Here is a 235,070-nt window from a genome sequence, read left to right as displayed (position 1 = left end):
CATTATTATTTATTAAATAGTTAATGGTTTCAATTTTTATAAGAAATGAAATTAAATGTTATTAATATTTTCATTTTCATAAGAAAATGTATTATTTATTTTGGTCAACCAAAAACTATATATTTGTTTTATTTTTTAAGTATAAATAAAGTACATTACACGAGTATTCTAAATTTCTAGTGTAATAATGATTTAAAAAAGAGAATTAGGGAATTGGGATAGTGGTAGCGTTAGCACGGATAACAGAGGCTATACAGCCTACAGGCTTCACTTTTCAGTGTCGTATCTGTGCTTAGTGGTGCGTGGGTCCCACAGCTTCATATGAGGACCCATGTCATATGATCGCGTGAGTCGTGACACTATGTCACATGATCCTGTTATTTGCTCCAATTTTTTTTATTTAAAACATGGACTTTTTTTTTTCTGGATTCTTTAATGGGGATTTTTTTGGCACTATTTTGACGGTAATATATCTTCCTTAAAGAGGAGTTAAAATAATTTATCCTAATGTTTGTTTTGGTAAAAAATAAAATAAAATGAATGGAGAGAAGATATAAAAAATTCTTCATTTTATCTTTCATTTAGTTTAAGTGTATGATTATCGTGAATTAACTGAAGTATAGTTATTTTAATTTAATTTGAGAATTCAATTTTGAGTCTTAGATATGGAATTGGTAAATATTTAAAGGAATTTTTTTTATCATTTATAATGATCATATTTGACTCAAACAAGATAAATTATTTAATGAAGAATAAATATGATTTAGACAAAATCAAGCAATATTTGAATGACATATAAATACTTATGTATGCACACTCAAGTAAGCTCTCATTGTAATCAATTACGTGATCTCACACAATAATACGTTTATTTATGCCTTATGGTCTCACAGAAAGGACCATTATGCAAATTGTTTTATCCGTTGACTTGATGATAAAAGTCAACGGGTCAGGTGAGTGAACTGTGGGTTGAGGTAGTGCAGGTAGAAAGCTTTTTAAGCTGAGTTTTGTTGGGTAGAGATCGCTCAGCATCATTTGGGCAGACCATTGATTAGACTTTTTTATGGTTGTCATTTTCTGGGTGAATTCTTTTTAGGTGTCCAAAGCTTTCACTTCAGACCTTAACTTAAAAGAGGACAATTAGTCCATGACCACATATGTATGTATACTCAAATAAGATCTCATTACAATCACTTTAATAATGAAATAAATAATTTTAGTTATCGATAACAACGTCAATAATTAATATTATAATATTTCTATAATTAAGTATATATACACACATAATATTAATATAAATTAGTCACTTTTATAGTATCCGGATGTCAAATTGTGAATCCCACATTAACAAAGTGCATTGAAGTATTGATTGCAAATCATAATGTTACCGATACGGGCATTAGGAATAGTGGAAGAAATTGGGTTACTTTGACCCTACTTTTGATAGAGAGGAAAGAAAATGAGAATATTTTTTAAAAAAAAAATTAAATTGAAGAGATAATGAAAGATAAGAAAAATTAAAAAAAAATATTTTCTGAAGTCAATTATTTTTCTTTCACTTTCTATTTAATCAAACAAAAGAAAATACATTATAATTCATTTTTTTTCTATTTGTTCCTTTTACTTTCTTCTCTTCCACACAGACTCTAAATGGGGAGTTTTACCCAATGGGAGCATTTTTTTTCAATTTTTTCATATGGAATTATTTTCAAATTATTTCTAAAAATTTTAAATAATTTTATTTAATTAGTTATTAAATAAATATTTTTAATTTTACTTGCTGTTAGTTTTATTTAATATCTTGTATATTTTTTATGGTTTTGTTTAATATGTTATATATTTTTTTAATATTGTTTTATTTAAAATATTTTATATACTTTTTTAATATTGTTTTATTTAAAATATTTTACATACTTTTTAATATTTTTTTATTTAATATATTTTGTATATTAAAAATTTAGATAATCTTTTAATAATGTTATTGAATTTGAATTTATAAAAAATGAAATAAAAAATTAACTTAATGATATTTAATATATATTTTTAATATTTGTTTTATTTACAATACTTAAATTTTATAAACTAAAATTTTAAATCAAATATTTGTTACTAATATTAACTTATAATTTATGAAATAATATTATTTATTTTATGTAAAAGAATTTACTATTAATAACATCTAATCATGTACTAATAATTTATGTCAACAAAGTTTTCAACTATTAAGATTCTCATGATACATGTCTCTATACTTGTTTCAAATTCATTCTACCTTGAATGTTTTTATGAGTCTCACAAAGGTTTAACACCGCTTTCAACACTATGTCATCTACATATCATCTACTACCATCAAACTCTTGTTATCGTCCATCATTATCTATTCAAATGTGTAACATGAGTCATGAACAAAAAGAGGAAGATGATGATAATGACAACGATGGTTATCATGTTCCTCGACAATATCAAATCAAACAATTATACATGATAATCCTATAACAAGATGAGGTAGAGGTCATAAAAAGATAACAATCACTTACAAATTCAATGTAACAAGATGAGAGATCCTCGACGTATATATAGAAGAACTCACATATCTCATTATTAATTTTTTTGTTAAAAAAACACATAATTTTCATTTAAATTTCTTGAATTTTTAAATTAAATGTTTAAAATTTTTAGTATCTTATTTTAATTTTAGTATCTCTTTTTGGTAAAAGATTATCTAAATTTTAAAATACAAAATATATTAAATATAATAATATTTAAAAAATAAAATATTTTAAATAAAATAATGTTAAAAATACATAACATATTAAATAAAACCATAAAAAATATACTAAGATATTAAGTAAAACCAATAACAAGTAAAATTAAAAATATTTATTTAATAATTAAATAAATAAAATTATTTACAATTTTTAAAAAATAAAAAACAAAAGAAAATAAAATTCAAGTAATTAAAGTGTAAAACACCAAAAAAAACATTACAACTTCAAAGTCTTAAAATAAATAAAAAAACTTATAACTTCAAAGTCATATAATAAAAAAATACTAACTACTTTAAAATCAAAAATAAAAAAAATTATAAATTAAAATTATAAATAATTTTACGAATTCAATTAAAAAAAATCATAACAAACATTATGACTTATAACTCAAGAATATGTTAGACTTATCTCGTTTTAAATAATATTTAAAAACAAATCTCATATAAAAAAATAAAAAAAAAACCCATTTCCTAAGACTCTCCCATAAATGCTCTCACCTGAAGGACACGCTTTGTCAGAATCCAGAACTATTTTTCCTAGGTACAAGTAAATTGGACAAGTTTGATCCACAATACAAGACCACAATTACTTAAAAATATTTTTACTTTCCTCTATTAAATGTGAAAAACTTTTTTCTCATGTCACTTTCTCATAAAAATATTTTTACTTTCCTCTATTAAATATGAAAAACTTTTTTCTCATGTCACTTTCTCATAATTGTTTTTTATGCTTTATATGCCGCCTGCCACTAAGTTTTTTTTTTTTACGTAACCACCTAATTTAAGCTTAATGTATAACACAACCCATACAACTTATTTCCATATATGTTAACATCAATACACCAAACATGCTTTGGAAATAAACTTAACCCTTAAGTTACAGAAAGCCGAAGTGGACAATAATTTTGAAACATAACTAAAAGTATTTGACTTCCATTGCAGTATTATACTTTTCATTGTCAAAATGAATCAACAAACATATTTTCATAGTTGTATAAACAAACAGCATACGTAATATAATATTGTATGTTTCTTAATTTACACGCTGAAATTATAATAAAGAAAAGATTCAATGGCAAATGGATGGTTGCACACTTGCATCTTGCAAGTTTCCGTAACGAACAGAAGGAAGATGCGGGGAATGAAACAAAATGGTCACTAAAATTTAAAGATCCCCACATGCCTTTCTATCGTGTTTAGTCACTTTGGTGACTTTCTGAAAAGCACAATCGATCCATTTTCTTCTTTTATTGACAAAACTAAGAACAATTCAATTTTATGAGATATATATGAGCACGGTCTTTAGCTTTCAAAAAGATGACATAATTGTATTGGTTTTCAGTGGCCTTCACCTTTTCCACTTTTGCTTTTGGACTTTCGATGGAATCAAAAACATTAGAGGCACGCATTTTTTATTTCTAAAATACTAGCTGACTGCCCACTTTAATTTGGCTTTGCCTTTTGGTTTAGGATTTCAAATGGTAGTTCCAACGATGACTATTATATACTTTGGTAAAATGTGATTTTGGTTCTGATAAATGTGATTGAACATTCCTTTTATTCTTTGAATTTTTTTTATTGATCTTGTTTCTGTTATAAAATTAAAAATTTAATAAATGAATTTTACATTTTTAATTTTTACCATTACTTACTAATGATGTAAAATGCATTTTAGACATATTACATTATACGTTATATCTGAATAGTTACTAATATGGTATCTACATCACTATTAAGTGGAGACATGTTTTTTCTTAAATTAAAAAAACAATAATAAATAAAATTAAATGACTAAAAATAAATTCAATCATATTTACAACAATTAATAATATATTTAAATTTTGACAAGAATTAAAAAATATATTTAAATTGATATCTTTAATAATAATTGAATTTCCTTAAAGTTAAGTAAGTATAGGGAGAAACCTTTTTAATTTTTATTTTTAAACGTTTTTACTGACTATTTTCCTTAAGACAATTGTCAAAGAATAAATAAAATAATTGTTACCAACCAATTAAATTCTACCAGTTTAGTTCCACCCAATCTTTAACCAACACAGAGTAACTAACACCTTAAAGCATTTCAACTGGTGTGCTAGTCGCTGCCATAGGATTCTTATGATAAAAGTCAGGGGCCTTAACCAATTAGGTCAAACAATTATGTTCCCTTTTTAAATTTATAAAATCTGATTCATATATTGTATCAGTTTACTTCCACGTAACTTTTAACCAACACAAAAAAGTAACAGCTTGAAGCGTTTCAATTGGTCCTTCATTAATCAATTCCCCACTGCCATTGGATTCTTATGAAAAAAGTCAGGGGCTTTAACCAATTTTTTTGGTCAAACAAATCTATTCCCTTTTTAGTTTTATAAAATCTTATTTATGTTCTTATCTCCTTATTTTCTTTTCTCATTTATCATATAAGTTCTTTCCCCCCTATTTTTCTGTGTTTCATTTTTTTCAAGGATATTTCACATATGCACGTACATACGAGTAGAAAAAAATTCATAGCACAAGGAGTTGAAATTGTCTTTATATATAAAAAAAAGGGAGTTGAAATTGTATTGTAACCAATAAGATCAATAGTCCAGTAAGTGTCATCTGCTCAGCATTTTTATTCCGGCCCAATACCACTCTATTTATTTTTTTTATCATTTATTTGTTTTTGTGACGAAAGCTTTCAGAGCATCTTGCCACTGCCCACTTGCATGTTCCTAATGGGCAATTGCTTAGCCGCTCCAAATTTGCTTACTGTCCTTAATTTCTAACCTTTCGGAGAGCCTAATTCGAAATATAAATTACATTCAGAATTAACATGCAGGAAGTAACTGCCTTCCTAAAGTTAGTGACAAACTCCTAACAATACTTTTTACATGCATGCTAGAGTTTTGGGTTTTTTTGAGAGTGCATATGCTCTGCATTAGATTGGAGCAGTAAAATCTTTATTGGTCAATCTTAGACTTAAATTATAGACCTCTTCACACCAGATCCATTAAAATAGAATTGGCTGTTTCATTTTCAAAAAAGTTTGATCTACTAAAATATTTATAAAGTAGTCATTTTTCATTCAATTTTCATTAATAAATACTAATAGTAATATTTTAAGCATGTAAGATTTTTTACACCCGTGTAACATGGGTCAGTATACTACTGGTTTGGATGAGAAAAGGGGTAGAGTCCAACAAATTAATATTGCACAAGTGCTGCAAATATTTTGCATTGGTGTTCAGGGAATGTTATGCCTCGCCCATAAGATGATCCTAGAAATATGTTGTCAGCCTCCGAACTAGTTTAAAGAATTTCTTTAGATGCATGTTCAATTTAAAATTTCTTTGGCAAACTCGTTCGTTACAAGGTTATGTGTTCTTGCAGTTTTCTGATTTGTTCACTAGATATATGTATCTTGTTAGTTAGTAGTATAAGGCAGTGAGCTAACATATTTATTAACCTCAAAGTGTTTTTTTATCGAGACAGAAAATTGAGTTCCAGATGAAGGGATCTTGTTTAGGTAATTGGGTTGTGAGTTCTAAAGTAACTCCTGAAGTGACCTACTGGTAATTAATTTATGGTGGTGATCCAGCACTAATTTTTGTGTTGTGTACTTGTGTGACTTTCTGAATGATGAAACATTAGGTATTCTGTAATAGGGTTATGCATGTGTACACTTCCTCCAGAAACAAGTCCATCATGTTCTGGTTATTTGGCTAATAGTAAAATTGTTTATATAATGTTCCACAGGTCCTTGTGCTTGTTCTTGATATGAGAAGATCAAGGGAAGCTGGAAATAGTTTAATTCTGAAATGAATTTTGGTGGTGATTTTGTACCTCCAAAGTTAAATAAGCCTTCAATTGATGGAAATTCTCAAATATTGGACTCAAATGTTGCCGAAGCTGTTGTGGAGAAACTTCCTTCCACTGCATTGTCTAACTGTGAAACTTCTCTAGCAGTTTTTGTCGGCAATAAGCAAGATATGCAGCACCTATTGTGAGCACTAGCTTACCAAAACTCTCCAAGCCACACTGATTTCAATATTAACAAAACGGTTGGACCTTGTTCAAATTGGGATGTTCTAGACTAATTTTCACAGTTATCATCTATTAGCAGGTGTGATCTTGAAGGTTCTTTCCATAATATTTTTTGTCCAGTGAAACATTTGCAATTAGCCGGAAAATATTGGCAGGATAATAGATGCTCAATTTAATGATCCCGCAACTAACATAGGAAAATATTGGAAGTTGGTAAGTGGATGCTGGTAGATACTAGATAGGCTAGATAATGATTTTTTGACATGGGATGAACTTTACTTCCTCAACTAACGTTGTATTTTTCTCATAATATTGTTTTTCCTCAGTGAAACATTTGCAACGATGGGACGATAGTAGATGTTCAATTTAATGATCTTGCAATTATGGAAGTTAGTGAGTGGATGCTGCCATGCATGCTGGTATATAGAAAGACTAATGCTTCTTTTGACATGGGACGAACTTTCCTTCCTCAATTTAGTCCTGGCGAAGATGATGCTATAGATAAGCATAATCTGTTAATGCAATAATCCATAACTTAGGTTTGTTGATCAATTTCAACCTAAAAATCCATCAATTTACGAACAATTGCATTCCCCACAGTTCAGTCGTAATGTTTTAACATTAAATAGTCAGTGGGGTGGTTGGCATGATGCCAAGAACTAAAGTGGCCGGCCTAGGTGCCAAATATTATTGAATAATGAGAGAAAGGAATATAGCAATTTCATGTAATAGTTATGAGAAGAGAAATATTATTTGTATGATAAATTTTACAATTAAGAGAGAGAAGTTTGAGATGTAATGAATGATGGAATAGCGAAAGATAACTAAAAAATAATAATAATTTTGTATAAATTGTTGTAGGAGTTATTACGTGGATATCACAACTAAAAAGAGAAGAAGATTGAAGTTTTGAGCACCCGCGGTCACTGACAAATTCATTGAAGAATATTGTGCATTCAACTGAACTGTAATGAATTATTGGGGCTTTAGATCATATCCTTTAATGCGAGTTGCACCCGTTTCTTAAATGTCATGTGATTCCTTGATTGTTTTATTATGGTGGCGGGGTTAAGGCAATTTGAGAGTTGTTTATGAGAATTTGCTTAATCGGTTTTGAATTGAGGAACAAGGGTACCTTTAAAGGTGTGGGAAGTAGTTGTTGGTCTTGATGCATTTAACATATATAGCAGAGTGAGGCAGGAACAATCGTAAGGCCCAAACTCATGTATTCATATTTTTCGGTTTCCCTTTTGAATTCCTGGTACACACGAAGTTCAGTCGTTGAGTTTAAAAAATTATGATAGATTTGTGGAAAATAAATAGCCTTAGCGGACGGGTCCATTAGCGTTTGTGTTATGCCAATTTATTGTTTATGGCTTTCTCATTTTTATTTTTCATTCAATTACTGTTATACCTGTGAGGTTGTTTAGGTACTAAATTCGTATCACTCTACTTAAATAATGTAACTTCTACCGTTTATTTAATAAGTCTTATTTATAATTTAGTGAATTTTCATTTTTGGAAACTTATATTATTATTGCAAAGTATTTAATGACTTTTTTTTTTTTTAAGAAAATGACTTTGTTAATCAAGGGCGGATTCACTTACAGAATTATGGGAATAATTATTCCCATAAGATAATTTTTTTTACTAGAATATAATTAATAATTCTTATTTTTGTTCCCATAAAAAAATTGTGCATTTTTTATAATTTTTTAAAATGATTTAATGTAAAAAAAATGCAAAAAAAAATAATATTAATTTTACAATTTTACATTTCTTATTTTTTTTCTAATATTAATACTAAAAAAATCATACAACATTTTTAACATATGAAAATACATTGAGGATAATTATAATTTATGGAAGACTAAGAGGTAAAACACTTTTGTTCCATTTTAGTGCTATGTCTTTTATTGTTTGACTTACGTCTCAACCAAATAAATTATAAGAAATTTGAATTCAATTTCACTCTAATCAATAAAATATTAGTTAATGAATTTTTATTTTAATCAATAATAAAGATAAAAAAATATGTTGAAAAATATATTATAAAGACTTAGTTATATAATTTATTTTATTTATTAATTTGGCGTATAATATTCAATGAAAATGCTGACATGTAAAAGAAAGTGTCATTTTAATATGAATTTGCTAATGCATCTAACATTACAATAAAGTGCCATATCACCATTTATATTAAATTTGGATGTCAAATTAACAGATAAAACAAAACTATACTAAATTAAAATAATAAGAATCAAATTTTCGCAAAAGGAAACAAAACTAAAATCAAATTTCGAAAATAATAAATGATAAAATATAGAATTAATCCTATTATATATTCACATTCCTAATATTTGGTTTAGATGATCCTCCACTTCGTTTAAGTGGGATATTTGTTTACTGTATTGTTAAAACCAAAATTAGTAAAGTAGTGTTGAAAACAGTAAAAAGTACCAGCAACTCTTATTTAGATTTTCATCATAATTTCCCAGAAAATTTTTTTATATAAAATATTTTTAAGAATTTTTATTTTAAACGTGGGCTCATTTTCTACTGTCGTTACCCAATTCCCTAGGCCTAGTATTCTTTATCTGTTAGCCCCTAATTTTATGGTAGTATGAGCTTGTAGTGTAACTAATAGAGAAGGGTTCAAAACTTGAAATTAATTACACCGACAAAAGAAAAAGACAGAGAAGGGTTGAAAAACGTTCGAGAATAACGAATGCATGTTTATAATTTTATAAAATTTTTTTAGTAATATTAAGATCTGCTGACAATTTTTAAAAATTTATTTAACATTAAATAAATAATCAATAATGATTGAGAAAGACAAAAACTTAATTCTAAAATAATAAAAAAAAATTCTATATATATGTGAATTGTGATAGTTATTTTTTATGAGAATAAAATCTTATATGTAGTATGTTTTATCAGTTATATAAATATGATACTCTATAAAGCTGGCTTTGGTGATCATCTTGGATCGGGACTCTACTAGGGCATGCATTTGCGGTTTTCATGGAAATATTGGAGTAAATGATAACATTTGTATGCAGAGGAGCTCCTTGCTATGCATTTTGGCTACTAAGGGTGCATCGAATTTTCACAGATATAGCGTTGTCTGTATGGTTTGATTGCTCATAATTGAACTGTTTCTATAGAGCACACTTTACGTGAGGGGAACTATTGTGTTGATTTTTTTGGAAAGGTTAGGTGTTGCTACCAGTGAGAGAGGGATATACAAGGTGCTTCACTCTCCTCCCCAGTCTTATTAGTCATTGGTTAATGGCTGATGCTATATATGACTGTATAGCTCATTAAATTACATACGTAAGTAGTAGTTTGTTTTATTTAAATAATAGTACTGTGTTTAGAGTAGTTTATTTTATATTCAAAATGTCTATATATAATTAAAATTTTATAGAGAAAACCTTTGAAAAAAATAAAATTAATTAATCTCATTATTTTCAAAATAAAATTAATTTTATAGAGAAAACCTTTCAAAATGTCCATATTGAAAAATATATATGGGAAAAAATCATCCTATTATAGTTTTACCCCTAATGTTTGGATAAGAGTGGAAATATTCGATGCTAGCTTTGCATTATTAGATTTTTTTTTTGCCAATTTATTTGGCAAAAATACATTTTTGGTTTGATCTACTAATTAATCTTTACTAATTATATACAAAATTATTTGATTTTGAAAATCTTATATTTGAAACGTGTTTAACATTTAAACTTTTTATACGCAAGATTTAGTTATATATTTATCATTTAAATATTCTTAGGGTGCTCATATTTTTTTGGTGATTTATGGTAATCATATTGAAGTGCATTTTACACCAAAGTAATCATAGATAGATAGATAGATAGATATGTGTATATTAAAAAGGAAATTATATAGAAATCTGTTCAAAAAATTTATGAAAATAGCTTTAGATAATTATTTTAGAATTACATTTGTTAGATTGTATTTTAAATTCAAAAGATATATTTTCGAAAAGAAAGTATTTAAAAAATAAAAATAAATATTGTTTACATATTAGCAAATTTAGTTGTTGTATATATAATATAAATTACTTAAAAGTGTAAAAGTTATTCTAATTAAATTAGTATAGTTATAGTGAAAAATCCTATATAGTAGTTTGGTGAGAAGATAGTACGGTTAACGGTACGTCCTGCGTAACTCACACCATTTCCGAACACATTTTGCTTTTGATAGCAAAACACGATGAAAAATAGCTAAAACCTAAACCATGTAAAACAATGTACTATGAAATTGCGTGGTGCGAAAACAACGTCCTTATGCTGTGCGATATATATGACAGCAGACAAAACCTGCTTCCTGAAGACACACTTGTGTACTGAACAAGGTTGAACGTAATGGTTTGGTTGACTGGTTGTGCCCCCGAAATTAAATAAAATTAATAAATACCACTTGCACGTATATATTGTTTAACTTCAAGAAGGGAATCGTGCTAGTTAATTACTTCAACATTATCATGCTACGGAATTCTAATTTTCCTCGAAATTGTTTGGAAAACGATAGATATGGACACCCCCCCGTCCATTTTAGTAGATATTTTAGACATGGAAATAAATTAAAGAGATAAAGTGAAATAGTGATAAATAGTATAATGTATCAAAAAGAGACATAAAAAAATTGAATATTTGTGTATTGTTAGAAATGAGAATGTACGTCCAAAAAATATTACCAAATTCTTGTGTCAAGCTTCTTCTTAACTTCCACACTGGCTTATTAAGTTAAAACAATAAAAGAGAAAAAAAAGTAACTTTTTTATGCTTCAATGTTAGCTAGGACATGATTAATATTTAAAATTTACGGTGTGTTTAACAGTCTACAGAGATCTAATTTTTAAGGTAATTAAAAGTGAAAAGATTATGTTACGGATAAATGTTAGCAATACTTTATGTAGCATACTCTTTTGATCAGTTTTTTATTGGTTAATTTTTTTAAAATTATAAAACTTTATAGTTCCCACTTTTTATTTAATAAATTTACTTTACAATAAATTTGACCAATAATAAAATATACGTGTTAGAGAATGTTATAGACACTTCTCTTGTATATTTCCAATATATATTTATTATATTTTAATAAATATTTTAATGTAATAATTTTTTTTGAAAGGATAATGATATTTCTTTAATAGTAAAACTTTTCTATTTTAATTGTTTAAATTCGGTGTTAAGAGCTACTATTGTTTAACAAAATCCTCAAAACTATACTACAATGTAAAAGCCCAATGGTTAAACGTAGGAATCACTTTATAGCTCGAATAATGAAGACAAACTAAAGATGCTTCTAAGTTCTAACAACTCTCTCACGGTAGAACAATATGCCTAAGTTGAAACGTGGAAGATAAGTTGATGGATATTGCAGTAGCTAGCTAGGCATGGTGGTAGCATGCACCAATATTGGTGATTGAATTTTGACAATTCAACGGCCATGTTTGGCTTGAAAGGGAGGGAGAGAGAGACGAGAGGAGATGCTCGCTGAGAAAATGAGAAATAGTAGAGGGCAAAAAGAGGACATGTTTCCACGTGACTTGACATACACATGCAAGGTGTGTCCTACTACATCCAATGACAACGCATTTCGACACGACAAGGGAACCCCCCTCTTCCACACCCCAACCTTAACCCCTTCAATGTCTTTCCTAGCTATGTGTATTCTACCATAAGGCTGCATGCAAAAGAATTGAGGGCTAGCTCTTGTTTTGGAAAAGGACCACTTTGGTCTTTGTAAATTGAATTGAATTTTGAAGCTTTCGTTTTACCTATGGTACGGTGGTTTGGTTGGACATTTGAATGTTCACCGCATCTGCATGCTTTGCTGTGTTTGGAATAGTTGTTGTTTGTAGCATATCCTGATTCAGTCTTCTGTGAATACTGAATACAACCTGAGCAGCAAGGTGCGGTACTAATCATATACAAGTTTTAGATTTGTTTCCTTGTGATGCTTCAGTTACTAGCAATGGACTTGGAATCTAGTACTTTATTTGTGTGAAGACACCATCATATTTGTTTCATTAACATTAGGTTAAATTATTCACTCAGTTTTATAGTATTGAAAATAATCTAAATTTTACATCGGTTAAAAATAATCCACATTAGAATATATAAGTGAGGAACAACCCTCACCTTTTACGCTAATTTTTAGGTTTTAATATGAAAAAGTTGTAAATTTTATTGACAAGTTAATCCAATTGATAAGGATTAGACTTATATTTGTCTATAAAAAGATGATCGAGTTCAAATTCTGCATGCCCTAATCTAAATTTTCTGTAAAAAAATATAAATTTATTCTCTACTCGTGTATAAAAATTAAAATTTGATCCTTATGGTTAATACTGGATTTTTTTTTTTGCAGTATAAAACCATTACAAAAAAACTTTCTAATGGCAATAAAATGCTACAAAAATTTATGGACTAAATTTAGAGTTTTCTCATGCATGATAAAAAAAACTTCTTAAAATTTAATTGAGGACAATAATTAGAAACCAAACGAATAGTTTAACCTGTTGAAATATGTTTCCCCTAGGCCCTAGCTAAATCCAACGTCCAAAATGGTGAAGAAATTTGAGCCTCCATTTTTCAACAATCACAGGATTTGGGAGTTCTTTTGTGCCCTCCCGAAATTGAGAAAGGATCAAGATCACGTTGAAATTTTACATAGAATTAGTTATGCTAAATTTTTTGTATATAATATATTTCTATTTTTTTGTTACAATATAATATCTTTCTAGATGAACGATTTTGGTAAAATCTGAAGAGCAATGGACACAAAATTAATAAGGTCGAATTTGGTAAAATCTGAATATGAAAAACTAGAGAAATATTAAACCATTCATGAGATTGCATGTTACCTATGCCGTCTTCAAATAAGAAAAAATTTACAATTTTTCATATTTTGTGGTAGTAAAATGTACGTGGTTCAATCATAATAAAGGAGAGAACGATTTTATTTATTTTTATTAAGAGAAAGAATTACAAAATTCATTTTTTGAGATGGGTTGGTGTAACTACTTACTATTCGTGTAATGTAACTATCAGAACAGGTCGCTTTCAATGCATGTTAAGGATAGGTTGTCTCCCAATTCTAATGTAATAATGAAGGCCAATAATTCCCAACTAATTTTAAGCGTAGTTAGTCTGGAGAGTTTACTACGAGGACCACATTTAGTAATTATGGAGAATCCACGTCACCTACAATTACATGAATATATATAATATATTCAGGATATATCTGTATAAAAATTATTTTTTATATAAAAGTTAAAGATAATTTTTTATTATATATAATTATATAAATATTACTTTTTAAAGTTATATATAGAAATTTTTTTAAATAGTTGAAACTGCAAAAAAATAAATATATATAATGATAATGTATAAAAATTAAATTATATTTATATGTGCGTCTGAGAGATGGAAAGCATAAACATATATAGTAAATTACATTTACTGTAATTAGTAACTTTATATAACCATTAAATTATAGTTATATATATTATTTTAATTATTCATGTCAAATTTTATAAAAATAAAAAAGTTATTAAAAGTGTATAAATAAGTATAACTCGTATTCCTCTAAAAAAAAAAAGTACAGCTCATATTAACAAAGATCGAGTGTAATGAAAGGGACTAGAAAAAAATAAGGACTAATGACGCCTATAATTAATGAAATGAATCAATGTTTAAATTTTGAGTAGAAGAAGAGATATCTATATTTAATTCCAATAGTATTTTGAACATAATTATCTTTAAAAGAAAATATTATCAGAAACTAAAATAAGAAATATAACTCATCCATTTATAATATTTTCCTATATATATGCCTATGGGAATATGAGATGTCTTGTCAATGTAACTGAATTAAGATCGCTTCATTAATGTGTATTAGGAGTGTGAAGCATATATAAAGCGTCGCAATAGTAAAACTTACGAGTATCTAGGATCAAAATCACCTAGTAGGTGCCAACTTTAGATGAGGTATAATAACCTAGTTTTTGAGCTCATTAGCAACTGTTGAATACATTAAAACCTCACATTTCTTCTGTTTTATTGAATAGACAAAACACAATAATCATAAGCTTAGTGAATTGACTTTTCATAGTCTCGCGAGATATAGCTATAGGAAACAAATTTTAAAGGGCACACTCCATTCTCCTTAGGTTTATGATTTATTTATTTATTTTAATTCAAATCGTAAAGGCAGGTGTCCTCTGAAACAACTGTTAGGTCCACCGCGCGTGCCCTAATTAAACAACCATCCTTGGATCCGACCCTCTCTTGCATTAACAAGACCCAAGTTGTAGATTATGAATAAATATTGGTCGATATTCATAATTCATACCATATATTAAATTTAACCTGGGATATTTTTTTTCTATTAAATTGTTTTATACTCTACCTCACCGAAATCTCTTTTACCAAAAATGCTGCCCTTCTCCAACATTTTGTCAAAAGGAGCCGTGCACTGAGATGGTTGTCCATAAAAGTTAAACCTTTGACTATATCACTTAGCTTCATTACCTGATAGGAAAGTGTTACGAGCGTAAACATTAAAAAAAAAAAGACAATAAAAATTGTTGTCCGTTTTTTTTAAAAGCACCTGCATGTAACAAGGGAAATGCTACTCGTCCATCTCATTAATTTTGGGTGGACAGAGAGAAAAGGAAAAGGTTGAAAAAATATATGATATATAATGTGAAAAAAAAGTAGAGCGAGATAGAGAAAAAATAAGTTATAAAAGACTGAGTGAGATGAATATTATTACTGGTATAATAATTGCCTATTTCAATTAAATAATTGGTACGAACTATTACATTTTCCATATACGTGGATTAAAATCTAATGGCATCGCTGAGAAGAAAAAAATCTAATGACATTTTTGTTATTTGATGGACAATTTTTCTCAACATTTTTTAACATATAAGATCTAGTTAAGTATTTGTAATTGAGTAAAATTGCTTTCAGGTCACCGAAATAGTCTTTCTTAACGGTTACGCGGTCATGGATGTCTTAGTCAATAGTATTAAAAGTGTCTCTTCATTTATCACTTTAATTAAAAAAAGGCATGTGTACATAAAATAAGAATTTAATTAGAATACAATAACAACATATATAATAAGATAGTTGATTTTTGTGATAATTATTATTTTAAAAATTATATTTTAGATAATTGAATTAACAACGTAATTTTTTGAGTTTAAAAGACATGCATTTCCAGCATAATTTATTATCAACATAATTAAAATTTATTTTTCATGCAAGTTTTAAGACAACTATTATAAAGATTTTAAGTAATTATTAACCAAAGCAACACAAAGAGTCAGAGTTAATCCAAATATAAACACTACAACTTTCAGTTGGAACCAATGTAATAGTCATGAACTGTAGACTGCAAATCTGGAGGTCATTGATTGTGGGCAGAGGCGGTAAATTTTGTTGTTTCTATGTGTTTAGGTTAAAAAGAAGAAGAAGAAGAAGAAGATTAAGAAAAAACACAGGGCAATAGAGGAAGATTTGTAATTATGGGCAGGGATAATGATGTCGGCAGTTGCGATCGTCACTGACCGATGTGAATGAACAAATTGATGAGTGCAGGTTCAAGTGGTGTAGATAGGAAAATAGGTTGGCAGTGAATAGATTATAGAATAGCATAGAGCCCAACAAACAAAGGGAAAAACCAAAGTTACAGTGTGAGATTAGCCCATTCATTGGCAACCTTGAAGTTTGGAAAGAAAGGACAGAGAGAGGGCAATTTTAAAAGTGACAGAGAGATAGGGTCAGTAACTTGGTACGGATTTGATAGGTCACCTACTTTTGAGGGCAAAGTGTGGCCCCTGCCAGAATAATCAACTTTTTACTATTCACATATAGAAACTAATATATACAAAGTACAGTACAGTGAGAGAGAGAGAGAGGCCACAGGCTTTTCATGCTGCTCATGATACATATACATACAGCTAGCTGCATGAATGATGCCATTCATTGCAATATTGCATTGCTTTGCTATGCCCCCACACCCTCACCTCTTGTTAAACTATATTTATTTATTTTTGGACATCCCATGTAAGAAAAGAAAACTCTTGTCTTACAAACTGATTTGATAAGGATTTGTATTAAATTATATTATAGTGATTATTGTTGGACTTATTATATATCCACATGATATTTTTATTCTTGTAAATTTTATGTTTGATATGTTTAATTCTCACCATAAAAAAATGTTAGATATTCATGTCAATTAATAATATGATAAAAATCATGATATATAAATAGAAATAATATTTATCTTACAAGTATAGTCTGTAAAATTAAATTAGACAGACGTTGAGTAAAAGATATAAAATTGATTGGTGACCAAAAAAGTAAAAAAAAAAATTACAAATTAATTTTCTCTTTATTACTTTTTTATTCATAAAAAAAACTGATGTTCACAATTCAAGGTTTATTAAGGGCATTAATTTTGATTTATTTATTACACATGCATTAGGTTTGGTTTGGGGTTTCTTTTCTCTTGTTTGCAGATAGATGTAGGAGTGAGTTCACTGAGTCCTAATCCTAAGGTTCTGGCAAAAGCCGGCGAATGCGGAATTGCTTTAATCCAAGGAAAGGGACGGGACATAGCGAGCCCCTATTTCTACACGTGGCCGCAAATTATCATGCCATGCGACAAAACGCCCCAAACAAATCATTTTCAATCTCGTACCTCTTGTCCTTTTGGCATCTGCCATCCTATGCCATGCCTTTCTTTACCATGTCAATTCCAATTCTTTTTCTCCATTTTAATTCTATTTTTACCTTCTATATAATTCTTTGTCTGCATAACTTCTCCAACTTTAATCAATTCAAATTTAAAGATTTTCTATTCAAACTTCGAATATGCTGCGCATTATGGAATTAAAATTATATCTAGTTTAAATTATAATTTTTATATTTAAATTTTACAAAGCATTAAAGTAGAAAATCATTATTTTTATTAAATTTCAATTTCTAGAATAACCATGAGTAAATTTGCATCATATTTGATAAAAAAAAATGATTTATAAGTGACAATGGCACTAGCTATAAAAATAGAATTGATAATGGAGGCTGTAGCAGTGATTATGGGATAAGGAGGTGGTGGGTTGGGTGAGAGGGAATTAGTCGTAGTAGCAACAATTATGAAAACAAGGGATATAGGCAACAATAATTGTGATAGAAGTACAAGAGATAGAAATAACAAATATAAGGAAAGTAGCTATATGTAGGGTGAAGTTAAGAATTATAATTCAAAGGAAAATGTTACGGGTTGGGAATTAATGTTAATTGCATTAAATTACAGGGAATCGGATTTTTTTTATTGTAACTTCAATTTTAAGAAGATTTCCAAACAAGTACTAATGAAATTTTTGTTATTTCTTTTCTCTCGGTACAAAGATATCAATTTTTTTACTGTTTAAGGTGTTTTAAAGATAAAAAAATAAAATAAATACATTTTACAAAAAGATTAAAACGAACAAAATAACAACAACAAAAATGCTAAATTACTGGAAAAAAAATATTTAAACCTTTTAATTTATAGCAGCCAAATAACATTTATTTTGTGAAATGTCAAATTTGAAACATAAGTTTCCCGACATAAATTGTACTATTCTAGACTCAATTTTAATCAAAATTAACTAATTAAGTTTATAAATCAAATTGATTCACAATTTCAAATTTACAAACTCTAATCTTAGAACTATGTAGTTCCTATAATCAACACTTGTTCGGTCTAATTTAAAACTTACACAAGTCCACTTTGAAACTAAATCTACCTCATTTTAACATTTTTCTACGAAAAATTGTCACTTAAAAACCTTCTACAATATTAATTTTGCATTCAAAATCTCCGACCATACATTACATTCTCTCCTACCTATTGTGCAATGAGAATTTTTATTCTCGAATCTGATTTATTAAGTAACCACACATTGACCTAAAAAAAAAGAAGTCTGTACATATAAAGATGCATCAGCAATAGAGATTAAAAATATAGGAAATCGTGTTTGTCTGGTTTGCGTAATATTATAAAGCTTGTAAAGCGTCGGCAATGATGCATCAGCAGTTTGGTTATAACTTCTTTCATTATCTTCTCGGACAGTGTTTCCGAACTCTCTGACAATGATGCTTATTACGCACTACTATAGATCTTTGTTTGTGGGAAGTAAAAATTAAAAAAATGTGAAAGAAGCATGGAATGTTAACAATGTACATAGGAATGGGACATAAAGTGATTTGGACGTCCTACCGTGCGCAGAAAATCAATATATAAACTTCGACCTAGGATAGGGGAGGAATCATAACAAAGACCATAAGACAGCTTTGCTGTTCCTTAAATATAAGAATAACCATGTGAAGCGATTCAAGCCAAAATTTGTGAATAGTGTTATGTCGGCAATAATAAACATTGGCTACTGGCGACTAAGGACTAACTAACGGAAGCAAAGAAAAATCACAACTATGACCCACAAAGCCGGATTGAACTTAGCATGCTTTCAAATCTACAAATTCCGTCTCTTCAAAGATCAAACTCATCTTTTCAAGTATTTTCTAGATAGAAAAGCACCGAGGCTGAATGTTGGATACCAAAGTAAATGCTTAGTCTCAAATCAGTAAAAAGCAGAGTTCAACATGTCATCGCGGCATGGCATTTCTTTACATTGAAGAAAATTAGTAGAGTGGCAAATAGTAAAAGCTCTGGAACCAAGCAATTCAATTACTACTTGTAGCTATAGTCCTACTAGTTTGTCAACCATATGGTGAAATCAAGAAGATTTGCAGTTGATTTGGTCTACCTAGCAATGCAATGCGATGCATTCAGCTACCGCAGAAGAAAGGGGATATGGTGCCGGAGTTAGTGATTGATGGTGGAAAATGTGAGTGGAGGAATGTCATGTTTGGAAAACGAATTTGAGTATCCGCAGCTGATGGTAATATTGTTGAAGGGAATCCTGATGATGCTGCAGTAGAGAGGGGTGGAGTAAGAGTTGCCCCGCCATAAGGACCTTTGACTTGCCATGCCCAATTTGGCACTGGAGCAGCTTCCATCCTCTTCTCTATTGCTGTTTCCTGTAAATACAAAACGAAAATGAATGATCAGTGAGCACTAAAATAAGTAATACTAAGGCAAACATTGGGTAAAAGAAATTGCTGTGAAAATATATGGCAATCACCTCGTAGATAGGAAAGAAATTGCTACCATTCCAGACGGAAGGATGTTGCCCAGATGCTACGGAGAAGCCATGATGAGATGGCTGAACGGTCAGTGATCTTGATGCAGAGTGCTCAAACTATTAAGCAAAGTGAAAAATATATCATGAAAGCTATCAATACAAAGTGCTAGCTAATTCAGAAACAAATGAAAATTGCAGACTCAAAGGAATCCAATCATACGGCCATACAACACTCCTCAACCTTACCATTACTCTCTTGTCGAGAGGGATATTATCCCAGCTGTGCGGAGTTATCATACCACTCCCATTGCTGGGTGTGTTCTTGATTTGACCATCAGAGTAAGAAGGGGGAGCTAATCCCAAGTTCAGATCAAGACTTTGCTTGTTATCTGAATAATATCAGAATGAAGGTGTTGTTAAATGTTAATCCACAAGTTTATAGATCAATCAATAAGCAGATCATGAAACAATGGAAATAAATAAATAAAAGAAGATCCTCAACAGTAAACAAGTAGTACCTTCATTATCAGACTGGGAAATTACCTCCCCTTCATAGAAGCTGGGCTCGAAGTTTGTAACTGCTTCCCTTCCATTGCATTTTATAGCAGCCTTATCATACGCTCTGGAATTAATATACAGCAAGTCAATAATAACATACCAAGTGTGTGTCTGTATATATGTATATATACGGAATCCAAAATGTTAAGGAATTTAGTCTTGAGATATTAGATGGGTAAAACCTTGCAGCCTCTAATTCACTGTCGAATAGCCCAAGATATATATACCTATAAGCAAGCAATAAACCCTGGTCAACTTAAATTCTGATTTATCAAGAACAAAAGAATCAACATAAATAATCTCACATATTAACGCACATGGAAATTAAAAAAAATGACAAAATTAAAACGCAAGGTGATCAAAGCATATCAAGTTCATCCCTCTCTGAATTCAACCAAATAGTTCTGTTTTCTCACTTTTTACCAAGAAACTGCCCCATACGAGCCTCCCATCGCCCGCACTTGTGCAGAGTAACTCCCCTGTATTTGGAGCTTCCCCTTGAAAAACCAGTGCTCTGTCGCCGCAAAATATGCACAAACTCCTCCTTCGTGAAGTTACTCATCTGCACATAAAATCCACAAACTACAAATTCAATTCAAGTTTCTAAAAAAAATAGCAACAAATTAAAAACATCACTTCACAGTTAACAACCTGCTTTATATCTTCATCGTAATCGCTAACGTTGAAATTGATATCCGCATCAACGCCACGGAACTTGATCGCAGCTCGATCATAAGCCCTGAAACAAAAAAAAATAATAAAAAAAAAGTACGAAATATTTCTTATGCTTAAACAAAACCAAAAACACCTAATCACGAAATTCAAATTACCTTGCCGCAGCATGCGCTGTGTCAAATCCACCTAAAAGAAAATAAAGAAAAAGAAAGCGATATTAAAGAAAACTGAAGCAGTTAACATAAAACGAATCTTCTACTTGCGTTGCGTCCTCACCCAAGTACACTTGTTTCCCACAGTCCCTGCACATAAACAAAAAAACCACACAGTGGATTCAGCAACGGTAGCGTGTTACTACAAAAATTACTAAGCATCACCGATTATTACTAAGTGCTAACCAAATGTGCGATTCCCATCTTCCGGTTCTGCGATAGAATGTAACGCCGCGATATTGCGAGCTTCGCGACCGCGGTCCTCTCCGGCTCTTCTTCACCGGCGGTTGCCGGGGAGAGATCCTCTGCTCCTGCGGAGCACCGTTCTGATCCACCTTCGACGAAAAATCCAGCCACGCCGGCGAGGCTCCCGATTCGACCGCCGGAAAGAGCTGGATGGTGCGAACGGAGGATTCTCCGGCGGCGGCCAGGGGAGGTCCGTCGGAGGTGGCGGTGGTGGTGGTGTTGAGGATGGCGAAGTTGTAGGCGACGGCGTCGCCGTAGGAGCAGGAGTCGTCGGTGTCGGCGGCATTGACGACGGAGGAATTGAAGCTGCCGGAGCTCTCCATTTGCGCGTCGGAGGCAGAATCGGCGTTGAGGTTGAGATCCAACATCGCGGCGAGAGTTTGTTAGAAGCCGTTTGGAAGGAAAAGTAAAGTTAGTTACAACGGAAGAAGTGAGTGTGTGAGGCTACGGCAACAAGAAGGGATTCACATCATTTGTTGAATGTGTAACAATATAGGACGGAATTTCATGCAGCGAGAGCAGTGAAGAGTGAGATTAAAAAAGAAGAAGAGAGTGCGTGGGTTTTGTTCTTGTATGAAACAATGCTGGGCCTCCTTTTCTTTTTCCTCTTAAAGTCTTGCCACACATTTATTTGTAATTTCTCTTCCCCACCCTTTTCAGTTTCTATATTTCTTTATCCGGGACAAACAATTTCTCCTGCCATTTTTTCTTATTTATTTATCAGAATGAGAAATATAATTAGCCCCTAGTAGAACCAAGTAAAATACTTGCATAAGACTGACGCATGCATCTCATTAATAAAAAACAATACATTGTGATATTAGTAATTAATTAAGAGATAGTGTGTCTAAAATTAAAATAAAATTTGGGATCCAATTTCATTCTGCTGAGGACTCACGATATCATTCAATCAGTGAACTGGCATCCCTTTCAGTTTTTTCCACAGTTTCTTTCTTTTTACAGTACTCTGTGAGAAAAACGGGATTAGGTAAAGACTTAAATACATTTATTTATTGATAAAATAGATTATATAGTGATACATAAAATAATTTTATTGATTATCTAATCCTAAACAATTGTATAAAGTAAGTTTGTTAATTTCTTTATAATAATTATATTAAAAATCATATTAACAATAATTACTTATTGATCGATGATATAAAAGCTTTATCATCTTTATAACTAATGTATAATAAAATGAATAACTAAAATCGTTTATGAAAAATTAAAGAGCAAACAAAATATATATTTGTATTTGTATTGCAATAGAATATTTGAAAAGACAAAATGATGATCAAGAAGAAAATACCTATAAAATTATTATTATAATCAAATAACTGTAATAAAAATTACTTGACGATTGAAACTATTATATTAATGTGGTAATATACTAATATATAGAAAGATGATTATAAATTATTGTACTTGTTTTAAATTGTGCATGAAATTATTCAAAGTTTATATCACATAAGAGCTCAGAGGAGCATAAAAATATAATAAAATCTAAAGAGTGTAAATTAAAATTTATTGCTCTAATGTGAATGACTTTAATTTTTTTTAATGTCTGTAGTAATTTGTAGTTATTATTCGCCAACCTAAAGTAATAAAAATGTTTACCAAAACAAAGTAATAAAATTGAAACCCAAGTACATGTATCTATCGGTATTCTTGTGCAAGTTAACCAGCAAAGTTTCCTTCTCATCCATGATCCATGCGCATTACCGCCCATATTATTGTAGTTTTAATGCATGCCTAGAGTTTACGTTTATTAGTAGGAAAAAAAATACAAAATATCTTTTTTTTTTACCGTATTTGGATTATGTATATTTATGTTTATTTTAAGATCCACATTGTTTGTGAACACGACCTAAACCAAAAATTTGATTTTGACTTCTCTAAATAAAAGATTTATACTACTTTACATGATAAAATATTATAGTTATTCATTATAAAATTAATAGTTAAAATTGTAATAAAATGTAACTACATATGTCAAAATAATATTGTTTAACTATGCATCTTTTATTAATTTTTAATCAACAACTCTAATTAATTTTTTTCTTTTAAGGTACATATTTCTAATTAAATTTAAGGGTACTGGTTAAGGAATTCAAAATATAAACTTTTAAATCAAAGCTACCTCCAATACATTAAAAAACACAATAAAAATGTATTAATATCATTTTAACGAAATTTTTTTATTTTAAAACATATAATTAATTTGTCATCCTCCATTAACATGGAAGCCACAAGATAGTGAGTTTAGCAAGACTAGAAGTCACAAATTTATACGTTGGCGAGTAATACATTGAAGTTGATATTCAAAACATTGGGGTTGAAATATAACAAACACGAGATAAATAAAATCCCAGTACGATGCCCGTGCTTTTTGTGGACATACAATAATAGTAAGCAGCTAGTCGAAATATCATATTTATTGACATCTCGTACGAATAAAGAAGAAACTAGAAATGGAGAATCGAAACATTGTAATTGCTGAGTTTGATAGGGCTATTTATGGGTGCACTGCAATTTGTACAAATGAATGCAATAAAACATCATAGTATAAAGAAATTGATATAAATAATTAGACTACTAGATATTTGGTGTGCATATAAGTAAGATGCATCGATAGTTATAAGACTACACCCTTGTACCCAATTTGCCACGACCCACAGTCTCTCGCCATTCAAATTGGCCATGTCTCCAACCAATCAAACAGTTTCCGTAGCTAGGGTTTGGTGATATAGAATTAAAGAACCTAAATTTGACGATACAAATTGTAGTGCCAAGCATTTTGGCTGTGGCAAAACAAATCTCAGTGTTGTTGGAAAATACCAACAATAAATTTCTCTCTCTATATGATTAAGATGGATAATAAAAAAAATTAAGAGAGTAAGAGAAGAAAAACAACACCAATAAATTATTATCTCAATCTCACCCAATAAGATGATTTACAATATTCCTCAAATACACACCAAGTATGATAAAAATATATAACTCTCTTTTCTTGAAGAGAATTACAAAAACTCTTTCATTTTATGAGGGATTTTACTTGCTTGTTTGCCACAATTCCTCGCAAGTCCCCATTTATATAGTATAGGGATATGGCTTCTCCCAAGAGTAATAAGTGGATGTTAATTAATTTTCATATTTCCAGTAACCCTTGAAAATGTAATCTCCATTTTACTAAGATGAATGTGATATCATTAAGAGTCAAAAATGAAATTTCAAAACCTTGGAATTTCCATCTTTTATTTTTCACTGCATTTGATGTTATCAAGATTTGTTGAATGTGGTGTTCCATAATTATGGAGGGATTTGTAACAAATCTCCCCCTTCCCAACTTAATTAGGGGGCACCACCACACCAGCACCTTGATAACAATTTTCAAACTTCTTAGTTGGTATCACCTTGATTATCATGTTAGATCAGTTTTCATTGGTGTGAACCTTCTTAAGCTGTAAAAAATTTTCTTCTAAGATATCTCGTATCCGATGATAAGGGACATCTATGTTCTTTGAATGATAATGAAATGTTGAATTTTTAGCTAGGCGTATGACACTTTGATTATCACAGTGCACCACCTAATTTTGTTGTTCATGGCACAACTGATGAAGAAAAATCTCCATTCACAACATCTTTTTGCACGCTTCAGTAGCTGCAATATATTCAGCCTTGGTAATTGATAGAGGCACACACTTTTGAAGTTTGACTTGCCATGACATAGCTCCCCCTGCAAAAGTAGTTAGATATCCTAATGTCGATTTTCTAGAATCAACATCTCCAATCATTCCACATTTGTGTATCCTTCTAACACGGACTTTCCTTTACCAAAGCACAAATACCTTTTGGTTGTGTTGAGAAGATATCTAAATATTCATTTTATAGCAACCCAAGGTTCCTTCCAGGGATTAGACAAGAATCGACTCACAACACTGACTGCATAAGCAATATTAGATCTTGTACATATCATAGCATACATGAGACTACCAACAACATATGAATAAGGAACATTTTTCATTTCTTCTTTGTCTCCCTCACTTGTTGGACTTTGTTTTTTGCTCAACTTAAATTGTCCGACAAGTGGAATGCTAACTGGCTTGGCCTTGTACATATTAAATCTATCAAGAACTTTCTCAATGTATTCTTCCCGAGATAGCCACAATAATCTCTTAGATTGATCTCGAGTGATCTTCATCGCAAGGATTTTCTTTGTTGGTCCCAAGTATTTCATAGCGAAGGATTTACTCAACTCCAATTTAAGGGCAACTATTTTCTTTTTATCATGCCCAACGATTAGCATATCATCAACATTAAGCATAAGTATGACAAAATCACCACTAACATACCTCTTTATAAAAACACAGTGGTCGGTGTGAGTCTTCTTGAAATTGTGTTGAGCCATTAAAGAGTCAAACTTCTCATACCATTGCCTTGATGTTTGTTTTAGACCATAAAGACTCTTCTTTAGTTGACACACTAAGTTTTCTTTACCCAAAACTTCAAATCCCTTAGGTTGCTCCATATAAAACTTTTCTTCTAAATCTCCATATAAGAAGGTTGTCTTGACGTCAAGTTGTTTGATCTCATAGTCTAGGCTAGCAGCTATACGCAAGACAACTATAATGGATGACATCTTCACCACAAGAGAAAATATTTCTTCAAAATCAATGCCCTTTTTCTGATTGCATCCTTTGACGTCAATTCGAGCCTTATACCTTGGTCTCGAGCTATTCTCCTCAATTTTGAGCCTATACACTAGTTTATTTTTCAAGGCTCGTCTTTCTTTTAGCAACTCCACTAGGTCATATGAGTGGTTATCATACAAGGATCACATTTCTTATTCATGGCTTTAACCCATTCTTCTTTATCATTGTTGGCCATAGCTTCTTCATAACTTTAAGGCTCTCCTTCATTTGTAAGTGTCATGTACTCATTTGAGGAATATCTTTTATAGGGACATTTATCTCTGGTGGAACATCACAATTGAGGTTGTTCAACAACTTTTGCCTTAATAGGTTCTGTATTATTTGTCTCTGTTGATTGCTCCATAGAGGTCTCGTTGTGTTCGAACCCATAATCAACTTCATTTTGATTTGTCTCTACAACTTGTTCCCTTAAAACATCGTGTGCCGTGGGGAATGAGTCATGATCAGAGTTAACCCTACATTTAGGTTTCTTTGACTGCTTCAAATCTTCAATGCTCTAGTCCTTGAAGAACACAACATCTTTGCTTCTAACAATTTTCTTGTTCACAGGATCCCATAATCAATAGCTATACTCTTCTTTTGGTGAACCAAGATAGATATACTGCTTTGTTTTTGAGTCAAGCTTTCCTTGTTTGTCCTTAGGAATGTGGATGAATTCTCGACATCCAAACACCTTCAAGTAGTTGTATGACACCCTCTTTCCTGACCAAATTTCCTCTAGGATATCTCCATCCAAAGGACTTGCCAATGATAGATTGATAACATCCACAACGGTCTTCACAGCTTCTCCCCAAAATGACTTAGGGAGTTTGGCATGAGATAACATACACTAAACTCTCTCCTCAATAGTTAAGTTCATTCTTTCAGCCACACCATTTAATTGTTGTGTCTTTGGCGACGTCTTCTCAAGTTTAATTCCATATGTCTTGCAATATGCTTCAAAAGGGCCACAATACTCTCCACCATTATCAACTCGCACACATTTCAATTTTCTCTCGGTCTCACGTTCCTTGAATGCTTTAATTACTTGATCTTTTGTTTTTAACAAGTATATCCATACTCTTCTCAAGTGATCATCAATGAAAGTGACAAAATAATACGCACCTCTAAGGCATTTTTCAGACATTGAGCAAACGTCTGAATGCACTAAGTTAAAAACATGTTTTCTCATCTTGGGTTTGTCTGATTTCTGAAATGATACTCAACATGTTTTCCAACCAAACAATTTGTGCAGGATTCAAGTAGTTGACCTTTTCCATTAGGAAGATGGTTTTTCCTAGCAAGGATCTGTAATCCCTTCTTGCTCATATGGCCAAGTCGTTTATGCCACAACTTCATGGTTGAGTCACCATGGGCAACATTGGCTTCTCTCTAGCATATTCTTCCTTACATGACATATAAGGTATCTTCTTTACAATCATACTGCCTTTTGTGAGTTTCCATTTGCAATCACCAAAGTGATTGACCAACCCAACATCATCAAGTTTCCCGATTGAGATAAGGTTGAGACGTATGTCAGATACGTGTCTCACCTCCTTCAACACGAGCTCATGCCATGTGTCGATCATTAAAGTGATGTCACCAATGCTTACTATTTTGCATGTGACACAATTTCCCATTTTTACCGTACCAAAGTCACCACTTTGATAGGTTGAGAAAAATCCTCCATGTAGGCTAACGTGGAAAGACGCACTCGAGTCAACAATCCATGAACAATCATCACAAGCAACATTAAGATAGTTATCTTCTCCAATGAGGAATACATCGTCATCTTGATCTGTTGCCATGGTTGTAATGCTCTTATCCTCCTTTTTCTTCAGATCAATTTGGTCTGGCTTAACAGTGCCAATTTTTTTATCTCGCTTGAGATATCGACATTTAGATTTCTTGTGACCTGGTTTGCCACAGTAGTGACAGGTAATCGTAGAAAAGCAAGATTTAGATCATCGTCGAGATTTATCACGACTTGTACTTGCACTTCTTCCGCTATTCTCACTTTTTCTGTGGTTTTCTACAATGTTAGCTTCAGATTGGACAACCATACCTCATTCCTTCCTCCTAGCTTCTTTATTCAACAAGCTATCAATGACGATATCCATGGTGAGCTTCCCTTTAGGGGTTGAGTTACTTAGAGTAACTACTAATGTGTCCCAACTCTCCGGTAGGGAACTAAGAAGTAGAAGAGCTTGCAATTCATCATCAATCTTCATGTCAATCTTCGTCAATTGATTCACAAGCCCCTTGAAAATGTTTAAGTGCTCAATCATGCTATGGCCATCTTTGTACTCCAACTTTACCAACCTTCTCACAAGATGGGCTTTGTTTCAAGGTGTTTTCTTTTGAATCATAGACTCAGGTTTTGCCCACAGTTCGTATGCATTATTATAAGTTGACACATGCTCGAACAAGCTTCGGTCAATGTATTTTCAAATCATAGCTATTGGAGCTCCCACTCTTTGTCAGTGATCTTCCCCTTTGGCTCATCCTTTTGGGTTATTGGCTCATGCAAATCTTTGCAATATAAATGGTCTTCCATCATCGGCTTCCAATAGGAGTTATTTTCAATAGTTAGCTTAAACATATCTCCATCATGAGTGACAACACCTTCCATCTTGAATCACACAAGATGATAGCTCCTTCAATCAACCTAGCCCTAATACCACTATTGGAAATACCTAGAATAAATTTCCCTCTTTATGTGATTAAGATGGGCAATTAAAAAAATAAATTAAGAGAGCAAGAGAAGAAGAACAACACCAAGAAATTATGATCTCAATATCATCCAATAGAATGGTTTATAATATTTCTCAAACATTCATCAGGTATGATAAAAATATATAACTCTCTTTTCTTGAAGAGGATTACAAAAACTCTCTCACTCTATCACTTTTGAGGGATCTCACTTGCTTGTTTGTCACAAGTCCTCATAAGTTCCCATTTATATAGTGAAGGGATATGACTTCTCTCTAGAATAATAAATGGATATTAGTTAATTTTCATATTTCAAAGAACCCTTGAAAATATAATTTTCATTTTTCTAAGATGAATGTCATATTATCAAGAGTCAAAGAAAAAATTCCAACACCTTTAAATCAAGGGATTTCCAACACACAATGTGTAAAACGTGCAAGTGCTCTTTTATCTATCACCTACCGCTCGTGTTACCAACTTAATTACCGTGTAGCCCTAAACTGGCTGGTGAATTGTGACCAAGAGCGAAACACAGTGGTCAAAAGTTTGTGCATGATTTGGCTTATTATATACTAACATATATGGACCTTGATTTATTTGATTAGAAATGAACCTTTGGAAATGATTTTGAAATTAATTGTGTTTTGGTGGTACTTAAACTTGAAATTGCTAGGTTCTAGGTAGGTTCAAAGGTGATCGAGTGTTAGTACAAACAACAGTAGTTTAGCAGCACAACAAATGCGGTCCAAGCGGTGGCTGCAATGGCACACAGGAGAGGCTTCAAATAAGTGATAGGGTCGGATTAAAACTGGAAATAGCTATGCATGACCTTGTATTTATTACAGTTTAGGGTTTGGATTATTTGATCTTATTAGTTAATTTGACTTTTTGTTTTAAAAAATAAAGTATTCTTTTTATTAGAGTTTAATTATTTGAAGTTGTGTAAGAGTTTGAGGCTCTCTTTGGATACTGGTTATCATAAGTAGTACTCATAGAAAAAGAAAAAGAAAAGATAAAACTTAAAAATGGAATAAGTGATCTCTATAAACTAAAGGAGACTTGTGCATAAATTAATTAACTTCTCCAAAAACTGATTTTAATTCATGTATAAGTTATTTTCAACTTAGGAGAGAAATTAATTTGTTTTATTTTCTTTTTCTTTTTTTGTAAGTATTTAATTATTTATAGAGAAACTTATCCAAATAGGATTTAAAGCACAAGACATCTTTTAACGGTGTTTTTTCCTTTTCAATATACATAAATCTTGAAATTCAATGAAGCATCACAGGTTTAAGAAGTCTTTAACATGTTCGCGCTAGTGGTGCTGTTGGATTTTTATTTTTTTCTAGCAAGTAGCAAGATCTAAATTAAAACAAGCTTGGTCTCATTTTGCACTTTCTTCTCCTTTCTTTCCTAGTGGGGTATTTCAAACGCTACTTTTGTTGAGCTTTCAAAGTTAATAACCGATAGGTTTGCCAAGAGTAAGAAAGGGTGTGACAAGTAGATGGGACTTGAACCAAAACCATGTTGAGCTATTATATATAGGTTCTTAATTAGTTGTAATTAGTATGGTTATTTTTTTCGTAGACTTCTATTCTGTAAAGTGATGAATAATGGAAAATATAGTAATAATGGATTTTGATATTTAAAAAAAATATCAACGGAGTATATGCTAATACACTTATAATTTATTATACATATACTATTAATAGTTAATTTTTATTCATAACTATAATTAGTCAATTACTTACATTTACCTTGTAAAATAAGTTATTAGAATAAGATCTATTATCATTTATCTCTTTTGTGCAAAGCAGTACACAAACAATGTTTTATTTGGTAAGGAACGTTTCTCAAAGATCAACCTCCTAAATGATGATAATGTGTTTCTGTATCCACATTAAATTCCAAAACAACCCTAAAATGAGATACCTCCAATGAATTAACTTCCGTTAACAGAAACTTAACAATGTTTGTTTTACATGAAACTTAACAGTGCTGAGTTAGCAAGAGTTTGTCAATTACAGAATTTTAAAACTATAAAATTCAAAATTACACAGACTTAATAATTTTTTTAATAAAATATAAATTTATATATCAATCTAATCTTATTAAGTTTTTATATATTTTTCTGAAAATTAGATAAGACGATTTGACTCGAAAAATCGGTAAACCGGTTAAGTGTTTGGTCTAAATAAATAGAGAAAAATCAATCAAAGAACTGAAACTATTAATCAAAAATCGGTTCACGACAAGTCTTTGAAAAATGTTTAATATAATGCTGTTGTGATTTAAAAAACAATTAAAAAATCAACTTGAAGTAATTGTATATTTTTATCTTGTATATAAAAATGTTATTGTTGATGGATATTGTTGTGTATTATTATTTTTCTAAAAGGAATATGTGTTATTGAAACTTAAAACACATATAATTATGATAAATTTGATCTAAAATTTTGTGTCAACTTTTAATGTTAAGAGCCTATAAATTCTATTTTAGTTTTTAATGCTATAATTATCAAAAGAATCAATCACTCGATTTTTAATCAGTATTTTCATCGGTTAGATATAATAAATCTAATTTTATTTACCGTTGTAGATATTTGTTTCGCTACAAAAATATAAATAACTACCCAGAATGCATGCATAATTATTTTGCCTCCACCACACCGTCATTAACACCCTCATCTTTTAGATGCAATCTGAAAGGCCCTCCCAAATGTGTAGTCTAATTTAATTTGTCTCAGATTTGCTGTGCTTCTGAGATACCATATCCATATAGAGGTGTAGTATAATTCATCTTCAATTTGGTTCGTCTCTAGTTTTTTTTTTTATACATAAATCGTCTCTAGTTTGTACGTTGATACTTTAATCATAATACAAAAATATACCAAACTTTAACCCTACCAATAGCTAGAATATCCTTTAGAGGGGCATAATGATAAATGAAGTTTGTTGAATAACAATAATAACTGCATATGAATGTGAATGGAATATCTCACAAAACCAACGGCGGTTTCAAGTACGGAATCAAATATTTTGCGGTACTTGTGGTTTTAGTTACCGCTTTTTGCCTTCTCAATTTACCAATTTGCCCCTCACCACAGCGTCCAAAACATCAAATAGATAAATTAGGGTATTTCTTATTTGATATTTAAATTTTATTTTAAAAATATGAAAATGATAAAAACAAGATCTTTTAAACAGTATACTATACTGAAAAAAAAAATCAAATTAATAATATTTTTGTTATGTGAGTGTTCTTTTGGGTCTAAATCATATATATATTTTTTATTACTACTTATGACTCGAACCCAATAAAATTAAGCGTGGTGCGTGTGATATTTTTAAATATGTGAAATATATTGCATATCAGGGGGGGTAAAAAGGACTATGATAAAGTTGTTCAAGTGGGATACTCCAAACAATTGGACAATGTCCATATGTTAAGATCCCACTAATATTTAATATTTAATATTTGAATACATAAAGTCAAAGGTACTGTATAGTTTGGGATGGGATTAAGACGCAACACAACAACATATTATGCATTGAATCTATATGTACATCAAGAACCACTTTGGCTTACTTTATTAAATAATGCCAATTAAGAGCGCCTTAGCTATGAATAAGGTGGTGTTACCTTACCGACACGAAGTGGAGGTCTCTTAATTTCGTTCTCAAATTAATTCGCTGACGTAATTCGAACTATAATAATAATAATAATAATAATTTCCGTAGCATTATTCAGTGTTAGTGAAGTTTCTTTGGAGGGTACATTTATTAGTGCAAGTTGCTATTTATTTGTTGATGTGGTCCATTTTTTCACCTTTTGGTTTTCGAGAATTTATAGGTTCGCACAAGGGTTTCCCTTTATGGACGAAAACCAAGTTATTAGAATAAAGCCCAATTTGCGTTCCACGTAATGGAAGCAGGTCAGCCCAACAGATGAAAGCGAACCTCACTTTGCAATTTGCGATACCATGGTTGAAAAGCAACTTGGTTTAGTGACGAACTAATTCTAGGTTAGTGGTTCAGTGACCAATCATACTTGCATATCTCTTTGGAGTCATATACCATGCTCTGTGATGTTTTTCATTTTGTCTCTATATCTATATTGAGTTACTCTGCCTATATATTAAAATAGATCACATTATAATTTTTTTATTAAGCATGTACTTTCAATGAAAACTTTTTACAGTATTAATAAATTAGAAATCATTTTATGTACATCTTTTAAAATAATTGTTATACAAACTTATTATATATATATATATATATATATATATATATATATATATATATATGATTTATAATTATATAAAATTATAGAAAAAATTACACTATCAGTACATCTATTATTTATTTTAATAAAAATAGTACAACTTGTAGAAACGTACGGCTGTCATTGCCTTAACTTATAAGGCTTACATGAAACAACTATGCATTCTTAATGAAACATAAATTTTGTCTCCATTTCATCTTGTTGGCCCGAAATAGGAAAATGTATACTCGTATAAAACTGTATGTACTATTTGGTAAAGTTTTTTTCCCCCTAAGAGTATTATTTGGTAAAGTTAGACTTGTCTGTATTTTTTTTTTTTACATTTATTATGATTCATGCGTGATTTTGATCTGTTAATAATCTTATATTTTACTCAAATTTAGTCATTTAATTTGTAATTGTTATAATCAAGTATTATTTTTTTATTTTTGTATTACTATAATCAAATCCATAAACATTTTTTATCTACATAAAACACTTAAATTATATTTTCCCCCTCAAAATCTCCATAAGCTAAACTTATTAAACCTTCTTCTACATAAATTTCATCATTCAAGACGTGTTATATTTAACTCTAGAATTTAGACTAAAAATCCAAATTTAACCTTTTTCTAAATCTTTATCTCTCTGCCTTTCTCACCTTACAAAATCCTTCATATTTTAAAATTTTGTCAATTTTTTTTAATCTCAAATCATCACAAATCTCTTATATTTGAGTAAATCTAAAAGTATACATTATCTTAAGAGACAATAAAACGCATGTTTCAACGTCAATGGATTTCAACTTCAAGTAATCTTATCTTATCTAGGGCACAATTATTGTTAGTAGTTAGTAAGTGGTAGAATCTGGACAGTCCTCTTTTGACGATCGAGGGGGATTTGATTTGAATCAAAACTGAACGTTGTTTTATTGTGATATGTATTTAATCCGTATATACACATCAACATGACAACATGGAAGCGATGTACGATGTCTTTTCGCGACGTATCGATCTATTGTTTTCGAATGATAGCTATGTATAATTACATCTGGGTATATTTGTTGGGGCATGTGATTAGTCTGTTTAACTTATAGCTTGCACGGATGTGAAAACGGTAATATCTAACTAATTTAAATGCGAACGTATACAGACGAATTCGTTTAAATTATGAGCTAAACGGGTTTAATTTGTGGGTTTACGGATAAACTAATTTAATCCGAATAGATACCTTTTTTTATTAATCTTAAAAGAATAAAATAATTATGAAAATTGAAAAATAAAAAAGGACTTAATGTGTTTAAGGTGTTTGAGTGTTAAATATTTGATGTTTGGTTATGGAAATTGTTTTAATATTTATTATTGATTGATGTAGAAGATATTGAATTTTTGACATTTTACTGGATATTTAGATGATGGAAAAGTTTTGTTTAAAGATATTTCCACTACTTAATACTGTAAAATGTCATTTTTAGTTTTTTTAAATAATCTTTTAGTTCTTTTAATTTTTTTCATTTTTTTGTATATTTATTTTTTAAAAAAAATATTTAGGTCCGTGAGCTAGTTTGGCAATAAAAATATTTCCCAGCCATCTAAAAACTACTTCTTCTTTAGACTGAAAAAAAAAAACTACTTTAATGGTTGTTGGTCACGACTCCAGTGAGTAACATCATCCATTCTAATTTATATATTTTATAAAACAACTAATAAAAACAATATTTAATTTTGGTTCTTCAAAAAAATTAGATTGCCTTATAAATATATTTTTATTATATTTTCTTGGATAGATTAAAAACACAAAATATATAAAATTTGATAGTTATACATTTTGCTTAAATGAATTTTAATTTCGATAATCGGTAATCGGCTCTTCCCATCATTCATGTCTAGGTCCGTCTCTCGGTGTTTTGTTTGAGATAAAAAAAAAGAAGTAAATAAAAATAAGTGAAAATATATTAAAAATAACTAGTGAGATCCACATCTTTAAATTCTGCTACTGTATTATTTCCCCGCATATTTTTCCTTTACCAAAGGATAAATGTAAATGGATTTCATTTTCCAAACCCAGTTTGGCAGTTTAGTCTTGCATTTAGACCAAATATAAGTTACGAAAACATCAATTTTGAAAGAAGCAAAATATATCACCATACTAAATACATGTTTGGTCTCCGTTCAAATTGTTATTACATGAATTTCAAGATAAATCTAACAGTTTAATGCAAAATAAGCACAAAAGAAAAGATCCTGACTCCTTGGCAAAACGTTTGACCTCACACCAACGTTTAGGCAAACTTGAGTTAGAAAATATCGAAGTCGATTCACTTGATTGGACCTTTGGGACCGGACTCACTGTATACCCTCATCTCTGCTTGTGTCAGTATTTGTCTATTTGATCTCCTAGTGGGGACTATAGTTTAAACACATCTTTCAGAAATTACAAAGGCTGGCAAAAACTTGGATTCTTTCATGTCAGTCAAATTTTTCCAATTCATTCATACTCCATGAAAAGTATATTTGTTAACTTTTTACCATTATACTCAATTGGTTTTTTACGCAGAGGTATGTAACGACAGGGAGCGCGCTTAATTCATAGGAAATTAAGAGCCTTTCAATATCATTTAAAAAAGGATTAGGACTTCAATCCAAATATGACGTTCAAATTATATGCGGAGTAAGAACATACAAAAATGAACAAAGAATGCAACTTTGAAAACTGCAAAGAAAAGTAACAAAACAAAATTTTACTAATGCGGACTTGGGTCTCAATTTTTTTACTGGGAAACACCCAGCCACTTAGAAAAGTTGTCAAATTCTGCATAATCAGAGTCGGACACCATAGTTTGATACCATGATTTTCCAGCAGCTTTGATAGCAGAAGCCTCCTCCTGACAACAATGGTATAGGACCCCACCAATGTCAGTTCAAACCAACATCAACAAACAAATTGATTAAGTAAATCCAAACTCACACAGCACAACACGTGAATCCATTTCTAAAACCTATTCTATTATCCTTCCACATAACAGTTAACTAACCACCACAATGCACTCAATGAACATTTAGTTTATCAAAATCAACAATAATTTATAATCAAGATAATTGGTTAAAGGAAAAAAGTTACTAACCTTGGAGACAATGTTGCGCTTCTTATGAAGCTTCTCCTTCTTAGCCACAATGCGCTGCTTCTCAGCGAGAAGAGCCATTCTCTTAGCGGTCTTAGCATAGGGATTGAGCTTCAACATCGCATTGAGGTTCGTGAGAGGGTTCTTCTTGAGAGGTGCTCTCTTAACATCTTTCTTAATGGGCCTGACCACGGACTGGACCTCGTCGGAGTTAATGATACGGGCCAAGTCAGAGTTGATCATCTTGGGCCTGGGAAGCAAGTAGCCCTTTTTCTTCTCGGAGGTCTTATCGAAGGATCCATAGATAGAGTCCAATTTCTCAAATGCGGACTTGGTCCAAATAATGAACCTTCCAAGGTGGCCACCGGGTGCCAGCTTCAGAAGGTTGAGCCTATCAACGTTTGCCACCTCTACACCGGGAATGTTCCTGAAGGCTTTAATGGCCTTAGCACCTTCTGTTCCGTACACTATGAGAGGACCCTTGCCAGAGATATACCTGCGGTTCCTCATTTTTCCCTTCCCGGGACGAATTCCGTGACTGAGTTTAGCTTTCTCCGCGTCTGTGAATGCGCCGATTTTCTGGAGAATTTTGACGGCTTCTTTGGATTTCTCGACGCTTTCGACGGTGTCGCTGACGACGAGGGGGAGTTCCGGGACGGACTCGATGCGGTGGCCGCGAGCCTGGACGAGCGAGGGGATTGCGGAGGCGGCGATGGCGGAGACGACGGCGTGGCGCTTCTGTTGAACGTTGATCTTGCGGTGCCAGCGGCGCCAGATCTTGGTGGGAGCGAACATGCGGCCGCCACGGCACATGTTTCCGAAGGCGCCCTGGCCGGCGCGGTGGGTACCACCGCCGGGGACTCGCGGGATACGCGAGACGGCGCGGCCGGTGCCCCAGGACTCGGCGGAGGTTTGGTGGCCGGCGCGCTTGCTGACGGCGTAGGGTTGGCGGCTGTTGCGAGAAATGTTGGAGTGGACGAAATTGACGATGTCAGGCCGAATGGAGGCTTTCATGACGTCGGGAAGAGGAACGGTGGGGGTTGCATCGCCCTCTAGGGTTTGGACGGAGACGATAGGGCGAGCTGCTGCTACTGCCATGGGTGAAGTGTGCTACTGACAAAACTAGGGTTTGGGGTTTGGCAGAACAGCAGCAAAGGTTTTATACGTTGAATATAAATATATTTAAAGAGTCCTTCTAAGTGGGCTTCTTTTTTTGCTTCCGACTTGTCTAGGCCCCGTCCACGTTTGGGCTAATACTTTCAATGAAGGGCCCATTAATAAACTTAATTACTATAAAATTTATTGAAATAAGTTAAGAAAATATATTAAAAAAAAAAAGCGTTGCGCTGACACTCTTTGTTTTATATTTAGAGTTAATAATGTAGATAGTGCTAATTGGATTTGTCTATATTACTTATATTGACAAGATTCTTCTTATGTCTACAACTCAATTTCTATATCTTGATGAGTAGAGGAATTAGTTAAATAACCTCTATGACAAATTAATTGATGGTGGCTGTTCTAAGAATGATGTTAGGCACACACATCCCTTCATAGTTCCACGCTTATCACCATCTTATTATAATTCTGCATAATTGTACTTTTTTTTTTTCGTCCGTGCATTACTGTACTTGCATTTTGCCATCTTCGGATGATGGTTTCCCAAGTGATGTGCGAAGCAAGCATTTTATTGTTAATTTGTTATAGGTAATGCTTAACTGCTTAAGTCAAGATCTGTCTAAGGAGGATTCTCTCTTTATGGTTCTTCTTTTCTTCTTTTTTTACAAATCTCTCTTTACGGTTCTTCAGTGGTATTCTGTCTACTGCAAGAAATTCTTTTTAGTAGTACAAAAAAACTTGTTAGTCAAATTCTTTCTAGTAAGAAAAAACTGATGAAAGTAGACAAAATAACGGTTACGCAGTCATTTACTTTTCATCTCTTCCCTCATGTATTATTGTCATGCAATAAACGGTTTGTTAAATTTCAAACTTGCTGGTTTTTGCACAATAAAATTCGTACTAACCCGAAAAGCTTACCGTTCTACGTTCTACGTTCTACTGCATAGTTTAACAGGTACTTCATTCTCATGTCAAATAATTGGACCTACAACCTTTATCTAAAAGACTAAAACACGCCTATTATGTCTCTTTAGTAAATTTAATTTTAAATCGTTAAATATAACTGAACGTGTCTAATTTCATATTTTATATTGAAGTATCTGTATCCTGTAGGAAATTGATTTTTGATGTAAAACATAGGGGCCATATATTGAACTGCTTTCTTGTTAACTTCACACTTGCATTCCAATTATTGATGCTTAAAAAAGTAAATAGAATTAGAAATTGGGACCACTTCCTGTTATGATGCTCTTTATCATATACATTGAAAGTTAGACCACATTGATATTATAAGCTACTATCACTAGCCCCCCACCCTTCCCCCACTCACCATCTCCACCACCACCACCATTTAATACACCTGAATCATCAAACTTATCTTACTATTAGGCCCATGTGTCTACTTGAAAACCACATCCTATTAACACGTACTATAATCACTGCAATACTACAAAACCTTGTGCACCTTAGAATTTACCTGATGAATATCTTTTTGGCTTTGGTATCCTGGTTGAGGTTACATAGGCTGATGCTTTGGTTGCATTTACAAAGCTTCACAACGAGTGAATGCATTGCGTGCTAATGCTGCTGGTTGTGCAAAACCTCAGTCTTCCATCCAAATTTGATAACTGTAATTAATAGGAAACGTTACAATGCAAACGGATATGGAAAACAAAAGAAAGGTACAAAACATGAGAGGAAAAACACTTACTAAGTTCAATTAATGGTTGTCAAGCTGTTTGACATGATAGATCATTTGTCTGCTTCTTGACGTCGATTCCTGCGGTAACTCCTACTGTATTTGTATTGACATCGTATGATGACATGGCCTTCCTCTATACAAAACAAATAAAGATGAACTGTTACAATCTCACATTCAACTTTTAAAGACAAAGTTTTCATCCAAGTTAAAAACAACTTCATGAGCATGCCTTACTTTCTACAAAAATGAAGCAGATTACATTAGCATTCAATAGTCATCACAACTATTCACAAGGAATTTTATCTCGAAGTATTACTTTTAATTATGTTATAAATGATACAGGGCAAGGACATCAGTATCTTCTAGCAGGTACAGATTTTATTTTTTTTGTTTACCAAAACAAGGATCATGTCATAAGTTCATATTCTATTTTCAACAAATAATATAATATGAAATGAAAAGGGCCGCATGGGGCACAGATAGCAAAGTCAGATTTGGAAGATATGTTGTTGATTTGGAGAAATTATCATGGTCCCAATCAATTTCTATGCGACATGTACTCAATTTACCAGAAAAGATTAATAACACTCAATTACATGTCATATATTGATTAATGAGGATAATGATGGTCTCTGACCATCTAATAATTTATCGTGGATTTGGTATTTCACCTTTATGAATCCAGTCAATCCTCATAAAAGGCTGTTCACCAATCATGCTTAATTTATCGGAGTGCAAATAGTGCAGATCTCTATACGTATTGCATATAATCATGATTGAGATTTACTTTGAAACTTACAACTGGCTCAAAGTCAGGACTAGACAAATTGACAGTGAGGTTTTTCATTAACAACAAAACCTGCAGAACACCAAATATATGTAAGTCAATTTTTAGTCAACAGATAATCAAAAGTTTATAATTAGTTTACTCATTAGTCCCTTTTTAGCCTCTTTTAGTTTTTGCAGTACATTCAAACATGGGGGAGGAGAGGGGGTATGAGTTGGGGAACAGGAGGACCGATTTATTATGAAAGAAATTGGAACCAATTGAAGCCAGATCCAGAAATGGAAGGGTGTTTCGTACTTTTGACGTTGAAATGTTCAGAGAGAACAAGAACAATGGTCTACTAGTTCGCAACTAAAACAGATCATAAAAAGAAACCACTGCATTATTTATCCCTGTGAATGTGATTTGGAAGATTATACTAAATGTGAACAAGAACCTGCCTGGTTCATGCAAAGCTCAAGGCCTTTCTCATTTCGAACTTAGTTGTGACAACCACTCAAAAATCTTACCAAAAGAACTTTTATTTTTTTCAATGGTTTCTTGGAAAACGGAACCAAAAGGAGCCACGCCCTTTCCTTGAAATAAAAATTAAGCACAAAGGCTGTAGCTTTTTATGGTACCTCAAATGCATATAATGATTATCTTCCATAGAATGACCTTTGTTTTATTGAACTCACAGTGATAAGTTTTATTAAATAAAATGCATATTGATAAGTTCTATTAAACTTACAGTTTCAAAATTTATAGGATCCATTTCCTTCAGCTTCTGGACATGACCTTTTGTGTCTGGATCAAAAACACTTCCAATGAAGCTGTAAACTTCAGCAAAATCTGGCAAACCTGTGAAATTTGGTCAAGATGAGACAATCACCACCAGTTACTAATAATTTTACTATGAAAACAAATGAAAAAAAAATGCATGTAAGATCATTACCATGAATCACCTGAGCCTGTTTCCCTTGTTTTGCCATCTCAGTAGCAGGCAGATTTCTAGTAGAGTTCCCAACACCACTAGGACTGCTGTGACCAATTCGTGTTATCCCCTTTGATCCAATATCAGCTGAATCAGTAACGTCATATAACATAAATAAGTGGTGGACAAGTTCCATTTAGTACAGCCATTGCAGAATCATATCAAACAAGCAATTGAACCAGTAAATATAAGAACTAAAAGAAGCATGCATGCCTTCATTTCCAAGAAGATAGGCGAGCTCATCATTACAAGGCACTGATTTGTTGGATCCAGAATTCATGAGCAAGGAATTTTCATCCCATGTGACATACCCAGGTGGAAGGGTACTAGTGGAAGAAACATAAGCCATGGAAGCTGGCAATGGCAACAAAACTGCCAAACCATAAAAACATCATGTCAAGAATGTGCATTCAGTGATTTTAAGGAACAGAACATCATTGTGTTGAATAGAATCAAACCATTTTTGGATGCCTTTTGTGGATAAGGATGAGAAGCTTTACGCTTAGGCCGAGGAGGAGGCACGTGTGCTACTGCCCCGTTCTTTTGAACTTTCAAGAAGTACTTCTGGGCATGACTTCTGATCTGAAGACAACTTAATAGTGAGACTGTGAGAGATACAACATAATGGCATAACAGAAGATAGAAATTAGAACACCTAGCTGAAGAGCTGTTTCCTAACCTGAATAACTGTTTTTGAACCAACAAAATCTTCAATTTTCTTCCAATCTCTGTCAAATCTGAATAGCAAAAAATATAAGAAGCCAGTAATTCAATAGCAGAATGTCTTTATACTTCTCTCAAACATTCATAGCAAAGAGGAAACATACATACATACATATATATATACATACATACATACATACATACATATATATATATATATATTAGACCAAAAAAGCTAGATGACCAACGAATTTGTTAAGTTGTGCACCTTTTTCTATCCAAAAGTCGAAAAGAATCAACATTAGAGAATGAAACTCAATATAGAATAAGCAACAATGAATATTTTGTGAAGTAAAGCAGCATTATGGTTATGAATATGAACTCACAGTTGAAGAGCTTCGAGAAACTTGTCGTGTTCTTCCTCGGACCAGCTCTCCCTTGACTTGGTAATAGTATAAGGCTTTCTAACCTTCTTTCCAGACCCACTATTGGAAGTTGAAGGCGCCATTGCCATTGATTGACAACTTCAAGTGTTGCTATGGTTCATATGAAAAAATAAATATAATAAAAACAATATATGGTATCATATCCTATCTTATAGTATTTATGTTGGACCTATCGGATCACCCATTATCAAGCCGTTAGCAGATCATGAAAAATGTCTAATCCTATAAATCTCACACTCAAGAGGATGTGTTGGAGTTGAATAGTGATATAATCAAAATAGTGTATATAAATGATGACAATGATCTGCATTAGTTTTTGAAGTTAAGTTAAATCTAAATTTAATGAGAAAGAAAAGAAAAGAAAAAAAAAAAAAAGGAGGAATGGCGGTCTGGATTGTGTGGTTATATGAGGTGTACAGTTGTTAATTAGGTCAGTGCCACAAAACCAAACTCCCACCACGTCCATTTCATCCTCTCATATCATTGGCACATCCGAAAAGCACTATGATCACTTTAATCGTTCCACTTGTGTAAATATAAATTTCTCCCACCATGGAATCAACAAATTTCAATACATTTTAAGAACTTATTATAAAGCAAAGCACACTTTCTATTTTCTAATATAAGATAAAACATCTTAAATACACATTTTTTTCAAGTGTGTCACACAAGTCTGAAACCCAAAAATAAGGATTTGACAATATGGTTATATGGTGTCCAATAGTTTGGCGGCGTAAATAGATGAACGACGAGGATTAAAGAGAGAAGGTGGTATAGGGAAAAGAAGGGGCATGGGGGTGTTGAGAGGGGGGCAATGTTTTGTGAACATAAGGAAATGATAGTGAAAGAAAACAAAGTAGTGGGTCACACCGTGACCATGAAAATTGAAAGATTGGTATGTGGGTTCTGTGAAGACTTGGAACCACAAGACCTGTTAAGAAGTCATGTGCTATTGCTGCTGCTATTGTCTTTCTAGTTCGGTAGAAGGCGCGGCAAAACCTATTGATTTTATTTGGTCCAGGCCTAAAGTATAAAAGTGGACATTTATTATTATTAGCTGAATTGTATTAATAATTATATACTCCCTTCGTTTTTATTTATAACACTCAAATTTGAAATCATGTTTGTTCTTTTTTTTAAGACATAATTTTTATTTTTTCATTAATTATTTTTAGATTAAAAATATTTCTCGTTAAAAGAAGAAAAAGAATATATTGTTAAACCAATAAAAGAAAGAGAAATATTAATGACAAAGATAATTTTAAAAAAATTATAAATTTAAGAAAATTTTATTATTATTAACTAAATTAACTACTTTTCTTAATTTTAATTAATTAATAAGATAATTAGCTCTTATACACATAAACAGTAAAAATAAGTTTTATTCCTTATTAATATATCACTAGCAAATTACTACATTGTTGGTCTGAAGTTATTGAATTTAAATTTCTTATATAAGGTCTCAACTTGGATAAGAAGAAACTAAAGATGGACAAGCAATTTTTTTTATAAAAATTAATCATCTATAAAGTTGGTGATACTTTGCATCATTATTGTGATGACAAAAAAACATTGGTAACGTATAGTTTAAACTAAATTAAACATAATTAAAATGTAATTTATGTTAAATTATATAGATAAAAATTTATAGAGAAGATATTTGTACAAAAATATAATAAAACATAAGATAAAAACATATTTGTAATGAAAAAAATATTTATTTATAAATTGATATTAATTGTTAAGGTAGACCATGAGAGTATTGATAGTTATAACAAAAGTAATATTTCTTCAAAAAAAGTAATAAAAAATTATATTAATTGGTAGCTTTGTAATATGAAAGTTTTTATAACAATTTTTAATTCTTGTCATAAATAAAATTCAAGCAATTTTTACTTCTATCGTAAACAACATTTATTTTAAAAATATGTGCATTAGGTATATAGATTAAGGAAATAAAAATAAAAATTTATTCAAAAAATGTTAATTATATTTAAATACAAAATTTGTTAAACACTTTACACTTTTTAAGCAGTTAAAGTATTTAAAAGTTTCTATTAAACACCTTTTAACTTATACATCAAATACATGCATAACATAAAAAGTGTGTACTTAATTAGCTAGGTTGTTTTGATTTTATCCATTTTTACGTATTTGATTATTAATAATGTTTAAAAACATATACTGATTTTGCTATGCATAATTGTCACTGTTCTAAAATTGTATATATAAAAAATTGAATGTGAATTCTCCGCTAGTAAGACCTTACATTCTTTCTCAATTATAAAATTAATTTGATATTCTTTTTAAGTGTCAAAGTATTTTTTTTTCTGATGTAAAGATCAAAATTCTAATGTCATAATCAATGCCACCAAACTAGTCATATAAGAGAATGGATTCACTTACCCCTAATAAGTTTTGTATGCTTACTTCTTTTAATAAATTCCATAATACAAAATTTATAAATATGATTCTTAAATCGTGTGATACAATGCTGTAAAAAAATGTGTCATATCATCATATTAATAATTATATATTTCCCCTTAAAAATATATATGTCAATTTTAAATAATGATGTATGTTAAATTTTAGATAAACTAAACATTTATAAGTATATAATTTTACAACTAAAATTTATTTATATTTTGAAAAGTATATTATTCGTTCAAATAAAATTGATTAATGAAGTATCAAATCATTTCTAAATTATATAAATATAGGTTAGATTAAAATTTTAGTACTTATATTTGATATATTCTCAATAGATGGATGCCCTTAAAAAATTAAAAGATACTGATCATTGTGCTTTAAGTTAAATTAAAAATAACAAGTATGATTGTGTTTTGCGTGGATTTATAAATATGTGTAAAATATTAAAAAAATAATAAAGTAAAGATATTTTACTGTATAAATTAAAATATAAAAGTGTATACATTTGAAATTTTGAAAATAATAAAATTAAATTTAACTAATAAAATATTAACCTTTAGATTTTTTATGTTTAATATTATTAAAAATTAGATATTAATTAAAATAACAATAATTTAATTTAATATAAAATCATAAAATATGTGACAGAATTATAAAAAAAAACTATATAATTTTTATAAGAGTGCAAATTTATAACATAAAAATAATAAAGTTGTCGTTGGGGGTTAAAATTACATTTTTTTTTAAAGGAGGTTTAAATTACATATTAACGTAAAAAAAAAATTTACAGATTAAAGTGATCGTAAGGTGGAACTTGTGGTTGTGGAAACGGAAGGAAAGACACGTGTGAAGAGTTGGTAAATTTTGAGATCGAAATAAGAGGCAACAAAGGATAAGAAACAAGTGATGATGATCCTTTTCCTGAGTTCCGGCAAATTAAAAACAAGCTTCAAATTCAATTGCTTTGCTTTGCATGCAAATGGATATTGTTTATACACCATCTTTCATATCGCATCGCTTCTCTTCTTCACGACACCAATGCCCATCACTTTCTTCTTCTTATTCTCCTTTCAAGCTTTTCTGTTCCAACAGAGACTTCAAGGAATCTCAACGAAACGACGATAACAATAACAAGGGTATTTTTTTTCTTCTTCCATATTTCTGTTATTATTATTGTATATATTATCATCATGATAGGCTTTGTCTTCTTATGAATTTATTTTATGTTCATTTTGGAGCTCTTTCCCATTTCTGATTTCGGATTACCTTGCTCTTGGTAATGGGATGTGTTTTCTAATTAACAGATATTGCTGAAATCACCATACATTTGAATGCGTTTATTATCACTCTTATTTAATTTTTTTTTCCATCTAAAATATCTTTCTTCTATTTTAGTGATCAAATTAACAGTAAGAATATTTTAGTCTTTAGATAAAAAAAAATACTAACATAAATGTGGCCTAAACACATGAAAGTGAGATAGATATTTTGATGTATAGTTGTTTATCATGATCATATACCATGTCTAGACACCTCATCGAAATTAATACAGAAACTTTCTTACTGTTAAAAAAAATATAAAATCAATAACCTTTTTTTTTTATTATTTTGTTTAAGATCGAAACATTATCGTTAGTTGGGTCCTCAAGCTAGGATCAAGTTCGGTAACTTACACGTTAAAAATCAATGCCAAAGGTTGGAAAAATTGTCGAATAATTAAAACTCCAAAGTTGATTTTAAAAAAAAATAGCACCATGAAAAACTTAAAGAATATCTAGCTTACGTTTTCGTGTCATTTTTTGTATAAACAAAGTGATCTAGAGTTCGATCATTGTCGTCTCCATTTCTCTAAGATTTAAAACAAAGTGAATTTTTCTATTAAAAAAAATACAAAGTGAATTTGTGCATTACGTTTCAAGCCTAAAAGGCTCTTGCACGAGGGTGCATGTTTAGAAGTTAAGATCAAGGATTGTTTATAAATATCATCTCCTCTCACCCCCACTAAAGTCTCTTTTACAAGGACAAAATGCTAATCTTGAAATATATCATTTGGTGTAAGGAACTGAAAATGTATAGACAACTACCAAATTTTTCACCCATGCCTGATTATCCTTTTATTATCATTGAAAATAACTGTGTTTCTCTCCATATTTGCTAATTATTTTTCCTCCCGTTTTCCCCTTTGTTTCCTGAACACAATAATCTAAATTTTACCCTTAAACTTCATTGCATCCAAAAGTATTTAAATCCATTTTTCATCCATTCCGAAATAAAGTGTAGAAGTAGAACTAACTACGACTTATAATTGTTGGTTAAATGTCTCAGGTGATAAATCTTCAACAGACTGGGACAAGGCATGGTCAAAATTCAAAAAGCAAGGAGGAAAAAAACCCTTCTCCAAATTTTCAGATAAGTATGTCAGCTGGAATCCTAGGCGTTCAGAGTTCCCCCTTTCTGAGGAGGTTGACCCTATCAAGAGAACAGAGAGATCAAACCTCAGTTTCTGGAATAGTCCAACTTTCACTTTAGGGGGTGCAATTATAATTGTCACATTTCTTCTGTTGTACACCATTCTTGCACCAATCAAGTGATCTCTTTTAAAGCAATATAACTCAAACTGAAATATTGTTTCACAGAAAATGTAAATCCTTTACTAATGTAATTGATGGCTTCTCCATTTTCTTTTCTAGTTCTGTTGCTTCACCCACTTGAAACAAATTTCTTTCTCGGATTTGTCGTTGGCTTTTCATAGCCAATCATATTTACATGTGGCCTTTACACATGCTGAATTGAGATATGAATATGGAACAAATTGATCACATTATGTGCTTGCTTTAACCAGTTTTTTGCTGGGGAGAATTCTTGAAGAGTCAAAACAAGATCAATGTTGGACTTGAGTAGACTAGTAAATGACAATTAGTGAATTAGGTATAGGTTATGTAATTGGTTGTAGGTTAATCAATTGATAGACTTGATAACCCCTTGTTATCAATCAATTTGACAATTTCCCTCCTTAGGACCATCATTTTGGGTTAGCTTAGTTTGACTTTTAACTAATTTCTCGTCTCTTTTTTTTTTTGTCACTTGGCTGCGATAAGGGCAGGCAGTGGTTCTCTGTTCCAGTTCTGTATTAGGAATGATTACATACATCACATCTCTAATTAGCATTAGTTATTATGTCATGTCTATAATTGTCTTGCTAGTTTAACATATTTAAAACAAAAAATCTTTTTTAACTTTATGAGAGGATTTCTAAAAATAAGAAATTTATATTTCAAAATTTTATCATTCTCATACAAACATTAAGATTTAAATAGCGAGAACCCACTAGAATCAACTTAGTGATAGAAGGTTTGAGTAGTTAACATAAGATCTCATGTTTGAATTTCATTGTTGCCGTTAAAAAAAATTAAATAGTGAGACAACAATAGTATCGAGTTCTCACTAAACAGAGAATGAGCCTAAGTTTAGTGAAGTTCATGTGAAATTTATCTAAATAAGATTGTATTGATAGCATTCCTCATACAGTATTCCTTTCTTAAAGTATACACCAGTGATAATTTTATTGTGGATGAGAATGCAGAAAAAAAAAAATTCAGCTCATTCGACACTGATATTTAAATTACAATTTTCTTTTTGTTGATATTAAAAATAGCTTCACAAGCATATTATGATTTCCAAATTGGTACAATGAGGTTCCTTAAAGTTCAAAGGTGCAATGATGAATAAGCACTCTTTCCTTAAAGTTCAAATTGCACCCTCAATAATTGAGACAAATAATTTCAGACTTTTCCATTTCAACACTCTCCTCCACAGATGCATGTCAGACCAGGCAATAAATGCCAGAAATCATGGACACGATAGAGATCCTTCCACAAACAATGAAAACAACGCAATCGCCAATTAAACATGTGATAATTATAAAACTTATAAATTTTTTTTATTAATATCATTAAAAAGAGATTAAGATTGAGATCTTCCATTGTTGATTTTTTAACTTAAGATTAGATGCGTAAAGGACGTAGTTTGTGGCATCTTGGTAACTTCTACAACAACATCAATAACAAAGGTGTTATCCCACTAGGTGAGGGCAACTAAACAAATAAAACAATGTCACTGGACTAAGTTAAAGATCAAATCTTCATAGATATTGTACGGAAGATAAACAAGCTGAACATTCAAGACACCAAAAATATCACTTTACGCTTGAATGTTAACAAAAATTACACGGCATAAAGCAATATGGAACATCCCCGTGCCGATTTCTGAAATAGATAAACTCATAACAAAACTGATACAAACTGCTGAGACAACCTAGTGTTCAAACAACAAATAAAAAAATGTGTGTAGTAGGTCCAATGAGAGATCTAACTTGAGAAAGCTAGAATATATCACATTATGTCACACAGACAATTATTCTTACCAAATGTAAAGTTGAGAAGAATACTTTCATTATCATCAAAGGCTTCATTCAAAAATTCCTTGATAGAAACAAGTGCTAATGGCTACAAGCACATGCTCTATTGTGCATTAGATGCATAAAAATATCACATGAAGGTTATAACTAATCCTCAGAATTAAGTTTCAGCTCCTAACTCCTTTATTTGTATTGATGTCTTTGATAAGCTTGCTTCTAATTCATCCAACTCGTCCATGTCCAGTTCGTCGTCATCATCAACATCAGCACTAGCTATCAAGGTGCTGGGACCATCTTCAGTAGCATTACCATTCGCCTAAGTTGAACCCGACAATTAGCAAATTGAAATATACAGTAAATAAATAAAGATGCAGCACTGAAATAGTTCAAACACATATTTTAGCTGAGCATTCAATAGAGCAAAAGAAGCAACCTAGATGCAAATAATAATGAAAGTACAGTTTTTGGTCCAAGTACTTTATATTTTTATTTTTTGGAACTCATTAGATACATTATATTCCATCCATTTCAATGTGTTCTAAAGCAAGCACAAGTAGTTTACCAACTACAAAAGCAAAGTGCTGGTCTTCCTGGGTTATTTAAGACAATGCAGATTTAACCATGGTTGTTAGTGTTGTCTATGTAGCATGTGTGTGCTGTGGGGTCACGAACGTGGTTGAGCCACATCCCACCATAACCCAAGTTCCAATAGACCCCCCAAAAAACAGAGAATATATAAATGACACAAACAAGCATGCCAGTCTGGAAATTGAAGAAGTTAAATCTCAAACATCATTTTCTCTAACAGATTGAATTCCAAGCATAATATGCCTCACAATTACATTCACCAGGCTGCTTCTAATCTAAGTTGTAACTATATGCATGAAATAGGCAAGGAAACCAAATCATGCAGAGAAATAAGTGAAGAAAAAACTAACATTCTGTTCAGTGTCGCCAGATTCAGATTCTGGTTCTCTTTGGTACTTGTCGTATGCTTCATCATCATCCACAAACAAGCTAGCATCTGACAAAAATAGCTCACGACCACTGCAAATGCGGATGGAAACAACATGACATGATTATTGACAAACAAGGTCACCAGCCTTCATAATCAACTGTGATCCTTCCATTAAAACACATTCAACAATGTGCAGAATATACTTTCTTTTGAGTAATAAGACTCATTCCCGTGTGAACTGCAAACCTTAAGACAAAGATAGTGGCTTACCTCATGCGATCATTCTTAGCTCTTTCTGCCTGTTGTGCAGCCAAATTGGCATCTCTTTCTTCTATCTTCTTTTTCTTCCATTGCATGAATAACTCAGGAGTCATAGGAGTTGTAGTTGTCACTTTGGCGCGCTAAATCATGATACAATATTCTTTTAGGTAACCTAATGCAATATAATCAAGTGGCACTGGCATAGCTCATTGTAGAAAAACATTTTCACCTGATTTTCAATCTCCTCCTCTATTGTTATTTTTTCAGATTCCTCCTCTAATAGAGCCTTCATTTGAGATTTTAAAACGTATCCAGGGGGAAGGGCATGTCTATAGTGGCAATTCTTACCACCATTGGGGCAGACCCAGAACCAACCATATTGCTTCTTCTCCACTGCGTCCAAAAAGTATTTACAGACCTGAATAGGGTACACAACCAGCAAGATAATGGTCATTTTGAGTTGCACAAGTCAAACAGCAAATATGACTTAAAAACAAATGCACTACCATCAAACAAATATTCGAAAGACACCCTGACAAATCAAATGAAACAACTTACTATGTCAGTTGGTTTGTTCTGATTATACTCGGTTTTCTTCGACTCTACTACCTTCTCCAAGGTCTCTTGATCCCAATCCTCCATTGTTTCTGACAAAAAGAGAGCCAACCAAAAGTTAGAACAACAGAAAGCCATGAAAGCCAAAACAACAAGCTAGCAAACGATTGTCATTTGTCACTCTTGAACTATAATTAAATACCCTCGTCACGCTTATCACTATAAATGTCAATCTTTTCCCCTTTCCTCTGAACATTCAAATCGTGGGAGAACTTGCACTTGAAGCCCTTGGTACACTGCCCCACTTTGAAAAACTCACACAATATGGACTTAGGATCAACACCTGCTCAAATCACTCACATATCAGTTCCCTGCAACACCGAATAGTAATACACAAACAAACCCACAATGAAACTGAGATGATATTACCAACTGGCACCTTAGGCTGACTAACAGCAATTTTGAACAAATCATTTAACTCCTTATCCTTGGCCTTCTCTTCCTCCTTCTTTTTCTGCCACCATCATTTCAACAAATCAGCATTATTGGTATATCTTACCAAGTCAGACACAGATTAACGATGATAATCAATGATTAAAGTTGTAATAAGAAACTTTGGGACCTTGGCAGCGAGTTTTGAAGAGTCGGGATTTGGTTGCACGGATTGCTTGAGGTTTTGGACGTATTTCTGGACATTTTTGCTCTTGTTCTTGTTTTTGAGACCGAAGGTTTTGTCCTCTACGATCTTCTGCTTCTTCGCAAGATCAGCTTTTGATTGCTGCTTCGGCGGCATTAAGATTGGGGAGTGAAAAGGGTAGCAAAAATTAGGGTTTAGAGGGTGACAGTGCTGTTGTGTTGCCGGGAACAGGCTGTCCGGTTAGGGTTTAAACCGGAGGGGTCCACACTCCAAATTTTTGAATTTTCCCGTTTTGTCTTCTTACTCTTCTGAGCTCTACACGTGTCGGCGTTGGGTTGCTCCCCCACCCCAGCGTCAATTACCAAATCAAAATGCACCACCATTTCATCAAATTTGTGAATTATCGAATCCATGTTTTCATTTTCATTCTCATAAATTCATGCATCCTTTTTCCAAAATTATTTACATAATTTATATACGGCAATCTGTGTTTGGTTGTGAGAAGATGAATATGATAAATGGAAATAAAAAGAGTGAATTAAAATAAAGTATGAATAAGGTGTTTAGTTGAATAGAAAAACCAGACCAGTGAGTTCGTTTTGCATGCGCTGCAGAAATAAAAAAAAAGTTATATAGGTTGTCTAGGATAGGCAAAATACACCTGGTCCAATGGACCGGTCTAGTCTACCTATAATTAAGCTTTAGATTAACAGAAAAAACAAGTCAAATAGAAATGAATTTTTTTGGTCAGAATCATATAATCTAATAGGTGAAATAGACTTGGATAGCTGATTAATAATATATAATAAATATTAAATAAAATATAATAATTTATTAATATAATTTATAATTTTATATTATAATATTTTTTTTAAAAATAAAACATATTTATTAAACATAAAATAAGTATTCACAATAAGTTATAATCCTAAAGTAATATTATTAATTTGAGTATCGTTAAACATAATTTAAATAACTTTGTCAATACTTATACCAAGGTTTAGAGAGAATTTGAATCACTTTTTTTTTTTTGCATGTTGTGCTATAAGATATGTAAATATCACTCTTAGGCGACATTAATACATAATAAATCACTTTTTTTCTTTGAATTTTTTTTACATAGAATCAATTTTTTACTTTTTTTTTATTAATTTCTAAATTGATTCCAGTTCGACATAAAATTGGATTATCTTAGAAATTTTAATCAATTTGAATATAAATTAGGTCTGAATTAACTTATCTTCACTATTTGGATCGATGGATTAGATCCGACCCATTCATTTTTTTTATTAACAACTAGAGGTGTTCTAATGTTGAGATGTGTAATTGTGTTTGATGATTGGACAATTATATATATATTATTATGGGTTATGAATGAGAAGTTCAATAAATAAAAAATATGCAAATATCACTATTGTTAAAATTACTTTCACCATCTTTTTCTCTTACTAAATAAGGCTTATCCTTTCTCCCCTTCCAATTTCTCTCTTACCTAATAAATTCTAATGGATTAATAATTATGATTCCTTGCTTTAAATAATTATTTATATACTATAAATACTACTATCCTTCAGATGAAAATTCCATTTATTGGGTCTGAAAATCCATTATTTGGAATTATGCTTCCCTTCCCCAAGGATGGGTGAAATTGAACTCTGATGGAGCCTTTTCTACATCTTTGACTATTGCCACAACTAGAGGTGTTCTATGTGATGAGAATGGTGTTTTATTGTTTGCTTCCTGTTCCTGGGGTCTTGTCCTGTTATGCATGCTGAGCTTAGGACTATCCTTATGGATCTTCAAGTGGCCATTTGAAGAGGCTTCTATAATATTGTAGTAGAGTCTGATTCTAAAAGTGTTATTCAATTTCTGAAGAAAGGTTGTCCTCCGAATCACCCAGTCACCAATTTAGTTCGTAACATTTGGAATGTTTGCTCTCCTGTGCATTCTGTGATTTGGCAACATGTCTCCAGATAAGCCAATGCAGATGCTAATGCGTTGGCTAATCAGACTAAAACTTTGTTTCTTGATTATAATGTTTATGTTCTACACAAGCGGGGTAACCTTCACACACCTTGATTTGTCAATATTCAACTTTAATCTCATATATCTTACATTTTACCATGGTTATAGCTCTTCTAAATTATATTTTTCAAATATGTGTTACTTATAATAACTTAGACTCTTAAAAGAATCTTGTTAAGAAAATGAAAATAATAAAACCACGTGAAGAAATTTGATGTAGAAACTGATTCAGGAGTGGGGTAACCTTCACAAGCATAAGAACATAATCAACACAAGTGGGGTAACCTTCGCACACCTTGATGAGTGAACTTATTTTTCTAAAGCAAAAACATTGAGACTCAAATCTAACTAAATCTTGCAAGAAATGTCCTTTTATTTATCCTTTTTCATCCTTTCACCCTATATTCACTACTTATCCCATGGGTGATGCTGGAATTAAACCTGGTGTTATTGCATATACAACAGCCATGAAGGTCAAAGGCTTTTCTGTCAAAATTAGCTTATTTTATTTTATGAAATTACTTGTACACTTGTAGTGGATGTTTTTCACTATCTTAAATTTATATGGCCTTTGACATAAGGGAATTTTGCCTTCTGGTTCACAGGTTTGTGTTGAAAGTAAGAATTTTATGCAAGCATTAACATTATATGAAGAAATGAAATGCTACGAGATACGTCCAAATTGGGTGAGTGCCTAGTGACTTTAGTTGTTATCATGTTATGATTCTATTCACAAAATGGTAAACTTAGATAGCTCTATCCACGAACTCAATGCAACATGGATGAGGCTGCTCTAAGATTCTACAACCATAAAAACCAACTAAAATATAAGTACAATGGCTGACATATCTACTCATGACGAAAAGAAATGGCAGACAACGCATAATACAGTAAATATAAAAAAAAATGGAAATTACAACTTTCTTGTGATATTGGGAAAAATTAACAGAGTATGCTTCATCAACTTATCTCTATTGATTTTGTTAATTATCTCTCAGGTGACATATAACACACTTCTGAAGGCACGCAGTAAATACGGCTCCCTACACGAGGTGCAACAATGCCTGGCTATATACCAGGATATGCGAAAGGCAGGGTATGTTAGCTTTGCTCACACACACACATGCATACATAATGCAACAGTTTACTGCAGATGCTACTTCATAATGTTAACCTGGGTATGCCTGATCCTATTCAATATAATTCCTTTACTATTAGGCCTGATTTGGTGTTGTAGGTTGTTGCTTCTAGTTATAATTTCTCCCAGAGAGTATTGTTGGTAAAAATTTGTTTGAGGTGTTGAGAAATTAAAGCTTATAAAGGTTTGGGAAATCCTCACCTCATGAGCTAGTTTTTAGGATTGAGTTAGGTTTAATCTAACTTCAAGATGGAATCGGAGCTTACCATGGATATGATAGTGAGCCATCTTCAACTGTCCAAAGATCTACCTGGCCTCACAGCTTTCCCAATGCAATATATTAAAAAAGTTCTACAAGCTCCATGCCCTAGATGTCCAATCCTATGCGTAAGGGGAGTGTTAAGATCCCACATCGACTATAAATATGGCCAAAGTAGAACAATAATTTTTACCTCATGAGCTAGTTTTTGTGATTGAGTTAGGCCCAACCCAAATTCAAGATGAAATAATATGCTTTACTGAAGTGTTACCTATACCATGATCCTCTTTGGGTCTTCTTGAATTTATAAGGAACATGAATCCCTCATTGTCTAGGGAAAAAGAGGGGATTCTGATCCAAATATTTGACGTTCATTGTCCTCATGGTACAATATAACAAGTTCCAAAATATTATTGCATACAAAAGATTGAACAGAATGATGTGATCCAGGACTATCTTGAATGTTTAAGGGAATGACCAGAATATCCTTTGACACCAACATCACTTCGTTTAAACTAAATAACTTATGTATTGCAGGTACAAACCCAATGACTACTATCTGGAAGAACTGATTGAGGAGTGGTGTGAAGGAGTGATACAAGATAACAGAGAGAAGCAAGGAGAATTTTCTTCCAGCAATAAATCTGAATCAGAGAGACCCCATAGTTTACTTCTTGAAAAAATTGCAGCCCACCTGCTAAAGAGGGTGGCTGACATCCTAGCAGGTGGCATTTTCATGTGAGTTTCATGTGAGTCCCACTAAATTGGGAGTGGAACTCATGAATCATGATTTAGTGAGTCTTAAATGAATTTCAATAAAATGTATAGCTAGCATTTCTTTTCTTGTTAATTGCAGATTTGCAGCAATTCATTTGTTTCCATATCTTTTCTGGATTTCTATCACTACTGTGAAATTTAGCAAATAAAACAATTTAGTATTTTGCTAGTTATATTTGATTTTGGAAAAGTCCTAATTCTTACTTTTTGTTATCAAACCTATGGTGCCAACAGGTTGAAGCTCATTTGGTTGTTCTTGCATTTCTTCGAATGATCAAAGAGAATTACAGTTTAGGTATGAGTGGGAGATTTTAGATATATAATGCTACAATGCCATGTTGCATGCTCATTTTGCATGGTCTTTAGTCCACATAAGCATTCATATTCATATGAACTTAGAAAGAAAAGAAAAAAAGAAAATCCATGTAACTAAACATAACACGGTTGGCATTTGTGGATATAGGACATTCAGTAAATGATGATATCTTGATCATCATAGGAGCTACTAAAGTAGATGAAAATCCATCCAAACACATATTAGAAGTGCAAGAGGCAATAATAAAACTTCTTAGGAATGAGTTGGAGCTTGAAGTTTTTCCAGCCAGAACCAGACTAGCACTATGTGACACAGCAAAGTTAGAGTACCCCAACCGTTCAAATCTCAACATCGAAGCACTACCAGGAGAGAATGCATTGGGGTTTCAGACAAGGAGACCCGGAGTTCTAGTAAGGTTGAAGGTCACAAAAAAATCATTGTACAGTTGGTTGCACAGGAAGTAAGCGTTAAAGAGTTCCATTATAACTTACAGAAATTTTGTACAAATCTTAGATAAAATGTCATTTTTTCTCCCAACCCTGTATATATTGCATTTGGGTATATAGCTGCCTATGTATCTGTAATAAAATAGGTGTAACATAATGAATGATACCTAGTACCGTGGAATCAAATCATGTACTAAATTATTCTCTGTTTCTGTCCACTTATACTTGTCCTTCCCAATTGCTCGACTGCTCTTTCAAGTCAGGATCACAAACAAGTTTAAGAGAAACTAAAGCAATTCAGAAACATTATGGTTTTGAAAATCGTTAAAATTAGCACCGACTCCCACACTTACTAAAAAGTGAATTTAAAAAGGTTTGGACGCTTAACATAGTTTGTTTTTATAAAGACAGTGATTATGCAAGTCTGTTTTAGAGTCCTGTCCATTCCATCGCAAATTGGAAAATGAAATAAAATGATACAACACTGATGTAACCTATTCCTTCATTCCATCAGTAAGAAGAACAAAATAGAAGAAACCACCTTCTCTTGAAATGGAAAGAAAAATATTGTGTACAAGATCCTGAAATAATCAATAGAATCTTAAATTAAGAGCCTCATAGTAATAGGTTCCAAATTGTGAGTTGTCATCAGATAAATGGCAGGTAATAACATTATATCTTTTAACTGAAACTCAGAAAAGCCACTGTTCAGCATAAGAAGCATCTTAAATATGATGTACAATGCCGTGTGATGCGAATACCATTTCACGTAGCAGGATAAATAAAGCAGGAAAGAGGGGATCCTTCTCTTCTTTCTTCACGAGCAACATGCTTTGAAGATATCTTCAATTTCTGGGTCATCCCCTGCTTCTTTGTCCTGCTCTCATGAACATATTTCACATAATGAAATCAGGAAAACATTTATAGGCCATGAATTTTATGCTGACTGACAACTAATTGGCTAATTGCTGCTAACATGTACCAAGGAAAATATATTATATAAAGGATGTGGCATATTAGAGGGGGTTGTGAAGGTATGAGATGTTATTTTTACCGGGGCCTGCAACTATAGTTCCTCCTTGTTTCCTGCCACCATGTCAAATATGAAGGAAAAGTTAAGAGAACTTCAGTCATGCAGAAAAGGGAAAACATGATCCTGTCAAGTGTCAATGACTTAGAAGATACATCTTACTAGTGATTTTCATTTTATAATTTGTTGGATTATTTTAAGAGTCTAGTATCAGTGTAATAGGGGTTATTCAGTATTTCATAATATAACTTATCAGTGTAATATATGTCATTATCCAATATTTATTTTGTCGTTTCCTTCTTTTCCAACCTAAATCCTATAATGTCAACAGAATCCATAGGACTTACATACAAATTTAATTATTGCCTCATGTTAAGACATCCAAGACACGTCTAAATACTCTTCAAGTGTCAAACACTCTTCTTCTGTTGTCTAATAAGTAATTATCATGAGTCAAGTACTCAGGCAAGACATCAATGGTCAAATGAAGTTTTTTTTTTCAAGCAGATGAAATTTTGTTAGTTGTTATAGAATAAAATGGGAGAAGCTTTATCCCAACAATGTTAATATTCCTCCACAATAGTTAATGTAACAAGAAGTGTTCAACCAAAGTTCTCTTCTACCAGGAAGTAGGGTGTAATAGATGGACCAATGCCCTTAAGATGGAATGGTATCTGCTATGTATAAGTTCCTAAATCATAGATTCGTAGTAGGAAAGCCTATTTATCAGTTTGGAGAAGAAGGATCCTTTTTATAGCGGAATAGACTAGGCAAACCTGGAAAAATTAGCATAATCAAATAGTTTTAGATTTCTTGTGAGATAATTCACATACCAGCCTCCTCTGCTAACTGTATCCTTTTCAAATGAAAGCTTCCAATGTTGTCGATAACCTTCCAGATATAGCTGTATTATCTTAAGACCTGCCTGCGGTGTAACAGCTGAAATTAACATAGGATGTCCTTTGTACAGTTAACAAAAATCTCAATTGATGAACATATATCATTCAGCCACAGGTGTTTTATGGACCTTTTGTTTAATAAAAGATCTAGAGACTTGTGACTTACATTGGGGGTAAATGTGGTTAAAACTCCAGAAACAAAATTTAAGGCCTCGTATGACAAGTGAGTGGGGTCTGCATAGATTTCTAGAAGAGATAACAAGGTCCTGTCAAAGTGCTGATATAAGATGGATAAATTACTAAAATTAGAACAAGCATAAGGTTATCTGCAAAGTACCTCCTTCAAATTTTGATTTCTCAGAAAAGGATTTGGCCTGTACCAATATAAGGTATTAGCAACAAATTCCAGCATATTCGGATGATAAGAGAGAAGAAAACAATACTTGGAAGCATTGGACGGAGAATTATATCAAGTGAACATTAGTGCTCCCACTCAAAAAAATACAAAACCATATTCCAATTGAAGCAGATAAGAAATCTCTTGTACTCTTTTCCACTATAAATTAGAGCCTATGAAAACATGTTCTGAGGATTTAAGTTTAATGAACCTTGTCAAGAAGATGAGTAAAAGAATATACAACATCCAAAAATGAAAAAAAAAAAATCCAACCTAACAGATCTGATCTAAAAGTACAGATCAATACATTATAAGTCAGATATACCCGATCAATGCTCCCAGGTCCAATCAATACAAGTGCCACACCAGATGCATCCATTATATCCTGTTAGCAGAACATATCCATGTTAGTAGACATATTAGTCTTGGTTAAATAGAAATATTTCTATTTTACCACTAAACATTTACCATGACATACGAAAGATGATGTAGGATTCCTCTAGCCAAAAGTTATCATTGCAAACTATCTTCTAGAAAATTGGCACTCATGTTATGGCCTTACACCCCATAAGGATTGGGGAGGATATCCTCATTCAGAACTAGTGAAAGTAAAATAGAGATTACGCCAAAAGGAAGCTATCCAAACATTCAACACATGAAAGGGGACAAAAACCACTAGTCATGTTTGGACCAGCATTTTGATTTAAGATTCATGTATACTAGATACTATAAACTCAAAAAACAAGAACCAAGATCATCTTCTAAGACTTTTTTCTCTTGAAGTTAACTCTAATAATGTAAAAGATGCATGGCAGTTGCAACTAAAAACAGAAAATGAATACTATTAATCAGCATTCAACACTCAACAGTGAGGCAGTTTTTTTTTTTACCTCAATTACAGAAAAGTGTGACAATAATTAGAATAAAGTTAAGTCTTATTTGATGTTTTAAACAGTGACAGAAAACAAGTTTATGCGTCGATAACAAAAAATGTAAACTATAGAATTAGTCTTACGAAAGATCCAATTCTTTTTTACTGCAAACAACAAAGGGTTTTATCTTTATTGAGAGTAAAAAGTTATTGTACGTTAATTAGATTATATGTCAAATAAATTGATGATAAAAGGTTAAATGTAAAAAATGATTTTTGGTATAAAGGGCGATAGGGTCTTTTTTTTTTTTTTTTTGAAGAAGATAGGGTCTTATTAAAACAAACTGGTTGTATACTACTAATTACTTGTAGAATATGCTCGTAAGAATCTTTTAACATTCCTAGCCAAATTACATGAGAAAATATCGTGTAACCAAGAGATAGATATTTCAGCAAAAGATTAATGTACATAATATTTTAAAGAAGAGCGACTAGGGTTTGTATAACTTTTAACTAAGGAACTTATTATAAAAAAAGATTAGGGTTAAATAAGTGAATAAGAGCATGGCTTAAAAGTCAAGCCACAGTGGTCGGCTAAAGGTAATGCCAAAAGAAAATTAATTAAAAAAATTCTCCCCGAAAGTGACATTTTGGGCAAAAATCAAAAGAAAATCACAGTCAATCAGACGGCACACACTTAACCAAAAAATAAAATAAAATCAAAAGTAATTGTGAATCGATCTATGATGGAAATACGAAGCCCAACCCATATAAATCTGGTTAAACCAAAATAAAAGAAAAAGAGTGTTTTTTAATTTTTTACAGAGTGATTTAAGAAGGATCAATTGCACACAGAGCATTATAATAACACAACATTACCACTTCCACCGTCACGTTGTTGTGCTGTGCCTCTCCTCTCGCTGCGTTTTCCAATGGCGGCCATAACCCGCCTCCTAAGTCGCACCTCTTCCCTCTCTTCCGTGGCGCGTGGATTCTCATCTCACGCATCGCCGCCGCGCAAGGAGGAGAGGAATGTCCAGTGGGTGTTCCTGGGTTGCCCCGGCGTCGGAAAAGGCACCTACGCCAGTCGCCTCTGCAACCTCCTCGGCGTCCCTCACATCGCCACCGGCGATCTCGTCCGCCACGAGCTCGCCTCCAACGGCCCCCTTTCTTCCCAGGTCCCATCCCCCCTCCTCTCTCTTTCTTTCTCTCTCTAGAGATTCAAAATCTCACCTTTTTATTAGTGTTTTGTTGGTTTGATTGTCTTTGAATTTAGCAAATTGATTAGCTATGGTAAGCATTGTGAAACACAAATCTAATGGTAGATTGTATAATGGTGGTTAATTTTGAGCACGTGATTTATGCACTTATCTAAGTAAATCTTGGCAATTTATTTACTAGGTTATAAGGAAAGCCTGCCTGTATGTCTTCTGAATTAGTCAAAGTGAAGTCTTGGCTATTGATTGCTTCTCTTTTTTATTTTTCTATTTTATGATATTTCAATTTCAATGCATCATATGGTGTACCTTAATTTTGTATCTGTTTATCGGAAGCTGGTAAGTGTGAAATGAAGATACCATTACCATGGTTTGAACTTTTAAGAAGTAGCATAGTTTTTAACTAAAAGCAAATTATAAGATGATAGTATATTTATCTCTTTTGTTTGTGATTTTCAATTTTTGGTCTTTTTACAGCTATCAGAAATTGTTAATCAAGGAAAATTGGTGTCAGATGAAATCATCATAAGTTTATTGTCAAAGAGGCTGGCTGATGGGGAAGCTAAAGGAGAATCGGGATTTATTCTTGATGGTTTTCCACGAACAATAAAGCAAGCGGTGAGTATTGATTTGATACCCACCTAATGTCCTTATATTAATTAGCATATGTGCTTGTAGTTGTGCCTTGGTGACTTGTTGGTCATGGGTTCGAATCCGGAAACAGCCTCTTTGCATATGCAAGGGTAAGGCTGCGTACAACATCCCTCCCCCATACCTTCGCATAGCGAAGAGCCTCCGGGCGATGGGGTACGAAGTTTTTTTTTTTTTTTTATGTGCTTGTAGTTGGCTGTGATTTTTCTAGAGACTAACTAACCACACAAGTGGCTATATTTTCTGTCCTCCCCCCTTTAAGTTGCGACAATTTCCTGACATTCACTTTTCATAACAGCGATTTACTAAAATTGTGCTTAAAATCTGTGTTCTCAGGAAATATTGGAAGGGGTAACTGACATTGACCTGGTGGTCAATCTGAAGCTCCAAGAAGAAGCACTGCTTGCAAAATGCCTTGGTAGAAGAATTTGCAATCAATGTGGAGGAAATTTTAATATTGCCTCCATTAGCGTCAAGGGTGAGAATGGGCGTCCTGGAATGGTCATGGCTCCACTTCTTCCTCCTGCACACTGTATGTCAAAGCTCATTGCTCGGTCAGATGATACTGAATCAGTAGTCAAAGAAAGGCTTCGTATATACAATGAAAAGGTATTTGTCTTCTTATTTTGTCAAACTTCCTCATTCATTTCTAATAGTTTTATAATTTTTTTTTCTATCATCCTTGCAGAGTCAGCCTGTGGAGGGATTTTACCGTAGTAGAGGGAAACTGTTGGAGTTTGAACTGCCAGGAGGTATCCCAGAATCTTGGCCTAAGTTGCTGCAAGCTCTTAATCTTGATGATTATGAGGAGAAGCAATCTGCTGCAGCATAAAATATATAAGCATACCATACAAATGAGTATTTCATTCTTTGCATGCATGCATGCATGCTTGACAATTTTGCAGGAAATAGAACCAAAGAAGGTTTACTTCTCTATTGGTATTATTTGGATAAATAATTATATCATGAGGTGTTGGAATCTGATATAACTTCTTCCCTGTTGGGATTTCTGTTATTCTAATTCAGTTATATATGGCCATGGCTTGATGGTTTCTAACATTGTCAGGAACATATTTCTGTCAGAATTACTGATTGATTAGCATTTAGCAATAAACTTCAGTAAATTTGGCACATAAAGTATTGTGTTGTAACTGAAATATGAAATACAAAAGAACTAATGTTATTGTATTAATTTCTTCTTATGCTGTTTTTCTTTGCCTGCCGATTTCACAATCCCACTAATGACTAATTTTGGTTGACTATGTTTTGGATGCATATTTTGGTAGGTTCAAATCCTAGGAGTTCTCTTTTTCTTGTTAACAGGAATGTGACTTTCACATATCTGATCATGTTTGGATGCAATTTTATTTTTCATCTAGATTATTTAATTGATATATGGGTTTATTGCTATATTAAGTTATTCTGTCATGGGGTGGGGTTTTGCTGCATCGCAGCTGGCCGAGCTGGTTGGCTCAAGTGTTTGCAAGCCAGTAAGTTTAATCAGCTGCTAAATTAAGACAGGGCACAATACCAGCTCTTGACTGCTCAAGTTTTTGTGGTGCAAGATAGATTATGCCCGACATTTTATCTCAATAGTCACAAGTCCCTTTTTCTTCCACCATTGTTCTTTGGATAAAATTTGATTGCAGTTTCTTATGTGCTTTTAGTATTGTTCTCCAATCAAAATTAGAGTTTGACTATAGATATATTCAATGATTCTATCAATACTAGTCTCTTTAGGAATACATGGAATTTGTGATGGGGTGGGGTTTTGCTACATCGCAGCTGGCCGAGCTGGTTGGCTTAAGTGTTTGTGAGCCAGTAAGTTTAATCAGCTGCTAAATTAAGACAGGGCACAGTACCAGCTCTTGACTGCTCAAGTTTTTGTGGTGCAAGATAGATTATGCCCTACATTTTATCTCAAATAGTCTCGAGTCCCTTTTTCTTCCACCATTGTCCATCCTTCCGACAAAATTTGGCTGCAGTTTCTTATGTGCTTTTAGTGTTCTCTGATCAAAATTAAAGTTTTCACTTTGGTAATTTATAAGATAAATGTTTGCACGAAAGGTTAATGAGTTATTGAAGTGAAACTTTAGTTCTAATCGGAGAATAAACATCAAAAGCCCTTGTGTCTAAGATGTCTCTATTATTTTGCCCCAAGTTACATGCGTTGGCTATGGGCCTTGACCAATGTGCTTGACCCCGTGGTTGAAGTTTTCTAGTGGATACTTATCGTCCTTATTTTGCTGAATATTATGTTTTGAACATGTTGAATTTGTTATATATTGCAATTTGATCAAGAATGGTTAATTTCTTTTTGCCGGGAAGAATAAATATGATTGGTGCCACTTAACAATTCCATTATTCCTTCGTAAAATGGTTATATTGCTTTTTTGTTTTTTGATAGTGTTGTGGGTAGGGGGGTTGAACATTTTGTTCGAACAATACCTAGTTCATTTGATTAATTTCGCTGGATTTTTTTTAGCATTCTAAGCTGGCAGCAAGTTTATTGTTTCTTTTGGGGAGGGGTGGGTGTAACACAATGAAGTTTTTTTACCCTTTAAATTGTATGTGATTCTGAAAGAACTCAATATTCGTTATGAAACGTTGTGCTAAATGTTATAAAAAAATGACAAAATCATTCATATTTTACCTTATTAGAATACTTGTAAAAAAAACTGTATGTAACAGCTACGACTGACAATATGTTTTATTTACTTTTAAGAAAAAAAGGTATGTTTTATAAAATAAAATAAAAGAGTATGTTAATAAGCTTTGGGGAATATATTTCAACCGGTTTTTTCTTTAAAAACTTGTTTGATCAATTATACATTTATACCATTGTGAAATAACTAAATCGTCGTTTTAAAAACTTGTGCTGACAGAAAAGAAAATAACGTTGAAAATGGCTTAAAATTGGTAATAGTGCACCATGTCAAAAGGTCATCTTTATTGGGGTGGTGTTTACACTCCTTTTTCTTATTAAATCATCCTTGTTAAAATCTTGCATTGGAGGTGTATCTTATTACGGACCACTTGTTTACCAGGTGCTTATTTAAGCATTGGTGCTTGACCTTTTTTTTTCCTCATACAGTACACTTTTTTATATGATAATAAGTTATGTTGATAAGTTGTAAAGATTTTGTGGTTATTTGTGGGGTTTATTTAAAATTTATTACTTCAAGTTGTTTGATTGGAGAGAACAATTGTTTAAGTTGTAAAAAGTAAAAATGAGTTATACTATGTCATTGTGAAACTCACTAAAGATGTGTAAGAAGTAAGAAAAAATCCTAGGATGGAAATACTCATGCTATATTTTGGGTGCCTGCGTATCTTGTTGAGAATTAGAGATTAATTTCTTAATGTTTGGGATCCAGAAGTTTACGTGAATTAGGTTGTCTGACTTACTAGGAGTAGAATATATTTTTTTTTGTAAAAAAAAAATTCTTAGTCCCTAAACATTTTTTAGCATGTTGAGTTCCTATGTTTTTTTCTCTCTTATAGGTTTATTCCATATTATCTTTTTTTTTCCTAACTCCGAAACCACATATCTTTCTTCACCAGATTAGAGATTAATTATGTTTGTGGTGTATGATTGTGACCCAAGGAAATTTTGCAATTTCTTTCGCTAAGTAAATTGTTCTCTCTTATATGAATCTATCAAAATCTTATATTAGTGAGTCAATCTTTTGAATTGTTTAATTTACATTATTAAGTAATAATATTAGTTGATGACATAATAGTTATGCTATCAAGGAAAATTTAATCTATTTTAATTTTATTTAATGAGATATCCATGCTAATTTTATTTTTGATAAACTGTATTTTTAATCTATTTTAATTTATCCTCTTCAACTTTGTGTAGTCACATGCAAATAACATAAATAATGACGCATGAGGCCAGCATGCATTAGTTATATGCAGTCATAGTGACAGGGTGCACATCGAGCATTTCTAAACATAATTAAGAAAAAACAAACACCAATAAACTAGTTTTCTTAAAATTATGTTCACCATGTAAGGGTATACAATCATCACTTCTTGCATTTTACAATTAAAACTGAGATTCAAACAAGAGTCAAGTTGAACATGCCAAAAGAAAACTTTCATATCACAAACTTTTGGGTGTATTTGGACATCTACCGGTGATCATTGCCAATCTAGCTTAAATATAAACGCTAAATCTAATTGGGAAACAACACCACAACATGTCAGCACATATAGTACTGCATTTTTTGTCCAGAAAAAGTTAGGACCTCTGGGTTAGGTTGTTATAGTACTTCTACTGAAATTTAAACAAAAATGTATCATAATTTTATTTTTTTAAGTAGATTTCTATTCTTTTGAAATTTATGAGATAGGTCTTCACTCGATGTCGATGATCATTTAGATTATGCTAAATATGTATATATAGTTGGTACCTGTCCAATGAAAAACTTGGTTAATTTATATAAAAAAAATTAAGGGGCGTAAATATCTATTAGAATTAATCAAAATATATCGAACATGCCGATGGTTGGAATGATATTTAGTTTGAATCTTTTTAGTAAGATTTCGAATTTAATATTTGTGGGTAGAAAAAAGTTAATTAGGAAAAAAAATTCACTAGATTAAGGTGATAAGTCAGACATTTTAGGAAAAATAGTCAATGATATGTAGATATTTCACATAGATCTCATGATGAAAAAAAAAACTATATTACTGCGCTTTACAAAGCAAATTAACCCTACACAAACTGGAGTAGCGCTATTTGTCATTATGTTTAACAGGAAAAAAATTATTCCAATTTTTAGATATGAAGTTCCCATTCGCAATACAATTTTCCACGTAATTGGATCAACAAAAATTATAAGTATGATATTTGAAATCACATAACAAATTCTTTTATTTTTCATGTATGAAATGACAGATAAAATTATTACTAATAACGTGAGGATAAAAATGTAAATTGACTCTGGGACACACACAACACAACTGCCAGTCATAGCTATAGAAAATTAGAAATCCAGTTTTGATCGTGCAGGCAAGGCACCGCCCCACGCGTGCACTTCCCAACTAGCATTCCAATTTTCCAACGTCTCAACTAACTCTCAAACCATATATTACGCCTAAACCCTAATTTTGATTCTAGACATCTGTGACTGTGTCATCGTCATATCTCTTTCATTAGTAGTAGTAATCTAATGCACACTATAGCCTAAATAGTTTTACATCAGAAAAAGAGGAATATTGTCATGATATTGAATTTTTTACAGCAATAATACAAAATAACACTCACTCTAGATTATTAATTTACACAACTAGCAACATTTATTGCTCATATAGAGAACTTGACTCCTCCAATCCCGGTTATTCACTTCTTTTCATTTTTTTACTTCGACGTTGAGAAATCACACCAAACAAGAAATATATCGTGTTGTAAATAAGTGACAATTCAACATAAAATCATTCAAAAACACAAATTCAAGTAGCTTTTTTTCATCGGCAATTCAAGCAACATTAAATACCTGGACATTTAAACCTAACTACCTAACTCACAATAATCAAATCAATTCAACTAAAGGTAAAAATAACGAGTAACTTATCGAAATGTGATAAAATTCAATACCTAGACAACTCGCAGGCCAATCTCGTCCACCATGAATTCAATAAGATGGGCCAAGTCAAAAGTGTGTTGGACCAATTTTTTGTCATTATTGGAAAAAGTTATTTTTTTCAACTTAATTCAATCCAAACCCGTGGTGAAATGCACGGATGACAATCCATTTTGATGCCTCTAAAAATATAATAAGTACCTCTTATATATAATTTAACGATAAATTAATTTTTAAATTTTATAACTTAATATTAAATTAATTCTAAAAATACAACTTAATAAGTATCAAATTAATTCTTAAGTTTTATTAAAAATTAATTCTTAAATATTAAAATTAAAAGATAAAATAATCTAATAAATTTAATTGTGAAATCTAATTATTGCAATTTTTACGCAGAATAAAATGTCATTTATCCTATATTTACCCAGTTACCCTATGCAAAATTACACATGTTGTGAAAGGAAGGAAACGAAAAAATACATTGGGATTGACGTATTTATTAAGTTACGTAAGCTTTTGCAGAATGAGTTGAAACATCTCGGGCGGTGAGGGAATCTTATATGATGCGAGGACACTAACACGACATCGTTCTGGTATTAATTTCTCTCTCCATACGTAGCGAATGGTCAAAGAGGACACTGAGATAGTTAGTTGTCCGTACATTTTTGGAGGTTGGCACCCACTGCGAACCACCAATCCCAAGATTCATACTTCCCAATAACCATGTAATGTGGAGTTGATCTGTATTCACCTTTTACTATTTTTATCAAATAATAGTTTTAATCATTGACTGTAATGTGGAGTTTGTATTATTATTAAGAACTAGAGAGCAAGTGTGGTTATTTTTTAAAAAGGGAACATTATCGTTTAGATTCAGAAATCTAATTTGGAATCAAAGCACTCCCTTCTATCTCCCTCTTTTCCTCTCTGTCTGGTTTGCATTAGTATACATACATATAAATATTCATGTATTTGTATAAGGTCAATCCCCAGAAGAAGCTGAAGGTCCTTTTTTTTCTGTTGGTTTCTTTGGTTGGATCTAGAGAAGACAATCTTAGTTGTGAAACTCAGGTATTGTATTTTTATTTGTGATGGCCACACACTATTATACACGTACATTTTGAATTCATTAAGAACTGATATATTTTTATTTTTATTTTTGATGTCCAGACACACATGTTGGGAGTAATTATTTGTTGTAAATTCTGAGCCTTTTGCAGGAGAGGTTAAACTCAGTTTTCATACACTCAGCTGGGAAATGAAAATTAACTGTGAAGCCAACCAGCTGCCACTTTTTAGCATGTTGCCACTTCTCGGATTTCTGGTTAGTTCTCTACTCTTTTTCTTCTTTGTTTTCTGAATTTTTTTATAACACTACACCCCTTAATTAGCAGAAAACAACGGAATGAAAATATAAAAACAAGAAGGAAGAGAAAAGCTAGCTTCTTTGTTTTTCCGTTGGAAATCTTTGAACTATATATGGTTTAGACAAAACTTGGTCCAAATCATTATTAATTCGGGACTTTTCAAACCTAAAATCAAATACCCAGTAATAAGTCTAATACTACTATATTTTGTTTTCATAGATCTTTTTGGTTTTCATATATCACAGATTCACATATATAGAGTGTAAGTTACTTGCACTCTTCTTTCTACATGTTCTACACAAATTCAATCATCACTCTTCAGTCCTCATCTCTCCCCCCCATCCTTGTTAGTTTTGCCAATCAACATCATCACCTCTCATTTGGAATGTGCGAAGTCTATGTAAGACATCTTCTGTACAGACCAGGGGAACTTCCAATGTGAATCACAAACTCAAATATATATAGAGTACGTCCACAAAAAGTTGAAAAATTCTTGTTTAGCTGGATGTCTGTCCAGCCTAATTTCCAATTTAAACAAAGAATTGAAGAAAGAAAATAAAATAATAAAAAATAAATTAAAAATAGAAAGAAAGTTTTAATTTTTTTAAGTTATTTTTCCATTTTTTCTTTACCTATATCCTTACTTATAATTCCTTTCCTCTCATCTAAACGAAACACAAAAGTGCAACTCTACCAATGTATTTGAATAAATTTTAATTGATTTGTGTTTAAACATGTATATAGTCTTAATTATATTATCAGTATAAAAAAACAAGTTGTATTTCAGTAAAAGCAAAATGATTTTTAGGTACTACTCAAAACCTTATTTAGCAGCTAGAAAGCTAGATTAAAAGAGAGAAAAATATAACTGATAAATAATATAATATAATAAGAAGAAAAAAACAAAAGAAAAGAATTAATATTAATAAAGTGTCTATATTATTAATCCAATCATCACTTTACTAAACTATATATAAAAAAAAACAGATTTATCTCTATTATTAAGATTTAGATATAATCCAAGCATACTTTTCTGGTTCACATTACCATTATTTTTTTGTACAATACCTTTTTTCTTTTTACCTAAAAAAAAGAAAACTTATTTTTTGATACAGTAGTTCACATTACCATATACTATGGCTATCTAATATAGAGATAAATCTGTGAAGATTTGAGTTTTTGTGAGTTTGAAAAATTGCATGGAGATTGATGACCGACATCGACCAGACAAAATAAGTGAAATAACAGTTTTCATGTTTGTTACTTTAATTTCCTACCAGGGCCTCTATTTGAAGTTTGGCGTTTAGCCAAATTCAAAGGCACCGTCCCCTAGGGGGAAAAACAAAATATTTAGGTTGGCCACGAACGTAAGTTGGCCAAAGCATTTAGGTTTTTCTTTGGATTAAGGTTTAAAAAGTATTTTTTTTTATAAATTCTAATGTATTAAATGAATTAGAAAAAATATTACTTTCAAAGTAAAAATACTTTTGAATTCTCTTAATTTTATTCTAAACATGCACTTATTATCTCTTTGCTTATGCGCTAAAATTATCTTGAGATGAACGTTTCAACAATTTTAATGGTTATCCAAATATGTATCTATATTATTCATGTAGCATACTTTTTAACACTTTTTTTATAATTATATTTGCTTTTTAAAAAATGACTATGGTCCATCACATTTTGGGGTGAATGAGATAAATGAAAAATAGCGATAGGGTCAAGAAAGAAAAACAAAAAAAAAATACAATAATTAATGTGATAAAAAAGTAATAAAAATTGAAACTAAAACATACAAAAGTGATCTATGTTAATAACAGTTTTTTATCTATCTTTATTTAACACTTTAAAAAAAATTAATTATATGATTTTTTTGTAAAATTTTATTAGACGAAACAAATTCTCATCATCATCACCCGGCCTTATTTTTTAAATATAACTTATTTTTTTGCAAGTGTTTTATATCTTACATTCATTTTTTTTCTCTTTATCTCTTTTTTATCACATCTTTTACTTCTCTCTTTTCTTCTTCTTTTTTTCTTTTCTCTTCTCCACGCCTATCTTACACTCCTTATATAAATAGAGTGTGATGAGACAATTATTTTTGTTCAAAACACTTCAAAATTTTCACATTTTATTATAAGAAAATATATTATGCATAAAAAATAACAATTTTACAATATTATTCAATTATCATTTATCATATATAATAAAGTTATTAACTTTTATCATAAATATCTTACAAATCATACCAATTCTGATTTTTTTATTAGTTAATAGTTTAAAAAAATTCAAATGCATCATTATTAAACTTTTTTGTAATTTACTTTTGATCTTATATTAATTCCTTTTTATGCCACTCTTGTTTATCTATCACAAACATATTGATGGGAAATTAACCTTATGATACTGTTGTTGGGTAATCAACGCTCCCATAAATAAAATTATTCACACCCACAAAAATCATGAGAGTACAACAAAGATTACACTATAAGAAAAATGATAGCAAACGCAATAATTTAACGTGATTCGATACCTCTTGCCTACGTTCACGAAATTGACTCAAAGTATTTAATTATCATAAAAATGATTACAATATTGTAACTCACCTCAAATAGTGTATCATCCTACAAAGTATCTGACTCAATGGTTACAAGAAATGATAACACTTACACAAAGACACTTTTCTGTCAACAAAGTGACTTTGTTTCATAGTCTCTCTTCTCACACACTCTCTCTTCATGTGTTATGTTTCTCTACTAATTTTTTTCTTTATTTATAGTAAAGATTGTTAACAAATATAATAAATAAGTTTTTTTTAAGTTAAAACAAAAAAACAATTTTCAATACATTCATTCAATTAAGATTCATCTAATAAAAGATAATCTTTCACTTAGTAATAAAAATTTAATTTTTAATGTGTATGCACCTTATTTTTTAATTAATGATAGAAAAATATTTAGAAATTAATGATAGAAAAATATTTAAAATAATATATTAAAGAGTGCTTTTGTTAACTTTTCAAATCTAAAAAATGTCTTTCTTCTCTCAAAATATCATTTTGCATATGTAGGAAAGAAAGTGCTTAGGACTTGGAAATGGACATAAGTTTGTAGTTCTGTGTGATGTGACATTAGAGTATGTTTAATTATCTTGGTGTCTTATTTTAAGCAACCATTACTTTAATGGCTACACTATTCGAAGACAATGATGTAACACAGAATTAGAGATGATCAGAGAATTATCAATAAAATAAGCGACTCGGTATGGTGTCAGAAAAAAAAGACCCACAGCCTTGTATATAATTTGTGAGAGAAAATAATTATGCATCCCAAAATTTTTGCAAGAATATATGTGCCAGCAAGGATTGTACCGTTTATATATATGGCCAGGACTACACACTGAAGTTTCTTGTGACAGTTTGGAATATTCAGACTTTGATACATCATGTTTGCGGTTTATCCTGTCATGATAAATAAATAAAGGTTAAAATATATTTTTTATATATAAATATTGAAATATTTGATATTTATTTTTGTAAAATTTTAAATATATTTTTTTTCTTATAAAATATAAATGTGTAATATTTTAATTCGAGATTAGATTTAAAAGATATTATCTTAGTGCCAATGACATATCCTTATTAAGTGTCAATTAGAATTTGAAGTGTTAATTTATTGACATTGATACGTGAGATAAAATTATCCAAATTTAATTTTGAATCAAAATATTATATATTTATATTTTGTGATGATAAAAAACATATTTCAAATTTCACAAAAATAAATTTTAAATATTTTAATATTTATAAAGGAGAAAAATATATTTTAATCATAAATAAATAAACAAGAAAAATAGCATTTGCCTCTGTTCCTTTTTAGTGGCTGTAATGTACAAGAAAAAAACTAGGTTGATGTGAAGCTCTCGTTAATATCTAGAAAGAAAAAAGAAAAAAAAAAAGAAAAACTAAGTTGATGTCAATCTCTGGTTAATATCTCGTTTAAATTTATGATTTTGGTTCTTTTTTATTTTTAATTATAATATTTAATCTTCTTAATTTTATAAATTTATGATTTTGGTATCTCAAATAGATTATTAACTAATAATTATGATTATTAGAGATGTTAAATTAATTATAAAAAAATAAAAATGATTAATTATTAAACTTTAATAAAAAAATTATTAATTCTAATACGGTGTTACCACCGGTAGAGTCACTGCACTAATGAAGGTAAAAGAGCTTTTTGCGCAAAAGAGAAGGAGCATTGTAGAAAATTATGATTAATAATTTTTTAATAATTAATAATTTTGATTAATTTATAATTAGTTTAGTAATTCAATTAATTAAAATTATTTGTTAATAATCTATCAAGAGGATCAGAATCACTAATTTATCAAACTAAAGGGATCAAATTTTACAATTAAAATTTAACAAAATTAAAATTATAAATTTGAAAAATTAAGAAAACCAAGATTATAATTTAACCTAAAAAAGAAATAATAAATATTGGCAGAGTCCATGATAGATAAAGATGTCTACAATTGTGCATCCTATATTTCAACACTTGCCAAGTTAAATAGGAAATGAGATCTAACTTGTTGAAACAACATTAATTTATTCCATGCAACACTTCTTAATTTCTACCCTCTACTTTAATTTAATTTTTTATTTATTTTCATTCACAATACAAAACAGAACAGTAACATGATAACAAAAGATACTCAAATTTGATCATGCTATCATGTATAAAAGGATTGCCTGACCAAGATGCAGAAATTAGCCTCTCTATCTATCATGTTGAGTTAAAAGGGAAAAACAAAAAATGATTTAGATTGAGAACAGAAGCAGCTTCCATAATACAGTATTTGTCCATATATAACCTAGTGTATCACAATGCACACCAGTTAACCGATGATTTTCACCGACCGAGTACAATTCATTATAAAAAATGCATGGAAATTCCCGTGACGAATACAGTAGAATGTGGTCCAATGTGATAGAACTTCTCGATTCTTGTAAGTGCTGCTTGTTTTTTTCTGTTTCTTGGTGTAACCCTATGTTACTATTCTTTGCGCAAAAAGCTTTGTCCTGGTTAGCGAGAAGATAGTTTTGACTTTTGACTTTTAACTTTTCATCTATGCTTCCGAGTCTTCAATATTTCCTTAACTTTTTCATTATCACATTTAATCTCAATTGCAAAATGGTAGAATATCTGATTATGTCATACATTAATTACCCTCAAATATCATAACTATGGACTACATACCGTGCGCGTAGATGGGTGAGACTCATAATTTTGATATTGAATTTCTTTTCGGATTAGGAACCATGATTCATTAAGCATTTGTTTGTAATATGTAATGTTGATTAACCATATATGCTAGGTGATGATTTTGTTTTTCTTGCAAACAGAAACACATGTAAAGTGAGCACACTTTGCACACATTGAAGATGGATATCAAGGAAGCACAAAGGGTGGTCATTTCCAAACCAGTTGCTTCAAGGCCAACTTGTTCTACTTTCAAATCTTTCTCAGAGCTCCTAGCAGGTGCAATCAATGTTTCTCCCGCTATTGAATCTTCTCCAACTACAGTTTCTGCCATTAGACCAAAGACAGTGAGGTTCAAGCCAGCAATGAATCAACCCCCTGCTGGGTTTGTTTCTTCTCAGGTGCATGAACTTTCAGTTCAATAGGATACACTTCATTCTTCCTAGGTTTTTGATTTCCATGATAAGTGGTGTTTTAAAATTTCAGGCTGATACTTTTGGAGCTGCACTCGATAATTCTTCTGACATGAGTCCTAAACTTGACACCAAACAGTCCCTCATATACAAGCCAACAGCAAAACTCGTGTCAAAGACAACTGTGTCTCTTTTGGCAAATATGGTTTGTAACATATACACATACATATTAATCTTTCACCATCTGTTAATTTACATGACATATTCAGTAAGAAAATAATTTTTATATTAAAGTGAGGTAAGTAACTTTAGGTGGTATAACTATACATAGATGATGAAAATTAGTTTAAAGTTACATGATTACTTACAAAAGTCACATTACTTTTTTTTTTTTCTACGGCCATCATTTTATCCCAACAAAGTTGGTCATGAACCCAATTTTCAATCAACCACAAGACAGTGCTCGCGGGAATTCAGCAGACACCCTACACAAACATTGTTAATTTTGTATTGGAGTAACAATGTGTGACACCTAGGGAAGCGTGTCTTCAGTCTAATGGGTTCGGGCACAACTTCCATTCAAAGTCGCATTATTATTTAAAAAAATGATGACATATGCATTTTAATTTTAAGTATTCATAGTGAGATCGAATGATCAATATTTTTTTTCCACACACTTGTCTCAAATTAAACATTATGTTTGTGACATTCTTTTCTCTTCTTTTGGAGAAGGGAAATTGCAGTACTAACACGAGCTCGAATCTCGATCAGAGTATTACCCCGCAAACAGAAACAAATTATCAGAGCAGTGAACCTAGTAAGATGGTGCAGCAGAACATAGAGGAGGACCAAAAAGCTTTAACATCCTCAGTGAATTGTGATCGACCTTCTTATGATGGATACAATTGGAGGAAATATGGTCAGAAGCAAGTGAAAGGGAGCGAGTACCCGCGAAGTTATTACAAGTGCACACATCCTAATTGTCCAGTGAAAAAGAAGGTTGAAAGATCATTTGATGGGAATATTGCAGAAATTGTTTATAAAGGTGAACACAACCATTCGAAGCCACAGCTTCATAAGCGAAACTCAGCAGCAGGGACACAAGGATCAGGGGTTATGTCTGATGGAATGGTTCAAGATATGTGGAGTAATAGTCACAGTGAGAGGAACGAAGGCAATGAAGTTAGAATTGAGAACACAGGATTGTCTATGCATTCAGATTATTATGTCAAAGTTCCACAGCCTAATGATTCTTCATTAAATATTGGTGCAACTAATGCTGGTGGAGGAAGCATGGAAAACTCTTGTGGTCTAAGTGGGGAATATGAGGAAGGAAGCAAGGGATTTGAGGCACAGGAAGATGAACACAGAAGTAAAAGAAGGTAAAAACTCTTTCCTAAAACTGTAAGACCTGTTTGGTTAAGTTTATCTAGAAATACTTAAAGGAAAAGAAAATAAGAAGAAAACAAAATGAAATGAGCTTCTCCATAAACTCAAATTACCTTATGCACAGACTAATTAATAAAACCTCTTTCATCCTTTTGAGAGTTATTGCATGAGCTAATTTTAATTTATGGGGAAGCTCATTTCATTTTTTGTTCTTATTTTCTTTTCCTAAAAGTGTTTCTGAATAAGCTTACACAACAGACCCTATTATTTATCCATAGTATGCAATAACTCTCTCATATCATGTGACATGCATGTCAGATAAATGGATAAAGTTAAGTAGTTGCATGAGATTTTGGGATGCATGATTCATAATACCCTTCTCGTGCAATCTCCTAACCTGTCAATAACCAAAAATTGTTCATCCAGTAACATAGTAAAATTTTCATTTTTGAGCTTGCTACCTTATCATTTACCATTTTTAATTAGAAGGTAATTTATATTGAATGATTCTCATTGTTCAGGAAAAATGAGAATCAATCCAATGAAGCAGCATTATCAGAGGAAGGTTTAGTAGAGCCGCGGATTGTGATGCAAAGTTTTACGGATTCTGAAGTTCTTGGAGATGGCTTTCGCTGGAGGAAATATGGGCAGAAGGTGGTGAAAGGCAATCCATACCCCAGGTTTATACTTGTTGCCTGTTCTTATCAATATATGTTTCTATGTTCTCATCAAATAACTATTTAAAGTGATTTGCTTCTAGATCGCTTTGAAAAGAATAATTTGGATTCTGCCATGCATTGCCATGATGATCTTTTAACTTATAAATGCTGCTGCAATATTGTAGTTAAGGGATGCAACATTGCCCTTATCTTAGCCTCATAGGTTTCTAAGATACAATAATTTCTTGAAATTAAGAACTCAATTGAGTTTGAGCTCCTAATCAAATAACTATTTTTTTATCGGGCCAATGTAGTTGTTAATTTGCTAGTTTTTTATTAATCAAATAACTACTGATCACTAGTATCTGTTTTCATTCTCCTATTTCATAATGTTTTCTAACAGCACCAACTAATTTGTCTTGCAGAAGTTACTTTAGATGTACTAATATCATGTGTAACGTACGCAAACACGTGGAGAGAGCAATAGATGACCCGAGATCATTTGTGACTACATATGAGGGAAAGCACAATCATGAGATGCCACTCAAGAACACAGGAACTGTAGCATCTGAAAGAGATTCACAGGCTTCTCTTAGTAAAGATAAACCATGATTGACACTTCAATTAGTTAACAAGTATGATTCAATAGCATTGGCAGACATCTGAAATAATTCAGAGGATGCATTCCTTTTATATCCTATAGTATGCTCAGAATAATTGAAGTTGATCAGAAAGATCAAGACATTGACAATTTCAAATGCAGTACCTACTTAGACTAGGATATTTGTTGATAATAACCGTATTGGTGCTGATAAATTGTATTATATATGGAATCAAGGGCACTGGCTTAGAGGACTGCCCTTCAATAACTTTCTATCTCTGCTAGCTGCCTTTGTATACAAAATCGGTATATTCTATTCTATATCATCATATATGCATTAATCTGGAGTATTATATATCATATGCTAATAGTTTTTATTGTAAATCACTGGCATCGCCAGAAAGAACCCCAAAAGACCTTTATACAGTAATAGCTAATGACATAATTTTGTTTCTTAATGTAGTTTAATCTCATTTAGTTTGTACTTTCTTGTCCAATACGTTATCGGTGAGCAATAGTCTATTATTGCCAACAGTCATCATTGATCGCCATAGAAAAGAAAAACAAAAGTAGACGACCTGCTTGTTGGTACCATCTTGTCAAAAAGGCTATGGTGCTATTTGAAAAGTAGTCACACACTCGTTCTAAAAGTTACATGTTAAGAGAGACTTTTATCTTTAAAGCGCATGGAAGATTATATTATTTCCTCTAAAAGAGGAATGCTACTTTGGTGTTTGGTTCAGCCTCAATTTAAGGTTTCACATGCTTTGGTTGATATACCGATCTTTAATTACTAATTGTTTTTTTACAGCTTTAATTACTGGTTGTTATTTTTTTTTTCGTAAAAATTAAACACGATTTCAAAGTTTATAATACTTATTTAACCAATTGAACTAAAATTCATTGATTACTAGTTGTTAATTTAAGCATTCATATGATAATATAATATATTGAAAATTTAGCTGAATTGGATGATATATAAACAACTAATAGTAAAGTGTGTTATATTTTATTTTTATAAAATAAACATCACAGGCCATTAACTAAATTTGCTATAAAAATGAAGAATCATAAAATTAATTTACATAACTTGTCTTGCGACCAATACGAAGATCTTTTCTGTAACTTTCTCTCTAAAACAAATAATAAATAAGCATATAACAAAACAAAAACTCACGTGTAGTAAATAATCTTGACATTTAAATTTGTAATTAGCGAAAAGATAAGCGTGGGTTCACTGGGTTGTAATGATTTGATGGTTGTTGTTCATTTGTGAGAGTAAGCAATGAGGGTTGAGTAATTAAAATCATAATGAAAACAAAGCATATAATCATAAAAAAGGAGAAATGAAAAGTTTGGAGATATTTATGTTGGTTATGACGATAAAATCAAACTTAAAGCAAACAAAAATGTCAGTCAACAACAGATTATGGGAGTAGTTATGTAGCAAAGTAGTAGAAAGGATTCAACTTGTTTAAATGGTCACTTTCCAACCTAAAGTTTAGGTTTAACACATTATAAATATATTTTTTAAAAAATAAGTATTATTGTATTTTTTTTTTTATTAAAAATCTACTCTTAATTGAAATATTCAAAATTTTATTATCACACTATGAATCTTTCTCTTTACTCATCAATATTGACGATAGAGTTAAAAAAAATACTAATATTTCATTCATTTTCTCTAAAGACAAATAAAAATAAACAAAATGATTTTTCTAAAAAATGATAAATAAAAGGGGGAGGAAGTATTGCTTCTTTCGTTCAAAAACACAATCTCTTTCGCAAGATACTTGTTTGGAAGCAACTTTAGACCTTGTCTAATCTCTGGACTATATCTTTTTTATATGAAATATGAAAATTAACTCGTTTTTTTAAAAATAATAATTGTAGAGTGAAGCGACATTCTTAATATTACTATTAATATTAGATAAGATGTGAATAGCATGTTAGATTATCAACAAAGATACATAAAAAAAATTATTACACGAACCTAAACAGAAAATAATTTTATTCATATCAACTACTTAATCACTCCTTGGGTGTTCGGGATTTTTTTTAAATTGTTCACCAAATAAAATTTTAGTTACGTCAAGAAAATCAAACTCACATTTATAAGAAATATGAGAATTGTTTCAAAAGAAAGAAGATGAGAATTAACTTTGAATCGTTTGCCACTTTGTCAAGCCATAGCCTTTACTCTGACTTTATATTTTTATTTATAAAATTTAACTTACAACTTATAATAATAAAAATATATGCTATTATAAAGAAAATGTATGCCAATAATTCGATTTTTATTATAGAAAGAAAAAAGAAAACATATGATTGCATTACAAAAACAGATGAGCCTTTCTTAAAGAAGCGTTTCCTATCAGCGGTCACCTTGTAATAGATTCTTTTAAACGCGAAATCTTTATCCATATATTTTTCATTATTTTCTTAAAGGAATTAAATTTGGTCTGAACTCTCTCCCATTCTCTTTTTCCGTGAATGAAATAATGACTGTGCAATAAGAAAAATGAAAGGAGAATAAAAAAAATGATTGATATACATTAAAAAAAATGGAAGTAGAAATAATGAGAAAAAGGAAGAAAAGTAAAGTGATATGACAAAAAGAAGAATCCAGGCTTTGATCTAGTCTCTTAATTTTTCCTTCTGAATACTTTTTTAAAATAAAAAACAGTTGGTAAAACGATATCCTCTTTCCCTCCAAAGACTTACTATTATTTGTTATTGACTAAAAGGGGATAAAATCAAAGAAAAGAAAGAGAACTAATTTTAGCTGGTGTCATGAGCCCATTTTGTAATAATTATAGGAATGTCTTTAAGATCTACAGCTGTTAGCACTTGTTCAGTTGTGTGCTAAAAATTTGAACTATGATGGCGGTCAAATTATGATTATTAAGTTAGACATTATTACATCAAATATAATTAAAAAATAAAAATAAAAAAGTTCATAAGTTTGATTTCTTCTATTAATAAAAATTAATAATTTTTTTATGATAAAAAAACTTAAATCGCACCACATGTTCAAATTAAATGGACATTATTATTTCATTAAATGAAAAATGGTACTAAGTAGGAGTTGTTCCAATATAAGCAAAGGGCATCTAATTCATGATTCCTGTTGTAGATCGTAAGCAGTGTGTGGAGGGCAAATAGGAGTGGCAAACATGACAATTTAACTTAATATCAAAGCAATTATTGTATATTTAGCCAAAATAAAAAAAGGCAAATAATTTAAATATTTTTTTATGTGGGATTTGTTTGGAGTTGGTTTTGGAGGTGATCCAGTGAGGCGCATTTCAACCAATCATGGTGTTTTTTCCGACCAAAAGAGAAGGCAATGAATAAATTAATGAACTCAAACTAAAACACCAAGGAAAAAAAAACACAAAACACAAACAAAGAGAGAGAAAGAACAAAGACTGTTTTGTTTCTCTAAGTTGTTGTTGCAGTTAGCTTCCCGAGCACCGTGTGGTCGGGTATTGTATTGTATTGAGAGAGTGATTTGTAGGTTCTTTCTGATCACTGTGGTGCGTCCATTGAAGAGGAAACATCAAACATGGGTTGGATTCCCTGTTCTGGATATTCTGGCACTAAGAACAAGGTTGAGAAGATGGAAGTTCAGGATAGTCTCGTTGGCCAGATCAAAGCCACCCCAGGTAAAAAAAATAAAATAATCATTTTTGTTTTTGTTCAGGAAAAGAGAGAAACATGAATGGAATTATGATAGTGAGACTCTGTTGGGGACAGTTGTGCTTTCACTTAATTAAGGTAGTTTGGGGGGTTATGCAATTGTTTCTAGCAAAATAAATTTGAGTGAGGTTTATGACTTTGGTACAGCCGATTGGTGTCCTGAATGTGTGTGATTGCAAGCTTTTTAATATTATAGAAAAAAATTGATTGAGAGGGGGAAGGGGGGAAAGGATTGGAATCTGCATATGTATGATCTAATAATCTGCTATTTTCAGTTATATATCCTAAGAAAGATCTTTAGTGCTAGTCTGATGTGGTGTTAATTTAGTTTCCATTTTGATCTTTAGTACTATATGCCAAGCTTAAATTTGTACTAGTGATGGTAAATTTGAAATGATGCATAATGCACGCAGAATCTTATTGTGATTCATGTTTGCATAATCTTTAGTTATTTGTTTCTGGGGCTTGGAAAATGAAACATGCCAGGTAGTATTTTCACGATTGCATTAACCTGTGTTGGTCTTAGAAGACAAATCTAGGCCTGCTGTAGCTTGTGCTTCTCCCCCTTAAATATTATTCTTGTCAATTGAGTGCAGGAAAGTTGAAAAGGAATTCATCCACGAAATCCAAAGATACATCTAAAAATGGGAACCCTGATCACATTGCAGCACAGACATTTGCGTTCCGTGAGTTGGCAACTGCAACTAGAAATTTTAGAAATGATTGTCTTTTGGGAGAGGGAGGCTTTGGTAGAGTATACAAAGGGCGTTTGGAAAGTATTAATCAGGTGACTCTATTTTCTCATTATTTTGTTATTTGCTTATGAAAAATAGGAGAGAGGTGCTTGGAAATGAAGTGGTTCTTGCTTTTTGCTTTGTTATTTATCATTTCCTCCTTTTCCACATTGATCTCTTCCAACAGCCAGATTGATAGATTGATTTTTTCTAACATGAAACACTGCATAAATTTTATGTAGGTTGAGTTTGTAACATGTTTCATCCTTTCTTATGTTGAATATAGGTTGTTGCGATTAAGCAACTTGACCGAAATGGACTGCAAGGGAATAGGGAATTCCTTGTTGAAGTGTTGATGTTAAGTCTACTTCACCATCCTAACCTTGTCAACCTTATTGGTTATTGTGCTGATGGAGATCAAAGGCTTCTAGTTTATGAATATATGCCATTAGGATGCTTGGAAGACCACTTGCATGGTATTTCATTTCAACTACGCAAGTTGTTTTATCCCTTTAATTTTTTTATTATGTTGAAGTTAATATTGGTTATATATGTTTGATTTGCAGACATTCCTCCTGGCAAGAAACGACTTGACTGGAACACGCGGATGAAAATAGCTGCTGGGGCAGCAAAGGGATTGGAATATCTACATGACAAAGCTAATCCTCCTGTCATATACCGAGACTTAAAGTGCTCCAACATTTTGCTTGGTGAAGGGTATCATCCAAAGTTATCTGATTTTGGTTTGGCTAAACTTGGTCCAGTTGGGGAAAACACCCATGTATCAACAAGGGTTATGGGCACCTATGGATATTGTGCTCCAGAGTATGCAATGACTGGTCAACTGACTCTGAAATCAGATGTTTATAGCTTTGGAGTAGTTCTTCTGGAAATAATTACCGGAAGGAAGGCAATTGACAATTCAAAATCTGCAGGAGAGCAGAATCTTGTTGCATGGGTAAGAGTCTTCTACAGTTGTCTCATCTCCTTGGGTTGGTTGATCATTTAAAAGCAGCACACCAAAATATGAATTGTCACTTACACCAACCCGTAGACCAATCTTAGTGAAAATGCTATTGGCTCAATTACATATAATCGATTAAATTTAAGGGTAGGCATTAATTTCATATGAATCAGTCTTGTTGCAAAAAAAATTCTTACATGTTATTGGTTCAATATACTTAAGCTTGAGAATTTGTGGTAAGAAATCCTTTACAATCCTCTAGTTCACAGTTGCCTCTTAAAAATAACAAAACATTGCATATGATTAATGGATAATGCTTTGAGAGAAAATTTGTCATCATGATAGGAGAGTCCCTTCAACATGATATTTGTTTTAGAAGTAATGTGAACTTTTTAAGTTGCATATTGCATAGATACTCTTTAACTGGGTTTGTATATCTCCTTACAGGAGAAATTGGAAATTTTCATAATCAAATTTGATACATGTCTTGCACTTTCTCCTTGACTATTTGAGTAGTAACTTTGGGATGAACTATTCTGATTTATCTGCAGGCTAGACCCTTGTTTAAAGATCGAAGAAAGTTTTCACAAATGGCCGATCCAACACTCCACGGTCAATATCCTCCAAGAGGGCTATACCAGGCCCTTGCTGTTGCAGCAATGTGTGTTCAGGAACAGGCTAACTTGCGTCCAGTCATAGCCGATGTTGTCACAGCACTGTCTTACCTTGCTTCACAAAAATATGACCCCAATACACACACATTCCAAAGCTCTCGCCATGCTCCCAGTACTCCTCCTAGAACCAGGAGGGGGATATGATTTGGAGCTCAATGTTTGGTGGATAGAACACAATCTGGAGAAAAATTCAAATATATTATTTAATGGCCTTCTCAACTTCAAGATATAGGTTTATAGATGTTAATATCAGTTGTCCTTTGGTGGGTTCTTTCAGTTCAGAACACAGTTGGAAAAGAAAAAAAAAACTTATGGAATTCTGTTCTAGTTCTAGTACTCAAAACTCAAAAGTCAAAACTGCTCCCATTTCTGTTTGGAGCTAAGATAGTACTTCCACTTTTTCTTTTTCTTTTTTCCTCGAAATTTTTATTTAAGAGCAAATTGCTGGATTCATAATTCATGTGCCTTCTATGTTGGCAATGTTATGTCCATGCCTTTACTTTTTTTTTAATGGGGAAAAGTTTAAGTGAATAGGGTCCTAGGGGCTCACCAGGGTTAAAGCATGATGTTTTAAGGCTCACTGAACGCTTACAATGGTATTTATATATCATTTATCAATAAGGTTCTCACATCGGTAGCGGAATTCGACTGCGCCCTTATGGGATACAAGTTTGATCCTTACCAACTAAACCAACATTTTTATGCTAGTCATGTTGTATAGTTTATTAAGCTCTGAAAATATAGCTTTTTCAACCAAGTCAGTCTACATATATCCTGTTATGGGATGATTTCACCATCTCTAGAAGTTTACAGATTGGCTAAGCATTTTGCATTTTTCAGCTGGTGTAATTAGGCACGAAGTATCTTTGTTGTAGCCCAATTTGAACTTGAGCTGAATTATGTATGTAGACGCTTCTAATTATTTTGGCATTACTAGAAGGGAAAAACTTAAAATGATGTTATCTAGCTGCTTTTAAAATTATTATTGAAATTAGACTTTTATTTTGTTAAATATTAATATAAACTTGAATTACATAAGTTAGAGGTAAAATTAATTTTAAAAGTAATATTTTAAATACTTTAAAATTTAGTTTTGAAAGAAAAAAAATTGCCCAAAGCTTAAGCAATAATGAGATTTTCCAATGCCATGTAAAATAAATCTTAAGTTTCATTAAAAAACATAATAGTTGGGCACATTTTATTTTTCCAGGAAGCCTCACTACAAAGCCGAAACTACAAACTTAGTTATTTTAAATAGGATCGTTGGTCTAATCATTAACACGTTATGTATATTTTTCCTTTCATTGGCGATGCTAATGAATCAATCATCTAAACACCAACCTATAAGGACAGAAATAAATGAGAACCAATGCAGCAAGTAGCATCACGTCTATCCCATTCCTCTGTAGACAAGACTATGCCATTATAAACAAATCCTATATTTTGGATCTTTTGATCCTACTAACTACTATCCTAAAGTGACTTTATAGTTAAACTTCAAAGTTCAAATGGTTGACTTGTTTTTTTTTTCTTTGTAGACAAGGCTTTGTCAATATAAACAAATCCAACATCTTGACTCATTTGATCCTACTATCCTAAAGTGATTTGATAGTAAAAGGCTTGACTCATTTATTTTTAAAAAAATTGGTAAATGACAAAAAGTAACAGGGAATAGTTTAATAGAACATATATAACCTCCCACGGGTCTTTCTTTCAATCAATCAACTTCTTATTGTTTATGCCTTAAGGAAAATTATTTCCTCCTCCATTCAGAGAGCTCTAGTCCATACTGTATAATATAATCTGCCTTAAGGAAAACACACTTAGGACAATATTTTATGAGTTTAATGATATGATTCAATCATAAATTATTATTTATATAATTTTTAAAATAATTATCATAAAAATCAATAATATTATCATATAGTATGAGTTATTATTGAAGAATAGATAACAAATTTCACACTGTTATTGTATAACCCTTTTCTCATTTTATATTTAAAATTTGACAAAAATGTCATTTTTGTCCCCCTATTTTTTTAAATATGTAATTTTTATTTTTTAATTAGATATTTTGTTCATCACTTTTAAAAAATTTATGATTTTAATTTCTTTGATCAATTTCAGACTAGATTGTGTATTTTTTTTAATTCTTTATTTAATAAATTGAGTTTGTTAGCAATTAAATATTTTTAAAAAAAATTATTTATCATGTGAACAATAAATTACATTACAGAATACATAAATCAACGTCAAGAATTTATCACAAGGACTAAAATTATAATTTTTCAAAAAGTGAAAGATAATATGTCTTAATTAAAAAATAAAAAACTAAAATCACGTTAGAAAAAATAGGAAGATAAAAATTACATTTTAACCTCAAAATATTAAAGCCTATTTTGTTTACTTGAAAATTTTAGAGTACAAATAGCAAAGCTGACAAAAAAAATAAAAATAAAAAAAACCAAAATTTTATTCATTAGACACATTTCTTCGCTGGGCATTCTAACGTATCAAACATCATTCGAAAGATGGCCAACTCATTAAGGTCACAAATAAAATAAAATCTACTTCAAAGTTTAAAATTAAAACACCGAAGCAAAATCCCAGTTCAACTGAAATAACAATCCCCCCGGAAAGGACCAAGAAGCAGTCACTTCTCTAGCGATTACCAATGTTATGAAGAGAACGAAAGGAAGAAGATACAGGCTTGCTACAAAAATTACAATCTAAAAGTGCAATTTTAGTTATCTACGTCCTCCATTTTGGTGTACTAGGCTTTTGCAGCTTTCACCATAGATTTAATGCTCATCTACTTTGGAAGTATCTGAAAAACGAAACATCCACAAATGACTCCATAGATTGATCATAAATGGCTACAGCCCAAGTTTAGATAGGAGCTGACGCCATCTTGGAGTTTCTTCATCAAAAATATAGGTCAAGGGTGATATAAGAACTCCACTGCCTCCAATCTGCATCATACGAGTGTAGTCAACAGGAAACCAAGTATGAGAATCATATAGTTTTTGATACGCAAGTCAAAATAAAAAGCATTTTATTAAGCTCAAATATAATGCCACATGATAAGCAGAAGCTTTGAAGGGAATTCAAGAATTTTCTGGTGGAAATCAGTTCACAGCTAGCCAGCGACAACAGGAATTATATAGACTAATAATTTATCCAGAGCGAGTATTACAATTGTATTGTCTGCACTCTGCTCATTCAAACCACCACCACAACCTATTCTACCTTCATCTCCTAATTTTCCTTCTATGTTTCCCGCACAAGCTCACAAGTATCTTCACCCATTCGATAAATGATAATAAATCGAAAAACAACTTTAACATTAGTTTCAGAAACTCACCGCTCTCAGTTGTTGTATAGACTTGTATAGTGCCTTCTGAGGCACACATATGACTATGGCATAATAGTCTGCTGTTACCTTCCCATCATGCTTGCAGAAAACAGGACTTACAGTGGGTCCCTGCAGACAGGCAATCAAGTGTGCTTATAATTGGAAGAGTTGTATCAAAGGATGTCATAATTACAATACATCAGATTTTGCTAATGCAGAAAACAAATGATGAAAGGAATAAGTTGTTTAGGAAAGCCAGGTTAGCAAATTTCATTTCATATCACACCTGCAAACCCATTAATGATGGTTGACTCAGTATTCTCTCAGCCACTTCCTCTGCACTGCTTCCCCTCATGTTTGCAGTAACCTGTCAAGTCTAGCATTAGAAATGGAATTAAAATAAAGGCAGACACTGGTGGAGTAAGGGGGGATTGGGAATTATAAACTATGCACCGTGAACTGCCCAATGGCCCTCAGATGTGCTTCCAACCTCTCAAGCATCTCATGTGTTGTTTCAAGAACTCCTTTCCGTTGGATCATCGATTTCCTGCTTGCAATAAACACAGCCTGAAGAGCATTCAATTGCCAGAGTGAGACAGAACCCGACAATGCATAATACAGAGCAGGTTTCCCATGCCTACTTTTTTATTTAATTGAAAAACCAACAAATCATGATAGTCAAGGTCAGAAAAGTTAACAATTGATAACCTGGCTTTCCAAAACAACTCCACCTTTGATTTCCTTCAAGTTGTTTTCTCTCAGTGTGGTCCCACTACTTACAAGGTCCAAGATAGCATCAGCTATCCCCATCTAAAAAGAGAAAAGACAAACAATTACTTAGATAAATCATAAATATCACATCCAGGCATCCAGAATATATTGGCAGCAGCATCACTAAAATGAACAAGCAGCAATCGATACTTCAATTCAGGTGCAAAGACATGAGAATCATATGCAAAGGAATAGAATGGAAAGTTAATGTCTGGGAAAGGAATATAATTTCTAAAAAAAGAGTTTGTTGGTTGCACCATGAAATGAGTAAAATCCTAACCAACAATCACAGTAATAGATGTTGCCACATAAAGAACTCCCAAGTTTGTTTAGTCATTTCACTAAAAGCAGAGCGCAATGCCAACAGACCTTTAGCCCAGTAGTTAACCACATTTCACATCCCACAACTTCTCCCCATAGAATAAAACATAAACACACACACACAATGGAAGTACCTAAAGTTTAACAAAAGCCAACCAGAAATTGTTAATGTGATCAAACTCCACAATTCAATAAAAGCATTGCAGAATTTTTAAAATCTTTCGCATTCTCATTCTCCTGCGACAAAATATGCAGAAAAACGATCTGGTTGGGCAAGCAGTGACATCACTCATATCCTCATTCTTTACTTTACAAAGTAATGCTGTCATCAAAACTGGACACTTTAATAAATGCTGATCACCATGGTACACATACCTTAACAACGACAATGCGTAGATTACAACAAAAGCATATATAGTGCTAATAATATTTGGCATCGGAAAAAAATATTTTTAGGGAACATTCAAGAAACACATAAGTTTAATTCACTGAATGCAAAACATTGACAGCTATTAGAGTATTGTAAGAGTTGAAGTTATTCAACTGTTTTCCTTGTATCAGACTATCAGTTACACTAGTTAGTTCTAGTGAGTTAGTTTACCAAGTTAGTGAGTTAGTTAATGACAGCTGTCATAACTAACTGTTCACTCTATAAATTCTAAACTGTAACCTTGAGTTCAGTGGCTAATAATATTTCCCTTTTCTCATTTCTAAAGTTTTTCATTTCTCTCAAAATATCTTCTCTTAGAATTCAGTTAACAGCTGTATGCATATCTAGCAACAATTAGCCAAATACAATGTATCTGCAGTTAAACAGTCATATATCCTATATATGAAATTTGAACATCATTAGTTTCAGCCCCTAGACATTCATTGAATATATATCTATGAATTTTGGGATCAAAACAGTGTTTAACTATGACTAGTATATGAAGCTATAGAACAAAGATATATTATCCATAAATAACTATAGCAAGCAAGATCATCCCAAACCCAAACCATTCTGGCAGCAGAAAAAAAAAGATATTGTCATAACACAGAATGGTCAATTATATGCTTGATAATTAAAATTTTTAAATGAGCAACTTCTAATAAAACAAACACTATCTCTCACCGCAGGAGCTGCCTCCAGTGCTCCATCAGCAGTTGAAAATGTGACATGCTTAAGTCCATTCTCTTTCATAAATTTAGGCCCCAGCTGAAAAGTAGGTCCAAAATTAAAATCAAATTCTCTCTTTTTAAAACTAACAGTAGAAACTCTAGCACATAGATAAATGGTTGGATACATCAGTTGAACTTTAAACGCTTACATAGGTGAAACCAGTAGCAACTCGTAGAGGCTTTTCTTCTGTCCATTGAGGCATTTTTGCAAGCTCGTCCACTGAATTTACATTTTCAAATATTCCATATTGGGGAATCTGAAATAACAGACAATTGATTGTACAAAACAATGACAGGAGCAGAATCTAGTAACATCATAATTTAAACTCACCGCAAGGGATAAACGGCAATCACCATACTCGAGAGCCTCGTGGACAATGATAAGATCTTCACTACCCTAACAAAAGAAAATTAGACGATAAAACAATTTGAGTCTGGCGAATACACAGGGGCACTAATCTGCAAATGCGAAAATGCTGACCTGGCCATGTTCACTGAAAGTATCGAGTCCAACAATACCAAGGTCAAGATCTCCAGATAACAATTTTCTTGTGATGTCTTTGGGCCTCTGAAACCAAACTTCGAGGTTGGATAGCTGCAATAGTGCAAGAGAATTGGTTTATGGTCATGTAGAGATATAGTACATTGATGGAAGCAAAGGGAAAAAGAGAAGGCACCTGAGGAATTTCAGCAACATACTGACGAGGATTGACCTGCTTCACTGACAATTGACAATTCTTCACACAGAAGAAAGAATGCAGAGTTAGTTAGTAGAGTAGAATGTAGAAGATAACAGTGGCGAATCGAGTCGAAATTGGAATGACCTTGAGAAGTTCGAGGGTGTCAGCGGACATGCGACCTTTGCTGGGCAAACCGAGACGGATCTCCTTCCTGTCTGGCTGCGAAAGTGAGGCGTAGCAGCACCAACTCTTCCGCCGGGAATTAACCCAAACCGAAGTGTGCAGAGGAATATTCATAGTCGTCAACATTATTGCTGCCATGCTAGTAAAAAATCGCCTTCAATGCTGCGCTGAATCGCAAGGTCGTGGAAACGGCGTCTCAAAACGTGTTTGTGCATTCGGGTTAAAATTAGGCTTCTAAAACGTGTTTGGGCTTCTAAAACTGTAAGCCCACTAACCCAACCCGTTAAACTAATCAGTAGCTGCCCTAAACACCTAATATGCCCTTGAAATTGCGAACGTCAATAGGTCATTCACTCATTCTTCTTCAACGTTGACACTTCTCTCCTTCGCTGAACCTCCCCACCGCATCTTCTCCTCTTCTCCGCCGCGACGGACTTTTGCTTTACCTCAATCGCTCCTTATGCTTCGCTGCACCGATGGCTGGCTTGTAATCACATAATAGATGAACTCAAATAATTTATTATGAAATAATTTAGTGGAGACTTTTAATGCGTTCCTATGAGAAACTCTTCATATCTTCAACTATTAAAATTATACTATCTTAGATGATCACATATACGTTCTTTTTTTATTATATCACATATATAGGTTCTTATGATAATGACAACTATTAAAAAATAATATTATTTATACTATCAGATAATAATACATTATTATTAAAAAAATAATACTAGTAATTAACTATTTGTTATTTATACTCTACTAAAAATAAAAAACATATACTGTCTTAGATGCATATATAAGAATTTATCTGCATATATATTGATTTATATATCTGGTAAAATCTCCATTTTGAATTACGTACAATTTCATGTTTTACATTTTGTGATCTCTTTTCAAGTTGGGATAGAAGCTTGAGTTTGACTAGTATGACTGCTGCTTGTGTTTGTGAACAATTAGGGTTTTTTTTTTTTTTACTTGAAAGGAATATTTTTTTTTATTTTTCATATAGGATGGATTTCAAATTAATGACAGGATAGAAGTTAAGTGGTAAAAGGTGTTATGACTCTGACTTAGAAGTTATAATATTTATTACGATTTTTTTTTTTTTGAAAAAAAATTTGTCATTCACTTAGTTGTATATATGATCACATTGTTGCTATGTTCTTGGGAGTTTAATTGCCTCGAGCAATTCTTTGCTAAACATTTTGAGAACACTGAAGCTCTATCCACAGGTATAACAAAATTCATTGCCACATATGCAAATTAAACAAGTTAATTAATATTACACTGAACCAGTACAAAAGTCCATCCTAAATACAAAAAAAAAAAGTCATGTTAAAACATTTTCAAAATATCACTCTTCAAACAAATGTTACTACATTTCATTAAAAAAACATTGATTAGATTCTCCCTCCCTCTCTCATCCTGCTTCTAGCGTTGGCTGATAAACAAAGCTTTGAGAGCATTAAACCATCTTTTTATGACTGTTAGATTCAATCAAAGCTTTATTTATCAGCTATTATATAGAACAAGTTTCGATGCTTTAGACTTTAGTTAGGAGTACATGGTTACATTGATGCAATTCTGTTGAACTTTGTTTTATAGTCTTGGTTTGATGCGTGGGCGAACAAGAAAAGAGAAACAAAAGAATAAAATAAATGAAATAAAATAATTATGGGTATTAAAAAAAATAATCTAGTGTGATTAGTTTCATTATAGAAGTCTTATATTGATCAATAGCCTTATTACTTTATCATATACCGCACAATCTTACTTTAGAGGATATGCACTCCTCATATATTTTAGTTTTCATTATTATGATCATTGTTGGGCTTGCATATTTTCAAGACAGACATTTCATATACATACCACTCATAATTTAATTTATTACTAGTATATTACAATATTACACACTGCATTACACGTTAGTACAGAAATAGTATTACTGCTATAACAAATTCAAACTATTGGCATCGCTGGCCATTACATGCACAAGCCTATAAGTTTGTAGTAAAAAACTTAAATCATTTTATGATGCATTCACCTCTCACTTTGTGGATAATGTCATAGACACCTGCTTCTGTATATATGATGATATTACTGACCCTGCATAATAATAACATTTTTTATTAATAAAGAGATAAGAAGTATATATAAACTTGAAATTAATTACAATAAAAATGAATTATATACAGTACCAAGAAGCGTTTTTTGATAAAGTCAACGAACTGTTGTGGATCAAGCAATTTTGTTTGCTTATAAGCATCGTTATTGTTCAACTCCTGTAAAAAATTGTTAATTAGACCAGTCATCTAATTTTTTTTTTAGTTTATCATTGTGGCCTAACTTCTATCAAAAGTGGTCAAATGTGGACCCTTAGAGTTTTATTTTCAGAGTAAGGTGACTTCAAGAGCAAATGAAAATAATAATTTGATTTATGTTAGACATGAATTTTGAATTATTATTATTATTATTATTATTTAGGTTGAGTAAGAAAGTCAAAGAATATTCTGAAATACCTTAGTCCATGTTGCTAAATTAGGTCTTCCAACTGTAATGTCATGTCATGCTTGAATACTTCAGAGAAGACAATTTAGAACCTTTCAGTGAAATATCCACCTGATAATTACCATAAATTATTTATTTGTTTAAGAATGAAAAACTCTAGTCATGGCCATGGCTGCAAAATTTATCTATCAAGATATCAAATGACTACTTAATTCCTCAAAGATGACTTGCTAACCAATCTAATTTTCAAGTCTCCTAACTTTTTTTTTAACTTACCAAACTAAATTCGCCAAAGAAGAAAGGCCCATCATCAAATTTACCAAGAGAATTCTCCACGTAATCAATTTAATTCTCACTGGTTTGTGTTGTAGGATCGCCTTTGAATGAACCGAATATATCTTTGGTAAAAGTATCAACATACTTTATTAGTTCCTCTCCGGATTCCTTCTTGATAGGGTCCTGAAAAATCTATTCTTAGCATGGTTATCCTATTATCGAATAGGAATAAGAGTTAGGGGAAAGAGAATTTTTATCATGAATAAGCTAATGTTTTTATTCTTACGTTAGGAAATAATGACGGTCCTTCAAAATTTGCATCTACATATTTAATCAAGTCAATACTCTGCTAAAACTTTTCCATTGTGTTCAAGAGATGGCACCTATCATATATGCATATATATATATATATATATAAGGAAAACATGATGAATAATCAAATAATTCAGTCAAATTTTCATTGCTTTATAAAAATAATTACCCCCTCCCCCCTAAGATTACCTACCTTATTCAGTCAATTTATACCAAGCAGGCTTGTTCATAAGGTCAATAGGAACCAATTTGATCTTGTCTTGTAAACCCTAACGTACAAAAAAATAAATCAATTATTCTAGCAAACACAGGAATGGGTGAACAAATACTTTAGACAGATAGAGAAAATAACCTTGTGTTCCTAGTGATCCATACTCGTTGTGCATATGGGCACGAATAACTCATGTACAACCTAAAAGATAAAAACGGTCCAATATGAGAATGTTTTTTTTTTGTTTCTGGATCAGAAATCACGCTTGTCCCCAAATCCATTGAATTAGAAAATCTATGGTCATGCAAAGTTGCAAACCTCGAAACAAAACCATGAAAACAGGGTGAATTATCCTGATTGTTCCATCAAAGAGAGGTGGCACCAAGCGTAGGAGGAAACGAATTGATTCAGATCACCAAAATTTGGATTTGGGAATATGAATTGAAAGAAATAATTAAATTCTTGAGCAGTAGCCATTGATCCAATGATTTTGCGAAATGCTAGCGATCTGATAAATGATGCAAAGAAGAGAGGCGTTTACTTGCTACATTCAAGGAAACCGTTGCTTAGTTTTTACATTAAATTTTTAGTCCCGTGCTGGCACCAGAGTGATGATTTCTTTGCCTTTAGTTTTCATACTAAGTGTGAATGTTATAAGAAGCAGCTTTTGTCTTTGGTAGTGTATAATGAATTAATAATGTCTTTTAATTTGTAAATTGTTATATATCTATCATCATCAATTGGTAAGAAACAGAGTCAACCACTGACCAAGTTATCGGGGATAATTTCATATTAATTCTGACAGATTAATCTATCTGTAAGCTAACTGAAGTGAAGGGTGGTTTAGAATAGTGCTTTCTTTCTTTATTTGAGATGATTGTTGAATGTCGAACATTTCTTGAATGATAAAACTCTTTTTATTTGTCTTATTTTGTTTCTATTTTCCTTAGTTGCACTTTTTGTCATCCATTTTTCATTTTTTTTTATAAATTTTGTCACTGAATTTTTTAAGTTTTGCATATTTTGTCACTAAACTTTTTTTCACATTTTGTCATGAAATTATCAAAATTTCATGTATCTTGTCACCTAATTTTCAAAACAAATATGCTTAACTAAAATATAAGGGTAAAGTGTGCAAAATTTTAAAGATTTGTTGGCAAAATGCGTAAAATTTTGAAAGTTATGCGAGGTTTTTTGTTTTTCTTAATTTCATTAAAGTATTTTATATTTTTTTTCATTTCAATTTATACAAATTAACCTCGTTTCACATTTTATCATTTTTTTCGTAAATAAATTATTAAATAAAATTTGGGATGGAAAACTTAATTTTAAAAGTGAGAAATATTGCAGTAATTTTTTTTTTTTATAAACGAAGGTTTGCTAGCCTTACCTAAGCGCTTATGATCCCAACTAGGTTTCCAAAATTTTATAAACCAGTTACAATTTCATTCTCGTGCGGCTCTTCTACTATAACTTAACTAACAATCGCATGCAGATGAGTATGCTAAAAGAATAGGTGAAAGTTAACTCGCCAATTGATTAATGGAAACTTGTGAATAATTTTACATGTTCCTACTCGGTTTAAAAAAGTTGTCTATCTTTTAAGGTAAAAAAAAATAAAAATTCAGAACAAAATATACTGATGATAAGCACATAACATCAAGTCACCAATTCCAAGTCAAACTTCTCTTCAACTTATTTATTATAGATTGCGAGACTATACATTTGGATGTTCCCATACAAAAGCATTAATGAGAAGTCAAAGTAACAAGCAAATAGAACACATCATTTTTAAACTGAAAAAGCATTCTATCAGAAAAGTAGCCCACAACAGCAAGCCAGCCCACAGCAACAAACCAGCCCACTGCCACTCATCAGGCCCAAGCTCAACATTGCTCCTAGAAGTTTCTAGCAGTTTCTAGTATATTTGTTGATGCTATGAGCTGTTTATGGATGAAAACTTAGACAAAAATGATGAAATGCTCACTTCATTTGAATTAATCATTGGCAGCATACATTAAAATATATATTGCTATATCAAAGGATAAGAAGGAATCTACTAAAAAGACACCTATGCAAAATTATAGCTAATAACAGCTATACATGACAGCTGCATAAACAGTTCATAGCATCAAAAAATATTCTAGAAACTGCTAGAAACTTCTAGGAGCAATGTTGAGCTTGGGCCTGATGAGTGGGCTGGATTGGTGTTGTGGGTTGCTTTTCTGATACATTCCACAAATGGAAATAAATCTTTATTGACTACTATATCTTAAAAGCATTCCACATTTCCATATCTTTAAACACCATGCAGCGGGGCTGCAATTCACGTTCTCTGTTAAGCCTACAGAGTATAAACATGAAAAACGTTTAGCAAACTAGCAAAAAGCATAAACAAGACAGCAACCACAAATTTTCAAACAAAATGATCCAAAATTTATCATGAGTTGATGAATGAAGTTCATAATACCAAAAACTTTTTCTTGAAAGCTTCCAGATATTCCTCCCTGTCAACTTTTGTCTGCTTATAACCATCGATCTTATTCCCCTCCTGCATTAACAATTGACAAAATCATGTACATATTTTGGAAAAGAAAAATCTAACGAAATCAAAATTAGGAGGATGGTCGGGCCTTATTCAAATAGACCATTCCATTTCATCTTATAGATGAATGCGAACTTAATTAATTTCAAATTACTATGTTCTTGGATTGCAAAGAACTACGAACCTGAATCCATGTGGCTAGTTTGGGTCTTCCTGCTGTGATGTCGTGCTTAAAAATTTCAGAGAAGACAATTTGGAACCTTTCAAGAAATGAAACATAGGCAATATCCGCCTGATGATAACCACAATTTATAAATCATCAGAATGTTGGTTGGGGGGAAAATATCATGCATTTTTGCTTATAATAAAACAATGTTTTTATTACATCATGATATATTAAGGGCTGCTATTTTCCTTCTAACTAGATCATATATGAATCAGAATTCCACAAAATTTTCTGGTGAATGAATACAATTGCTCTTAATGGCCAATGAAGTTAAAAAAATCTCAAGATTGATAAGAATGTCAACTTACCAAACTAAATTGGCCAAGGAAAAATGGTCCATCATCAAATTTACCAAGAGCATTCTCCAGGTAATCAAAAGCAGCACCTGATTCAAATTATATATCAAATTTAAACCATCCAATATCTCAACATATTTTCTTTTGACTCAGAAACTTTAAAAACTTACTGGTTTGTTGTATAGGATCTCCTTTAAATGTAGGGTATATGCCACTGGTGAACGTATCAACATGGGATATCAACTGCTCACCAAATTCTCTCTTGGCAGGATCCTGGAAAATTCCATTTAAAAACAGACATATACCCTAGGAAATGGCTGGCAATAATGTATGGAATAATTAATATTAATATATGGTTCTTACAGTGGGGAATAGAGGTGCCCCTTCAAAGTTGGCATCTATATATCTTATCAAATCAAGACTTTCTCCTAAAACCTTGCTATTGTGCTCCAACGAAGGTACCTATAGCATAAGAAGAAGAACGTGATATGATCAATCAAGCAAATCAAATAGCTTTCACCACTTAATATATGACCACGTACGGTATCTCTACCTTATTCGTGGGATAAACTTTTTCCTTATACCAAGCAGGCCTGTTTTTAAGATCAATAGGAACCAATTCGATCTTGTCTTGCAGTCCCTGTAGTTCACAAATCATCACTAATTAATAAACAAAAGGGACAAAGCTTTCATTGATATTTCAAAGAGAACTAGATATTAGGGATAAATTTTAACAGAGATATTTTTTAATAAAAAAAACAAGAAGGTAAAATGAAGGTTAAATAAATCAGTAAGCCCATGATTTTTTTATAGAAAAATTTAATTATATCTTTAAACTATTTTTTTTATAACTGAATCTTTGATCTTGTAAAATATTTGTAATGTCTAAAATTAGTTTATGTTGTTTGAAAAAAAATCTATGAGGGCTTTATTTACACCAGATGTCTAAATACAAAAATTGTAAATCAAGACCTAATTACTAATCCTTTTGGTTTAAGGTTCTAATTAAAATGTTTCAAATAGCTCAAAAACTTACTTATATATTAAATCTAAACTAAATTGAGTACTAAAATCAACTTACATACTTCAAATTTTACAGAGGTTAAATGAGAGCACTTGTCTAAAAGATGCATGGTGAAGAAAACAACCTTACAGTTCCTAGTTATCCATGCGCGTTGTGCAAAAGGGCACAGATAGCAAATGTATAACCTGAAAAGACAATCCAAGTTAACACACTCATAATTAGATTATTATATTTATACTAAGAAGCAAAATAATGGACAATAGGGTAATTGGATTAATGGAAGACTATAATTACTGACAAAAACAGAGTTGATTGATAGATGCCACACCTTGTGGTTCCATCAAAAAATGGAAGTGGTTCAGAGATGGAAGTTAAAGCAGGAGTGCGGACTTCTAACACACTCCTGAATTGACAAAGGGACACAAGCTTAGAAAAGATGAAATGGTCAAATTACCATGCACCAAAATTGTTTAGAAAGTAAAGAAACGTATGATATAAATCTTACGGAGTTGCCATTGATATATATCTTTTCTCAAAAAAGGTGATCAAGTAATACACTTAGAGCAAATACTGAATGACACTCGCATAGAAGAGAATGTTGTATTTATAGGACATAATTAAATTTGTACTGTTAAGCTTGAAGTCGCAAGCAGTGACGATATTTCTACACAAGTGGGGGCGGCACCAAGCATTAGGTACGTTTGAGATTTGAGAGTCTGGCGGCTAATAGCTATTCAAAGATTTTCATGAATGCGTAGCCGTATATGAAGGAAGAGGTGCAAAATTATTTTATGTTAATTGCAAATAATTCTCATTAAGCAACAAATCTTGCTTAAAGCGGTGTTGTTCATTTTGAATTTTGAGAAGTCTATATATACGAATTCTTACAAAAAATGAGATAAAAATTAGTACTATATATGATATCAACTGTTTGATATTCAAATTACCACTTTTCAACTTAAGTGTTAACTTTCATACATGACCAATTAGTTATTTGACATCAATTATTTAATATTTTTACATGGTTAATTAATTAGAAATGGTCTTAAATATATTTTTAATATACATGAAAAATTATAATTAAATTACTATGAAAAATTATAATTAACATACATGAAAAATGGTCTTAAAGAATTACATTCTAATTGAAATTTTCAACTTAAAAAATAATACAATAGGATTATAATTTTTTTATAAAAAATATCAAATTAAAAATTTAAAAATGTAACCTAATCGAACTAACATGAAAAATTTGAATTAAATTGGTGGAGATTGAGAAGCATGTAGTATGGACATTTGAATCTACACTTCCTTATTTAAATTATATTATACATCTCTTATTGCATTTCAAAATTCTCATTCTAAAATGGTGTTTTAGAATAGTATGTAGTTGGACTCACTATTCCAGCCCAGGCCCAGTAGCCCATACGCAGAGAATCGAGAAATTAAAATTCAGATGTACTATACTACTATCTCCTGTAATAACATCAACAATTTGTTTAATTGCAATTTAGAACAGGAATCCCACGCCACTTGCAATTCCATCTCGGTGTTTGATTCTCTGCTTCGTCCTTTCATTCCTCTTCCGAATCGTTAATCGTTCGATCGATCCATCTCCCGCTTCCAATGACAACCCCTACCGACAACAATAACAACCCTGCACCGGAAAACCCTAACAAAACCCTAGACCCCACCGAACCAGATCCAATCCCTGCCACCGAGGACGACGCCGCCGCCGACACTAAGGACTCCGACGCCAAAACTTCCCCGCCGCCCGATTCTGGAAACGACGCTCCGCTCTCCGATATTCAGAAGAAAATGCGCCGCGCCGAGCGATTCGGCATTTCCGTCCAGTTGTCCGAGAAAGAGAAGCGCAATTCCCGAGCCGAAAGGTCCAATTCCAAATCTATCTATTAGTGTGTTGATTTGGATGCCCTAGTAATTTAGGTTTGTCTTAATTGGACGTTTTCTCTACATGCAGATTCGGCACTGGTTCCGCTTCGCAGGGATCAGAGCCATCGAAATCGGAGGAGCTGAAGAGGAAGGCTAGGGCAGAAAGGTATCACTTTTTATTTCCCCTTTTTTTTCCTGACAATCTCTGAATCATTTATTTTTCATTGTGAAATGCAAATGAACACTTTACTTATCCTGTTTCACAGGTTTGGAATGCCTAGTCCTACTACAACTTCTGACGAAGAGGCAAAGAAGAAAGCTCGACTTGCTAGGTTTGCACCTGCTTCCAAAGTTGATCCTCAAGAAGAAGATAAGAGGAAAGCAAGGGCTCTTAGGTGGGTACATCATACATGTCATAATTTTGTTTCTCCCAATTCATATTGTTTGTAAAAATCAAGCATGCATGGTGTCTTATTAGGTCTTTCTGTTTTGCTTTCCCAGGTTTGCGAATCCATCATCAACTTCTATAGCTAATGTTAATGGTGAGGGAAAGATTGAGCCGGTAAGACCCTTTGTTCACTTCCAATGCTTTGAGTCATACAAAGATGAAAAAAAATGTATTTTTGTGTTGACTGTTGTTCTGTTTGTTTTGTTTCAAGGCTGCTATTGCAGGCAATGCTGGAGGAGGGACCTGAATGACAGTTTGCGTCTTTAATTTGTAGGATTTTTTCTTGTAAGTCAATGATCTTTTGCTCTTGCTTATTAGCCTTTGCTTTGGCATATTGCATATCTAATTTGTGATATTATTCTCTCTTTTTTTTGGATTATGAGACTTTTTTCCTCAACTTTTACTGCAGTTTTTAGTTTTTAGCAGTTCAAGATTTGAAGAGCAACCTCCACACAGTTTCTACTTTTCAGCATATTAATCTCAGATGTGCCTATCTTTCATTTGTTCACTGATGCCCTCCTCTATGAGATGGAAGAGATTCAAGTGGTCTGAAGAAGCTTGTTTTTTGTTTTGTTGTAGCGTTGGCTTTATAGATGACAGCTTAAAAATCTTCATAGGGTTACTTGTCTTAAAAATCTTCAAAAAATTGAATTTTGGAATCTACAGCCTAAAAGAATTTAATAGATGAAGATATGCAGAAACAAAACTTTTTCTTGATTAGTTTCATCCTTATCGCGGTCTTTAATCTACTGCTTTTGAAATGTTCCTTATCATTATCATTATCATTGTGCTAAAAGGTAGTACAAGGTAGGTTTTTTTTTATCCAACATCATGCTGATCCAGAATGAGGTAATGTTAGGATAGGTTTTGTTGCTTGATATGTCTTGGAGGAGTGATGATTAAATGAGAAAATAGGCCCTCAAATAGAATATAGCTTGTTTGTAGGATGAACTTGTTTCTGGTTAATGCTATACATCTTTTGGGCATTGAGGGGAAGAGGGGTTAGAGTTAAGAGTTAACATTTCATCATCCATAATCTTGAATCACTTTTTTTTCTTTTGGTTTTACAATGGTGTTTTGGGGGTAGTGTTCTTTAGGTTGTCTGTCAAATTGGCTGATGGCTTGTGTTTGAAATTGCTTTTCCTCAATCCTAGTCTCCTTTAGGTTGTTTGTTAGTGTTTTTTGCTTCATTGTTTTTCGATCTTATTTGAAAGTAGCTTTTAAAGCACATCACGTTGATTAGAAGCATGTTTCTTGAAAAGGGGATAAATATACTATGTTTGGGTACCTTGTGGAAATGTTATCATGTTTGGTATAGAGCTATTGCACTACTTTACTTTGGATCGGCAGAAATGTTGAGGCTCAAGTTCCTGGTACTATCTTCTGGCACTCAAGAAAAGAGTTAGCTGAATGTTTTGGTGGGGCTGAATTCTGTATGTTTTCAAGTCGGTTTTAAAATTCGGTTTATTTTCAAGGCTGTAGCTTCCAATTTTTATTATCTTTACTGTCACCTTAAGATAAGTTAAACCCTTTGAAGTTTGAAGATGTTTCGTTGTTTACTTGGTTGCCAAAATTCGGAATTGTACATTTGTAGGGCTGGATGTGGAGGGAACTCTTTACTTTTTGTTGTATTATTACCCTGTAATTTATTTTAAGCTTTGTTTGTTCTAATGTTTGGATGTTATATATTTTGCTAGCCTAGTATAAATGGAAGGACCGTTACTTCATGTGATTATTTAGAAATGACCCCCCAAGTTTATGCGAAACATTACATTTTTTTTTTTCGTGAAACACATCTTCAAAACAAAAAAGTTAAACACATTTATATTTAATTTTCTATAGCGTCGATCTTTTAAGGGAGATTAAGCTTAAGAAGATGGGGTATAACCTGTGGAATTTTCTTCCAATTCCCAATCTGAGCCTCCCAAACTTATCAGGGTGCTCTAAACAAGGTTGAATTCCTGATACGGGTGTAAAAAAAATTTTTGAACTGATCCAAAATATAACGAACTTAAATTGTAAAAATTGAACTGTTTTGAGAAAAAAAATGAATAATTTTATAAAAACATTAACTGAACTGTTTCCATAATGGTTTGATTTTATTTTTTTATGGGGAGTGGTTTGATTTCTTTAAAAATCAAAATTTTGCACGGCACTATTGATGACCTATGGAACTGCAGGACTAGAATAGTTGTTCAAATTATCCAATTCCGTAAGATCTTGAGCTAACTTGGCTACAAGAGTAGTTTCATTAGTGGTATTTATACCGTGATTTCCGACAAATTTGTAACCGATGATAGTGTTAAATTTTTAGTAAACATTTTCTTCTAATTATTTTTACCATTAATTTCTTTCCTTATGTTTTATAACAATACAAAAAGAAGTCACAGGTCAGTGAATAATAGATGATATGTAATAGCGAAAAAAACCAGCTGTCTCCAAATGCAACACATTGTCTGACTCACTGATAAATGTTTGGTTTAGTCTGTATTTAACACTACTAGCGTTTAGAACTTTCAAAATCGCAAGCTAGAGAAGCAACAAGTTTTCGATACAACGTTTTTCTTATTGTCCTCGGTGCTGGCTCGTGGTGTGGGAAATATATTGAATGCATTTCCATAATGCCTACAAGGACAAATTAGTATGCAAATTACTAAGCTCAGCTATTACGCGCCCTTTCTTGAGCGTCCTGAGGGCGTAGATTCGTCGTAGTAAACACAAGATTGCACAAAAAATATATTTCTCGTTAACCAGATCATAAAACAGAACAGAAGTCTTAAACTAGATTGTTTATAGTGATAATTGCTTTATTTTTGTCTCCATATATGTAAATTGTTACTATTTACAATGACTAGTTAAGGAGATCTAACTTAGTTAATTGAACATGATGAGTGAATTATTATAAGAATTCCTGACACTCTCTTCAATTCCTACATAAAAAAAAAATACTACCAATGACTTTTCTGTTTATTTATTTTTTGGTGGTGGAGTTGGGAACAATCTGTATAGATGCTCCTCTTTTCAGTATATCCTTTGATCACAGGTTTTGAAAGATTCAAACCATAATAACCTTCAAGCTTCAACAATAATCACAAACTGCTTTAAGGACATGGAAAAGTATGCTGCGGTTGTGGAAGTGTGATGTTAATGTTATTTGCGTATCTTCTTTTTCATCTTTTGGTAACAATTTCTGTAGTAAACAGGAAGCGCATAATTGTTTGAACTAAAAACTTCCTCTAATTGAAGAGAGAGCTATTATCAATGAGTTTGTGATTTAGAAATACAACAATAACTGTAATGTCATCGTGGAAGTGTCTCCTCACTCCTTGTTCAATCTTTTGAAGGTCTGAGACTCTCATTTCTCTCTTCCTAGCCGCTACTCGAAGCGCCGCTTTCACAAGCCGCCTAGCAATTCCCTGTTACATGAATCACAAAACATTAATATTCATAGAGGACTCTTGCATTGCATAATAAGAGAACATACTTTAATGGAGTGGTAAAGGAACCTTACATTCCGAGGGCTGTTGCTGACTATATTCACAACCTCTTGGTTGCTGAGTTGCTCCCATAAACCATCAGAAGCAAAGATGATAAATTGATCTTCAGGGCGAAGTTTATGCACTGATATTGCTGGTTCATAACTAAGAATTGGCTTGAAGAAGGGTTCAGGTAGTCTAAACTTGTTCGGTAGAGGCTCCCTGTTAAATTCGTCTTTCTTCAGATATGCATCACCTATGGATCTTGAAACCTGCAAAGGATAAATGATAAATCTGTTAACTTGGAATCAACACGATTTTGTTGTTGTTGTAGCTTATAGCCTTCTCAACAATGTCAATCATAAGTCATGACCGACCAATCATGAATGGCACTCATCATTCTCCCTATAGGTATATAAGCACATTACTTTTACTTTTTGAGTTTTTGAGTCTTCTTGCTTAAAGGGTTTGGCTCTAGAATAAACAGTTACTTTTAGAGAAATGCTCATGTTTTTTTTTTTAATCTTTCATAAAGAAAAAGATCACTAAAAATCTTCCTCATTAACAACTAGTGCCATGAATATATCGACTTTGTACCTGTATGATGCCTTTCACACGCCAAACATTGTGTTTCATAACCACGATTTGTGGATCATGAGGGTGCTTGGTCCGAACATCATCTCTCTCAGTTTGGATGTTAACGTTGTGCTCTGCAGACAATTGGATAGCTGTTGTTTCCCTTGTTGCTCTCTCCACTCTCCCCAACACCGCCCTCGAGTCTCCGGCATTTGCAACGTATAGCATGCCGTTGCAAATTATCCCCGCCAAACAACATGTACCTGCGGATGCTATCTGTGGCTTGCTTAGCCACTGTTTCCTCACAACAGACAGAAAACCCTCTTCTGTTGCTGAAAAGGCACTTTGTATAACATTCTCCGATATGCCTTGATGTTCACCAGCCAAATCTGTTTCACACAGAAAAATGCATCACCACAAATGATATTAATAATGAGAGAACAAAATTATGCTTGTTATGGAGTAAGTTTCTTAAACATCTATCTTTTCAATTTAACGTTGTCTTTAGGCAAATACCAACCAGTATGGTAAGGATACTGGTTAAGGATACTGATTAAGAAACTAAAAGCAATTTTTTTTTTTATGGAGATGCATAAAATTTCATTGTTCGTGACATTTTTACTCTCTCCTACGATTTTCACACTGAATACTTTCTTTTTTTTAATTTCTTCACCAATATTAGTTAGTTAGCAAGATCCTTATCTTTATACATGATACTTGTTTCAATTTGATTTTCAAATAGGTCTTTATACTTAAAATCATTAACAATCCAGTTTTCACTGTCAAAAAATAGGGTCCAATTGTTCGAATTATGTTACTTGGCAGTTTTGGTTGTGAATGGTTATAATTTTGAATACATGGGTTAAGGAAGAACATATTAATGCCTTTTCGCAGTCTTCAGTTCATTTGAAAAGTATCAAGAGGAAAAAAAATACTATACTTCCAATAAATACACATATGCTTATAAAATAAAGTTAAGGGCATATATAACATACCTTTGAAATTGCAGAAAAGATTGTCACTGACAAACTGCGAGGCTGCGGTGCCACCATGACCATCATATACACCTACAAAGGTTCCTTGAGGACCCAAATAGTCAGAAGTCAATGGTCCAGATTCAAGTTGGCTACGATCCTCTAATGAACTATTAGCTTGAATCACAGCCATTGAGAAATCTCCATAAAGATGGTTCCCCAAATCCTTGTACCATAGAAGCCCTTCAACTCGACCATTCACATCTCCATCATCACCCACCGCAGCTGGTCTCCAGCAGAATCTAACCATAGTTTTTTTTTGCAACAATCCTTTAAAAGTAATAAAAAATCAAGTTTTTCTTTAGCTGCTTATGCTTCACAGTTCACACGATCTCTTTTTTTTTTTTTTTTCTGAAGTTGTTATATAGTATGTACCTAGGAAAAAACAGACATCATAGGATAAGAACAACCTTTAGCTAAAAACCAAGTTGGTATGGGCCAAACTAACTGAGAAGTGTACCTTGGGATGAGAAAAGCAAGTAGCTTTCATGCAAGTTCAGAGAATACTGATGGCGTGTTGGTTCTATGTACCTTGAACCTGAGCTGCATGCACTTGGGAGCTTCGAGTTGTGCCAATTTTCAGCAACAGACTTAGCTGTAAAAGCACATAAAAGACTCGATATGGCAGAGTTGGTCTAAGATTTGAGTGATGAAAGGAAACAAAACAATGGATAAGAAAAGGGTTTTGGATCTTTTTGACAGAGGATCTTCAGAGCACTGAGGCTAGATCTAAAGGATGAGAAAATGAAAAGAGATTTTAAACTACAAAGTCTGACATTGTAACTCATGTCCTTTCATATGTTTGTCCCACATGATTTTAATGAGTTTTGTGGCCATGTGGGTTCCCAAGGTTTTCATGGCTGGGAAAATTTCAGTTCCATCACATTAAAAGAGGGTATAATCCTCATTTGTTAGGTAACTTTGCTTGTCTACAATTTCCACTTTACATTTTTCTGGGTAAACGTCATGTTTTTTTTTTTTTTCCCTGGTTTAACTTTCGTGATAATTCATGACTTTACTAGATCTAGAGTCTAGGGCCCACCGGTTTTGCTGACCCTCTTACCATAATGGGTTCATGCACTTGATCTTTTCAACTGTAACAGTAGTTCTTTCGAGATTTCTGTTAAATATCTATTTGTTTTACTTGAGAATAATAGCGTGTTTGAAAACTCGTTGAAAAATAATTGAGTTAGATTTGAGAATTGAGATACATAAGTTATAATTATTAAACTGGAACCAAACATATTATCGATTGATTCCTATACGTCTGAATTTTAAGAAAAGTGTAAAATCTAGTTAAATGTAAATATCTGATAAAGAAAAATGAAAAGTGAATTATAAAATATTAGGAGTAAAATATGTCTAAAAGTGGTTCTTTAAGACTTTAACACTACTTACCTAATTGATTTTGTGGACAAAAATGTTTCAGATGGTCAAATAGATTTTAAGTAAAAAGGCAAAGTTCACGTTTGCTTTGACCTAACAAATTTTACCAGGAAAAGAAAATGGACCATGTTAAAAGCCAGGTCATATCTATCTATGCAGTACCAAATTCATTCACCCAATTTCTCCTGTGTAGTCATTTCATTTCGATATGGATCAGCCTGGAATTTCTGTCACCGACTCACTGCATCATGAATCAACATTTTTCTTTTTTTCTTTTTTTTTAAGACAATTTTATTGGAGACCGTATAATATACTAAATGTAAGTACTTCTGACTGAGATTTAAACCTTAATTTAATATGTTAAGAGATATTAACCCTTTTGATAAACTCAACCCCTTTGGTATAAGCTTTTGAAAGTTATGATAGGGAAGGGTCACGAGGGACTTCAGCTGTTGCCATCACAAAAATATATGATACTTGGATAAGACATCTTGGAACTTGAAATCGTGCATGCATTCTCTGTAGACAACAGACTGTGGTTTTAATTTCTAATTCCTCAACCAACAATATAAACTTGTGGTCATCTTATAATTTGGTGAACGTGTATTAGTTAGCCAGCATTAGTTTATGGATATAAAAGGGGTTTTAAGACGGATTTAGCCATTATATATTGTGGTTATGGATGTTGGCAAAGTGAATGATAGTTATGTATGGGTTCCACTTATAATAAATTTGGATGTGAGCTCTTCATAGAATAGTTTTAAAAACAGGACCGCATGATACATCATATATATTGCATTAAAAGATTTTCAATGAATAGTCAGGCTAGCAGGTGGGCTTGTCAACTCAACTTCACTCAATATGGAAACATGAAAAACATAGATCCAAAAGAAATTATTAATGATAGTAACATGTACTCATCCTCAAATTTCTACCATACTTTTCTGCAGATGTTGATTTTTTTTTTTTTGGATTATAATTATTTTTTAAATGGTTTTGATGAATTTTGATTTGTTTGAGATAAACTAAGCTGACATGTCTAAGGTGGACTGTTGATTGAGACTAAGCTTTAGTAGATGTTTATGGGAAGTGTTCTAAGTGAACTGAGGTTTGTAGTCTTCTTAATGTTGTTAGTTCCCCAATGAGGTTGAGACACCATGAAATTCTCACATACTAAAATCAATAAGAATTTCACCAAAATAATACTAGTGACATTGATTATATTTATAGAGATGTGAGGTGGCTAAATTTCTTAGTATGAAAACCAAGGCCTGGATCTCACAAGCAATAATACTTTGTCTTAGGATATCAACGGACCGGGTAACTTTATTTTAGACTTGATCCAGTGTTCACACTAAATCACAAGTGTATGTTAAGAATGTTGTTTTTAGTATTGACCTTGGTTAACATGGTGACTCAATGATCGGATCAAGATTGATCATTTTATGGATTGAACCTAAGTTCAACCCATAACGAATATATTTATTAAAAAAATTAATTAAGAGAGTTATTTTAAAGTTTTCTTTTTTGTGTGAACAATAATTATACCGAGATTAAAATTTAAGTCTCATGCATATTACGTAACTCCCTACCAGGCCGACTCTAGTGTTAGAGACATTTTAAAGATGATAGTATCTTATATGAAATATTTGCTTGACAAAAAAAAATCTTATATGAAATATTTTGTGCTAATTTATTAATAAAATTAATAAATAAAAAAGTTAAATCAAAAGCATAACAGAATTCGTTAAGATTATGAATTTATGATAGAGAAACATATGGCTCCTGATCTTTGAAGTCCTGTATGTACAACAGAACAAATAGTGTCTTTTTTTTTTAATAATGGAATTTCATAAATGAAAATCGTACATATGAGATGTGACTTGATCACCATAACTTATTACACAATAAGATTATTTTATTAAGGATAGTTACTTTTGATTTTGAATTTTTCATATTTCTATCTTAATTTACCATAAAATAAATATTTGTACACTTTACCGACTAAAAAAATGAATTGTCGTCGTGATTAATAATTTTTTATATTATTCAAACAATTCAATCTTAATTTAAACACATTAATTAATCAATTAATAAATTAATCCTTACAAATTTGTGTGGATTAATCATATGCCCTTTCTCATAATTTTTCGTACTTTTGAACAAGTTAATAGATAATATTTTTTACCTTATCATATTTTTTTTTATAATTATCCATATGTTTCTACTCCAAAATTTATGAAGAATTTGAGATATTTATACTTGGGTTTACTTTTTTAAACATGGTTGAGATTTGCGTGAATGTTCAATATCTTGCGTAATTTTTCTAAACATAGAAGATCTCAAATAATTCTTGAAAATAATTTATTTAATGATAAAATATTAAAACTAAATTTAAATCACTGATGATCTATTCTAAGATTTTCATTTGCAAGAGGTCAATTTCATTTTAAGACTCCTAGAAGATCTGGATTGCTAGCAAAAACTTTGCAACATAACTTTTAATAATACAATAACACTAGTACATGGGATGCTCGATTATTAGAATGCATGTTACTTGTCATATATAGGTCAATTGCTGGTCTTTCTTTGTGAAGCAAGTCATCATGCTTCCTTTATTTCCAAGGTAGTAAGACTAAAATGCCCAACAACTCTTTAACTAGCTAGTATATTATACCCCAATGGCTTAAATAATTTTTTTATTTTTCGAGAAATTTATGATTTTAATGAATTTCTCAAAAACCCTTTTTCATTTCCGCATAATCCTTCCAATACTTCTATTATTTGTGAAAGTGACATTCAACTTACCTCATATAATATGATATGGAGTTGATGTGAATGATTTTATGACACCTATATCTTCATATCGCTCTCATATCCCTAAATCCTAATTTTAGAAACCTTAACTCTAATTCTTGAGATTTCGTTTCCAAATTTATGTAATTCTTTTCAATATGAGGCCAACAATTCCAAGGGTATTTACTTCATCAAGGATTTATTTTTTTTCAAAAAATTGATGATTGAGAAAGAGATTGGTGAAAGAAGACAAGAACAAGGTGGGATCGAACAAATTAGAAAATTAGAATGAGGAGGGATCTGAGTCAAATTAAAAGGAAGTAAGTTCAGAAGTTTTAAATTTATCTATAGAGCAAATTTCACTACATAATACCATAACAGTTGCTAAAACTCTTATTCAATTTGGAGTTTAATGAATATGTATTATGAATGCAAAAGATTTTACATTGTGAATTCAATTTGATATCGCAAATATCCTCCGGAAAAAAACAATCATATTTGACCTTTTTATAATTATTATGGCCTATAAAATAACTCTTCCAATATTTAACATAACTGCATATTAATACACGGTAAACTAATTTATGTTTTTGATGATCACACACATTTCATTTAAATACAGTTTTATTGATTAAATTTACCTAAAAAATTATAATTTTATTTATTATTATTTTATATACACACTATTTACCTAATGTCAATTTTCAAGAGTCATATTTTAAATCAATATTTATAAATTTTATCCAAAAAATATATCATTTTCATCATAAAAAAAGCATCTCTCATCTTTAGTCATTTTTATAAATATAAAATGGTATTTTATCATAATTTTACTTTAGTTTTTAATATAAAAGCATACATTAAACATTAAATAAGCAAATGAAATATTATTTTAAGGAAAAATCTAGTAAAGAAAATCTAATCAAGACAAACTCAAGTTTTAAATTTATTTCATTCAAGTAAACTTGAACACACTCGGTTGACTTGGTCTCTCGAGTTTACACTCTTAACCTGATAAACTCGATCCCTAACCATCCATGTGTGGGCACGTTTGTCCAGCGTGAATGTTTGTGATGGTTGCCAAGTGATCAGTGATGTATGCTAAAGCAGCAAATCATAAAATTCTCCTGTTATGATTTTTCAGTCTATAAACCAGCAAGTCCAACTATGATAATGTAAATGAAAGCTTTTCTTTCTATAATTAAATGTTAGTTTGTTAGAATGTAGTTGTTAGCAGAGAAAATCGAACCGGCTTTCTTTTTCCTTTTTTTTTTCTGCCTAATGTAAATGGAAGTTACTACCTCACAGGAATCAAGTGATGACTGCATTCAATGAATCGAAATTTTCCAGAAGTGCACACACTATAGAAAGAAAGGCACAAGAAAACAGCATGGCCAAAAGAGTTGTACCCCAAAGTCAAAATCCTAGAACTAACACCAAATCCTCACTTTCACATGCTTTATGTGATAAACGAAACCATAACTCACATGAGCTTTATTACTCTTCTGCTAGTGATCTTAATAACTTAAATAGTATTAGTTATTACCAAGGGCCACCCGGTCTAATGCTGTTCCCATCAAATTAATTTGCATTCTATATATTTCTCCCCTCCAAACATTCATTAATATAGAAACAACTTAGCATTATTACTATCTCAATATGCATTCTATAAGGTTAATATCGGCAACTTAAATCATTGGACTTGAATTCCCAACTTAAATCTAGAGCTTCAAGTACTCTTCCATTAAATGGTTTTTATTACAAGTGGCCAGTTATGTTACTGGAAAAGTCACAGCAAGTAGGGACAGTAAGTTATGGTGATTTTGAGTTTAAAGCCTGAAACAGATCCCCAAGTTCAAAATTGGTTGCCATCACAAAGAAATTAAATTGAAGGATAAAAACTACTCAGCATAATGTCTCCGCAATGCATGTTCGAATGTAATACCTGCTATTATTAAATTGGATTTGAGTTATGGCAAATATTTTCAGGGAAAGCTTTAGTTGGGCTTGGATTTGAGCTACAATGAATTATAACCTTTTGGCAATGATTTTGAGCTTGAAAGTGAAAGCCTGACATAGAGCCAAACAAAATCAGCCAATAAATATTCAATTATAAGATCCAAATTTTTCGTCAAATGCAATGATTCCAATTTCATCTTGGACACCTGTTTCCATCATTCTTCAAATTATCTGAGCTTTGATTTGGATTATTGCCCAGAATTTGAGGGAGGAAGTTACTTTGGTCTGAATTACAATCTTTGGTAGTCAATGGACTATTATGGGTCTGAACGAGTACACATTCTTCTGCTACATAGTGGTTGTGGACTTCATTTTCTAACAAAGCTGGATTCACTGTATGAACTAGCTTCGTTTCATTTGCTTCTGAATCTCTAGAAACAGCACTACATAAGGATGATCCGCAAGAATCTTCACATATCTCAGACGAAGGAGATTTTTGCCATGATGGGGTGGTCACATTATTGAAACACTCAAGCTTCTTCTTCAAAAGCTTAAGCTTTCTTTCTGCTTTGTCTCTTAGTTTTATCTCTTCTTTAAGCTTCTTTTCCAGCTCAACAAACTGCAAACCACCCAATAATTTTTTTCTCTTCAATTTTAGGGAGTGAAATAAAATCTAATAAAAAAGTTTTCTAGCAAAAACTAGAATGCTTCAGAAAACACAATAGCAATGCCATTTTCTTTCCTTAATCTAAATTGTCTCTTGAATGAAACAACTAGCAATGTATGAAATTACCTTGTTGCCCAATGATTCTGCTTCTTCTTTTGCCACCCTTGAAGCATGTCTCTCTGCTAGTAATCTCCCTCTGAGGCACTCTAGAGTATCCAAACCATTATGTCCTTCCATGTTCTTGCCACTGAAACAACCATTTGAACAATGTGAGTTCCATTTTATTTCTTTTTTTCCTTGCCAGTGAGATAGCACATTTTAAAGAGTAATGTGTGAGAGAGAATTTAGAAATCCACCTCCATGCGTGGTTCTGCTTAATAGTGGCAGCTGTTATTGGCTTATTATCGGACCTTAGGCCACAGCAAGTTGCCATCTTTGAGTGTTGCAGAAAAGTGCTAGTAGTGCTGTCTATGATCACGGCTTCAGATCAGAACTGAAAGTTTCTCTTGTCACTGTCACTGTTGTTTTATAGAAAACAAGAAAAGGTGATGATTCTGGTTTATTTGAAAAGAGAACACGTATTGTGTAACTGTACAGATTAAAAAATATGCCAATCGGTGCTGTGCAGAACAGAACGTATTTGTAAGAAACTTTTTTGTATGTGTTTTTATAATTAGAGAGGTTTAAGAAGGATAAGAAATACAAGTATCATAATCATAATAATAAAAAAAGGAAATGCAAGTATCATATACTTGTATAGAGAAAAAATAACAATATTGTAAACATATGTTATATAAAATGACTGATGTAATAGAGATTAAAAAATTATATGAATAATATAATTTTATATAATCTTGTAAAATGGCAAGACATAGCTTGAATTTCTTTTAGTTCATGTTAATTTAAAGTTCTCGATCGATGATTATAATGCTCGAGTTATGCATTATCATTAAAAATGATAGTTTTTTTTTATTACTGACATAGTTGCATCATGGATTGCAACTTGAAATCAATAGTCTCTTGTAAAAAATATTTTAAAGAAAGTTTTTTTTATTTTTATAATGACCTCAATGAGATTAAAATCTACAGTCATGTGTAAACTACTAAATCTAGTGGATTAAACAAAAGCCGTATTACTTGAGAAAAGATATTTATCATTTGTGCACCATATTAATACGCAATATTATTTATTATGCACATCCTTCCCTTATATGCTCAGTTTAATGCCTAATCTCCTTAGTTTTTTCCACCATCTCATCTCCGTAATATTATATCAATATATATCGTCTCACGGGCGATCTCTAGCTTCAAAAAATTCTTAAGGCTTATAATATAATAAATAATAATAAAAACTTCAAGTTTCAATAACCAATGAACAGAGCTTTGCAGGCGACCAAGCAGGAAAAAAAAGTAATTTTCTAAATCAATCGCAACTATAAATTTACATTGCCCGAATGATTAACCTTCTGCTTGATTTGGATAGAACTTCTTTCTTTGTCTGAAGGTTTCAGTATATAAAAAATGTTTCATTTATATGTATTATCAGTGTAAAAAAAACATTATCAACTAATAAAATATACTTAAAAAACTAAAATTAATAATGAAATAATTTTTTGTGTGATATCAAAAAAATATATTACTAATTTTTTTACTATATATATACTTTTTGAAAGAGAAGACTAAAACTCGAAACCTTTGATCGGAAAGAAATAACCCATGTTAGTTGATTTTCTCTGGTTTATAATTATAATATATTAATATTAATAATGAAAAAGTAAGTTATATCAGTTAATATAACTATTAATAAATTATTTTTTCCTCTAAATAATACATTTTTTTGTTATATGTGTGTGTTTTAAAGTAATTATTCTAAAAATAGAGCATATTTCCTTAGAATTGGATATTGTAGGGATCCCTAGCCTTCATTCCTCATTGACCATTGTAGTATTGACAACCACGAAGAGAACTATGGGTACAACATACCAAATGGGCGAGTAGGCCCAAGTCGTTATTATCATACCAAACTATGCGTGCATTCTAGAAAGTAGTAGCGGAAGTGTTCAAATTCATGTTTCCATTAAAACTCTAAACACTGAACAATAAATTATCATTATGAGGTTTCGTATTAGGGTTGCATTGCACTCAAAGAAATGGATTAGCATTATTAGTGGCAGTTTATTTACTTGATTTTGCGATACATGATGAATCATCAAAGCCTTCCACCTAACTACATGCATTAAAGAAATTCTATCCATAAACAAATGCAAAGAAAGAACTCTAAACTTCCACCTTTATTATTTGACATTTTGCCTGAACCACTCCATTTCTATTTAAGGGCATACTATCCCTCCTTTTGAGTAGGGTCACAAACCCAAGTCCAATTGTTAACAACATTGCTGCCATCATGTGCTTCCATCTTCTTATGTAAACATTTTAGTGAGGATTGTCGGGGAGCGGGTTCGTCTTTATTACTTTATTTAATGAATATCTTTCCACATGCATGTGAAGATCTAACCAACCTAATACAAAAGTGTACTATAAGATAAAGAGAAAAAATAAAATAAAATAAATATATTTTCGAGAATAAAATACACTCTCAATTGTTTATAAACTACTATTAATAATATAGTGACAAAAATGTAATGAGAATTTAGCAGATTAAATAATATGTATAAATTATTATAAACTTTTAACATTATCACAAAAAAATATATTGTGACAAAAGTAATTCAATGGTTCATTAATTTTTTACTTGAAATCCTCAAGTTTTCATTTTCAACTCAATATCTTCATAAATTGATTCAATGAAATTGTTTTAAACCTTCCATTCAAAACTCACTAATACAAGCATCAAGATGTTTGACCTAAAAAATATTTCTCCAATTTTCCCCTCTTAAACCCTAATCTCACTTCTTATAAATTCCTTTAAATTTGTTTTTCTTCAAAAATTCACTAAATAATGATTTCTAAACTTTTAAAAATGTTATTAAAACAAATTAATCCGTCGTCAACTCATCAAATATTTAGATAGAAAATGAGAATGTGAAGGTTAATATTAGGTAAAAGAAAGTCGTGGAGGAACTAATTAAATTTGCTTAATTTAAAGAGAGTAGACTTAATTAAGTTGAATAAACTTGGAGAACCAAAATCTCTATTGCTTATGATCGAGAGCTTTCCAACCCAACTAAAAACGTTCACTATAAAGCGCACCACAATATATGATTACATTAATTCATATCATAAATATGTTGTCTAAGCTAATTTCCATACATGTCGATCTACCGCTACTATAATTTAGTGCCATAGCAAGTGGCAATGCCCCGATCACTAGCTGGCCGGGTGGGAGATATTAAGATAAATATCATGGTGTGGGTAAAGGAAAGCTCGATCTATATATAATGTGATTTTGAAACTTTATATAATGAACCTCACCCAGTTGAAATCAAGATTTGGCCATGGACACATCCATCTCTTTCAAATGTTCAACTGAAGCAGTGCACCTAAAGTACTTGTTTATACTGGCCTAATGCTAGAAATGGGTTTCCAACTCCACCATTATCCAAAACAAATCAAGGAATTACCAGAAAAGTCAGTGTGCTTTTGGCATTTTTTATTGGTACAATTTTTGGTAGCTTTTATACCAGAAAAGAAGGATGATTAAGTAACTGATCAAAGGTTATATAGGATGGAGTTAGATATTTATAAATTATAGTTTTTATTTTATTTATGTTAAAATAATATAATGTTAATACTTGGATAATTGTTATCCACTAATTAATATTCTTTAGGTTATATAAGTGTATTTATCTTTACCTATGATCAATGAATAAAATATTTCAGTTTATATTTATTTTTGTAGTTCTTTTAATAGTAGAATGTTAGGAGTAGAGTAGTGTAAAGTAGACTTTGCTTCCTAACATATATACTCACGTAGAAAAGTAACTAAAATCCATAATCAATTTTAAGTTCCCAAAACCCATAACTGAAGTTCCCAGTCAATTTTTAATACCCCAAAGAATATGCATAGCTATTTTGCTGAGAAACAAAAAACAATATGCATAGCAGCAACATATACTATCCAACTAGCTAGCAGTGTATATTTTGAGAACATCAACAACTCTTGCATGTATTAATAATTCGTGTGTCCTTAAGCCTTTAATTTGTCGAAGTAATTTTAATGTTATTTCAAGCTTTTGATTAATTAAAAGAACTGCGTTGCAAGAATTGCTTCTTGCATGTTGAATATATTGCAAGCTTCGTCAATAATCCCTAATGAGCACAAGCTGCCAAAATTAATACTGCTGTAGTGCTGTTGCAACTGGGCCAGGTTGTATTCGATTATATATGTATCTATAGAAACTAAGTGCCAAACTAGAATCTTCATGAATATTTAGCATAAAAAGCGATATATATATATATATATATATATATATATATATATATATATATAATTACTATCCAAGTTGTTATGATTCTTCTTTAATATGACTTGTGAATTGTGATTGATAAAAAACCCAACTTAATTACTTTGTCATAAGTATGGCAATAAATAATGGCAGTTGCAACATAACATTTTGGTCTTAAAATTTTCTGACTACATAAGCTGATAAGCATGTACCTCTTTCCCTCCTCAGAGGAAGTAAGACTGCAAGTAAGTATGCGACAGAATTTGGTACAGGACAGGAAGCTCCCATTTGTTGAATTAAACCCAAGACTCACACATATATGCTGGGTTTTTGTAATTTGTACCATATACCAGAAAAAAATCATAGAAAAATTCAGGTACTTAATATATTCCTGGGTTTTCTATTTGATGGAATTATATATGCATGGCCATGTACCCTGAATTGAAATTACGTCATTTCATTTTCATCTCATTTCTTTTTTCAAAAAACTTTTACAGTCCGCATTACAATGCAAATGTGCAACCATCTTCGACTCTCATTTGTCAAACCATACACTGTCAACAGACTCACATGATTACTTGATTAGAAGTAAATCGTGCCACACCTTTTTTTGGCAGAACCCGGCATATTATTTCATAAAACCCAATCTTTAGGACATTCTATGGCGTTAGTTACAAGTCCAAACTTGACATAAGTAATTCTCAAACATATATTTTTTATTAGATAATATCTCGTTTCAATTGTTTTTATCAGAAAGTGTTATTTGTAGAATAATTCAGATCAGTATAATACTTTTTGAAATGATAAAAAAAATAGTGGTGATTAAATATTTTTTTTAATAAATAAATAAATAATACATGTAGTTTTGTTGTTATTCAATCACATCCGGTCACAAACCATATTTTTATAATGTTATTATTTTTAATATTTCAATCAACAAATATATATATATATATATATATATATATATATATATATATATATATATATATATATAAAAGGAAGCCACTATCAGCACATGGTGCCTTTGTGCCAACCAATCACATTGTAGCCATTATGATATTCACCAACCATTCTTGAAAGTTAATCTAACAACCATTCATTGTTGTTTTATGTATCAGCATATTGACAAAATCAACTACTGTTGCACCTTTAATTTCTCTAACTTCACCACCCGACATCCCCTGTTACTCCTTTTGCACGTGGTTGAATTCCGGCAATACCAGAATTTTGTTTCCTAGCATACCTGCATTTTTCCTTGCTTATCCACCATTCTACCGTTATCGTGATTCATTGCCCCAACAAGCAGAGACCCGGATTCATGCTCCACTGGACAAAAGAGTAGGAGAAAGACTTGTCAAATTCCTTAATCCACGTCCATGATTGGAACATTATTTCCTGTACTATTTTCTGCTTATCAAAGTGGCCACCGTTAAAAACAATGTTGTTCCTGTCCATAACACCCATGCAGTGCTGCACCATATGAACCTCCAACGTGCTTGTAATGACTTGTTCTCCAAAGGAATACGATGTTGCTAATAATGATATGGGAAATTAAGCAGTTTTAATACCCAGCCATGCATAACAATTTTTCAAATTTCGTCTACCCGCAAACACCCAAACGACAAATGTATTACAAATTCATTGGAATTTTGACAGAATAGGCAGCTCAAATCTCCATCTTCCCCAATTATGTTTCTTCTCATCAAGTTATCCCTACTAGTTAATCTGATTCTCATCATCCTCCATAGGAAAATGTTCACCTTAGGAGCAAGTTTCACTTTCCACATATCAACTAAAGTGTGCATTAATATTTGAATCCTCGATCCTTTCGCACAAAGCCTTATATGAAGACTTAACCCAGATTGTTCATGTGGCCACAACCAAGAATCCTCCGCTCCCTCAACCAACACGACCCCCCCACCCCCATAACTGTTCTCAACCATGTCACCCTACCACAAACCACTCTCTCCGCCAAGCACAATTCCACCTCCAGACTCCCTCATCTCACTACCCCATATTGAATTGGCTCCATACTCGTCCTTTTGAAGAGAATTTAAGAACAATCTTGGGTACTCACTTGCCAACGATTGATTTCCCACCCAAATATCCTTCCAAAACTGAGTTTTGTCTCCTTTTCCCACTTTCCTCACAACCATATCATCAAACCATTTGGACTCATTTAATCCACCACAAGTTTTACACAAATCCCTCCACCATATAGAAAATGATTTTGATATCTCCTCTTTTTCTAGACCCCTCCATCCCTCATAATGATCCCAACACACCACACCATAAACCTTCATTCTTTCTCCCTCATAAGCTCCCACCTTCATTTCGGCACAAGTGCTAAATTAAAACGAAAAGTACTTTTGATGCCAAGACCCCCTTTCTCTTTAGGAAGACACAAGTTGTCCCAACTTTTCCAACAAATTTTATTTTTTTCCTCTCATACCCACAAAAAATTTCTTTGGATTTGAATAAGACATTTACCCACCCTCCTAGGAATTCTAAAAAAAGACAAGAAAAACAAAGATAATGACAAAACGAAATTAATGAGACACACTCTCCCCGTCATACACAAAGTTTTATGTTTCCAACTAGACAAATTTTTGCATACTTATCAACAATAGGTTTCCTAGGGTTTGTACCTATGGCAATGGGGATACCTAAGTACACAAAAGAAAAATCTAAAGTCAAGCAATTCAACAATTGAGTATACATTTCCATGTTTTCAACCAGTACCCCAATGGTATCAAACCAGCTTTTAAAGAAAATTGACTTTAAGCCCGAAGACAAGCTCAAACCCTCTAAGCATGCTTTTGATAGTCACCACATTGACCAAAGTGGCTTCTCCAATAAAAATGGTATCATCCATATATTGTAAAAGGTTGATCGGAACTTTATGCTCTCCCACATGATAACTTGTGAATAAACTTCTTTATAGCTTCCCTCATCATTTCACTTAATCTTTCTGTCACAATCTTAAACTAGGATCAACGGATCTCCTTATCTAAGTCTTTTGTCATTACAAACTCCTTAATCAGACTTTCATTAACCACACCGTAACTCTACTACTCACCAAGCATCCCTCAATCCATCTCTCATAAAAGCTCAATTTATGAAGCATATATATTAGAAACTCCCCATTGATTGAATCATAATATTTTTCATAGTCCACCTTAAACATCAAACACTAAGAATGATCTAATTGATCAACAGTGTAATAATTTTACATTTATAGTTTATATTATTTAAGCTCCTTTTGAATTTAGTGATAAAAAACAAATATATGTGTTAATAATGCTATTATTTTTTAATTGGTATATATAATATAATTTTATCAAAAGCATAATGCATGTGCCAATAATACAATTAATAAAATGGAAATAAAAAAGATTTTTACTCATGAAAATGAATAAACAAAAAATATGGAAAAAGTTAACGACACCATAATGTCACAAAATTAATACTTACGTGGATAGTTATAATAAATATGTCTCTAACAAGAAAGTTACTATTTATCCAAAAATAAATAATCCCTTGTCACAGCTCACTCGGCAGTCAGCACCAACTTCTTGTTAGGGTTTTCAGAGCGTGCGAGGAGCAAGAGACAGTGCGGTTTGCAAATCCCATTCGGATGACCGAAACAACACACCAGAAGGTCGCTGGTCATTCACAGGTTCGTGTCTTGCGATATTACTCTCTTTCCCCTTTGATTCATTTCACTACACTCAAATTGAGTTTACTTCTGTTAAATAAAAAAAAATCAGAGATATAGTGAGACTTTTGTGCAATTCGAGTGCTTCTCTAATCTCACATAGAATCTAAACGAGATTTAACGAGGTTTAGGCTCTCTATTGAAGGCAAAACAAATTGATCCATTTTAGGTTCTGTAATTGTTATTCCTGCACCATCTTTTTCACTTTATATTTTTTACATTATCTTGAATAAAACAACTCTCGCAATTTTTGCAGCTAAGAAGCATATACACTTCTAACCAGTAGTTGAGTCTTCGACATGTATCCATGTTAGATGCGCAAAGGCTTCAAAAACCTTTAGTTGTATTTTTATAATTTTGTTCTTTTTACATTTTTAACATTTATGTCAGGCTCTGCAACCACGACTCTGGCCGCAATTTTGAGGTCTCGGCAACTGCCTTTGTGGTCATATTGGCCGCATTCATCTGTAATTTCCCACAACATCAAGGATTGCAACTAAACCACAATTTAAAACCTTGATTTATACTAATGGAATATGAATCCTTTGTTGTACTCGTGTGTTGTAGTTTTGCAGGAGCTGAAATGTTTTGCATGATCTGTTTAGTTCTTTGATTTATTTTGTCAAACACTAATTTTGTTAAATCATGTTCCGAGCCACAATCTTCATAAAGCTTTGGAGTGTAGACACAAGATTATCATTTCATGCATAATTTGATTGTTTACTGTTTTTCCGTAGATTTTGGGAACTTATTTTTGAAATGGAAGACAATGGAATTAAGCAGCAGTCAAATGCTTCAGCTGCAGGGGTTTATGAATTACCTGGAGAACCTGCTATTGTAATTAATGGGGTGCCTGACATAATCCCTGGTGGCTGCACCATTGCTCCCGGTAATGCTTCAAGCAAGGTTGAAATGCATGCGCCTTCAGGTTTGGGTGAATGGTTTGAAGGGAGGGATGTCCAAAAGTGGTTTATGGGAAGATATTTCTCAGGTATGGTAACTGATTTCGACAAAGATTCTGGGTGGTACAGGGTTCACTATGAAGATGGTGACTCAGAAGATCTTGATTGGCAAGAGTTGGAAGAGGTGCTTCTTCCTTTGGACGTTACAGTTCCGCTCAAGGCATTGGCACGGAGGATTGTCAGAAAAGACAAGAAATCTGTTCCTAAATCTGTTAAGAAGGAAGCTGCTCATTCACAAAATCCCCAAATCAAAAGAAGTACAACAAAAGGAAAGTAGATCATAGATGAAATTTTAGTGGTTTGTAGATATCAATTGCATAGCATGCTGAACAGTTCTGAAAACGCTCAACTGAAAGAGCAATTAATTTATTTTTTTTGTTATAGCAGTGGGGACTGTTTGTTTTGTAGTTAGGGAATTGATCCCAAGGAGAATTCCAAAGCTTGTTGTAGTGATGATTGAAAATTGTTTTACCTGGTGAATTACATTACTATAATGGCAACAACAAGATTTTCTATGATACTGTGTTCTGTGTAAATATAGTTGCAAGATAGTATTCCTCGTAACAATATATTAACACCAAAGATTAAGGAAAGAATCAAGTCAAAGATTTTATGTTATTAACAACTAGAAAATTGAGAATTAGCATGTTTGATTCAACATTATGAATGTGATTCGTGGTATACGAGTATATATACATTTCTATTGCGCCAAAGAAATGACAGCTTTATTTCGTAAGGTGACGCGAAATCAGAAGGTCAAGTTTGCCTTCCCCTTATCACCTGATGTAGTATATGTATTGGTGCTCAAAGTAACTTGAGTGAGAATCACTTCCTTCCTCAAATATAAAGGATTTTCTAAAAGCAACGTCAAAACATTATTGACATATAAAGGATTCTCTAAACCAACTATTTGGGCCTGAACAAAACAAAGGGTTGTTTCTGGATTCATCGTAGTCCTTTTATTTTTATGACAACTGATTTTTTTTTTTCCATTGCCCTCAGCCTGAAAGAAAAGTGTATAGATACGTGCTGATTGCCTAGCGAACCTTGAGCTGTAAGGTTCTTTACTTCTTTTGCAAGTGTTTATATTCGACTCTCTTCCCCAGTTCGCCTCTTTTCTGTAAACTGTTAACAATATTGAGTTGAAGGAAAAGACAGATAAAGGGAATTTAGAGAATGAGGGGTAATTAACTATTCAATTAACAAATTAATCAAGCATAATAAATCACCTAGACAAAGCTAGTTCATAAATCTAACAATGTTTATAAGACAAATTAAAAGTATTGTCCTATGAATGAAATCCAATTTTATGAAAACGTATTCAATAAAAACAAAATCAGTTTTTCATAGTTCAGCTCCCTTGATTGTTAAATTAAATAAACTAGATAAAGGAAAGAAAGATGAATACAGAGGTTTATATAGATTAGAAGAGCTGTTATGTAATAGGAACTCTAAACACACAAAAAGTACGAATAACTAACGTGGAGTGTATCATAACGCTTTGAATAAAGTGTTTTTTCCCTTTGGACAACTATCATTTAAAATTAAAATAAACTATGTTTTTATAAAAAGGAAATAGAGATCGTCCAAAGACATGCGTGTTCTCTAGCTAAAATATGGTCTTAGCACTAAAACGTCCAAAGCATAAGTTTTTTAATTGAACTGTTCAATACTCGTATTTTATAAAATGTGTCCAAGGTGTGCTCTTAAGCAATATCTTTAACCTTCTTTTCTGCATGATAATTAACTATATTAGATGACATGCTTTATGCATCAATCAATGAGAAATGTTATTGAAAATTGGCTAAGTGCTTTGATATGTTAATGAAAATTGAAAATTGGCATTTTTTTGCTTTCTTTTGACTAAGATGGAGTCATGGAGACTCTAACTTGTAGGATATGTCATATGACTTCATACTCTTCATGATGCCTTAAAGTTTTAAGGGTATCCTTATTAGATGAAATTTGTGACAGATGAAGTTTTGGGTACTCTAATAGAAAAAGCGAGTTATAAAAGTCATTAAACTATGTAGTACATGAAAGTCATTAATCTTCATCAAAATATAACCAATCTTATGTCTTATTATTATTATTATTAAAATTAAAACTAAGGCTTTCATCATCTTAAACCAAACATTAAGTAAAAACATAATGTGACGAAAGATAAGAGTACAATTTATCTAATTGATAGTTGACATCTGAAGGGTGACGTATATTATTAAGATTTTGTTTTATATTTTTTAATAGAAACAAAACAATAATGTCTCGGATTTTGTTTTGATACAATTCCTCTCTTTCATTAGTGAGATCCTCTTTTATTTCTCCTGCAGATTTTTTTTGTACCCGAGATCTTGATCATGTAAGCTATGAATAACTAATTCAACAGTTAAGATCTTTACAAAATTAATATTATGATACCAGAACAGAATAATTAATTCAACGGTTAAGATCTTGAGAGAATATTTGATCGAACGAACTGAGATTCATGTTAAATGTTGAAGAAAAAAGAATATCACATGTATAAGCTGCGATGACATGTGCTTGCACAATCCAGAGTACCTAAACCAAAAGGAAAAGGATAACAGTGACCCACAAAACGAAAGCCACAACATTTCCGTAAACTCACCACGACCCAGTTAAAACAAATAAAAATTAATTAAAATAAAATGAACTCAAAAGGGCTAAACTAAAAAGCTGAAAGACTTTGTCATACTTCCACTAACATGCGCCGTTCCAAACCGCATTTGGACAATAGGTTGAGCTGCAAGTTTAACTAGTAAATACCCCACTACGCATAACTGTTTATGAAATTCAATTGCTTGTTTTTGAACTTTGAGATCGATATTTTGAAAGGCAAAATAATTTAAGAGAAAATAGGCTATTGCACACTGATAATCTAATTACTAATTACATCCTAATTCAATCACAATATAAAATTATTTTACTCTATTTCTTATTCTTTGCAGGTGAAAAATAGTTCCCGAACACTCTAGAAAACTTTTTTTACTTTACTTTTTTAGCATTTTTATTTGATTTTTTCAATTTATTTTCTTAACTAGAATAAAATGTGTAAAATAATATAATGTATGTGGCTGGGGTCCCACGATGATATTAGCCGTGAATTGTGATTGATCAGAAATGAAATTTAATAGTTAAAAAAATGATAAGTAAACTAAGAAAGTGCCAAAATAGTGCTGATCGGAATGAATCTGTTGCTGTGTCACGCCAGAGGCAAAGGTTAGTGACTCCACGTGGTGACACACATTCTGGGGAAGGTCGTTTCTGACTTTGCCCTTTCACATATACATAATACATGTTGTGATTAAAGCAACGTTTACTCTCCCTCCACTCCCCAGCTAGCTAGCGTATCATGGAATCTAATTTCTTCTTTAAAACCAATATGCTAACTCTGAACCACTCATTGCAGCATGAAATAGAGGTCCCTTTAGTTGGCACGGATTGGTCATGGATGATGGAGTTCCTGAAGGGTATGGTGAAGCCAGTGGCTGCCACTGCAGTGGTGTGTTTGGCTGTGGCCTTGTCCTTCTACCAGAAGCTGGGGCTGGAGCTAGAGATGGTTGTTGCCATTGTGAGGGCATTTATTCAACTTTCTATCATTGGCTTTGTGTTGGAGTTCATTTTCCGCCAGGACAACGCTGGATGGATCCTCCTAGCATACCTTTTCATGGTCTGTACTCCACTCTTCATTCTTAATTTCTTAACCTATTTATGTTCCATAATAACATCTTATATATCCATTTTCTTCGTTTTGGATGTACATGTCCAGAGATTAATTTCATATGACAAAGTTCAATTTTTGAATTTATGTTGTCTTACCTCTAATGGTTAATCTTATTTGAGATACTAAATATTTTATGATATATTTTTTTTATTTTGCTTACCCATGATATTGGTATGAATTAAGTAGTTTCTATCAGAATATATTTCTAGAGATCTTCCTGTTAAGCAAAAGATATCGAATTACATTTAAATTTGTGTTCTTAGATTGTTTCATTCATGGTGTTATTTTGTGTGTTATCTATCCTTTGATCCTCGTTGTTGTGTAAAAAGGATTTTTCCCAACAATTAATTATTATCCTGATTTGATCGATTAATGTTTTGTCTTTCTGTGATATGTACATGTACATATATCTGGATGGCATCCGTAACATATATAGAGTTAATAAAAGATGAATTAATTTTAGAAGCCTTTTCCTAAGCAATGTATATATTTGTCTATAAAGACATTGAATAAGATAAGTGAGTATCTTGTTAAATTTCTATCGATAAAAAATGCATATAATTGTCCTTGCAGGTATCAATAGCGGGTTACACTGCGGGTCAGCGTGCGAAACATGTTCCTCGTGGGAAGTATGTGGCAGGGGCCTCCATTCTCACAGGAACTGCAGTGACCATGTTGGTGCTGGTAGCTTTGAGCGTGTTCCCTTTCACTCCTAGATATATCATACCTGTGGCTGGCATGATGGTTGGGAACTCAATGACAGTTACCGGTGTTACCATGAAAAGACTCAGAGACGACATCAAAACTCAAATGAACTTGGTATGTCTTAGTTGTACTCGTCCGTATCCTTCTAATAATAAATTTATAAACTAGTTTGAACAGATCATTGAGTTTGAACAGATCCACACACGCAACAAACAAAAAAAATTATAAGTCAATGAAAAATCTCCAGCTCTTTTAGCCGCAACCACTAATTTAAAGTTCTTCGTTTCGTATTTAAAATAAAATTCTCTGGTTGAAGATTATAGTTAAGAATTGATTTGACTTATGAAACTTTTTTTATAATTTTTTAATAATTTGAAATGGAGCCTTATAATTTTTTTGATGATTAATTATCACTTTTTGTGCAATCATTTAATAATTGTTTTTATTTTTAAAAAAATATTTGTACAATGATTTTTTCTTTTTAAGATTTTTTTTCTCATCAATTCATCATCATGTAAAATATCTATTAAATTTGTTAATGACTAGAATCTCACAAATCATTTTTAGTGAAATATTTTTTTTCATGCATAATAAGGTTGAAACACACACGACAAGTGATTTGATAGGCTTTAGGGTTAACATTTATTTGTAATAGGTGTGGATGAGTAAATTGAGAGGGATGAATGAAAGAGTGTATTAATTTGTATTTCAGGTAGAGACAGCATTGTCTCTTGGTGCAACCCCACGACAAGCAACGCATGAACAAGTGAAAAGGGCTCTGATATTGGCCCTTTCTCCGGTGGTGGACAACACCAAAACAGTGGGTCTAATATCCCTTCCTGGGGCAATGACTGGTCTCATTATGGGAGGGGCATCGCCGTTGGAAGCAATTCAACTACAGATTGTGGTGATGAATATGATGATTGGTGCAGCAACTGTTAGCAGCATAATGGCTACATACCTCTGTTGGCCAGCATTCTTCACCAAGGCCTACCAATTGGAAACCAAAGTCTTCTCAAGTTGATTCCACCTAACTTGAATCGGTGATTTCGAGTTCAGTAGAATTGAATTTGTTGAATTTTGAATTGTTAAAAGTGGTTAGATGAATTTTGTGTAAATCAAAATGATCTTACACTCTTCAAATATGGATTTAGCTCATTAAAAATACGCGGGTATTTGATTGCACTTCATGATCGTATATAGCTACGCCAATCTTCTAAAAAAACATGAAACTTACAGGCTTTATCTTCTCAATAGTCACACGTCATATATATCAAAATGTAAGCGATTCATTTTAAAAGATAAATTAAGTTATTTCAATTGTTAATGAGAAAACTAATATATATTATATGTGCATGTATAATAAATTATAAATGTATATATCTATCAAAACCTAAAAGCTTACTTATAATCAATCTGTTTTTTTTTTTTGACATAATCAATCATAGTTTAATATTACGGTACTCAACAAGATTGGTTTTATTTTCAGTACAAAAAAAGATTGGTTTTTATTTAAAACATCAAATATTTCTGGATCAAATTATTTTCCAACTCCAAGTTTTTTTTATATTGTTAGAATAAATCATATTGAAAAGGAAATATTCATTTTATGTATATTTATATTTTTTGATAAAGATTAATGATCATTTTTAATAGAATTATTTTCTATCAATATCATGATCAGAAAAAAAATATTTTATATATAAAAAAATTTATATTTGTTAAATTCAAAAGGCATTCTTTATAATAACTTATTTATAATTTGTATACAATCAATTTTAACACAAAATTGATCATCAAAAGAATTTTTTTAAGTTAATATAAATACACATAAAGTTCAATTTAGATAAATTTCTCAACAAATGCTTTTTTTAAGATAAAAATATAAAATAAATTAAACATTTTTATATGTTAACATTTATATATATATCTATACACTTTATTTATAAAAGAAATACTTTCATCTAATTTCTTTAAAATTTAAACTACATATGACTCAAACTAATTAAAATTTTAACTAAATCAAATGTAATTCAGTTATATAATCAAACTTAAAAATAAACTCAACCTATGTATTCAGTAAAATAAATAAATTTAATCAAATATTTGACAACTTTGACCTGAAATAAAACTCAAGTCCTTTGCCTCCCCGAATTATTCCTTCAAAACTTTGGTAGGGAAAATTTTTTTGTTTCATGAGAATTTTAGACAGAAATTTTAGTTTTTATGTTTAATATTTATTTTTAAAAAATTATCATTTATGGGAAATGATATTTTTTGGAAATACTTTTTAAACAGTTTCCACGAAAAAAAAAATTCATGAGAGGTGAAAATCTTATGAGTTTAATTGTTCTTATACTACAATAAAATTATCACATTACTCTTATTACATTAAGATAAATAATAAAAACATTACATAAATTTTTTGATTATCAGAAAATTGATTTAAAATGAGAAATGATATTTATACAACAAAATACACCACTGAGAGAGAGAAAAAGACTACAGACCGTAAGAAATAAAAATTAAGCAGTCGCGATCACCCGCGCCACAATCTTAAACGCTGTCGTTTAACCTTCGAATCTGAAATTGTCCCTCCACCTTGGTCCTTCCTTAATCAACCTGTGTTGCCATGTCCATGTCGCGCAATTCTCTTCTCCTTCTTTTCACCTTCATATTCTTCTTCACCTATTTCCCAGGTTATTTTCCAATTTTCCCTTCACACAAACTCGCACCTTTATTCTTTTATTTATTTGTGTGTTTATAGTTTTGGTGAAACCCAACGTAACGCGTACATGTTGGTAGCACAGGATTGATTATATCTGCGGACATGACGCTGAGCTCGATTGAGATCTTCACAACCCACGAGTTGCTTAAAGCCACTCCAACTGTCTATTTTCTGTGCAAAGGGGACAACAAAACTGAATTGCCTGACATCAAAAAACCACATCTCTTATATTCTTTTAAGGGTGAAGAGTCTTGGCAGGTTCTTTTTACGGCTTTTCCTTAACCGTGTCTGTTGTTTATGATCATTCTGGATTTTTATTTTTTTCTAATTGAGCATGCCTATCTAAGTCATAAGATTTTATTTTTTTAGGAATGACCAAATGAATTGTAATTCTCATTGTTCAGAAAAAATGTCACTTGTATGGAAAGATTCCCTGAGCTAGGATGCATCCGTAATAGCTCTATATACTGCTAAAATTACAGAAAAATAATTGTTAGGTAGTTATTCAGTTATGTTGATGCTTCCACTCAATTCTCCTGTTTTGTTGGGGAAATTCAACACAAAATGTTTGGTGGATTATTCCATTAGATGCACAAAACTGAGGAATCAGAATTTCATATCCATTATTTGTACGAATCTAATTCACTTATGCTTCATGTTGAGTTTCAGCCATAAGTCCATAACAACAAAATTCTAAATATGATGCTGGCCTGCTTTACTTCAGCTTTGGATTTCAACTATATAATGTATACAAATCTACTGAAATCATCCAACTCAGTCAAGAAATACTTGTGTCCATTAAATAGAAGCAATGGACAAGGGACCCCATATATCAAAATATAGCAATTCAAATCTCTGAGAAGCTTTATTGTGACTAAGAGTATATGGTAATCTCTTCTGCTTAGCATAATGACATACATCACACTTCTTATTGACTGAAAGGAAAGAGTAAAGAAAGACTACTTACTTATTAAGGACATTCTCTAATGTTACAAGTGTCCCAGCAGGAGTGTGACAATGCAATCTTGGCTCAGGTATGGCAACAGAAACATTTTTATGTACACATAGAACTTCAGCTTGATTTTCATCAATCACCAAGTGATATAGCCCTTCAACTTGATCAGCAGAATGCACTCAGACTCATGAAATTGGAGAGTACAACTCAAAAAATGACAAAGCTTAGACTCTGAAATAAGATTGAATGTAAATTGTTTTGTAGTTGTTCATTAACCACAACTTCATCCTTTGACTCAGTTTTCTGCAGTTGTTGTGTAGCATTTGCTACAAGTTGAACACCTTTCCCATAATTTGGTGGGAAACCATGCTTTCTATAGCATGTTTCACTGGTGTGTCCAGTTTTCCTACAGTATATACAACCCCAGTTCAAATTTCTTCCAATATAATTGTTGCTATTTGCTCGTCTTCCTTGGCCTTGTGGCTTTCGAGTATCAAGGAGTCTCAACTGCACTGACCAGAACCTTTGAATCATCAAGATTAGCAAGATTTCCTTGCCTTTCTTGTTGCAACACCACGGAGTGGTGGAAATGGATCCACCAATGACTCGCGATTTTAAAACAGAGAATTGGTCACTGAATCCTGTTAAGAACTGGATGACTTGATCTTGAAGTTGGAACATGTGTGCATTTCTCATGGATACACATGAACTTAGATCCAGAGAACTACAAGTTGGAACCGGTCTTTGGCTCTCAAGTTCCTTCTGTAGAACCTTCAACTCAGTGAAAATTTTAGTCACTGACATTGAGCCTTGCTTCAATCCATTTATCTGTTGCTGAATTTCAGATATGTGAATGAGATTGCCTTGAGAGAGTCATTCTCTCTAGTCCTTCCACACATCTATTGCATTCATAATCCAACAATCCTATGATTGATAACATAGACCTAACTCCAATGAAACGTCAATACTTCCATCGACAAATCTGAATTGGTTCTTCCCATTCAACGCTCTTTGCATTGATCTGAGCCAGGCATGGTAGTTTGCTCCGTTCAATGGTGGAGTCACGACAATAGAGAAGGTCCATCATAATGGATTCTGCTAGAGATCAATAATTCCATTGCTAGTGTTTGATAAACATTAGTTTGAGTTGTGTGATCCATGTCAGAGTGTACAACAGAGCTCTATGAGTGGAGCTCTGATTCCATCATATGGAAGTGATTGTAGAAAATAGGAGTGACCAAACCAAATGAATTATTATTCTCATTATTCAGCAATATGTCACTTGTACAGTATTTAGTGAAAAGGGACTATTGCAATATGCAATTCCCTGAGGTAAGATGCATCCTATAACAGCTCAGCATACAGTTAAAATTACAAAAGAATACTGGTAGGTATTATTCAGTTATGTTGAGCTGGTTAGATAGTTATTTGGCAATGATGACCTGGCCCATCAGCTTTTAGCTCAGGTAACAACATGGTTTATGATAAATTGGTTGATTGAAATCCTTGCCTCTTTAGCCAAACAACAGTTATTTTTTAATTTAGGCAGCTAGCTCATCTCATTATTTTATATGTATGTTACTTACAAAAAAACAACTATTATATGTATGTTAGGGGTTTGCTTAGTAACCTGAAGCTTACTCATTAAATTCAAGCGGCTTTGCATTTGTAATTACCAGTGTTAGTTTTGGAGCAACTACTGAGATTTTGCCTTTTGGTTCCAGCCTTTAACTAATTTCTCAGGTAAAAAGTGCAAGAGATGTGGAATCTATGAGGAAGACATTTTTTCAGATGATGTGTTTGATGAGTGGGAATTTTGTCCTTCTGATTTTACCACCCCTGATGGAAGATACGCCCACTTCAAGGAAAAAGAATTCAATGCTAGTTTTCTGTGTCCAGAGTGCTTATCTTTTTCTGGTGGTGAGTTTCTTGCTACCTTTTTTCTTTGAAAACTCCTCTTACGGATATCATGCTATTAGACTTTGCAAACAACAGTGTGATAGTAGTTGTGACATATATGATGCCAATGCAACAAATATAAAGTCATCAAAAGAAATCAATTTCAACTTTGATGGTTCTTTTAACTCTAGATGGTGCTTACAGTTCAATTTTGCAGTTATGTTTTTAAAAAATTTGATTTAGTTAAGTATTTAAATTATCAGAGAGCAAGTAACCTCAATTATCTAAGTATTTAAATTAACTATAGCAGATGATTTAGTTAAGAATCTAAAGAAATAAAAAGTTATCCTGACTCCCCCAGCCCCTTAAACAGTATTGATTGAACACAAGGTGCATAGGATTATTTATCTTAAACTTCAAATTAGTATGCTATGTATCTTCAATATTATTACCTTTGGTCTGATCCCACCTTGTGGGATAACGCTTGATTAGTGTTGATACTATCAGTTTATCACCTTGTGTCTGAAAGACTTTTTTCTTCAATGTTGATTCGTTTTGTTCTTGTGGATCTGTGAATTAGTGGGATTGCTCAAATTAACTTTGTTCCAATTCCTTGCATTTCTGAATCAACCTTTCATGTTGTTTCCCAAATTATTTTTCTTGTGTATGCTTGCATCTATACTTGCTAATATTTGCAATTTTATGTTTGCAAAAACTGTGTTCATGTGTGTAGTTTCTGTCTCTGCACCACCTGCCGAGAATGACAATCCCAATAAAAAAGGAATGAATGTAGCAGTTATCATTTTGCTAAGTATTTTGGGCTCAACCATATTGATTCTGGGAATGTTGGGTACATACAAGTATTGGCAAAAGAGGAAGAGGGAGCAGGATCAGGCTCGGTTTTTGAAGCTCTTTGAAGAAGGAGATGATATTGAGGATGAGCTCGGCCTTGGCACTATAATATGACAGCAAACAAAATACCCCCTGTACAGTAGGTTTTCCTCACAATTTTGTTCAAGAAAATGGATGAGAAAATATTTTTTTATTTGACATGCAACTTACACTATAAGAGATAGTCGTCAAAGTGGACAGCAATATGTTGTTGTTCATATCACCTGTACATACTACACATTTTCATATGGCTCTTTTTGGACTTCATCTAACAGAAAATGCTATAACAATCTAGTAAAAACTAAGGTTTCAATGATTCCTCCATCTTCAATGGAGATTAAAAGAATACATTATGCAACTTATACACGTGTGTGCCTCTACCTGTGGAACCAAAGCTCAGATGCTGGTTAGGCACTGTATGTGAGTTCATACTGTGATCTGATGATGGTGTGAGATTACTCGGTTATGATAAAAGGAGTAGCAACTCATGAACCAATCCTTGAGGTAAATGACAGGATGTTAAAATTTAAAATGGTCTAGATTTGAAAATTGAATCCAAGTTCTTGTTTGCTGAGGTTCCTTGTTGACTAGAAATAAAACTTCAACAGAGAGAAAAAGGTTTATCCTTGAAAATTATTGGCAAAATATTGAACCCTCATGAAATTCAGGTGTTTGTTTCTCAATGAAAGAATATTTACTAGCTGTCATAAGGCCAATCCAAACTAGAAAGGTAACTAATTGTGGTAATTATCGAAGTTCCAATTGAAGATAATGCCAACTAGTTCTCAATTTTTAGCACTGCAGCTCTAAATTGTTGGAAACTGGACATCTCAGCTGCAATGTTTATGTGGGGGTGATGGACCGTTGGAAACCATTTTCTAAGGATTAATTATGCAATACGCGTGTGTATAATTTTTTTTATTACCCTCCAAAAATTATTTTTAGACTATTTAGCGTCAGTTTTCGGCCTGAAAAATAACAAAAGAATCAAGAAGCAGAGTGAGGCGTTTGAGCTTGGACCATTATTTTTATTGGCGGAATGATCTTTGAACACACGAGTTTCTGCACTTTGCACAGGTAAATTGAATACTCTGAAACTCACCATCAATTAGGACAAACTTCAACCTTTTGGGATATGAATCGAACCTACTAGTATGATTATTTTTAAAAAAAATCCAACTTATAGTATTTAACATTTTATCACGTCTATTTTAATCTTCGAACTTTTAAAAACGTGAACATTTGGTCTTTTAAGTTTTCATATGCAAAATGATTTATATAATTTAATGTTCACTCAAAACTTATCAATTAGTGTAACTCAAAACTTAATGTTCAAATGCGAGAATTTTTGTCAATTTATGGTCGTATGTCAATTAGAAATAGAAGGATCATTAGCGAAGAACGAGTTAAACTGTTTAATTTTTTATAAGGTAGGCGAATGATGGAATTTCCCACCTCAACGTCAACAAAAGTCATCAAAACACTTTTGCAAATTCAAATTTTTAAAAATTCATGAAAGTACAAATTCTTTTAATTTCATTATAATTATATAAAAAAAATTCATTTTGAAAAACATTATAAATTTATGCAAAATTTCCAAGGAAGTAGTTCTTTGAAAATATTATTTTCTGCTTTTACTTTTTATAAAAAAAAATACCACTTTATAATTTATATGTTAAAGATGTGATATAATAATTCATAGTCTTGTGAAAATCAAGTTGCAGGTTCATTTAACATTTTTTTAATAAAAAAAAACTTAATAATTCTTTAACTAACGTTCTGAAAACATTTATTGTCTAACAAAATATCATCTTACTTTTTAAAGATTTTTTGTAAGAAAGTTTAATTAATATGTTGACAGTATAAAAAGTTATACACGGTTAACTAGGTAACTAATCAGAAATTGTTTGTAAAAATAAACAAACTATCATACATTATTGAATAACAAAAAATTAATACATTATCTATTTTCTCTTGTAACTAAAATTGAAAACAAGATATAAATATATCTCCAAATAAACAGGCCTATTTTTTTCAACTTCTAGCTCCAAATGTTCGGAAGGCTCCAAACAAGGTGGACGAAGCAGGTGGCTCTCGTGGCAGCAGTGGTGGTTTTTTGTGAGCAACAAGACTTGCAAACACCTTGCACAAACACTACGATGCCAAAATCAAAGACTGGGAGGTGAGTAACGAGGTTAAATTGTATACCTGTAGGCATGAGATGCCTTATATAGTGATGGATGAAGGGAAAGTTAGTTAGATAGCTGTTGTGAATCCATGTGGTCCATGGCCCACAATAGTTACTTAAACTTTTCCTTCATCTATCGCTATACAAGGCATCCCATGCCTACATGTATACAATTTAATTTCATTACTCACCTCTTGCACTCTGACTTTGGCATCGGATATTTTGTGCAAGTGTATGCAGGTCTTGTTTCTCAACAAAAAACCACTGCTGCGACTGCCGGAGCCACCTGTCCTGTTTCATCAATCGTGTTTGGAGCCTTCCAAACATGTTTTTTGAAAAAATAAAACAAAACAATGAATAATGAGAAATACCAAATTGTTCGTAACCAAAAAAACTATAACATGCAAGCCATCGAAGTAGCTCACAACACTGATATGTAGCAAGTTATCAAAATAATGTGAAAAAAATAGAAAAACCTTAAGATCTATATTATTTGAGTTGAAAGGATTCAAAACATGCCAGATTTAAATTTCTCACAATAGTTCATATTGATTTAAATTATGCCAACATTTGAAACAAATTCATGCACTCCATATTCTAGGTAAGCCATACATGCTGCTTGACCAGCAAGAATCTGAAAAATAGGATACATAAAACTGTTTTCAGAAACAATTGTCACATAATTAAGCTGGAGTGCATTTTATAAACAAAGCAGATACAAATTGGGTCACATCCTGACCTCATTTTATCAGGAAGTGCTGTTTTCAAGGTGACTGTGAGCGACGGTGGTTGTCATCATCTTCATCAATGGGGCTCCTGTCATCATCCCTAGGGCTCCGGCTGGGGCTGCGGCTATGTCCATTAGCTTTAGGGCTATCATAGCCACCCTCATCACGGTCCCTTGCAGGGCTAGCAGGGCTTCTACTTTTCCCTCTAGGACCATCACTGTAGTCAGACCCATCTTGATGAGTGGCCAACCTATCATTGCCAGGAGATGTGTCACCTCTCTTCCGTGGGCTGCTTTGGTCAGGTGATGCACTATGCTTCCTTATCTTGGAGGGCTCACGACTCTGTGATCTATCTTCAGAAACTGGGCTTCGTTCTCTTCTGACAGGAGATCTCGATCGGCTGGCAAGAACCAAGGTAACCAAAACTCAGCTTACAAGCAAAGATGTTATAAAACAATTCTGACTACTGAAACTACAGCCAATTGAAATTGCAGAGTCGTTGCATCAGAACCAATAAGATTAGTGACTGTTAAAATCAAACCTGTAGCTGTGGTCTCGGCTGTAGCTTCGATCCCTGCTTCTTCCACGACGAGGAGAACGTGACCTTACTGGTGAACGTGAAAGACTCCGTCCACGTTGGCTTTTAGAACAATTCAAATTGACATCAATGATTTAAAGCTCATAAAACCCATTAGAGAGCAATAACCATGTTAAGAGCAAATCAACACGAGGTAGAAGTTTGGAAATTAGATTATGGCCTACCTCAACTTTTTGGGACTGTTCTTACAGTTCTTTTCTATATGACCTCTTTCCCCACAACGGTAACACTTGTTCTTCCAATCCCCGGCTTTGCAATCTCGGGCCCAATGACCATCAATGCCACAGTTAAAGCATCGCCCAGATCCAGGAGGTGGACCCCGACCCATATATTCCCGGTCCCGGGAACCACGAGGACCCTGATTAATTAGAGATCCAATGAGAAAATAAAATTAACAAGAAATCAAAAGCTAACAAAATTTGTTCAAACAAGTCAAAGAACAATAGCAGTGATATCAGAAATGGCAGGGTTCAGAAGAAATTGAGTACCAAGTATTTAGGAAAACAGTTAGAACAGTAATAAAAACAAATTAGAAAAAGGTATACAACTATGCATACCTAATTTAAATTTTGTACTTATTACTGAAATTTATTTTGTTTTTTGGCTTTGTTGTTACTTATTACTTAAATACAAAAAGGTTAGGTTGATAATACAAAAATCAACAACAAAGTCAAAAAACAAATCAAAGCATTTATCAAATACTAAACTAGGTACTCTTCAATCAGTATTCAAGGGATTGTTTTGATTAGAAAATGACTAATCTAATCAGAAGAGATATATTGAAAACAGAACTAATTGTGCAATTAGAATTTAGAAACACAAAGGATATATAAAAGCCCAATTAATAGATTATATAGAAAAATCCCTATATGTAACTGTAAGATCCAACAATTATGCAAATATATGTCCACAAAGCAAGCACTTTCAGGTGAAGACTGAACTCTTTACAGTACATATGCATTAACCCAAGAATATAGCACCAACGGAAAATATCCCTTTGATCGCTAGTAACAAATGAGATAAGCAATTCTGAAAAAATAAAATAAAATAGAAAGGTAAACCATGAAGGGAAGTAATTCCTACCCCCTTGGCAAATTCCACAATAATACGACTTCCTTCAACATCACGACCATCCAGGTTGTATCTAGCATCATCAGCATCTCGAGGATCACTAAATTCCTGTTCAAAATATGTCAGGAACAAGCCAATAAAGTAACACCGAATCTTACCTTCATTTACAACTGAATTCCTCCGAGCAGATACTAAAAGCCACCTTGGAGCAAAGGCATGAGGAGAAATTGAAGTAAAAAAGAAATACATAAAGACAGAAAGGGTGACAACTTACAACAAAGGCGAAATCATTCTTCATATCTACGCCTCGAACTCTGCGGAAATGGTTTCCAGAAACAATAAGGCCATCATTACTTAACTACTGGAACTGTATGATACATCACCCCTCAAAGACGAACTAAACACCAGTTTGGGAGTGTTGCCATTTCCATAAAAAACACGCAATAACATTACAGAAAGAATCGCCAAAGTCAATACTCGACAGGAATTTCCACAAATTCCACCAAGGCCAACCTCCCAACAAAGACCTCCAGGTTTAGAGAAAACCTCAGAAACCTTCAACAAGATCATTCAAGTCAAAACATGACACCTAGGTGATTTGGTTCCCACACATAATATGACAAATAACCAATATAACTCCAAGCTCATAACAAAGCTTGGGAAAAACCTGTATACCATCCCATGGTCAACGCCCCATGGCAACTTATCACCAACTTAGCTCCCTTGCCAATTTAAACAATAAATCTTAAAGTTAAACAATTTCAAACATAAATTGCACAAGTTAAACAATTAACACATTAAAGTGTGATAGGACATAACAACGGACAACATCCTGCCGTCTCTAACCAAGAAATGATGTACTAATAAATTATAAGACATTCATCCAAATCCAAATAGACACACACGCAATCATAATAATCATGAAAAAGACTAAATAACCAACGTCATTTACAAGTAAATGATTTAAAACAGTCACAGACCAAGACTTCCGCAATTGCAGAAGTATCGCCATATTTTTACAAGATTTCCCACAACATTAAAGATTGTGACGAAGCCACAGCCCCAATTTAACACCTTGCAAGTAAAAAACTTTTTTTAAAAGGATGAGATTGCATAATTTGAAGGATAAAGACTGTTCTATACATAATTTGAAGGATAATGATGAATCATAAAGGGAAAATTACCTTCCATATCTGCTGAAGACACGCTCCAGGTCACGGGAACGAGTCCTCGAAGACAACCGTCCAACATAGAGGCGGGTATTACCATATTTATCATCATAGCGAGGCATCGTTGATTTCTTCTAGCTCTGCAAAACATACAACAGAAATTTCAAAATTTAATTAGACAAAGAGACCCCTTATTAATCGTATCATTTGAGCATATAACAATAACGAATAAAAAATTGAATTTCAAGCATGCAATCAATTTGAAACCTAATTCGGAGAAAACTAACAAACCGATAAATTGTTGAATCGGGAATTGATGAGATTGATGAAAATAAGCATGCAGAGACGGAATCCGATAGAGATTCGGAACCAAAAGTGAAAAGGTGAATCGAATTGAAAGGGAAGAGAATGAAATCTAAGAAAAAAAGTGGGATAGATAAGAAGAGTTACAACCTCGGAGCGGATTGGTGTTTCTTCGTGAACCCTTTCAAAGTGGATCGGTATCTTGCATTCTTACCTACGATTTATTATTATTATTTATACAAACACCACTGCCACATATCTCCATAGATTTTTTTTGGTTTCTTTAATTGAAAAGTGGAATTGGGCCGACAGTTGGGCTTTTGACGGATTATTTAAGGTTGATGCTAGGTGCACCCAGCAATTTCCCATTTTTCTAAAATTGCGCTTTCATAAAATTTTATAGAAAAAGTTCTTCCTTAAGAGTTTACATTATGGAAGAACTTCTTCCATAAAGTGTAAGAGTTTTCTTTTAATTTTTTTTGAAAAATATTTGTGGCAAATTAATTTAAAATTAATAATCCAAACAAGACTCAACCTATGACTTTTAGGTTATTAGTACAACATTCTAACCAATTAAGCTAATGAGCCAATTACATTATAAAATAAATAATGTTGTTATACATAACACTAAAATTTTTAATGCATATTTAATGAGCATGTAAATTTAAATAATAAATTTTCTGACAATTAATTTTGATATAAATCATACGAATTATTTACATGTGCATTAAATATACATTAGAAATTTTAGTGTTATGCATAACAACATTATTTATTTTATAACGTAATTGGTTCATTAGCTCAATTGGTTAGAACTTTGTGTTAATAACCTGAAAGCTACAAGTTCAAGTCTTATGGAAGGACAATTTTAGAAAAATGGAAAATTGCTGGGTGCACCTAGCAACACCCATTATTTAATACTACTTTTTGGAAGAAAAAAAAAGAAGAAAGAAAAAATGCTAACTCCCCTAAAATCTTATAATATTTGATTTGGAAAAAATGTTACATATTTGTAGTCATAGTAAGATAAGATATATGTTTAAAAAATTTAGATATATAAAAATATTATCATTTTATCATAATTATATTATCTTTTTAAAATTCTTTTTTTAATATATAGTAAATAAATATATAATAATTTTTTAAAGGAGAATATTTAATATATTTTTTAAAGTTGTGTTTAATATATATATATATATATATATATAACATTATTGTATTATGAATAAAGGATTAGTTTGATTTGTTAATTTATCATACCACACAAGATAAATATAAATATTTTTATTTCATGTTTAATTTAAAAAATAATTAAGAAATAACACAAATTAAATAAAAGAAACACAATAAAATTTCTAATTATAAAATAATAACTAAAGAAATAAAACACCGAGATTTTTATTTTAATCTCTTTCTTTATTTTGATAAACACGTTAAATTTAATATAAATTAGGTATTTAATAAAGTTTTTATTATTTTACTTGCATTGTATGTATAACTTTTCTTTTCTTGTCCTATCCGACACTATATTTTTAACAAATCATACCGTCTCTAAATCTTTATCTCGAGAGAAAATATTTTGGGTATTGTTTCATTTTATACAAAAGAGCTTTTTAAAAAATTCTTAACTAAGGAGTTTTATAATCACTCCTTCCTATTGAGCCACATGTACTTCTTTTTATATGTCATCATGTTTGACGTATTCAAGTTTAATTCCACTCATGTAATTATGTACAGATACTATTCAAGTTAAATAAACCATTTTCAACGATTGCTATGACATAAACTTCATTTTCATTTAAGTTATAAATAAAACTTATAGGCAAATAATTCAATTCACTATCAACTGACGTTTACATAAAAACTAGACATCATAGGGTATTATTACGTTGACACAGTGACATCCACAGATAATTATGCGAGAAAGACAAATAAATACCCATTAAATTAAGAATGATGCTAAGCATGCTGGATTTAAATTTCTCATAATTCACAATGTTTCAACACAAATTTGGGAAGGTTATATTCTTTGTAAGCCATACATTGCGCAACCAAAGATAAACTGAATAATACCATACATAAAACCGTTCTTCATAAATCATAAACAATTCATAATAGTTTCTTTTAAGCGAAAAAATTGTCCCATACTTCACAACAAAGTGCATTAGATAACCAAAGCAGATAAATTATAGGCCACGTCCAGAGTTCATTTCTCTAAGAAATACTTCTTAAGGTGACTCGCTGCCTCTTGGTGAGTGGCGGTGGTTGTCTTCATCATCAATGGGGCTCCTGTCATCATCCCTGGGGCTACGGCTAGGGCTGCCACTACGACCATTAACTTTAGGGCTGTCATAGCCCCTATCTTCGCGGTCCCTTGCAGGGCTTCTGCTCAACCTATCATTGTCAGGAGATGTGTCACCTCTTCTCTGTGGGCTACGGTCAGGTGATGGACTATGCTTCCTTGTCTTGGAGGGCTGAGGACTATTTTTGTGTTGAGGGCTTTGTGACCTATCTTCACGAACGGGGCTTTCTTCTCTTCTGACAGGGGATCGTGATCGACTAGCAAGACCGAAGGCACCCAAAACTCAGCATACAGGATAAGACTTTACAAACAAAAAATGTGAAACCTTGCTGCATCACTACATCGCATGCATAAGAATTCCGGACTATAAAATCATCTTACCTGTAGCTGCGATCACGGCTATAACTGCGATCACGGCTTCTGCCACGACGAGGTGAATGTGACCTGACTGGTGACCGTGAATAACTCCGTCCTCGCCTTGTGCTTGAATCAGACAGATTAACATCGTCAGTTTAGAGCTCAGAGACTCCATTGAAATGGAAAAAACAGGTTAAGAAAACACAGAAGCAGTACCACCTTGAAAACTAAATAGCACTGCATACCTCAATTTTTTGGGGCTGTTCTTGCAGTTCCTTTCTATATGTCCTCTCTCCCCACAGCGGTAACACTTATTCTTCCAATCCCCAGCTTTGCAATCCCGTGCCCAATGACCATCAAGGCCACAATTAAAGCAGCGTCCAGAGCCAGGAGGAGGACCTCGCCCCAAATATTCCCGGGACCCACGAGGAGCCTGATTAAAAACAAGTGATGATCAGACAACAATACAAAAATATAAAATGCAAATAATCTAACAAAAACAGTTCCCAAGTCTATGTACAACTATTGTAATAATATCATAAAACTTGTATTGAAGTGTTTCATACCCCTTTTGCAAATTCCACAATAATACGACTTCCATCAACATCCCGACCATCCAAGTTATATCTTGCATCATCAGCATCTCGAGGATCACTAAAATCCTGTCCAAAGGTTGTAAGGAACAAGCCAAGAAAGTAACACAGAAATCACACCATCATCTACAACTGAATTCCTCCAAGCAGATACTAGAAGCCACTTTTTAGCAAATAAATAAGAAGAAATTGAAGTCCTAGGAAATAAATAAATAAATAGACAAAGATAAAGAAAGGGTGACAACTTACAACAAAGGCGAAATCATTCTTCATATCCACACCCCGAACTCTGCGGAAATGGTTTCCAGAAACAGTAAGGCCATCATTACTTAACTACTTGAACTGTATGATACTTCGCCCCTCAAAGACGAACTAAACACCAGTTTGTGATTGATGCCATTTCCATAAAAACAAGCAATAACATTACAGAAAGAATCGCCAAAGTCAACACTCGACAGGAATTTCCACCAATTCCACCATGGCAAACCTCCCACCACAGACCTCTCCAGGTTTAGCCAAAACCCCAGAAACCTTCAATAAGATTATTCAAGTTAAAAACATGACGCCTAGGGGGTACAGTTCCCAGACATAACATGACGAATAAATCCAAGCACAAAACAAAGCTTGGGAAAAACCTGTATATTATCCCCCGAGCTTCAGTGAAACTCGTGAAGGACACCCCATGTCTACTCGTCACTAATTTAGCTAGCTCTCTTGCCAATTCAAAAAATAAAAACTAATCAAGGAGACCTGACAATTAGTTCCCCACACAAAATTTTGTAACATGGCGATAAAACAATACAAATTGATTACGGAAATTTCCTGTCGGATCTCAAAAAGAAAGGCGGGACTCGTACAAATAAAAATCATTCACTAAACATATAATAGAACATACAAGGAAAAGATACAAAAAAGAATAAACAATTAGGAATTGCATGCAAATTACAACTTTCAGAAAATGCTGTGATTGCACATAGCAAATAACTAAGACCATGCTCGACGATGGAATGATAAGAAAAGGGGGAATTACCTTCCATATCTGCTGAAGGCACGCTCCAGATCCCGGGAACGAGTCCTCGAAGATAAGTGCCCCACATAGAGGCGGGTATTGCCGTATTTATCATCATAGCGAGGCATCGTTGAATTCTTCTAGCTCTGCAAAATCAACAACTCAAATTGCGTAATTAACTAAGAAAAAGGTAACCCAGAGATCCCTTCTCTGTGAATGAAACAAATAACAAATCGGAACACATGACGCTAGATCCAATTTCAACCCTTAGGATCAATTTAAAACTTAAACTCAATGAATAATTAAAACGCTCCTTTATTGAAACTGGAAAATCAAAAACTGAAAACTGCAGATACAAATCGAATTGAAAAGGAAGCGAAATCGAAAGGGGAACGGAAAGAAGAGAAGAGTTACCTCTGAGTGGATTGCTTTTTCTCCCGAAACCTAACCCTTTCAAGTGGATCTGTGTTCTGTTCCCTACCGTGTGTTACAATATTTATAAAAGACCACGACGATGCCCACGTTTTCTTTTGTCCTGACGTAACTGGGCTTTTTCTTCCATTTATCGAAATTGGGCTAAGAATGGGCTTTCGAAGGGCTTGCCAACTAATCTACAGATAAAGCCCGTATAAATTATTGTAATATAGTCGGTACTTAAAAAGAGTTTTTTTTATATAGCCTGAACCTGAAGGTGTTACCACATTATTTAAAAATTTAACGCAAAATTAAAGTACTTTGATATTGTAACTTATGGTGTATTTGGTTTAGAGAATTAAAATAGAAAGGATTTAAATAAAGATAATTTTTTTAAAGGTAAAATATGTTTGAGGTTCCTATAAAATTTTAAAGTATTAATTTTATCTTGATAAAAAATTTCGTATTAATTTAATCTTATAAAAATAAAATATATTTTTATTTAATCTTTAATATTAATTTTGTTAGACAGTTATATGATGAAATTAAGATACTTAGATTACTTTTTCCCTCAACTTTTCAAGCACTCAGAAAACACCCAAACTCGTTGTTGTTTCAACGTCATTCTCTTAATCTTATTAGAAAGTTGGACGAAAAATTACAATTTTTTTAAAATATTTAATTGTCATAAATTATTTAATTTATTTGAAGAGTTTAACCCTAATAAATTGTTTAATACATTTGTAATCAAATTATACGTATAAATTTGTTAATTATGTTACCTTACTATCTAATAAAATTACCACTAAAAACTAATAAAAATAAGTTTTATTTTTATAATGACTAAATTAATATTAAAAAAATTATAACGATAAAATTAATATTTTTTAAATTTTATAGCAACCTTAAATATATTTTACTAATTTTTTTAATTGAAATAGAAGGTAAAAGATGTGAGGCTTTCGTGAAATGCACAAAATTTCTCTCTAATTTGTTTTCTGATTCTCTAAATCAAATACCGTCTTAATGCGAAAGTAATCTATTTATCTATGGATGCTTTCTTACCTAATTCTCTATACTGATTATTATTTAGTTTTTCCGTCGTTATTGTTTGCACTAGTATTATTTTAGCAAAAGATGCAATGATTACTCTTTTCTCCATGAGTCTCTTGGCCTAATTAAGGTTATGACTATTTAATGTTTCGCTTTTAAGTTTTAAACACATGGAGACAGAAAGTAAGTGACGGAATATACATGTATGACTTAATCAAATGCTGCATATATACATGTGTAACGACTTTTGACACCTTTAGAGAAGTGAGAATTCAAGAATGCTCTTTTTTAGATGTACTTAGATAATTTCTCATCAGGACCCGATGATTTAAATCTAGTCTTTTATAAGAGATTTTGGAATTTATTAGGTGATGAAATTTTCCAAAACAGTGTGGCTTGGTTGGAGCAGAGATCTTTTCCACCTAATTAATTATTTGAATAGTACTGATATTATTCTTATTCCAAAAAATATAATCACTATGAAGGATTTTCGTCCTATATATTCCTAATGTGCTTTACAAGATCAATTCAAAAGCTTTAGCCAATTGACTTAAACTCATTCTTCCAAAGTATATTTCCCATGAGTAGTAAACTTTTGTTGAAGGTTCATCAATTCTTGAAAATGTTTTATATAATAGCTATTGAGATCATTCACAATATGAATTGCCAAACTAGAGAGAAAATTGGTGAATTTGCTCTAAAAATTGAACCCCACAAAGCCTTTGACAAAGTTGATTGAAGGTATTTTAGTGCTATTATGACCTAAATGGGTTTTGATGAAAAGTGAATAAAATAGATGAAAATGTGTGTTGAAACAGTAAATTTCAATGTGTTGATCAAAGGTAAAGGAATCTGTATTATTCTTCCGGCTTTGAGAGGTCTTAGACTAGTTGATTTACTGTCTCACTTATCATATATGTATGAAGAGACTTTCTATTCATGGAATAAGAATGTGTAGGGTAGCTCATTGCGCATTAGTTAAAGATTTAAGATGTCTAGTCTCATTGCATTAGTTATTTGAAAAATGTTTAATCAACATCCATTATACCATGAGACGTATAGAGAAAGAAAAAAAATATAAATATGATAAAATTTATAATGTGATAAAAAGAAGAAAAAAATGTCTTAATGGGATGATTAAAATAAGATAATATTTATGTATTATTACTTTTAACTATTTAGCTTCAAATATTCATCAATATATATATATATATATATATATATATATATATATATATATATATATATATATATATATATATTCCTAGAAGACTTAATTCTTTTAAATAAATAGAAGACCTAAATATAGTTTAAAATAAAACTTGGTTCAATTTCAAAAGAAAAAGAAAATTACAGAATGACCATACCCGAGTTCAAAATACTACCACATAGGTGTATGAGTATCACAATTCACAATAAATTTATCTTCCAGATAATTTAAGTGCAAAAACTAATGAAAATTAGCATGAAAAGAGTACGTACGTAAATAAACTGAGGATAAATTATAAAGAAACCCCTCCCCACCCGAAAAAGAAAATGCTGAAGAAGAAAGGAGTACCATTGTCTCCATGAAAAACACAAGAAGCTGTTTAGTTTTTCCGATACAGTAGTAATCTTAATTAACAGTCTGTGTCTAAGATAAATTACGTTACAATGCTACATACTGTTTTTTTTATCGTTTTTTCGGTTGCACTCTTGATTTATTATTGAGATGAATAAAATATGAGTATGAGGGAAGAGTAGGGCTAGGAAAAGTGTTAATGGGTTCCTTGACTAACTACCTCCTCTTGTTCCTGCTCCCAAAGAGCAGCGCCAAATAAAAGAGGAAGCGAAAGAAGAACCCCCAAGCCACCGTGACCCAGAAGCAGTTCCACTTACTCAGCTGCGTAATCCCCTGCTGCTTCAGCACATCCTCTCCAGTAACTACGCACGTCGACCTCGAGATGTTCATTCCCAGCGTCTCGCTCATACTCTTCAGCAGCTCCACCTTCACCGCCTCCGGCACCATCCCCAGCGGCGTGTTGTCGAACATCTGAATCCCTCTTACGAAGCACCTCGGAGACCTCACATCGAACTCGTTCTGCAGCACTCCCTCGTACGGATACTTCACCAGCGAAAGGTAGTGGAACCATATCCAGTACGGAGGGATCCTGTCCCTGCTGATGAAGAACCCGCTGAAGAGAAGAAAGTAAGCCAGAATCGCAACCACAACAGTGAATCCTATCATCACGTGCGATACCACACCAGATAAGAACGTCACGAACGAGTTCCCGGCCCAAAACGAGGCCAGGATGGTCAGAAAATAAAAGAGAAAGCCCGAACTGCCACCGGCAAGGCCCACGGCCCAGAACGTGGTGGCCGCGAATGCTAGGGAGAGAAAAAGCAAGGAAGGGAGGGAAATGATTGCGTGCACGAGCACGTAGGACGAGCGACGGTAGGCGTTGTGGGCGGTCTCTCTCATGAAGATGTAGCGCTCTTGGAGGAACACTGGCATAGCTTCGGCGCACGTGTAGAACGTGGTGGACATGGCGAACGCGAAGAACCCCACGCGCTCTTGAACTCCTTTTGGAGAATCGTCCAGGTGAAAAAAAATTGTTGCCAAGATTGCCCCTGTCACCAGAACTGCAACTAAGCGAATCCCGAATAACTCCGGCATCCTCATTGAGTTAGTTAAAGAACGTTTTCCAATCACCAACATCTCCATCCAAAACGGATTCGCGAAGGCGGGAACTGAAACCAACGCCGTTGAGTTGTTGTTCTTAGTGCCGGACACGAGTTTGCCTCTGGAAATGCTAGCGCTGATGGCGTCCTTGAGAGATAATTTCGGTTTGGCCCCGTTCTGGGCCTGGTTTTTGTTTTTGAGCTGCCAGGATTTGTTGAAGTCCACTAAACTCTTGGTGCCAGTTGGTTCTTGTTCGAGTTCGCGGATTAGGTCGAGTGCGAATTCGGTGCGGTTTTCGTTCTCCGGGATGGGGTGGCCGAACTCGGAGAAGAAACCGGGGAGGTTTGCCGGAGAGCCGCTAAAGACGGTGTTTCCGTGGGAGAGGAAGATCAAGTGGTCTAAGAGGCTCAAGATTCTGTAGCTAGGTTGGTGAATGGACATGATGACGATGCTTCCGCTCTGAGCGATTCGCTGCAAGACTTTCACGACCATGAAGGCGCTGGTGGAGTCGAGGCCGGAGGTTGGTTCATCGAGGAAGAGCACGATGGGGTCGTGGATGATGTCGGTTCCGATCGAGACGCGGCGGCGTTCGCCGCCGGAGACGCCGCGGTGGCCCTCATCACCGATGACGGTTGTAGCGGCAGCGCGGAGGCCGAGTTGGTCGATGAGGGCTTGGACGCGGGCCTTTTTCTTGGACTTGGAGAAGGAGCGAGGGAGTCTGAACTCCGCGGCGAACATTAGGGTTTCTTCAACGGTGAGCATGGGGAAGAGGAGGTCGTCTTGCATGACGTAAGCGGAGATAACCTTCAAAAGACTCGATTCCAAAACGTCGCCGTTTAGGGTGACAGTGCCTTTGAGGCTTTCTTTTGAGATTCTATCGGCGAGGGCGTCGATTAGAGTCGACTTTCCAGAACCGCTTGCGCCGAGGACGGCCATGATCTCGCCGTCCTTAGCCTCGCCGGAGATGTCGTTGAGGAGAGTCTTGGTGCCGTTGGGTTTGGTTTCGTGGTCGGGTGTGGAAATGGTAGTGGCGGGAAAAAAAGTAAACTTGCGGCGGAGGTTGACGCTGTAGGTTAAGTTGGTGAAGGAGAGGACAAAGGGGTGGGTGGTGGAGGAGGAAGAGAGGTCGAGAACATGGTGGGGAGGTGTAAGAGGAATGTCGTTTTGAGCATCTTGGACGCGTTTAAGGAGGTCTCCGAGGGTTCTGGATCTGGTTCGGGTTGGAGGGTTGACTAGCTCCATGGATTGATTGAAGAAAGGAAGCCTGTCTTGGAGGACAGGGTTGGGTGGTGGTGGTGGTGGTGGTGTTAGACGAGACATTCGTGTGTGGAACACTCAACTGAGAGTAGTTTGGCGATTTTATAAGTGCATTGCATTGGTTATAGGAGTAATGATATTTTCTATAAATAATAGGAAAGGTAAGACTTAAAGAGAATGCTATGATAATTCAACTTTGACGTATGCAATTTCAACTTCAAACGTTACGTACTTAATTCAGCTCGATAGGATCAGCGGGTGCAATGCAGGTGAGGTGGTTGTGACCATATTGCTAGCTAAGCTCTATGTGACTCTACTACATCTTACTACTTACTACCAAGCCTCAACATGTAATGATAACTGATATATTTAGTACGTAATTAATTATTGTCACCTTAAATTAATCACTTTCATGTTTTTATCTTTTGACCCATGCTTAACCAAATCTGTGTGTCATTAATGGAATGACTTAAATGATATAATTCACATAATTAATTCATGTCTTCATTAACTTGTTTTATCCTTAGATTTACTGTTTTAAATGGTTTATATCATTAATGTAAAATATACTCCATTATTCTTTTTATTTATAAAACTCAAATCAAAAATAATATTTATTCATTTATATAAGATGTAATATAATATTCGTTGTATTAATTATTTTTATATTATAAATATTACTAATTTAAAGAAAAAAGATAATATAGTGACAAACAATTAGAAAAGAGAAAAGTATTAATTGTAAGAAAGTTTTGAAAAAAGTTATAAATTTAAGATAAATTTATTGCTATTAATTAAATTAATTGTTTTTTATGAATTAGGTAATTAAATATTATATATAAGAACTAGGGAGTATTAATCAACACAACAAGATGAATATTGTAAAAGACTAATTGCTGATATATATATATATATATATATATGCATTCGTTTCTCTATATCTAAATTTCAAATAATATGTTTCATTTTATAAGATCAAATATATAATATTTTTTTCTTACATCAATTATTTTTAGACTAAAAATACTGTTTATGTGATTTGGGTTGAGTTTTTTAACATGGTATCTTTTTTATTTTGCATCAAACTTGGGTCCGCAAATGGCATTCTTCTCTAACTTGCGACATTTGACGTATAGTAGCAGCCTCAGCAGGAAGGAGCTTGGTAATGTGTCAGCGTCGGGAAAAAATCCACAATGCATCCAATACTACTTTTTCTTCTGCTTGTTAACAAAATCGCTAATTGGATACTAGGGTTGTTGCATTTTAGTTTTATTTTGGAAACGTAGTGGAGTGATCAAAGTCTACACCAAAAAGTTTTTAAGATCCAATTCCAAGAGGGAGATGACCAATCATTTACATTTAAATTCTTAAAAAGATCGTTTGATATGTTGGTTACAGCAAATTGTAATATCGTAGTCAAGTGCTCAAACATAAACTGCGTGCAGTCAATTGCTTAAATTTGGTTTATTATTTGTTAAATGTAAGTTTTGGACTCAGCACAAAAAGAGGTCACCAAACACATCCTAATCCATATTCACCTTTGGCACGCATTCGATTCTATACGAAACCAAAAGCCTACTGTGTTAATAGCCCCACGAAGTTGATACGTGGCTGGCCCTTGTTGGATAATAATTTTCTGATTGTATTCTCAATATTTTAAAGCACTATACATTCCTAATGTATAACATAGTTTAGGTGTGGATGCTATATCTAACGTATTAGAGTGAAAGCGCTGTATCTACTATCTACTTGGGTAGAGAAAAACACTTGTGGAAAGAGCTTTATTTGTTTCTTTAATTTTTAATTTGTCCAGTCAAAGTTTTGTTTTGGAGACACTATTAATAATTAATATAGTATGGATAATATTGGTCAAAATCACTTTCAAATATGTAATTATGGGTACGTTAATATTGTTACTGTTGAATTATAAGAATATTATTATCAATACACATTAAACTGAATCTTTCTTCGCAATATTCTGAATATATTTTTAAATATAATTGAAGGTTTTACGTGGAGTAATTATATGTACTTTTTTTTAATAATTTTAGACATTCTTTTTTGACAGAAAATTTAGACAGTATACATACTTAAATTTTTTACTTATATTTAGAATAATTTGACACTGCATATACAATTATACAATTATAGATAATAAAGTGAAGATAAAAATAAAATAAAAAAAACCACGTGGCGTTGAAAAAACAGACGAGTACTTACAATTGAACTGATTAATAGTAGTATTAAAATATCTCTGATGTCGGATCGAAACAAATAACCTCTCGATTAGCTGACAAACAAGATCATTGTATTTTAGCGTTTTCCACTTCTTAAAAGGTTAATCCAGCTAGGTGCAAAATGAGCCAAATCTGATTGAGGTTTCTATTATAACAAAGAATTCATTAGTAGAAAGGTTAGCATGTAGCACGAGGGACTAGATTATTATTAGTTACTCAAACAGGTACATTTCAGAAAGTATATTGCAGGCAGACACTACAGAGAAATTGGTCATTATTCGTGAGGAGGCCTATCATCAAATTATAACGCAAGGACAAATTGCCAGTACTCTCTGCTAACTCCTTATTTCTAATTGTCCCACAAAAGACGTTTTCCTTGAGATAACCACTATGACAAGAACAGAAAGAATGAAAGTTCACTTAATCTTCCAATTTTAGGGTTGATAAAATTCCCCCAGTCTGAATCTGAGCAAACGACTCAAACAAGAATATTGAAGCTGATTGGTTTTCAGGAAGTCAAATTTGAAGAAATCAAAGGTTTTTCCCTTTTTTTGTGAATATCTTTAAAATGTTCAAAGAAAAGGGGCAAAAGGATAATAAAAGATTTAAAAAAAAACAACATATAGTGCACCCAATGCAAGCCCGGCCATCCCCCATTATAAAATGGGATGGAAGACTACAGAAAGGCCTAAAATAGCACTAACTTAAGATTAATTGCCGTTGAGGCCACCTCTTCAGTCTCTAATATGATATCGTCCATGTCGCTGAAGGATTGAGCAACTTTCCTAATTACTACAGTAAATCGTCTACTCTGATTTTTGCTTTGATTTTCTTGCACTTGATGCTCGAGAACTTGTACACCTCCCCACAAATTTCAGAATCTCGTCAATTAGAATGACCGGAAGTGCAACAACCAAAACCAAAAGCCACTCGTTGAAGCTCAGGGGCACAATACCAAATACTTGTGCTAAGAATGGCACGTACAAGATCAAAAAGTGCAGACCAAATGACACTGACATTGCCAAAAGAAGCCAAGGGTTGACCCAAGGGGGCATTGTCAAAAGGCTTCCATCCTCAGACAGGGCATTGAGAGAGTTGAACATTTCAATGGCTACCAACACAGAAAGGGACAGTGTCATAGCTTTCACTTTACCAGTCGAAAAGTAATCACAGCTGTTGTCAAACGTGATTGTTTTAGCACCAGCAGTGAATGGAGAAGCAGTGAAGTTCTGCCATGAGGAGCATTGACCCCAGTTGGCAAGTTGGGTGTAAGTCACAAGAGTATGTCCATCCCCACTAAGGTCAATACCAAAGAAGGAACCATGTGTATACCATATGATGAAGATACCAACTGTAGCTAATCCAACATAAATCCCAATAACCTGTGAAGTATAACATCACGGAGAAGATTAGAGGCAAGTAATCCACATAAGTTATCAACATAATAGAGCCCAACAAAAGGTATGTGTGTGCAACCAAAAGAAAATTAAAAAAAAAGGCAAATTACCAGATAGCGGAATAAAATCCACAAATTAATTAATGAGTCATCACTGTGACGAGGAGGCTTTTTCATTATATCCTTATCTGGAGGATTAAATCCCAAAGCTGTTGCAGGGGGCCCATCAGTGACAAGATTGACCCACAGAAGCTGGACAGGTATCAATCCTTCAGGAATACCTAATGCAGCTGTTAAAAATATAGAAGCGACCTCGCCAATATTGGAAGAGATCATATACCTGCAAAATTAATTTCAGTAACAACTTAAAAGATAATATTTAATTTTATCATTTGAGAAGGTTCTTAAAATAGCAGCACATATAGGTAACTAACAAAAGTAGATAACTAGAATACTAGATTTTGCATCAAAGGTTCTTAAAATTACAAAGGAAGCCATGCAATGCTGTTCGAGATTTTGAGTGCTTTACACTAGAGAAAATTCTGAAATATGCATTTTAGCATAGTTAAAAAGAAGTTTTAAACCTCTTTTAAAGGTTCGAAACATCAAAGGTTTCAGACAGCAAATTCTAAAGTATGCACTTTAGGATTGTTAAAAAGAAATCTAGCAAATCAGGGCCTGATCCAAACCCATCATAACATCTCAGTTATTAAAAATAAAATAAATCAACACTGCTACAAAATCCAGATTAAATCAAACAAATACACCCTGTTAGTCAAAAACTACTGCCTCTCATGTTTCGAACAATTTTGAGGGATGGAATGTCATGTACAATTTGCAGCTCTATGTTCCTTATTTTTACATTTTGTTAACTTGATATTCATAGGAAAAAAGATTCCAAGGTCATATTGTGCACTGAGATAAATACAGCCAGCATGATATAGTCCAATTTTATTACAATCCCTTAAAAGAAACCTAATTGTAAAGATTGTTAAAAAAACTCAATGTTGAATGCATTTCCCCCTTTTTTTTAGCCATAAACTAAGCAAAGATTGAGAGAGAAAGTGATATAGCTAATTATCCTTTATTTGCAATAGTGGCTTATGTGGAATTGTGGATAAGTTATTTAACGACAATAAGAATCACCTGATAAAAGCCTTCATATTATTGTAGATAGATCTACCCTCACCAACAGCAGCAACAATTGAACTAAAATTATCATCTGCCAACACCATATCTGAAGCTTCCTTTGCCACCTACATTAGATTAGCATAAGATAAAAGAGATGAGTTGCCAAGAATAAAATAACAATATTAATTAGTGTTCTTTAATCTATAACTAGTTACAATAATCAGTCAGAAAGACAACATCCAACAGTTCAGATTTGCGTTAAAACACATCAAACTCAAAACACAAGCATTTTAAAGATTACCATCTTCCAATTAGAAAGCCCACATAAATCACTATTGTTCACCACTTGTTAGTTGGTACCAGAAACCGCAATATGATTACAGTAAAACAAAATACCTCTGTCCCTGCAATGCCCATTGCAATACCAATGTCTGCAAGCTTCAAGGCAGGAGCATCATTAACACCATCCCCAGTCATGGCCACCACTTCCCCTTCCTCTTTGAGCAGCCTCACAATTTCTTGCTTGTGCCTAGGTTCAGCCCTTGAAAACAAAAGCCCGCCATGCTGTCTCAGATATGCCTTTTTATCACGCAGTTCCATAAAATCTCTACCTGTTAAACTTTTAGAACTAATGTCTTCATCTGGAGAAAATACACCTATTTCACGGCATATAGCTTCAGCGGTGTTCTTGTTGTCTCCAGTAATAACCATAACACGAATTCCAGCATCTCTGCAGTCTTCAATTGCTTGGTATACTTCCTCCCTAGGAGGATCCTGAAAACAATTCAATATTCAATTTCACAAAAACATTAAATAGATATGATAAAAGCGAGAAAGCATGAATTATAAAATAAAAAGTTCAAAACTTACCCTCAATCCAACCAAGCCAACAAAAATAAGTTCACTTTCAATTGATGAATAGTTGGAAGGGTTAAGCATAAGCTGGTGAGCTGGATGATCATCATTACCACTGTAGTTTTCAAATTTGGGGAGTTCATCCTTGTATGCAAATCCCAAACAGCGCAGTGCGCTAGTTGACATTTCATGAAGAGCTTGCAATACAAGGTTCCTAGCATTATCATCTAGATTCACTATAGAACCATCGCGCAACTGAATTTTAGAGCTTCTGTCCAATACATTTTCTACAGCACCCTGCCAAACATTAGGTACAAATGCCAGTTAAAAATATTCCCAGTGGTGAGAAAAACGAAACCAGAATTAGAAAAACAAAAGCATGCATAGGCTAGGCTCATGTGTGGATTAAGCAATAGACACCATCCTAACTCCAACAAATATGATTAGAGGCAAAACAAGAAGGTTAATGAGAAGAATATAAACACCCATGTCATGGAATTTAATTTGTAAAACATCATTCGTTCATTCAACAGCACTCGGTTGTACAGAATTGGCACTAATACTATTCAACAGGTGTAGTTCCTGTACTTTAGACTAGACTTCTAAAACAAGTTTGCATTTTAGGAAGTTGAGATATTACTTATTCACTTAAACACTATAATTTTATTTATTTTTTCAATCTATTAGTAAATGGTCACACCGTGAATAATTTTGAGCTTTAGTCTCAGTATAGATAATCTTATTTTAGGGGAAGAATAAAAAGACCTTAATCAAATAAATACACCATGTGAAAAAATCCTATACACTTCCAAATTAACCAGTATTGCCACTCAGCTAATATTAATTAATTATGTTATTACAGAAAAAGGTCATAGTAATAAAAACTGAAAGAATCTAAATGAACTGTCCAACTAGGACAAAAGGTGACAGACAAAGATTATACCTTAACTAGAAGCGACCTTTTGCCTAGACCAGAGTCCACAATAACACCCATTGACTTCCTATCACGGTCAAACTCAAGAGTAGCAAGTCGTCGGTCATGCTCACTCCACCATTCACAACAACCTATATTGAAATTTGAAGGTAAAGAAAGTTAATTACATTTATAGAATATGTTTACAATACTAGCTCATATTACAATGCAACCACACTTGTTGGATATGTGGTCTTTCTGCCATGTTCTGAATCCATTAGCTGAAACAAACATTTTTTTTATAAAAAAGACAAGAGTACATAAAAGGAAGTAGCATGTTGATCAAAGAAATGCTTTACAAATATCACCATGTCTTTAAATAGAGAAAATCAATATTACTTTCCCATTATAAAAAACAAAAAAAATAAAAAATAGAAGTCCTTTTGAAAGTGGCTAAGGTGTGTATAGTCAGGGGAGTCGTCAAGCTATTGCCTTGGCATATCACCACATATAATTCTGTCACATATAAACAAAATCAACTTACGCAGCAAGGTACGTGTGCTTGCTGACGGTGCAACCTTGGATCCTTCAGGAAGTCCCATCTTTTCTACCAAAACCTGGAGTCCCAAGAAAGAGTACAAAAAACTGTCAAACACCTTCTAAAGTCAATGCGCTCACATAGATGGATCAGCATGAAATAACCCAGAACAAGAAAAGCATAGCTAATTTGATAGTGCTAAGCTAGCGCTAAAAGTAACTATTCAAAAAAGATGCTTCATGCAGAGGTAAAGTTAAATTGCAAACAGTAAATAAGAAATACGCCAAATCAAATAAAAAAGGGATCTTACCTTCAAGGCTGCTTCAGTAGGCATTCCATGAGCAACAAACTTATGCTCTGACTGCGCCACTCCAGCATCGTTACAGACCGCAGCTATTTTCGCTATCATCTGAAGATTAGCATCCAATCCACCAGTTGGCCAGTTCTCTATTTGACCATCGGCTGGATTGTATGTAGTTCCTTCCACCTTGAAGGCCCTTAGTGTGTCCACATTATGGCCAACTGCAACTAATTTTGCCACAGCCATCTGGTTAGTAGTCAATGTTCCAGTTTTATCCGAACAAATAACAGTGGTACAACCCAGAGTCTCCACGCTCGGCAGCTTCCGGACGAGGGCATTCTTCTGGGCCATCTTACGGGTACCAAGAGCAAGGCAAGTCGTGATGACTGCAGGCAAACCTTCCGGAATGGCGGCCACAGCCAGCGCCACAGCAATCTCAAAGTAATAGGTACACTTCTCGAACGAAAACTTGAAGTTCCTGGGCCATCCATCCACATACTCCCAAGAAAGGAAGTACTTAACATTGATGAGCCAAACCAAAATACATATCAGTCCAATTATCAAGGTCAGCTTCTCTCCAAACTCATTGAGTTTCTTCTTCAATGGGGTATCCTCCTCGCTCTGCGAGGCTACGTGTATCTGCATATGCACCTTCCCGATTTCGGTATCCATGCCGGTCTGAGTGACCAAGCATATGCTATTCCCATTAACAACAGTGGTCCCTGCGAAAACCATACACCTCTTCCCCTGAATATCAGCATCCTCATCCACACGCTTGTTAGTCTTATTCACAGCTTCACTCTCTCCAGTCAAAGAACCCTGCTCCAATCGCAAAGTGGAACTGATTAATTCCACAACACGCATATCCGCAGGCACCTTATCCCCAACCTTAAGCTCCACGATGTCGCCGGGAACAAGTTCCTTCGCCGGCAAATTAGGGATTTTCGCGCCTTCTCGAATCACCACAGCGTGCTCCGATTGAATCTCTTTAAGTGCATCAAGCGCCTTCTCCGCATTGCTTTCCTGCCACACGCCAACAATTGCGTTCACGATTAGTATCAGGAAAATCACCAGAGGCTCCACGAACGCCGTTATCTCCATCTCGCCGCCCTCGTCGCCGTCGTACCACGCGAGGACAAAGGATATGATGGCGGCGACGAGGAGAATCCGAACCAGCGTGTCATTGAACTGCTCCAGAACCAAACTCCATATGGATTGCCCGTCGTGCTTCTCCAACTCGTTCAATCCATGGATCTTGCGGCGATTCTCGACCTCGTCGGGATTCAAACCAACCTTCACATTCACCTTGAATTGCTCCTCGCACTCCCGCACGTCCTTCGCCCACGCCTTGAAGATTTCACGGTCCGAAGGCGCGGTACTCGTGTTCTCTCGTTTCCCATAATCTTGGCCTCCCTTCCCCATTCAGATCCGCTGAAAAACAAAAACGGAGAAAACAATTTCTCGATTAAAAAAAAATTGTTTCTCCCGTCAATTATCGATGCAGCGATCCAATAATTGTGCCAACAAGAAACCCTAACTACTTCGCGGGGAAGCAAACGACGGCGTTTATAATTAAAAGGAAAGGGAGAATCGACTGCGAGATCGCGAAATCGAGGGAGTGAAAAACTGATTGTGTGAGTGTGTGTTGAGAAAAATCGGGGTTTGTTGGGTGTGGGAGCTCTAGGATGAACGGAAGGGGCGTAGGTTTCTCGTGAGAACTGAAAGTGAGAGAAAAAGGAAAAGTGTGAAAGGGAAAGGTTTTCAACTGTTGGAACGCCTCATGCATCGTAGAATGTGCTTGCCCAGTAAGCTAAGCTAAGCAAAGGTACTATTTGATGGAATTTGTTTCTCTCTCTGGTTTAGTGCGTGGCTTAAATGCTAAGGAAGGATATGATTTTTAGAGAAAAGGTAATTTAGTCCACTCATTTTGTATATTAGTTTTTAACTTAATGAAAAATTTAAAATAATTTCTATCTTTGTATAAATGTTGCAAGATAATTCTTCTGTTAGATTTAAAGTAACGGGTCAATTTTAGTGTTGTATAGACTATCTAATATTCTTTGTCATTTTTTTATTTCTTTGGTTTTTTCTTTCTTCTTTCTTTTCTTCTTCCTGTATTTTTTTCTCCTCCACTTTGTTTTTCTTTGATTTTTTCTCTTCCTATTTAGAACACACCACAAAAAAGCAGATCCCGGAATGATACATTGATGATAATTGAAGAAAAAAAATAAAGAGAAAAAGAGAATGGTTATGCAGACTTCGTCCATTGGTGTTGACAATTACAAAGATAGGGTGTGAATTTTTTGTTCTCTTTATTTGTACAAGTGTGTAGGTTCTTTTTCTTATATATGTCTCAATTGGTTCAGAACCATCAAATTTGAATAAGTCATTCATTCTATCATCATCAACGTGGTATAAAAATTGATTTCACGAACAACGTTATTTTAAAATTTAACGGAAGGACTATTTTGCTACACTTATGAAAAGATAAAGACTATTTTGAATTTTTCATTAAGTTAGGGACTAATATGCAACAAAGGTACAAAGTCAGAGCCTAAATTGTCTATTTACTCGTTTTGTTATCATCAGATGACATGACATCTTCTCAGAAACACGTCCACGTACCATGCCACGTCATCCTTTATTGTCACGTTAGATAGTACACGTGACACTAAAATTGACCTCACTAATAGCGTTATTTTAATTTAACATAATGACTATTTTGTAATACTTATGCAAAGATAAAGATTATTTTAAATTTAACATTAAGTTAGAGACTAATATGTAAAATGAGTATAATCGCAGGGACTAAATTATTTATTCACTCATTTTTCTGTTATTCTTTTTTGGTGTATTTATATTATAATAGTTGTGTTAATATTTAATTATAATTTAATTTAAAAAAATAATGAAAATAATATTATTTTCAAAGTAACAACACAGAAATAGAAATAATTTGATAAGGAACAGCACAAAAACCAAGTTGTACTTATTAGTTAATCAGTGCTGATTAGGGTATGTCAGACGAAATTTCGAGGTACGATCGTGCGGGATTTTACTATAGATTTAACGGAATAACAATCGAAATTGAAAACTTCCACGATAAGCTGGCGATCTCTGATTGGTCGAGTGTTGTTTTCTGTTGCCACCTGTAGTGTCCACTCAGCACAAAATAATCTGCTACTTCCATCTACACCCCTAAAGCTGTGGATTCGTCTGGAATCTTCGTCAATAAATCCTTTTGACCTTTTTTTTAGCATTAAATAAACCCTTTTGATCGCTGATATGATAATAATACAGTAATAATATCTCATAATACAAAATTTGTGAAAGGGTAATTTTTAATTTAGTTAATTAGTAAAAAGCTGATTTCTCACGTAATTATACCATAATCAAACTTTGATATCAATATTAATCTATAAATTTTATTTATTTACAGTCAAATCTACATCCAAATTATCAAACAAAGATTAAAAGTAGGTCGAACAGCCGTTTTCTTTTATTTATTTACTACTGAAAATAATTCAGAATCCTAGGGCGCAGTTTTGATGCGGGCTTTCGTGGAATGTTCATTGTCACACAAACCAATGAATGGCCCACGAAGTCAAAATTGCAGCGGTACGGGATTGGTAGAATTTATTGACCAAAAGATGGAGTTAGGTTAAAAAAAAATTATATTCCACTGTTTTATACTAGTACTTTTTTCTACGACACGATAGAAAAATGGCAAATAAAATTATTTTTTTTATTTAATTGACTAGACTTTTTATGCTTATTATTAGGTAGGGATATTCTTGAGACGAGTTAAGATTAGTTAATTTGCTTGTATACAATGCGAATTTTTTATAAAGTCATTTATTAAAAAAATAATAATTTTATCTTTTTGTAAATATTTGTTTTAAATTTTGATTCTTGCTTTTAAAATATTTGTTTTGATATTTTTTAACTTTCAAAATTGAGTCAAGTTTATTCTTTCATCAATTTAAAAGTAATGTTGCCAATATTTTAATGAAATAGCATTTTTTATTTTACATTTTAGCTTGTTTTATATCTTATCAAATCATTATTTAATTCATGTCAAATATAGAATATGATAATGTGATAATGCTATTTGATTTGTTATTTAATGTGCATTCAATATTAGACAAAATTATAGTTTATCATGTTGTTATCTTGTCATATTTTATTTTACTCTCTTATTTTATCTTGTCATATCTTACTTTCAAATAATTTTTAGGTAGATGTTAAAAAAATAATGATTATAAAATAAAGAAAGGAATGCATAAGCAAAGGGTAGTCTAATCAAATATTTGGGAAACCAGTGGAACATTAGCTTAAATGATTTAAATAAAATCTTTATTAGTTATTCATAATTTCATTAAGTTTTGTATGTTAGGCAGGGTAACAATTAATCTATATCTATAGAAAAATAAACAATCAATTGAAGTAAAAATGTTAAAGTGACCAATGATCGAACAGGGACTAAAAAAAAAATCAATCATTAAAGTCTCGTTTGGGGTGAATTTTTGTTTTTAATTTTAAAATTTAAAAAAATCAAAATCAGTTTTAATTTTGATTTCTTATTTTTTTAATTTCATTTTTTTCTTTTTCTATTTTTTAAGTTTTTTAAAAGTTGTTACAAATTAAAAATGAATAGAATGAGTTAATTATTTTATATTTTTATCACTCCATTTAAATGATGCAATATAAAAATCTAACACATAAAAATAAACAAGAATAAAAATTAATAAAAAATACTAAAAAGATTGAAAAATTATAATTTTTACATCAAAATTAAGTATATTGAAAAAATAACACAACTATCACATCAATAATAATAATGATATATAACACTAAAGATGATGAAGGTAACCATAATAAAGATAAAAATATTGGTGATTAAGGTAATAGTGGTGAAAATGTATTTTTAAAATTAAAAATTAAATTCATATTTTAAAAAATGAATGTAAAAGTGTGTTCAAAATTGAATTAAAAACTGGAGAACAACACCACATTAGAGTGTTATGTTAGGATTTTTAAGGATAATTTGAAACATTGACGTAGAATATACATATCAATTTTAATGTCGTGTCAAAATGTGATTGGTGGGACAAAAAACGTAACATCTAAATGAGATAACATATTTAAATTCATTAGAATTATAATTTAATTGCATCAAAACAAAATAATAAAAAATATGTAAAATTAAAAATTAGATTAAGATAATGAAATTTTCAAAACTGAAGATCAAAATCGTGGGAAATAAAAAAATGCAGATTAAAAATTATAATTTAGTTTTTCCAAGACAAAATTGCAATTTAGCTTTATATAAGTTCTAAGTAATTTTGATTTGATGGATAAGCCACGAACTTTGGGTTTCTATATGCCTTTTAGTTTGAGTGGAGTCACAAAGCGATGCGGGCCCAGCCAAATGTCGCGGTCGAGGCAGTTGTACATGACTTGACCCGGACTCCAAATTACAGGCATATTCTTCCACGATAGCGATGAAAAGAATATAAAATATAAAAACAATTCCAACTTTTTTTGTACAAATACAGATACTATACAATTAAAAATTATCATATGCTTGCAGTAGAAAAAAAACAATGATTATATGCCAACATATTGTTAGTCTAATTGTCTAAATAAAACTGGTTCGAGTATCTTAAATTAGGTTTTAAATTAAAATCTTTGTGAATAAAATAAATGTGATAAAAATAAAAATAGTTAGTCAAAGTAAATAAATATCCTATACTAAATAATGTGCTCATAAGAAAAAGACAATGATTGCCTTTAAATGTTTTATTGAGTTTAAAAAGATTGAATAATAATAAATAGGAAGTAGTTAGAAAAAAGACCAAAATCAAAAATAACAAAGCGAATACGAGTTTAAACATTAAAGTCATATATTTTTTTTGGTGCACTTTAAAGTCATATTTGGTCATAGAAGTCGTGATTGAAATGTCAAAAGTGAAAGTTGTTGCCTGCGAAATTTATTTCATTTGAAAAATCAGCGCTGAAAGGTTGTTGTGGTGGGAAAGGACGAATAAGAAACCATAAGACTTTGGGTACAAATGTGATGTACACTATGGTTTAGTTCTTGAATTTGACTGTTCAAACAGGATGATCATGATCCGACCAAGGACGACTCTTCAATTGCCCTATGTTCTCTTTATGTGCAACAATTTACTGTATATAAAGCTTTTGGTTAGAAGTTGTCTTGGATTTTAACGTGCAAGTGCCAGAGTTTGTATGATTCTAATTAGTTAGCAACTACTATGATACGGTTCTATTTTATTTTCAGTTCGAAAGTTAGTTACATTTGATAGCAGAGTGTTGTAACTCTCCGTAACTTTATTTTATTTTCTCAGATTGATGAAATCACAGAAATCTCAACATCCACGCAGCATTTTAAGTTTTGAGCTTTTTTTTCCCACCCTCATCAACTTTCTCTTGATGTTAAATTAAATTTGACAAGTTATTTCTTGCTAGATTATTGTTTAGAAGTTGTCTTTGATTTTAACGTACAAGTGCCAATTTGGTTCAATGGTTTGTATGCGCTGGCGGTAGCCAAAATGATTTTGTATAAGAAGGATGCTTGTTTTGTTTTTTTGTTTTTGTTGTTTTTTTAAGGAAGGATGCTTGTTTTAGGAGTCTTGAAAATCAAATCAAAATGTTTAAAATGTAATATCTCATTCTGATAACAAGTTTAATCATCTTAAAATAATATTTCATGTTCAAGTCTTATAAGAAAAAAATATAATTAAGAGAGAAAATTTATCAAATTTGACCGACTAATAATAAATTATTTGTTGTGTTCCAACATATAACCAATTATGTTAGAGTGCCAAAAGCTAGAATATTCTAAAATTACCATTAAAGCTAAGAAGAATATAAAAGATAGCATTTATATTTCCTTCATAATCATTCATAGCAATAATAGTTATTTAAATTTAACATAACTGAGTCTATAGTGAAGAGAAATACCAACTAAGGCCCAATTGAGATGCATGGTTCAGCCTCTATCGGATTATGCTAAAATAAATAATCAACTATGTTAACATACATATTTGACTAAGCATGAAGAAAATTGATTATGTTTTTCTTTTTCTGAATGGAAAATTGATTGTGTCACACATAACAAACAGTAAATCGCTACACTCTATGTTGGTTATGTTTTTTTTATGTATGTTGGTTATGTTAAACAATCAGAATAATCAATTATCATTATAGTTAAGGTAAATTTTCATGTAATTCACTTGAGTGCGGAAATTTTATCTTATACGACCTACTAACTACTATTAATTTCCTTCTTCGCTATTTAATCTCAACTAAACAACTCTAATTTATAACATTCCTGTATTTTCCTCTTTTAATCTCAATTGCACTATTCTGTGCTACAAACACACTATTAATAAGGAAAACATCTTCATAGATTTTGGATTCTTAAGTTCTTACGTAGCATCACAATTCTAACCGTTAGCCGATCAAACTCCCAGGGACCCTGTGTAAGCATAGGCCATTGCCTATGGAATATGGATCACAACTTTTATTTTCAATTGCAAATTTTCTAACTTCCTCTTTATATATAAGACATCACACGATTGACCAAATTAATTGGGGTATCTTATGTCATACATGCAATGCAGAATCACATGTACAGCGTGTTTGTACACGAGTTATGAATTCACATTGATAGATACTTTCTTGTCAAATATAAGAAAAAATACAAAAGCTATCGTAGTTTTTGGCCATACGCGAATCAATATACTTCAAAGTACAGATCCAAACATGTGGTTACACTTCTTTCCCTTTCCTAAAATGAAAGACACCATATTGAACACTTGGAACTAAACTACTGAATGAGTCTCAGTAGGTGACAATCTATTATGGGAGACTATAATCGTGTACCACCACTTATTTGGAACATTTGATTGGTTTATGGTTGTTATACGATACTTCTTGGAAATAGTCCAAACTCCAAACAGATGACGCCCTAGATTGCACGGTGGAGAGTAATGGCAAAATGATATGGGTATAACTAGCTGCACACGACTCACGGAATAACAGTTTTTTTTTTTATTATTGTTACTGATTTTGCTCTTATTAATAATATTTTGGTTTAATTGAAAAAATAATTTCTTTATTTATTTCAACTCACTAAACTTGATCTTCCATATTAATGTACCGTTGACTGTGCTAATGTATCGTCATAATAAGATTATGACATATCACAATCAACATTACATATTAATAGTAAATGTCTAATTTTAAAATTAAAGATTCAAATAGGTAGATTGAAAAAAAAAATAAGAGACTAAATTGGTGAATTAAGAAACAAAGGGACCGGTTTAATAAGTCAAGTTAAATACAGAGATTATTTTTACAATTAAGTCTAATATTTTAAAAAATAATAATAATTTCTTAAATAAATGTCAGGTCGAAGGATATCCTAATTTTCACCCGAGAGATACCTTATTCACCAAAAAAATTACTTCGTATAGGTAAGCCAATTTATTAATATTAATTTTTTCCTCCTTTCTAAGTTTTGCTACCATTATCTTTTCAGCCGCTTGCATATGAATTAATGTTATGTTGTCTCTTCTAATGTTCACGCTTTCCGTAAAAAAAAAAAGGTTAAAATGTAATTTTTTTTCTTAATATGTAATTTTGGTCTTTTTTATTTTTTAATTGAAATATTTTACTTTTTATTTTTAAAAATCTATAATTTTAGTCCCCTATTTTTTATTTGAGACATTTTGTCCCACATTTTTTAAAAATTTGTGATTTTTATCTTTTTGGTCAATTTTAAACTTATTGACGTTGTACTTTTTATTTTTTTTTAATAAATTAAACTTGTTAACAATTAAATAATTTTTTAAAAAATATTTGTCATGTATATAATAAACAAACAATTGTCCATTAATGTTTACGTAGTACATATATCAACATTTGAAATTGATCACAAGAATTAAAATTGTGAATTTTTTAAAAATAAGGAACTAAATGTCTTAATTAAAAAATGAGAGACTAAAATCGTGAAATTTTTAAAATAAAGGATAAAATGTCTCAATTAATAAGTAGAAAAACTAAAACCATAAATTTAGAAAAATAAGGAATCAAAAATTACATTTAAGAAGAAAAAAAAGGTAGTCTTATGATTTTCCTCTTCTTTTTAATTATTGTCTAAGGAGTGGTAATATTGTGAAATGATATAGATGGTGCCCTCCAATATCCATTACTATCAAAGAAAGAATGTTGCTTCGAATAAAATAGTTGATGAGACATCGGGAAATATATACTTAAATATTTTTTAATAGGCCCTTTATATTATTGGATGAATATATATAGATCTCATTAAAAAGAAGAAGAAGAAGAAGAGAGGAGTAGGCCCATATCCTTAGCATCGGTATACTATGTATTAAAATTTTCATTCTTGTGTTTTTATATTTTTTAAATATATTATTTTGATCTTTTTTAAATTTTTTTATTAAAAATGTTAGTGTTTTAAATTTTAAAATAGTTAAGTTAATATAATAATGGTTAAAAATGATCATTATTTTTTATTTAAAAAATTAAAAATCACTGAGTAAATGAAAAAAATAGAGATTTGAAACCACAAACAACAACTACCTTCATTATCATGTTATTAATCTTTAATTATTTAATAAATAATAATTTCATTTACTAATTATTCTCAATCACAATAGGTAAGAACCCTTTTTTCCTTTTGTCACTCTATCTTTCGCTGTCAACCCAAAAAATTTATTGCCTTGCTCCCGCTTCCATCTCCGCCACAACCTCCCTATACCGTCAAAATTGTTGCCTCACCTAACAACAACAATCATCTCATTGATACCCTTCTTTGTGTTGCTCGTCTTCATTTGACCTAGTTATAGACGTCAAATGAAAAATTTTCTACTTGTCTAACCCAACCGTGTGCGATGGTGGAGGTCTTGCTTGCAAACCTCACAAAAAGCCACATTGTGACTTCCTTGTTTAGATGTGGATTAGTTAGCAAGTTAGGGTCATGTGTTTGTCTTTCATCGAAGAGATAACTTTTTGTCCAATCTCCCCTGCTTCTTGTATTTCCAATAACATAGTTGTATGAAAGGTTTTGGTTTTCCGTTGAGGAGTATAATTTTTTTTTTATTCCAGCAACATGACATCATTCATTTTGTGTGGTGTTGTATTTTTTTTATCTTTTCATAGATGAAAGAGGTTGGGGAAAATGGTGATATTTTTAGTTGTTTATTTTTCAAAAGAATAAAATAAAGATAATGGTGATTTTAGTTGCCACTATTTAAAGTTAATTATTTAAAAAAACTTAATATCACTTTTGATTCATTATGTTTCACTTTGTTATATTAAGTTTTAAAAGTTTTTATTATGATTCTTTATGTTTTCGAAATGTATCATTTTGATCATTTTTAAAAATTTAAAATTAATAGAACACTAACGTTTTAATGAAAAATTGAAAAAAGGACCAAAACATGAGAACATAGAGAATTGTGAAACATAATACACAAAAAGTGATATCAAGCCTTTTAAAATAAGCACCAAGTCTTTAATGAAAAAAGAGAGTGGATGAGAGCATGAAATTAAGAATATGGAGTACAAGAGACATGAAGATGCAATTCATAATTATTGGAAAAAATTGAAGTTTCTCATTGAGTATAAATAATTCAAAAATAATGTATATAAATGGGTAAAGGAGACCTTAGGGGATTTTCACTCTATGAATTAATTTTGAAGCTGATTTAGATCCAAATCGTTTTTAAGTTATCTATTATATTATTCACATATCAAACTTAAACTTCAAGATAATATGAAGAACCTATTAGGAAAATTTAAATTTCACATTAACTAAAGATAATACCAATAATCAAAGTAATATATACATATGAAAAATAACTCTTATCATATGAACTAACTATTAGAATTTAGTTAGACTAAATTCAAATTATAAGAAAATCAAATGTAAATAATCTCCAAAACCATACAATCAAAAGGAATTCAGCACCTATAAAATTCTCAAAAACTAGAAAATAAATCCCCAACTCAGAACATGCAATGATGGAGGGAGGGAGTGAATTGGTGGTGATAGAAGGGGGGAACGGTGCAAATAAAAAGTAACTGAAATTAATACAAATCATACAAATAAATTAACCGAAATAAACAATAAAAAATGTAAATCAAAATATAAAGATGTAAGATCAATTGCAGAACCAACAAAAGTAGGTTAAGAATTGTTTTAACCACTACCGCATTAGAGTGAATTTTTGTTGAAATTGTCAAATCAAAGGTGGCATTGCAAGCTCACAAAAAAATTTAGGAACCCATTAAAAACTCAAGATGCTCTAAATTGTTTGGTTCTATAATATTCTATTTTTTCGAAGTATCAAAATCTGTTTTTCTTCGTTGTTACTAAATTTTAAAGCAAATTTTTAGTTTACACAGTTCGGTTCTTCTGCTTTCTGTGTTGAACCCGTCGTGTACCTAACTTATCATCCTATTTTATTTTTCTCTCGGCATTTCCGTGCAGAAAAGGCTACCGATTTTAATAATTACAAGTAACAGCAATCGAGTTTCACCATCAATAGCATTGAGAGAGAGAGAGGCCAGCAAAAGAGAAAAAAAAAAAATGATTCCCCCCACTTGGCCTCTGTTTTGGCACCGTCTAGATGCTTCAAAATACACTTTATTTGCAGCACATTGCGTCTAATCCTACCCCTCAACATCACCACAAACTCTCATACACACAGAGAGTAAAAAAAAAAGATATTTTATTATTGACAAATATAAATTATTAATTTATTTTAATAAAAAATCTAAATTCATGATAAATATTTGTATTTTTTATCATTAAGTTAATTTTATATCTAAAAATAAGAAAAAAAAGGTAATCATTGCAAATCATCACACATGATTACTTCATAAATGATGCCCACTATAAATACATTCAATTAGTCCTTCTTTCCTTTCCCACACCCTTTTCTTGCAATCTAAGTTTTTTCTCCTTTTCTTTTTTCTTTTTTTCTTTTTTTAATATTCTCAATTTATACCCTTCTACACAAACTCCCACTAGCTATCACAGTTTCACCTGAGAAACTGAGGGAAAAAAAAAGATGAGCTCAGTATGCATATCAAACTGCATCAACGACGCACGTGACCCACGTGTTCCGGTGAGGGCTTCCTACGTGAACCTCTATAAGTGGCCGGAATCGGATGCTGAGTTCGTGAGGTCTAGAAGTTGCAACAGAGAAAAGGGTTCTCAGATATTGTACGGTCACCCCAGGGTGGTGGATAGCATCTCTTGCAGACAAATGTACCTCAGAAGCTACACGTTTTCAAGGGAAGAAGAGAACGAGCACGAGAAAACCCACAAATGTTTTGGTAGGGCAAAGATGAAGAAGAAGAAAGATATTGGGAACGAGACTTTAAAGCCTAATGATAAGGCTAAGAAAACCAAGTGCTGCTTGGTTTGGAGTAAGGCTAAGGAGGTCTCGTGTTCTGCTTTGTCTGGGATTCTCCGAAGGGTCTTGTCCTGTTCCGCTAGTGTAGATGTTGTCGACGAAAAATATTGATTTTTAATCAAAGGTTTGAACTTTTTTGTTTTATTTTATATATATTTTCTTCCTATTTATGATCCAGAGAGAAGAATTTATTAGTGATATAGCTATCTATCACTTTGGTTTCTTTTTCTTCACTTATGTATAAGGTTGTGTGAAACGTGAATGTAATTTTTCCTGCGGTGGATGTTAATTCTCGCATGCTAGATGTAAATATTTTGTGGTTACAGAAAAAAAAAGGTTCAAGTGGATTAATTTGTGCAAGTATTCGTGCATGTAAGTGTAATGCGGCCTTTGCCTTATGTCAGGGGTGGTTCTAGAAGAAGTCAACTTATAGTATGTGGGTTTATTATAGGTGAAAAAATGTAGGTTTTTGATTTATATAAGCTAACATGAGAAACATAGTTTTTTAGTTTTTGATCTCTGTTTAATCTTTGAATCTCTCTACATATATACCTTGTGGAGAGAGTAAATGAGAAAACATGATTTTTTATCCTAGCTAGTTGATCCTGGATTTTCAAAGTAAATATGAGTTCATGTAGTTTAGGATTTGGTAACCTGAAGCCTAGAAGGCACTTTGGGTATGGAAAAAACGGCAAACAAATCACATGACTTATCAGCATAAATACTCTTCAACAATTAGTTTTTTTTAGAATAAATTACTCTCATGAGATTTGTCAATGTTTTCTCACCATATTTTTTCCTTTTCTTTTATATCTACTAATCTTTATGTATTATTTAAAAATATTACACACACACACATATATATATATAATACTAATTCCTCTTAATTATTTGAAATATATTACAACATGTATTCTTATAAAAGAGTTGCCATAAACATTTTAAAAAGCAAAATATTATAAGTAATATAAAAAAATCTCAGAAGAAATGATTACACTTTATTTATTTTCTTGTTCTGTCATATTATTTATTATATTATTACTAATTCAACTATCGTCTGTGTCTTTCTTTTTCATGGTGTTGACTAGCACAAATCATTATTCTAAATCAAATCAAGAACAAGACAGATTATAAATCTTCCTTTGCCATGTACAAAAAAACATAGAAACCTTTGTTGCCTCCCACGCCTAGTGGCGTTCACAACAGTTTTGTCTCTTCAAGCGCACAGCAAATTTTATGCAGGATTTTTTATTGACATCTTTATTTTATTTTCTCCTTCTTCATTTACCTCCCTGTTTTATCTTCCTCTTCATTAACATTACTAGATGTGCGCTAATCGATGACTTCTTCTATGTGACATTAATCTGTGAAAGCTTAGATTGGTTTGGTTCAATAAAGACAAAGCGAATCAAATCGAACAAAATTGATTTGTTTGAATAAAAAAATTATCTAAAATCGAACCAACTCATGGTCACCCTAGACCCTAGTCAGTAAACATTGAAATTTTGTGAATTCTCTATTTCTCTTCCTACCTCTGTGAGTGTAGTGTGGAGTGTAAAGAAAATTCTTCCGCTGCGTGTGTTTAGAGTGTGTGTGGTTTTAATTTTAGTCCCACAGTTATCAATGCATAAATTCAATATAATATTTTATGTAATAGAAAACTAAAAGTATACTTTGACCAATGAAAATCTTCCCGGTGAGTCATACTTATTAAGATTTTACATATTTGATAACCATTGTATTTGACAAATGAATTAAACAAGCCATACTTTGTAATTTTGATGTTTTTTTTCTTTCAAGAATGAGCCTCGTGTTATAATTTTCCTCTCACATTTCACAACCTTCACCAATGTTTTGTACCCAAAACAATTTAGAGTGTTGGCAATATTTCTATTTATGGTGTCTACCAACATTCCATCATTATCATACAACACCCACAGTAACCACTGCAATTGTGTTGGTATGGATGAAAACAATGAATTACCAAGGGGACTTTTAAATTTGGCACGGAAAAGTTCAAACCCGGTATTGATATTTAGTATATTAAAGATCAGCATTTATAGTATATCTTTCAGGAAAAAAAAAACAACTAAGCAACCCTAATAGCAAAATACACATATTTAACAATTAAATATTCAGTTGCTTATAAAAAAGAGAATGATTAACAAGAAAAAGCCCCACTCGCTATCAGATGTTTGCTAAGATTTAAGATTTAAGTTGTTTTTTGATAAATAAGTGGAGCCTGATGAAACCATTCACAGGCAATTAAAAAAAACGCTCTATTCAAGTGCATAGTCTCCACTTGCACAACACTACAATGCTCCCAAGTCACCAACTAAAGAAGTCTAATTGCGTTATTTGAAAAGATCAAGATTCAAGACTACATCAAAACTAAATCAAAATAAGAAGGAAAAATGCAATGAGCTTTTTTTCGTCAATGCATTTACCTTCATGTTTTCTTCTCCTTGAAGCGTTTTGGGAGAAATTTGTCCAATACGAATTAAGATAGGAGCACACACCTTGATTTAGAAAGAAAAAAACTGCAGGATATTCTATTAACAACATAACATGATACAAATGCACACAAAGTGTATAATGTCAAGCAAAGCAACAACAGCAACATTATAAGACTGATAATTTTGGATCAAGTAAGAAGCTAATGAATGAATTGAGAAATGTAAAGCGCCCTGTCCCCACCATAATCTCAAGCAGAGAAAATCCAAAGAAGAATGAATGACCGATCAATAAAAGAACATTTCACTAGTACAGCTTCTCAAATGACATATAGCTTAAAAAATGAACAAAAAAGAAAAGTAGAAAACCTTTTTTTGTATCCCGCAAAAGAAGCAGCAGCTAAACATAGAGGCAGTATTCCCTCGTGAACAACACTTGTCTTCTCTAACAGTAGAAGAAGGGTTTAAAGGGGTGTAATGTAACGTAACGTAGTGGGAGTCTTCAAATTCAAAGCTCAAAGTCTTCATCCTTGAGCGCCATTTCCGCAGCCTCCTCTTCCTCCTCATCAAGCACAAAGTACTCATTCTTCTCCAATGGTCTAAACATATAGAACATGACAACATAAAACGCAAGACTCGCGGTCTCCTCGGCAGCATTGCTCACCCATTGGTACTTATAAGCCGCAATGGTCCTCAAAGCAAACACCACTATTCTGGTGAAATACAAGTATCCAATGACAACAATGTAGAATTGTCTAAACAGAGTCAACTTGGCCAAATTCCTCGAAGCCTTCCCATCAGTTTTCGAAGTTTCCCTCAACGACCTTATGGACCACACAATAGGGAAAATAATGGCACAGCAGCAGATAATATCCACAAGCAAGAAAACCTGATTCCAAGTAACCCAGTCTTTGATGAAAGGACCTGTTTCCCCGATCACAACGGAAGCCAAATTGGCGAGAACCTGAAGCGGGATGACAATCATCAACACCTTCTTCTCCCTGTCCTGCAAAAACGGTTTGAGAAAAGACCATCCTGTCCCTATCAAAACGATGACAGTAAAGAGCAAAACGACGCGGATAAACTGGAAGATGTAGAAGAGAACATCCCATCCGTGAGGGAGGCCGGTGGCCTTGACGTAATGCTTATCCTCAGCGGCGCAGATTAGATTCAAAGCCTTCATGAGAAGAAGGAGAGACATTAAGAGGTGAATGCGGTGAACGGAGAGTTTGTTGGTGTAGCAGATGTAGAGCCAGAAGGAGAAGAAGGAGAGGTAGGTTAAAAAGAAGAGAAAGTAGAGGGAAGGGAGGAGGGTTTGGCCGGCGGAGAGGTAGTCGCGTGAACCGTCAGCGTCGAGATTGTAGGCTTCGGTGTGGACGGACATGGTGACGGAGGTTTCGGGGGCGCAGTTGGCGAAGAAGAGGGAGTATTCGTTGGGGGAGGTGACGGGGTAGGAGCGGTTGAAGGAGGCAACGGGGGGAGGGGAGAGGTCGCGGAAGGTGAAGAGGAGGAGGATGTAGTGGGAGTCCAGGACGCAGAACGAAGGGTTCTGCTGGATCTCCATCAGGACCTGGAGGAGGGATTCTTCGTTCAGGAGGAAGAAACCCAGGCGCGAGGATTCTGGTTGCACTGCGGAGGAGAGCACGCCGACGGAGACCGAGGAGACGGCGATGGACACGTGGCCCTTGTGGGTGAACCCGAATTTCTCGAACAGGATCATGGGGCGGGTGTCGGAGTTTATCTTCAGGGACTTTATCTCCGCCGCGGAGGGGGAGAGGAGGAAGAGGAAGAGGAGGAGGAGAAGGGACAATGCTGGTCGCATTTTGGCCATGGCCATTGTTGTGGGAAGGGGGAAACTGAACGGTTTTCTTCGGAATGTAGAGAATGTAAGGGGTTCCTATTCCGATCTTAACATGTTATCATTCATTATCGTAGATCTGAATCTGGTTCTGAAGCCGTTGGTGAGTGAGTGAGGACGAAGACGTGCCACCTACACGGGACTAACATTTTTTGTTGGGCCTACAACTCCTATTGGGTTTTTAGCCCAACGTTCTCATTTTGCTCTTTTGCCCAATATATATTATACTATAAACTTTTTTTTCTTCTTAATTCTCTGAGCAATTGTAAGAGATCCGGACTTTTTGATCATAAAATAATTAAAATATAATAAAAAATTATTCATTTTTTTTTAAAAGGATCAACTTCAAATAATATCTAAACAATTTAACTTTTAAGTATTAATTACTTATATTGAATCACTTACTTATTATAACTTAAACTTTTGAAAAATATACATTTACGCCCTCTTATATAATATATTAACAACCCATCTTAATTGTTTTTTTTATTTTTAAAAAACAACATCATATCATTTCACTAAAAATAATAGATTCAATGCAACGGGAAGCATATTGAAAATATTGAGGACTAGCATACACTTGACACGCCCTAACTAACTAAATCATGTGCAACTATATTTGTTCGTTAACGTATCAAACCGAGGGAAGAGTTGTAAATGAAAGTAAGGTTATCTTTTCATTTCTGCTGTAAAAAACCATATTCACTTCTTGCTTTGGGGTTGGATAACAGTCCATCATGCAAGTTTTTTAAGGATTAATGTAAAGGTTATAAAAATAGGGAATGCTTTTGTAATTTCATAAAATTTCAGAAGTAGTTTGTATAATTTACCCTTGATATTCTCATAATCTCAATCAACCTCAATTTATATAATTCATTTTACATACTTTTTTAATTTATAATTTTATTTCTTTGATCATATTAAAAGTACATTGTAATGCAAAAAAATGTTCTACTATATTTCTAATTCTAATAGTTTAATGGAAAAGATAAATATACACGCACAATGCTAATTGCTATTAGATACATAGTGAAAAAAATAGAAGTATTATAAAATTTTTATATGAGTTGCGGGGACCCGCAATCGCCCTCAATTTTTTTGAGCTCTCATATTTCTCAATTTGTAAGTCTCGCCTCCTCCTTCTTCTTCTTCTTTTTCTTCTTTCGGGGACTAGTTTTGTTATTTTCAAACATTGAATTTTGTAACTTAAAATATGAGTTGCGCTAGTTTTATCACCTTTGTGATCATTCAGTTTGTTAAATTTGTCTTTTTTCTTTTACTTTTTCTAGTGATGTTTAACTCACTACTCTGAGATTTATTATTGTTGTTGTTATTTGGGTCTGTTTACATTAATGTAATAGTTGGATAAGAAAAAAATGATCTACATGAATTCATTTGCTATTATTATGGGTAGATGAACATGTTTGGTATATTGATGAGTTTTACGTAGGCTTGGGGCCGGCTATGAAACCATAGGCAAAGTTTATGGCTAGACGGACATAACTTAATGAAAATTAAACTAAAGCAAAAAATTGCAGCAAGAATAGAAGACAGTTGTATTATTATGGTATTGGTTTCAAAATCACTAGCAACACCTTACTGCTCTACTGTTCCTTCCTTTCAGATCTGATGTTTTGGGGCAGTTTATGCCTTTAGTTGGAAAAGATTGGTCACAGTCTGGAGTGGCAAGGCTTTTCTCAGCTATTAAAGTATGACATTTCTTTTATATTCACATTTAAGTTGATGCTAATTAAGATGGAGTAGGATTGTTAGTGTCAACATTTAAGAGGTAATTGACAACAGATCTTCCAAAGGTCTTTCTTTTAGAGGCATCTTGTGTAGTGGACATGTAATCAATTTCCTGCTTTGTTGTTGCTGCCATTAGAGAATGTTTATGTAACTTCCTCCTCACATCAACAGTCTTCTGTTTTCACATGATTCTGCGGATTTGAATTTATGATGAGTTTTTTTAGTTTTTACTGTAGAGAAAAGGAAAAGAAAATTCAGTTCCCACTTCCCAAGTAACTTCTATTTACTTAATCAGTGTTTTATTTTAAGGATGAGATGAACTGTAGACTAAAAATGCTTGTTGCATCTGGAGTGGTTTTTGCGAACACCTGGGGAGATTTTACGCAAATCTATATGCACACGTAAACAGGTTTGCTAAGAACTGAAGCAAGTTCCTATGAGCTTGGACTTGAGCTTGCTCAGCAAGTGAGCCTGAAGCCTGGTCAAATCTAGTTTGCTTTATGAGTAATTTACAGTTAATACAAAGGCAAGTGAGATAGGCCTCTTTCAATGACTCTATAAAAACTAGCGTTCCCCATTGTCCAGAGGCTCTTCGCTATGCGAAGGTATGAGGGAGGGATATTGTACGCAGCCTTACCCTTGCATATGCAAAGAGACTGTTTCCAGATTCGAACCCATGACCAACAAGTCACCAAGGCACAACTTTACCGCTGCACCAGGGCTCGCCCTCTTCAATGACTCTATAACATTTACATTTTTTTAACTATTTCATTTTGTGGTTTGTACACCTAATCAACATTATTGTTTTTTGCTTCAGTACTAGTTTTCTGCTTACCTTCTCTTCCTTTGGGAATATAGTATAGATGCAAATACATGGTTATGCGTAGAACTTTTCTATATGTATAACGTAAACAGAAACATAATGTGCTTAATGTTATCATGGTTGCCTATTATTTCATTGAATTTTATCTTAAGAGGATCAGTGTATTATACTACTATATTCTAATTTTATGTCAGGAAAATGGATACCAGCTACTGTTTTTGAGTGCCCGTGCTATTGTCCAGGCTTATCTAACCAGGAACTTTTTGCTTAACCTGAAACAGGTTTTGAAACAACCAGCTTTCTGTAATCAATAACAACCTATTTTATATAGTAGGATTATTCTTTTTCTAAAGTAGCTGCAGCCAGGAACCTATATATGAAATTTTATTTTTGAAAAGTTTAACATAAAGCTAAGTTTGTAGGGCTGTGGATTATCAACTTTAATTTTCCTTGATGTTCTTCTAGTCTTGTGAAGTTGCATGGGTTATTACATCACTTCCTTCTGTTAACTGTTTCCTTGCCTTTTAGAGGCTCAGTTAAGTGTTTTGATAAGATTTTGGAAGAATCACATCACAACAGCTAGCCATTATAGTTGGAGAGCCCAACACCTTATAAAAATCTCACACCAAAATTCCATACTTACAATGGGAACTCATGACTCCTATACAACTTAGACATGATGAAATGTTCTAATACCAATTGATAAGAACTATGGCACTGGGAGTACCACACCATAAAAGTTAGTTCTTTTAGCTGGAGAGTCCAAGGCTTTATAAACCTCACACCAAAATCCTATACTTTCAATGTTGGACTAAAGTCCCATACCTTGTAATTGAATCCTAAGGTCATCATTTCATTAACTCTTTAATTTCTATTTCTTGTCCTTGCATATTGACAGCTTAATTATCATTGTAAAAAATACTGCTTTAGGTGATACTAAAAGTTCATATATTTGCAGGATGACAAGACCTTACCGAATGGTCCTGTAGTTATTTCACCTGATGGATTATTTCCCTCTCTTTACCGAGAAGGTAAGACACTTCTAGTGTGAGAGTAATTAAGGTTGTGTGGGTGTTGCAATTTTAGTTTATGTTGCCAATTGTCAGCTATGGATGATGATAATGGCTTCTCTTTCTGCCGATGTATATGTGCTATGTTTGATGATCCTGTTTCTATCTCTATATTGTTGTCAATATCACCAAAGCGAGCTAGATAATAAACAGTATGGTGGATAAAACATGGAATCTAGTGTGATTATGGGACAAGTAAATTAGTATATAAATTCATGGATTTCAGCAAAATTAAGTGTTTTGTGAGTTCTGACTACTATAATAGACTTTGTGATATTTAGTCGTTTCATCATTAAGTGTTTTGACTGACTTAAGTGGCTGCCTATATATTGGGCTTCGGCTTATGCAATGATTTTGAATTATGATATTATTCAAAATTTGAACATACTTTCTTTGGTTATCACCTGCAAAAAATATATTTACAACTCACGTTGTAGTTTTTATTTTGTCATGGCGTTGAGTTACCTATAATCCTGATCTGTGCTGATAGATGCTTCTAAGCTTAAAAAAAACAAATATTACGATCAAGTATCACTAGCGTTTATGATGGCCCGTCGTATTTTGTTTAATATACATATCTGACTTGTTATATTATGTTTGGACCCTTAACTGATGGAAGTAATAAGAAGGGCACCTCATGAGTTCAAGATTGCTTGTCTAGAGGTAATTTCCAAAACACATGCAACTTAGAAGTGCCAACAAGAGTCATTTATCATACTGGCTTCTCACATGTTCTGATAATAATGTTTTGCAGGATATCAAAAGACTTTTCCCTTCTGATTATAATCCGTTCTATGCGGGGTTTGGCAATAGAGACACGGATGAACTTAGTTACAGGAAGATAGGAATCCCGAAGGGCAAGATATTTATTATTAATCCTAAGGTGTGCATCCTGGATTGATATTTTTTACAACAGTATAGTATTTTCTTTAGTTCTCACAGGGTACTAACACAATGCCCTGTAAACTAACAGGGTGAGGTAGCAATAAGTCATCGTATTGATGCAAAATCTTACACATCATTGCACACACTCGTCAATGATATGTTCCCTCCTACTTCTTTGGTTGAACAGGTGATAAAGAATCTCCAAAACGTGTAGATTTACTACTTGTGGACTTTACAACTAACTAGATATTTGATTTGCAATTTACAATTATGACAGGTGGACTTCAACTCATGGAATTATTGGAGAATGCCTTTTTCAGACGTTGATTAGTTCAATGCTTAGTTCCTTTTTTTGACAAGGATCCGTTGGTATGGGACCAACCAATATGTGTTAATCGATATACTATATGCCCTTTCTACTTGGCACAAAACTGTGACATGATTGGAAAGTGTCCTACTACACGGGAATTCGATGATGGCATACGAGTGTTCTCTCGTAGAACGTTATTCATTCAATGTGCTGATCACACGCCTTTGCTTTCCTTCTTTTATATTAATGATTACCCATTAATCAACAACATTGTATAACATTTGGATTACATGTATTATACTAATTTTTAACTAACCAAATAGTGGAAGTTTGTCCATCCCTACATTTGTACAATATACTACATTGTCAAAAAATAGAAGTTAACCCAAATCATTGATTACTTTCTTTTCAGACTGCCTTTTTATAAATACCATTTTGGTGCCTGGACTGCTAAATTGAATGATAAATAAAGTACGAATGATGCATGAAAATATCTCTTAACATTTTATTGGACAAAAATCATAAAGTTTAAATTAGAAATTGTAAAATACAAAGAAATTTGGCAGAAATTCAGAGCTGGTAATATAATTCAGTTTTCGTAGGTTATCTGTTTATACTATCTAGCATTTTCCTCTTGGTGGTTGGCGCATAACTAAATCATTGTTAATTTATGGAAATATGATTACAAGTTTCATACCAGTGATTTCGAAATCAATGAAATGTTCAGCCAATTTTAGATATGTTCAAACCATTGCATTTGGAAATGCACTAGGCCTTCTTATGATGAGTCCAGCCAATTTTTGCTAATTGAAATTTCCTGGATAACCCTTCTTTCTCTAATAATTTAGTCGATGAAATAAAATAAAATAAAAATCTATTTTCATTAATAGTTGAAAATGTTGACACGATTGATTCGATAACAAATGTATGGCTGTATTTTCAGCAACAAACGTAGTATCTAAATTCACTTCTATTCGTTGCACCTGGCCGCACGAGTGAAATATCTCGTACATGGTACGGTGAAGTACTGTAATCCCAATAGTATCATTCATTCTCAAGGATCCAATGGATGTTATACAGGACTATATCGGGATAATGCATATAAATTTAAATCATGTTTTTGAAACATTTTAAACTGAATTTCAAACATGCATAATACTAGTATAACGAATTCCAGCACATAGTACTACAATTCCTCCCATTCTTTTGGCTTTCTTCTTTCAACAGAAAATGCTGGTTGACACTTTAGTTGAATACGGGTACAGTCATTCCTGTTAATGGACCCATAAATCTATTACAAGTCACAAACTCACAATTATCAATTGAACTTAGAGGGACAATGCTTAGAAGTGAACACGTGATTGTTAATTTGATCAAAGAGCATCTTGTGAAGTGGCATCGACTTTTTTTGTCGAGTACTCTAGAGACGATCAAAGAAAATCAGAGTGTATTGTGCACAGGCTTTTCTTACTAGTTTGCTTTTCCTATTCTTTTTAGTTGCACTTGGTATTTTAGTCTATATTAAGTATGTTTTTCTTAAATATATTTAATTTTGGTTAAAAGGGAATTTTTAGTTTAGTAATTCATACTTAAATAGCATAATCCAAAAAATGATTTGGAAAGATTAATGTTGTTTAAATAATTTACTTTGATAAAAAAATCATTTTTAGATGTATAATTATCAAAATTCAAAACAGGTTTAACAAGAGAACGAGAAGACAATATTTTAAAGTTTTTCTTTTGATTTGCATGGTCATTAATGATAAATTTAACTCTCCTAGAATACGAAATTATGTCAATTGTGTTCACTTTTTTGGCTTAAAGTAAGTTTTTTTTTTTTGGATAGATGCTTAAATTTAAGTTTATGAAGTATTTTAGTTTAAATCAAACCTTTACTCTCTTAATACACTATCTTTGTTTGGATGATTTAAATCCAAAAATGTCAATATAGTTTTAATAATCTTCTGCTATAAAGAAACAGCTAAAGATAATTATTATTTGTCCCAAAACCTCAGTTTAAAGAAAAATTATGACCAACTAAGGATATAAGAGAAATTTTCCAAATAATATTGTGTGCGTTTGATTTATTTTTTTTTTGAAAGGGAAGTGTGTGTTTGAATTAGAGTTTGTAGACTTGATTTTGATAAATTTAATTTTGTAAAATTAATTTAGTTAAAAATAGAGTTGAGTGAATTGAATATTTATGCTTGAAAAAATTATTTGGAAGGTGATTTTGATATATTGAATTTTATTTGGTTACGTTCTGTTAGTAAAAATTGTTCTTAAACGCATAATTACCGAGTATGATTTTCATTATTCAATATTATTAAAATATAGTGCAATAAGTTTGAAATGTATATGACATAATACACACAAATGAGTTTTTTTTTTTTACAGCCACACAAATGAGATTTTATTCAACATAAAAGTAACAAATGTTAGTATTCGGTTAAGGAATTGTTATAGCCAGGCCAAGTTAGAACCCAAACTTAATTTATTTTACCTTAAAAATACGAAACATGTTTTTGTATCTCTCCGAACTTGATTTTGGTTGTTGCTAACGTGCCTTTATCTTTCCTAACGCTACTCAACTTGGATAATAGGAGGAGGACAAAACAATTGCTTTCGAGCTTTGTTTGTTGCCCTATTCTTTTCTTTATAATTATAATCTCGAAACCAGCGCTAACCCCATCTTGGCTTTGGAGAGCGAGGGATCATATACCTAACTGCATCAGCTTCTAATGCCCTATAACCTGGCATTTCATGGGGTCATACCTGTAGTTAGAATTTCCAAAGACACACAAGAAAACAAAATGCTAAAGAAGACAACAGTTACAATATTTGACTCGGTCAAATGCATTGCCATTTTCACGACCATGACATGCATATTTCCCATAACACGTTTTTACTTTATTTTTAATTTTATTTTACTTCTAGAGAGTCTAGGAAAAAATTACGTTTTTGTTTCTACATTTTTTATAAAATAAAATATAATAAAAGAGAAAGATAAATAGAAAATGAGAAAAAAGTGATAAAAAGAGAGTAGTGGATAGTGTTCACAATAATTAATGGGTAAAAACAAAAAATAAAAATAATTAATGGGTGTAAAATAATTGTGGCAAAATGTGGAGACCAAATGAAATTATTCTCATTATATATTCTTATAGATATAAAGGAAAATGAGCCTTCACACAGATACATTATTATATATAGATGGAGAATTAATTGACATCAAATGATAGTTATTTAGAGATAGATAATTAATGTTTTAGTTTGTGCAATATATAAAATAATTATTTATTTTATATAATTAAAATTTATAATAAATAAATATTTTTGAATATATAAATTATATTATTATTAAATTTCATAATAAATAAATATTTTAAACTTGTAGATTATATTTTAAATTTATGAATAATAATTTATATTAAGATAAGGTTGTTTATAACTATTAATATTAAAAAAACTATTCAAATTCAATTTTGAAATAAAGATAAAAAAATAGATCGAAAGAGATAAAAAGTTAAAAAAAATTTTAAAAATAATTTCATTTTTATAAAAAATTTTCTAAAAACACTCTTGTACTCATTTAACATGACTATTCTGATTTATATATAAAGATGACATTTGATGCATGTTACGATAACGGAAAAATTAATAGAAAAAATAATAAATATTAAGAGTTGTTTATATATAAAAATATCTATATATCTCCTTAATTTGTATAAAAATTGATCCGTTGTAATGTAGACACACAAAAGGAAAAATGGAAAACTAGACAAAACAACCTTCCACCACGAGAGATGCTGCGTTTGGGTTTCTAATGGTTAGACACGCCATTACGAATGAGCTCCTGACTTGAGACATGCAGGTCTTCATCATAGAAAGAAAACTTATATATGCCTTTTCCAAGATGTGGCAGAGAAGCATGTCGGTGTACCAACAAAAAACCCGCGTCATTTACCGTGCCAATTATATTTAACTTTCAATTTTATAACGTTAGTATTGTTTTACATGCATCACACTACTACTATATATGGCTTACTACTATTGCATGGCATTTACGTTAGTGATTAGTCAAAGACGTACGCGTGGATAAGGATGCGTAGATAGAGGAAATAGATTCATCTTATTGAGACCTTCCCAAGTAGATGATGTATCATTCACCTGCTTCAGTACTAGGCTTCGATCTAGTATATGTGAATCATTCTTACTATCATTTTCATGGTACGAACATGAATGGTGAGTGTGTTACTTCCATTGAAACTCAATAAAAAAACAAGATTAGTGTCAACATCGTCCTGAGTTGGAGACTCTCAACCTGTGTGTACTTAATACATATCAAATTCAAATGGAAGAAGACAATAAAATAAGGGTAGTATGTAATATGTATGAATGAAACACATGCATGATTGTGTCAATTATGTCATCCACTGATTACGGACGATTCTTGTCGGGATCGAATCTCATATGCAGTTTGAGTTTAACTTAATTTGCACAAAATATAGCTCAAAACTTGAACAATTATTATTAATTAATTCTAGAAGTTAATTGTTTAGAGCATCTTTGATGCTTGTTTAAATCTATTACTTATCAATTATCATAATTTTTTACCTCTTACAATTTCACATAATTTAAATATTTTACATAAAATTTCACTTGAATGTTAAAATTACTTAAATGAGTGATTAATTTAATTTTATGAGTTTCACCATATTTAAAAAATATTATATTTATGATATAAATTTATAAGTAATTATTGTTTATATAAGTAACACACCTTTATCATCTACTCCAATAAAAAAGATTAAATAATATTACTCAAAGTTAAACAACTAATATAAATATTTTGTTTGAAAATACTTTAACAAATATTATACTTGTTGCTTTAATTTGTGGTGTATAGATTCCTCACCAACAATTAAGACTGTCCAATGTGAAAGAAAATGGGGATACATATATCTTAGAAAGTCTTGTATACGAACAATTCTAACACATTATCTTTAGGCACATCTGAAGAAAATTTCACACATCATTAAAAACTAAAAAAGTATTAAAAAAAATCTCTCTCCATTTATTTCCTTTTTCAGCACTCTCATTTATACGGTTATACCCTGTGGCCTTCGTCTCTCTTTCTTCCTCTGTTGATCGACTTGAAAAAACACCAACATAAACCACACTGCTATTCGTTCCCAAAACAGCCATTTCAAACTAATTTGAAATAACTCCCAGTTAACCTAAAAAAAACATAAGTGTCATTTTTGTTCCACATTGACAATTAATAGGCTCCTATCATTTTTAGACGCAGGTGCAATGAACCCAACATGACAGAATACTTATTGTAGCAAAACAAAAAAAAAAAGGCAAAAACTCACAAAAAAACTTATCTCATTGGCTCTGCTTTTAAAAAAATAGAATGGTATATTAAATTTATAGTGCAGCCAAGGCATTCGAAAGGTTCCCTTAAAAACCAGTTCATAAGGGGGTGGTCTATCCAGCTATATAAACACTTATCATGTTCATGAATTACCCAATGTGGGATTATTCTTAACATGGTACTGCATCAAAATAGAATGAAAAATATGATGAGGACGTGAATGAAACAACAAAATATTTTGGATTGTCATGGTGGGTTGTGTGGCGACGGTGTCAATGAAAGCTTGTTTGGTGGCAATGGAGGAAGAAAGAGATGAGGCCACATGCAAGAGTGTAAGTGAGAGGGCCGAAAAAGGAGGGAATGAATGGAGGGAGAATTTCTTTTTTATTTTGTTATTGGATATATCTAAAAATTATGTGTTTAGAATTGTATTTATATCATTTTATTTTGTGATGACATTGTCGATGTGGATGGCGCATTGTTCAACTTGGGGATTAGGTTTGAGACGATGTTGTTTGTGGGCATTCTTTGATTGTTGCCCTTTAAATCTCTCTTGTTGTACATGTCGGGGATTTTGACTATATTTTAGTTCTATATATGGTGGTTTAGGACCTAGATTGTGCTTTGGTATGAAATTTGTTTGTATGTATGGGTGGTATAGTTTGTTTTTAGGAAGATGGTCAGGGGCGAATACACAGCCTCCCCCAAAACTTCTTTAAACTATTTATATAATAATTTTTTTAAAAATATCATTGATAACATATATAATAACAGTTAATAATAATATACTACTTCTAGTAAAAATAAAATTGAATAATATATACTAATTAACCATACTTTACACATAATTCTCATTGCGAGAATTTTTTTGCCCTTTTCCGACATCTAGTTTTGTTGAGAAATCAAATGCACACTTAAAAAAATAATAGAATTCATTTTAATATAATTAATTTTAGGCTATTAAATATTATTGAAATATATACTGATACTAATATCAATTATCAATTTTAGGTTACCATGACAAGAAATTGATTTTAACATTAAAATAATCAGGACAATAAATGCGATGAAAAGTAAGGAATAAAAATTTGAGACTATATACAATGACAACTATTATGATGTGAGGGAACATTCCCTCATTAACCCGCATAATTTTTGTTGTGGGAATATGTTTTTGTCTACTTGACTTTTTCCAACCCTTTTTTTTTTTTAAGAAAAAAAATACACTTGAAAATAATAGAATTGCCTTTAATATAATTAATTCCAGGCTATTAAATACTATTAAAATATATATTGGAGTTATTATTAATAAATAAAAATATTACGTCAACGTGGCGAGAAATTTTACGTCAATGCGGTGAGAAATTAATTTTAATATTAAAATAAATGAGACAATAAATGCATATATATAAATAAAGGAATGGAAATTCAAGTAGCCAATAACTACTACTACTAAAAAAATAACATTTAACAGTAATTTTATTTTAAAGATATTTCTTTTATATGTTTACAAGAATATAAGATGTAAATGTAATTTAAGAGAGTGAGAGAGTAAGAAGTGCGAAACTTATCCATATAACTTGAAAGAACGGTTAAAATTGTAACTAATTAAAACACTATTGACCATTGATATATGATTTATGACCAATATTTATCCCCCTCATATTCCCATTGTACTATATGCCTACATAGTTTAAATGGTAAAGGAGGCTCAGTGTTAGTTAGTTATGAGATTATAACTTTTGGGCATGTTTTGTTCTTAGTTGGGAGACCTCCAAAGTACATATTTCCATTTTGTGCATTCTAATGGAGAGATCACCACAACAACATGAAATGGCCAAAAAAAAGGTTTCCTTGGTTGATGTGGATAAAAACTACATTGACACCCCATCACAGAACAAGGAATTTGAGTTCCAAACCAAGAAAGTGTCCTTGAGAACAAGATACCCAGCTGATGAACTCTTTTTCAAAGGAAAACTCCTTCCTCTTAACCTTCTTCCTCGCGTTCAAATGGTTGAAAAGCTCATTGAGAATGCCGATGCCACCACACCTCTCCAAGCTTGGACCATCTCTCCCTCAGAATCACGCAAGGTTAGTTAATTCTTATGAATCGATCATCACTTCCTTTTGAGTATCAATATGATTGGTCCTTTAGTGATCATTGCCATGTTCCAATGAAACAGACCAAGCGATTCAGGCTGGCTCAAAGGCTTAAAGCTTCAAAAACTTACGTAAAAACTTTGTTCAACAAATATGGTTGCTATGATAATAGTTGTGCCAATGATGCCGCAACAAGCCATAAGAAGAACGTGAAGGATGATGCTAGGAAAAACAAAAACCCATTTGAGTTTTTTGGCCACAACAAGCATCAAAGGCAAAGATCTTGTGTGGTTAAGAACAATGATGATATGCTTGAAGATGGCTTCATTAATAGCAATAAAAGGTCATGCGAGTTGCAATTGTTAAATAAGAGTACCAGGGCAGAGCAAGAAAATTCAATTAATAGTGCCATCTCTAATTGTAAGAAGTCACAACAACAGGGTAGTTCAAACAAGGTTTGTTCACAATCTCTAGTTTGTGGAAATAAAGAAATAACTGGGTTGATTCACTAAAGGGGGAGTGAGAGAGTTGAGAAGAGCTTGGTTAAAAAGAATAAGTTTCTCATTTGAAATGTAATTGTATGATCCCAGCGTTTCGTGAAAATGTATGTACTATTATGGTTGTTTATGTTTTTGTCTTTTTTCCTACCTCTTTTCTATTCGGGAGAACAAACATACACTTAAAAACAAAGAATTGTTTTCGGTGGAATTAATTACAAGCTATTAAATATTGTTAAAATTTATACTAAAATTAATATCTATTATAAATTTTACATCATTGTGCCGAGAAATTTATTTTGATATTAAAATAAATAGGACAATAAATGCACAAAAATTTAGGAATAAAAACAAAAATGAGAATGCAATAATTGCTAGCAAAAAAAAGAGTTCATATATATATATATATATATATATATATATATATATATATATATTTAACAGTTACATTTTTTAGGGAATCATAATTGCATTTTAAACATATAACTTTTAGATGTTTAAAAGACTATAAGATGTAAATGTAATTGAAGACAGTGAGAGTGCAAGAAGAATGGATATTAAACCCTATAATTTAAATGAACGGCTAAATTAGAATTAATTAAAACAACATGGACCATTTATGTATAATTGTTCATCTTTAATAAAGCCTCCGTCATCGCTTTATATATACACAACACCTATTTTCTACTAAATCAAACATTGAAATCACGAGAAAATGAATGTTGTATTGTACCAAGCGGTGGTACTAGCTTCATTGGGGATGGATTAATATAATCTAAGAGGGGGTTTATAGTAAAAGAAATGTGAAACAAAAAAGACAACAAGAAAAGCTAACTTAGAGGAAGGAATTGGATTCCTATTTATATCACTAATTTAAATTATGCAAGGAATATTTCCCTACAACTTTTTTGAAACTAAGATTAGTAAGAGAACAACCCCTTGCTTATTTGAAAATTCTCGTTGTGGGAACGTTGTGGAAATATGTTTTTGTCCTTTTCCAACATTTATTTTTGTTGAGAAGACAAATACACGCTTAAAAATATTATTAAGATATCGATATGTAATAAAATTAATATAAATTATAACAAATGAAACAATAAATTTTACGTCAACGCAGCCAAAAAAAACTTACTATTAAAACAAATGAAACAATAAATACAAAAAAATAATTAGGAATACAAAATCCAGAAGGCAATAATTGCTAGTCAATAAAATCAAAATTATAGTAATTGCATTTTGAAAATACTTCTTCTGAATGTTTACAAGACTATAAAATGTAAATTTAATTTAAGAGATTGGGAGTTCAAGAAAAACGAATCTTGATATCTTGACCATATAATTTAAATGAACAGTTAATAGTAAAAATAATTAAAATAATATGGACATTTTATTTATCAATATATTTAGTGAAGGAATTACAACAAAGTGGCGCCATCACTAATTTGCAACCTAAATTTAGTGAAGGTATATTTCCTTACAACTCATGAAACTAAGATTAGTAAGAGATCATTCCCGTCCTTAATTTGCACAATTCTCGTTATGGGAATATGTTTTTGCCTTTTTCAAACTTTTTATTTTTTTTAGAAAACAAATACATGCTGAAAAATATATACCAAAATTAATGAATGTAACTCCGAATGAATACACACTTAAATTAGAGGGATTGAGAGGCTATGTAACTGTGATAGTATAAAATTGAATACAAGTTAAGACAGGTTAGGTAAGATATTTTAATTAATTTTTTTAATTTTTTTTACGTTGATGTGCTTGTTTGATAAATAATTTTTTTATATTAATTTTACAGTAATTTTTAGTGTTTTTTAAAATTCTATTTAGAATATTATTTTTAAAATGTTGGCTTCTAACTTTATATATATATATATATATATTTTTTATTCTTGATATATATTTTTCTTTTTTATCCTTTTAAAATAAATTATAATATTATTATTTTTTTATTTTTTATTTTTTTGATTATTTTAACTACTAATTTTATTGAACATTTTTAATTTAATAAGATAGTTTTTTAATTCTAAACTTCGGACAACTAATTTTACCAAACATAAACTTAAATGAATTAATTATTATTTCTATACCAACAAGATACATATATTTTTTTAATGATTTATCACTTAACAATTTTATAATTTAGTGAACTTAACTTGAAATAATCAGGGGAAGAGTGATATATTAAAAAAGTTTTCCATAAAACCCGTCAGTAAGTAAAAATATGCTAAAATATCTCATATTAATTTGTAGATATAATCAATGACTTGAGTAAATTACAATATAAAGCGTGAATAATTGAAATGTTAACTCCAAGGATCATTACAATATAAATTATAAATTATATGTCAACACTTTAAAAACTTAATTTTATTATTAAAATAAACGGAACAATAAATACACTAAAAAAATGAGGAATACAAAATTCAAAAGGCAATAATTATTAACTGCTAGTCAAATAAAATCAATATTTATAGTAACTGCATTTTGGAAACACTTCTTTTAGATGTTTACATTTTACAAGACTATAAAATGTAAATGTAATTTAAGAGAGTGAGAGTTCAAGAAAAAAGAATCTTGATTCTTGACCATATAATTTACATGAACAGTTAAAATTGAAAACAATTAAAACATTATTAATATTTTTATGTATGAATATATTTAGTGAAGGAATATTTCCTTACATCTCTCTCGAAACTAAGATTAGTAAGAGGACATCCTCTCCTTATTAAAAAATAAGAAGAAAAAAAACAAAGGACATCCTCTTCCTTATTTGCATAATTCTCGTTATGGAATATGTTTTTGCCCTTTTCAAACTTTTATTTTTGTTGAGAAAACAAATACACGCTTAAAATATTATTAAGATATCGATATGTAATAAAGTTAATATAAATTATAAATTTTATATCAGTGCCGCAAAAATTATTATTAAAATAAACAGAACAATAAATACACAATAAAATGAGAAATAAAAAATCCAAAAGTCTATAACTATTAGTACACAAAATCAACATTTATTGTAACTGCATTTTGAAAACATTTTTTTTTTATGTTTATAAGACTATAAAATGTAATTTAAGAAATTGAGAGTGCAAGAAAAACGAATCTTGACCATATAATTTAAATGAACAGTTAAAATTAAAAGTAGTTAAAGTAATTTTGTCATTTATGTAAGATTATAATTATGTTCGATAAAATTAGATGAAAAATTAGTTTAAAATTAAAAAAATTAGTTTATTAAATTGTAATTGGTCACTAAAACTAGTTATTGTTAAAGTATGTGACAATTGTAAAATAATAGAAAAATAATAAAATCATAATTTATTTTAAAAAGATAATCAGAAAATTTGATTAATATATTAAGGATAAAATATGTTTGACAAATTTTAAATCGGATAACTAGTTTCTAACATTTCTTTACTAGTTAAAAAGTTTATTTGACTATTCGATAAATAAGTTTTTTTAAATAACTTATATCACTTTTTTAGTAGCTTTTAGATTTTTTTAAAATATTAGGCCGGATATGTTTGGTAAAACTATTTGAAAAGTTAGTTAAAAGTTTAAAAAATTGTTACTAGATGAAAGCTTCTAAGTTAGCTTACTAAATCATAAGTATTTGATAAAATTACATGTTGAAATAAATGGAAAAATATAAAATAACATATTTAAAAAGGACAATAAAGAAATTGAATAAATGTTTTAATGATAAAAAGGAAATAAAATATAAAATGATACGGGTGCAGGAAACATAGAGGGTGTTACAGAAGGTGCTGAGGAAGAAGAGCAGAATAGAAGGGAAGAAGAAAGGGAGGTGCAAGAAGAAGGAAGGCCCAAGAGGAAGATCCTGAAGCCCAAGTACTTAAAGGATTACGTTTAAAGAAGGAGACACAGCAGTATACTTAGCCTTAAGCTTAAATAGGAACATTAAGAATATATATATATATATATATATATATATACTCTTCCAGAAGATATTCATAACCAATTCTGTTACAGGCATATTCTAGAATGATTCCATAGCTAGACAACTCAGCACAATTCTGTTATCAAACCATCTATATAATAGCATGTAAATAACAAGCTTAAGGCAATGAAAAATATACAATTTACCTAAATTTTCTCTTCTCTCTAAAGCTTCTTCTCCTTCTTCTCTGTGGAGGGTCTGGACCTCGAAATCCAGAAGCTATCACTGGTGCTTTCATTGCCCTTCCGCTTCCATGGCTGATTCCGGCACTGATCGAGTCGAGGCCGCCTTAGACCGCCTCACTTCGCGCATTGAAGATCTCCTCCAGCACGTGACCCCTTCACCATCACCACCCTTTCCCTCTCGTAACCCCGTTCCTGCACAGACACACAGACTGAAGTTAGATGTCCCCAGATTCGATGGGACTGATCCTATGGGCTGGATTTTTAAAATTACACAGTTCTTCGAGTATCACGGTACTCCTAATCAGGACCGCATCACCATTGCTGCTTTTTATATGGAGGGAAGGGCCCTTGCTTGGTTCCAGTGGATGTCAAGCAACGGCCAATTCACCTCTTGGCCCGTATTCCTACAGGCCTTGCAGACCCGGTTTTCCCCATCCAACTACGAGGATCCTTCGGGATCTCTGTTCAAACTTACTCAGCGAACCACAGTGACAGAATACTTATCTGAATTTGAAGAGCTTGCCAACAGGGTCGTCGGACTCCCAGCTCCATTTCTTCTCAGCTGCTTTGTTTCCGGTCTTGCGCCAGAAATTCGCCGCGAAGTCATGATCAACCAGCCTCTCACGGTGGCTCAAGCCGCAGGTCTCGCGCGCCTCCACGAAGAGAAATTGCGTGACCTCCGCTTCGATTTTCGCCATCCTAACCGCCCTCGAACCCCCCAACCACCACCTATAGTCTCACAGCACCCTCCGCCCCTATCCTCGTTTCCCTCTCCACGCGCCCCCTCACTTCCCCCTTTACTTCCATTACCACCGCGTACTAACCCACCACCGCCACCTACATTCCGTCGCCTGACCCCGGAAGAGCTAGCCTCGCGTCGGGAGCGGGGCCTCTGCTTCTCTTGTGACGAAAAGTTCCACAAAGGCCATAGGTGCGCCCCTAGGGTTCACCTTCTGATAGCAGACGCGGAGGACCCCGTGGAGCACATGGGTTCTAATATAGACCCATCAGACCCTATTGACCCGGGACCCGGCCCAATGGAAATACCCGACTCCCCAGCCCATATTAGCCTCAACTCCTTAGCGGGCCATTTAGCCCCCGAGACCCTCCGACTCGTCGGCGACATCTCCGGCATCCCTGTCTTGGTCCTCATAGACGGTGGGAGCACCCACAATTTCCTCCAGGAGCAGCTTGTGGTTCAATTGGGCCTTACCTCTCATCCCACCTCACCATTAAAGGTCATGGTCGGAAATGGACAGCACCTTCAGTGTCACACGATTTGTGACTCCGTCACTCTCATCCTTCAACAGCACTCGTTCACAGTGGATTTCTACGTGCTTCCAATTGCCGGCGCTAATGTCATTCTTGGTGTCCAATGGTTGCAATCCTTGGGGCCTATTTTAACTGATTACACTCACCTTAGTATGCAATTTTTTCATGATGGCAGGTTAGTCAATTTACAAGGGGACCCAGAGGCCCATCGTGGCCTGTTATCTTCTCCACAGTTTCGGCGAGCTTGCCGCAATCAAAACCAGAGTCTCTGCTTCCACATCACCATGCTTCCAAATGACTTGGACTCCCCGTTGACCAGACCCGTTGACCCTCAGGTACAACACCTCCTTCAACAGTTCTCCATCCTCTTTCAGGAGCCCAACGCCCTTCCGCCGGCCAGGGACACGGATCATCAAATCCACTTAAGACCCCATGCCACTCCAGTCAATGTCCGGCCATATAAATACCCCTATTACCAAAAGCGTGAGATCGAAACTCAGGTGGAAACAATGCTTCAACGAGGAATCATTCAACCCAGCAAGAGTCCATTCTCCTCGCCGGTTTTATTGGTCAAGAAGTCCGACAACACATGGAGGTTCTGCGTCGACTATCGTGCGCTGAATGCCCTCACAATCAAAGATCGTTTTCCAATCCCAACGATCGATGAGCTTTTGGACGAGCTAGGCGATGCTAGTTGCTTCTCCAAGCTGGATTTGTTGCAGGGGTATCATCAGATACGCATGCAACCGGATGACATCCCCAAAACGGCCTTCCGCACGCATCACGGGCACTTTGAATTCAAGGTGATGCCCTTTGGCTTGTGTAACGCGCCTTCATCTTTCCAGGCGACTATGAACACGCTTTTCCGACCGTATCTCCGGCGTTTTATCATCGTTTTCTTCGATGACATTCTCATATACAGCGTCTCTCTCAGTGATCACCTGCGTCACTTACAAACCACCTTTCAAGTACTTTATGAGAATCATTTTGTGCTTAAGCTCTCCAAATGTCTCTTTGCTCAACCCGAAGTCGAGTATTTAGGCCACCTGGTTTCATACAAGGGCGTTCAACCTGTCACTGCGAAACTCGATGCCATTGCTCAGTGGCCTCAACCTCGAACTGTTCGCGCTCTCCGCGGTTTCCTGGGCCTTGCCGGCTTCTACCGCAGATTCATCCATGGTTACGCCACCATCGCGGCACCACTCGTGAAGGCCACTACTGTTGAACCCCTTCAATGGACTTCCTCAACCCAGACTGCTTTTGAAACCCTCAAACAAGCTCTAACCTCAGCCCCGGTTCTCACTCTTCCCAACTTCCAATTGCCTTTTACCATTGAGACTGATGCATCCGCAATTGGGATGGGGGCTGTCCTATCACAACAGGGCCACCCAATTGCTTATTTCAGTAAACCCTTTAGTCAGAAGATGCTCCGCGCCTCCACTTATGTCCGAGAACTGTTTGCCATTACCGCCGCCGTGAAGAAGTAGCGGCAATACCTTCTCGGACATCCTTTTACCATCTTGACCGACCACCGCAGCTTGAAAGAATTAATAACTCAGGTGGTTCAAACACCCGAACAACACACCTATCTTGCTAGATTGATGGGTTATGACTACCAGATTCAGTATCGTTCCGGTAGCCATAATCAGGCCGCAGACGCGCTTTCACGCTTGCCGGAAAATGCTTCTCAAGCCCTACTCATCCTCTCTGTCCCATGTCTCACTTTTTTAGAAGAACTTCATGCCCAACTTGGTGCCAATCATTCCTTTCAGAACATGTTGCAGGAGGTTCAGCACCACCCCCACACTCACCCTGATTTCTCTATAGCCAACAAGCTATTATTGTATAAGGGTCGCATATGGTTGCCGTCGGACTTACCCATCATCCAAACCTTGTTGACGGAATATCACGCCACTCCTACGGGGGGACACGCCGGCGTAGCCAAGACGGTAGCTCGTCTCACAACCAATTTCTTTTGGAATGGCCTTAAGGATGATGTCACGCGTTTCGTTGCTAGCTGCGTAGACTGCCAAATCACCAAGTATGAGACTAAGAAGACAGCTGGCCTTCTCTGTCCCTTTCCTGTTCCTAGTCAACCTTGGTCTGACTTGTCCTTGGACTTTATCTGCGGTCTTCCACCATATCGCGGCAACACGACGATTCTTGTCGTAGTGGATCGTTTCTCCAAAGGCATTCACCTGGGCATGTTACCCCAGAGTCACTCAGCTCTCGCCGTGGCGCGCCTCTTCTTGGACTTGGTGGTTAAAATCCACGGCCTTCCCCGGAGCATCGTCTCCAACCGAGACCCTCTTTTTGTTAGTCATCTGTGGCAGGAACTATTCAAATTAAGCGGCACCCAACTCCGGCTGAGTTCGGCCTATCATCCCCAAAGCGATGGACAGACTGAGGTCTTAAACATAGTGGTGGAACAATACTTGCGTGCTTTTGTCCATCGGAAACCGGCAAGTTGGGGCAGATTGCTCCCATGGGTCGAGTGGTCTCACAATACCTCATGGATGGCGAACACCGGCACCACCCCTTACGAGATCACCTTCGGCCGGAAGCCTTTTAATTTCCCAGATTATATTGCGGGAACTTCCAGGGTCGATGCAGTGGAGGAGATTTTAACTGATAGAGACGCCACCTTCCAATTGATCCGCAAGAAGCTTTTAAAAGCTCAGAGCAAGATGAAGCACTATGCTGATCAACACCGCAGAGATGTCCAATTTGCCGTCGGAGATTGGGTCTTGGTCCGCCTTCGCCCATATCGCCAATATTCCGCGAAGGAGCAGCACCGTACCGGAGAGAAACTAGCTCGCCGCTACTATGGTCCTTTTAAAGTTGCCGCCAAGCTCGGACCTGTCGCGTATCGTTTGGAACTTCCAGAAGGGGTACGTTTACACCCCGTGTTTCATTGCTCGAAGCTGAAACCATTTCGCGGGGACCCGGACCTATCGTCACCACCTTCCCTGCCACCCACTTTCCATGGAACCCAACCTCTCATTTCTCCTTTAGCTATCCTGGGGCATCGTCGCGCGACCACTGATCCCCACAGCCCATGGCAAGTCTTGGTACAGTGGCAGGGCCTGTCACCAGAGGAGACATCATGGGAAGACTGGCAGCAGCTTTGCCAGGACTATCACCTTGAGGACAAGGTGATCCTACAAGGGCCGAGGGATGATACGGGTGCAGGAAACATAGAGGGTGTTACAGAAGGTGCTGAGGAAGAAGAGCAGAACAGGAGGGAAGAAGAAAGGGAGGTGCAAGAAGAAGGAAGGCCCAAGAGGAAGATCCTGAAGCCCAAGTACTTAAAGGATTACGTTTAAAGAAGGAGACACATCAGTATACTTAGCCTTAAGCTTAAATAGGAACATTAAGAATATATATATATATATATATATATATATATATATATATATATATATATATATATATATATATATATATATATATATATATATATATACTCTTCCAGAAGATATTCATAACCAATTCTGTTACAGGCATATTCTAGAATGATTCCATAGCTAGACAACTCAGCACAATTCTGTTATCAAACCATCTATATAATAGCATGTAAATAACAAGCTTAAGGCAATGAAAAATATACAATTTACCTAAATTTTCTCTTCTCTCTAAAGCTTCTTCTCCTTCTTCTCTGTGGAGGGTCTGGACCTCGAAATCCAGAAGCCATCATAAAAAGTTAGAAACTAATATTTTAAAAAGTGTTACTTCAAGTATTATTTCAAAAAACGCTAAAAACTATTTAAAAAAGTTATTTATCATACAATCAAATAAGCTAAGCTAGTTAAAAAAAGTTAAAAGTTAGTTTAAATGACCTAATGCATATAGACTTAAAGAAATTTTTTTAAAAACATTAGTTTTTGTTTGTGAGGTGCGTATGGCATCAATTGTTCCACGAGGAAGACCCAAATGGGTGGGTCAAGTCCCAGTTGATTTGTGACGCTTGAATTGTTAAACTCTTAAGTAAAAAGAGATATGTCCTAACTATTAGTTATAGATTTTGATTTGGTGGTAAGCACTTCATCCAGTATTAGAGCCAAGCTCAAGTTTGATTCCTAGCGATAGTTATAGCTTTTGGCCTAGTAGTAAATGCTCTATCCAACCGCTTCTATCTTTTTTATATTTTAATTTTTTATTTTTAAAATATTTATTCAAATTTTTTATTATCTATTTTAAATATATTATTTTATATTTTTCAACTACTTCAACAATTGATTTTATTGAACACTTGTGACCTAATAAACTAATTTTAAAGTTTCTTTATCACCTTTCAGCTTTTATTTATCCATTTTTAACTTTCAACTAGTTTTATTAAACAGTAATATTTTAAAAAATGATAGAAGCTACTAAAAAATTTATTTATCAAATTATTAAACAATTTTTTCAACAAATAAAAGTATTAAAAACTAATTGAAATGTTTTAGGAAACATGAGTTGTGTTATAACTTAGAGCATGTTTAGTTCCTAGCTGAGAGACCTCCAATATACATTCAAAAAGTAAGTGGTCATTTGCCAACTTTTAAAAAATAAGTAACCAAAGTAAAATCTAAAATAAAGATAAGAGAATAGCCAAGTAATTTAGACTAAAGTTAAGTCAAACTTAATTTTAGAAACTTTAGGCCATACATATACTTACAACTCACAAGTTTGCTTTTTTATTTTATAAATAAATAAATTTTGAAAAAAATCTTATATATAACAAACTTTGGTCTCATCTTCCCTCTTCACTAAAAAGAATACCCTGCCTTGCCTCTTTCCTTTTAGAAGGCTCAATTTCCCATAGGCATCTCCGTTCTGTGACACACACAAACAGAGGAATCAATAACCACAGCAGAGAAAGAGCCACATGAAATGGCCACAAAAAAGGTCTCATCGGTTCATGTAGATGAAGACTACATTGACATTGAACCAAGATTTTCTTCCCCCAACATCTTCTCTTCTTATTCCCTCGACATTCCACAACAGAACAACAACAACAACAACAGAGAATTCGAGTTCCAAAACAAGGAAGAGTCCATAACTTCCCCAGCTGATGAACTCTTTTACAAAGGAAAACTCCTTCCTCTTCACCTCCCTCCTCGCTTAGAAATGGTGGAAAAGCTTCTTGAAAACGCTGGTTCCACCTTTGGCTTTTCAAGATCACAGTCATCATTGGAAGACAGTAGATTTAGGATGTTGCAGTCAACAAATGCCACCACACCTCTTGAGTCCTGCAACATCTCTCCCTCGGAATCACGCAGGGTTTGTTCCTGCGAATCACTTCCATCTGAGTATCAATTTGAATGGTGCTCTAAGATAGAAGGGTTGGTTAGTGATCTTCATCATCATCATCACCAACAACAACATGTTCCTAAGAAACAGACCAAGCAGAAGCAGTTCTGGCTGGCTCAGGGGCTCAAGGCTTCAAAAAGTTACTTGAAATCCTTGTTCAGCAAATCTGGTTGCTCTGATAAGAGCTGTGCCAGTGATGCTGCAACGAGCAAAGTGGGGGAAAGTTCGATAGAAGTTAAGAAACCAAAATGCCAGAATGATGCTACGAAAAGCAAAAACAAAAACAAAAACAAAAGCCCATTTGAGTTGTTTTGTGACAACAAGCACAGGAGGCAGAGATCCTGCGCGGTGAAGAACAGTGACATGCTCGAAGATGGTTTCCTTAACAGCAGCAGCAGAAGGTCTTTCTCTGGGGTGATTCAGCGACATTATGCTTCCAAGGCTTCATCTTTGTCCACCTCTTCATCTGGGTCATCTTCTTCGTCTTCGTCTTTTTCACTCAGTTCAGCTGGGTCCTATGAGTTGCAATTGTTCAATAGGAGTATCAGTGCGGAGCTGGAGAATTCTATTGAGAGTGCCATTGCTCATTGTAAAAAGTCCCAGCAAAAGGGTGGTTTAAACAAGGTTTGTTCACAATCTGCCGTTTGTGGGAAAAAGGGAATAATGGAGAAGACCCTGGTTAGAAAGGATGAGTTTCTCATTTGAAATGCAATTGTATGTTAAGTGAGTTTGATGATGCTAGAGTTAATAGCTTGGTTTTGCAGCATTAACTTGTTAGAATTGATACTCTTGCTCTTGATTCTCTCTCCCACCCTCTCTCTCTGTCAATTCTTGTACATGTTGCATACTGAATAAAAATTGAACCTTTTTAGCAGTAACCATTGTTATGATTAGTCCAGGGGAATGCAATTCACTCAAGCGAAAGTGACTTTTGTTTTTTTTTATAAATAATGCATACTAATGATAAGTCTTCATGGGATTTTTCTCTATGACAAAGCGCTATGATAGGATACTGTCTTGTTGTCTTTTTAAATTTGAAATTGGTCGACACCAATTAACCATCCTGTGCCACCCCACGAATTTTTTAGATTTGACTGTTTAACAATTAACACTAAAGCACAGCTCCCACTTTCAAATCTCACTTAATTGTAGTTTTTTTGTCCCTAATATCCTATGCTGTGACATAACATATTAACATTAAGCCATTAACCCCTTTGAAATAGTAAGGCTGCCCCTCCAAAAATGTATATATGATAAGTTAACTGCACTCTAATGCAGATAATTTTCCCCACAATTTTTCTAAGTTTGGTTCACTGTAAAAAAGTAAATTTTTTACCTACTGCCAAGTCTATGTTCTGAATCTTGACTCTTTTCCCCAGAACTAGATTCTCAATGATTGCTTCTGGCTTTCCCAGCAATTATTCTTTCAGAGTCTAACAGAGATAACAGATAGGTGTGGTAGTGTATAAAAATGATGAGTGCCATATTTTTATCTCCTTTTTTTTTTTTCTTTCTAAAAACTGTGGAGTGTGGAGGGAGAACTTCACATGTCTCGGGGTTAAAGGGACATGAGCAAACCTCATATCCAAGGGAATGCTTTTCGAAGGAATTGAGTCACACTCTCGAGTCTTAAGTCTTGCGGACATAGCACCCTTTTACTATGCAAATATTTTAATCCCTTTTCCCCTTTTTCTTACTTTGTTTAAATTGTGAAAAGAAGGAAGGCAAAAGTTGAAGGTCATTTTAGAATAACCTAACAGTGGCCCAAAAAAGGTTATTAACAGCCATTCACCTTTTTGGAGGAGGAAAAACCCTAAAAAGTGGCAAAGAGTAGTCTCATCTGTGAGATGTGAAAATCATGGTACATTTGGTGCCTGAAACCTTTTCTTCGCCGACTTATCCTTTTTAAAAATAAAATCATCATTACTAACAACGAATCCCCAGCCAAGCAGCATAGCCATAGTTGACTGCAGAATACAGCTAAATTGTTGCAATTGTATAACCTTTATGCAATTACCAAAGTGTAATAGTAAGTAACTGACAAATTGTTATCACAAGATATGTGTCTACCTTCAATTTTAGAACCAAAAGAAAAGAAAAAGAATTCGGAATTTCATTCTGTAAAGGGTAAAGCCCCCACCACACACATCACAACTTGTTGCCATTGCGGGGCAAGGCATGTACTCTGCAGATGACACATTTTAAAAAATTAATAAAAAAAACAACGTAGTGTACAATTATTCTGCAGACAATTAAACCTTTACGCGTGCACTTCTTCCGTTCTTCGTTTCCTTTTGGTTTTGACTAAGCATTAATCTAAGCAAGCATGAAACTGAATCACATGCGGAGAATTCGAAGTTGCTTGCACCTATACGTGAATGTTGCAATGTAGTGCACCGATTAGACAAACACAAGGAACAAAACACATAGAACAACCAATTATTTTGATATTTTCCCTCCACCAATGAGTTGATTGTTCATAGTCCTAGTGGTCAATGGATAAAGTTAAGTATTTATCTCTGTCACTAGTCGCTACCTATGTGCAAGTTGATGTATTTTTTTTTTAAAAGATACTTAATATTTAAAGAATCTTCGAGAAAAGCTAAATCTGTTTAAAGCTCTAACATGCTAAACGATTTGAATTAATATCTCTGACTACAATATAAAGCCACTCACTATTCTAGTTTGGATTCCAGGCAAGAAGAAGTCCTAACGTAGAACTATCCCAAAACCAAAAGGCAAATGCTTACAAAATTAAATGTAGAGCACATTAAATATTGTAAAGCATCTATGTTCAACTAAATTCATGTGTACTTCAGTAGAAAAATGCAAATGAATAAAGTATGTTTGGATTACGAGAGTTCCAAACATGTTTTTGTAGAATGAACTCTAGTATATCTTTTGATCTCAAAAACATGTTTTTGTAGAATGAACTCTAGTATATCTTTTGATCTCAACTTACTTCTGAGTGGGTTCTTATTGTACCCCAAACATGCACTAATTTTGTGTCAATAAGACAAATGCTAATCAGTGGTTAAGAAAGTTTAATTTTTTTTTTATTAAGATGCATATTTCTATAATTTTTAAATGCGTTCTGGTATAAATTTCCTCACCAGTACACTAGTTAGCTAAACCATTTAGGTAAAACCTCTTAAATTTTTATTGTGTCAAATGTCTAATTAATATGGTATGCTTATATAGGATCAAAATATGAATTATGCCACTCAACTAATCATAAGGAAGCATGCAACCTGTAGATAGAGGTTTTGCAACTTGATTGATTAGTACGAGAGACATTTACATATTCTGAAAACTGATTTGTTGTTTTCTTTTCATCTTGTACAGTTGAATATTCCACGGGTCCCGGCAGTTTAAGAAGAAGAAGAAGAAGAAAGCACCAACCGAACAGATCTTCGTGCGTGAGTGTCATGGACATCGATATCATCCAAGAGTTTGCAACTTGCAAATAGTCACGTCAAATTCTCAAGCCATTAGTGTCCCTCTCTTATTATGAAAAATATTGCGTCCCATAAACCAAATCCCGCGTTGAGAATTTCGAACAAAGAAATGAACGTTTCCTTGCTCTGGTGGTTATTATGTTCCTCGCACACGACAATAGGAATGCATTGTTATATTGATCCTGTTGCGTCCAACTAGCTAGCAAGTATACCAATGTAAGCCTTCATTTAGTGGCATGGCCGTAATTTGAACAGGGAACTATTGATAGAAGACAGGAAACCCTATATTAGGTGATTCCCTGAAAATATTTTCCTCCATACCAACGTTCTTATGAGTGAAAAATTTGTATGCATAACAAAAAACCATTCTTAAATAGCCTCAGATATTCAATTAAATTCGTCTGTACTTCGGTACGTAGAAATGCAAATGAATAATTGTGTTCGATGTTGATGGTAAAAACCCTCAAAACTGTGTTATGTCTAATAAATATTGCTACGGATTGGGCTTGAGCCTCACTCCAAATCCTTGTTGAGCCCAAATGCCTCTAGGAAAGTTCACCAAAGTCAAATTCCAATGCTGAAGTGTAAATCATTATTTTGATCTATGAATGTGTAAACTAATGATTATTTAATTTTTGAAGGAATAAAAATTATAAATTTAGTCCTAAAGGTATAAAAAGTGTGACAATTAAGTATATAGTTAAGTTTTTGCAGAATTATTTTATTATTAAGTTGTAATATTCAAAAATAATTTAATATTAAGTTATAAAATTTTAAAACTAATTTGTCATTCAATTGTATGTTGGGATGTAATTATTATACTTTTTAAAAATGTAGTAAATCATGGAGCAATGTTACAATCATGGAGCCTACATGATATGAAGAAGCTTAAATTGACCCAAAAAAATGGTTAAATGCAATGGAAAAAGAATAACTCAAGATTTTGAAAAAGTCAAACATGAGAGTTGATGGACACCATGAAACTGGCCAGAAGCTGAAGTGGAATATGGAGGTAGCAGCCCTACACAAGAAAGATAATGATAATAATTTAAACAAAATAAGAAGAAGAAAGATTTGGAACTTAAAATTCAAATTAGGTGTCAACACATACTAAGAGAAAAATAAGTGTTAAAAATGTGTCTAAACATTTGTACATGTAGCTTGAAAAAGGATGATAATCTCGTTCTTATCATCTAAACTTAAAAGATATTATCAATTTGTTTTTAAGATTAAGATGCTATTAGTATTTGATTTTCTGTTACACTTTATATACAGAACCCGATAACAAAAATTTATAATAAGTTCCTCTATATATTCTGATCTCTTAAAATTATTTTTTCCGGAAAAAGAAAAACAACAAATATAATAGTCATACAACAGATGCATTCATACAAAGGAAGCATGCAACCTTAAATTTTTTTTAAAACATTATTAAAGATATTTGTTAACTTAACTGTTCTGAGAATTGATTTGTTGTTTTTTTTTCATCTTGTACATTTGTATTCCAAGGGTCCCGCTCCCGGCAGCTTAAGAAGAAGAAGAAAGCACCAACCGAACAGATTCATGGGTATCATCGAAGAGTTGCAACTTGCGTTAGTCACATCATTTGTCAAGCCATTTGCTAGTGTTGATTGGTGTCCCTCCTTAGAATTAATATATTGCTTCCCCTAAACAAATCCCGACTCAAGAGAATTTTGAACTAACAAATATAAACCTTCTCATGCTCTAGTTATGTTCCTCGTACACGACAATAGCAATGCATTATTAGCACTTCATTTGCATTTATCGATCATGTCATATCCAACTAGCTAGCAAATGGCACTGTAAGCTCTCATTTAGGATCGTTTGAACAGGAACATATTGATGGAAGACAGAAAACATTGCATTAGGAGTCAAAATGTGTATGCATAACACGACAAGTATAGTTCAACAATAATACTAAAAAAAGAGTATTATAAGCACACGTATAAGTAAATATTGATCTTATCCCTTTGACCCTTTCAAAAGAAAAATATGAAGGTGGCACTGTTGGGTGCAGTGACAAAGTGGAACACGTGAGTAATGTCAGCGGATACATTCAAGGCTTCAAATAAATCACTTTCTTCTGGATAGTTTGGACTGATATTTCTGCTTGTATATTGTCATGTCATATATATATATATATATATATATATATATATATATATATATATGTATATATATATTCTCCCTTTATTCTTTTTTTACGGCTGAAAAATTAGTAAAAAGTTACATTTCTTTTTCCCTTATAACTTTTCACGACCTGTTCCCCAACATATATTTAGTTGACGCTATCACACTTCACATCAGCTTCTATGATTCCATTTAGGTTCTTAGCCCACTGATCTATGAAATACTACAATGAATAATGCTGTCTCTTTTTTCGTTCTCTCAACGCAATGCAAAAGATTGTCATAGATTTTTACTTCGATGGAGACGTTAAATAGAACAAAAATATGATTTGGCTCTTACATTCGAATGTTCGAACTTTGAACTTCAAGTCATTTCTCTCTTCTCTCCTTCTCATTATTGCTTTGCTAATTACAACTGACATAGTAGATTCCAACTAATTAAACATAAATTAATTAATTAAATAAATAAATCAAGAGCCTTAAGAGCAGAGCTTTCGACAAGAAATGATACTGATTTCTGCATAGACCATGTGCCAGAAGGTCGTTTTGGAATTGTTTTCCCTCATTTTCACCTAAGATTCTTAGAAGGAAAGAAAATTTAACATAAAAGTATTAAGAAATTTGCAAGTCTTGTCACAGTGTTATTTTATTTCCTAAATCATACAAAGTTGGCACACATTAACTTAGTAAAGTGGTATATATATCATATATAGAAGTCGTTGGCACTTGCCAGTAATCCTTAAAGCAAAACTTTCTGTTTACTTTTTCCTTTTTATTCTTTGGTTTATTATATACACACAAACCAGGTGTCCAAAGTAAGTAGCCTTATTCATACTAATGAATCATAATAATAAAAATTTCATTTGATATGACTAAAAGGCTGAAGTAGATCGACTTCACTCTCTTCCTTTTTCTTTTTTGGTAGGGGCCGTGATCTCTTCGTTCTCTTCTAAAATAGAAATTCATAAAATCAGTTTACATAAGAAATACTAGTTACTCATTAATGGCAAGCCATAATAGTTTCATCTAAATAAAATTCTGTGATATAGGACATAGACAAACAGTAAATTTGTATAATATTCAAATTCTGATGAAGCTAATGTGAAAATACCTAAAATAGGCATGATGATCCAATACTTTCAATTTAGAATAACATTCACTTATCAAGTGGACTATGATTACATCTTTTGCCTGTGTTCTGCAAAGGCATGCTTTTGTTGCATTAGTTAATGTTTGTTTTACTAAGCAACAAACACCTACAATGTTAGTGTAACTGGCCAAAAAAGGAGGGAGAACTCTGAAATGGTAGAAATCAAAGTTATATTGCATACACTGTCTTATACTCATTCTCTGATCCTGACATCATTGACATAGACATTGACTGCCTACTGCTCATTGTTGTCCTAAGACTTCGCAATCTTGAGGCCTCAAGGCGATGAGCAATCACCCAATAACAGAGTGTTCCTAAAGTAGCTGCCATAATCAGTGTTCCTAGAGCTGTGGCTGCTATAGCCAACTCTTTATGATCCCCAACAATTATGTATGACATTGCAATAAATGCCACAGAAATCAGCACACATGCAACCCACATCAACTTATTTATAACTGCCATCATTTGTCTCTTTGCTTTCCTCTCAATAACAACCACTGATGTTTGGACAATCACAACAGCCAATGATATGAAGAGGGCAGTAGAATCAAAGATTATGAATATCATGAATCCAATATCCGGAGCAATATATGCTTCCCCAGGAGACATTCCAGGAGAGAGTTCACTTGGTTTCTCAGGATACTGGCCCGGGACATTAAATATGGCAGCAAAAGCAACTGTTGCAATAAGGACAGCAACAACAATGTTGGAGTTGATCGCATTGTTAAGCCCCTCAGTGTGCATTTTGTTGATTCGCTTCGCTATACCTTGCATACGTCTTTGCGTTTTAATTGTGTGTTCCAGCTGGTTATGAACCCCACTTTTTATGTCACTCACTGTTTGTTTGAGCTCAAGGGCCATGTTTGTAGTAGGTGACTTGATGGACTTGGCACTTTGAGCTCCATGATGTTGCAGAAAGTTGGCAATTTCCAAACGACCATTTTTCTCTGCAGTATCTAAAGCAGTTTCTCCAGATTTGTTGATAACATCTGTGTTTATTTCTCTGCAATCTAGTAACTTCTGAACAACCTGCAAGATTAGTGCAAAAGCATTAAGTTTACTTGCTATGGTTGCAGAACATAATCAAACAGCTGAAGCTAATCAATTCAGAAGAAGTTAAGCAAGGACCAGGGCAAATTGTTGAGGGTATTAAAATTTAAAAACAACGTAAAACTTAAGTAACAAACAAAAAAAAGCAGTTTGTACAAGTTATTAGATTTTTGCCCCCTCAGTTTACCATATCAATTGATTATGCTCACATGTATGACACTAGTGACACACAGTGCACAGCCACCACAGGCGCTGAATAAGTAAGTTTAAACTTTGAAGTTCATTTCTCTTATACTAACCAGGACACAAGAAAGACAAGCATCTACCTTTGAAATAATCTCCAATTTAAATTTTAATTACTATCTGTTAATCAATGTTAGTAAAACCAGACCATTTCTGAAGTATCACAGAAACATAGTATATTAGTATTCTGGAGCTAATAAAGAAATCTATTTTGTTGTTCATAGTCTTGGATGATGAGGAACTCTAGAATCTAATGTCTAAAATAAAAAGCACAAGTTCAGTTGACATAGAACAATACATTATCAGTTACTTTCTTAAGAAAGAAAACAGAAAAGGAAAGCAGTTTTTTTACCTGTAGACGACCCTTCCGGGTTGCTATATGCAGTGCAGTGTTCCCCTTGGCATCCACCATATTGGCCAAAGATGGATTCAATTTCACGAGCTCATCCACCAACTCAAGATTCTGTCCTTTAACTGCCATATGGAGTGCTGTCTGCCCCTTTTTATCAATTCTCATTGCAATTTCTGGTTCTTTGCTCACAAGGGCCTTGACAACCTCCATGTAGCCATTTCTTGCAGAAGAATGCAACACAGTTTTCCCATTGCTTTTTGCAATAGTTACCAGGCTATTACCTTTTTCCAAGAGAAAATTTACTACCTCAATGTGTCCTTGTGCTGCAGCAGTATGCAACACAGTAGTGTTCGACAGATCAACAGTCATTGAAATTTCAGGAAAGGCCTCCATGAGGACTTTCAATATCTCTGCAAACCAATAAAAGTGAAAATCACTTAGACAAATTCCAAATTTAAATTGATAATAAAATTATAATTTAGGTAATCAATAAATAAGAGTCTATTGGAAACCTAAAATTCTAACAGACATAAAGATTCTGGCAAATTTGAAGGGAGGAAAAAGTACTTAAATCATTGAGAAATACATATTGTTGGGTATCAAATCAATACATAACCAAGTTTCTTTCACAAATTGAGCAAAGACTTAAGATATGTAGCATAGCATTCATCAAGATGAAGTTAAATTAGTGCAAAAGTACAGGTATACTCAAATGGTTTTAGCAAACACCCTGGTATAAAAAAGTCACATGGACCAATATACAATACGTAGTGACCTAGTAAGGATCCTACACCTACCCATTTCAAGAAAATTAAAGAGACTTACCCAAGTGTCCATTTTTAGCAGCAATGTGGAATGCATCAAATCCATTTCTAGCTTTGAAGCTGGCCAACCCAATATCATGGTATCTAATCAATTCCTTGAGTATATCAAGATGACCATTTTCAGCAGCAACATATAAGGCAGTTTCACAAGAGTTGTTTTGTTTTGAAAGCAACTCCTTTAATTCTTCCTCTGGACTCTGAGAGATGATTTCCAGAACCAATTCTAAATTTCCAGCTCGGATTGCCGATTGCAGGGGAGAATCTCCCCGTATACCTGTTAATTGTTTCTTCATCATCTTTGGAGTGTATCTTTACTACTATGATGGAGCTCCAACTTATCAAGTTTACATTTCTTTAAGAGTATCCAAGTTACAACTATTGATTGCCTCCCACTTGTATCAATTCACCAAGGCAATTCAAAATTGTACATTAAGGTAAGCACTCAAGGTCCACTTGATTTAAAAACACATTCTGACCACTTCAGCGTTCAATCAGACTCCACTTCTTCTTGCTTGTAGAGGCAATTTGAGATAGCTACATAAAAATAAAAAAATAAAAAATCAAGAGTAAGCAATAGGAACCAAAATTTAATTCAAAGCAAAAACCTTTTTTTTAAAGGGGGAAGCAATATGGATTCAACAAATCTACAAAAATATTGGGGAATTGAAGTTGTTGATCTTTTGAAACAAAAAAAGGAAATCAATTCAATAAATGGGTAAGCAACAATTAATTAAAGTGGAAAAGAAAAAACAACAACTAACCAAGAAATCAAGAACAAGACATCTTAGGTTGTGCTTTGAAAGAGAGGGGTGGTTTGCTGTGCTCCTGTTCCTAAGACATCTAGAAACCGAATAAGAAACTAGTATTAATTAATAACTTCAAAAAGGAAGAAGTTCGAGAAGCAAGTGAAGAACGCGGGAAGTTGAGGTGTGAAAAGGCAGTTGAGAAACCTTCTCCACCGTGTTCAACGGAGGAAAAAGGTTACCCCTTTGTGGAAGTACTTAGAGATAGAAAATAATTAAGAGACAGAAGAACAATGAAAGAATGGAGCAAACGCGGAAAAAGAAAATGCACGACACGAGTTAGGCCGAGTTTGCCGGTTTCAACTTTGCATACAATGTGCTCAACTTCGCATTTCATATATCATACATTGCTAACTATCTATTGACTTTCTGATGAATCAATTTTGTCAGAAAACAAATTGGTCGCTGCTTCTCTCCTTTTAATCATTTTATTTAAGATGATGGAATCTAATACTGTTCAAATTCATTACACATATTTTTTTTTTAAGAAATTTAATTTTTACCAATTTGGCACGGATTCAAAAATATCCGTCTGCAAACTAAAACGAGTAAAATTTATAGCTCGTAGTTGTTTGCTACTTTGTTTATACAAAGAACAATGATTTATAAAGATCCTATTTTTCTAAACACCTAATTAATACTTGTTATTTCTTTCTATTTTTCTATTTATATTGTGTTATATTACTTATTATATTTATATATTTTTTCTTTTATCTCTTTTCCACTAAGTGTGAACTAATATTTTGGGTTTACAAAAACCATTTTGGTTATACAAATAACATTAACTCGCACAATTAATTAAACAGAAATGATCCGTGATAACTAACCGCTAATTTGCAACTGCAGGGAAAATAATAATAAAAGAGAAAAAAAGTGTAAATGATAAGTAATAATAATATAAAAATATATTATATGCGAGAAAAAGAAAAATAACAAATACTGTATTAATAAAAAGTATGCAGTTAGAGTGTAAAAAACAATACTCAGCTATAAATTTTTTATACATGTTTTTATATATGTATAAAAAGGTACGTAGGAATAGAAGAATAGAACTGTATTAAAAAAATAAAAATCACTATCTAAAAGTAGAAGTATACATGTTTTTATTGTTTGCTGGTGTTAGTGGATATGATTTTCTAAGGTCGGTTTAAAGAAGGGGTTAAAATAATATGGATGAAGTCTAAGATTTAAACATCAATATTATCATTGTAAAAAGAAAACTGGATATGATTTTCTTTATAAAATTTGGCCCACTTCCCCGTGGGCATAGAGTTGCAAATTAAAAATTCAATGTTACAAAAAGACTTAGTTATTGATTTGTACTTAAATCATTTAAAATACATCAATTTGGTTTTTAAATTTTAAAACGTTCAAATTAGATCTTTTAATTATTAGAAAAGGAAAAAGGAAAAAAGAAAAAAAAAATGTTCTATCGAGTAACTTACAATACGTGTCCAACTCTTCCAGTAACACCACATGCAACCGGTTAAAAACTAAAAAGGAGGGACTTTATTGGCAAAACGGATAAACATGTATTTTTCACTTCAAATTTGCTCATTTTAGCAAAGAAAATTGCAGCAGTAGGGCCCACAATTTTTTGAATATTTCTGTGGTACCAAACATATGCTAAATCCTACACCACATTGTGCGTCCACATGGAAAGACACTTGTCTTAGCTGAGATATACACATGAAATATAAAAATAAAATAAAAAAACATTAATTTTCTTCTTAACCATCATCATTAATGCTTAATCCACCGGTTAAGAAACACTACTACTGTCTTGAAAAGTTTTCTTACTTGGGACACAAAACAGTTTTTCACCTTAGAAGTCGTCTTGATTGCATCCAAAAATATAGAAAACAATGAAAAGACATAAAAAGAAATGTTTTATTAAAGAAAAAAGGAAAGGAAAATGATTAAAGTAGAGACGGTTAAGCATGTGTAATTGAGGAAGTAATTTGATCAGAGAGAGTGGTGGCATGGGCGGCAGCTAGTGACTCAGAGGGGGTTTATGGTCCTTTGGTTTGGTGACACAGACACGAATCGCTGTGTGGGTGTTTGAGACCACCACGGCATTGCTTCAATCTCAATCCCACTTGCCAAATCACTATTCCTCCTTTTGTCTCTTTGCTCCCTTACCTTTCACACTCTCTTTGACTCAGTCTTCCTTACTAGCTACAACACCCACCAACATTTGTCAAAATTTATACCAAACATTGGTAGCGGAATACATTTATAATTTATGAGTAAACAGTCTATATACTAATTGTATAAAGAGACATGCACGACTATTTAATCATAAATTGTTCTACATAATCAATTTGTTAATGAGTTTAATTTCTATGATAATATTAGAAATGATCTTCTGCAGAAATTTTTATTCTAATGCTAATTTTTACCACCTGAGTTCTGATACTTAACAAAAATTCTGACCAGTTATCAACAGGCAGGTCTATCTTAGTTGGTTTACAGGGTATGGGAATTGTTGTAAACTTCCTTTTCTTATGAATTAAATAAAACAATTCTGAACAGTTGAACATGGTTGTTATGTTTCGGTTGATCCTCTGCTGCAATTTAGAGCTGTTAATCTTGAGCTACATAATACCAACCAAGCATCACATTTGTAAGCAGTCTCCAAGACAGGATTTCTCAAATTCGTACCTAAAATTAATTTGCAGACAGAGAATATTTGATTCCCAACAAGATGAACTAAACTAATTTTTGATGTATCACCAAAAAAAAAAAGTTAGAGTTTCCAGTTCACAAGAGATCAGCAAGTGAGGCCCTTTGGGCCCTCCATGTATATTTTTTTTTTTTTAAAAAAAAGAGATCAGCAAGTGGAACACCCTGAAGAGTCATAACTTCAATCGCAGTCCAACATCTAGTGTTTGCATTTGAAAGTGACCCAAACGGCCTTGCCCTTTTTCTGACATAGCTCACAATTCACAAAGATACGGATTACGGTGTAGATTTATCGTGCTGGACCAAAATTAGAGTCAAGAAATTAAAGATGGTGGAAAAGGGGGGAAAAATTAGAGTAGCAATTCAGAAGTGTGGTTAATCCGAGTTATAGGAATCATGGCTTTAGGACAAATGTTATTCAAATGCAAGCATGCTTGAAACCCTATTTTGGGGCCCAATGACCACAGTAACAGTCGGGGCTTACACAACAGCTCATGAACCTTATTTGAGAAAAATCCAACTTTTTCCCTAATAATAAACTCAAATTCTTGATCCCAAGCAACTCACATTATTAGTGTTACCCATAGCCAGTTACATTACTCCCATCCTTTCTTTCATCAAATTTAAATTGTTCTTCATTATCACTTTCTGTCTTATTTAAATCAAACTCCATATCTTTATTGTTAGTGAAGTGCCTTTGAGCCTTACGGCTGACTTTTTCCAAATTTCGTTTGTTTACAAAACCAGACCCAAAGCTAATTATTTTGTTAACAATCAAACTATATATTTTATCCCCTTTATCATGAATGTTATTGGGAGTTTAGTTGATTTTTATAGCAATCAATACTTCAAACTGAGCCAAAATTACTTTTACAAAAATATGGTCGCGCTTTTGACCACTTTAACAAAAGCTACAAAAACAATGTTGACAAATACTAGATATATGACAACTGGTGTGTGATGTGAAATCAACCTTCATAAGAAACAGTGTAACTGACCACTTTGGCTTCCTTATATTGTTCCCTTTGAAACAATGAGTAACAAGGAACCATTTTACTTACATAAAAGCCATTCTCTATGAACAAAATGAAACCTCCAAATTAAGCTAAGAGTCCTTTCTCAATGCCTGCCAAATAAAAATAAATACAAAAGCATTGAACAGAAGGATCAAACTTACATTAAAGTCCCAAATTAAGTAACATCAAATGGCATAGATTGGATTTATTTCCGAATCATCCGAATTTGAAAGGCGACACAATTGTGTTCCTGTCTTAGAGAACTTCCTCATCCTTCGGGAGCGTTTGGATTTCACCACATAGTATGTCATGGTACCAAGAACACCACCCATTACGACGGCTCCTACAATGGTAACAAGTATTGCAGCCCATTGGCTGCGTCGACCAACTACTATATAAGATGCTGTAATGAACGAAACAGAGGTGCAGACAGAGGCTAACCACATCATCTTGTTGATCACCTCCACAACCCTTCTTTCAGCCTTTATCTCCCCTCTAACAATCGTGATTTGAACCACCACCACACTTAATGATGTAAAGAGTGCTATTGCATTGGATATGAAGAAGGCCTTGAAAGACGCAGTGTGTGCCATCACTGCCACCCCTTGATCATTGTCCCCACCAGGAACTGTGAACATTGCTGCAAATGCAACCGCTGCAAATAGCACAGCAACCACCGTTACTGAGTTTGCAGCATTGTTGATTCCAGCTCTGTGCAGCTTTCGTAGCTCATTGGCAATCCCACTCACGTTCTTGTTTGTTTTTCGAGCTTGTTCCAGTTGAAAATACACATCTTTCTTGATTTGTGTCATGGTTTTCCTTAGCTCGTCCCTTGGTTGGTTGAGATCATTGGCTTTAACTGCACCATAACGAATGAGACACTCTTTGATCTCCAGAATTTCCTCTGATATTGGAAGCCCCTCCGCCAAGTCAAGAGCTGTCTTGTGGTCTCTTGTCAAGGTATTTACATTGGTGTCAGGTAGAAGTAACAGCTCATGCACTATCTGCATGAATTTTTGCAAGTCAGCATAACTACAAACATATATATGTTGTTCACAAACAATATCAACAGATATAGAAAACCATAACTCTTTCAAACATATTTTCCTCAATTAATTAAAATTTATTAAGTCTTGTTAAAGAATAAGGAAAAAAATTTAAGTGCGCCTAAGTCTCAAAAGAGTTTAATTGCGTCGAAAATTCCGGACCAAAGATTAATCTCAACTAGTCCAAAAAACTAAAATTTGTGAGGATATAAAGTTTGTAGAAATACTTCCGAATCGGACTAGATTCCAAAGATCCTAATTAGGATAGGATACTACCCAAAAAAATAATGTGAATTGAAAAATATTGAGAGAAAAAGTGTTGTTAACATTCCTCAATGCTCATAAAACTATAGGACATGCATGAAGATAACATACCTCTGTCCTCTTTTTCCTTGTGGCTACATGCAACGCAGTATTGCCAAATTTGTCAGGAAGCATGACAATGGCTGCATCCGCAGCAAGAATCAGCTTCACCACTTCACAACTAACCCCTTTGACAGCCATGTGTAGCGCAGTTTGTCCTTTCTTATCAGTCCTTCGAGCAAGTTGTTGATCCTTCCGTAGTAGTATCTTTACAACACTCACATGTCCCTGGCGTGCAGCTAAATGTAGCGCATTTTTCCCGTTGGACCTAGTCATCTCCAACTGAGTAGGATCCCTAGACAACAACTCTTCAACGACATCTGCATGCCCTCGTGTAGCCGCAGAGATTAGAGGAGTTGCATTTGACTGCGCAAACGTCTTAATCAAACCGGGATCATGGTCTAGTAGCGCCTGCACAATGGCTGCCACAATAAAATATACACAGTTGTAATGTTGCGTACACATTCCCCTCAAATACTAGCAAAACATTTTATAATGCATCTTTTTCATTTCGTACCTCTTAAGTAAACTTTGATCAATACTATGAATAAAGGTGATTTCTCTTATACCTCCTAGTTTCATAAGATATTGGTGCACTTTTACACTTAATGATGAAATTTTAATCAATATGCTTTACATCATATCTAGAGCATATTAAGTAATCTCAATATTTTCTTTAAAAAAAATTACACTTGGCGTTACCAAAGTATAATTATTTGCATGGTTCATCTTTGTATTCAACTAATAATAGAATTTGTAACGTAAGATTCTTAGAAATATCAGATAGCTATAGATAGATAGATTAGCATCACACTCTAGTTAAAGTTTGATTGGGATGAAGAGCGCATGATATACTTAAATCCGTCGTTGAACTATTGAGCCAATAACAAAACTCTTGTATTATTGGAAGGGCAGCATAATAACTCTCTTATCATTATATTTGGGTAATGAGGAGGAAGTATGCACGTGACGATTGCATAGATTAAGTAAAGAGGATACGAAAATCCTTTGAAAGAAAGGGGTGGTGCGTGAGTTAGAGCATGTTATTAATTGTACGTACCAAGATGACCTTTGCTAGCGGCAATGTGCAAGGTGTCAAAGCCGGAGCGGTTTTTAGAGGAAAGCGCGTCGTGGCTGGTGTGAGGGAGGAGCTCCTTTACGACGTCGAGGTGGCCCTTTTCAGCTGCGGTGAAGAGGGCGGTTTCTCCCAGCTCATTCACCTCATTAAAGATGGCGGACCTGACACTGGCAACCTCGGCGTCGAACTCGAAGCTCCCCATCATGATGGAGTCGATCTCGGCGAGGATCTGGCGGACGGAGGCCGCGTCGCCGCGCTGCGCGGCGAGGTGCAGCTCGGTGTCGTTATGGCGGCCGGTGACTTGCTTGACATATTTTTTCCTCGGGGTGTCGAGGCGTTTGCTGGAGTTGGAGAGGAGGAGGGATTTGTTGGAGTTGGAGAGGAGGAGGGCCTTGCCGGAGGTGGAGAGGAAGAGGGTGGGGCGAGGGGTGGTGGGGGTGGTGGGCTCGGAGAGAGGGGTGGTGTGATGAGGGTGACGATGATGATCCATGATCGCCCGCACCAACGACCAAGATGGTGGGGGTGGTGGGGGGTGCCTACCCCATTCCACAATCTTCTCAACACCACAACACCGCAACACTGCGTCGTTTTGGTTTGCTTTGCACCATAAGCGGAATCTCCCTTCACTGGTATCGTTGGTTTGTTTCTTCGTTGGCTTGCCTCCCCTTCATTCGTTCCTCTATTTCCACACGCCAACCTTTTATGACAGTCCATTTTTTTTTCTTTTCTTTTTTATAAGTTAAAGTTTAGGTGAATTGAAAAGAATAAAATGAATTCTCAAAGAATATTTATAGTGTCATTTAAATATTATTCACCAATAAAATTATTATATTGAATTTATGTCCTTTCAGGAAAAAAGACATGAGTTGGTCCTTAATAACGGCATCAAACTTTATTTTTATCATAGTTTAAATATTAATTATATAATATAAAATATAACTGTATATAGAAAAAAATTGTAAAAATTTTAAATGAGAATCACATTATTCATTTTTGTCTAGGATAGAGATCACTTATATCTTTTTGCAGCTAAATAATTCTTATTTATGTGAATATAAAAAAATATCATTATGTTAATTTTTTGGGTTATATTATTCATTTTAATGCTAATAATATTATAACCATTATGTTGTACGAAAGTTAATTTTGTAAGTTACGAAAGTTGGCAATCAATTACATGATTTACATCTTGGATGAAAATACCACAGTCTAGCTCACTCACAATTAAAACAAGTAAAATAAATTCACCTCAGCGATGACATTTTATAAGATGTGCATTTTCTTTCACAGTAAATTAATGTCTTTGTACAATATTTAGTATTTTTAATTAACATTATCCTTAGTGTTAAATTTAGAAAGAAGTGTTAAATTTATTGAAGTAAAGATGATTTCGGCTAATAATTTTGTGAAGAAATATACTAATTAATTTATTTTCAATAATAATTGTGTTTGGGTCGATTAAATTCATATTTGTATAATTTTTTTAAAAAAAATATTACATCAATTTTCAAGTATATGAATTATTAAATAATTTTGGATTAATATAATTTATTGTAGAATCAATGTAAAAAGTGTTTTCAATCAAGCAAAGTGTTTTGAGCATAAATGATCTAATTAAAAGTTATTGAATAGTTAATGATTAGTGTAAGCTAGACATATAGGTTTAAACTTAAAAAAATATATATATATATTTTTATAAGTGTTTTTTTAAGAAACAAATCCTTTCTTAAAATAAATAGAGAACTGAATTTTTTTAAAAATAAAAGAAATTAAAATAAATATATTATAAAAAATATAAAATTATTTATTTTATTAAAATAAACATTTATTATAACAAATAGGTTTAAATAATCTGAAACATATAATTTGATCCTCCCCTTCCAATGTTGAACTGGCCACTAAACTGTTTGGACATAAGTCAGGGACTTGAATCCTACACCTCCTTATGTGTATCCTACCCCTCCCCTCCCCACCCCCTCTTTTGCTTGAAATTACTCTATTACCCTTAAAGAATTAGCACATCTCTCCAACCTTAACACCTTTCTCCTTTAGAGAATCCTGCTCCTCCTCCCAGCTTGCTTCCTCTTTCATTCCTCTCTGGTAGATGTGGGTTTGGGTTATGGTGGGGGGTTGAGTTCTAGAATAGGCTTGGGGAATGGTCATTCTAGAACAAATATTCCATAATGCGGGTTTCAGAATGGCCATTCTGAAACGACTAAGAAAACAAGCTATTTAAATATTTTTGAAAATGAATTTGAATTGTCGAATTATAGTCATGTTAAAACTATTAATCAATATATTATCACAACTAAATTCCTATGATTAAAAATGAATAAAGATGAGCACAAATTTTTTAGCATTTGATGAGGCATAACTAGTTTAGAAAATTGCCTATTCTAATTTATTATTGTTAGTGTAAAAATTAGAAATATATTTTGTTGTTACAAGACATGCAGATCAGCTTGATGCTTGGAATAATTGCACCCTGAAAGGCTGAAAATCTAATTGGAAACGACCCGGAGATGAGAATTGAGATAGATGAAGGTGGCAATTATCTCATTAGTTTTATTATTCACAAAAAGATAGTCATTAGTTTGAAGTAGGGGTGCCGGTTGCTCAGCTTGGTTTAATTTTTTATTAAAAAAATCATCCCAATTAAACTTAAAAAATATATACAGTTTGGTTTATTTTAATTTTCATTTAAAATAAAATTTAAATCAAATCAAACTAATATTTTATAGTTTGATTTAATTTTTATTTAAAATAAAATTTAAATCAAACCAAACCAATAATAATTTGGTTCAATTTGATTTAATGTTTAGTTTAATTTTCATTTAAAACAAAATTCAAATCAAATCAAACCAAACTAATATTTTGTAGTTTGGTTTAATTTTTTTATTGAAAAATCATTTGAACTAAACTTAAAAAATATATGTAGTTCGATTTAGTTTAATTTTCATTTAAAATAAAACCTAAATCAAATCAAACTAATATTTTGTAGTTTGGTTTAATTTTTTATTAAAAAATCATCCGAACTAAACTTAAAAAATATATACAATTTTGTTTAGTTTAATTTTCATTTAAAATAAAATTTAAATCAAACCAAACCAATATTGATTTAGCTTAGTTTGATTTAATTTTTTATTGAAAAAATCATCTGAACTAAACTTAAAAAATATATGCAGTTTGATTTAGTTTAATTTTCATTTAAAATAAAATTTAAATAAAATAAAATCAACATTTTGTAGTTTGGTTCACTTCAATTTTTTTGATTTTTACTAAAATATTATCATTAAAATATATATACTTTATTTTCATATTTTATATAAGATTACATTAAAAAAATTATCGATAAGAATCTATGAAACTTATTGATATGTTAAATCTTCTACAATAAAAATTTGTAAAATTTTATTTATTTTAAACCAAACATATTTTAAAAAAGTCATATGAAAAAAAATTATATATATTATATAAATTTTATATACATAATATTATAAAATATCATAAAACTCAAGTGTTACAAATCAAATTATATATAAGTATTAATACAAGGGTTTGATTTGGATCGATTTCAAACACACAAACTACAAATCAAATCGAATCCAAATAAATCTAAAAAATATATGGTTTGATTCGATTTTTGGTTTCTTTGAGTGATTTTTTATTTTTATTTTAAATAGGTTTAGATTTTAACAACCCTAGTTTGAAGCCAAATACTCTTCCCGGATTTCTGCGGACAATATGCATTTATTACACATAGATAGCAATATGAAGAAGAAATATCTTTTTTTATATAGGGAATATCTTTAAGTAATATAAGTTGAACATATTATTTCGTCACCTATAATTTTTTTATAGGGAATATCTGTAAGAAGTATAAGTTGAACAAATTTTGTCAAAAAATAAAAGGTGAACAAATTATTTGTTACTTATAATTTTACGCGTTTAATAGTTATTATTAAAATAAAACGAATATTTTATTTTTGTACTCTTTTAAAATGTATGTTTAATTCTACCAACATGTTCGTACAATTTTACTGGGATCCTATTCTGAATATACTAGAGAATGTGTTGCCACTAGAAATTAGGAGATAATTAAAACGATTTTTTATTTAATTATTTATTTATTTGTAATAATATTTTACATAAGAGTTGCTAGATTTTTCAACTAACATGTGTGAACGTTTATCTTGCATTTAGGTTTGGTGTGAAAGAATATAATGCCATTTCGTATTCGAGATAGGAAAAAGTCAACCAGAGGATTCGTATTTTTTATCCTTTGTCTTGCATGCTTAACATTCGTTTGCAAATTGCAATAGTAGTTCTCCAGCAAAGGCAACATTTTTTTTTAAAAAAAAAGATGCAACAATTTTTATTCGAGTATTAGGAGATGACACATACGATTTAATCATTTTTTTAGTAAATACATTTGGTAATTGATTGGTTAAGCGCTTTATAAATAAATTATCTTTTAAACATCTAATTTACATTATTTCGTGCAGGGATAAGACAAGATAATGATTATTTATTCTAACTAATATTTTCCTCCAAATGTTTACTTTCCTCTTAATATTGGACATTCAACAAAATGCCAATCAACAAACTAATATAAATAAATAATCCTATTGCTCAATTCTCATTGTTCAATGTTTTTTTTTTTGGAGAATTCTCATTGTTCAATATATTTTAGTATAAATAAATATTCATACCTAACATATATTAATCATTTTTTAGGACCCATCTTAGGTTCTTGATGAAAACCAACTTTAAAGGGGAAGCTTTGTGGTAACTTATTGGCCAAATGCTAATCAATATAGCAAAATATAAGGTTCAATGCCTCCAATAAGAAATTACGAAGTTTTTTTTATCTCACAAATGTTACTCTTGTAATCAATTTTAGAAAGTTTAATATTTTTTTGTTAGCAAAATAGACATTTAATCAATGATTTTTCAAGTTTATTATGTACATAAACATGTGTTACAAAATGTTTAATGTCAATTTGAATGGACATAAAATATTTATTAAAAGATCAAGCTCTAAATTCAACGGCATTATCAATGGCAATTTTATAGGAATTAAACATTCAAATTTCAAAATTTTTTATGAATAAAAAATTGACGTAAAAAATTGATTAAAAAAGAAAAATAATATAAAAAACACGATGTCATGTAATATTATAAGAGTATTATGTGATACTTCACATGATGTCTTTTGCGTGAAACCACATAATAACACATAAGTTATGTTTGAAAAAATTATTTCACAATACATATCAAGTATCTATTGATATAAAATTACATCAAATAAATTAATACTTAGTGATGAGAATCTTGAAATTGGCCAAATACAGGCTAAAGGTCTAAGTGGAGAAGGGCGAAGGCCCAAGTGGATAAGGATAAAGCCCCCGAGTGGAGAAGGATGAAAGTCCAAGTGGAGAAGGATGAAGGCCCAAAGGCAAAGACACTATCAAAACTATTAATTGTTGTTGAAGGCCCAGATTAATTTGAAGGTCCAAGTTAAATATGTTTTTTAGTTATAATTTTTATTTATTTTAATTTTGGCCCAAACTGTTTAGAAGACTCATGTCTATTTTTATCTTTTTGTTCAGATACACTATAAGTATTGATTTTTATTTTCAATAAAGAAACTTTTGGCATTTTCATAAAATTTGGTGAGAGTTTCTCTCTGGGTTCCTTGTTGAACCAATTATCAGACTTGTCAAGGTAATCCTTGTGGCGTCTACCCATACTTATTTTCCTTCATCGGAAGTGGCGTCTACCCAGACTTATCTTCCTTCACCAGAAGTGGCGTCTACCCTGACTTATCTTCCTTCACCGGAAGTGGCGTCTACCCTGACTTATCTTCCTTCACTGGAAGTGGCGTCTGTCTATCTTGACTTATCTTCCTTCACCGGAAGTGGCGTCTACCCTGACTTATCTTCCTTCACCGGAAGTGGCGTCATCCAAACCTTCGTAGCCTGTATCAAACGATCCGCTCCTACTCAGGTTCGCATCATCTGGTATCAGAGCTTCGGCTCTTGATACAGGTTTTATCCTATCCTATTATTTTCCTTTGTAATTTGTCCAGGTTCGTGTTTTGTCCTTGTTCTGTTATTTGTTTTCTTGTTTGCGTCTTGCTGCGTTGTTGTTGTGTCTTTGTTTCGTTCTTGTTCTTGTTCTTGTCACGTTTTTGTTCTTGTTTCTTGTGTCTTTCCGACTTTGTGTCAAAAAAAAAACTGTTTGAGTTTTATTTCAAGTTAAAAAAAAAGTTGCAAAAATTTGAAAATAAAAGAGAAGAAAACAAGAAAAAAGAAAAGAAAAGAAAGTGGGGTGTTTGATCTTTGAACACGAAATTGAGGAAGTTAGAGGCTTTTTTTTGGCAGAAAATCGTGTACCAAATCCCCTTATCTAGATTCTCCTCTGAATTCTGAGCGTTTTGATATATAGTGGGCCTCAAACAGACAACCGTAGCAAAAGTTATGAGCATTTGAAGTTTACTGGTCACATCTGTTATCTTATATGTTATCCTATCTGTTATCTTATCTGTTATCATATTTGTTATCCAAATTAAATTTAATTTGTTATCCAAATCTGATCTATTATCCAAATCAAATCAAATTTTTTTATCCAAATCAAATCAAATTTAATCTGTTATCCAAATCAAATCCAAGTTGTTATCCCAAATCAAATCTGTTACTCTGATAATTATATTGTCTTTCCTTTTATTTTATATTACCTTGTGTGTCTAATTCGGTCCATCTAGGAACTTAAGAGGGAACACGAGTGGTAAAAGGCAAGAGGGAATACATTACACAAAAGCCTATATTGAGAGCATCAAACACGAGTGAACTACCATCAAAGAGAGAAACACGTGAGTAGAGTGTGGTGAGGTCCTGAATTTTTTTTTTTTAATTTACTGCAAAATTCTTTGTTCCTTAATCATGGCAAGAGCTGGTGACAATGGTGGTGTATATCATCAACTGGACGAATCTCAGCGCTTATTTCTGGATGCGTGGACTACACAAATGCAACGTCTGTTGAACCGTAACAAAGAAGAGCCCTACAGACGAATAGTCAAATCTTCCTCGTTTACTCTTAAACCTCTATCCCCTAGAGAAGTGTGTGATGACCAAATCAGATGAGAGAAAAGAGAGAACAAGAGAAAGAAAATAGTGAGGCACCACAAAGGAATATGAAAAAGAATAGTGATACACCCGAGGAAAAGAGTGATACACAAGAGAGAGAGAGTGATAATTCTAATCAGTTAACTATTTATGTTTCTCCTAGTGTTCAACCCTTATTGCAGGAATTTAAAGATGTCTTTCCCAAGGAGATTCCTCATGGACTGTCACCTTCAAGAAGCATAGAACATCAAGTTGATCTCCTTCTAGAAGCTTCATTGCCTAACAAGCCAACTTACAACAACAAGCCCCAAGAGACTCAGCATAAGGATGCACAGGTCAAAGTTGAGTATGTGAAAAGATTGTATGACCAAGTGAAGGTGCAAATTGCAAAGAAGAATGAAAGTTATCCTAAGCAAGCCAACAAGAAAAGGAAGGAAGTGATACTTGAACCTGGTGATGATCCTGAACATTTGAGGACAAATGTTTTCCAAGAAGGAGAGAATGATGAGAATCTTGAAATTGGCCAAATACAGGCTAAAGGCCTAAGTGGAGAAGGGCGAAGACCCAAGTGGAGAAGGATAAAGCTCCCGAGTGGAGAAGGATGAAGACTCAAGTGGAGAAGGATGAAGGCCCAGAGACAGAGACCTTAGTGATTATGATTTAATGTCAAAAATTAAAATTGCTGACATAAAATAAATAGATAATTAATGTAGAATTTTCTTGACAAGACCTAAAAGTCAAATTCTGAAATTGTGATGGACAAAAAAATATTTAATCTAAAAATATGTATATTTTTTGCTAAAATTAATACGAGATAAGCGCTTACCTTCTAATAGCTCAAATTTCTTTAAAGGTGACAAGAATTAGGTGAAAAATAAAATAAAATGAAAGGTGTTTAATTAAAAAAATGAAAGAAATAGATGCAAAGATAACTATAAATATATAAAAAATAGAGTGTAAAAATATATATGAACCTCACTCACAATTCCACGTCATCTGACCTCTGTTCGTCCGTTACTTCAAATTACTACGTGTTTTTTTTTTGTTTCCTCTTTAAGTGGCAATCGCAATCATAATAATGATTAATCACTGTCTTTCTAAATCCTGTGACGCAAAAATGTTTTCCGTTGAACAAAAAGTTGTGGTTGTTGAACATTAAACTGTTATTTTTCTTCTTTTGTTATGAGGCTGATACTCATTCTCATTTTGTCATTTATAAACTAAAAGAAAAAGGAGGTGAATGACATAAAAGAGAAAGAGAAATATGAAAAAAAAAATTAAAAAAATTATAATCTTTTCATTGAAAGTTAAAAACGTTGTCTATAAAATGTTATTCAACAATTTATAAAGAAAAAAAATTATCAATAATAAAAGCTTTATAATTTATATTATAAAATTATATAATAAGTTAATGATAAAAATAAAATTGTAAAATTTCAATTAAATATTTTAAAAATAGTATCAGATCATGTAGAGGGTAGAAAAGTGAACCGCTTGTTCCTATAATCCTATCAACGAATTTTCCCCTCACCGAACGCTTGAATGAAATGAACCGAAGATGATAACGACATTGCAATTTTAGTATTATTTTTTTTAAGAAGAAGAAGTACAATTATAGTAGTTTTATTTTCTATTTTTACGTAATTTTTTAAAGAAGAAAATGTTAACGTAAAATCTGTGAATTGTGACGAATGTTGATAAAGCAATTTTTTAAAAATTATAAATGCAATTATTTAGTTGAGGTAAAAGCCAATTGAGGTGAATAAACATTAGGAATGATAAACTACTTTTGTGTGAATAAAGGTATTTAAATAAAAAATACAATTATATAGTTTGATATTTTATGAGTTGTTATAGTATCTATAGGAATTGAAATTTAAAATACTTGGGCATTGAGTAACAGCTGAATTTATTACTTTATAAAAAAAAAAAAATGAATCCAACAAGTGAGAGGAGGATTGCACGAAAAAAAAAATCAAAATCTGAGGGTTACAGTACAAATAGGTTTTAGACCAATAATTAAATGAGTTTGAGCATATCAAAGGAAAAAAGAAAAAAAATATAGGGAAAGAGATTCTCAATAACAATTCTAAAATTCAATTTTCCAAAGTGCCATAAGCTTTATGTTGGATATTCCTATGATGAAGTCAAAATATTTTATATAAGTGAAGTAATTTTATAAGATTAAATTAGACTCAGATTCATTTTAATATATCAACAAGTTATTGTGTTGAATAATATTAAATTTGATCTTCTTGAATAAGATTTTATATTTGAATCTTATGAATAAAAAAATAATTTAAATAGAAGATCTCACAAAAACTAATTAGTTACGTTCTTTGATAGAAATTAATTTTTACAAAAATTGATAAATAACTTATATTAATAATATGATAATAATAAAAACTCAAATATAAAGAATTTATCATAATGTGTATTGTTGAACCTATGTTATCTATTATTGTGGATTACTTGTATACAACGAATTTTACAAACATTACACTTAAAATGTTTAATCCTCAACAAATCTTAGAAGTCAATTATATAGGATTGAGTTAGGTTTAATAAATCCACATTTTATGATGATATAAAATTACATATGGTAATAAATATTATTGAGCCTAAAATTTCAGCTACTAATGAAATTACTATTAAATTAGTCTCAAATAATAAGATGAGATAATGAAGAAAACATAAGAAGAAAAAATGAAATAGAAATGAGATAAGAAAGAAAACAAACGCACATCAATAGTAGCTCCACTTTCTTTTGTGCGCAGATTTATTTGTATAAATATATTAATATTTTTATACGTATAAATATAATAATATTAATTTAATGAATTAGACAAAATATTATTGTACACAAATAACGAATTTATCCAGTTTTTGGTTTAGAAGTATACATCATGAAAGTCTGAAAGTAAAAAGTGGAAACTACACGATGAAGTCATGCTTACGTGTACCACACGCAGAAAACTGAAAAAGTCGGTATAGCTTTTGTTGTCTATGTCAAAACTCTATACTCATTACTACAATCAAGAAAAATGAGGGCGAAAAAAACTCGCCGTTCAAACTGTGCACTTAACTCCAACGCCGGAGAGGGGACGACGATACCGACGAGGACGATACAGCACTGGATGAGGTTCCAAAAAAGAAGAGGTTAACGAGGTAATTTTCAATATCCTCAGGGGTAAACGTCACGTACTCCGTCGCCGTCAAGTCCCTCACTGATCCAACCTTAGCTAGAAGAACATTATACCACTCGCGATATCTCGGCACTATACTTCTCGCGATCGAACCTTTTATTTCGTCTCTTAATTCTCTGTCAGCTACGACGAATGAGTTCTGTTTCCGATACGCTTCCTCGAATTTGCGGTTGAAGTTCTCGAACACCGCCCTCGCCTCCGCCGCGGCTGGATTTTCCGCCAATGACGAAACCACTTCTCCCCACGCCACCTTCTCGTAGTTCGAAACGAACCGTTTCGCTTTAGCTTCGTGCTTAAGGATCCAATCGTCGCCAAGCACGTACTGCAGGTTCGAGCTTCGGACTCTGGCCACCACGTACCAGAGATTGTTCGCGAGAAACAGATAAGAAAGCGAAACGTCCTTGCAATGCTTCGCTTTGCCGTCGAGCTTGCAAAGGAGGACGAGAATCAGCCACGCAAAACGCGCCGTCAGCGCCGGCGTCGACGCCGAGTAATCAGATTCTGGACTGTATAAATAAGATTCCGGCAGAGATGACGACTTCTGCGGTGGAAGCCAGTCGCGCGGAAATATATCCGAGAGCACGTTGAGATAATCGGCGAGGACTGAAAGGTAATTCATCGTCTGAATCGTGAGCGAGTGCACGCCGCCGCCGTTCACCGCCGGCTTTGAAGTGCCTTTCTGGATCGTGGACTCGAACTCCGCGAGCAAGATTTGCGCCGATTCGGTGAGTCGTTGAAGCGAAACCAGGAATTGAGAACGAACGCCGGAGTTGTAATCGGAGGAAAAGATAGACTCGATCTCCGGCAACAGTTCGGAAGCCACAGCATGCATATCGAGCACGCGGAACAGCTTCTCCGGCGAAGATTTCTTTGTTTTGGCAACGAGTTCAGGGAATCCGAAAAGGAGAGAGGCACCGTCTCTTGAAATCTCGGCGAAGCATGATTCTCTGACGGAATCTGAGTAACTGAAGACGTGGTCGCAGAGTATTCTCTCTCCGTTAAAGAGTGTTCTAACGGAAATCCTTGTCGCCTCTAACCAACTCTTGATCTTCAAATCAAGAACTTCCCAATCCATCTTGTTAGCGCGCGAGGAGCTAAGTTTCTCCACGCCGAGGCGGTAGATTCCTTCGTCGATGATAGATTTTCGAATTAAGATGTAGACGCTGACGCATTCCTTCGCATAACCGGAAGATATCATGCAGTCAGCGATTAATTTCAGATCCGCCATGGCGCCGGAGGAAACCTGCTCGACTTCGGAGATAGAGTCGCCGGCGGCGCGGATATCGTCGTCCTCCGCCGCAAAATCGTCGTCATAATCGGAGGCGCTGGAATTGGCGGAGGTGCGAGAGGATCTGGCGGAGACGGATTCAGGATCAAGGTGTGCGCGGTTCATGGATAAGATCTGGTAGAACTCTTTCGTGAGCCTCTTCATAGCAATCTGCATTAGGTTATGAGCGAGGATGAGTTTGTCAGAGGAAAGGTTCTGAGAGAGCAACGAATGCATAGTTTTCTGAAGCTGGTTAACACAGTTAATATATTGTTTGGCTTCGTTTCTGTCTTGGTAGAAGAGGGAAGTGACTTTTGCGTAAGCGGAAGAGTCTGGGTTCCATTTGAGTATCAGTGCCTCAGCTTCTTCGATGAAAATATCTTCGTGGAAGCTGCTAGGTTCGGAAAAGCTCAGCCTCGGAAGCGTTGGGCTTGAGGTTAAGGATAGTGGCGAAGAAGGAGAACTGCGTGCCAAAGCAAACGACTCCGTTTTGGGGTTAAAACACAACTTTCTCATGTTTTGGAAGTCTGAAGTCTCTCTTTGCAAACTGTGTTTAAGTACTGGTGGGGGAAGGAATGAATGGTTGGAACTGGAAGTGTGGGATATATATAGAGGAAGCAGGGGTTGCTTGTTCGAGATAATTATGGAGGAGGATTAGAATTTTCTACGTTTTACCTGTATTGACTTTTCAAGAGGTACGTTGACTGTTTACTCTTTCTATTCTGTTGATTAGGCTATCATTCACAGGAACTGATCTTTTCCTTCTTCACATTTTGTAATGCTACGCGTGGCATGCTTGGAGGATTAAGATACCTTGATGTCGATTTCAAGGAAAGAAAACTAACAGCTCACCACAATCCACAGAAGCGTGCCACGCAAGAATAATTCAAATTAACTAGACAAATTAAATTTATCATCAATTAATTAATCAAGTCTTATGAATGGGGAAAAAAGTTTTAATAGTTGGATTTAATTAATGTCATGCTATTTATCGATTTTCTGTTTAGCAAATAGGAGTCTTTTTATAAGATTTTTTAACCAAAATAATTTTAATTATTTTTATCCATAAATACATAATAAATTCTATGAATTAATAGTATCTTTTTTCTCTTATAAGAATTAGAGATCGAAAAGTTTTACTACTATTATTCTGTCTCCACGTATACATTAGAGGTTTTAAAAAAATATATTATAATTTATAATTATAAGTAAATTTAATACTAATGATTAAATTAATATTTTTTTAATATACATAAATTAATTAACAAATATCTTAAAATTCAGAGTAAAGGATGTATAATAAATTATGGTAATTAAATTAAAAATTAATAATTAGTTTTGAGTGATTTTTTGCCATACATATGATAATGCAAGTAACTTTCAATCATTTCTTAAATAAATTAAAAAAAAACTTTCATTGTCATCAAATAGTAAACACGCTGTGCACTTGGCATTTTCGTAGTGTTGTGACTTGGCAACATCATATTAATGTCGTATTTGTTTTGATTGATTTTTGGATCCAAGGAAGTGAAGATGGGAGCTGTACTACATGTAGACGGAATGTGTAGCCCTTTAGTTTGGGAGAAAATTAAATAAAAATAAAAAGAGAGAGAATTAGGAGTACCACACGAGTTTACTAAATTAATTTTTCTTTTTGTTGTGAAGATTTTACAAAAAGTTAGTTTCTAACGTTTCCCTCTTAGGCTCTTACAAATGGAGATATCAATTGTTTATTATTTTCCAGTATAAAAATATTTTTATAATATCATCTTATTTTCTTTCCTGATTTTCTATTTAACCGAGGCAGAAAGAGAGAATCAAATTTTCTCTGTATTTCGTCTTTTCTTTTTCAATAATTCCACTTCTGTTTTTTTTTTAAATCTTAATTACTTTCTGCTTTTTTATCTCTTTTTTTTAACATATCATTTATTATATCTGTCATTTTCTTTCTCTGTTTCTTTTCTATATATAGCTTGAAATAAAGTGTATCTAAATCTCCACTCCTTTTTCTTCCATCTAAACTATGTAATGCATGGTAAGACAACTAATTTGAACGTGTTTTCAGATGGTGAATATATTTTTTAAAATATTCTTTCCATCAATGGAAAAAAGTTAACGCAATTAAATAAAAGTATAAAAAAAACTGTCCGCAGAAATTTTATTTTAATGGCGTAAAGTCCAAAGTTAGCATCAGTGCTCATGGAAACAGAGTAACATTAACATAATATTCTACAGTACCCTTTCCCACCCGTTATTACCATGCATAACCCATAAGCAGAATCGTAAGCATTGTACATATATCATATAAAAAAAAATTGAGAATAGTCTAAAATTTATATCATATCACATTATCACAAAAAAGTGAGAACAGTACAAAATTTTTCTTTTTTTTTGTGGTGAAAACTGAGTAAATTTAAAAGTTAGCATCAGTGCTCATGTAAACAGAGTAACATATAGTATTCTACAGTAACCTTTCCCACCTGTTACCATGCATGCATAATCCATAAGCAGAAACGCAAGCATATATACATATCATATCAGAAAAAAGTGAGAATAGGCTAAAATTTTACTTTTTTTTTGCTGAAAAGTGAGAATAATATATATAGAAAGGAAAATGCTCTATCCTTCGCTTAATTCTGCAGAAAAATTGACCAACTCAGTTATAATGTGATATCTGTCTTGGAAAGAGAATAAATTATTGTTTTATTACAGTACAACCAAGACAGATGTTAAATTGTTAATGGGTTGGATGTTTTTTCTCGCCCCTCAATTCGGTGGACATTGCCGTGCTCATATAGAAAAGTAGCATGGTTATAAATAATGATAATGATTATAAATAATGATAATACTTGCATTTCATTTTTATTTTTTAAATTTAGTTTATATCATAAATTAGAATTCATTTTTTTTTATCAAACTTAAGTCTAAAACTTTTTATTTTATTTTATTAATATACTTTTGAAGAAAAAAATATTCAAACATAAACAACTTTATAGTAAAAAAAATTCTCTCAAACTCAGTTTATAACGTATTTTACTTTTGAACAAAAAATAATGAGAATAGTCTAAAATTTTACTCTCTTTTTTTTCATTTTATTAACATACTTTTGAAAAAAATATCTAAAAATAAATCACATTATAGTAAAATTATTTTTATCAAACGTAAGTTTATAATCTATTTTTAATTCAAATTTATGTCTAGCTACAAATTTTAATCCAAACTGCACTTAGGAATTCATGATCACAAATCATGGTTAATTTCATCGTTCTTTAGTTTGAGCTTATTCTAAAAAACAGAATTTGGTTTCTTTCATGTCTTCCTCTTGGAGGATTTTCTAAATCTGAAACATTGATCATGCATTATATTTTCTTTCTTCCTTAATTATTGTGATTATTAATTGGAGGTGGGTTTAATTTTCCATTTATTTAAAACGAACATTCAAATATTCAATCTAATGATACTGCACCTACGAACAGGTTGAACGTGCTTAATTTGAAATGTGCGTTAATTGAACCAAACACACACATAACATTTTAGATCTTTATAAGATATTGGTTGGTCAAATACCCGCTTGAGGGATCCAAGCCGCTGAAAACCTGTTTTTTTTTTTTTTTCTCAAAATGATATTGATACAAAATTATCCTGAAAAAATAGTAATAAATTATCTTTAACGTACTGAAGGTATATTCGATTCTTACTATGATCTTTTAATATCAAGACTCAATTAAAATTTGAATTATAAATCACTTGATTAAGAGCTAAAAAAAATGTATACTTCTAAATTAATATAAAAATGATTGGTGGTATTTCTTTTAAAATTATTGAATTATATGAAGAATAAACACTATGATACAAAATTAATTCCACCCCCTTAATTGTGACGCAAATATGGTTGCAGATATTTTGACCGGGTGTGGTGCAGGTAATGTCTCGTTGTCTCACCAATGGTAGAGCCTTCGGAGCTTGGATCACATTATGGAAAGTCTTGATTAGGACGCGATATGTTTACTATTTCTTGGTTCTTGTTTGTTATTTTCCTACGGTACCAAAAAAACAACAACTAAGTTTTCATTACTTAAATATATAGACATGTAAATTAGTAATACATAAATATTAAAAAAAAGAGTAAATATGATTATTACATTCACTTGAATATATAACACGTTTTATAGATTCTCGTAATTTTTTATTCCTTTTAATTAAGAGTAATTTCTATTTGGGTATGAACTTAATCCTATTCACAATATATGTAAAAATTCTAAAATTAACTCAATACTACAGATAAAGTATTTCAGAAATTCACACGGTATACAAGTAGGGTATACAGTGAATGTGAAGATTTGAAATTTGAATAATAAAGGAATAATGATATATTTTCCAAAGAATGTTTCTTTTTTAATAATGAATAAAAAGAATGTCATAAAATATTTAATATTTACAGTATAAAAGAAACAAAGAAATAAATAAAGAGAAAGATTTATAATTATTCATAATAAATATTAGGTAGACTTGACTCCCAGTCTTCTTTTTTATTTGCGCACTTTTCTGGCTTGGATAATGTCATCTTTGAAAACATGATAATTAAGTTGCATCAATACATGATACATGTCATAAATAATGAATTTAATAAAGTAAAAGCCACATCCTAAACGATTTTACTAGTAGCATAGAAAATAGACCGCGAGAAAAGTCGCTCTATACTTTCCAACTAAAGAAATAAATAATTATAGTGCCCTGGTATCTGATGTGTATAATATACAAAGTAATTATGTAATCCATATATCATACTTTTTCTTGTTCTCCTATATACATTTTCCTTTATATTCTGCTTCTCCAATGCATATACAGATATATATCAATATATGTACGTCCACCCAATGTGTGGAGTGTAATTAATCTTTTTTTCATTTAGAGGAATTAATCTTTTTCCTTGCAAACTATGGAAAACATGATCGAGCTTCTTTCTCATACAGGCTAATTCAACGAATGACAGACCACAAACCCGTGTTGTGGACCTAGTTGCTAGATAACTTGCTTAAGATTCTAACCTTGTTGTGATTGTATACAAAAGTGTTGATACAAAAAATGTTTGGTATTTGCTACCGAGGCTAGTTGTTTGTTATCGGCTACTGATATATTTAACCGATTAATTCAGTTAATGACCATCGACTATGGGGCTCAATATAAATAAATTTTAGCTTGGCTCAATGCTAAAAATGACTAATGACTAAAATAACAGATTCTGACGACTAGCTTCTAGCGCAACAAATTGGATTGAGAAGCAGCTCAAAATTTGACCTATCTCAGGGAAGACCAGGTTGAAGGGAAGATTTGAACGTAATATATAAGCAATTGCAAATAGTTTTTAAAGGCTAAGTGGAAGTTAACAACAATTCATTTTGCATGTGTAATGAATTAGATAGAGGTCAAAACATGAGAAAATGTTTAGGGGATAGATTTCAAGACATGTCCATGATGGAAGCATGCACTCCTAACTATCATCCGTGGGTAGTTCATTAGAAAACGACTGGCATACCCAAAAAACGAAAAATATACATACACTAAAAATAGTTTATGCTTGTATATGTTCAAAAAACATTACAAAGAGTAGAAAACACAACGTATTTTTCATCAGCCAATGTTAGTAGTAGAAAACACAATGTAAATTAGGTCCTCAATTGGCCAAATCAATGAACTTTATCTTTTTGAGCCATTTATCTTTTATTTATCACTTTATTTACTATTTTCTATATCACAATTTCATAGAAGTAAGGTAATATAAAACTTTAGTTTTAAGTCGACCAATTAAACTCTTTAGAGTGAATGAGCAACTTAATCAAGGAATAAATTTCTTTATTCGAATAAGTCGTCTAAAGAAAACGTTTATTGGTAATTAGTTATTTTCACGATTGATCAATAAGAACTTTCGCAACAAAAAAGAAAAAAAATTATTATTGATTTGTACATATTTAATTAGCTAAATTAGTAAAATGCCTGCTTACTCAATATTGAATTATTAGTCAGTTTTTAAATTTTTTAAAAATGCACAAGTGATTGATGTAGAATTATGGAATGTGGAGTATTCATGAAATTTAGACAATTAATAAAAACTACATTAGAATCAAAGCATTGTCTAATATTTTGTCTTTGAAGTTCAGAACAAGTTCAATAATGTCAAGTCATGCACTTTCGATTATAGCTTATAAACTGAATATTATAAAATTAAGAAAAAAAACATTTAATGAAAAATAAACCGTATATACTTTGCCAGCTATAATCCGAGCAAAGTGTTTGCAACTCACAAGCGATGCCAATTGATATAGAATTACGGTCTCTCTTTCAACAAAGATGAAAGTGACTCAACGTTCATGGATCTTATTGTATGTAGACTTTAATAGTTCTCTTCTCTGTTTTTGCCTGGTTCAGGTATGACCGTCACTATTGATAGTAATTTACATATCAACTTCATTGCTACATGGCTTTATTTGAATCGCTTGCATGGGTGGCTAGGAAGGGAAATAGAATGTCACAGACTCAAAGTTAAGTGGTAGCTGGTAGGAATTGAAGTTTCTTGGGAGAGAGAATAGATATTACACATATAATTCTACTATTTTAATTATGAAAAATGCAAATAATAAATTTTATACAATTAAAATTTATAATAAAAGAGAAGGATACTGACTACACTCTCTCAATACTCTCTTTTTAATGCATATTCATTATAAATGCCAATATGATTTATGTTTCAACATGATTTTGAATATCATAAAATTAATAATAAAAAATACTAACATACCTTTTTTAGAAGATGTTAGTACTAGTATTTGTATGGCTAGTATTTTTGACATTTATAATGAATAAATATTTTTGAAGATTTATATAAACAAATATATATTTTTCAAGATATAAATTATGTTTTATATTTATGTTAAACGATTTATATTATGATGTAACATTATTTTTCTTTATTGATAAATTTCTTTTATAATAATATTAAAAATAAAAATATATATTAAAAGAAATAAGCAGTAAAAAATATCCTCGTAAGGAAACACACTCCTAAAATCACTTGCGTTGAAGAAAAAATATTCTTAACCTCTCATTCAAGATTTTTATTCTAATGTATATATCTATGTATAGGATTAGAAATTTAGAATAACTATATTGAACAAGAGTAATTTTAAGTATTATTCTTCTACGAAAAGTGTTTTTTTGGAATTTTTTCTTAACTGATAGTATTTTTAATTAGGATTTATTATCACTCTCATTAATACATAAGTCTTACACTAATATTATATATTGAGCATTTTACTTTATTTTTTATTTTTTTATTCCTTCCCATATAGTTCTTAATTTTAATTTCAAAATTAATTTTTATTATATTTTTCTATTAAAACAAAAAATATTAAGCTCCTCCTAATAAACTATTTTTATTTTTCAAGCAATGGAGAGAAGATAATCAAATGGAAATGGAGCCTTCGTCATGTGAAGAGGAAAATCATATTAGAATAAGAGAATGTTTAAGAAAAGAATACTTAATTATTTATAATAAATTAATATTACTTATCAGGTAAATAGTAACTTTATTTCCTCAATTAGAGATTTTAGGTTTAAATTTTAAATATGCGTTAAATACCGGAAGAAAAAACTTTATTATTTATATAATAGTCTTACATTCCTCAGACAAAATTGACTTAAGTGAAATATATTTATTTTTTACGTAAAAAAAAAGTTTAAATAGTTATTAGTAATAATGCCTATATTCTTCACACCCAAACAAAAAAGGTTACTCTTTACAATAATTATAGGAAAATTTTTACTTAACACGTCTGTTAGGATTAGTCATGAGTGTAATAAGGTTACTGTAGTTGCCTTGTTGCGCTGGACAAGCTGAAGTTGCGATGTGGATTAAGTGGGAAGTCCTTTCAAAAACGAGTTGCTAACAATTTTACGCAGAACATTCACATGCTTGTTGTTGACCTAAACTTTCCACCACTATAAATTAAAAATTTATATTGAAAAAAAATGCATTTTTTTAATATTTAATTTATCATCACTTTTTTTTTATGAATCTTTGATTGACGTTTATTTTTATTCTTAATTTTGGAAATCGAATCATTGTTTCTAAAATAGAAAATTGTCTGCATATTATAGGGCTATTTTTAAGTTTAAATAAAATAAAATAAATAAAATATCAAGTATTTTTATTATTAACAATAAATATCCTATTATCACGAATAATAACAAATTAAATAAGAAATTATGAAAAAAATTTATTAAAATAACCTATTAGAGTCAGTAACTATGAAGCACAGACACTCCAGTCCTTTGTCGTGTCCGGTGTCCGACACGCGTCCATGTCAGTGTCAGACACTGACACGATACTCGTATTACGTTCTATATTTTGGACATTATAGGTGTCCACGTGTCCATATTTGTGTCGATGCTTCATAAGTCAATTATCTTGTAAAAAGAAAAATGTTACAATAATTAAGCGGCCAATACTTTAATTAAGAATAAAGACATGTCTGCCTGTAAATTCCTAATCGTAGAGTCTTCCCCGGGCCCCAAAAGGAGATTTGGTAGGTCAAGTAAAAGTAATATTTGAAGCACGTAATTGACCTTCTTTATTGGACAGTATACACAAAGTAAACGCATTATTAATGAGATGAGGAAAACAAAGTCTCAGGCTTAGGTAAATTTTGTTACGCGTGTGTGTGTGTGTGCGCTTAGGTAAATTTTGTTACGTGTGTGTGTGTGTATTTATGCCAATAACCTCAATGCGCTTCCATTAGTAAATTTTTAATTACGGTCAAACAAATACAAATGAAAGCTCGTCCCATTTTCGACCAAAGCAAATCACATTTTTTTTAAAGACTAAAGCAAATCACATAATAATGTCGTCTATAGGTTTGAAAAAATAGCCTACGTGATGTATACCGATTTGTAGAAGATTAAGGTTTTACTTTACACCCACACTACGTGCTGAATATTTGAGATTTTCATGTTCACATTCTGCTCTTATTTTTCCAAGCTAATTTTTCTTCTTTTTACTTTTGGAGAGATACAAGTTTTAGATATCCATTTTTAATTTTTTATACAACCAAGTAGTCTAAGTTTAAGGCTTCATTTTTATTATTTGAATAACTCACACGCATATTACGTAACTAATTATTCATTTGTTATACACACAGTAGACATAATCTAATATTTATAAATTATTAATAAAAATAGTTTTATATAAGTTAAATAAATTTTAAATTTTTCTATAATTAAAACTTGAAAACGTCTCTGTTTTTAATTTTAATTTATTTTATCATTAACGATAAAATTATCTTATATTAGTTAAATAAATCTTCCTTAAATATTTAAGATAACTTAAATTTCAGTAATTTTTTCTATCTATATTTTTAATAATTAAAAATAACCATATATTACAATTTAAACTATTCACTATAAATTCAAAATATAATTATATACTTAAATATATTTTTATTATGAAATTTAATTATTTTAAAAAAATATTAATCCTATATCTGTTTAAACAATTTTATAAATTGGGCAAAAGGCTCTTTCGCAAAACTCACAAATGATGTTCGGTGTAAAAAAGATAGAAACATAAATAGCCAAAAAAATAGATAAGTGATCATTAAGAACAATAAGACCTCACAACTATCAAAAACTAAATTTTGATTAAATTTAGACCAGAAAAACACGTTTGTTTTTGTTTACTCAAAGCAAGGAATGTGATTTTCAAACTATCACGCACGTCCCTAAACACACGGCAAAAACCGTAATCTAATCATCAATCAAAAGGAATTGCCCCTCCACGATGTCATCCCCTCTACAAGTGTGTTTTCAACATTGCACATGACTCCACCTTATATATAACGAGAGCCACAACACAGCACAAACGAGTCTACAATATACCCAGCATGGTCCTCGATCAAGTACTAATGTGATACATATATATATATATATATATATATATATATAGTGCTGGATGTATAGGCCAATCATAAAATGATGCAGAAAATAACCTATCATTGGCTCATATGATTTTCAAACTTACATATTAATTTCAAATACTGATATTTCAATGCCTCGTTCAATAATGAAAAATAAACTAATTGATTGAGGGGGAAAACGTGAAAAGGGAAATTAATACGAAAGCTCTAGGACTAAAAATTGGAAAAACAAAAAGAAAACATAAGGGAGTGTTTGGTTTGATTGTTTTCTATTTTCATTTTTACTGAAAATAGAAAACTGTGATGAAAATGTGTTTGGTTGGATTTCTGAAAACATTTTTAGTGAAAATGAAAACAGGAAACAACCAGAAAATGAAAATAATAAAATTTCATTTTTAGTATTTTCAATTGAAAACAGAAACTTTCATCTCGGATAAAATGAAATAATTTTAAGAAAATCGAAAAATACAAAAAAGACAAGAAGTCAATATATAATAAATTTTCAGTATTTTTATTTCATGAAAACAGAAAATAAGAAGTTAAATAAAACATATTTTCAGACTTCTAATCTTTTAAAAATGAAAACAATTTTTAAAAAATAAAAATAAAAAATAAAAATGTAACCAAACACACTCTAATATATATTTTTGTGAAAGATGATTTCATGCGCCAAATATGAGACTGTCCATGTGATGTACCTATACTGACAATGACAACATGGAGAAATTGATATTGAGGTTTGGTATATATAATATATCATATGCATTCTCAAATTAAAAATTGCACAAAAATTCTAATATTCCGGAGTGATATATATTTTCAATTTTTGTAATTTAATTTAAACCTATTAAGCACTTAATCTAATAAATTGTATTTTTTAAGTAACATACACAATATATTTAAGAACTTCTCCAAGTTTCCGTCCTTCATATTCCAAATTAAGAGGCAAGTGTAAGCACAGTAAGCAGGTAAGGAAAAAGACTGCTTGAATGCAATGGCATCATTGGCATGTGCATGATGCACCACTTTGTTGGCGTACCATGATGAATAACTACAAGTTATTTCGAATTGTATTTCTATCAAATGGGTTCCACCGGTGTTGACAAACTACTAGGCTACGTCCACAAATGTGGTGCACATTTAATATGATGTATTTGCCTTCTTCTTTTCCTGTTTTATATAAAAGTATATGAAAAATTGCTCCCCAACTGGTCCCTTTCATTTCGTAGTCGATCTTTTTAATCAGTTTGTGGAGCTCCCCACAAACTAGATTTTCAACCCTTCTATATATAATTCTATTTCCATAAAAAATATACCCGTCCTTTTTATGGAAGGTACTCTAGAGTTTAGATATGATAGAAAAACATTAGGTTTGATACATGTTATAAATAGGCATGAAAACCAAACCCATACTCGCGAATACCATTCAAACTCGCATCGATTTTGATAGAAAATATCTCTGTTAATCGAGTACGAGTTCGAAGATTACTTGACTTTTTTAATTGGAGTGAGGATTGAGGATGTGAATGTCACTACACGTCTGTCCCATATTTGTCCCCGATAATGAAATTATTAAAATTTTATTTATTAATTATTAATTTTATTTTATAATTTTTACATAATTTAAGATTCTTTTTTTGACTATTTTTGTAGATAAATGCGCTGTAATGAACTTATTAATATATAAGTATTTAAAAATAAATGTGTAATAATCAATTTATGTTTTCTAAAATTAGATTAATATATTTTTTTACAAAAAAAAAACTTATTTTACAAATCTAAACAGGAAATGGGACGGGAGAGATCCGATACTCAACGGATAAGGGGATGAGATAAAAAATTTCAACACGTCGAATAAATACCAGAAAGACAAATAAAAAGATAGGTTGGGAAGTCGGGGTCAAGACTCGAGAGGCAACACTCATTTTCACCTTGCCCTGTTGCCATGTTTAATTATAAATCTTTTGTCTTGAATTTTTTTTTATTCCTAAGACTAAAGATAAATATCTAAAAATTTATAATTATTTACATATTTTATTCAATTAATTGAATTAGATTCTTTAGTATTATCTATTGAGGCTTGTAATAATTGTTCAAAACGTCATTAAGACTAGTACTTCTCTTAAAAGTATTAGTATTTTGAGCACATTAGTTTCTATTTTCTTAAAGTCTTGAACATAATATTTTTTTTCTAAGTTCTTGAACATAATGCTTTAAAAAAATGACGATGATGATGAGAAAAAAACTCTGGGGGTGTTTAATTTAATTTTATAGTATCATTGAATGATTATTATAGAGTGAGATTTTGAAATTATTTATTTATTTATTGACTGGGAAGTTATTTAATTTAAATATTTGATTAATAAGTTTGTAGTTTAAAGTATTAGAAGAATAAAATAAAAATTGATGAATTATAAAAAATGGTGTTTTTATTGAGAGTTGAGTTAAAAAATACTATTTATAGGCTAAATTAAGTTACAAAATGAATGTGTGCAATCGTCAAAGGAAAAAGACTACGTCGATGATTTGAAAATCATGTTGGCTCTTAAAGGAGATGATAGTCTTAGAAGTCTCCATACTTGAGCTATGATACAGTGCCTTGTAAATGTTCGTTTGGTTTAAATGTTAATAAAATTGATTTTAAAAGATTAATCTGAAAAATTATTTTGAGAAATATACATTTTTTTTTATCATGCATCCAATGATATGATAGAAATTCAATCTTTTTAACAGCAAACAAATGAAAGTTCGACGAGCGTGAGTACCTTCAGAAAGAACAGAGGCCTACACTATTTGGGCTTGTCACTCGATGGCCTGTTACTATTTATCAATCTCCGGGCTCGACGTGCTTCAAGGAATAGCTTACCAAAAGAAAGGAAAAAGAGCTTCTAGGAATAGAACTAACCTTATTATA

The 235,070-nt window shown here is 32.5% G+C and overlaps 30 protein-coding genes and 2 long non-coding RNA genes across 49 annotated transcripts; 13 read left to right on the top strand and 19 right to left on the bottom strand.

The window, feature by feature from the left end:
* Positions 1-19,165: 19,165 nt before the first annotated feature.
* On the bottom strand, positions 19,166-22,372 carry LOC114407052 (APETALA2-like protein 3). The gene is made up of 10 exons (XM_028369983.1): positions 21,665-22,372; positions 21,543-21,568; positions 21,422-21,452; positions 21,243-21,330; positions 21,008-21,153; positions 20,774-20,818; positions 20,552-20,655; positions 20,280-20,422; positions 20,034-20,150; positions 19,166-19,929 (listed from the first exon to the last, which is right to left on the bottom strand). The coding sequence occupies exons 1-10, from the start codon at positions 22,090-22,092 to the stop codon at positions 19,678-19,680; spliced, it is 1,380 nt and encodes a 459-aa protein (XP_028225784.1). The 5' UTR covers positions 22,093-22,372; the 3' UTR covers positions 19,166-19,677.
* Positions 22,373-35,976: 13,604 nt separating this feature from the next.
* On the bottom strand, positions 35,977-37,758 carry LOC114407050 (60S ribosomal protein L4-like). Its single transcript, XM_028369981.1, has 2 exons — positions 36,516-37,758; positions 35,977-36,275 (listed from the first exon to the last, which is right to left on the bottom strand). Exons 1-2 carry the CDS (start codon positions 37,608-37,610, stop codon positions 36,162-36,164), a joined length of 1,209 nt encoding a protein of 402 aa, XP_028225782.1. The 5' UTR covers positions 37,611-37,758; the 3' UTR covers positions 35,977-36,161.
* A 136-nt stretch (positions 37,759-37,894) lies between these two features.
* On the bottom strand, positions 37,895-42,809 carry LOC114407051 (protein REVEILLE 8-like). Its single transcript, XM_028369982.1, has 9 exons — positions 42,143-42,809; positions 41,773-41,830; positions 41,552-41,675; positions 41,307-41,465; positions 41,055-41,180; positions 40,851-40,960; positions 40,121-40,192; positions 39,343-39,466; positions 37,895-39,259 (listed from the first exon to the last, which is right to left on the bottom strand). The coding sequence occupies exons 1-8, from the start codon at positions 42,268-42,270 to the stop codon at positions 39,362-39,364; spliced, it is 882 nt and encodes a 293-aa protein (XP_028225783.1). The 5' UTR covers positions 42,271-42,809; the 3' UTR covers positions 37,895-39,259; positions 39,343-39,361.
* A 2,725-nt stretch (positions 42,810-45,534) lies between these two features.
* On the top strand, positions 45,535-47,451 carry LOC114407049. Its single transcript, XM_028369979.1, has 2 exons — positions 45,535-45,768; positions 46,958-47,451. The coding sequence occupies exons 1-2, from the start codon at positions 45,606-45,608 to the stop codon at positions 47,221-47,223; spliced, it is 429 nt and encodes a 142-aa protein (XP_028225780.1). The 5' UTR covers positions 45,535-45,605; the 3' UTR covers positions 47,224-47,451.
* Positions 47,452-48,809: 1,358 nt separating this feature from the next.
* Positions 48,810-51,786, bottom strand: LOC114407048 (zinc finger CCCH domain-containing protein 11-like). Its single transcript, XM_028369978.1, has 8 exons — positions 51,446-51,786; positions 51,253-51,337; positions 51,026-51,166; positions 50,827-50,915; positions 50,498-50,686; positions 50,278-50,408; positions 49,988-50,096; positions 48,810-49,365 (listed from the first exon to the last, which is right to left on the bottom strand). Exons 1-8 carry the CDS (start codon positions 51,614-51,616, stop codon positions 49,210-49,212), a joined length of 1,071 nt encoding a protein of 356 aa, XP_028225779.1. The 5' UTR covers positions 51,617-51,786; the 3' UTR covers positions 48,810-49,209.
* A 5,163-nt stretch (positions 51,787-56,949) lies between these two features.
* On the bottom strand, positions 56,950-59,586 carry LOC114407046 (thioredoxin-like protein AAED1, chloroplastic). 9 transcript variants are annotated; one of them, XM_028369974.1, is made up of 7 exons: positions 59,216-59,570; positions 59,055-59,132; positions 58,688-58,724; positions 58,517-58,596; positions 58,285-58,376; positions 57,404-57,507; positions 56,950-57,298 (listed from the first exon to the last, which is right to left on the bottom strand). In XM_028369974.1, the coding sequence occupies exons 1-6, from the start codon at positions 59,216-59,218 to the stop codon at positions 57,438-57,440; spliced, it is 360 nt and encodes a 119-aa protein (XP_028225775.1). In that variant the 5' UTR covers positions 59,219-59,570; the 3' UTR covers positions 56,950-57,298; positions 57,404-57,437. The 9 variants fall into 9 exon arrangements, 7 of the variants coding, with proteins under 7 accessions (XP_028225775.1, XP_028225777.1, XP_028225778.1 ...); XM_028369976.1 differs by having other exon boundaries at positions 57,476-57,507; positions 59,216-59,568; XR_003665587.1 differs by having other exon boundaries at positions 56,950-57,507; positions 58,517-58,616; positions 59,073-59,132; positions 59,216-59,571.
* Positions 59,587-60,431: 845 nt separating this feature from the next.
* Positions 60,432-62,617, top strand: LOC114407045 (adenylate kinase 1, chloroplastic-like). The gene is made up of 4 exons (XM_028369968.1): positions 60,432-60,796; positions 61,313-61,453; positions 61,823-62,095; positions 62,175-62,617. Exons 1-4 carry the CDS (start codon positions 60,551-60,553, stop codon positions 62,316-62,318), a joined length of 804 nt encoding a protein of 267 aa, XP_028225769.1. The 5' UTR covers positions 60,432-60,550; the 3' UTR covers positions 62,319-62,617.
* A 5,126-nt stretch (positions 62,618-67,743) lies between these two features.
* Positions 67,744-77,139, top strand: LOC114407044 (WRKY transcription factor 44-like). Of its 4 annotated transcripts, none has more exons than XM_028369964.1 (7): positions 67,744-68,154; positions 68,304-68,407; positions 73,864-74,121; positions 74,207-74,338; positions 74,863-75,515; positions 76,044-76,202; positions 76,607-77,139. In XM_028369964.1, exons 3-7 carry the CDS (start codon positions 73,903-73,905, stop codon positions 76,791-76,793), a joined length of 1,350 nt encoding a protein of 449 aa, XP_028225765.1. In that variant the 5' UTR covers positions 67,744-68,154; positions 68,304-68,407; positions 73,864-73,902; the 3' UTR covers positions 76,794-77,139. The 4 variants fall into 4 exon arrangements, with proteins under 4 accessions (XP_028225765.1, XP_028225764.1, XP_028225768.1 ...); XM_028369963.1 differs by having other exon boundaries at positions 68,254-68,407; XM_028369967.1 differs by having other exon boundaries at positions 67,746-68,154; positions 68,254-68,407; positions 74,905-75,515.
* A 3,011-nt stretch (positions 77,140-80,150) lies between these two features.
* Positions 80,151-83,387, top strand: LOC114407043 (probable serine/threonine-protein kinase PBL7). The gene is made up of 5 exons (XM_028369962.1): positions 80,151-80,450; positions 81,081-81,271; positions 81,505-81,694; positions 81,785-82,176; positions 82,734-83,387. Exons 1-5 carry the CDS (start codon positions 80,351-80,353, stop codon positions 82,998-83,000), a joined length of 1,140 nt encoding a protein of 379 aa, XP_028225763.1. The 5' UTR covers positions 80,151-80,350; the 3' UTR covers positions 83,001-83,387.
* A 1,924-nt stretch (positions 83,388-85,311) lies between these two features.
* Positions 85,312-89,821, bottom strand: LOC114407042 (ATP phosphoribosyltransferase 2, chloroplastic-like). The gene is made up of 11 exons (XM_028369961.1): positions 89,289-89,821; positions 89,142-89,201; positions 88,946-89,059; positions 88,796-88,861; positions 88,614-88,721; positions 88,418-88,501; positions 86,920-87,021; positions 86,665-86,778; positions 86,498-86,578; positions 86,221-86,340; positions 85,312-85,828 (listed from the first exon to the last, which is right to left on the bottom strand). Exons 1-11 carry the CDS (start codon positions 89,463-89,465, stop codon positions 85,733-85,735), a joined length of 1,122 nt encoding a protein of 373 aa, XP_028225762.1. The 5' UTR covers positions 89,466-89,821; the 3' UTR covers positions 85,312-85,732.
* A 1,430-nt stretch (positions 89,822-91,251) lies between these two features.
* LOC114405537 lies at positions 91,252-92,299 on the bottom strand. The gene is made up of 4 exons (XR_003665259.1): positions 92,115-92,299; positions 91,850-91,949; positions 91,529-91,612; positions 91,252-91,436 (listed from the first exon to the last, which is right to left on the bottom strand). It is a non-coding gene; the product is annotated as an uncharacterized LOC114405537 (long non-coding RNA).
* A 100-nt stretch (positions 92,300-92,399) lies between these two features.
* Positions 92,400-93,606, bottom strand: LOC114405538. The gene is made up of 3 exons (XR_003665260.1): positions 92,779-93,606; positions 92,620-92,695; positions 92,400-92,497 (listed from the first exon to the last, which is right to left on the bottom strand). It is a non-coding gene; the product is annotated as an uncharacterized LOC114405538 (long non-coding RNA).
* A 702-nt stretch (positions 93,607-94,308) lies between these two features.
* On the bottom strand, positions 94,309-97,355 carry LOC114407041 (glutathione S-transferase L3-like). Its single transcript, XM_028369960.1, has 10 exons — positions 97,234-97,355; positions 97,057-97,131; positions 96,853-96,913; positions 96,258-96,344; positions 96,068-96,166; positions 95,875-95,977; positions 95,717-95,793; positions 95,367-95,474; positions 95,108-95,188; positions 94,309-94,981 (listed from the first exon to the last, which is right to left on the bottom strand). Exons 1-10 carry the CDS (start codon positions 97,242-97,244, stop codon positions 94,976-94,978), a joined length of 708 nt encoding a protein of 235 aa, XP_028225761.1. The 5' UTR covers positions 97,245-97,355; the 3' UTR covers positions 94,309-94,975.
* An 841-nt stretch (positions 97,356-98,196) lies between these two features.
* On the top strand, positions 98,197-100,803 carry LOC114407040 (protein MODIFIER OF SNC1 11-like). The gene is made up of 6 exons (XM_028369959.1): positions 98,197-98,620; positions 98,710-98,787; positions 98,888-99,016; positions 99,123-99,183; positions 99,281-99,354; positions 99,479-100,803. The coding sequence occupies exons 1-5, from the start codon at positions 98,355-98,357 to the stop codon at positions 99,314-99,316; spliced, it is 570 nt and encodes a 189-aa protein (XP_028225760.1). The 5' UTR covers positions 98,197-98,354; the 3' UTR covers positions 99,317-99,354; positions 99,479-100,803.
* Positions 100,804-102,169: 1,366 nt separating this feature from the next.
* On the bottom strand, positions 102,170-105,216 carry LOC114407039 (probable protein phosphatase 2C 38). The gene is made up of 5 exons (XM_028369958.1): positions 104,616-105,216; positions 104,117-104,530; positions 103,143-103,510; positions 102,581-102,817; positions 102,170-102,485 (listed from the first exon to the last, which is right to left on the bottom strand). Exons 2-5 carry the CDS (start codon positions 104,403-104,405, stop codon positions 102,306-102,308), a joined length of 1,074 nt encoding a protein of 357 aa, XP_028225759.1. The 5' UTR covers positions 104,406-104,530; positions 104,616-105,216; the 3' UTR covers positions 102,170-102,305.
* A 4,843-nt stretch (positions 105,217-110,059) lies between these two features.
* On the bottom strand, positions 110,060-111,624 carry LOC114407038. The gene is made up of 3 exons (XM_028369956.1): positions 111,320-111,624; positions 111,090-111,210; positions 110,060-110,915 (listed from the first exon to the last, which is right to left on the bottom strand). The coding sequence occupies exons 1-3, from the start codon at positions 111,394-111,396 to the stop codon at positions 110,490-110,492; spliced, it is 624 nt and encodes a 207-aa protein (XP_028225757.1). The 5' UTR covers positions 111,397-111,624; the 3' UTR covers positions 110,060-110,489.
* Positions 111,625-118,903: 7,279 nt separating this feature from the next.
* On the top strand, positions 118,904-120,570 carry LOC114407037 (dirigent protein 17-like). The gene is made up of 2 exons (XM_028369955.1): positions 118,904-119,051; positions 119,828-120,570. Exon 2 carries the CDS (start codon positions 119,850-119,852, stop codon positions 120,327-120,329), a length of 480 nt encoding a protein of 159 aa, XP_028225756.1. The 5' UTR covers positions 118,904-119,051; positions 119,828-119,849; the 3' UTR covers positions 120,330-120,570.
* Positions 120,571-123,339: 2,769 nt separating this feature from the next.
* On the top strand, positions 123,340-125,689 carry LOC114407036 (protein ALUMINUM SENSITIVE 3-like). Its single transcript, XM_028369954.1, has 3 exons — positions 123,340-123,740; positions 124,368-124,613; positions 125,212-125,689. Exons 1-3 carry the CDS (start codon positions 123,423-123,425, stop codon positions 125,521-125,523), a joined length of 876 nt encoding a protein of 291 aa, XP_028225755.1. The 5' UTR covers positions 123,340-123,422; the 3' UTR covers positions 125,524-125,689.
* A 1,337-nt stretch (positions 125,690-127,026) lies between these two features.
* Positions 127,027-131,318, top strand: LOC114407034. The gene is made up of 4 exons (XM_028369953.1): positions 127,027-127,198; positions 127,310-127,485; positions 129,907-130,102; positions 130,815-131,318. The coding sequence occupies exons 1-4, from the start codon at positions 127,132-127,134 to the stop codon at positions 131,045-131,047; spliced, it is 672 nt and encodes a 223-aa protein (XP_028225754.1). The 5' UTR covers positions 127,027-127,131; the 3' UTR covers positions 131,048-131,318.
* A 2,299-nt stretch (positions 131,319-133,617) lies between these two features.
* Positions 133,618-137,284, bottom strand: LOC114407032 (serine/arginine-rich splicing factor RS2Z32-like). 5 transcript variants are annotated; one of them, XM_028369949.1, is made up of 8 exons: positions 137,180-137,277; positions 136,742-136,881; positions 135,832-135,871; positions 135,570-135,665; positions 134,651-134,844; positions 134,430-134,528; positions 133,900-134,288; positions 133,618-133,794 (listed from the first exon to the last, which is right to left on the bottom strand). In XM_028369949.1, the coding sequence occupies exons 2-7, from the start codon at positions 136,846-136,848 to the stop codon at positions 133,925-133,927; spliced, it is 900 nt and encodes a 299-aa protein (XP_028225750.1). In that variant the 5' UTR covers positions 136,849-136,881; positions 137,180-137,277; the 3' UTR covers positions 133,618-133,794; positions 133,900-133,924. The 5 variants fall into 5 exon arrangements, with proteins under 5 accessions (XP_028225750.1, XP_028225748.1, XP_028225747.1 ...); XM_028369947.1 differs by having other exon boundaries at positions 133,619-134,288; positions 136,742-136,866; positions 137,180-137,284; XM_028369946.1 differs by having other exon boundaries at positions 133,619-134,288.
* A 1,692-nt stretch (positions 137,285-138,976) lies between these two features.
* LOC114407033 (serine/arginine-rich splicing factor RS2Z32-like) lies at positions 138,977-141,835 on the bottom strand. 2 transcript variants are annotated; one of them, XM_028369951.1, is made up of 7 exons: positions 141,705-141,835; positions 141,312-141,436; positions 140,531-140,570; positions 140,255-140,350; positions 139,934-140,121; positions 139,713-139,814; positions 138,977-139,588 (listed from the first exon to the last, which is right to left on the bottom strand). In XM_028369951.1, the coding sequence occupies exons 2-7, from the start codon at positions 141,416-141,418 to the stop codon at positions 139,258-139,260; spliced, it is 864 nt and encodes a 287-aa protein (XP_028225752.1). In that variant the 5' UTR covers positions 141,419-141,436; positions 141,705-141,835; the 3' UTR covers positions 138,977-139,257. The 2 variants fall into 2 exon arrangements, with proteins under 2 accessions (XP_028225752.1, XP_028225753.1); XM_028369952.1 differs by lacking the exon at positions 141,705-141,835 and having other exon boundaries at positions 140,531-140,812.
* Positions 141,836-144,166: 2,331 nt separating this feature from the next.
* Positions 144,167-146,801, bottom strand: LOC114407031 (ABC transporter G family member 20-like). Its single transcript, XM_028369945.1, has one exon. The coding sequence runs from the start codon at positions 146,737-146,739 to the stop codon at positions 144,535-144,537; it is 2,205 nt and encodes a 734-aa protein (XP_028225746.1). The 5' UTR covers positions 146,740-146,801; the 3' UTR covers positions 144,167-144,534.
* A 2,532-nt stretch (positions 146,802-149,333) lies between these two features.
* On the bottom strand, positions 149,334-155,901 carry LOC114407030 (calcium-transporting ATPase 4, endoplasmic reticulum-type-like). Its single transcript, XM_028369943.1, has 8 exons — positions 154,057-155,901; positions 153,753-153,825; positions 153,239-153,360; positions 152,311-152,592; positions 151,837-152,214; positions 151,456-151,565; positions 150,421-150,649; positions 149,334-150,295 (listed from the first exon to the last, which is right to left on the bottom strand). The coding sequence occupies exons 1-8, from the start codon at positions 155,467-155,469 to the stop codon at positions 149,720-149,722; spliced, it is 3,183 nt and encodes a 1,060-aa protein (XP_028225744.1). The 5' UTR covers positions 155,470-155,901; the 3' UTR covers positions 149,334-149,719.
* A 10,137-nt stretch (positions 155,902-166,038) lies between these two features.
* Positions 166,039-166,883, top strand: LOC114407029. Its single transcript, XM_028369942.1, has one exon. The coding sequence runs from the start codon at positions 166,176-166,178 to the stop codon at positions 166,632-166,634; it is 459 nt and encodes a 152-aa protein (XP_028225743.1). The 5' UTR covers positions 166,039-166,175; the 3' UTR covers positions 166,635-166,883.
* Positions 166,884-169,047: 2,164 nt separating this feature from the next.
* Positions 169,048-171,009, bottom strand: LOC114407028 (protein GPR107-like). The gene has a single exon (XM_028369941.1). The coding sequence runs from the start codon at positions 170,811-170,813 to the stop codon at positions 169,485-169,487; it is 1,329 nt and encodes a 442-aa protein (XP_028225742.1). The 5' UTR covers positions 170,814-171,009; the 3' UTR covers positions 169,048-169,484.
* On the top strand, positions 170,890-176,080 carry LOC114405280 (phosphatidate phosphatase PAH1-like). The gene is made up of 8 exons (XM_028367883.1): positions 170,890-170,937; positions 172,424-172,543; positions 173,601-173,687; positions 174,365-174,437; positions 175,096-175,139; positions 175,231-175,359; positions 175,450-175,548; positions 175,639-176,080. Exons 1-8 carry the CDS (start codon positions 170,890-170,892, stop codon positions 175,690-175,692), a joined length of 654 nt encoding a protein of 217 aa, XP_028223684.1. The 3' UTR covers positions 175,693-176,080.
* Positions 176,081-182,884: 6,804 nt separating this feature from the next.
* Positions 182,885-187,531, top strand: LOC114405279 (probable membrane-associated kinase regulator 3). Its single transcript, XM_028367882.1, has 3 exons — positions 182,885-183,142; positions 183,235-183,592; positions 187,398-187,531. The coding sequence occupies exons 1-3, from the start codon at positions 182,885-182,887 to the stop codon at positions 187,529-187,531; spliced, it is 750 nt and encodes a 249-aa protein (XP_028223683.1).
* A 340-nt stretch (positions 187,532-187,871) lies between these two features.
* Positions 187,872-190,562, top strand: LOC114405278. The gene has a single exon (XM_028367881.1). It carries the CDS (start codon positions 187,872-187,874, stop codon positions 190,560-190,562), a length of 2,691 nt encoding a protein of 896 aa, XP_028223682.1.
* A 3,269-nt stretch (positions 190,563-193,831) lies between these two features.
* On the top strand, positions 193,832-195,248 carry LOC114407027 (probable membrane-associated kinase regulator 3). The gene has a single exon (XM_028369940.1). It carries the CDS (start codon positions 193,951-193,953, stop codon positions 195,073-195,075), a length of 1,125 nt encoding a protein of 374 aa, XP_028225741.1. The 5' UTR covers positions 193,832-193,950; the 3' UTR covers positions 195,076-195,248.
* Positions 195,249-201,031: 5,783 nt separating this feature from the next.
* LOC114407026 (ankyrin repeat-containing protein At5g02620-like) lies at positions 201,032-204,816 on the bottom strand. 2 transcript variants are annotated; one of them, XM_028369939.1, is made up of 5 exons: positions 204,677-204,815; positions 204,359-204,437; positions 203,599-204,131; positions 202,774-203,183; positions 201,032-202,157 (listed from the first exon to the last, which is right to left on the bottom strand). In XM_028369939.1, exons 3-5 carry the CDS (start codon positions 203,891-203,893, stop codon positions 201,297-201,299), a joined length of 1,566 nt encoding a protein of 521 aa, XP_028225740.1. In that variant the 5' UTR covers positions 203,894-204,131; positions 204,359-204,437; positions 204,677-204,815; the 3' UTR covers positions 201,032-201,296. The 2 variants fall into 2 exon arrangements, with proteins under 2 accessions (XP_028225740.1, XP_028225739.1); XM_028369938.1 differs by having other exon boundaries at positions 204,359-204,816.
* Positions 204,817-208,048: 3,232 nt separating this feature from the next.
* LOC114407025 (ankyrin repeat-containing protein ITN1-like) lies at positions 208,049-211,182 on the bottom strand. Its single transcript, XM_028369937.1, has 3 exons — positions 210,571-211,182; positions 209,523-209,932; positions 208,049-209,105 (listed from the first exon to the last, which is right to left on the bottom strand). Exons 1-3 carry the CDS (start codon positions 211,076-211,078, stop codon positions 208,287-208,289), a joined length of 1,737 nt encoding a protein of 578 aa, XP_028225738.1. The 5' UTR covers positions 211,079-211,182; the 3' UTR covers positions 208,049-208,286.
* A 9,351-nt stretch (positions 211,183-220,533) lies between these two features.
* On the bottom strand, positions 220,534-222,852 carry LOC114407024 (exocyst complex component EXO70H1-like). Its single transcript, XM_028369935.1, has one exon. It carries the CDS (start codon positions 222,702-222,704, stop codon positions 220,797-220,799), a length of 1,908 nt encoding a protein of 635 aa, XP_028225736.1. The 5' UTR covers positions 222,705-222,852; the 3' UTR covers positions 220,534-220,796.
* Between the last annotated feature and the right edge of the window lie 12,218 nt (positions 222,853-235,070).

The sequence above is a fragment of the Glycine soja genome, chromosome 3 (genome assembly GCF_004193775.1).
Source record: "Glycine soja cultivar W05 chromosome 3, ASM419377v2, whole genome shotgun sequence".
In the NCBI taxonomy this organism is placed as follows: Eukaryota; Viridiplantae; Streptophyta; class Magnoliopsida; order Fabales; family Fabaceae; genus Glycine; species Glycine soja.
This window is presented reverse-complemented; position numbering and strand designations above follow the sequence as displayed.

Excerpts from the sequence above, each read along its gene's own strand:
- LOC114407052 (XM_028369983.1), bottom strand. The coding sequence starts at position 22,092 with ATGTTGGATCTCAACCTCAACGCCGATTCTGCCTCCGACGCGCAAATG. Across the intron at positions 21,453-21,542 it reads TGGGAAACAAGTGTACTTGG|GTGGATTTGACACAGCGCAT; the intron begins GTGAGGACGCAA and ends ATTTTCTTTTAG. Across the intron at positions 19,930-20,033 it reads ATTTCTTTCCTATCTACGAG|GAAACAGCAATAGAGAAGAG; the intron begins GTGATTGCCATA and ends TTGTATTTACAG.
- LOC114407050 (XM_028369981.1), bottom strand. The coding sequence starts at position 37,610 with ATGGCAGTAGCAGCAGCTCGCCCTATCGTCTCCGTCCAAACCCTAGAG. Across the intron at positions 36,276-36,515 it reads AGCGCAACATTGTCTCCAAG|GAGGAGGCTTCTGCTATCAA; the intron begins GTTAGTAACTTT and ends CATTGTTGTCAG.
- LOC114407051 (XM_028369982.1), bottom strand. The coding sequence starts at position 42,270 with ATGGCAATGGCGCCTTCAACTTCCAATAGTGGGTCTGGAAAGAAGGTT. Across the intron at positions 41,466-41,551 it reads ACAAAAGGCATCCAAAAATG|TTTTGTTGCCATTGCCAGCT; the intron begins GTTTGATTCTAT and ends ATGGTTTGGCAG. Across the intron at positions 40,193-40,850 it reads ATCCTATAAATTTTGAAACT|GTTTTGTTGTTAATGAAAAA; the intron begins GTAAGTTTAATA and ends GGTGTTCTGCAG.
- LOC114407049 (XM_028369979.1), top strand. The coding sequence starts at position 45,606 with ATGCAAATGGATATTGTTTATACACCATCTTTCATATCGCATCGCTTC. Across the intron at positions 45,769-46,957 it reads CGACGATAACAATAACAAGG|GTGATAAATCTTCAACAGAC; the intron begins GTATTTTTTTTC and ends TAAATGTCTCAG.
- LOC114407048 (XM_028369978.1), bottom strand. The coding sequence starts at position 51,616 with ATGCCGCCGAAGCAGCAATCAAAAGCTGATCTTGCGAAGAAGCAGAAG. Across the intron at positions 50,687-50,826 it reads AGAACAAACCAACTGACATA|GTCTGTAAATACTTTTTGGA; the intron begins GTAAGTTGTTTC and ends TACCCTATTCAG. Across the intron at positions 50,097-50,277 it reads GCTAAGAATGATCGCATGAG|TGGTCGTGAGCTATTTTTGT; the intron begins GTAAGCCACTAT and ends CCGCATTTGCAG.
- LOC114407046 (XM_028369969.1), bottom strand. Across the intron at positions 58,377-58,516 it reads TAACCACATTTACCCCCAAT|GCAGGTCTTAAGATAATACA; the intron begins GTAAGTCACAAG and ends GTTACACCGCAG. Across the intron at positions 57,299-58,284 it reads ACAGTTAGCAGAGGAGGCTG|GACAAAGAAGCAGGGGATGA; the intron begins GTATGTGAATTA and ends TCATGAGAGCAG.
- LOC114407045 (XM_028369968.1), top strand. The coding sequence starts at position 60,551 with ATGGCGGCCATAACCCGCCTCCTAAGTCGCACCTCTTCCCTCTCTTCC. Across the intron at positions 60,797-61,312 it reads ACGGCCCCCTTTCTTCCCAG|CTATCAGAAATTGTTAATCA; the intron begins GTCCCATCCCCC and ends GTCTTTTTACAG. Across the intron at positions 61,454-61,822 it reads CACGAACAATAAAGCAAGCG|GAAATATTGGAAGGGGTAAC; the intron begins GTGAGTATTGAT and ends CTGTGTTCTCAG.
- LOC114407044 (XM_028369964.1), top strand. The coding sequence starts at position 73,903 with ATGGATATCAAGGAAGCACAAAGGGTGGTCATTTCCAAACCAGTTGCT. Across the intron at positions 74,339-74,862 it reads TGTCTCTTTTGGCAAATATG|AAGGGAAATTGCAGTACTAA; the intron begins GTTTGTAACATA and ends CTTCTTTTGGAG. Across the intron at positions 76,203-76,606 it reads AAAGGCAATCCATACCCCAG|AAGTTACTTTAGATGTACTA; the intron begins GTTTATACTTGT and ends TTTGTCTTGCAG.
- LOC114407043 (XM_028369962.1), top strand. The coding sequence starts at position 80,351 with ATGGGTTGGATTCCCTGTTCTGGATATTCTGGCACTAAGAACAAGGTT. Across the intron at positions 80,451-81,080 it reads CCAGATCAAAGCCACCCCAG|GAAAGTTGAAAAGGAATTCA; the intron begins GTAAAAAAAATA and ends AATTGAGTGCAG. Across the intron at positions 81,272-81,504 it reads GTTTGGAAAGTATTAATCAG|GTTGTTGCGATTAAGCAACT; the intron begins GTGACTCTATTT and ends TGTTGAATATAG.
- LOC114407042 (XM_028369961.1), bottom strand. The coding sequence starts at position 89,465 with ATGGCAGCAATAATGTTGACGACTATGAATATTCCTCTGCACACTTCG. Across the intron at positions 89,202-89,288 it reads ACACCCTCGAACTTCTCAAG|AATTGTCAATTGTCAGTGAA; the intron begins GTCATTCCAATT and ends TTCTGTGTGAAG. Across the intron at positions 85,829-86,220 it reads CTATACAACAACTGAGAGCG|ATTGGAGGCAGTGGAGTTCT; the intron begins GTGAGTTTCTGA and ends CGTATGATGCAG.
- LOC114407041 (XM_028369960.1), bottom strand. Across the intron at positions 96,167-96,257 it reads AAGTTTATCCCACGAATAAG|GTACCTTCGTTGGAGCACAA; the intron begins GTAGAGATACCG and ends CTTATGCTATAG. Across the intron at positions 95,794-95,874 it reads AGATCCTATACAACAAACCA|GTGCTGCTTTTGATTACCTG; the intron begins GTAAGTTTTTAA and ends AATTTGAATCAG.
- LOC114407040 (XM_028369959.1), top strand. The coding sequence starts at position 98,355 with ATGACAACCCCTACCGACAACAATAACAACCCTGCACCGGAAAACCCT. Across the intron at positions 98,788-98,887 it reads AGGAAGGCTAGGGCAGAAAG|GTTTGGAATGCCTAGTCCTA; the intron begins GTATCACTTTTT and ends CCTGTTTCACAG. Across the intron at positions 99,017-99,122 it reads AGGAAAGCAAGGGCTCTTAG|GTTTGCGAATCCATCATCAA; the intron begins GTGGGTACATCA and ends TTGCTTTCCCAG.
- LOC114407039 (XM_028369958.1), bottom strand. The coding sequence starts at position 104,405 with ATGGTTAGATTCTGCTGGAGACCAGCTGCGGTGGGTGATGATGGAGAT. Across the intron at positions 103,511-104,116 it reads TCTTTTCTGCAATTTCAAAG|ATTTGGCTGGTGAACATCAA; the intron begins GTATGTTATATA and ends TGTGTGAAACAG. Across the intron at positions 102,486-102,580 it reads TCAGCAACAGCCCTCGGAAT|GGAATTGCTAGGCGGCTTGT; the intron begins GTAAGGTTCCTT and ends TTCATGTAACAG.
- LOC114407038 (XM_028369956.1), bottom strand. The coding sequence starts at position 111,396 with ATGGCAACTTGCTGTGGCCTAAGGTCCGATAATAAGCCAATAACAGCT. Across the intron at positions 111,211-111,319 it reads AAGCAGAACCACGCATGGAG|TGGCAAGAACATGGAAGGAC; the intron begins GTGGATTTCTAA and ends TGGTTGTTTCAG. Across the intron at positions 110,916-111,089 it reads CAGAATCATTGGGCAACAAG|TTTGTTGAGCTGGAAAAGAA; the intron begins GTAATTTCATAC and ends GGTGGTTTGCAG.
- LOC114407037 (XM_028369955.1), top strand. The coding sequence starts at position 119,850 with ATGGAAGACAATGGAATTAAGCAGCAGTCAAATGCTTCAGCTGCAGGG.
- LOC114407036 (XM_028369954.1), top strand. The coding sequence starts at position 123,423 with ATGGAATCTAATTTCTTCTTTAAAACCAATATGCTAACTCTGAACCAC. Across the intron at positions 123,741-124,367 it reads TCCTAGCATACCTTTTCATG|GTATCAATAGCGGGTTACAC; the intron begins GTCTGTACTCCA and ends TTGTCCTTGCAG. Across the intron at positions 124,614-125,211 it reads TCAAAACTCAAATGAACTTG|GTAGAGACAGCATTGTCTCT; the intron begins GTATGTCTTAGT and ends TTTGTATTTCAG.
- LOC114407034 (XM_028369953.1), top strand. The coding sequence starts at position 127,132 with ATGTCCATGTCGCGCAATTCTCTTCTCCTTCTTTTCACCTTCATATTC. Across the intron at positions 127,486-129,906 it reads AGGGTGAAGAGTCTTGGCAG|CCTTTAACTAATTTCTCAGG; the intron begins GTTCTTTTTACG and ends TTTTGGTTCCAG. Across the intron at positions 130,103-130,814 it reads GTGCTTATCTTTTTCTGGTG|TTTCTGTCTCTGCACCACCT; the intron begins GTGAGTTTCTTG and ends TCATGTGTGTAG.
- LOC114407032 (XM_028369947.1), bottom strand. The coding sequence starts at position 136,848 with ATGCCTCGCTATGATGATAAATATGGTAATACCCGCCTCTATGTTGGA. Across the intron at positions 135,872-136,741 it reads GTCTTCAGCAGATATGGAAG|AGTTCGAGGCGTAGATATGA; the intron begins GTAATTTTCCCT and ends CCATTTCCGCAG. Across the intron at positions 134,845-135,569 it reads TTGTGGAATTTGCCAAGGGG|GGTCCTCGTGGTTCCCGGGA; the intron begins GTAGGAATTACT and ends CTAATTAATCAG.
- LOC114407033 (XM_028369951.1), bottom strand. The coding sequence starts at position 141,418 with ATGCCTCGCTATGATGATAAATACGGCAATACCCGCCTCTATGTGGGG. Across the intron at positions 140,122-140,254 it reads TTGTGGAATTTGCAAAAGGG|GCTCCTCGTGGGTCCCGGGA; the intron begins GTATGAAACACT and ends GTTTTTAATCAG. Across the intron at positions 139,589-139,712 it reads AGCCGTGATCGCAGCTACAG|TCGATCACGATCCCCTGTCA; the intron begins GTAAGATGATTT and ends CGGTCTTGCTAG.
- LOC114407031 (XM_028369945.1), bottom strand. The coding sequence starts at position 146,739 with ATGTCTCGTCTAACACCACCACCACCACCACCACCCAACCCTGTCCTC.
- LOC114407030 (XM_028369943.1), bottom strand. The coding sequence starts at position 155,469 with ATGGGGAAGGGAGGCCAAGATTATGGGAAACGAGAGAACACGAGTACC. Across the intron at positions 151,566-151,836 it reads TGGGCATTGCAGGGACAGAG|GTGGCAAAGGAAGCTTCAGA; the intron begins GTATTTTGTTTT and ends AATCTAATGTAG. Across the intron at positions 150,650-151,455 it reads AATATGAAGGCTTTTATCAG|GTATATGATCTCTTCCAATA; the intron begins GTGATTCTTATT and ends TTAATTTTGCAG.
- LOC114407029 (XM_028369942.1), top strand. The coding sequence starts at position 166,176 with ATGAGCTCAGTATGCATATCAAACTGCATCAACGACGCACGTGACCCA.
- LOC114407028 (XM_028369941.1), bottom strand. The coding sequence starts at position 170,813 with ATGGCCATGGCCAAAATGCGACCAGCATTGTCCCTTCTCCTCCTCCTC.
- LOC114405280 (XM_028367883.1), top strand. The coding sequence starts at position 170,890 with ATGTTATCATTCATTATCGTAGATCTGAATCTGGTTCTGAAGCCGTTG. Across the intron at positions 175,140-175,230 it reads TCAAGATTGCTTGTCTAGAG|GATATCAAAAGACTTTTCCC; the intron begins GTAATTTCCAAA and ends AATGTTTTGCAG. Across the intron at positions 175,549-175,638 it reads CTACTTCTTTGGTTGAACAG|GTGGACTTCAACTCATGGAA; the intron begins GTGATAAAGAAT and ends CAATTATGACAG.
- LOC114405279 (XM_028367882.1), top strand. The coding sequence starts at position 182,885 with ATGGCCAAAAAAAAGGTTTCCTTGGTTGATGTGGATAAAAACTACATT. Across the intron at positions 183,143-183,234 it reads CTCCCTCAGAATCACGCAAG|ACCAAGCGATTCAGGCTGGC; the intron begins GTTAGTTAATTC and ends CCAATGAAACAG. Across the intron at positions 183,593-187,397 it reads TAAGAAGTCACAACAACAGG|GAAACATAGAGGGTGTTACA; the intron begins GTAGTTCAAACA and ends ATACGGGTGCAG.
- LOC114405278 (XM_028367881.1), top strand. The coding sequence starts at position 187,872 with ATGGCTGATTCCGGCACTGATCGAGTCGAGGCCGCCTTAGACCGCCTC.
- LOC114407027 (XM_028369940.1), top strand. The coding sequence starts at position 193,951 with ATGGCCACAAAAAAGGTCTCATCGGTTCATGTAGATGAAGACTACATT.
- LOC114407026 (XM_028369938.1), bottom strand. The coding sequence starts at position 203,893 with ATGATGAAGAAACAATTAACAGGTATACGGGGAGATTCTCCCCTGCAA. Across the intron at positions 203,184-203,598 it reads TGCTAAAAATGGACACTTGG|AGATATTGAAAGTCCTCATG; the intron begins GTAAGTCTCTTT and ends ATTGGTTTGCAG. Across the intron at positions 202,158-202,773 it reads CCCGGAAGGGTCGTCTACAG|GTTGTTCAGAAGTTACTAGA; the intron begins GTAAAAAAACTG and ends CTAATCTTGCAG.
- LOC114407025 (XM_028369937.1), bottom strand. The coding sequence starts at position 211,078 with ATGGATCATCATCGTCACCCTCATCACACCACCCCTCTCTCCGAGCCC. Across the intron at positions 209,933-210,570 it reads CGCTAGCAAAGGTCATCTTG|CCATTGTGCAGGCGCTACTA; the intron begins GTACGTACAATT and ends TTATTGTGGCAG. Across the intron at positions 209,106-209,522 it reads CAAGGAAAAAGAGGACAGAG|ATAGTGCATGAGCTGTTACT; the intron begins GTATGTTATCTT and ends AAATTCATGCAG.
- LOC114407024 (XM_028369935.1), bottom strand. The coding sequence starts at position 222,704 with ATGAGAAAGTTGTGTTTTAACCCCAAAACGGAGTCGTTTGCTTTGGCA.